Genomic DNA, 225125 nt, shown 5'->3' on the forward strand with positions numbered 1-225125 from the left:
AATACAGTAGTATAACAAAACATTTTTTAAAAACACATTCACGGCTATATCGCTATATGTGCCAGAGGAAGACACATAGTTGGGAAAAAAATTAAAAAATAGCCTGTTTTGCCACTAATATAATGTTGTCCGAGCTACGAAAAAGGTCTCCCATACTTAAACTAGCCTAGGGCCCACTAAGTCAAAATCCAGCCCTGTATACAAAAATCTCTTTTTAATAACATTACAAAGTTTGATTAAGAAGAAGCACAGCAAAGCAATTTTAATTGAGAAAAAAAACTTTCAGTTAAAAAAAAGAACAAAAAAACCTTTTTATTAGACCTAGACCCATTGACAATATTTAGGATATTTATGTAAAAGCAGAGCGAAGAAAGAGGAGATTCAAGTAAAAAGTTAGGGGCCCTGAAGAAAGTTGCATAGGGGCCCATAAATCATATCGACGGCCCTGAATTTAGATATTGATATACCTTGTTCAGTGAGGAATTAAGATAGAGATCCATATAGTACAAACTTCTTCAAATTCATTTATTTTCAAAGGAGGATTGAGGCATGTCAGGTGAAAATGTCAGCTAGAAACAACAAGAATTTACCACGGCCTACAATCCTGGAAAGTAGTTACAAAGTGGAACAACTTTGAAAAATAAATCTAGTTAGTTAGATTTTTGAGCTGTTATAGATTAAAATATTGCATGCTGATTTCAGAACTGTAATTAATTTTCTTCTACCACGCCAGATTTTTTTCCTTATTGGCTGATATAAAACTTTTTAAATTGAAGTGAAGTGATTCTTTCCCAAAATATCATTATTATTATTTGTGGTAAATTTTAATTCACTTTATTGTCACGGTAAAATAAATAAATAAATCAATAAATAAATTTCTTGCAAGGAATGTAACATAACTCCGTGTTCATCAGAAACGCATTTTTCTTACTTTTATAAAAAAGGAAGAATTGTATTCGTGAAAAAATTTTCACTCAAAAATCGACCTTAATTTCCATTTTACTCACCCCCGAATGAATATTGAGTTTTTTTTTTCCGACTCGACCACACGTGGATAAGTGCCTAAGAACGTATAGACACGCGAAATATCCATAATGAGGATTCCCGAGTGAATTACAACGAATTTTCTCGTGACGTCTGTATGTATGTACACTGGTGGACAAAAATAAGATATGGAAGGCCTTTTCCAAAATATCTAGAGAAATACGGGATAAAAATAAATGAAAGTTGGTATGGATATAACTTATAGTATGACAATAATGTGTGCAAAGCAAAATTAAAGTGCCATTCATTGGCAAGAGTTATTGCCAAATGTCCAATGTGGACTGAAATTCATGATGAAAGATAGCAAGGAAAGTGAGGCTTGTATGGTGTGTGGCCGCCTCTAGTATGGTGTGGTCACCTCTGACAGCTAGACAGCATGCACAACGAGTATGTACGCTGTTAATAAGAGAGTTAAGGAGTGCTTGTGGAAGACACTCCCATTCATCCCTCAGAGCAGTTTTTAGCTCCGGAAGGGTTCTGGGTGGGGGTTAGCGTATCGTAATAGACCTCCCAAGAGCATCCTAAGCATGTTCATTAGGGTTAAGGTCAGGAGATTTGGCTGGCCAATCCATTCGATGAATGTCTTTGCATTCCAGATACTCCTCAACCAGGACAACTCTACACTGTAAAAAATCTCGGAAAACTCTCTGAATATACAAAAAAGCTTTCCGTAATACACAGATTCGTACGCCCTCAGCAGTTTTCTGCTCTTATCAAAAACCTTTCGCGTTTAGCAAGAAAGTAAGAGTCGACGCATGCGCAGCTCACACGGCAATTTTATAGTCCAGCACCAAATCCAAACTGAAACTTTCGAAAGCACGCAATGAAAACAAGTGCTGACTCGTATGCGAAGTAACACTCATCAAGGGGCTTAGTAGAAGTTTTGTTCCTCGCATGAATTCACTGAAGATAATTTTAAAGTCTTATATTTTCTTGCTTATGTATCGTCATGAGATTGAATTTGAAGCTATGTCACTTATTTTTAAGTACGAAGTGCAACTTCTCGACGCATGCTCGCGGAAGGAATACACAAACTGAAATTAAAAACCAAATAACTGCCGAGAGGACGCCATGTAAATTCGTTGCGTCGCATAACTTGTGTAAATAATTTACTTTTTTCTTGGATACTTTTCTTCTTTCTACCAAATGGGTAATTTTTGTTGGCAGAATTTTATTCTGTCATAAAAATCACCTTTTTGGTGACCAAAGCCTGCAAAAGACCACCACCGACGAATAGGTAAGTCGCTTTGCAACTCTATAGAGATTTAGTTTATATAAATCTCGTTAAAAAAACTATTTTCCTCAGTATCTCGTTGTGAACTATTGCAATTTGGAAATATTTTACATTACATAGAACACATATTTAAAGTGCAAGTGTGTCTAGTTTTATTCTGTAAAATTTATGAATTGAAGATTATAAAAAACTTTAAATAAGTGTTATTGTGTACTTTGTTTTTATGTGTCAATCTCAGTTAATATTTGGCTGAACATTTATGTATCAAGCATTATGAATTAAATGTTATAATATGCAAATTGTCAGGTTTGATAGTTCGTCTTTAAGGTTGCATGTTTTCATTCTCTTGTAAACAGTGTAGCTAGATTGTATGAAGTAAAAAAAAAACTATCTCTTGTAATTAGGAACATAGTGCTTCAGTATTATCTAAATGACGATATCTCTTTAAATATTTGCATTAGCGAAACGCTTTAAATTAGTTAAATGTGTATTAATTTCTTTAACAAATAGATACATATATGTATTTAAAAGTGTCTTCATTTTTTTCGTTTTACGAGCCTCAATTTTAACAAATGCAAAAAAAAAAAAAAAAAAAAAGACTTAATAAAATAATTTTGTATTTTTACACCATATTAAAGTATTTTACTTACAATTTATATGATACTTTGATTTATAATGTATATGATACTTTGATTTATAATTTATATTATACATGAAATATTATTTATCTCAGCAGAGCTTCATTAGTACGATTTATTTTAGTTGCAATGTACCTGCCCTTAAGGGAAAGAAGCTGCAAATATAACAAATAAGAATTATTTCTCAATAATATATTTTTGTATATATATGAAATACACAAGCAATGAATAGCAATGAGAAAAAGAAAATTAAAAGTAGCAATTATTAGAATAAAGTTGAAAGGTTGAATTCGGAGCTCATCACCCGTGGAAGATTCGATAAATATGGTCAAAAGACCAAAAGATATTAAATTATTTACTAAATAGAGAGTGTTTTAGCTCTAATATATGCATTACATTGGGCCAAACGCACCATATGCTAAACTATATGCAATAAACAAGAGCTTAAACCAAAAATTAAAAGTAGGGGTTTTTTACCTCGGCTAAATTAAGAAACAAGTCCCTATAATTTGTCTTCCTCAGGACAGTACCTACTGCATGCATACTAGTTTAATGTAGGACAGTCAGGATGAATGAGTCAGTGGCAAAAATGGAACAGCTGCATTTACATGCCAAAATAAAAAGTAATATTATTTCATGTCATTGTTTTAAAAGTAATCATACAATGTACATATGGGGAGAAGACGAGGGGCGTTCACCACGCAGACTGTGCCATTGACATTTTCAGGGGGTTGCTTTTTCAAGGGGGGGGGGGGTGCTTCATAGCATTTTATGGGTGCACCATCACTCTTATGATGGGGGGGGGGAGGATTCTCGTATATATTAAATGGAATAATCATGTAATAGAGTTCAATGTTTTAATAAATAAAATATATATTGCATTTTGCGCACACTGTAAAAATAAAATCAGTAACCTATTTTGAATAAGTATTTATATTTGTGATGAGCTGGAAAAGGGCAAGAACAGAAGAATCAACCCGAATGGTTCCAGCAGGGGGACTTGGTGTCATATTTAAATTCATCAATTTCTCTGTTAGTACTTTTCGGTACACTTTGTTCGTCAGAGAAATTGACTCGATCTGAACGAATTCCGGAATGCGAAGGGTAGGTAAGTCCTGTCAAATTTTATCCGAAGATAAAAGCTATCAAGTTTGATACAAGATATGTTTTTAAGTTCTGCATTAAAAATACAATATGTTGATAGTTTTGTCTTGAAAATATTGAGAGAAAAACTGAAGTTTAAGATTGTTTAACAAACAATCCCCACTTTTCAGAAGGTACCCCCCCCCCCTCCAATTCCCCGACGATTTTGTGATTAGGAATGAAACTACTAGATTATTTCATAATTTTTCAAAAATTTATAACTGTGCATATGTTATGCTGTTAACCATGCTATTTGTCATTAGAAATTCAAAAAAAAAAAAAAAATCCACGAATGATTCTAAAATTGCTTGTATTATTGCTCTTAGATATGAAAGAATTGAAACTGATATGGTATGCAATACTATAATAAAGAATTATATTTTAGAAAAAATCACGGAAAAAGGATTCCGAAATTCTTGGAAACGTTTTTGAAAATTGTTTGGAGAATTCCGAAATACTCGGAAACGTTTTCGAAACTTTCATGAACCACAGCTGCACAGAATACTCAGAAACATTTCTGGAAATTACGGAAAGAGGATTCTGAAATACTCAGAAACGTTTCTGAAAATTACAGAAAGAGTATTCCGAAATACTCAGACACGTTTCTGGACATTACAGAAAGAGGATTCCGAAATACTCAGAAACGTTTCTGAAAATTACAGAAAGAGGATTCCGAAATACTCAGACACGTTTCTGGACATTACAGAAAGAGGATTCCGAAATACTCAGAAACGTTTTTGAAACTTTCATGAACCACAGCTGCACGATATACTCAGAAACGTTTCCGGATTTTTTTTACAGGGTATGAGGTCGGCGTTGTCGTCCCCAAAAACGAATTCAGAGTCAACAGGGTGCTTATTCCAAGCTCGAAATTCACCTTGCAAGATTAGTTCTGAACGCCTCACTAGATGGCGCTAAAAATGGCGATGGGAAAAAAGCGGTCTCGAAAGGAAATTCTCGCAAGTAGCAATTCCAATCGCCAAAAGAAGGGGAAAAGTGACTTTTCGGGCGCTTATTTGCGGAGCGAAATCTCGACTGCCCTAAAGTAGGTGAGATTGAGCGATTTTTGTGATACAATTTGGGAGTTTGTCTTTCTGAAAGGTATTGGCTCGAGGAAAACGAATTTGGATGTTGCCAAACTTGGAGATGGTGCAGGGGGGCAGGGGGGGGAATAAAATTGCACCCGGGGGGGGGGGGGCAAGTGGTTTTCCGTTAAATTTTTGTGACACAAAAATGGGAGTTAGTTTTTCTGAAAGGTATTGGCAAGCAGAAAACAAATTACAGTGTTACGAACCTTGAACATAGTGAAGGAGAGGGAGGGGGATTAAAACTGCGCTGGGGGGGGGGGAGCAAATGGTTTTCCGTTAAATTTTTGTGACACAAAAATGGGAGTTAGTTTTTTTGAAAGGTATTGGCAAGCAGAAAACAAATTAGAATGTTACGAGCCTTGAACATAGTGAAGGAGAGGGAGGGGGGTTAAAACTGCGCTGGGGAGCAAGTGGTTTTCTGTTAAATTTTTGTGACACAAAAACGGGAGTTAGTTTTTCTGAAATGTATTGGCAAGCAGAAAACAAATTAGAATGTTAGGAACCTTGAACATAGTGAAGGGGGGGGGGGGGTGAAAAAGTAGTTGTCCGTGGAATTTTTGTGATAAAATTACGGCAGTTGGTTTTTCTGATAGGTATTGGGTATTGGCACGAGGAAAACGAATTAGGATGTGGCCAACCCCAAAAATGGTGCAGGGGCGGGGGGGGGGGGGTATAACTGCAAACATAAAACAGGTATATATGCAAAATTTTTCGCTTTACAACAAGTTTTCAAAGCTTAAAGTGCTTAATTCAACTAATAACAACATTATAATGCACAAACATCCGATTTAAATTGAAGACACGTGTTTCGGAAGACACGTGTTAAGAGCTCCTTTTTCAATGTAAAAAATGTTTATGAATGAAAATGCATTAGGCTAAGGTTGATAACTTCCATTGATTCCAGCAACCAAACACATCATTTAAGAACTAAGGTAAGAGTGGGGGGGGGGGATCGGGGGTACTCCAAATTTTCAAGATATAATGCATTTGAAATAATTAAGGGGCTAGGAATTTCCTACTCCCTCTTATTTTTTTGACCGCTCGACGGCCTGCACAAATGCGTCTAGGGGAAATTTTATGTAAAAAGCGTTTATAAATTTTCTTTTTCTTTTGTACATTATCCCACTTAAAATTTAGTTTTTTCACAAAAGTACTAGTTGTTTCTGAAAGTTGTATGAATTTCAAACTTACACAGAATATACAATCCTTTTTTTTTCTTTTTTTTTTTGCGTTTTAGGGGGGGGGGGTGACATCACAAATTATTGCCCCGGGTGTCACACATGCTGGGTACGCCACTGACGCAGGTATTTTTTTTTTTTTTTTTGTCTTCTTTTGATATAAAATCCTCCTCCCCTTTTTTTTCCTAAATTCTTTATTTATTACCTACTGTCAATATTTAATTTCAATTGAATTCAATTTGTAAGAAAATTTAGTTTTCTTTATTGAAATTTGATATTGATTTACTAATTACAAAACAGTACAAATACTGGTAATTTCTGGGGAATTGTTTCTAAAGTTTGATTTTCCATTTCGCCGACATCAAAATTAGCAATATTATACAAATACTGTATTCGATTATACTGTGAGCATTTGTAAATTGGCTGCTATATAATATGATGCATTTCAAGGAAAAGAGAATGCTTCAAAATGCTCCTTTTTTCTTTTCTTCTTCAATTTAGGATCTTTCCTTTCGGTTGAACTTTAAAGTTCTTTATCAGCTGAAGAGAAATAATGATTGAAAAATTTATTCCTTTTACGAATATTTTTCAATATACATTTACAGAAGCAGAGTATTTATTTATTTTAAACTGCTCTTGTAACCAAGATTACTGTTTTGACTTTTTAATCTTGAAAATAAAGATGGAATTGTGTAATCATAGGTACAAGTTGCTTGTTTTGAAAAAAAAAAAATCTAGGAAAGTACTGTTTTGAGGATATCTTTGGAAAACAATACCTAGAAAAAATGGAATTTGAAAACAGGAATATTGAAGAAGTAATACTTTTTATTTAGTATATGCTTATTAAATTATAATTTTATTAAAGGAGAAGAGAAAAAAAATCTGGAACATGTCTTTGAAACTGAGATTGTTGTTATAATTGCAACTGGGAGCGGGGGGAGGGTTGGTTTTTACATTACTAAACCTAATATGGAAGCTTATATATTCTGTTATGTCTGCTCCCATCCCCAAAAGCTCAATTAGCACAACAATCCTTTTACATTTTGTAGGGGTGCTCCTCCCAACAAATATTCGAAAGACACCCCCCTCCAAAAGCAAGAGCCCTCCAAATAAAAAAATACCCCTCAACCCCCTTTAAAAATTTCAATGGCGCAGTCAGCGCCATGCCCTAACACCCCCCCCTCCCTGCATTTTAGTGTTTTTTTTTATTCAATTTGAATTAGCAGATTTTTTCATCAAGACTTTTGAATGCCTCTAAACCTTTCGCACTCTGCACTTCATTAGACACGGCAACAACATAATATTCAGTCCACGATTACGAACTATTTGTATTTTTTCGTCTGCATTTATGAGGGTTAAGATTTTTTTTTTTTTTTTGTATCCTTATTTTTTTAAAGTTATTATTATTATTATTTCGATTATAGTTTCTTGGGAAAAATATATTTCATATCAGACGTTCTTACTAATATAGATGGTGTTATAGGGTAAATCAACAAAATTTACGGTTAATTTTTATCATATTTATGTATTGGCTGTTTTCACCTCTTCGATTTTTGTTTTAGACACTAATATTGAAATATGCAAAAAAATATGACTTACTTTTTGCCATTCGACTAAGCTTTTTGCACCGGAGCACTCGGCCATTTTTCCTTTGTGTACTATTTTGTAAAATTCTCGGAGAATTAATTTTTAAGAACATCTGGGTTTGCTTCAAGAAAATCTAAAATTATTTCGGTGTGATTCTTCGTAACGTAAAACGTATTCTTTGAAGAGTAGCCATTAGCGTGCCAGTCGTCAAAGTTCGCGCTTTTCCGTACAAGGATTAAACAAAACAAAACTAGCTGCGCTGAAAGGACATTGGTTGGAAGAAGTCACGTGTACCTCCTGGCCGACCAAACTAATCGAAAAAATCGGCGCCTCTTCGAGAGACAGCTGCGAGCTGTTCAGAATTCAACGTTGCGAGACTTTTTCGACAACATTGATCACGTGACGGGAAATCTCGAAGTCGAAACGAGAATAGTTTGGAATGACCACCCAGTACCCTTGAAAAGACGCACATAATGTTGTAGGATCTCCTGTCTGTACCTCTGGGCAATCACGGAAGCAGTGCTAAGCACAGGGAGTTGTGTGCGGGTATCTTGCATGATCCCTGCCCAAACAATCAATCCTCCAACAGCATAATGGTCCCTTTCCATGATGTTACTGGGATGGTATCGGATCCCAGGTTTCCTCCACATGAATATTCGCCGAGAATCAGGTTGTAGACAGAATCTGGACTCATCTGTGAAAAGAACATTAGCCCATTGGAGTTGTGTCCTGTGTTGGTGTTGGTGTTGTCTGCACCATTGTAAACGGCCTCTTTTGTGAGAGGGAGTGTGTAGGATGCAAATGGGGGCTTCCTGGAATACAACCCTCATCGACCCTCCTCGCTACTGTCTTCCTTGAAACTAATGTTCCAGTGGGAACAGAGAGGTCCCTAGACAGTTGTCTCGCTGTAGAAGTCCTTGGTCGCTTGGCAGTAAGTAACAAATACTGGTCTTCATTGGGGGTTGTTGCTTTCAGACAACCTTGTCCTGGTCTTCTGGACACTGTCCCACTGTTTTTTGAACTGACTCCACAAATTCGAAACAACATTTGGAGTTACACCCAATTCCCTAGCAACCTGAGCTTGGGACTGTCCTACCTCAAGTCTGCCCACAATTCTCCACCTCATACCTTCGCCTAAACGATGATATCCACTTATTTCCCCCCAAAATCAACAAAAACTACAAGAATATTCAAGACACACAATACTGTGTTGTAGACTTTAATGAGCTGAGAAGCTTGTTGCAGACTTTTATACCTCCTATTGGCTTAGCAACGCCCACAAGAATACGTTAACTTATATCAGCGACACCAGCATCATAGTGGTATTATATGGCAACCAACTGCTCAGGTTTTATGTGACATTTTCCGAGAAATATGTGAAAATGCCTTCCATCTCTTAATTTTGTCTAACAGTGTGTGTATGTATGTGGGTATGTATGTCGAATAACTCAAGAACGGTAAGTCCTAGAAAGTTGAGATTTGGTACGTAGACTCCTAGTGGAGTCTAGTTGCGCACCTCCTCTTTTGGTTGCATTCGGGTGTTTCTGAAGGGGTCTTTTGCCCCTTTTTGGGGGGGGGGAAATCATTATTAATTTCGATGTACACTCAAGTGGTGTTATAATTTGGCGGACACTTGGCGATATATCGCCAGTCTTTTGGTCGCCATGTTTTGTCATCAACTTGGCGACAAATTTGACGATATTTTTTTCTTTTTTTAAATCTGTTTCAATTTGGCCACTGTTGGTGATATTTAGAGAGTAAACTATTGAATCGCATTGCCAGTAATGGGGAAATGACATTAAATTGGAGTAAAAGGAAGTCATGTGACGCACACATCAGCTCGGTTTTTTTTTTTTTTTGGTGTTCTGTAATGTATGCAATGCATGTAATTAGCTTTCCTAAAAAATTGGTCATTCTGTCTTATAAATTTTTAAACGTCCAACTTTTGTAAAATGCTTGCTTTGGGTCCTATGCAGCTAAAAAAAACTTGATAGGATGGACTAAAACTGAGATCATCTTTGGACCCACGGGCAGAAAGTTAGTCAAGAACAAATCATAGATTTAAATCAGCCAAATCAGTGTTCTCCAGTGCTAAGTGACGTACAGTACCTATTATCATTGATATTAACACAAAGAAAAGGGAGAAGTTTAAGCCGGAACTGATCCATATTTTACATGTTTGATTGTGATGTCGATCTAAGTGATTCCAAAATGAAAGCAAAATATTTACTTATTCCATGAAAATAAAAAACAGAAAAGTCCTAAAATGGCTTTCCATGTTGAATGCAGAGTTCAACACATTCAAATTTAAGCATTTTAAGCACCCCTCTTATGGTTTCGAGCTGCTGAAAGTGTTTACCTATGATACGATAAATTTCTCTTGACAAATTTGTCGCACCAGGACAGTTTACGCTCGATCTGTTCAATCGTTGAAAGTTGCGAGCTTGGACGGGTCTAAACAAGCGTCAATGTTGTGATTCAGTCTTGCGGTGTGATTGATATTAATGACCTTGCACTATGTCGCTCGAAATTGAATTCAACTAGCCACGGAGTAAGAAACAATGTGCGGCCAAAAGATAAAGCGAAGGTACAGCTTGGTTGCGTAGCGTCATCGATCATTCGTAAGGAGGATAAGGTGTAGCCTGCAATTTCATCCCATCCATTACACCTGTAGAAGCAGTAGGTGTGTAAGCGTTTCAATTTAACTCAATTAGGGACTATCCATAAATGAGAAATGTATGTCACACTTTTTCAACAAATTTGACGCAACCCATTTCCTCCCCTTTGTCATAAAGTGTCACACTTCACCTTAGCCCTTCCCCTCCCCTTGTTGTTGTTTTGCATAAGAATGTTGTTAGAATAAGACATGTGATGTCACACTTCGTGTTATCCCCTCTCTCCACCTTGTCACAAACTAATGAAGGAATGAACATTTAGAAGCGAAACTGAGCCAAGAAGAATAGCACGCAACAAAGAACAGATAAGGGACGTAAACAGGAGAGAAACATCAATAAAAAAGAAGGTGTTGCATGACTCTGATGAAGAAACCTTTGAAGATGATACACTGTAAAAAAAAAATCCGGAAACGTTTCTGAGTATATCGTGCAGCTGCGGTTCATGAAATTTTCAAAAACGTTTCTGAGTATTTCGGAATTATCTTTCTATAATGTCCAGAAACGTGTCTGAGTATTTCGGAATCCTCTTTCAATGTTTCTGAGTATTTTGGAATACTCTTTCTGTAATTTTCAGAAACGTTTCTGAGTATTTCGGAATCCTCTTTCCGTAATTTCCAGAAATGTTTCTGAGTATTCTGTGCAGCTGTGGTTCATGAAAGTTTCGAAAACGTTTCCGAGTATTTCAGAACTCTCCAAACAATTTTCAAAAACGTTTCCGAGAATTTCAGAATCCTTTTTCCGTGATTTTTCTAAAATAAAATTCTTTACTATAGTATTGCATACCATATCAGTTTCAGTTCTTTCATATCTAACATCAATGAAACAAGCAATTTTAGAATCATTCGTGGATTTTTTTTTTGAATTTCTAATGACAAATAGCATGGTTAACAGCATAACATATGCACATTTATAATTTTTTGAAAATTGATGAAATAATATAGTAGTTTCATTCCTAATCACAAAATCGTCAGGGGAGGGGGGGGGGGGGGTACTTTCTCAAAAGTGGGATTGTTTGTTAAACAATCTTAAACTTCAGTTTTTCTCTCAATATTTTCAAGACAAAATTATCAACATATTGTATTTTTAATGCAAAACTTAAAAACATATCTTGTATCAAACTTGATAGCTTTTATTTTCGGATAATATTTGACAGAACTTACCTTCCCTTCGCGTCAAGTCTATTTCTCTGAAGAACAAAGTGAACCGAAAAGTGCAACAGAGAAATTGGTGAATTTAAATATGAAACCAAGTCCTCCTGTTGGAACCATTCGGGTTGATTCTTCTGTTCTTGCCCTTTTCCAGTTCATCACAAATATAAATACTTAATCAAAATAGGTTACTGATTTTATTTTTACAATGTGCGCAAAATGCATTATATATTTTATTTATTAAAACATTGAATTCTATTGCATGATTATTCCATTTAATATATACGAGAATCCCCCCTCCCACACCATAAGAATGATGGTGCACCCATAAAATGCTATAAAGCGCCTCCCCCCTTAAAAAAAAAAAGCAACCCCCTGAAAATGTCATTGGCAGTCTGCGTGGTGAACGCCCCTCGTCTTCTCCCCATATGTACTTTGTATATTTATAACATAGTACTTAAAAAATGATCACTTTTAAAACAATGACATGAAATAATATTTCTTTTTATTTCGGCTTGTAAATGCAGCTGTTCCATTTTTGCCACTGACTCATTCCTCCTGACTATCCTATATTAAACTAGTATATCCACGAAGGAAATGTTATTTAGCGAACAACTAATGTCAAGGAATTTTTTATTGTCAACCACATTTAACAAAATGAATAAACACATGAATTAATTGCATAACTATGTAGCTTACTAATAGATAACTGGGCCATTTTCTAATGGTATAAATATTTTTAAATAAATGAATAAATTATAATAAAAAAAGATAAATAATACTGGCACATTTTTTGTGAAGCATATTACAATACTAGAAAACATTTGCATTACCATTTGGCAACATCCAAATTCGCTTTCCCCGAGCCAATACCTTTCAGAAAAACCAACTCCCATAATAGGGAAGTTTTCGATTTTTCAATTTTATTTTTATATGATAGAGTAACATGTATGAACATCATAGGTGAAAAATTTTTTGCGATACGATAAGTAGTTTTTTTTAAATTAATTTTTAAAGTTCAAGCGCCTGTGACGTCAGATGGCATAGGAAGTGACGTTATGCGCCTTCCGGTAGGGCAGAAGCCGAAGGTCACGCATTCGACTTCGAAGACGAAACGTAAAAGGCTATCTCCTCGCATTTAACTCCCGCGTTTCTGGAACATTAAACCTCTCATCCTCTCGGAAATATTCGAATATCCTTATTGATGTTACATGAGGAAGATTATTTAGATTGTGCTTTAACGAATCCGATCTCCATAGTGTGTTCAAAAGGATTATTGAATTTCCAAAAAATACAAATATCAGCGCGCTCAAAATATTCCTAGCGAAAACAAGGGATCTTCGGCGGAAGGCTGCCCGTTCGCGCCCTGTGACGTAGGCTAGTGACGTTTCAGAAGCGCGCACTTTTGCGCGTGGATTTTTAAAAATTCATTAAATATCAACCACGGTGTTTTAAAATTCGGCGATGGTGAATTTTTTAGTTTTGAGGGTCAATTAACAATATCCAATATCCAAAATATGAACATTTAATAGGTTGCAACTTCCCTATTGTATCACAAAAATCGCATAATCTCACCTGCTTTGGGGCAGTCGAGATTTCGCTCGCAAGCAAACGCGCGAAAAGTCGCTTTTTTCCCCTTCTTTTGGAGATTGGAATTGGAACTTGCGAGATTCATTCTGCGAGACTGCGATTTTCCCTAAAACGCCATCTAGTGAGACGATCAGAACTAATCTCGCAAGGTGAATTTCGAGCTTGGAATAAGCACCCAGGTTATCTTTGGAGACGTTGTTTGGAGCGGCAAGAGATCTTCTTCCGAAATTTTTCAAAATTGAAATATTAAAGGCACAATTTCAGACTATTTTTTGCAGTAATCTCGGTGAAAGAATGTTGGTTTGGGGTTCCCTCCCCCAGAAATTTTTCTTTTTGAAATTGACGTCCGAAGTAGATGCGTTTTTTGGACATCAGTTTCCGTTATTACTCCAACCGTACAACTGAAACTTATTTTAAACTTCTTACAGGGGACGAGAGTTAATAGTCTAAGATCCCGCTGTAAAATTTTGCACTCATCGAGTATAAAGTCAAAATCAAATTTTTATGTTACATAATAAAAGGGGCAAGGTGTTCCCGCAAGTATTTTTTATCAAATTAATATTGTTTGACATTTTGGGGTAAAAATGACGCATTTGTTATTAAAATAAACTAGACTCTACTTCAACCTAAAGAACTTGAAAAGTTACGGTTGCCGTTGCGCAACTGACCGCAACCTATTCGCAGCCACATGTAAACGAGTACTATTGGTGCACATTTATGCACTCGTAAAGTATAGTCATCATTTATATATCAAATTAAGGCTAATTTTTTTTCTGAACGTGATAAACTAAGGTTGTCTATGCAAAAATGTCCGCAAGTAGGGATTGCCAGCTGTTAAAGATTGCTTAGCGCTTTATAATATTCGTTCGACTGGAATGGCGATAGCCAGCTCTAAGCATGGCGTATTCAGAGGGGGCAAGATTGGGCAGCTCCCTCCCCCCCCCCCCCAGCTTCAAAAATGAAAAAATATTTAGAATTAAAAAAAAATTATATTGACGGTTGTTTCAATTCCTAAATTTATCATAGAGTTCATATGTAGTAACTTGTTTCTGAGTTTGAAAGTGTGTATACATCTTCTTTGGGAGCTCATTGAAATGGGAAAGTAATCGGTGTTTAGTTGGGTTAATACCGCACTCATTTCAGAATTTTATTGCTTCTAAAATCTTGAAATAAAAAAGGTGAGGGGGGGGGGTAAAACCCAGTCTTCTAACTTCCCAAATAAAGGGACTTTTCAGGTGCCGCTCGAAACTTAAAATTATACCAGTGTGGAAACTCTCAGTGGGCCGAATGGAACTCCAAATTTCCCCGATTGATGATAATTCGCCTAATGGAACTCCAAATTTTGCCGAATGATATTTTTATCATATCGTCATGCAAAACTTTCCGAATGATATTTTTGACCTATCGTCAAACAAAATTTGCCGAATAAAAAATTTTTTGGGAGGTCACTGTGACCTCCCATCATTGCTCCCCTATGGCTGCCCCCCCCCCCTCTTCTTTCATTGTTGAGATGAATACGTCCGTGGTTGTACGAGTTTTTAAAGTCATCGCGCATGCGTCAATTGTTAGTGTTCTCAACCATCGAGACAAACAGTAGTAGAAACAAATTTCAAATGCTCCAAAGAAATAAAATTAATAAATTTTTGTGTGGTTACATTTAAAATCCCATATACATATAACATGTATTTCTCAATAAAAGGTAAAATTAATTTGTATTGTAAAAATATTTAAATAATTTTCTTGTTTTTCGGAAACATTTTCTGTATAATATAACTGTCTTGTGATGAATAATAGGGGTCATATTCTTTCACAAATATTAATCTTTTATTCTAATTTTACAGATGAAAGACATTTAACCTTTTATATTGAGGAATATATGTTATATGTATATGGGATTTCAAATGTAACCAACAAAAATTTATTAATTTTATTTCTTTTGGAGCATTTGAAATTTGTTTCGACTACTGTTTGCACCGTTGGTTGAGAACACTAACAATTGATGCATGCGCGATGACCTTTTAAAACTCGTACAACCAAGGGCGTATCCAGCTCAACCATAAAAGGAGAGGGAGGGGGGCAGCCGTAGGGAAATCCTGATGGGCAAATTCGGCAAATTTTGTTTCACGATATGGCAAAAATATCACCATTCGGAAACTTTTGTTTGACGATGCGATAAAAATGTCGTTCGGCAAAATTTGGAGTTCCATTAGGCAAATTATGATCATTCGGGGAAATTTGGAATTCCATTCGGCCCATTGAGTTTTCACTTTGATAAAATTTGAAGTTCCGGGCGCACCTGAAAAGTCCCATCATTTGGGATGTTAGGAGACTGGTTTTTAGCACCCCCACCCCTCTCACACACTTTTTTTATACCAAGATTTTGGAAGAAATGAAATTCTAAAATGAGTGCGGTATTAACCCAACTAAACATCAATTACTTTCCCTTTTCAATAGGCTCCCAAAGAAGATGTATACACTTTTAAACTCAGGAACAAGTTACTACATCTGAACTCTCTGATAAATTTAGAAATTGATACAACCGTCAATTATTTTTTTAATTCTGAGTATTTTTTATTTTTTAAGTTGGGGGGGGGGGGGGGTGCCCAACCTTGCCCCCATCTGAATACGCCATGCGTAGAGCTGGCTATCGCCATCCCTGTCGAACGAATATTGTAAAGCGCTAAGCAATCTTTAACAGATGGCAACTCCCAATTGCGGCCATTTTTGCATAGACAACCTTAGTTTATCACGTTCAGAGAAAAATTAGCTTTAATTTGATATATAAATGATGACTATACTTTATGAGTGCATAAATGTGCACCAATAGTACCCGTTTACATGTGGCTGCGAATAAGTTGCGGCCAGTTGCGCAACGGCAACCATAACTTTTCAAGCTCTTTAGGTATATTTCTTTGGAATAGAGAATAGTTTATTTTAATAACAAATGCGTCATTTTTACCCCAAAATGTCAAGCAATATTAATTTGATAAAAAATACTTGCGGGCACTTCTTGCTAGGCAACCTAACCAAAACTCATTGCCCCTTGCATAATGTAATATAAAAATTTGATTTTGACTTTATACTTGATGAGTGCAGAATTTTGCAGCCGGATTTCGTACTATAAGGAGAGAAACGTTTTTTGAAGATCCTTCTTTTCAGATTGATTAGGGGGGGAAATGGGCGGGGGGGGGAGGGGCTGTGAAAGAAAGCTAATTTGCTAAGCAATAATCTGCATCTGTAAAAAAAAATAATTTAAAGACATCTTTCTGAAAGAAATGAGATTTTTTCCCCAACATTGCTTGCTCTTCATTTTGTTAAAATAACTTCGCTTTCCCTAGACACGTTCTTTTCTTGAGTGAGGGGTACGAATCCCTCTTACTCAAGAAAAGAATCCCCGGACTCCTTCTGAACATTGCCTGCTGCTCTCTAACGCGGGGGTCCCAAACTTTAACGATTCTCGACACCCTTTGAAGAATTGTAATTTTTTCACTGCATCCTAGTCTAGTTTTATAATTATTGTTACCGTGGACACTTCACGGCACCAAGTTCAGAAAACCCTGATCTAACGTGTTATAATTATTGTTATCAGTGTCATTATTTGTTTATTATTTTATTTTTTATTTATTTATTTTATTATTATTACTTTTTTTTTTTTTTTTTTTGAAGTTTGAAAATTTTTTGTGAGCATAGAAAACTAAAACCAAATAATGACTGCCTTTATTTAAACCTTTTTCCAGATTTTGGAGTGGGTGCTTTGCCCCCCCCTCCCCCCGCCTAGCCATATTTCTGTAGCTAGAGACAGGCATATTAGGGTAAGCACTTTGGAGTGAATTAATTGGCGAATAGAGCTATTTAAATGGCACATTCAAAAGGTTCTTTTCGAAACCATGAAGTTAGATTTTCAGCACATGAAAACTAGTAGTTCATTAGATCAAAAATGATTCAGTGAAACGTATTTATGTGATGAATTTGAGTACACTAAAAGCACTTATTTTCGCGAGGCTTTCATTTTTTGATTTTGCAAAACTCGTCATAATTGCGAAAATTCAAGCCTCCCGAAATGTTTTTAAAGGAATGAAATACTGTTCAGATAAAATTTGAACTTTATTACATATTTCATGAAACTTCTATTTCACGAAAATTTAGGCTCGCAAAAATAAGTGAACTTTGCAGTATTTCATCCTACTGAATATAGTTGATAAATACGGCAATTACATAAAGTTAAAATGGATAGTGTAGTATTTTCACTAAAAATAAGTTAAAGATTTATTTGAATTACTTGGGGGCTCGGCTTGCCGCATGCTAGGATATAAAATATTTCCAAATCTGTAAGCAAGGAAACCACCCCGGCAGGAAATAAAAGTTTTATTGCTCTCATTGTCACCGGCGGAAGACATGGTTAACGCGGAAATTAGTCGCTTTTTGCAAAATTTTCCAGTTTTTCCCTCCCAATTACTCTTATCCTAATTTAAGTAAGATTAAATAAAAGGAATCCCTGAAAATCCCAAACTTTCAAGAATGACGCGTAGTTTTTCAATTTCAGCAAATGTTTGAACTTGAGTTTGAGTATTTATGAAGTATTTAAACAGAAAGTACCTCTTACTTTGTCAATTCATAAATTTAACCGCCGTTTAATATTAAATTTTAACAGAAAATGAAAAATTAAAAACGGCACGTTATTTGTACTGCTGTGAAGAATCTTATACAAAAAAAATCATCTCAAAATATTTAAATGCGAATTAGCAATCGGGAGGAAACTTCCCCGTAGACTTAACATTGACTTGGTAACTTCAGAGGCTCCCTCAGCGGCACCTTATGTGCGTTCAAGTTGTTCATTCACTCCATACAACTTTTCCCCCATCATCTAATAGTAAAAACGTTGAGGTGATTAAGTATGGAGCAAATAAGCTAAAACAATTTTACCTTAAGTATTAATTCAAAATAGTTTTAACTGAAAGGAAACAATTAAGAACAGTTCAACAAGTTCAACGCTTTCGGACAGAAATGTCCACCCGAGAACTCTTACCGAAAAAGTGTTTGTACACTTAGAGATTTTGTAGTGAAACAAAACTAGCGCGAAACTGAACTCGAATATGAAGTCAAATATTTTTTCACATCATTCCAATGCCATTTTGAATAAAACCCAGTAGTTTTTTCAAAGTATCGACTGATTTTCTTTTTGAAATTAGTTTAAAAATGAAGAGACAGAGAAATAACACGCCACAAAAGACATAGTACTCTGAAATATTTTTGAATAAATTGATTATTAAAATTATCATATGTCATTTTTCAAAATTATTTTTGCATTGTGTTGACACTTAAAAGTCATTTGGCTTCAATATTTTGTTTATTTATTTCCTAATACTCTAGTTATTGTTTTGAAATGGTTGGTATTCATAAAAAAACAAACACCATTAGATATTTTGTTTCATCATAGTAGCTGTAAATTGGTTCGAAATATCACTAAATTAGATAATTTATAGCATTCTGTAGTGATGTGCGTGATAAAATACTTAAAAAAAATAGAATCGGATCTAAAACAAGACAAGATGAAAATAAATTCAACATTTTTGGTTTAAATTGTTGTATAATTGTAAATAGAAGAAAAAATGATAAATTTAATCTTAAGAACTTATTTGGACCATTTAATCAGGGTGGTAAGGTGCTCTTGAGTGAGGGTACATACCAACATCAGGACTTGGTTGTGGAATTTATTGATGAAATAATTAATCATAATGTACATCTAAATATTTTAAAAAACAATTTGAAACTACTAGCCCAAAACGTAGCTGTCGGAAACAACTTTATTTGTATGAAGATACCGATAAGAAGCACACGGTTTTCAACGTTTGCTTCTGGTGCGTCAAATCGTGTTTCTAATCTTAAAAAATATATGCTCAATTACCAGATTTAAACTTAATGCAACATATTTAGAAGTATCTGGTGGCTAGATTACGAAAGCTTTAAGACGAAAATAGAGCTAGAAACAGAGAGTCTCGAAGTGTGGCTGAACACTTACTCAGAAATTGCACTAAAACGAGCTGATGTGGGCATCACATGACTTCCTTTTACACCAATTTAATGCTATTTCCCTATTATTGCAATTTTAATGGGATTCTCTCTCTAACTCTTTAAATATCACTAGCAATGGCCACATTGAAAGCAGATTAAAAAAAAAAAAAAAAAAAATCGCCAAATTTTTCGCCAAGTTGGCGACAAAACTTGGCAACCAAAAGACTGGCGATATATCGCCAAGTGACCGCCAAATTATAACACCACTTGAGTTTGCATCGAAATTAACAATGATTTCCCCCCAAAAAGGTGCAAAAGACCCCTTTAGAAACACCCGAATGCAACCAAAATAGGAGGTGCACAACTAGACCCCACTACGAGTCTATGTACCAAATTTCAACTTTCTAGGACATACCATTTTTGAGTTATGCGAGATACATATGCACATACGCACATACGCACATACATACAGACGTCACGAGAAAAGTCGTTGTAATTACCTCGGTGATGGTCAAAATGGATATTTCGCGTGTCTATACATTCTTTGGCACTTTTCCGCATGTGGTCGAATCGAAAAAAAACTCAACATTCATTTGGGGGTGAGCAAAATGGAAATTAAGGGCGATTTTTGAGTGAAAATTTTTTCGCGAATACAATACTTCCTTTTTTGTAAAAGGAAGTAAAAAGGAAGAAAAAGCAGTGAACTCACTTCTCGGACGTTTAAAAGCTGTTGTGGATGATGTGTGAATGATATTCTATTAAATAATAACTTAATGAAAAGTTATATTATTTAGTAATATATAGATTTTTTTTTAAGTGTGCGAAGATTTTTGTGAGATAAAGTTTCTGGTACTTTTTGATTGTTGATTTCTTAAAAATCAAGTTTTATTATGTAATTAAAATTTTTTATGTAGTTAAGTTAAAATTATATCATAAATTTTATTAATTAAATACCTCTTTCGGAAGATTAATTTTAACAAATGGACAGAGACTTATTTCATTCAAAACCGCAAGTGTACGAATAATTTTAGAAGCCACTGTATTTCATTGTTTTCGCAGACAGTTGTAGTATAAAACTTAACAATTTAATTTCAAGAATGGAATTTTCCTTTTTGACGAATTTCGTTTCAATTTTTTTTTATTTTTCAATTCGTAAATTGAATTTAAATTTATTTGGCAAAACTAAATGGTTCAAGGAATATTGACTATTAGAATACTTTTTTGCCGTTTTATACAAATATGCATACGTACAAACTTGCAGTTAGGTCCAAACGCAACTATTTTCTTCCCCCGCTTAACTTTTAGTGTAGCCTTTTTGCTTTCTATTGTTTTTAATTTTTTATCATTTAGTTAAGTGCATGCGAATAAAAGCAATAAATTGTGTAACTTAAACTTTAAATTATCACAAAATCAATATTTTAAACAAATTTTGAGAATTTGATTTTTTTTTTTTTTTTTGTGAAAAGTTTTTTTTTTTTAAATATCTAGTAAGTGCATATAGAAACCTTTACAATTCTAAAAAACTTCATAGTTATTGAGAGCTTTAACATAATACTACAGTAAAACGATGTCGTGCGGTTGCTCTTTTAAAATAAAAATAAAAAAATCCTTGTCAACTGCTGTCATTGATTCATCGAATCAAAAACAATTTTACTGCGTATTATCTTAATTTGCGAAAGAGTATATAACTTCAAAAAAGTTTTGTTTGCCTATTTCTGTCCTGATATTTTTGTAGTTCCAACTACATCGTAAAAAGCTTCAAAATAAAGAAAGTATATCTATTTCTCAAAATGTTCACACGGGAGAAACCCCCGGTCCCTTACAATTAGGATATTCTACACTCCACTTAAAGGAGAGTCCTGGTACACTCTCTTGATACCGTTCCCAACCTTAAAGTCAATCCAAAAAAGAAAACAGGGAAAACACATTTTAACATGATCAAAAAATTGAAGTATTGTTGTATATATCAGAGGAAATAAACATAGAAAAGGGAAATTAAAAAAAATGCCTAGCTTGCATCACCGAGAGAAACGTTGTTCAAACTACAAAAGGGGACCCAATACCTGAAATAGCTTAGGGCCCCGTTAAGTCGAAATCCGGCCCTGCTATTAGAACAAAATACGACTAACAAATGGAACAGTTCAAAGCTTTGAGAAAAAAGTAATATACCACCAAAGTATTTTACTACTCCCTTAGTGAAACCAAGGAGATCAAAACACATCTTTTTGTCTGAAATTGGGGCGGACGTTTTCCAAGCCTATAATCCAATAATGCCCAGGCATAAAGAACAATTTTAACATTTCGCCCGTGATATTTCCGTTGTTTAGGAATACGTTTCGAAGCATTACGAAAATCTGCAAAAATCAGTCAAAAACTTACCTGAGATATCAGGTATTTTTCAGCAGTGTAGGTCAACCGTAGTGGAATCTTAGACTATGGAGAAGAGAAGATGCAGGGAGACAAAACTGAGTTACAGCGCATTGAAAACAGGCTTTCTTTTTTCTTTTCTTTAGAGAAGGTAGATTTGTATTTATTATGGATGAGGGAAGATGATCACATTTCACCTGATTGGGTACTTAATTTTAAAAATGCTCCCTGAAGCAGGAGGCCTGAAAGAACTACTGGTGGAAACAACACCTTAAAAACTTTCGTCTTGATGTAGTAAATATGTTGACTATCTCATTCATCATTCTCTGACTTTGCGTGCATGCAGCGCGTCATACGTCCCTACACAAAACATGGTTTTTTAGGTCCCCTCAACCTGCTCTTACATTTTGTAAAAAAATTTTGTTAGCCCCTGTTTCTTCTTTATGCTGCTTCTCTAGGAACAACGATTTCAAATAGTGATCTATAATTGGGGCAAACCTAACCTGGTAGCAGTGTGAAGACTACCCAGACTCTGATCACAGCATTATAACGCTGCCTAATTAGGTTTGCCCCGATCCGTAGGCTGGCGGCGCTTCTAAAGCTGAATTTTTTGAAATTGGGCTATATTGAATTATTGCTGTTGCAGTGAACTATAAAAAATTTAGAGTATGGCCTCGAAATTCGGGACGTATGTCCCCCTTACACTGTTAAAACTACAGGATGCATTCGGCACCTTTCAGGGGAGAAACGCTTGTTCACCAGCGGCACCCAATACGGAGCCGAAATCGCACCTCTAAATAGGGTGAAAAACAGGCACCTTTTAAAAACTAGACAGCCGGAGTGAAAAAAAGGATCCTTCGGAGAGAGAAATGGCACCCTTACTATAGATCCTCCTCCCCCCTCCCCCGTATTGTGTGCGTTTTTGAATACAGTTGTGTACATTTTTTTTTTTTTAGTTTTGTTTTGATTTATGATATTCTACGTTTTGGACATTTTTCACATTGAACTCGGTATTGGAAATGATTAAAACATGTAATTACAGCATTTGATCATATTTCAGAGTTTTCAACATAGTTAAGAAGTGCTCATAGCGTTAATTCATCTGATCGTGCTCTAACTCAGTGTTTCTCAACCTCTTTTGACCCACGGGCGCGGTAAAAGCAAATGAAAAACTTTGCGGACCGGTGAAATCTTTATCGTTTTCTTAAAGCATCATAAAATAAATAATATGAATAATAACTCTGGGGCCGTTAAAAAACACGTGAAAAAATTCAGGGTTCTCTTTTTTTTTTTTTTTTTTTTACAAAAAGTAATGTTAAAAATAAATAAAACAATAAATATCTACCCCTTCACTTGTATCAAAGATCTGTCACAAATACGTTATAATTTAAAAACGAGTAATTATTTAAAACATGTGAGAAATTATACATTTACTAAAACTTGACGTATTCCGAAAATGAAGCATAGCTGTACTTATTAATTATTTAAATGATGAGCCAAAAATATTCAGGGATATTACAATTATGGAAAAACAAAATCGTTTCATAAACGTTAATAAAGAGTAGCAAAAGAAAATGCACATAAAGTTTTTCAACAGTTAAATAAAAAAGCAAAAGAAAGTTCTAACGCTTTCGAGGACCGCTAACAGGAAATGATTCTAACACTTGAATGAAAAAGCAAAAAAAAGAAAAAAAGAGCTAGACTGAGAGAGTTTTTTTTTTTGCTAGCTTTATGTTATAATCTACGAAGCACAAGAAACATTTTTATTAAGGTTCTTTTGGTGACTAATAAAAGCTGCTTATCGAGTATTCAAGAAAATAATGACAGATATTTTTAGTAGCGTTTTGAATGATGAAAATTTCACGCTAGTAACGGTAAACGAAAACTAGAAGACTAACGGTTACTGAAAAGCAATAAATGCACTTTTAAACACTTAACTATGTTTGAAAGCCCTAAAAACTACAAAGTGATCAAAAGCTGTACTTACTTGTAATTTCGGATAATTAATCCTAGAAAAGTTGGGTTTTAATCCAATAGTGTACTTCATTCAATGTGAAAGACACACAAACGCAATCATCATTTGTCCGCCATATTGAGGTGGTTGAATGTATGTCTAAGGCAAAAAGCGCATGCGCAATGAGTCTTTCTGCGATTGCATGATGTTCTGGCTCCTCTGCTCTATTTTCTAGCCTGTGTTGCACCTTCAGGCACTATGCTTTCACCTTAGAGGGAATATTTTCACTCGTCTGGAACCCCTGGTTTTAACAGTGTAGACTACCTCCTTTCCTCTAACTAAAACTTCGGTTTTTAAATAACATGAGAGAAGTCCTTTATTTGGAATTTTTAATTTTTATTTTAGTGAAATCACTCATCCAGCGTGAAAAAAAAAAAAAAAAACGATCGTTAAATTTTGACCGTGAAAATTAAGGGAGGCAAGGTCCCTTTAGGAAGTAAGGAGGGAGTCCTCTCCCTCCCCCTTTTCAACCTTTTTTTTTTTTTTAATATTTAGCGAAACGATTAGTCAAGATTTTAAGAAAAAATAGTTAAGGAACACTTATTGACACAAGCTAAAACTGAACACTGAAATATGCCTGAGCATATGATTTAAAATTCAATCTAATTATAGGTCAAATATTATTGGGAGAGAGAAATTACAGCCTCCTTGAGGAGCCAAATCGCTCCTTTGGGGGCGATTGCTCCGAGGTTAAGAACCATCGGCAAGAAACAAAAAATTGAAACTGGCACATGCGAAAAACTGATGACATAACTCATAAGCTGGGTTACGAAATTTCGTGAAGATACCACTAATAAATTAGGTTTCTCTTTCAGAGCAATTAATCTTCATGCGAACAACGGAGAGAATTTGTATCACTCTCAAAATGATTTGAAGCATTCATGGTGAGGAAAAAAACGTTAGAGAAAGCTGATTATGTGTCTGAAACATATTTATACGCATTTTTTATTTATTTCTTTCATGCTTGAAAAAAAAAACAAAATCTCTAGAGAAGCCGTGCGTTTTGGAATAACCAAGCTGTAGTACTTTTTGCGCCTCATTTATTTCCGAAATTGAGTAAGCAGGTTGGTTCCGAGTATTTTGATAGTTCATGCAACACAGAAAATGAAAATGATAGAGGGTTGTGTGATTTGCTGAAATATGTATTTCACGTATTTCTGCTTTAGCCCTGGCTAATGGGCGGTAATTTACTGAATATACCTTGCCTCGCGTTCAATCTTCGAGTTGAACCGAACCATTGCTTCGGTCACTCGTCTGGTCTGCTAAATCTATATTAGCTACCAATTTGTTTGACACTCTTGGCTTCCTTAAGAGGTTTTCCATCTCCAGCTCAGTCATTTTCCTATGCCGGGCTGATGAGTGCTAATAAGCACGAAACTGCAGTCCTCGGCTGGAAATGACTGAGCTGGCGGTGTATTTCACGAATGTTTTACTAGTTTTGTTTTTCGCCAGAGTGACGCGAAATGAACTTTCAGTTATACTACTTAAATATAGCGAAAGAAAAATAACAGTTTTTGAATTATCTTCATACAAACAAAACTCAAACCCTAAATGTGTGTGTCCGGGTCCGGGTTGAACTCCGAAACTACCGGACCCGGACCGATTTTGTTGAAATTTTCAGTTTGTATTGGTTAGTGCTGGGAAGATTTATAGAACGTATAAAAAAAAAATAAAGTCGTTGAATAGTTGTATTCATCGAAATGTAATTTTAGGACCCAAAATGGCTCTTTCTTCTGAAAATAATTATCATATCGTTTCTACTTTAGTTTCATTGGAAAAGCCGTAAAAAATCCCCCCCCCCCCTTAAAAGATTTTCCACTTGTGGTACAAAAGTAAGAAGGGCCTAAAATAACAGGAAAAAAATCTAAAAATTTTTAAGCGAGGGAAAATCAATTTCAAATTCAACATTTAAACTAGTCTACGCTAGATATTGATTTTCTTACAGAGTGAGCTTGGCAGAACAAATGTCATGCTGCTGCGATTTTTGTTGAAGTGTAGACAGATAAAATTCTTCAACTGTTTTTAAGCTTCACGCTGTAAAAAAAATATAAATAAATAAATAAAATAAAATAAAAAATAAGAACAGCAACAAATGTGTTAGTTTTCCAATATTAATGGGTGCAACGTTTAACACGAATTCTGAGGTGTGTAGCATCATTGTTTTAAACACTTTAAATTGTTGGAAGAACTTTGCACTATGGTTTCAGTAGAATTCAAAGCGCATGTGTAAAGATCAGAATCGGCACAGAGCAGGTAAACTCTTACTAGCGAAACGATAACCGTCCTTGGTGGCTGAGCGGTAAAAGTTCTTGCTTTGAGAGATTCGCGTTGAGAGTTCCGACACCACTCATGTCATTTCCTATCTTAGTGCAGTAATAATGTCTTATTTGTATATTTAAATAATTAGTTTTCAAAAAGCATGAACTTGATAAATCGTTCAAGAAAGTCATATGAAAGCTTAATTTTTGCTAATGTGTAACCTTTCAAGCAATTTCTCTGTAAGCATACCCTTTTAAAGCATACAGAATATTCTGGTGTATCCTTACGTAGAAATTAGTGAGACCTTACGCCATAGTCACATTACCATGGTGAAGCCTTCCACAAGCGATGGAAGGCTTCACCATGTAATGTGACTATGTAATGTGACCATGTAACCGATATAACCTTACACCAGTTATATCGGTTAAGTGTCCTGAGCCGTGGAGGCAGCTAAGCTGCTACCGGTTTTATGGGGGGAGTTAGGTTACACAAATTGTTTTCACCGTGCACTGTTGATGGGAGACTTAAAAAAATTTCACTTTTGATCATTATTTTCATTTAACGTCTAATAATTTGTTTGTGTAGCATAGAGACGATTACTGAAGATTTTATTTTGAATTTATTATTAACATTTCATTACTGTTGTATTTAATTTAATCGGGATATAAAATTTACTGTTTTAACGTTGTTAAAGAACAGTCTCAACGAGCGATTTTCAAACTGTGTTCCGCAGAACCCCAGGGTTCCATAGAGATCAATAAAGGATTCCGCGAAGCTCTTTTCTTATTTTCCTAAAGTACAAATGTATCCCCTAAAAATTCTGTGAACAGAAGAAAAAACAAAGGGAGAAGAAAAAAGTCAACCAACCATCGTTTAGGTTTAATTTCACTAATCAAGATCAGGGTTTCGATGAAGTAGCCAATGACGAGAAGGAACTAATTTTTTGTCTAAAATCATGCAAGCAATTTTACTAAAATTGGATTAATCAACTGATATAGCAGGACTCTCAAATTTAATTGTCATCGTTAGGTATCAGTACTAAAAGGCATTATTTGAGGATCCTATGTCATGAAGTTATGGAGTATAGGATATCATAAATAATGGGGCTGTACGCACAGTTTATAAAAAGTATTTCTTAAGTTGTTGTAGTTGTAACGAAAGGATTCATACGTAGACACTTTCTCATAAAAAAAAAATAATTTAAAAAAATAGCAAAATCCTCAGCCCTTAGTTTTCAAGACTGCTGTTGATGAGATCTTCAAAATCATTAACTTTTACAAAATCTCTGCCACTAAATGATTATTTATCCGAAATGCTATGCGAGAACATGGAATGTGCACATACCTATCTTCCTTTTTACGTGCAAAAATCAGATGACTGTCTCATGGAAAGATGTTAATCCAAATTTTCGAGTTAACGAAGAGGTGCTTTTTTTTTTCTTTGTGGTAAGTCGAAAAAATTTTGCAAAACAAAAAAGAAAAACCTTTGAAAACACTTAAAAAAGTCACGGTTGAAGGTGCTAAAATATTTATCATATATCTGTACCTCAGAGGCTGACTGATGTAAGCCCAAAAATTGCGATTTTCCGTTTATTAGTGCATCGTATGTAGAAGCCTATTCCGCATCGAGCCATGTAAACGTAATTCGCAAAAAATAAATAAATAAATAAATAAATATAAATAAATAAATAAATAAATAAATAAATAAATAAAAATAAATAAATAAATATAAATAAATAAATAAATAAATAAATATAAATAAATAAATAAATAAATAAATATAAATAAATAAATAAATAAAATAAAAAAACTTTTCAGTTTCTTTTTACCAGGGTTAAAAGTTCCCATCCTTTGCATGCGTTAGAAAAAAGTTTTCCCTCTCTCCTGTAAAATCATGATAATATAACATGCGTCCTTCTTGTTCTGAAGTACAGATATGAGGCAGTTGGAAGCAAAGAGATGTAAGTGACAAAACTAAAAATTTGGAGATAAACTGAACAAATTGTAGGCGAACATCTCCACTGTTATGGGGCAGAAGATAATACTAGTAGCCCCAATAGGTGCTGCTATACAGCTTGATTTCAAAAAAAAAAAAAAGAAATCAATGAAAGCCTACCTAGGATTTGAACTTCAAACATGTTTTACTCGAAAATTTAAAAAGTCCTCTTACATCCCTTTGCTTCTCGCTGTCTTTTAATTTAATCACAATTGTTGTTTCTCACTTTTTTATTTAATCACAATTACTTTTTCTCATAGTTTTTTTTTTTCTCTCTCTTATGAGAACGCCATGATTTTGCCAATAATTCATCAAAATTCATAAGTAAGACATAATTTAAAGAAAAAAAAATCACCGCTTTCGGCGAAAAATAAACAAAAATCTCTGCAAAAACAACCCTGTTGTAAAAATTTCCCCGCCAAGAAAACCTTTAACTCTTCCCCACAAAAAAGAAGGCCTTCATCCTAAACCAAAAAACCCTCAGCCTTAAAAAGTCATGATATCTAGTTTACCCGCCAAGTATCTGCCAAACTATCATCCTCCCTGTTCTCCGCTTTCATCACACCTAATTCCGTTAGAACCTCTTCCCACCTTCTACTCCTCAGAAATATGAATAGATCCTTCAAATTGTTTATCTTGTTTGGCGGGAAGCTTTTCTAATTGAGGTGGTTGTTTGGTCAGTAAAAAGCTTCCCGCCAAACTAGAAAACCAATTTAAAGGATCTATCCATATTTTTGAGGAGTTGAAAGTGGAAGGAGGTTCTAACGGTAGTAGGTGTGATGAAAGAGGAGAACAGGGAGGATGATAGTTTGGCAGATACTTCGCGGGTAAACTAGATATCATGACTTTTTAAGGCTGAGGGTTTTTTGGTTTAGGATGAAGGCTTTCTTTTTTGTGGAGAAGAGTTAAAGGTTTTCTTGGCGGGGAAATTTTTACAACAGGGTTGTTTTTGCTGAGATTATCACATCTTTTTGCATTGATATTATTACTTTGTCTGTACTTTTAGAATTCAGAAGTTCAAGTCATAAATATTCAATTGAAACAACGTAGTTTTGTGTTTTTAAGGAATAATAATGGCAAGCTTAATTTTACGTCGTGTTATTTTCTGACCAGTAAGATTCTATGTTCGTTTGGTGAGAATTGGGCCGTTTAAATTTTATTGCAGTGCTTGTAGCCTCTCTGTTGCAAAGAAAATTGCTTGGATAATAAAATACAATATTTAAATCATATTGTTTTCAAGCGTTTCACAACTTCGCAATAAATTCCATTACAGCTTCTTTATTTGACGGATTATTCAACATTTTCATGAAGTTGATTTTTTAATGTTTTACATATTGGGGGCCATTCATTAATTAAGTAAAGGTCCCGAGGGGGAGGGGGATTGGAAAAATCTCTACATACCCTTACTTGGGGGGGGGGTCAACCATATTCTTACGTAATATTTTCCAAGTCGATATTTTACATTAGAAATCGTGCGATCTAGTGGTTATGCAGGGACCATATTTCATTTGCGTCTGAAAGGTAAAAAACGTATTAAGATAAGCTGATTTTTCTTTGTTTTACAAAGAATGATTAGTGTAAACTATAATAAAAGAATCGCGCTGGCATGTTTTATTCTTAATTAGTATCGCATCATAGACAAAAAATGTCGAAAAAACATTCAGTCCAAATTCCAACGTCTTAGTAAATATTTCTTTACACGAAAAGGTTTAATTTAAAATAGTGAATTTAATAACGATTCCAGTGATGTAAGATTCGTTCTTTTATTATTTTGAAAAATGAAATGGAATCTTGCGTAAGAATGGGGGGGGGGGTTCAAAAATTGACAAAATCATCCTTATGTAATTAATGAATGGCCCCTTGCGGGCTATATTAATCTAGCTTTTCAGTTTTTATTTAATGACATCTTTTCTTAAATCGTGGAAAATTTTACGTTTTATGGGATAATTTTAATTGTTGGGTGATTTACCTTTCTTTTGATGGAACTCTTTGTCTTGTTTAATACCTAGTTTTGTTTAAAAGTTCACTAAAGAGACAAACTAACGTATGTTATGACCAAGCAAAAAAAAAAAAAAAAAAAAACAAGTATTTAAATATTTTAAACTAGTGGTACCCACACGGCTTTGCCCGTAGTTGAAAATTAAAAGGTGATTCAGTTGCCTATATATTTACAAATAATGGATGACGAATTTCTCGCCAATTGGCTATGTTCATTCGCTTCGTACATCTTATGATAATTTTGCTCCGGAAAATGTTCTTAAAATTAAAATAGAAAAAGAATAAAATCGAATTTTTGAAAAATTGCTTCGAGGTGCGCACCCTCATGCTACAAACTAACTTTGTGCCAAATTTCATGAAAATCGGTCGAACGGTCTAGGCGCTATGCACCTTACAGACATCTTACAGAAATCCAGACAGAGAGACTTTCCGCTTTATTACGAGGCATGTTTTTAAAGTAAGTACCGTTTTGATATAAAAAAAGAACGAGTACAGATAGAGCAAAGAAATTTATTGCACAAAAATCTACCATCCTTACGCTATTTTTTGACATTGCTCCCGTGATTTTCCAAGTATTTGTCATAGCGTGGTACAGGTTTTTGTATACCTATTCATAGAAAATTGCCGCCTGTGTAGTCAGCCATGGGATAACATGTTCTCTGAGCTCATTATTGCTGTTGTGCCACAGACCACCTAGGAAAGACTTTAGATGCCGAAACAAATGAAAGATGCTGCGAGCGAGGTGAGGGCAGACCAGAGGATGTTCAAAAACGCCCCAGCCAAAGCCCTGTAAGAGTCCTCATGGCTGACTACACAGGCGGCAATTTTCTATGAATAGGTATACAAAAACCTGTACCACGCTATGACAAATGCTTGGAAAATCACGGGAGCAATGTCAAAAAATAGCGTAAGGATGGTAGATTTTTGTGCAATAAATTTCTTTGCTCTATCTGTACTCGTTCTTTTTTTATAACAAAACGGTACTTACTTTAAAAACATGCCTCGTATTAGTAAAGATTTGAATGTGTCAGAAGATGTATGCAACTGTACTCTACGTCAAATCGCGGATAGCACAAATTTGCCACAGTGACTGCGTATGAGCGTGGATTTAGCTCATTTCAAAAGTCTTGCTTAAATTAATTGCAAAAATTTTGTCTGTTCACAAATTACTGCAAAACACGGATATCCACACACTTATTTCATATATTTCAATTCATAATGTGTTATGTTAGTGAAAAATGCATTGATTTAGAAAATAAGCAAACCAATAAGTAAGTGCTATTTTTCGCTTTCAATTATAAAGTTGGATGTATCATATTCATATGCGTACAGTTACATATAGTTTCGCCGACATTTAAAATTTCTTCCCCCTTAAATATAACAAAACTGAAAAACAGGAAGGAAAGAAAATTCGTATCGGTGAAACTGGGAGGGGGGGGGGACTGTATTCTAATCTCATTCATTAATGTTTCTCTGCTTAAATATAAACAAACAACATAATCTTAAAATAGAAAGCCCAATGAGCAAAGTCTGCGCGCATACGCAGTCGCGATTTAACGTCTAGTTGCAACTGTTGGATCTGTTTTATTAGCCTTGATTGAATTTCATTTCCAAAGACAACTTTTGAATAATTGTTAGATCTTAGATCTGTTCTAGCATTGCAATTGCAGTCAGAGATTAACAAACCCTATAAGCTGAGAGTAAGTACACATGAATTTAGGGGAAATTAGTGATTTTCAAACTTCAATTACTCCGGTCCATGATGTCCCTGGGATTTAAATTTCTGTATATGTCCTCAATGGCCCCCAAGAATATGTATACAAAAAATCATTACCGTAGTCCTCGGGGGGCTGTGATAGAATCCCAGGAAGACACAATTTGGGGGATAAAAACGAGGGGGGGAAGGGGAGGGGGTCAAATGGCACAAAAGGCACATCAGTAGGGCACAAGGAATGTGTGTGCGAAATTTCAGCTTGATTCCTTTTTTCATCTGGGCTGTAGCCCTGTCAAAGAAAGCGAAAACTGTTTTGAACAGCGATTTTATAACTTTAATACCTCCTCCCCCTGATGGTCCAGGGGATTGTATTTTGGTTTACGTCGTCAGGGGCCACTAGAGATTGAGTATACCAAAAATCAACACCGGGGGGGGGGGGTCTTCATCATGGGGCTGAGATCAGGGTCGCGCCAAACCTGATCGGCGCCGTCGTGCGAATGTCTTTTGAGCACCTTTATGCTCTGGCGTTCGAGGAAAATATAGTTACCACCTGGTGGGAGGTTTTGTAGACATATATCAAAACGGAAAAAAATACGTTTGGCCTTTAGTTTATACAAAAAAAAAAAAGTGTAAATATTTAATTTCGAAATATGGTGTATGTTTTTGCTTCATATCCAGGGGCGTAGCTAGACCCGACTTTCGGGGGGGGGGGTTCTTCTTTTACACATATATATATATATATATATATATATATATATATATATATATATATATATATATATATATATATATATACATTTTTTTAGTATTAAAGAAATGAGAGGGAGGTGTATCTTACATACTTTGGAAAGGGGTGACCCTATTCCGATACTTGTGTCAAACAAAACAAAAGCAAGGAATTTTTTATTTTTTTAATGTTGTGGAAAATTGAACTTTTTTTTCTTTTTCCTTTAATTTAAAGTGAAATTTTCTAGCATTCTCTTGTCAAAACCAGTCTTTTCAAATCAAGGGGAAATCAAATATCTGATGAGCGTGTTCCGTTCATTTCAGTGTGACTGCTTAATTTAGAGGCTAACACACATCTACAAAAGCTGGCATCCCTGAAAGCTAATAGATACTTCCATTTCTGCCTGTAAATTGGATGTTTGACTTTCAATCTCATCGGTGGTCAGACTATAAAGACTATTTTTACTAACTTGGTTTGCACTAAAAGTATGAAATAAAATAAAAAAAAGACTTCTTGAATTATAACCCACAAAAAATAAAATTGCTTTTCATATCGTTATATTTTTATGTTGCTTTTTTATGTATTTGCATTTATGCTAAATCTAAAGCAGTTAATAAAATTTGAGTAAAAAAAGTTAGGGAAGAAATATAGGCGGTAGAAAGTTATTCGCTCAAATGCATACCATCTGTTCTCCTCTCAAGTCTTTATTTTTAATTTTATTAGCCGCTTTAGAATTTACATAAATATCTATTTGAGAGTGCAACAGCAGTTTTCGGGTATTATAAACAGAAGTATTTTTTTTCTGCTTTTTAATCCGAACCAAGCTAATAGAAATAATCTAGATTCATCTCGTTTTTAAACATTTTATTCATGTAATGCTATGCAGTTTTTCCTTTGAATTTAAATAAAATTACCTTCAGAAGGGTCCGATGGAACTGATGTTGCTTTGCAGACTGTACTTCGTTTTCTTCAGACGACGTTAACTTTCTCTTTTTAGAGCAATCCTTTTCGTCATTTTAATTTTTTTTTTTTTTTTTTGGTTGAAAAAAGCTTGTTATCGGTCTTGCTCGCTTCATTATGCAACAACTTTCACTTAGAATGTACTATTTTAAACAGACTGTACGTTTCCAAAAGAATATGCAGTAAATACTGGATGAAAAATCAATGTAATTGCATCGGATACTCTGTTTAACAAAGGTCGTTTTGACTATGACCTATGACACACACGAGATCAGACCAACAAAAACCTCTATCGTCTCGAATTCCGGTTATGCTATCATTTTCGGATTCAAAGCCCAATGATCTTTAAAGCAGCAAACAAAAACATTTTCTTCAACTCAGAAACAGAGGAATTGTCTTCAAGAGCTGAGGAGGCAGTGGAAAAAAGGGAGAAATGCGTTCCACGAATAGGCTTTCCAGGAAGATTAACCAAAGGACAGTCGTTTCGCGCACTTTCTTGGAAGAAGAGTAAAGGGGTGAAATTCACAGGTTTGAAATGTTAAGATGAACATTTCAATTTCATGTTTAAAGATCATTCAAGTTAAAAACCATTTCGCTCTGTTATCCGGATTAGTACTGTTCTTTGGTAGCTCTCTTTCTTAAAATTGTGATTCCTTAGAAAACCGAAATGATAGAAGTGAAAAGAAAGTATCAGTTTTTTTCAAGTGATGAAAAAAGGAAAATTGTAGAATACTGACCAAGTTAGATTTGCTGCAATTGCTAACCTCAAGAGCATAAATAATGAATCCAAAAAAAAAAAAAATCAGCGACCAAAAAGCAATAAAAGACTTCTTCTTGAAAAAGATATGCTTAAAGTTTCTTATACTGTCAAAATGATTCCTTAAACTCTCATTAAAGCACTAAATAATGTAATAATAGAATAAATACCTATCAAAACTAATAAATAGGAATTTTAATCAAGAGCCCACGTTGTCTTTAGTATCGATTTCAAATTTTCACCATCATATTTCAAATTTCTATAAAAAGTCTCTTAAAGCCCCCGTATTTCAAAACGTCTTTATCTCGATTTTTTTCTTTAATGTGAAATTCGAAATATACAGATTCGACTGTATGCAATATTCCCACTGCGCGGCTCATAAAATTAAACATATTTAACAATTTGCAGAATCAATGACAAACAAAGGCTGCATAGACGTGGATTTAACAAATCAATCTCATTTCTAAAGCGAAGTGTCAACTTTCACTCAATTATAAAAAAATTGTCGCAGCAGAGGAAGGCGACTTTATGCTTGAGGGTCACACATGGAGCAGATTTTCAATGGCATTGAGGGGGGGGGGGAGCGAAATGAATTTTTGACCCTTGTTACTCAGGAAAAAGTCGTTTTGATTTTTTTTTCTTTTTCTTCTTTTTTTCTTTCTCTTCCCTCTTTTTCTCTCTTTTTTTTTTGAGACTAACGTTTCGGTGGGGGTTTTGTCCCCAAAACCCCCCTTAGCTACGCCCCTGTTCATACCTCGAAATTATCTTGAGTTCAGCAGCTCCTCTGATATATGCTAATGCGTTTTGAAAGAAGAAAATATATTAATATCTAAGTTAAAGCCACTTTGAATATCCATCTAATCTCTAATCTCTTTTAATAAGAGGAGTCCGGGGGGGGGGGGAATTTTTAAATATGTAGTTTGAAAAACGCAATTTTAGACGGTCTTTGGTGGTGTAATGGGGGAAAAGGGTACAAGGCGACCTGTGGAAATTTATAGAAGTTATAGCCTTAAAACATGATTGTATATTTCATATCTATAGACGTTAAAATAAGGAATGGAACTCTGAGATTCTACCCGATCGTTTTTTTTTCCTTTGAAAAATAGATAGAAATCAATTCCTCTTTTCTCTCCACCAATTTTTCGAAATTGAACAAAAACGCAATTAAAGACACTTTGAAGATTTTTACAGGAAGGAAATTCTGGAGCCCTCCCCCCCCCTCTGAAATTTTTTCCAAAATTAAAGTCCTAAAAACCAAAGCAGTATTCTATGATATTAGGAGTGGTTCAGAGGCTAACTTAGGTTTTTCAAAAGACCTATGAAAAATGTAAGTTTTGATGATATTTAAGGAAGGAGGTTCGGAGGCCTTTGCGCGAATAATTTCTGAAAATGAAGTCTTAAAAGCGTGATTGTAAGACCATATTTGGTGACATTAGGGCCGGCATTCTATCGAAATTGAAGCTCTAAAAACGCAATTTCAGTGATTTTCAAGCGAGTTTCAAGCGATGTTATTTCGGATTCGAGAGCTTTCTCGAAATTTTGTGAAATTGAAGATATGGAAACGAAATTTGATATGTTCCGTAATGCTTTTAGCGGAGTGGGGGGGGGAGCTATTCGGCAGAGTAGGATTTTGAAAACTTTCTTATTTTCAGACGAACTAAAAAAAAGAAAAGAAATAGGACGGAGGGAGAGCAGCGAACCAATTTGTGAATAGTAAAGTTTTAACCCAACATCATCATTCTTTCCTTAAAATCACTTTGTTGGACGCGTCCCCCCCCCTCTTCAGAAGTAAATATTTTTGAAATACATTCAACTAAGCATTCTGGAGGGGAGGGGCACGGGTTGGTGCAACCAAAGGGGTGTCCTCTGGACCCCACCCCCCTCTGGTTGCGCCACGAAACAGGAGGTGACTGATTATATTTCTGAATTAAAGGATAATATTGCAGAAGATATTCTGCTTTAAAATCTGAAACTGAAATTAGTCGTTAAAACGAAAACTTCCAACTTACGAAATCGTTAAAAAGGCATTAAATTTAATGTCTAAAACAAACACATTGTCCAAAGCTCTTTCTTAAATTTAATACACAAATAGTTGAAGAAAAAGGGGATGGAGGAATTGAGTAATTATGGTCAAATCGTTACAGGGTAGCGACAGGAACTGTGAAAAAAAATTCCCTGACTTTTCCCTGATTTCCCTGATTATGTTCACCTAATTTCCCTGATTTACGTTACTAATGATAATGGTTTTCTTTCTTTGCTCTACTTGAAATCCATTGTATGTTTGTATAAAATGCAGTATTTTAAACGTTTTAAGTTGTGTAACTAAAGATATATTTTAAAAAGATGCTACTTTTTTAATAAAATGGTTAAAAAAAACATATCAAGTCAATTTTTTGGGGAGAAAAAAACCTACAAAACAGTATATTAAATTTTTCTACAATGGAAATATTATAGAAATTTTTTTTAAAAAATACTTTGCTTCCAGAAATCACGTAGCATAAGAATTTTAAGAAACTATTAAAATCTCTTAAAAACATATGTGTATTTATATTACTAAAAAGTAATTGAAATTATTTTGAACTAAGTTCTCAAACAGTATAATAATTGTTGCAAGAATAACAAGTAATAGTGAAAGAATAGAAGTACTGTAGTTATTCTTACATAAATAATTGACATATTTATGCAAAACAGATGAAACCATTTGACATCCATTCATAGGGAGCTTTTCTCTAATCAAAAACATAGGTTTTAATGAATGAATACAGCATTTTAACAATAAAAAAATAAATATATTTACTTAAGTACACAAGTTAACTCTATTTCAAATGATTTCAGTATGTAACGAAAAAAAAATCTTAGATTGCTTTTGTAACAAAAAACTTTAAACTGCAAGAAGAAAAAAAAAGCAATTAGTTAATTTCAAAATATATAAAAGAAGTATACAACTTGGTTATAAAATTAAAGAATCACTTAAGTCTGAAGAAAAGAAACCTTTATAATCTGCGGTGACAACAAATAGTATAACGGCAAGTTTTTTTTATCGAAAGTTCAATTTTAGCAATTTAATTAAAAACGCGAAGAAGTAATAACTTTTAAGCTTTTATAGTATTAATTCAAAAACCGAAGATTTCTTCTTGAAATCGTGATTGCAATACGCTAATTACTTCGAGACAATGAAATAAAGGCAAAGGAGCTAAGGCATTAATGAAGGCTTCCTCTTTGCCTGTATGGTTGTTTATTTTACATAGCATTGAAAGCGTAAAAGGAAATTTCAAGCTAGGTAAAATAAACAACCTAAAAGACACTGAAGCAATCTTAGGAAGTTCATCCTGTTGTTAATAAGTAAGATTCAATACTTTGACGTAGAGGAAAAAAGATGCACCAATATACGGCAGTGTATAATCGCACCTCATTAATTTTACTTTCTTTTTGAACAGATAATTGGCGGAAAATGCGTAGGGAATTAGAGTACTTAATTTTGTAAAGCAAAATAAGAAAAAAATTTTTCTTCATAAAATCAATTTTCCCTGATTTTTTGTTATTTTTTCGAAATTCCCTGATATTTCCCTGACTTTTCCCTGATTAATAAAGTTCCCTGACTTTTCCCTGATTTCCCTGATCTGTCGCCACCCTGCGTTACTTTTCGGAATTGAAAGTTAATCTAAATTATTGTCTGCAAAAAATGCATATTACGCACAAATAAATAATATGCTAATGTGCTTATCGTATTTTTTAATGTATGAAAACATGATAGAGTGGAATTACCAAAGACAGTAGTTAAAAATCACAAAAAGACATATTGCACAAATTATATCATATTCACCGCAAGAACAAAAATGAGGAATAGTAAATTTCTTGCGCTGCTTTGTATGCTCAACCTTGGGAAATTATAGACATACCGAAATAACATTCATAGCTCCACATATGAAGAAAAATGCTGATGTATGCATTAATTAGCATCACGTGTTTTCAGTGTAAAAGATTGCGCTTCTGAATAGCATATTCAGACACAGCAAGGCATCCCCCCCCCCTTATAGATAGGCAGCAAGGAGGATTGTTTGTTTAAATGAGCAGTATAATTTCACAGGTACTTTAATAGAAAAATGAAAAGCTCAATTTTATTTGTTTGTTTGGAGATTTTTTTTTCTCTCATTTGGAGCATTGATTCGTAGAGCTCGGCGCCTTTTTGGCTCTGGCGCCGTCGTGCGCCGCACGACCTTGCACATAGGGACGGCGCGGCCCTGGCTGAGATACAGAGGGGTGAAAAACCCCAGAAAACCCCAACTTGTTCTGTCGTGTAAACTGTTCTTGGTCGCTGTTATTTTCTTTCGTCTTTCTTGCCAGCGGATTTGCTTTTGTTGGCTGCTGACGTTTGGTTCTCTTGGTGGCGGGACGCTCCCGCGTCCCGTAAACTCACATTTTGCCGATTTTTTTTCTAAAAAAATCGATTAAGTCTGTTTTTATTAAGCATTGCTTTTATGTATAGCTCTCCACGAGCGATGCCTTATTTATTCAGTTTGTAAGAGTGTCGTGTGAAGAACCCGAAGGTGTACGTCATCGGTTCGATCCCCATGGTCTAGAACATGTCGGCTTTTAATGATATATTTTCCTCCGCAGAATTTTGATCCAAATTTTCACGCATATGTACAATCTAAGCACGTTACAGGATTCTGAACTTCAGTTGTGTTACTTAAAATCATGAAGAAATTTTTTCTTTTAGCACGGTAAATCGCTGTGTCATGAATAATATTTCTTAGGGTTCTTTTTTTTTTTTTGGCCCGCGCGTGTGTGTGTATGGGTGTGGGTGTGGATGCTTCCTTCTACAAAAGAAAGATACCATTTAATTATTTTTTTTTCCATAACCGTTGGCAAAAAAGAAGCAAACTCACGGCTTTTTTTTTTTTTCAAAAAAATACCGTTAAAAAATTGGATTTTTGAATTACCGCTGTCAAGCGCGAATGCTTTACACGGGTAAGCTAGTGAAATATAATTTTGGGAATTTTCAATAGAAGTGAGAATGTTTATAATAAATTGTTTGAAAAAATAGTTTGAAGAAGGAACTTTCAAGAAGGAAAAAAGCCATAAGTGAAGCAATGATAACTAGCTAAGATAGAATTACAAGGGACAAAAAAGATTTATCGCTTTTTCATAGTGATTTACGATTACCATTTATGAGCCGATTGAAAGATTTACTGTAAACGACCTAATTCACAAAACCCGTTCGTAAAAGTTGAATAACTCGCCAAAAAAAAGCGATCAGCAGCCAAAAAGTAGGCCAGATGTATTCAGTAACCACCACGAGCTCTCCTGAGTTGGAAACGTGCATGAGAGGGTCGTCCGTTAGGTCGTCTTCTGTCAAGATTTTGGGGTACTTCAGAAGAGAACTGACACATGATCTTGACCGAAAGGATTCAGCGAGGATCATGTTTCGCGGAGTTTTGTTGCTCCTTAGGCGGCACAGTCTTCTGGTGAGTGAGTTGTTACTCCTTTTTTTCTTTTCCTGTTTGTTCTTTTTTTTTTTTTCCAAAATTTTCTGTCGCTCTATAAAAAGGCTTTAGTCTAGGCCTAGGCGCAATCAAAACTTTGATAACTTTTGATGCTTTCAATTTAGTGGCTCCCTCGAGAGTAGCATTAGTGGACTCATAAGAAAAGGGTTTTTAAAGTCTGATTCGTAAATCTTATCTATTTTTAATTGAAAAAAAAAGTTTTTATATTTTTAATTTACGCAACATCAAAAGAATTTAATTGACACACATCATCTACTGGCTACCATTTTTTATTGATTTGGGAACATAAAATAGAAGATCTTCAACCGGAGGCCGTCCGCGGGAATCCTTCGGTTCCCTGGAACTTTGACAGAGGCAGAGGGACTCCACACAATTATCATTATTTGCTTAATTTTTTTTTTTCAAGTTTTAGTTCTTGTAAAAAGTCGAATTCTTAAAAGCGATTTGATTGTTAAAAATAAATATAAATACGTAACTATTTCATTTGTTCCTTTTTTTTTCTCTGACGAAATGTATTTTTAAAAATCAGCAAAAGGAATCCATTAGCGTCCTTATCAATCATTATCACAAAATGTTAGTGTTGTGGTAAAATAAAGATCCTAAACTTTATTTATTTATTTAATTATTTTATTTTTTTACTTTTTACGTTTCAGTTTTTTTTTTTTTTCTTCTCTTTGATCAAGAAGTTCCTTCAAGAATCCGGTGAGCTACAAGGGTTCTCCAAATTGTAAAAGATAGATAAATATGAAGTCAAACGTAGTTTAATTTCAGTGAAACAAATCAATTCGCTTCTCAACTTTGAATTCTTATACATAAGATTGTAATACATAAAAGCTGTCACGTATACTCATGTAAACAAATAAAATTCAACTTAGTAAAACGTTTTCAAACAGTTTTAATTTTTCAAACTCATCTATGAGAAATATCGATGATATTTTATAACGCTTTAAATGCTTATTTTTATCAAAATTGAGAAACATTTTAGTTATAAGTCACCCTTTTGAGTGCTTTCGCCATTTTGAAGAAAATTTCGAAAACTATTGCTTGCTTTTCATGCAAGCGTGTAAATAAAAATTAAACCGAATTTAAAAGGAATTATTTTAAAATTTGTGTTGTTAAAACTAACTTTTTGAACATTTTTTTTTATCTATGTAAATGTTGCGGTAGAACTAACCACCGCCATGAGGAAAAAAACAATAAACGACGACATTTTGACAAACTTGATGTTTCTTAAATATATTTCAACGCTAAAGGTGTTTTCTATTTTAAATGTTAAAGATCATTCATATTTGGCTTTTACAGTATAAAAAATTTGTATTTTTAGTCTAGTTATATGTTTTTTCAATGCCACGTGTCATCCTTATCTATTATTTCTGTAGCCTGTTTTTGGTTTCTACGCCAGATTTTCCTCAATTCTTGATCGATTTCTTTGATTTACACTTTATTTTAAAGCTAATGGTGCTGGCTACTGACGAAAAATAGACCCACGGTCTAAAAATTGTTTTTTGAGCCGAAAAACCTGTTTTAAAGAACCAGAATGAGATTTTCTGTTAAACTTATAACTTTAACTTGCACTATGACTGACAGAGCTGAGTAGCTTGATCGGCAGAGCGTTCTCCTCGTAGCCAGGAGAATGCGTGTTCGGGCCCACGTCCGGACAATCTGCATCAAAAAATTAGAGAAATATCGTGCATTACATGAATACTTAATTAAGTGAATAACAAATATGAGGGAATAGAATAAATGAGTAGGAAACACGCTTTGCTGTTATGAAAAATTTGATGTGGTTTTGTGTTAAAGTACTTCTGAATTGTACGTTTTTTTTTTTTTTTTTTTAAAAAGCTTTGGCTCTGGTAAGAAAATTAAAGCATAATGTAAGTAAAAATATAAGTAACAGGTTTAAGATTTCAGACTACAATAGAATTGTTTTTTGTTCAGAAAAAAATAATAAATCGTATATTGAAATATATATTCTTCTAATAAGTTTTTGACTCTTTGTACAAATAAAAAAATTACTACCACAATTTGATGGGTAAAATACCTATTTTTTCTTTTGCAAAAAAAATAGCTTATCACATTTTTACTACATTCGAAAAGCTACTCTTAAAAAAGAGAATAGTTCAATTTATTTTGTATTTTAATCGCGCTGTTAAATGATGAACACGTGCTGCCATCTAAGTAATAACGGTTCAAGCAGCCTGCGGTAACAAATTGTAAAAATTTTCAAAAATAAAAACATTTCTCTTCAATATCTTACCTTATATATTATTCCTCTCTCATTTTAAAATTTATCAGGCTGGCTAACGACAAAAAAATAGACCTACGGTCGAAAAATCAAGTTTTCGAAAACGCCCCTTGCTGTTTCAAAACCTTGATGCAGCCTGCAGTTCTTATGCATTTTTTTTAAAGCAAAGTTCTAATGCAGTTTTCCAATTTTTTACGTCGCTTTGGGCAAAAAAAAAAAAAAAAAAAGCCTGTGTGTGTGTGTGTGTGTGTGCTTATATTTTAATAAAGCTCAAAAGCACTGGACTTAGTTGTTCGGTTAAATTGATAAGTTTTTTTTCGGTAGAGCGTTCGGCTATAAACTATCTGAACTTCGGGCAAGCTTGGGCTGTCCGACATAATATCAAATTTATATTAGTATTACGCATTACATGTACTCATAACATGCACACGTAATAAAACAAATGCAGTGGGAATGTTACTTGGTGTTTCGATTCCTTTATGCAGGCTACAGTTATCATTCGGATAAGTTGACTGTTAATCGAAGGGTGTTCTTGCTTTTTTTAAGCTTTGACTCCGTCCAGACCACTAAACATAATGTAAGCATAAAAAAGTATTAAATTTACCTCAAGGGAATCCTTTTTGTGCAGAAAAACATTTTCCTTGTACGCTGAAATGTAGATTTTTCTAATAGCAGTGTTCGACCTTTTATACAAATGAAAAAAATTCTACGCCAAATTAAAACTCCGAGTTTCACCCAAAAAATATATTTTGTCTACGTTCGAAAAATTACACTTAAAAAACGGACTCAGTTCAACTGGTTTTGGTTTTGAATTTTAAGTGTTCGATTAAAAGAGAAACATGTGCGTACATTTAAGCAGTAACGGTTAAATCAACCTTTTATGTGAAATAGTTCAATATTCAAAGATAAAAACACTTATTTTCGATCTAATTTATTGCTTCTCCAGAATGTTTATTTCTATCGTTACGTGAGATATTCGTCATTCTTTAATCAAATTCCATGCTTTGCGAATAATTTTAAATCGTATCATGCTGGTTAATGACAAAATATTGAAGCATGATCTTATTATTATTATTATTATTATTTTTTTTTTGGCAAAAAGCTTTTTTGCTGTTTCTTACTACGCATTCCTTCAGTAAATAGCTTTCGAAAAGGAAGGCGCAATTGCTAGGTTTGTTGGGGTGTCGGGCTGTTAATCAGAATGGCGCCAATTCGAATCCGTGCCAATAAATATCTCTTTAATGTTTTTTTTTTTCCTGTCAGATGCTCACATGGGCAGGGCAGGACTGTATTTGCCACATTTCTGTTTTTTCACATGCACAATTATTGCTTTTTCACGAGTCATTACTCAGCCACTTTTGATGATATTTATGTTTGCATTGAAAATATGTACGACCAAAAGGTGAGCGATGATCAAATTATTACAACGTTTTATTTAACAAGGTTTCATTACTGATGTCTTTAAATAACATGCCTTCTCTTCTGCGCTTACTTTTTTTCAGTTCTTCATAATGTTCTTTCTTTGAAATTTTTAAAGATCGAAATGCCTTATGAAACGATTCGAAGCTCAGTGCGGAGTTCCGCACGGGTCGACTAGTTCATATTATTTGCATTTTACTGTACTTGTGCCACAATCTTTTAGCATCTGGTTTCAGTTAAAGATATTTCTTGTTATTTCTTCAGTAGCGTGCAGTAAAAGCATATTCATCAAAAATGCAGAGTTATTTTTTGTATAAATCAGATTTTCTAATTGCATGTCACGAAATGCATAAAAATAAGATACAGCTTACTAATCTGCGGACATTGTTCCAAATTATCTGTCGACTGTCGACTTAAAAAATGAAAACATTCCAAACTATGCTAGTGAACTATACGCCATGCTCCGAAAAGTACGGCATATTAGACTTCGCGCCTCGACTGCTTAAAAAATCGCTTGAAATTATTTGAGTCGTGGATTTTCTGGTATCAACCAATCTCGTTTAAATGTCAGATTATTTTCATCAATATAGAAGTAGGAACAAGATGTTTCAACACTTCGTGTTGGGAAACCCTTAACGTCCTTCATGTAAAAAAATGACTTTAAAAGAAAAATCAGATTTTTATTTTTTATGATTTAAATCCGAATTTTTTTTTTTTTTTTTGATCATACCGAACGTTACGTTGTCAGAAATTTTAGTTGCTAACTAGTTTACGTTAAAAAAAAAAAAAAAAAACTAAACTTGATATTGATACTTTAAAAAATAAATAAACAAACTGAGTAATGTTATTCAAGATAAGAGTCGAAAAGCGGAATGTAAAAACTAATATTGAAAGTAGATTTTTTTTTCTGAATAAAATCAAATTTTCTAGGGAAAGAAAGCAAATTGAATCAAGTTTTGAAAAAAAAAAACAAAAAACATTTAACTACTCTTTTTATATTGAGTTGGTATCTTGAAATCAGAGTTTTGCCCCTTTTTATTCACCCACTTTCCTGTAAAATTATAAATGTATTCACAATTTATTTGTTATACATTTCGCAATTTGCTTAAAATACTCCGCCAGCTCAGTTATCCCATCCGAGGACTGCAGTTTCGTGCTTTTTAGCACTCATCAACCCGGAATAGGAATCACATGAGCTGGAGGCGAAAAATCTCTTAAGGGAGCCAAGAGAGCCAAACAAACTGGTAGCTAATGCGGAATTAGCAAACTTGTTGGCTGAGCTTTAACTGAGCTGGCGGTGTATTTTAAGTATTTCTGCCTTAGCCCTGGCTTTAGAGCGGTAACTTACTTCAAAATTTCACAATTTGCTTTGAATACTTTTTCGTTCGATAGGTATTTTTTTAAACATATTTTGCTTTATGTGTATCTATATATGTGTGCGTGTGGTTTCGTGCGTTTTTTTTTTCTTTCAAAAAAAAAAAAAAAAAACAATTGTTGAAGCAATTTTTTTTTCTTCCATTTAACACAAATATACAATTATGCATTCTATAATGGCAACAAGGCTCATTTGCCAATACTTTTCTTGATACTCAAGCTTTTAGCTTAGTGCACTAAGATTGCATGATTATTTTCATCATAAAATAAAAGCCACTTTAGTTTTAAAAAAAAGTGGTGACTATCTTAAGCAGTGTGTATAGGCGATTGGCTAAAACCAAATAATAATAATAATAATAATAATTTTCTCTTAGCGTAAAGAGAGAAACTTGAAACAGATAAGAATGATCAATCGAGGATAAATGCTAGGGACTAAATTAAGCTGTTCTTACTAAGAAAAAGGCCGAACTAGTTAAATTTAGAATTTTAAAGAGAAATTAAAGGATTCAATTTAAAAAAAAATATTTAAATAGGGTTGGTTGGGGGAAGTGGGTCACTAGGGTAAGTGGGTCACCCCCCTAAAACTGAAATATGGATCAAGTTTTGAAGCTTCTTTGAACTGATCATGTTAAATTTCATCACAGTGATTGATTTTGCACATATTTGGGATTCGTGGAATTTTTATTCGTGAAATTCGTGGCACTTAGTTTTAAAAAAATCTGAAAAAAAAATGTTTTGCGAGTTCAAGCAACATTTTTCGAAAAAGTGTTTCCATGTTAGTTATTATTATAGTTATTATTTTAGTTAGTTATTATTTTAGAAAATAACAATGATCTTTTGTTTATTAATAATGTCTAAGATAAAATAAGACAATAAGTTTAAATTTTTTTGTTTCAAAACGAACTATTCTTAAAAGGTGTCCCACTTTCCCCTACCAACCCTACAACTTTTTAATCAGTTAATTTAAATCATGATTTAAACTAGATTTAAACCAATTGCTTTAAATCAATGCACCCTGGTATCATATATTTGAATATTCAACTTCATTTAAAAAGTTAAATAAGGGTTATAAAGATTACTAAAAATCAAACAAGTAAAGACCAATCATTGTGAGCTATCGTGATTGTTTACAGAAAGATATGGAAAAAAATCTCATTCTTTTTAACACTTTTATGATTGAATTGGTAATAAGAAAAAACCACGAACTTGTGCGAAAATGCTCGACTTTTATACCCATTTATTCGAGCTCAAATCTGTTATTATAAAAGAAAAGGTTAACTTTTTAATGCGTTCTACTGACCTTTAATGAAATAAAAAGTGTCAGAACAAATGAAGAAGTGATTTATTTCCGATGTGGACAAGGCCGTATCCAGAATTTTTTTTCGGGAGTGGCCCGGATTAGCACATTGCCCTAACACACACACACACACATATAGTATATATAGACACAACAAACGCATCAAAATGTTAACATAGAAGACTTTTACATTAGTTACATTCTTTTGCAAATCAAGATCAAATAAAATAAAAATTGCTTGCTCGACAAATCATGGAACTTAATGGACAGAGAGGAAAAATGAGAGAGGATAAAAGAGAAGCACCCAGTCATCTGCTCACATCGGCTTTTAGTGAAGTTTGGTTTTGATCACTAACCCTACTCCCATTTTTTTTTCATTAAATGCCATACAGTATGAAAATTGTACAAAATAGTTTAAAAGAAATGGTGTAGACATTCAGAAAATAAGAACGGAAGAGTAATATTCTGGTCATTTGGACAATTCATACTTTATTTTCTTGATAAGATACAAAATTGAAGAACTTTTCAAGGAATTTCAAAAACTTAAATAATTTTCAAAGACTCTCGAACAGTTGAAATTATTTGAAGCTCTTTATTTACACTTTTCAGAAGTTGATTGCACAGTCTTACAAAATGATTATAACTTTGTAAGACACACCCGTTTTAAGTTAAAAATAAATGCAAGGAAATATTTCTCGAAACAAACTTTTTTTTTCAATCACAAGTAGTGCAGAAAATGAAAGAGAGTAGAGTAAGTGTTTTTTTTTTTCCCTCATACTAAAGGTATTAACAGTATGCAGTAGAAGTAAGAGAAAAAACAAGCAATAACAAAAGAACTTCCACGATACTGAATTCGGCATTAAATAAATGCAAGACAAGAAACATATCAGTCACAAAAATGATCTTGAAAATTATGCTACCAAAACGCGAGAATCGTGATTTTTGCATTTTTTACTCAGGATGTATCAAGGAGTTGAATTTGGCACATCTTGGTAACAAGATACTCGCCTAATCGGAAACTAGGGGCCCAGCCTTTGAGGAGTCCTCGGCTCGAAATCAGTACAGTGTAAGTTTTATAAGAGTTTTAGGGGGAGGAGGGCAGGGTCGTGCACAGAGGGGAGAAGTGACACCTGTTGGCCCAGGCCCGAGCTTAAATGGGGCCTAATATTTTTAAACCTAGGGTTGAAAATATGGGTAAACAATATGGAGGGGGCCCAAAAGAAGCATTTGTGACAGCCCCAAAATTTCTGTGCAAGCCCCTGGAGGAGGAAGTGCACAGAAGTCAGTTTGGTAGACTTGAAAAGTCTACCGAACTGGCAAAGGGCCTGCTTTAACCCTGGACTTCCCTGAACTGAATTGGGAAAGACAGCAGGAAGTATTAATTAAAGGTCTAAATTTCAAGTGTGCCTTGCAGTAGAACTAGAAATACTTTTTCTGCATTTCTGCAAAATATTATAAATTTTGAATAGTAGCAAAATTAAGAATAAATAAAAACTTTGTTATTTTCCTTTTCTGACATTAGGAATTTAAAGAAAAAAAAAACCTTCTGTTTTACGGTACAAAACATTTCGGGTTTCGGGGGGGGGGGCCGTCAGGCCCCCCCCCCTCTGGATACGGCCCTGGATGTGGATTCCTATTCAGAGGTTAGCTGCAACGCTATTTCACTTGCCTTAAGCTTCCCTATGAATTATTAGCACTGCTTCAAATACGCACTTGATACAGTTGAACTCACTTATAACGAATGCAAAGGGACCGCGATATTAGCTCTTTTTGACTGCGTGCTAGTAAAAAGCAAGTTCGTGAAAAAATAAAAAATCACATATTCGTTTTTTTTTTTTTTTTTTTTTTGTGAAATAGTTAGTTAATTTTCTTTGGAATATCTTGTTTGAAGTTTTTCTGGTTTCAAAAGCCATCGAGTATGTTGAACTTATTTCAGTTTCAAATTCATCACATTTGTCGTTATGAATTTATGATAATAACTGTAGCTCAAATTCAAGCAAATGGCATTGTGCAAATTGCTTGAACTTGAGCTGCAATTTAAAAATTATACATTGTCAACAAATATAGTAAGTGCTCCAGTAGTCGGCCATTTAAGAGCTCGTTTGCTGATTTTTGTTAACCTACAAATTTCAGCAAGCAATACAACAACAACAAAAGTGTAAAACTTTAGTTTGTACCTTTCTGATAGTGATTCACTAATTTGTTTCAGAAATTAAGACCTTTTTGTTTTAAAAACCAAGCTATTACTTCCTTTTACAAAAAAGGAAGTATTGTATTCTCGGAAAATTTTTTACCCAAAAATCGGCCGTAATTTCCATTTTGCTCACAACCAAATCAATGTTGAGTTTTTTTTCAACCCGATCACATGTGCATATGTGCCTAGGAATATACATACACCCGAAATATCCATTTTGACGATCCCCGAGTTAATTACAACGAATTTTCTCGTGACGTCTGTATGTACGTGTGCGTATGTGTGTATATATGTCGCATAACTCAAGAACGGAATGTCCTAGAAAGTTGAAATTTCGTACATAGACTCCTAGTGGGGTCTAGCTGTGCACCTTTCTTTTTGGTTGCATTCGGATGACCCAAAGGGGGTCTTTTGCCCCTTTTTGGGAGGAAATCATTGTTAATTTCGATGTAAACTCAAGTGGTGTTATAATTTGGTGGACACTTGGCGATATATCGCCAGTCTTTTGGTCGCCAAGTTTTGTCGCCAGCTTGGCGACAAATTTGGCGATTTTTTTAAATTTTTTATTCATATATATATATTTTAATCTGGTTTAGTTTGGCCACTGTTGGTGATATTTAGAGAGTAAACTATTGAATCATATTAAAACTGCAAATAATGAGAAAATGACATTAAATTGGAGTAAAAGGAAGTCATGTGATGCACACATCAGCTCGTTTTTAATACGAAAAAATGCTCCAGTTCTCGGCCACTGAAACCCAGTGCTCGGCCATGTACGACCCAGTAGTCTGCTGTTTCATTTTCATTAGTCTTATGAGGTATAGATAAGTGAATAAACTTTAACTAAATTTACAGCATAGCATTATACATGCAAAATGAAATTTTCCAGTTAATACGAAGTAGTTCTGCCACCCTGATGTCTTCGTAATGTTTATCTTTAGATAGAGCTCTCAACTTTTGATAATCCAGAATCGTCAGCATTTTGCAGCCGTGGGGGGGGGGGCAAGGCCGCTACCGCAGATTTAAACACAGTGATGAATTGTCAACAGTATAAAGAACAAAAACAATGATGCTTAACAAATTTCAAATATGATACAGAAAATATTAATAAGGAATAAAAAATTTTATACAGAATATTTTAAGATGATAAAATATTGATTTTAAAATGGGGGAAGTGGCATTACGTTTTATGCGCAGAGACAGTCAGCACACGTGTAGAAGTTTGATTGTCTGAACTTACCGGTTTAGTTTTCATGCAGTTTTTTTTTACGTTCTTGGGATATAAATTTTAAAAAAAAAACCCCAGAAAATCGTACTTTTTGGACCCGCTTTCGTAGCGTCGTAGTTTAAAGCTGTAATTCGTAGAAACTAAGATTTTTTCGTAGCAGTTAGCAGCTCTGTCTTTAGATTGTCTTTCAAACTGCTACCAGCTTTGATATGCATCACATTCAATACATTTTCAACATTATCTTCCACATCATTTGTTAACTTATTGAAAATGTTATTTTCTGCGCAAATAGAAATGTAAAAAAAAAGAAAAAACCCGGATTAAACCGATTTCTTTTTGGGGAGAAGGGGAATTTTCAACTCTTCTAAACCATGGGAATTGGAAATTCCGCGCCCTTCACCGTAAAAAAACTTTTTAATTTACGTACTATATAAGATACTAGGAGTGACGAAATAAACGAAATTTAGCTGAAATGTGCAAAAAATGTACCGACAATGGATGTAAAAAACAGGGAAAGGTTTGCAATAAACAGTTTTTTACGATGTGAATAACCAAAGAATACAGAAAAGGGAAAACTATTTTACTGTTAACATAAAGGCTAAATGAAAGAGTTGATAGAATTCATGAACGAAAATTGTGCTGGCCGTTAACTGGTCCACGTTCAGTAGAACGAAACTTCAACATACGAAACATGAAATTAAAATTAGTGTCGAAAATAGTTTCACCTCAAAACAATGCAAGAAAATATCCGTTTAAAAAGAGTTGAAAAAAATCTCCATTCTTTTCAATCCCCCCCCCTCCCCCATCAAACACAAAATTTTCTATAAAAACTAAGTTAATGTGTTTTAAACTAACTGGAGTAATATGAATTCTGTACGCGAATTGAAATTGAGGTACCATGGTGCCATGAAGCTATCCTTATAGCTTTCAACAAGAACCTTGTGAATTAGTTTTTGTTACTTGATTAGTAAACAAAAAACAAACTTGAAAATAATGCGAAATGGAACTTTCAGCAACATAAAATTTGAAGTAAATTCCGTACAAATTTAGACTCTCTAGTGAAGAAAATTCAAGAAATTAAATATTTGGTTAGAATCAGTAATAAGAAGCGCTACCAATATTTGAAACAATTAGCCTAAATAGAACACAGGGTTTTTGGACATTTGGTGAAGCAAAAAATTTAGCATAATAGCAATAGAACACTCACTGAAATAACTTGAACTACTGTAACTATTGAAGCAATACATCTTAGCTCCTTGTAATTGAAAGATTAATTAATTTTCAAAAAAGTTTCATTAGAAGTCAAATTACTCGTAAGACAATTTGATAAGGAAGACGATTACATAACCATTTGATAGTAACAAGTTGAGTGTTAGAACTTACATTTCTTAACTCAATGACTGAGCGTACTTAAAAAACCTTTTTTGGGGAACTTTGAATTAAAATCACCACTAGAAGCAATAAAATATTGAAATGACTCTTTTTGTCAAAGAAATTTAAGGCCCTAAATTAAAAAAAAAAAACAGGTTTCAACTTTTTTTTTTGGATGTTTGGGTTTGGCTCTTTTTTGGCCTAATTTTACTGTATTATATGCATTTACGCCAAATTTTTTAGAAAAATATGTAAAGTTTAATGTACTTACTAAAATGATTGTTTAAAAAAAAATAGCAATAATTTTATCATGGAAATACTCCAATTTTTGTTTTACATGATTGCGTGAAAATTTCTAATAAATTATTTTTCATATATTTTAAAAATAAAATGAAAAAATAGTCAATCAACTTACCTTTCATAATATAAATATTTTGATTTCACTCTAAATTCTTTATAGCAAGAGGAAGAATACCCGATTATGTCGTCATTCCAATTTTCCGGTAGCACGACATTTCAATATTTGTGATTATGATGCTTTCGAGCTGATAGAAAATTTCGACAAGAAAGCAAAATATCTTGAGAAAATTTCTTGATTTCTTTGCGTTTCTCTCGAAAGCGAGGGTTGTCGCACAATATATTGCATGAAAAACACTCCATTATTTTGTAGCAATTCACAAAATAATTGAAATTATTTCGATTCCGAGTCACAACTGACTACAACTGTATTTATGTCGAGGACTGCATACTAAGTGCCTTGCCTCCATTATTTTTTATACCGATAGATGGCAGCACTATCACCGGACGAAATTATTTCAGAGCGATAAACACGTGGTCAACATAAAATAACTTAGCACGGTTATGGTCGGCTCCAACGTGAAGTACCTAATACACAGTAAACAATTATGTGCGCATGCGTACTAATATAAATGAACTCCAATAGCAAAATGTAGTGAATTAATCTATTTTCAGTTGTATGAATTTCAAATTACATTGTAGGATCGGCAAAACGTACCACGCAATTTGTTGGACAATGTGGGTGTTAAATCATATAAATATTTGCTAACTGATGAAATAAAATTCAGCTGGTTAGTAATTATATTTCATGGCTTCGTTAATGATACATGTTAGAAAGGGGGAACCTCGTTGATAAAATCTTGACTTTTGTAGGACAAATATTTTTTCGGCTAATATCAATAATTATTTTGAGAATTAAAAAAACCCAGTTAGTAATATTTTTTTTTATTATCATCAAATCAACATATTATATACCTGCTCCCCCTCTTAGTTACCACAATCGAGCATTTTTGCAAAGGAAACTGTTGGGCGTCTCATTCACTGTTAAAACTACAGGATGCATTCGGCACCTTTCAGGGGAGAAACGCTTGTTCACCAGCGGCACCCAATACGGAGCCGAAATCGCACCTCTAAATAGGGTGAAAAACAGGCACCTTTTAAAAACTAGACAGCCGGAGTGAAAAAAAGGATCCTTCGGAGAGAGAAATGGCACCCTTACTATAGATCCTCCTCCCCCCTCCCCCGTATTGTGTGCGTTTTTGAATACAGTTGTGTACATTTTTTTTTTTTTTTAGTTTTGTTTTGATTTATGATATTCTACGTTTTGGACATTTTTCACATTGAACTCGGTATTGGAAATGATTAAAACATGTAATTACAGCATTTGATCATATTTCAGAGTTTTCAACATAGTTAAGAAGTGCTTATAGCGTTAATTCATCTGATCGTGCTCTAACTCAGTGTTTCTCAACCTCTTTTGACCCACGGGCGCGGTAAAAGCAAATGAAAAACTTTGCGGACCGGTGAAATCTTTATCGTTTTCTTAAAGCATCATAAAATAAATAATATGAATAATAACTCTGGGGCCGTTAAAAAACACGTAAAAAAATTCAGGGTTCTCTTTTTTTTTTTTTTTTTTTTTTACAAAAAGTAATGTTAAAAATTAATAAAACAATAAATATCTACCCCTTCACTTGTATCAAAGATCTGTCACAAATACGTTATAATTTAAAAACGAGTAATTATTTAAAACATGTGAGAAATTATACATTTACTAAAACTTGACGTATTCCGAAAATGAAGCATAGCTGTACTTATTAATTATTTAAATGATGAGCCAAAAATATTCAGGGATATTACAATTATGGAAAAACAAAATCGTTTCATAAACGTTAATAAAGAGTAGCAAAAGAAAATGCACATAAAGTTTTTCAACAGTTAAATAAAAAACCAAAAGAAAGTTCTAACGCTTTCGAGGACCGCTAACAGGAAATGATTCTAACACTTGAATGAAAAAGCAAAAAAAAGAAAAAAAGAGCTAGACTGAGAGAGTTTTTTTTTTTTTTTTGCTAGCTTTATGTTATAATCTACGAAGCACATGAAACATTTTTATTAAGGTTCTTTTGGTGACTAATAAAAGCTGCTTATCGAGTATTCAAGAAAATAATGACAGATATTTTTAGTAGCGTTTTGAATGATGAAAATTTCACGCTAGTAACGGTAAACGAGAACTAGAAGACTAACGGTTACTGAAAAGCAATAAATGCACTTTTAAACACTTAACTATGTTTGAAAGCCCTAAAAACTACAAAGTGATCAAAAGCTGTACTTACTTGTAATTTCGGATAATTAATCCTAGAAAAGTTGGGTTTTAATCCAATAGTGTACTTCATTCAATGTGAAAGACACACAAACGCAATCATCATTTGTCCGCCATATTGAGGTGGTTGAATGTATGTCTAAGGCAAAAAGCGCATGCGCAATGAGTCTTTCTGCGATTGCATGATGTTCTGGCTCCTCTGCTCTATTTTCAAGCCTGTGTTGCACCTTCAGGCACTATGCTTTCACCTTAGAGGGAATACTTTCACTCGTCTGGAACCCCTGGTTTTAACAGTGTTCAAACGAAACTACTCACGAAGATTCAACTTGATAGTAATTACTTTTATATTTGGGATTTGTACTACAACTTTGGAGTGTCGGACAAGAAAAGCATACCACGCAATTTGTAAGACAATGTGGGGCTTAAATTATATAAATATTATCTGACCAAAAAAAAAAAAAAAAACTCAGCTGGTTAGTAATTATATTTCATGTCTTCGTAAATAGTACATGTTGCAATAGTGGGATATCTTTGATCAAATCGTGCATTTTGTAGGACAATTTTTTTTCGGCTAATTTAGATAAGTATTATGAGAATTATGAAAAAAAAAATAGTTAGTTATAAATATTTGATAACCGCCAAATGAACAAACTATGTTCTTATTACCCCTGTTAGCTACCACTTACAAAATTTTTGTACTGGCTAATGTTGGGCGTCTCGACAAAATGAAGCTACAAACGGAAATGTTAGCTTGTTAGTAATGAATAACGAAAAAGGGTAAGGGATCCCGGTCTAACACGCGGATAAGTGCCTAAGAACGTATAAACACCAGAAATATCCATTTTGACATTCCCCGAGTTAATTACAACGACTTTTCTCGTGACGTCAGTATGTACGTATGTATGTATGTGCGGATGTGCGGATATGCGTATGTGCGTATGTATGTCGCATAACTCAAGAACGGTATGCCCTAGAAAGTTGAAATTTGATACGTAGACTCCTAGTGGGATCTAGTTGTGCACCTCCCCTTTTGGTTGCATTCAGGTGTTTCTGAAAGGGTCTTTTGCCCCTTTTTGGGGGGAAATCATTGTTAATTTCGATGTATACTCAAGTGGTGTTATAATTTGGTGGACACTTGGCGATATATCGCCAGTCTTTTGGTCACCAAGTTTTGTCGCCAACTTGGCGACAAATTTGGCGACTTTTTTTAAAATCTGGTTTTGATTTTTCCATTGGTGGTAGAGAGTAAACTATTGAATCACATGAAAATTTCCAATAATGGGAAAATGACATTAAAATTTGAGTAAAAGGAAGTCATGTGATGCACACATCAGCTCGTTCTTATTGAGGTTATGATTACAAGTTGGCTAAACAGTTGTTTTTAGTGTCTGCAAACTTGCACATGTAAGTTCACGAAAACATCTGATATCATCAAGGTAAAGATAGTTTTATGTTTGCATTCTATTTCTTAATAGCAGTGTTTTAAGTTAAATAACAGTGTTTTAAGCAGGGTTGGCAAGGTTTTGGACGCTACGATAAAAACCACGGTAAATACCATGGCTTTTACCGTATCCAAAAGTGTCCAAAACTACATTTTTAGAGAAACTATTTTGTGGGAAAATATAAAAAACAGAACAAAGAGCGCCAAAATTATATTTTATATTGAATATTCATTCAATGGTGAACATTCAATCACAAACATATATGTAACTTATTTACACCTGAATCTAGTTACATAAAAGTTAAATTCGTCATTAAACATTTCAATTTGTACTCATGAGTATTTTTTCTTCATAACAGTACCACATTTTTCGACATTTATGCAGGGTGCAAGTGATTCAAAATATAGTGCAATAAATAAATTAAATGCAATAAATGACAATTTTTTGAACTTACAGAATGTATTAAAAATATATATTAAAAAAGAAATTGCACAAGTTTAAAAGTATAAGTGCATATATTTAATCATCAATTGTTCTTTAATCTATGATTTAATTTCGCTTTAATCATGTAAAACTTATATATGCAAAAACCATTTAAAACATTAAGCTTTTCCTTTTAGCACCTGAATATTACACATTTAGTAACATTTCTTTGAGTTATAAATGGAACTGAAATTAGTTGTCTTTGAATTTCCTTTCGTAACTCTGTCGACTGTTACATAAGAAAGTTTTTATGTTATAGAGTTATTGGCAATTTTTTTAAGTAAAATGTTTTTAAATAAACATTTTAGGGAAAAATATTATTAATTATCATTAATTAAACTTATTAATATTTATATTTATGCATCACGAATATTGCAGTGAATACGAATAGATTAGGTTACACCCCTTTAGCTTCAGTATACTTTTGGACAGTTTAAGACACTTTCGGACACTTTTAGACAGTTTTGGACGGTAAGAACCACCTGTCATGTCCTAAACCAGTTTCGGACAGTCCGAAATCCAACCCTGGTTTTTTGGTTTATAGCTATATAATTAACACATTAACTAATTTAAGTTAGTAAAAGTGCACTGGTTGCATTAAAATGGGACTACTCGAACCCAGGGTTAAAGCAACTAAGGACCACATTTCATCACTAAATTATGAAAGTAAGGTTTGTAATGTTTTAAAATAAAGAGGTTAGTTACTATTTATACCCGTTTACTTGCAGATCTGGTGATAAAAAGGGTCCGAAAGTAAAAGAGAACCCATTGAAGTAGGAAATACAGTAGAAGACCGTTATAACGCACACTTTGGGACCAGAGCTTTTGCGTTATATAGATCATTTCACAAATTGTAAAACTAATATTCAGAATATATGTATATTTGCATTTCAGAAGAAGTTTTAACTGCAGTTAGTTACTATTTATACCCGTTTATTTGTAGATCTGGGGATAAAAAGGGTCCGAAAGTAAAAGAGAACCCCTTCAAGTAGGAAATAATGCGGATTATTAAGAGGAAAAATTACAATTGTGTCCAGATTCAACTGATTCCGGAGAAATGTCTTAGAGAGTTGCATCAGCCCATTTAGACTTAAGTATATCAACTCTAAAACGGAAATTAAAAAATCTTTCACTAAATAAGCATGGGCATCCGATCCTGTAGTATTGAGCAGGTATTAAATGATATCAGAGAAAATAAATCCACCCAAGCCATTAAATTGATGAGTTTTCATTCTTTCTAATGTTTAAATAATGAGCATTTCAACTGGTTTTAGCTGTAGTTGGATGATATTTCTATTTGAGAAATTATGTTTGCCTTAAAATGTGTTTTTATGTAAACGTTGGTTTTATATTAATTTATACAAATAAATTGCATTCTATATAAATAGTTTGCTTACTAGAATGTATGTTTTGAGTTTTCTTTCAAAATCATTGGTTTTTCTTGATACCACCAGCTGTTTCACAGCTTTTTCTAATGGATTTGCCGAGTTGGACCAAGTAGCCCCAGAGCGAGGCTACTTGAACCCAACTTTTAAAAATAGAAAAAAAATATATATATAAAGAGTTGAAACTGTTGGTTAAAAGAGGCTTAAAGTGGTAGCCGAACGTCTGAAAAGTGGTAAAAACTAGTTTATCAGTGCACATTATGGGTTTAATAAACAAATTAGTATAAAACTTGCCAAAAATTTGAAATTTTGGGTCCAAGTAGCCCCCGTTTACGGTAGTTAACGCTTAGTACAGAAATGAACGCTTAAAATGAAGAATTGGTGAAATGTTTTTTATTGATTTAATTGAGGACATTTTAGTCTTGGCTTTAAATAGGATTTGAACTCTTGCCTGGATTTTATATAATTGATTTTCACAATCAACATTGCTTTAATATTTTCGATTTACAACTGCGCTTTTTTCGCTTGTTCACAAATCATTTGTGAGCAAAAATACCCTTTCTACGGGTGCATAGGGCTATAAAAATATTTTAAGACCTCACAGCTGTGCCCAACGACTTTGAATTTTGGGTAGAAGGATTTACAGAAAACGGAATATTTCAACGTGTGTGGTGACAAGTTGACAGGATACTTGAAAACGGGATTATTCCGTTCAAACAAAGACGTATGGTGACCTTACTTATCACTATCACTAACTGTCGATTGACCTCAGAATGTTAAAAGAATTTATCCTAGGAAGGAAGAGTTGAGTTAGAAGTTCAAAATAAATTTTATGAATCTCAGAAACATTGCTCTCTTTAAGTTGGCTTTGCTCAAAAAAGCGAGTTATGCTCCCATAAATTCAACATTGTGCCAGTCAAATATTTCCAAATTCCTTGCTAAATCCGGGCTTTCGTTAAACCAGGACTCTTTATAAGTGATTTCGACTATGATACAGTGATTTTAGGCATATTTTATTCTCAGATAATTTTGTGAGCATTTTCAAATTTAAAAGTGGGAGAGAAAAAGCTGAGAAGGCGTCTTTTTCTCCGATGATTTTACATCCCACAGCCTACACTTCTTTAGAAATTGAGAAAGGTGTTCCTTGAAACCCCGAAACACGTATCTGTAATTAGTTGCTAATTTATGCCTTATCTGTTGACGCAGTGATGTTCCCATCGATTTTTCTGAGGGTATACTCTCAGTAATTCATTACGCACAATATGTGTATGCAATCGTAAGCCATTGTTTTATTAAGTGTTAAGAAATATAAAGAAATAACGTTACTTGCCGGAAAATGTGGTTAACATGAATATATTATTTTTGCTATTGGAAAATTTAAAAATGCGATGATAGAATCTGAATTATAAATGAAAATTTTTGAAGCTTGAGGGTACACGCTATATGTCTACAAAATATTTGAGAGTATATGGCGTATATGGAGTATTGTCCGTTTTTCACGAGAAGGCACTTCGCCCCGCCTTCTCAAACGCAGAGTTCCATTTTATGCAGGGGTGATCGGTAAACAATCCACGCTCTTTTAAATGAGACAACCAGGCAACCTTAACTGTGCATTTTTATGTGCAAAAAAACTTAGCATCCATTACATCACTTGCTTCTCTTGTCTGTTGTCAATTCAGTTATTCTTACATTTTAAAAACTGCTGCTTTCACAGCAAAATGCTATGATCCGAATATACCTTCTGCCCAAAACAGCGAAATAGAAACTTCGGACGACACGTGACGAAGGAGGAGTCAAGTGCCTTCTCATGGAAAACGGGCAATACTTATATCCTGTGGGAACATCCTTGCTGTTGAGCAATCATGATCGCTTATTGATTTCATTTGACAAGAAGTTGATTGTCCTTTGATTGATTTTATTTTTCTCTGCTTATAATGTAAACTCCTCTGAAGCATGGATCTCTACGACTCTGTTCTGCAAAATTTCCGGAAATTTTGAAGTGGTGGAAAAAACCCGGTTTTTTTCGGGAAAAATTGAAAAAACGGAAGAATTGTTTTTTTTTTTTTTTTTAAATAAAAATAGGGTTTCTTATTAGCTGTGTGTTTCTTGGAACATATAAAGAGTTAAGCAAAAAAAATGTTTTTTAACTAAGAGCTTTCTTAGTCAATCACCACAAATAAGTCAAGTCGTCGTTCAACCAATAATATTGGGTAAGGTGTGTCTAATTATAACAATGATATTTTTAGAAATTGCCTTGAAACTTGAAATAATAATTGTAATTTTTGACTGCCAAACATGAATAATATTGTTTGAAAGAAAAATAAGTATGATTTCTCTTCTTTACAATGTAAATTTACTGTCTAAAAGTGAAAGCTATTGAATTTTGATTTTTTTCCAATCCTGTCTAAGTCCAAAGCAAAACTAAAATGGTTTTTCTTTTTCTTTCCAACAGAAACCCCAAACCAAAACTGCGTAATGATTTCTAAAGGTGAACCAAAACTTAAACTGGAGATTAGGTTTATTCATACGGTCGTTCTAAGCACAGAAGTAAAAGTAGTCCTATACCTGCACTTTTGAACAAAACTGAGTTATTATAACCAAATTTTTATCTACTTCGTATTTTATAGAATAAATACAATGTTTTATGGTCATTTGATCAGGAACTTTTTTTTTTTTTAATATGGAAAAAAATGACATCTGAATCAAATGTGTGGAAGAGTCAAACTTTAAAACACAATATCTCAGCTTGAGCTGAACTTCGGATTCCACTTTTGTGCTTAGCATGGCAGTATGCCATGATAAGATAGTCTATAAATTAACTACTTAAGCTGTCAATCAAGTATGAACTACTCATTCATGTCCAAATATTTCTAAGTTATCAAATTGAAATAGTTTTTTTATACTTAAAACATGTTTTTTCAGTATAATATATTATATAGGTCATTTAAGAAAGTGCAATGAAGTTTTCACACTTTTTATTTATGTTTTAGTGCGTAAATTAACTATCGAAATTGCTCAATTTCAAAGACCTGTATCTTTTTTACAAACCAAATACACAAAACAATATATATAAAATGTATAGTACTTGAATGAAATATTCAATTGACCAAGAAATTTCATTTTTAATTGCATCCCCTTTTGGTTTACAGGGGTCTAAAAATGTCATTTTTCTCAATTTTCTGATCTTTGAGGGGTTGTAATTTGTAAAGGGTAAACAAACACACAATTACAGCTATATTTTCTCATTAGTATGACTCCAGTGATTAGTTTTTGCCATATTTCATTTTGTGTTTTCGTCCCCTAAGCGAGTTATGACCCTTTGAAATGAGAAAAAAATTTACATTTGACCTTGAACTTTAACCTGTTGCCATTATTTTAATTATTAAGTTACACCCACGTAACTCAGCATGTGAGACTATCATCTTATGCACTTTAACATCAAAGCGTAAAATTAACTGCCATAAATGTAATTCAAATAGATTTTGGCCAAAATGAAAAGGTCTAAATGTCCCATATTTGACTGCAAAAATCACTTTTGATGACCCCTAAAAAATCAAGGGTTAAGGTTAGAGAAAAAATAAAAGTGATTTTAAACATCATTCATATGCATCGTTTTGGGATATGAGTTTCAAAAAAATTAAAAATGGTCGAGCGCACTCATCCGTTGAATCTGTATGGAATTACCCTTCATTTTACTCAGTGTCTTATTTATTTTTGCTTCTCACTTTATAAGAAAATAATTTACGAGAAATATCCTAGTTTATGTATTGTTTTACGTTTCTTTAAAAATAGTTTTAAGCAAAAGACCTGCTATTTTAAAGTTGTTCAACTAAGTAGAACGACAGTTTGTTTGCTTGTTGCGCCTCGGCAAACAGTATTTGATGTGGTATGCCGCTTCAAGTGGATTTGGAAATGATAGTCGACGCTCGGAAAGTGCACAAAAACAGTGAACATTTCAGTTAATCGGCAGGACATCCAAAAGTGAGGTCAATGAAATCCTTGGATTTCTACAAAAGAAGTCGTTCGTAAGATGGGAATAAGTGCGACTAAGGCCAAAAACAGCTCAAGCAGAAGTTTTACGAGTTCCAAAATTTCAGGCATTCCTATTACTCCAAAGATGCCAGAAACGTTTGAGACGGGCCGCAAGTCCACGCTGGAAGAGATACCTTTCACTGGTTTACCGTTCAACCAGCTCATAACCCACCAGAACAATATAATATCCCACCAAAAACATTCTGTAAAAAACTAGCCAAGTTTCGATGGAGCTGCTTGTTTATCTCTAAAAAGTAATGAAGTCTAGACAAAGTCATGACAAGTCGAAGGTTCCTTACTGCGATTTCTTTATTGTTATAGTTAATGTTGTGTGACTTGGCCGTTAAGCATTCTTTATACGTTAGTGGGTACAAGTCAATTTTGTTTACACGTTTTCCAAGTGGCAATTTTCCATTGTCTACGGGTAGCGGTTCTGGCGACAGATTGGTGCAATCGTGTCATGGAGCACCTGGTTTTGTACCCTTGTGTACCCTTTAACGGCCAAGTCACACAACATTAACTATAACAATAAAGAAATCGCAGTAAGGAACCTTCGACTTGTCATGACTTTGTCTAGATTTCATTACTTTTTAGAGATAAACAAGCAGCTCCATCGAGACTTGGATAGTTTTTTACAGAATGTTTTTGGTGGGATTTCACTTCTTTTTGTAGAAACATTTAATTTGTGTAATATTCGAGTAGACTAAAGTTAGGCTAAATTAAATTAGAAGATGTGTCCCACTACGCTGGACTTTTGCAATGACAGTCGATTTTTTTATGTACCAATAGTAGAAGGGGGCATTACCATATCTCTAATACAACTGAGGGTTCTTCATTAGATACTTCAGACTTTCGATTTTTAACATCAAATGAAGCGGCACACCAAGTTGAATATTTTTTGTAAAGGCGGTATGTCGATCTCTAATAGTTTGGTCGGGCTCTTGTGTTTTCTAATCAGGGTCACTCCAGATCTTTGATTACACTAGTTTTTATAGTTTTCCCTTTATGTGGCCATTAAACCCTAACTCTGTACTAAATTTCACCTCTCTGAGTTTATGGGAAGTACTAGTTCTATTTTGATGATCATGAGTGAGTGAGTGTCATAAATGCGAAACTTTGCTTTCGCTTAACTTCGGAACTTAATGACCTACAGACTTGAAATTTCGGATTTTAAGTATGTGATTATAGCTTACTGGACGACGAAAATTTCTGCGTTCTGGTCTCATCAGAAGGTTCTCAAATAGGGGCCTGAAAATGCGGCGAAATGGTTCCAGTAAAGAATGGTACGGCAGTGTTTGCTTCGCGCTCGACTTGGCGGGGGCACTGCCGTGCTCCCAGATTTGGTCTGTAGACACTCCAAGCACCTTAGAAAATGTTAAACATAGCCGAAATCAGAAGTCAGGTTTTGTGTGTGATGGAATCAGCACAAGCGACTTTAGAAGCTGCTGTACTCCTCTGAACCTAAGAGCACTTCAGCACAATTTTCAACAGCGGACATTTCAATTTAACTTCACACCAGTTCATACGGGCAAAAAGACAAGAGTGGTGCAAGGCACATTGTTTTTGATATATCATCTTTAGAGTGGATGCTCTACTCGCTAGACCTCAATACCATTTATTAAACTGTATGACCTATTTTAGAGTCAAAAGTCTACCCTAAACTAAAAATTAGTTTGAACTCTCTAAACCAATTGCTTTTATAGGGAATAGGATTGATTAAATGAATTGCGGTCCTTATGAAAATTTCAATAAGCAGTTGCACCTCTGTATTACTTCAAAGGGCGGCTAGTTTGAAACCAATTAATTTATTGATTGCTAAAGGTCTCCTCATGTTATTATTTTTTGTATTTTGTTAATTTATTTATTTTTAATAAAGTTACATTGGAAATTGCTTGCCAGGGTTTTTTTCCCGCATCCTGTACATTTGATTCACACAGTCAGCAGAAACATAGTTTGTTTTATGAAGAACTAGTTTATTACCCGGCGTTGCCCGGGTGCTTCTCAATGCAACATATCATTTAGATAATTAAATGGATGAATTATATCTAAATGAGAGTAAAAAACTGCATTCACACCACTCTAGGCTCAAATTTTCAAAAGACTGTAAATAGCACAGAAAGTTGAGCATTTGCAGGAAAAATAGCATCAAGTAAAAACGAAAAAGCATGAGACATGTTATCGGGGTTCTGTCAACGATATTCTTTTGTTCTTCAGGGTCCACTGGCACGTTGTCTGCGGTTGAATCATACGGGCGGTACATCCAATGTCTTAATGCAGAGACAAAGGATTGTCTTGCATATCTTGTGGGACAACCTTTTGCGTGGTGCTTCGAATACGAAAACCGTTGTGCTGCCTTTGACGGTTTTGTATACCTCAAGACATTAAAGCATGCTATAGTACTCTTCACATACATTTTATTCTGGGCAAAAAAATCATGGGGTGTTTTCGTAGAAAGAGTTGTGAATAAATTCAATTGCTTTTATCAGTTACAAATATATGCAAAATATGCCACCGTTACAATATTTTCAGATATGAAAATCATCCTCAATGGCCCAAAAGCTAAACAGATAGTCCACTGTTCAGAAAATAAGGAATTCGGTAACTATTAATAGCCGTTAACATTTCGTTTTACGGATAATTGGCGGTGTTTTTACTTTCAAGGTTTCACGTGTTAGGTAGACTCATTTTATAATTTTTTGTAAGTTTTCAGGAATGTAAGCACATTCAGTAGAAAACGTTCACTTAGTACAAATAACTTCACAAAGTGTGTCTGTTTGCCCTTTCCGTGGCGATTTAGTAGCATGCCGTGGAGTAATATTAGATAAGTGTAAATTGCATAAAAAGACGTACGTCAACTACATTTTATTTCCTTTATTTATGTCTAATTTCTATTTTCGTACGTAAAAATGACAGTTAGATATTAATATTGGTGTCTTGCAACGATTCAAAATTTGTCTAGATTAAAATTTTATTTCAAATTTTTAAAACCTCACACTTGCCATAAATGTTGTACATGATAACTCAAACTGATGCAGGTAGTAAGAGCACTTATTTAAGTTTGCTGCTCTGAAGTACTCCATTGAGAATATCGAAATTTTAATTTGCAGAGACACAGTCATCATTAGGGGTAGGAATGGTTCCACTGAATAATAGTTGCCATAGAAACAGACACAGTTATTATTTTAAGATACATAAAGCATTAAAAATGGAGTACGTGGACGCGAACTTATGGAACGTACTATATATAACCCGTCAATTGAACTGCCTTATAGAAAAAGAAATAGGCGTGCACATTTGGTCACTATCCGCGTCGTTTTTTTTTTTTTTTTTTTGATTATTTGCAGGCCAAGAAATTAAAAGAAAGAAAAAAAAAAACGTCTTGTTTCTACTTACAACTGTATAATAGACAATTCTTTTGTTTATGTTTTACAAAAGCTTGTTGCACATTCTGTTCCCCATATCCGCAGCTTCAAAACGAAGAAAATGTATTTCCACGTTTAGAAACGTAATCCAAGAACTAAAAAGTTAAATTATTTAAAATTTTCTAATTCTTAAATTTAACTCAAATCTTGCTCCTAAATACAATTTTTAGTCCCCCTTCCAGCAGCAAAATCAAATACATTTTTGAATGAACCCAACCTTAAGCATGCAACATAAAATTATTTATATGGGAAATAGGTAAATTTCACATGCATTTAAAGTACTTAATCGCCTGCCCTTCTGACCTATTGATCGTGATACAGAACTTAAGTCTCACTGGAGATTTTAATTTCTTGAAGTTTAAAGAATGATGTATTGCGATTAGCGGATATACGTGAGATACAAATTGTTTCACCTTATCCCTCCACTGTGAACAGAGTTGCTTCGGATAACACTGATAAGTATCCATTTTTATCTTACAGCATATTTTCAATGACGGTTGAATTACTTAGTGGTAGTTACAAACAGTAATATTTTTCGATTGTTTACAATAAAAGTTATCAAACTGGGAGTCTTGTAACTGGAAATGGAGCTTCGCTCAACTATTTCACGATGAAGACTAAAACGAAAAAACTTTATAATGTAGCGTAATATTTCAGCATACCCATTTCAGTAGCAATCTCTTCGTGTCAAAAGTTGCCTCATGCCTTCTAACTGGTTTAAAATTATTGCTAGTCAGCGATGATGCTCCGTCAGGTGTACTATTGCTTCGAGCGTTAAAGTAATATAAAATTTTAAACGATTAAGAAATTTGTTCACGTAAAAAATGGAGACATTTTATGCATTTTAAAAGTTTAACTGTAAATTAATATTTCTTTACATTTTTCAAACTTTAAACTTTTACCCTTCTAAAACTATGAACTCCGCCGTATTAAATTTTTGTGTGGTTTCGAGTCTAAAGGTGCACAGCCTTTTACTCTACCATACATTAGCAATCCTAGTATGATAGTTTATGTACATGTAATGAACCCCATGAATATCCCCCTCCCTCTTGAAAGATAAATTCAATCTACGCTACTATGCACAAAAATGATTATTTTGCAATTCATTAGCCATATTAGTATTTTTACCCCTGGTCTCTGATAACCTGGAGCGATTTCTGTGAAACATAGGTGAACTGAATTAGGTAAATCATGGAATAGTATAAATAGCATATACATATTGATTTGTTTAAGGATAATACAATACTAAATTATATTTCCGATGCAATGATGTCGTTTTAATATAAATTTAGTATTCTAATTGTAAAACTCTTGAAGACTGTACTTCGATAATACCTATCTCATTTTGGTATTTTCTGTGCTGTTCATGTATAGAAAATACGGATCAAAATTTCGTTTACAGTTACGGTATTATTACTTGAAAACTTATTAGCGAAATTCGCAAGCAAATTGAAGAAGAACCACCGAGGCTGATTTTAATGCATCATTGTGTCTTTGCAGGGTGCAATTTAAGAACTACTGAAAGACAGCATTTCTTTTTCGTTCGGCTTTCTTGCCAAACATGCTATACGTTTGTCGCTAAGTGACATTAACAGCCATCGTTTAGGATACGTTTTGTGTTGATTGCATTTAAAATAGCTCCTGGTGGTTATATGTTGATAACCGTTTTCATTTGCTTTGAACCAAGGTTCACAAATTTAACGATTAAAGTCAATCTTTGAAGAAACTTCATCTAGGGCAGTTTTTTTACGGGCTTTTCGTTTAGACTAAATTCATAACTATACAAAAATTAGTTCGTGCAGAAAAGAGCAATTTTATGACTCAAAATATGAAATTAGACCTCTTGGGTGTTTTTAAAATTCCAAAAACCCGCCTATATGAATTCCTGAGCAACAATTTACCTTTGTGCCAAATTTGGAAGAAATCCGACAAAAACTGGATTTGTATAAGGAACATACACACATACCCACAAACATACATCCATTTTTACTTTCTTCTATATCTAATATATAGAAGAAAGTATTGTATTCGTGCAAATTTTCGAATTTCGAATTTTGACGGATTCGAACGTTTTGAGGTGTGTTGAGTCCATTTCGACTATTTTTGGAAAATGTCTGTCTGTCTGTGTGTGTGTGTGTGTCACGTCTGTGTGTGACCAGTTTTTTGTGGCCGCTCTACAGCAAAAACTACCGCATGAAATCGAACGAAATTTGCTACACATATGTGCCGCTATGTGAACTTGTGCCCATTGGTTTTTGGCGCGAATTCCTCCAAGGGGGGTGGAGCAATGGGACGTTTTTTGAGTTACGAGTGCTTGCTATTCCTCAGGAAGTAACTGGCGGAATTAAACAAAATTTGGTCCATATGTTGCCATTAACAGGAACAGGTGCTGATTCAATTTTGGTGTCAATAACTCAAACGGAGGTTGAGCTATAGAACGTTTTTTTATCGTCAATTGTGACTGCTGTATCTCAAGAAATAATGAACGGAATGAAAGAAAAATTTATCGGCAAGTAGCCCTTAGTGGGTATAAGAGCTGATTTTATTTTGGTGTCAACAGCTAAAAAGGGGGAAGCGCAATAACCCGTTCTTTTTTTCCATTGTGAGTGCCCTATCTCAAAAAGTAATGCTACGTTCTGGTTGAAATTTGGAATATATGTGAATCCATATGTAAACAGGCTTTGGTTCAATTTTGACGCCAATCGCTCCAAGAGGTGTTGATTTTTTTTTTTTTTTGCGAATAAAAATAGCTTTATTAATGCAACAATAAGAAAGATAAATCGTAATAGATTGTCGTCTGCGTATTTCTCGTGATTTTAATTGTATGGAAATGATCGGAAATATTTTCTCAATGATTTAAAAATTTTAACTGTTGCCATCTTATGTTTGTTAACAAGTGAAATATTTGTAATTAATTCAAGCAAGGCTTTTAAAATAACTTTCAATTTTCGCTCTTTGCTTTGCTTTTGCAATAATTCAGACATTGGGATGGTCGTCAAGTTTTTGCATATGTAATTTTTTTTTTTTTTTTTTGGAATATTGCTTCCTCATCAAGCATGGGGAGGGATCAGATAAAAAAAGAAAAATATAGAAGAAAGTTTCGTGATGGCCACAACATACGAGTTATATATATAGATGAAAATAAATTCTTCACTTAGGATATTGGTTTATTTTTATTTATTTATTTATTTTATTTTATTTTATTTATTTATTTTTTTTGCAAAAAGAATTAAATGTTTTTTGATCTATGTGCAAATTATATTATCATACAACAACTTGCATTATCAAAGTTAAACAGTATTTCAACATACAAGGAGGGGATGGGAGAGGAAATTGCATCGGAATTGAGAGTATGAGAAAGTTCCAATCTTTTTTGCTGAAAATTTCAATTAAAACTTCCTGAAAAGTTGAAAAATTCATTTTTTAAATTTTTCCGTAGGGAAATAAACCCCTTCGGAAAAAAAAGTTTTTTTTTTTTTTTCGTTTTTTTCGGAAATTTTTATTTTTTTTCCCCCGACTGTTTTTATCTCCATTTATACCCTACCTTCTCGACTTTACACAATCCTTTTTGCGCCAAGGCAGTATCCAGCACATAGCATCCAACATCCAGCCCCTGACATTCATTTGAATTTTGACGTCTTGAATTCAAATTATGTTTTTCACAATCACGAATTACGATAGAACCCTACTCGTTGGGTTTCTTGTTTCTACTTTTTTGCAATAATAATTGTGAAACCCAACGAGTAGGGTTTTATCATAATTCGTGATTGTAAAAAACATAATTTGAATTCAAGATTTCAAAATTCAAACTTTTTTTTCCTCTTTTTTGTTTACTACTGTTATTTTGTTGCATAAAGTTATCAATTCATTTTGTAAATCAGGAACAGGGGAGCCCCGAACTTGAAATTTGTGGGAGGTCGGAAATTCTTTATTTACTGAATGGATCTCCAAATTTTGGCAAACTTTGATATTTCTGCCGAATCATCAGAGAAAATTTGCCGAATAAGGACATTTTTTTGGAAGGTCACATTGACCTCCCACCGGGGCACCCCTGATCATCAAGTATTTTAAAAAGGTGCATATCATACGTTTTCCCAGAAGCATTTACTTTTGTAAAATCTAATGCATCGGTCATTTTTCTACAGAAATATCGCTGTCAATAATAAGTCAACATGCGAACTACTGATTCATTTTTTTCGCTTCCTTGCGAAGTTTATCATTAATCACCCCTCTGGTTTCAGTACACAGTTATCAGTTATCTTAGTAAGATCATGTACCAAAACACACGTATTTTTATCCGCCAGCAGCTCCAGGAGGTCAAAAATAAACTTCGACTGGATAGAGACATTTCGTCTATCAGTCCCACGCTTTACAACATCGTCCCACTCAGTTCCGGAGTCATTCATGAATACTGCTCAGAAAAAAAAAAAGCTTGGGCAGGGATTGCCGATGAATGATGAAATACGTAGACGAATCTCTTGCAGTTATTTTATTTACAGGTCATGGATTTTCTGCGGTCTTCTGCTGGTTCTGAAACAGTCATGGTATTGATATCTAAATTTAATGAGCGGGAAAAGGTTGCTAGCATTTCGTTCAGCCCTTCTTTATATCATATAAAATTATAAAAGAGGGTACGTAAAAAATTAAAACCATGTTCAGCGAGCCTTGAAACATAATTTCTTAAACATTTTATGTGCTATGTATGATAAGAATTCTTGAATATCCTTACGCGATACTGCTTTTAAAAAAAATCCGCAAGGAATTTTTATAGTTATAGGTGAGATATTTTCTAGGAGTTTATTGCTCAGATATTTTTTACGTATCAAGATCATGCTACAGTTGATAGTATTAATTATTTAGTGCTAGTAGCGCAGCCCGGCGTTGCATAGGCTATCTCGAATGTTGTATCATATCTTGGCGTAAGTCCCATGAAGCATGTGGTGGTATGACTTCTTGAATAACCTTACGCGAAACTGCTTTTTAAAAAAATTCATTCTTCCTAAACAAAAATTTAAAAAATAAAAATTCACATTAGAAAAAAACTAGTCTAAAAAAGTGCCTATTTAAATTTAGATGCCAGTCCCTAAAAATTACCATTGTATTGAGGGCAACAGTACCCTAAATTTTGATTAAAATAAGGACACGTCCCAAAAATTGCTCATTAGAATAAGGTCAACATTTCGCAAAAGCAAACACAGTTCCTAAAATATCCATTAGAATAAAGGCAGCAGTTCCAGAACGAGGTCAATAGCACCTTAAAAATGCGGAAGAAAAAAAGACAACAGTTAAAATAACGAAAACAGTTGGTAAAAATCCCCATATCAGAAAAAAGAAAAGTTTTAAGTGACGTTACAAGTCCCCTTTACAATATGGTCAATATTCACTAAAAATCTTCTTTGCAATGTGGTCTACAATCTCTAAAAATAAAAGTAAAATACAACCTTTATCAATCATTTTATGAGAAATAAATATAAAGGCACTAAAATAAATAAATAAAAACATAAAGAAAAGAAAAGGGGAGACATAAAACGGAGTTTTGATGCACACAAAAAGCAAACCATAATATTTGTTACCAGCGAGGGAGGAGGGGCCGAGGGGGGGGGGGGACTTTTCCCCACTGATTTAATATTCATGATTTCATATCGTTATGCTTTTTATTCCTTGTCTATTCAATCTTCAATTTAATCGCTAAAATTAATTTAATTGCTGAAAAATTGCTATTGTCGTTTTTAATCAATATCTCAGTTAATGAGATCTACACAGAGATTTTTTTCTTTTTAAGGCGGAATGATTTCCCGGAATTTTCAGGTTTCAGCAAAGATAACCTTTAAAAATATTATTAATCACCATACATCATCATGATATGCAAAAATAATATTATATCACGTTATATTATTTTCATTATTGCTTTTTTTTTCATATTTAGTTTTTTGGCGAGCCAGGTTATGTAGTCAAATTATTAGTCAAAATGTTTTTTTTTTTTTAAATTTTGCTGTAAAAAGTTAGTTTGCTATAAAAATTGATATACTAATCATCTCTTTCAGATTATTTGGCTCATGGTCATCACTTATGTGTTCTCATCATCCTACGTAAGGCACCTTACAGACCCCAAATATTTTTACCTAAGAGAAATGTTGGGCGTAAGTAAAATAACGTTCTTATGAAGGGGAATGTGAATCAAAATAATTAAGATAACTAACATTTTTCAAAATGAACAAATCCGAAGTTTGTTTCTAAAATTACAACCACATAAAGTCATTTATTATAATATAAGCCATGCATTTCATAGTAAAACTCAGTGGTTGGAAAAACTACATTTTTTTCGTGGCGAACTACAACTACAACTACTTTATTACAAATGTAGTTAACTACAACTACAACTACTTTTTTTTAAATGTAGCAACTACAAACTACTTTCATAAAGTAGTCGCTACTTCGCTACTTTTTAAAAAATAAATAAATGAAAAGCATTGGATTTAAAATGTAAAAGATTTCAACCTTTAAATTTTTAATTCTTTCCTGACAGTGAATTTTTAATTCAAGAAGTACAACTCGGCTACTTGAAAATGTAAATAGATGCAGGTGTAATTTGATTTAAATTTTACATAGGCATACATATACATAAAATTGATTTAGGAGAAGAAAAACATATTTTAAACAAAAGAGAAAAATTTTAATTTCCATTATAGGAGTTGATTTTAGGAGCTAAGTAATTGATTTTTAGCTTCAAGTTATGTGTCTGGACATGGACACCATCTAATTTCTTACGCTACTGATGAAATGAATAAAAAAAATATTCAGTTTTACCGAATAACTTCAAAAACGTACAATACTTAATAATTGACTTTTGTTATGTTAACATGTCAAAACTCAATCAGTAAAAAAGAAAAAAAAATAAGAAATATTAAAAATATCCTAAACGGTCCTAGCATTAAAAATCAAATATTAATAAATATCCGAAATATGAAACAGAACTAAGAATGTTTACTTTACTTCTATGTGTAATTTTAAACTGCAGTGGATTCGCACAGCAATGCAATTCGAAAAACGCGAAACGGCTATATAGCGAGTTCTTCTCGAAGAACGAATTTTGGAGCTAGCGCGAATTCCTCACCCGCAATACGAAAATTTTCGGAACTAAATCGATGGGCTTAAGTATTGCCTTTTATATTGGGTAATTAAATTCTTTTGTGCCGTGATTGGACTTTTTCTTTAGCATCACTGAAAGCAGAAAGAAGTTCTTACACCGCTTTGAAAAAATCGCTAAAAATCGCTTTCTTGACATACAAATCACCACTCCGTATATTTTTCATTCTAAATATGGCGTTGATTAAACATAATTTCACACAAGTGGGTCGTTTAGCTAAAGTTTGAAAATGAAAGGAAAAATAGAAAGTTTCTGACAACTAAAGAAATTTAAAGATTTTTAAAATGCTTGAACAACTAAAAATGCGTCGAATATAATTACTGCATCTATTGTACAGTACCATTGTTGTGCTTGTGCTGCATTTTATTATTGTTATGTACTATACGTACCGTACTGTTTAATTTTACGCCATTCTTTCCCATTGATTATGTGCATCCAAACAATACTTTTATTCAATAACACAACTTTTTCACCTATGCGAGGAACGCATCCCTCGCGTAAGTTGATATTTTACTGTATATGCTGATGACATTGATACCGAAAACTTTTTGCTGGACGTGTAAAGTTTGCATGAAACGGAAAAATTTCCGTTATCATAAATTTCTATAACACTGTAATATTTATTGTTAACTGGTCAGGGCCTAAAACATTTTAAAATGCTCATCCACGGGACATTTTCTGCTGCCCGAAAGCACAAACGCTGCACTAAATTGGCAATTATAGCTTATTCTTTTCTTTCTATGCATGCTCTATTCGAGGCGAATATTGGGGAAATTTGAACATCTCGCCAAACAAATTAATAGCATCAAACAAAGAACGTACGGTACCATATGTCAGAGGTTCAGGGTCTATTTTGTTCACCTCGGGAAAAACCGCCGGAAAAAACTTGAAAAAAAAAAAATACCGTCCCGGACAAAATGTATTTTGTTCATTTCGTCCATTTTGTCCACTTCATGGGTAAACTGAAAGTTTTGAGTTAAAAAATTGAAGTTCGAAAATAATAAATAATTATATAGCTTTTTCCTATTTAAGTAATATTTTAATACAAAAATAGCATACATAAATATGTATATAAACAATCGATAGAAAGATATTTTAAAGTGAAAATAAAAAACGTAAGACCAGTTGAAGTTTATGTAAATATGTTAAGAAATCAAATGAGTGTTAAAATAAATTATAATGCATAAATTTTAAGATGTTTATCTGTGATATAGGGGTTTATTACCCATAATAAGTGCACTTATAAAATCAAAAAGTAGAAATAAAAAGTTTTTAAAGGTTGGAGTTCCAAAACATTAAAAATTATATTTCAAAAAAAGAAAAGAAAACCTACTTGATATTAATAAAAGAAATGTTGGCATGAAGTGAAATCTGTCCTTGCAATACAAATACACATGTGATGATCAGCAACAGGCTCTGACTAGGCTGTTCCCTAGTCAATTTATTAGCCCCAATGAAGATTTTTGGCCCTTTCAAAGCTATCTACCATCTTGCCTATTATTACCTCTTCTGGTACACTGTTCTAAGTACCCATAACCCTACTAAAGTAGTAATTTTTCTTAATTTGTATGACATTAACATATTCATAAAATATGCTGAGTACATAAATATTTTACTATGGGGCGACATCAATAAAAACTTGAAAAAAAAAACAGTTATAAAATATTTTTAATTTGTAAATCTTTGTTTTGTATGTATATCTCCAAGCATTTCATTTGACTTTCTCATTGAGTTTATTTTCTACTATTGTATATATACTCGTCTAATCACGCCCAATAGCTTATTAACATTGTTAAATTTTATTACATTTAAGTAAATTATGATCTAAAACTAGCTGCACCGATGTGTGATTAATTTTTTTTTAGATTTATGAAATTCAAAAGCTAATGATTCTATTTTAATTAAATGATTAATTCATAATAGAAAATGTATTAGAATAATTTTTTTTGCTAATACTACACTAAAACAATAAATTTATGTATGCATAATCAGTTTATTTTTCATTTCGTCCATTTTGTCCATTTCGTCCAGTTTTTTCCTTTTGTTCAGTTTCTTCCGGCGTCTCAGACAACAACAAAATAGCAACCCAACTTTTTTTACAAAAAAGTGGACAAAATAGCAACCCTGCTGAGGTCAGCTCGTATTTTTCTAAGTCTTACGCGTATTTGATTGGTGTAACTTTTACTCGTTTAAGACTTCCACCTGTCAGATTCGTTTGAAACCTCGTTTTTTTTTTTTTTTTTTTTTTTTTTTTTTTTTTTTTTTTTTTTTTTTTTTTTTTTGAAACTTTATTTAAAAGTAGTTTTTCGAAATCGCTACAAACTACTTTTTTTTGTATCGAACTACTCGCTACTCTACTTTTTTTCAAAATTAGTGCGCTACGCTACAAACTACTAAAAAATGTAGCTACTACAATAGCGTCGCTACTTGTTGCGCGCTACTTCCAACCACTGATAAAACTTATACTGAAATAATATTATTTTTATTTATTTTAGCCGACGTTTGTCAAAGTGATAGATACGCTTTATTTACGAGGATTGAATGTAGCCAGTGATTTTTTTTTTTTTAACTCTGACATAACACTGCGCGGCAAAAAAAAAGAAAAAACTTCAAAATACTTCTGACAAAATTCTTGCAAATTCTTCTGTAAATTGACCCCCAAAATCCAAATATGACCAGCGTCCCCCCTACCTCCCACTTTTTCGTAAATGCCCCCCCCCCCTTTTTTTTTCAGTTATAGCAGTTTCATAGCCATTTTTTATTTAGAGGAGAAGGGAGCTTTTTATTAACGATCAACATTTCTCTGAGCTGCTAGAGAGGAGCTAAGTTCAGAAGCATGAACATTTAGAGCAAATCATGAGACTCATGGGGGTTTCCCCTCTAAATTATTTTTTAAATCATCAAAACTAATCTATTTTTCTAGGGGTTTGTTACACATTTTTTCGGCATAAAATGAAAATACAGGACTCACTCCTATGAGCCCCATGTTCGAAAAAAAAATTTGCGTTGTAAAAAAATAAAACTCTTGGAAGCATCGCATTTTGCATAGTCAGAGTCGTATCGCAGACCTGCAGAAAGAAACTTCCCGTATTATTTAGCTTATATTCACAAATATAATTAATACTAAAATGAACTTAATTATGCTTATAATATAACATTAAGGAATATAGGAATATTTATATTTCTGGGGATGTACAGTTGTACAGCCCCCATTATTTTTCACAAAATCAAAAAGTAATGAGCAATGGAGCTGGTGCATTCCCATATATATATATATATATATATATATATATATATATATATATATATATATATATATATATATATATATATATATATATATATATATAATACTATTTTATAAGCATCCTAAGTTCATTTTTATTCATAAAAATACATATCTGGGAATGTAAGTTGAATAATACGGGACGGTTCTTTACTGAAGATCTGCGACGCGACTTTTATGCAAAATGCCATGCTTCCAATACTTCAAAAAAAAAAAAAAAATGCAACGTGAATTTTTTTTCAGACATGGAGTTTATAGGAGTAAGTCCTATACTCTGGTTAGATGCCAAAAAATATTTGAAAAAATTCAAAGGAACCCATGAGTCTCCCAACTCGCTCTAAATGCTTTTGAACTATGCTCCTCCCTAGCCAATCGGAGTATTAATATACGGCTCCCTTTCCCTCCAAATAAAAATAATGGCTATAAAACTGTCGAAAACTTAATAAAACTTGGGAGCGTCATTTCCAAAAAGACGTGATAGGGGCAAACGGGGGGGGGGTGGATTCAGGTGTTCATTTTACATAAGAATCAGCAAGAATTATGCTAGAAGCATCTTGAAGGGGGGGGGGGGTTGCCGCGCTGTGTAATTTGAATGTTTTTAAACTTAAAATATTGTTTCGATATTTATTTTAAATTACTTTATTTATCAAATTAATATTAATGGAAAAGATAACTGTCTCAACTGTCTATTGTGATTCAAGTCGCAATTGAATTATGTACAAAATGGTGTTGTTCTTTTGTACATTTTTAAAATTCAGTAAATTTTCCAGTTTTTGCCGCTTTTTACCAGGTGTTTTCAAGTTTTTGCCGTTGTTCTGTCAAAAATACCATTTTTCCGGCCTAAGGACAAACCTTATCTTTTCATAAAATGAATGAGTAAATAAAGAAATGAGAGAATGAATGAATAAATAAAATGAAACAAAAAGCAAATAAATTAATAAATAAATACTTTAATATATTAAAAGAAATGAATGAAGGAATGAGTTAGTGAATAAATGAACACATGAGTGAATTTGTTAATTAATTAATGCGAATTAATTAATTTGTAAGTGATTTAAAAAATGAATTAATAAGTAAACGAAATGAACTATTTCCCTTTCCTCCATTCCGTTTGCTCCACACTGAACCACGGCATTGAAACTACGAAAGGATCATTTATGTAACTTCAGGTGTGAAGAACTTATAAAAACATTTCAAATCATGAGATACAAAATAATTTAGTCATATTGTGTTAAATAGTTCATTTATTGAGGAAGGCTATAGGCTATTTTTTTTTAAATCAGACTGACCGAAATATTTGTAATTGCAAATTAAATGTTTAATTAATTGTTTAGCTCTATGATGGAAGGGTAAGTTACTCATCGATCATCATTATGTTGGAGGGGTTAACTCATCGAGAAGGCGCTGGACGACAGTGTCGATAGCTGCGAGGAACCATGTCACGCGGCTCAGACGCGTGGTCATCAATGCTGTTGTGGTCAGCAAACTGATTTTTGAATGCGGTTTTTTTTTTTTTTTTTTTGATATTTAGGTACATAACTTGATATTGTAGGATTTTTCTACTGGGTTTTGTTTTCCTTATTTCTTTAGCGTTTGTTTTTGTTCTAATAGTTGAGGATAGTTACTTATCTTAGTAAAAAATTTGATTTGTCGTATTATTCAATTGTGATTGTTCATTTTACGTTTTTATTATAGTATTGTTTATTCGACGAAACATTTTAAATTTCAGAAAAAAAACTGCCTCACTCGCTAAAGGTCAGGGTTACGGTACCGTGGTTGGATGGCGCGTTAAGCGATGAACTATACAGTTGAAGGATTATTTTGAGTTTTAACACTTTTGTTAATCTTTTTGTGTCTTTTGGCGAATAGCTTTAAATTCCAAAGAGACTTTAATAAGTTGTTTGAAAAAGTGTCTACACATTTTAGTTGAAGAAAAATGATCTTTCACATCAGAAGGGGGAGGGTGGCGCGTGGATATTTTATGTTCAGCAGACTTTCCTTTAAATTCTTAGCATGGGCATCGCCGTATGGACACTGCTATCAACTATTTAAATTACTTATTTCATTTCCAAAACTTGTTTCTTTCATATGAAGTAAAAAAGTTCTAAATTGATTGTATTTGTGCTTATATTATTATACCTGCAAATTTTAATAGTAGCTGTCAAAAAAAAAAAGAAAACAAAGGAAAAAAAAAGCCATATTGACTAGTTTTCACTTATTTCTATTGTTTGCAGATAAGCCTTTTACTTTCACGAGCATCAGCATCTGTGATAAATATAAGTTGTTTCATGGTTATCATTCCTGTGTGTCGTAGCTTCATAACTTATATACGAGTTTTTGGCTCAAAGGTAAGGTATTTTCACACAATATCCATCGATTCATAATACACAAGTGAGCATGTTTAGTGCAAATTATATTTAAAAAAAAAAGTCATGTACAGTGGCGTAGCGAAAGAGGGAGATGAGGGTTATAACATCATCCAGGAAAAAAATGAAATTGATAGCAGTTCAGCATCAATCAAACACTCTCTTCTCAAAAAAGTGCAACATGCATACTTGCCTACCTCTCTTCCTAACTGAACCTGTTTGTCTAACTATATATATATATATATATATATATATATTAGGACTGGGCGATATCAAAATTTTAATACCGCGATATATCGCTCTCCAAATATCGATATTTTCGATATATCGATATATTCTTGGGGGGTAGGGGTGCAAAGGATCGAAAAACAACAACAAAATTATTTTTCCAAACATAATATTGTTTCTCTAATTCAAAACTTTCCTGGAGGGGGGGGGGGGAGAGGAAGGCGTGCTCAATGGTATAGCTCAATGCATGACAAAAATGCTTCGCAACGAAAAAGTTTTAAATATTCAATTCAATATTTTTTTTAATCTTTCAATTTGAGCGGTCTCAATAATTTGAATGTACTTGGTAATATCATGTATCTTATGGTAATACTCAATTCCAGCTTCGTTAATGCGTACAACTTTCACAAACAACACTATGTCTGCGCATTAATGTTAATGCGTACAACTTTCACAAAAAACACTATGCCCGCGCATTAACAGTAATGTCTGGCGAGAAGTTCAAATCAGGGTTGTGTGTGTGCCTGCGATAACGCTTTAAAATTGGATTACAGTGTTATGATCGGAATAAAAAATGTTCCCTCTTATTATGATAATATCAAAGATAAAGCTACTACCCAAGCAGCACAAAGGAGTTCAAAGTTCGTTCTATAGCACGTTCAGAGCACACCAACCGACACGTTCAAATTACGTTCTCCCAGAACGGTCTAAAAAGCGTCTATGTGTCTCGTCGATCGATGTCGTATAGCACGTCGAAATCTGGTGTTGTACCACTGCTTTTGCACCAATTTTGAACCTGGAATATTACGTTATATTAAAGTGGTAGGATGACGTTTCATTTTGGTGTTAACAATACTGAATATTCTGCTTTCACAGGTAAAAAAATTCGAAAAATATGATGGGTGTACCCCATAAGGGCGTTTTCCACTTACAAATTCAGTTTTCGTCAGATCTCTGCTGAATTTCGTACTGAAATCTTTTGATGATCGAAAATTCCTCATAGAAAGACCCCTCCCCCCCCTCAAAGAACACCACAATGAGGATTTTTCTTTACAAAAAAATCCAGTTTTCGTCGGATGTTTGACAAATGTGGCACACTCAATTTTGTCAAGTCATTTGATGATCAAGAAGTCTCATAGGGGAGTGTTCGCCCCATTTTTATGGAGTGCAGATGGCCACATACAGGACTTTTCCTTTTACAAATCGAGTTTACCAAATCTGACTCGTAGATACTTTGATGCTCAAGAACTTCCTTGGGGTTGACAATGGGAAACAATATATAGAGGATTTTTCCTTGTACACATTCAGTTTACGTCGGATCTTTGCCAAATTTGGCTCATAGGTCTTTTGATGCTCAATAATTCACATAGAGGGTTTTTCCTTCTCACAAAAATCTAGTTTACACTGGACCTTTGACAGATTTTGCACATAGATTTCTTTGATGCTGAAAAATCCACATAGGGGAGTTTTCGTCTCCCTATGAAGGTGGAAATTCCCCCAAAGAAGATTTGCCTTTATGCAAAATTCAGTTTATATTGGATCGTTTAAGAGGTCCTTTGATGTTCAGGAATTCACATAGGGGAATTTTCTTCCCACCCTGAGGGAGGAAAAACCCCATAGAGCGTTTTCCTTTTTACAAATCGAGTTTATGATATTTGCAAAATTTGGCACATAGTTCCTTTGATGCACAAAAATTTACAAAGGGGGAGGGGGAGTTTGGCCTCCCGTCATAAAGGGGTTTTCCTCGGACAATTCTAGTTTACGACAGATCTTTTCCGAATTTAGTACAGAAGTGTTCTGATGTTCGAAAACTCAAGTAGAGGAGTTTTTGCCCCTCTAGTGAAATGCAAAAATATCTTATACAAAAATCCAGGGAAAAAAAGCTTAGCCATATTTGGAAAATATAAATTAACGTTTTGCAAAATTTAGCATATTGAGAGGGGTCAAGGTTCTTTGACTCCTCCCTTAAATACTACCTTGAATTACAATGCTCAGATTTTGTGCACTTTTTCCTAAACGTAGTTTTTTTTAACCTTTTGTTTACAATATCTGTTAAACGTGTACAGTTTTTGTAAATTAGGGTTTTATATTTTCTGTTCTGCAAACTTAGAATTATGAACCGTGTTGATACCTCCATTGGTTAATTTTTAATTGTTGGATTAAGATGCTTTTTTAACCAACACGCATTCACTTTTCAGGCCCCACGAGAGGCCATATTAGCCTTGTCAAAAATTAGGGGCGCGGTCCTTAGAAGGGCCCCGCTCTTGATAACTTTTTAGGGAGATGAGATTTGGAGACCAATCTGACAATGGATCCACCTTGACCTTCAGCGACCCTGTAGTGAATTTTCCCTTGTATTATAATTAAAAATAAATTAACTGATTGAAGAATGCAGTTAATTTCTTGAAATTTCAAGCCCTCATCCATCAAACAGAACTATAAAAAGTTATGTATTTTTGAGTCAGTATTTCAATTTCTCCGTAATTATGTCCCGTATTTCTGTTTCAACCGATATATCGGACGGATAGAAATCTAAATATCGTTACCGTGGTAATAGTTATATATCGATATATGACGATATATCGGTATATCGCCCAGCCCTAATATATACATATATACAGTGGCTCCCAAAAGTCTTCGTACACCTACGACTTTCAACGAAATAGGCCCCAATCCATTGGTTAGAATTAATATTTCGGAATAGGTATTTAATTATAAAATCTATGATCAGTTTTTAACAAAACTACATGAAAAGTTTTCAAAAAATATTAAAACTTAATTTTTTAAAAATCAAAAACCAAAAAGTGCCGGAAATTTTATCTCACAAAAGTCTTCGTACACTTTATAAAATGTCTATATATTATTGAATAATCTAAGTTTTGATTAAGTTATTAATTAGTAGAATATCATACAGTATTCATAACACCTTTTTAACGTCTGGGAATAGATTTCATTCTTTTTCTTTCTTTTTTTTGCGTAATTTCTGAGTAAGTGTTCAACCACACTTCGAGTCTCACTGTTTCTAGCTCTATTTTCGTCTTAAAGCCCTATTTTCGTAATCTAGCCTCCAGATATCTCTAAATACGTTACATTAAGTTAAACTCTGGAGATTGAGGGAGTATTTTCTAAACTTAAGGACAATTTTCGAGGCACTAGACGCAAACGTTGAAAACCGGGTGCTTCTTATCGTTATCTTGATAAAAAACAAAGTTGTTTCCAATAACCAAATTTTTGGCTAAGAGTTCAAAATTGGTTTTTAAAATATTTAAAGGAACAGCATGATTCATTATTTCATCAAAAAATTACAAACTACCAAGTCCTGATGCTGATATGCACCCTCACGCTAGAACACCTCCACCGTCCTGATAAACTGATCCAAATAAGTTCTTAAGATTAAGTTCCTAATTTTTTCTTCTACTTACAGTTATACAACAGTTTAACCAAAAATGTTACATTAATGTTTATTTGTAAGTAAGACATGATTCTAAAACGATTTTAGGTTATTTATCATTGATTTTGCGACGAAAAGCGTAAGCTTTCTGTTTTACGCACGACCAAAAAATTTCTCCGGGAAGAGGTCCCATTTATTCCAGCTAATCAGAGAACTTGGCGAACAATTTTAGGTGAAAATTAAATGTAAAATGTTTCATTTAACTCTGCAGAAACTTTATAACACTCAAATGTGTATTTTTCATAATTTTTTTAACTTTAAATCTCCGATCACGTTTTGTCAACTTTGCCGGTTGACCTTTTCTTACCTTGTTTTCGGTCCGATTCCTTTCTTTAAAGCATTTTATCGAGCACTTTACTATACAAACAAATAAATTAACTAATTTAGAGACATTTCAAACTAATTTTCCACTGCTGTGGGAAAAAATTCAAATTTTGAATGGTGTTTGCTGTTTTTTACGAATACCAGCCTTTTTACAGTAATAAGCATAATATGAAGGAATAAATAAACAAAAATTAAAGCCAAATGACTTATAAGGGTCAACACAATGCAAAAATATTAATAAAACGAAATATGATAATTTTAATCATGAATTTATTCGGAAATATTTGAGTGTACGATGACTTTTGTGGCGTGTTATTTCTCTGTCTCTTCGTTTTCTGGCCTATTTCGAAAAAAAGATCCGTCAATATTTTGAAAAAACCAATGGGTAGTATTTAGAATGACATAGGAATGATGTGAAAAAATATTGGACTCCATATTCGAATTCAGTTTCGAGTTATTTTGGTTTTACTAAAAAATTTCAAAGTGTACGAACACTTTTGGGAGCCACTGTACATATATTTGTATATATCTACCCGTTTATCCATCTACCTATCTATCTACACAGGGGTGCCCCCAAAGGCAAGGGCGCCCCCCTCAATATTGCGAGCCCCCCCCCCCCCCCCACAAAGCAAGAGCCTCTCCTCCAAATGAGAAAAATACTCCACGAAACAACACCCATCCTAAAAAATTCAATGGCGCAGTCTGCGCCATGAGTTGGGGTATTTACTTACAGGAAATACTTATCTAGAAAACGTCATGACAAGTCTAAGGTTCCTTACTGCGATTTCTTTATTATTATAGTTAATGTTGTGTGACTTGGCCGTTAGACATTCTTTATAACTTAGTGGGTACAGGTCAATTTTGTTTACACGTTTTCCAAGTGGCAATTTTCCATCGTCAATGGGTAGTGGTTCTGGCGAAAGATTGGTGCAATGGTGTCATGGAGCACCTGGTTTTGTACCCTTGTGTACCCTTTAACGGCCAAGTCACACAACATTAACTATAATAATAAAGAAATCGCAGTAAGGAACCTTAGACTTGTCATGACTTTGTCTAGATTTCACTACTTTTTAGAGATAAACAAGCAGCTCCATCGAGACTTGGCTAGTTTTTTACAGAATGTTTTTGGTGGGATTTCACTTCTTTTTGTAGAAACATTTAATTTGTGTAATGTTCGAGTAGACTAAAGTTAGGCTAGATTAAGTTAGAAGATGGTGTCCCACTACGCTGGACTTTTGCAATGACAGTCGATTATTTTATGTACCAATAGTAGAAGGGGCATTACCATATCTCTAATACACCTGAGGGTTCTTCATTAGATACTTCAGCTTTCGATTTTTGACATCAAATGAAGCGGCCAGCCAAGTTGAATATTTTTTGTAAAGGTTGTATGTCGATCTCTAATAGTTTGGTTGGGCTCTTGTGTTTTCTAATCAGGGTCACTCCAGATCTTCAATTAACCTAGTTTTTATAGTTTTCCCTTTATGTGGCTATCAAACCCTAACTCTCTACCAAATTTCACCTCTCTGAGTTTATGGGAAGTACTAGTTCTATTTTGATGATCATGAGTGAGTGAGTGAGTGTCATAAATGCGAAACTTTGCTTTCGCTTAACTTCGGAACTAAATGACCTACAGACTTGAAATTTCGGATTTTAAGTATGTGATTATAGCTTACTGGATGACGAAAATTTCTGCGTTCTAGTCTCATCAGAAGGTTCTCAAATAGGGGCCTGAAAATGCGGCGAAATGGTTCCAGTAAAGGATGGTACGGCAGTGTTTGCTTCGCGCTCGACATGGCGGGGGCACTGCCGTGCCCCCAAATCACAAAAAACTGCACTTGCCGTATTGTTTACTCACATATGTCTTATATTTTAGATTTCGGCCAAATGTGTATTGAACTGGATTGATGCCAGTAAAAAATTCCATATCATCTGTGCCTTTACCATCCTCTTCGCAGGCTGTAAGTTATGCAATTTTTAACTCTTCAAATAAATATTTCATTAAATTCTCCGATTGCAAATTTAATATAATGGAAGTATTGTAACCAGGGCTGTGGAGTCGGATTTGAAGTCGAATAGTCGGAGCCGGACTGATTTAAGGATATAGGAGTTGGAGTCGTTTGAAAACATGCCGAATCCGACTCTGATTTTTTTTTTCTTTAATTTTCAGTGACTCTTCTTGCATTTAAAAAAAAATGACTACCAATTAATTTGATTACATGTATAAAAGCCTACTAATAAGAAAATAACTCAATGTGACAACCAGCTGGCTTGAATGTTTATCGAACTTTCTGTAACAGCTACCTACGCCGTCGACTAGTTTGCTTATTTTCTAACTTTATTTAACTGATATCAACTGTCAGCAAACAGTTTTGTTGCCTAACATTTTCTAATCACTTTCAAATAAAAATAATAATATATTTTTCACTTCAATCTCAGTTATAAAATAGTAAAAGGAACGTACGTATCGCTTGAGCAAGTCGGGAAACTTCCGAGGGTACTTGGTGAATTCAAATAAGTGTTGGCACGAAAGCACGAATCCAAAAAATGCAATAAAATATAAATGCTTTTTTTAAATCTAAAGACTTTATCTAAGAAATCTTGGTTAGCACTGAAAAATACAAAATAAAATTAGTACATGATTTATTTGTTACAACACTCAATAATTGTAGTTAATCCTAAAATCCTCATATCAAGGTTAACTCTGAAATAGCCAATAAATTAAAATTAAAATTTGAGCCAAGAAATCTAGGCATAGTAAACGCTATTCGTACAAAGCGGAATACCGCTGCATTTTGTGTAAAATTTATTCCAGACGTACATGTACCCGATCTCTCTCCGCAATATAGTGCAATATTTTTGTTGAAATTTTTAAGATGAAATTTGAGATTTATTATTGGAGAAATTTTTTAGAATATAAAGTATTTCAATTTTAATAAACTCTGAAACTAATTTGAGGTGTCACAGACCAGATGGGTGTCCCCCGGGAGGGGGGACCGCCCCCTCTCAAGAAAAGTTTTTTGACTTAGCAAAAAAGTTCTTTTTTTCTCTCAAAACTCTTTTTCTCACTCTTCTCTATGCTTTCAAAAATTGAAAGCACAGGATTTGATCAACATCTATTTGTTAAAAAGTAAAGGGGAGCAAATTAATGCTTTTCAATTTTTTTAAAAATGGGATTTTTAAGCACTCTCACTTTAGAAATCGCAACTATTGGATAATTTGATTTTCAAATTGAATTTCTAACGTTGTATGCATCTTAGGTTTACAATAAAATATAACGCGAAAATGTCATAAAAAGGAATTAATATTTCTATCTGTGCGGGGGTTTTCCCCCTTCCCATGTGAGAGACATGATTTGGAAAAAAAATAAATAAATAAATAAAAAATAAAATATATAAATAAAAAACCGGAGTCGGAGTCGGACGTTTCAAAATCCTGGAGTCAGAGTCGACCATTTTTCTTTCGACTCTGCAGCCCCGATTGTAACGTGCTTCTTTTAATCGGACCGGTAACTCTTAATTGTGACTTTGTGACTACTAGAATTACCATAAAATCGCATTCACTTTCTTATACAAAACAGAAATTCCCTTTAACCAGCATGATTATACTTCTTGAAAGTATCTGCTTTATCGTGTTTTTTTTTTTTTTTTCTCTCTCTCTTCTGTTTTAAAATGTTTTTCTTACATTTCAAATGTATGAAAAATGTTCTTCATTTTATATTTCTTCTAAGGGCTTTATCTTTTATGTATCAAGATCATTAGTGTATTAAAAGTTAAAGGAATATAATTTTGGTTAAGCATAAGATGAGATTAGATTTGGCAATTTAAACTTACAAGGAGACGGCACGACCGTGGGGTCGAAGATTTGCGTCATTTTTTTTTTTTTTTTTTTTTTTTTTGTGGTGAAAGAGGACCCCCAGTATCTTAAGTGGTTAAAGTAATACGACGCAATACTCATAAAATTATGAGAAAAATCAATTTCAAGTCGCCATGGAGTCTCCTAGGAGCCATATGAGTTTAAAATGTCAGTGTCTTGACGAGCCGCCGCTAGTCTAGTTGGTTGAGGCGCGATGTTGTGCTCGAGAGTAAGCACGATCGAATCCCACTTTGGACCTTTTTCTTTCCTCTTATTATTATTTATTTATTTATTTATTTATTTTTTGCTATCACAACAATTAGTGGTAACGCTTTTCGCCCCTATATTACTTTCTGAAATTTATTTTTGCCAAAGATCGCAAACTTTTTCATTCACTGAAAAACATTCCTGCTCGTTATTCTGTAAGGTTTTTGCCTGGTAATGGTTTTTGACCTGTGGTCCCTTTACGGTTATAAGGGACACTGCTCATAGGACATTCGGATCTTTTTTTTTTGTTATCACAGCAATTATTGAAATATAGTTTCTCTTCCCTTCATAATTTTTAAGAATTTATTTACTTCATTTTTTAAAATTATTTTCTTTTTCTTCCAACAAAACAATTTAAAACAATTCATATGTTTCATTCTAAAGTATCTGAGGAGGAACATTGAGTTTTTAATGAGAACAACCAAGTCTATAAGGAAAAATTCAATTTTTTTTAATGATTATGTACAAAAACCGCAGTGGTAGTTATCATAGAAACAAACAAATCAATAATTTTTGCGACACCTTGCGCAACAAATGAAAGCGTATTTTTTACAATTGCAGGGAATTTGCAATATATCAGTAGAAAAACATACCTCATTAACATTCATGAAAATATTTCGTATAGTGGATAATTTAGACGCAAACCAGGTGTATTGAATCATGTCTTGGAATATTGGTTACGATAATTGATGGTGAATAACTGAATGAATTTTTATACTTCCCGGGAATTAACTTCTCTATTTTGCTCTAACAACTCGCTGCAGTTTTGCAAGCGCTTTATGAAATTTTTGACCCGTCGGTAGAAGTAAACATCACAAGGTTGCACCAAGGGAGTGCATTGTACACGGATTCTTTGGGAATTTTCTCTCCTATTCCAGAAGAGCGAGCAACTTCTTCAGCCAACATTTTTAATTTTGATTGTACGATAACTTTGCGTTTGATGAAATTGACACGTAGGTTCACGTTCACCCCGAAATAGAAAAATTAACTGCAGTGCAATTCTCACAGGGTCGCGCAGTCTTATACGCAGATGTCCATTACAATCGTAAGGGAACCTCAGGTCATAAACCTTTACTAGGCAAAACAAACCTTACAGAATAACAAGCAATAATGTTTTTCAGTGAATGAATTTGCGATCTTTGTCAAAAATTAATTTTAGAAAGTAATTTTGGGGTGAAAAGCGTTACCACTAATTGTTGTAATAGCCAAAAAATAAAGAAAAAGGTCCATAGTGGGATTCGATCGTGCTATCTTCGGAGCACAATATCGGGCCTTAACCAACTAGGCTAGCGGCGGCTCGTCAAGACATTGACATTTTAAATTCATAAGGCGCATAGGAGTCTCCATGGCAACTTTAAATTGATTTTTCTCATAATTTTCTGAATATTGCGTCTTGTTACTTTAACCACGTAAGGTACTAGGGGTCCTCTCTCTCCACAAAAAAAAAAAAATTGACGCAAATCTTTGACTCCACGGTCGTGCCGTTTCCTTGTTAGTAGCATACTAAGTGATTAATTAATGAGTAACTAAATTCTTAGGGGTGTACATTTATTTATTTATTTATTTATTTCAATTACAAGAATCTTTATTCTCTCTAGAGATCTAGTCCATAGCCAGCAGTTTAGGAGGCAGCTTATTATAATTTCTCAAAAAACTAAAAAAATGTGAATAAAAAGGGGAAAATTGGACAATTTTTTTTTTTTTTTTGAAATATTGCTAGCTTGTAGTAATGGAAAATTTTGAGCGGATTACAACTGTTTGAAACGTTTTGTATTTTTTATCCCATCACAACTTTCCCATTCCACAAACAATAGCCAATTATAATTGTCGATTATACACGATTCTGAATTGCGACATGATTTTATGTTTTCAAAAACGCGATTTGATAAGCAGATGTTTAATTCAATAATATTATTGATAGCCAAAGAAGGCTAAGCCATCAGACATATAATTTCGTGATATTGTATAGTCTGGCTCTGAAAAATTATCTTTCGATGTATTTAAACTTAAACGATTCCATTTGTTAAGCCCGTTTGCGTAGCAAAAAGCAATTATTGGCCTTGCTCTAATCTAAGAATTTCTCTTCTTTTAACCCAAACATAAAAGAGCTATCACAAAATCAAGCAACTTTTTACCAGGGCCAAGGCTTAACTACATCACTTACTTTCTTTGTGTTTACTAGTTTTTTGCAACACAATGAGAATTTTATCATAGGAAAAGAAAGGTGCTTTTACTGTGTCATGTTATGACCATAACTTTAAAAGTGCTATAAATATTTTAGTAAAGATTTTACAATTGTTATGTGAGCACCGGAGTTAGAATGAAGTCTTTTACTGTAATACAACGAAATGGTTTTCAGTTCTTACTTATGAAACACACACTATATTTTACCATCATTATAATATCGTTCTGGGTGCACTTTTCTAACATATCGTCTGCACCCATGCTAAACAAACGAATGTGAAAAGTTGCACTTTTAAGGAGAGCCAAAAATCTGAATATAATTTTTTTTTTCATCTTACGCGTTTAGTTATTTTCAATGGTTAAACTTGTATAGATAAGTTTAAGAATTAAAAAATAAGATCGTTTGTAGTATTTATAACTAGTAGCTCTTTTTTAGTATGACGGCAAACATCGAACTTGAAAAACACGATTTTTTACGTTCGTTTTAGCATGGTGTCAATGATATGAATTACGAGAAAACTGAATTCTTATCTGAAATAAAGCCAAAACGTATTGAATTGCAAAAGTCAAGCAAGAAAAAAAATAATAAGAACAAAAAGAAACGGTGCGCACAATCACACATATACCCTCACACATTTATAAATAATGCTACTATGTATGTATATCCAACATACACTCCTGTTTGTGAAAATTGCAGCACCATGAAGGAAGCATCATAGTTGAATGAAATTTAATACACAGTTGAGTGGTAATGGTGCAAATAAATGATTACATTTTCAAACCAAACAAACAATAAAAAGAGATAGAAATTAGTATTTTGTGTGGTCACCACGCGGCGCAATAATAGCTGCTACACGACTCGGCATGGAGTGAAACAAAGTTTGAATATCTGAATGCGGAAGAGCATTCCATATTGTTTGTATGCGCAACCAAAGTTCGCCTGTCGAAGCAACAGTACGAGGCTCACGAGCGAGACGCTGCCCAACGAAATCCCACAAATGTTCAATCGGTGACATATCCGGGGAATATGCAGGCCAAGGCATGCTGCAGCTGCTGCGAATCAAGGTAGAATTTGACAGTCTTGGCGACATGTGGACGTGCATTATCCTGCTGGAATACAGTGCCTGGCAATCCTTGCAGGAAAGGAATAGCTTGGGGCTGTAAAACTTCGTTTATGTATCGGGTACTGTTCAAATTGCCTACAATTTGTAGCAATTGTGATCGTCCATGATATGCTATGGCACCCAGGGCCGCGCCGTCCCTATGTGCAAGGTCGTGTGGAGCACGACGGCGCCAGAGTCAAAAAGGCGCCAAGCTCTACCAATCAAAAATGCTCCAAATGGGGGAAAATCTCCAACCCCCCCCCCCCAAAAAAAAATAAAATTGAACTTTTCATTATATCTATAAAAGTACCTGGTGAAATTACACTGCTCATGAAAACAAATAATCCTCCTTGCTGCCTATCTATAAGGGAAAAAATGCCTTGTGTCTGAATATGCTATTGAAAAGTGCAATCTTTTACACTGAAAACACACGATGCTAATTGATGCATATATTAGCATTTTTCTTCATATGTGGAAACGTGAATGTCATTTCGGTATTTCTATAATTTCACAAGGTTGAGCATTCGATGCAGCGCAAGAAATTTGCTATTCCCCATTTTGGCACTTACGGTGAATATGCTTCATATTTCGTATATCTTTTTGTGATTTTTAACTACTGTTCATGCGAATTCCACTGCATCATGTAATCACACATTAAAAAATACGGTAAGCTCATTTGCATATTATATACTAGTGTGTAATATACTTATATTGTAGACAATAATTTAGATTAACTTTTTAGTTCCGAAAAGTAACAACTTAACCATAATTACTCAATTTCTCCACCCCCTTTTTTTTCAACTATTTTTGTATTAAATTAAAGACAAAGCTTTGGGCAATGTGTTTGTTTTAGATATTAATGTCAATGCCTTTTTAACAATTTCGTAAGTTAGAAGTATTCGTTTTAACTGCAAGTTTCAGTTTCAGATTTTAAGGCAGAATATTCTCTGCAATGTTATCCTTTAATTTAGAAATATAATCACAGGGATGAAAATCTTCCGCGGATCCGCGATTTTCCGCTTTTTGTATTTTTTTCATTTCCCTCCGCCGAGCATTTTCAAGTGATCGATCGCGATTGCGTTCTTCCCGTCAGGAGGATTTTTGCTGACTCGCGTGTTCTTTCTAAGGTAGAAAGAAGAAAGGAACTTCGTTTCGTGACGTAGAAAGCGCCAGCCTTTATGCATTTCGAAATCCAGTTGCATCCGCTTCCATAACACTCGCTCATTTTTATTTTCAACCCTTCTTGTATGTATTTTATTTTTTACTGAAGACTTGTACGCTCATTGTTTTGCCACGCCCATTTCACATTCACTTTCTAGCGATCGCGCAAATCCCCCTTAAACTCCCTTCTGCCCCGACCTTCCCATCAGGATTCTTGCTGAGGCACATGTTCTTTCTTGAGTAGAAAGAAGTACTTTTTGCTGTTGGTGAAAGGAGTGAAGGGGGAAATGATGGAGAGTGGCGGTGTTGGGTGCAATTGTTAGATGTAGCTTTTGAAATCCGATTGCATCCACTTCTGTAACACTCCCTCATTTGTATCTGCTATGCCATTCTACTGCTTAGACATTAATACCTTTTTGTAGACTATTATTTTCAACCCTTCCTATACTTTATTTATTTATTTATTTATTTTATGAAGGACTGCCATGCGCATTCAAAAATGTTTATCCTATTCCATCCGAGTTAATTTAAGCCAAAATCATTCTTCTAATCTAGTTTTAATGCTTATCAGGCTTACCAAAGATGTAGCTCTTGAAGACCTTAATAAATTCAAATTTATTTTAATTATACTGTGCTTTTTTATTATGACAGACATGTAAATATAGGAAGTTAAAGATGCTTATGTTCTCAAATCATGACATAGTGTTTCAAACTTTTTTATCAATTTAAAAATAATAATTTTATTCTAGTGCCTAAAATGACCATCAAAGCTAAAAAAGTTTTAGATTGGGTTTAGTTTTTTAATGACTTTTATAGAATATACCCAGCTGCTCCACAAAATTTCAAAATGCTCCTCAAATTGGTTCTCCAAGGTTAGCCAAACTGATAATGTCATTTTGTAATTATGGTGTCCAGTGATTCAGCTTGTATTAAGTGTTTATTTATATGGACGTTTTATAGCATTAGATGTCACATTTTAAAGTTTTAATTTCACCTGATTTGTGGGCTATGGCAAATTGAAAGTGGTAAATGGAATTGATATATCTGTTAAAATCTTAAATAAATGCAAGCTTACTCTATTTATTCATTTGTTAGCATTTTTACTAGTACAAAAAAAAAAAAAAAAAAAAAAAATTTATCTATTAATATTTAAAAGACAGTTCGGTATCAATATAATTTCGCATAATGTAAAAAATATGCACATATTCAAATTTTAAGTTTCGCAATTTTTCCTCTTTTTTGACTTCGGGCTGTTTTCATCCCTGTAATCAGTACCCTCCTGTTCCGTGGCACAACCAGAGGGGGCAGGGGTTCAGAGGACACCCCTTTGGTTGCACCGCCGTGCCCCCTCCCCTCCAGAATGCTTAGTTGAATGTTTTTCAAAAGTATTTGCTACTGAAGGGGGAAAAAACGAGTCTAACAAAGTGGTTTTTATAAGGAAAAAATAATGATGTTGGGGTAAAACTTTAATTTCTACTAATTGGTCAGCTACTCCCCCTCCATCCTATTTCTTTTCTTTTTTTTAGTTCGCCTGAAAATAAGAAAATTTTCAAAATGCTACTCCGCCGAATTTCTCCCCCCCCCCCCTACGCCAAAAGCGTTACGGAGCATCTCAAATTTTGTTTTCAAATCTTCAATTTCGCAAAATTTCGCGAAAGCTTCCAAATACGAAGCAACATCGATTGAAACTTTTTAGAAAATCACTTAAAATACGTTTTTAGAGCTTCAGTTTCGAAAGATTGCCGGTTCCAATGTTACCAAATATGGTCTTACAATAACAAAAATTCGGGCAATGGCCTTTCGAACCTCCTTCCTTAAATATTATCAAAAATTAGGTTTTTCAAACATGATTTCTGAAAAATTTAAGTTAGAATAGCCTCTGAACCATTTCTCCTAATATCATAGAAAGCTACTTAGGTTTTTAGGACTTCAATTTTGAAAAAAACTTTAAGGGGGAGCTCCAGAATTCCCTTCTTGTGAAAATCTTCAAAGTTGTCTACAATTGCGTTTGTGGAAGTTCAATTTCGAAAAGTTGGAGGGGAGAAAAGGGGAATTGATTTCTATCTATTAAAAAAAAAACGATGAGGTAGAATCCCTGAGTTTCATTCCTTATTCTAACATCAATAAATAAAACCTTTTCAATCACATTTTAAAGCTTCAACTCCTATAAATTTCCGCAGAGCGCCTTGTACCTTTTCTCCCCATAACACCAACACAGACCGTCTAAAATTGCGTTTTTCAAACTACAAATTTCAAAAATTTTCCGGGGAGAACCCTCGGACCTCTTTTATAAAAAGAATTTTTTTTTTTTCAATTTGTGCCCCCTTAAACTATTTTCTAGTTGCGCCACTGCTCATGTTGTCATGTTTTGACAAGTATTAAAGTTTTATTAATTATTCATCAGTTAGAGATCAAATGGATATTCAAAGTGGCTTCAACAGAAGTATTAAAATATTTTCGTCTTCCCAAACGCATTATTAGCATATCAGAGGAGCTACTGAACTCAGAATAATTTCGAGATATAAAGTAAAAACGTACACCATATTGCGAAATTAAATATTCATCCAATATTTTTTGCATAAATTAAATGCCAAACGTATTTTTTCCATTTTATATTTGTCTACAAAACCACCCTCCAGGTGTTAACTATATTTTCCTCGAACGTCAGAGCACAAAGGCGCTCAAAAGACATTTGCACGACGGCGCCGATCAGGCTTGGCGCGGCCCTGGTGGCACCCCAGACCATAACTCCGGGTGTTCGTCCACTGTGGAGTTCGATAATGCACTCCGGAGTGTGCCGTTCACCGGCATAGCGCCTGACACGAATTCGGCCATCATGGTGCCACAAATTGAAGCGGGATTCGTCAGAAAAGACGATCTGCTGCTAATCAGCACGTCAGCTCCTATGCACATTGGCCCATTGTAGCCGCAGGCGGCGATGGTTTTGCTTGAGAGGAATTCTGTATAAAGGAATCCTTGCGCGCAGCCCACGCTGCAGCAGACGTCTCCGAATTGATGAAGCACACAATGAAACACCTACAGCTGTTGACCACTGTGCTGCCAATTGTCTAGAAGAAGCTGGGCGGTTCGTCAGCGCCATACGCACCAGGTGTCTGTCATCGTGAGCTGACGTCACATTTCGGGGTCCACTCCCGGATTTCCGAACTGTCGAACCCTGGTCTGTCCACTGCTTCCAAACACGCATGATTGTGCTGCTTTTCCACTGCCCACGAGTGGCTACTGCACGATAAGATAATCCAGCTTCACGAAGGCCGACGATTCTGCCCCGTTCAAACTACAAAATTTGCTCAAATTTCGCTTTCTTTCGTCGAAGAGGCATAGTAAAGATTCAGTTAACGTTTACTCTAGCATATAACCACCGATAATCATACACGCCTCACTACAGCCGTCTATTTATATTCGGTTCGATCCGCCGTTCAGAGAGCGCTGCTCAGCATATGCATGCGCTACCAGTCTGCAATTCTAATCATTTGCATATCATGCCCTACTTTACATTTCCTGCAATTTTCAGCTCACTCGCGTAAGTCCTTCATGGTGTTGGAATTTTCACTAACAGGAGTGTACTTGCAGTCTATGTAGGGTGTTTTGTGCAACAATTAAAAAGTCTTTACTGTGAAATTTCTCTTACATAATTATGAAAATCGAAGAATACACGTCGTGGTTGCTGAAGAAGCTGGAAGCTATTTTAAAATTGTCATGGAATTCGTTAACTTAACTCAAATCAAAGAGGAAGTTTTATTGACTGGGCAACATACTGGTTTTTGAGGAGTATCAGTATTTGCGAGGCCCATAAATTTTTGCTCACATTTGTGTTATTTATATTTTGAATTTTTTTGTAACACACAACAGCGTTTTCTTAAATTGTTTTCAAAGCTACAAATAGCAGTTGGAAACTTGATTTTTTGTTTCCCATGACTAACCCCTTCCCCGTTATAGTCTGGCTCTGATAAGTTGGACTCCGATTGGTAGATTCTGAAAAGGTTTCATTTGAAAAAATAGCGAAGATGCGTTGCCGATAACGATCGTTGGCGTTGTGTCAATCCAAGAATTTCTTCTTTTTCAACCTAAACAAAAATGAGCTCGACCAACATTTTACCATCAGAGCCTGACTATAAGAATCTGTGTATTGGTATTTAAGTTCAGGCAAAAACCATTAGTCTTAATATGTAGAGAGTTATGTCATTAGATCAAACAGAATAATACTGTATATTGCACTTATGGAGTAAAAGAAGTCCTCACGTTTAACAAATTCATGTTCATTAAAATTTCAATGTTTATAATTGTATTTTCGGTACATCATAATTGCCTTAATGCAAAGACTTTTCTATGATAATCATTTTGAGACGTTATTTTGTAAAATCGGGGATGCTATCCTTTTATGTTGCAGATTTTCATACCATTGCTCATGTTGTTAATGCATTCAACTTTTCAAGTCATTATAACAAAAATTTCAGAGATATTAATGCTGCCAACTTTCAAGGAGAGGTAATATCTACTTCTTGTTTTTGTGTTTCCATAAATGTTTTGTGTAAATGTTCTTTACAACATTATGCCAGGTTTACAGAAATGTATAATTTTGATGAATTCCTTTTCTTCAGCTAATGCGTAGGAAAGACTGAGGATAGTTGAACCCTTTTCTTATTAGAGCTTATAACTTGTATTTGATTTACACACACACACAATGGAACTAAACAATTTCATGTTACATGTTTAGAATAGTCTTTACCCCTTCAAAATGTTCTGCCTTTTCTAAAAAAAATATGGATTGGAATAAAATATTTTAAAGAAAAACCAAAAGTTGGAAGTCGGAGTCATAAAAAAGGATCAGTTTTCCTTTCTACAAGGAGACTTGATCCTGGGAGGAAAAGTGTCCTTACAGGTGTTTTAAATACGGATCAAACATTTATTATTGTGGCATGGTTTTTATTTACACATAAAAAAACATTGTACAGCCCAAAGAAAAAAGTATTCCACTATGAATCGAGAAAATAAAAATCAGCTTTGGTTAAATACTTAACCAATTCACCATAAACATATTTTTTCAATTATTCAGTCATTTTTTCTGAGGCATATTAAAATACCAAACAGTACAAACGACTACATGGTATATTTTCTAAGAAGGCGTAGCTATAAATATAATACGCTAATCGTCAATTCATATATAAAATAAATTTTAAAAATTAAATTCAATTTGAAAAATGAATTCAGTCAGATCAAATGACTAGTATAACGGTTCCAGAATTCTTTGTTATGTACGGTCTCTATTTTATTTCATGTTATATTATGTTCATTTAAAATGTTATTGTTAACACATACTGATCTGCATTTTGTAGGATCCCTTGAACCTAATAACTGGATCAGGTCAGTAATAGTAATCATCTTTTTATGAGTAATATATTTTCAATGAATCTTGCTATTGTCACGCAATGTAAAATGTTACACCTAATGATTTACTTTTACAGTTCCTGGAATTACTGGAATATTAATGGTTATAATTCTTTTTATCTTAACTGCAGCAGCTGTTAGACCTATGAGGTATTATTTATTATTTTTTTAACTTGGTAAACATAACTGAAACTTTAATATTTTTAGACAACAAATATTTTGGTATGTCTACCTTGCATTGTAAGATATATATATCTACTATAATATTAAAATCTGTTCGCGTCCGTCTGTCTGTCTGTCTGTCTGTCTCTCTGAAGATCTATCTTCTCTAGAACCACTGCGAATCGGGAGTCAAACGAGGTAACGATCAATTAGAAATTTTCCAAAGAAAACAATAGGACCAATCTCGTAATTGTGCGACTTTAATTAGCAGAGATATTAATTAAAACGTTAATTAACATAACGTTATTCAGGAATTTTTATTTCCTTCCTGTTGCCATTTTGCATATGCGCGAGCAAGTAAAATTCTAATAATTGTTTTAAAAAAGATTTTTTGGCTGCTGTCCAAATCTTAAAACAACGTTTCCATCTAGAATTTCATTTTAAATTAGTTTAAAATTGGTTGCCCTATTCGGACATAGCCTTTATTTTATCGTCTGTCCTTTTTTTGTTTTTTACATTCAACGTTCTTAACTCTTTTCAGCATATGAAAGTTGTTTCTTTAGCTATGTTTATTGATTGTAGTATAAGTTTATTATTCACCGACCTCATATTTTGGTACATTTAGGATGTGCGACTAATTATGTTTATTTTGTTGGATTTTTTCCTGTCACATGGGTGAGTTTTAGAATTGTAATAACTCTCTTTTTCCTTCCTGTTTCTATTTTTGAAATACAGTTTGTATCGTTACAAGAACATTTTAAAGTAAGATTGTTTGAATTTCTTTAAGTGAAAGAAAGTTGAACAAAAATATTGTTTTTAAGGATTTTAACTAAAGCTTAATTCGAATCTGATGACTTGGTATTAAATTAATGCTAATTGGTATTTATTAAGTTTTGGTGCTTTAGTTTCACGTAAGCAACCAAAAAGTATGTGTCATTTTATGTAAAAAGCTGATCGTAATTGTACATACAAATATTTCAGATACAGTCTATCAGATTTAATTCAGTTTAAAGTGAGCACAGATTATAATTCATAATGCATGTATATTTATCTTTTGTGCTAATTGAAAATACGCATAACTTGCATTATTGATAACTATGATTAACTTTAAAGAGATTTTTTCCAAAAATATGCTCTACTGGTGTTTTGCAAACCTTGCATTACGCGTATTTATTTACTCCTTAGCGCTTTAGAAACTGATGTCAGAGTAATGCAAAAACAGCAATTAGACATGTCTTTCGTTTTTTACGTAGCCCGTGCAACGCCGGGCACGCAGCTAGTATATATATGAAGGGTGTTCCAAAATTATAACGCAAGATTTGAATTTGCCGCCATTTTTGCAATAAATTGTGGGCAATCTTGAAAAAAGAACAATTTGGCAGCTGAGGGTCTAGGGTTATTACAAATGGAGCGTTTTCGATTCTATAATGCGTTTTCATTATCGAACAATTATTTGAAAAATAATGAAAGTTTGGGCGGGTCAAGCAGTTTACTGTTATTGGCGCTCGATATCGCAATTAGGTAATGCGCGGGTGGTTGTGGGATTGCTGACATAGACGTTTGAATTCAAATAACCCCATAGGGAGAAAGTCTAATGATGTAAAATCACACGATCTAGGGTACAATTCATATCACCGAAACGAGAGAGTACACGAAGAGGAAATTCCTTATGCAGTGATTGAATTGTTTCGCTGTCTGTATAATAGCATAACACTCCATTTTTACTAACCCTAAACTCCCAGCTGTTTAAACACAAGCAAACACAATTTCAAATGTTAAACAAATTATAAATAATTAATGATGATAAAAAGGAAAATTGCAAACAGCTATTAAGTAGGAAAAGATAAAGTATGAATCCAGAGCTCATCAGCCGTGGAGGATTCATTAATTATGGTCAAAAGACCAAAATTTTAACTATGAACTAAAAGAGAATGTTTAAGCTCCAGTACATGCAATATAGAGTAACACTGGGCAAAAGCACCACTTACTAAACTAAAAACAATAAACTAGAGCTCAAACCTAAAACTAAAAGCAGGGGGTTTCGCCTCGACTAATTTTTTGAGGTTTTGAAAGAAATTGATTCATTTCATTTCCTAATCAAGAGAGACCAACTTTTACTTCCCCGTGAACAATATAATTTTCCCATAGGTAACGTTGTACGTTTAACCTTCAGTTTTGATCATGTTGATGGCATACGAAATTTTCATTGTTAATCGCAATTACTTATATGGAAATGTGCAAGGACCATGGGTATTTCGAGAAATATTCCTGACTGACATGCTGCTGGTCCAGTAAGAATAATGCGGTAAATCATATTAGTCCATATTGATTTACTTGGGGTCCAGTTCCATTGCATACATAAGAAAAATTAAAGTGTCACAACAAAATTATTGAAAAGCCGCCTTTAATTTTAATACAATGAATACGGGCATGTTCTTAAGATACGGAGATCGTACAGAGTTCTTAAAAGGAGACGACTTTAAACAGGCTTAAAGTATATCTGCACGCGTTTATCAAGGGAACCGCAGGAATAGTTTGTTAAGAGTCACCGGCAAGTAAGAAGATGACACCTCTCAATGTTGTCTTAGTCTTTTAGTTCTTTTAGAATCCATGTCTTCTTTTGAAGACGCTTTCCAAATGGCCTATTTTTTGCTTATGAAACGCACGGAGTCTTTCTGAAGGGCATTCAAAGGCATTCAAAGTAGTTTAAATCTGGAATGGTTAGTTTTTCGACCACTAAGTAAAATTGCTGCAATTAAGTTTAAAAAAAAAATACACACTTATCCTCAGTCTGCCTGTTCATTTTGGTTTCATTTATTAAACTTTTTTCAGTTCCACCGGGTATGACATTTAACATTAATTTGCGTTCTGGTATCATATAAAGGCGAGTCGCTGTTCGTTTACTAATTTGTTTGCGTGATTGGAAACGTACTCATTCAGTAGGTTGCAATCATGTATCAATCTTGTCCGGGACATATAAACATACAAAACCGCTCTCTCTTTATAATATTAGTATAAATGTCACTGCAAGTTTGTGCCTTTCATACAAAGAGAAAATTATTTTAATAGGTGCAGTGGTTCCGGAGATTACCAGGAACATATAAACATACAAAATAAAAACTCTATCTTGAAGATATTAGTATAGATAATAAACCTCAAAGGGTAGCCCGAAATGCATGCAAAATTACAAATATTAGAAACACGGATTAATATTGTCTATCTGCACTACTTGAATCCAAAAACTAATTTGCTCGAAGCGAATCCCAGTTATTATTCTTTTTAATAAATTTTAATGCATGAACATTCTGCGGCTCTAAAGGGCTCACAATGTCCAAGGCTAATAGGATGATAATTATATATCCTTTACTCTGCAGCCTTAAATGCATGTAAAGTTTTGGCTGTTCTTATGCCGCCAACGTGATTTTCTTTTCACTTGCTTCTATTCTTCAGCATTCAGTTCAAAAGAAACTTCAACTATTTTGTCATTGTAAGAACAGGACAACCTGTGCTTGTGTTTATGTATATAAGAATAGATCAGTGCGAAATATAACCTGGTAAAGACAAACTATTGGTTTAAAAATATAGTATAAGTACATGTATGCATAATTTATAGTCTATGTCATTCAGTAAGAATGCACCTTTCATAAAGTGAAAGAATTTTTCAAATAGCTGCAATGGTTCCAGAGATTACCTCGAACATGTAAACATACAAAAATCCAGTCCCTCTCTTAATAATAGTACAGATAAAACAGTACGAAACAAAAAACTGGTAGCGAAGACAAACTATTGGTTTAAAAATATAGTATGCATACAAAATGCATAAATTATAGCCTATGTCCCTCAGTAAGAATGCACCTTTTATAAAGTGAAAGAAGTTTTCAAATATTAGAAGTGGTTCCGGAATTTACCTCGAACATATAAACATACAAAAATCCGTTCTCTCTTTTTATAATATTAGTATAGATTTATAGCTTGTGTCACTCTGCAAGAAAGTGCCTTTCATACAATAAATGAATTTTTTGAAAAAGTGCAGTGGTTCCAGCGATTACAGGGAACGAATAAACATACAAAGTAAACTCTCTCTGTTTATAATATTAATATATCTAAAAATCCTCAAAGGATAGCCCGAAATGCATGCAAAAGTAGAACTTTTAGAAGCACAGATTAATATCGGCTAGCTGCCCTAACTGAATTCAAAAGCTAATTTGCTCGAAGCGAATCCCAGTTACATTTCATTTAAATAAATTTTGGTGCATAAACACTCTGCGACTCTAAATTGTTTCCAATGTCCACGACGAATGGAATGCCATATACCTTATCCTCTGCAACCTCATACTTCATACATGTTAAAGTTTGACTATTCTTATGCTGACGGCGTAAACTTTTTGTTCTTTGAGTGAATATTCATCCCTCAGCGTTCAAATCAAAGATAACCTTCAACTATTTTGCGAGTGCAAAGACCGGACAATCGGTGCTAGTGCTTACGTTTATAAGAATAAAACGGTACGAAACATAAACTGGTGGCGTATACAAACAATTGGTATAAAAAATTAGTATAAATACATATATGCATAATTTATAGCCTATGTCACTCAGTAACAATACACCTTTCATATACTGAAAGATTTTTTGAAATAGCTGAACTGGTTTTAGAGATTACCTCGGAACATATAAACACACAAAAATCCGCTCTCTCTTTATTATATATATATATTTCAAATTACCAAGTAATTTTAAAGTTACATTTTGTTTTCATGAACAATGCCAACAGCAATCGAATCAGAACGCAGAAGACTAAAACACGAAATATTACCATTGTGATAATTGATGCTATTTACTGTCATAACGTTTTTCACATAAATTGAATTTATTAACATTTCCTGAAATGTATTCCCGTAAAAATTATGAAAATTCGAGTATTTAATGCTCCTAAATTATATCAAACATTTTTTTAAAATTTTTAATTTTACTGATTCATTCTTTATAAATATCACTATTTTCCGGAGATAAGTTTACGTTTTACGAAATGTTGTACTTTGTGTGTTTATTTTTAATACCTGTCAAGTATGTATCACTGAAGAATTCGGCAATTTTAATGAATCCGTACGTATACTACCAAGCAATGTGATAGTTTAACTAATGTTTGTGTAATAATATACACTGGTGTGCAAAAATTAAGGACGAAGTCGAAAAATTAGCATATCAGCTGAACGAAGAGGCAGAGCGGACAGAAAGACCAATCAGGAGATTAAGTAAGGCGATGTACGGTAGCACATGCGCACATATGCAGGCAGACGTAATGGGGGAGTGTCTGAGTAGTATAAAGCATGTTGTCGGTGTAAGATCAGTATTTCTGGCAAAGAGATTGCACGCCGTATAGCAGTTAAAATCACACCGAGTTGCTGCCTCAGCGAGAAATGGCGAATAATCAATCTGTTAGACGACATCTGGATGCTTTTACCCGAGGTCGAATCATTGGGGAGTTGGAGGAAGGCCGCAGTGTGACAAGTGTGGCTGCAAAGTTCGGAATTGCTCACAGCATCGTTTCACGACTTTGGAGACAATTTCAAACTACAGGAACAGCTATCCGGGGGTTCAGTAGTGGTCGTCTACGAGGAACCACACCCGCAGATGACAGGTATATTGTCTTACGGGTCAGAAGAAACAGGCGGCAGACAGTGCGAGAAATCGCTAGACACAAGACACAGGCGACTGGACGACCGACATCGCGTTTTACCGTGGCCAGAAGACTGCAAGGTGGTGGTCTCTTTGCACGACGCCCTATACAGTGTGTACCTCTAACGCCTGCCCATCAGAGAAGGCGTTCTCTGTGGTGCCGGGAACACCGGTATTGGAGAGACAATGAATGGGGACGAGTACCCTTTACAGATGAGAGCAGATTCAGTCTGAGTAGCGATTCTCAGCGCATACTCATCTGGAAAGAGCGGGGAAACCGCAATCATCCCTCGAACATAATTAATTGAAAAGGACAGGTATGGAAGTCGCGGTGTTCTCGTTTGGGGAGGCATCATGCTTGGTAGTCGTACAGACCTTCACATCTTCAACGCAGGTTCAGTCAACGGACCCGTTATTGTAACGAGATTCTTCTTCCATATGTGCGTCTTTTTAGAGGCGCTATGGGTCCGCACTTCCTTTTCATGGACGACAATGCACCATGTCATCGCACCGTAGCTGCCGAACAGCTCTTAGAGATTGAGGATATTGAACGTATGGATTGGCCGGCACGATCTCTGGATCTCAATTCCATCGAGCATGGATGGGATTTTCTAGGCAGACGCTTGGCAGCTCGTACCTTACCACCAGTAACGATTCGGGAGCTTCGATTGGCGCTGCAAGACGAATGGGCAGCAATGCCTCAACAACTCATTGACACCCTCATTCTCAGCATGGGCAGACGCTGTGAACCCTGCCCAGCAGTCGGGGGAGATCATATCCCCTACTAAAGACCGGATGTTTCTTGCTGGACACCCATCACAGGGATGTTTCGGCCTTCAGTCGCATTGCGCTCCATTCTACTTCTTCAATAAAGCTTCTTTTTATCCCTCTGATTTCTCTTTTAGTAAGTGTTGCTTACATTACACATGTCCTTACGTATTGGGGATCTTACGATATTAAATGAGTTGATTTGGAAAGCTTTTGTACAAAGTTATATTGAAAAAACCGTCTCGTCCTTAATTTTTGCACAGCAGTGTAGTTTTAATATTCATTTATTTTCCTTTAACACTTGTGCGTTTTTTAGATACTTTTTATAACGTCGGATTATTTGTTCTTCTAGGAACATCAGTTATGATTTATTTTTGATCACCCACCATCTCTTTATCATTTTCCTCATCCTATTGTTGATTCATCCTATGAGGTACGCAAGAACATGTTTGACTCAGTGCATGAGCTAATTCAAAACTTTATTGCAATTTTTTTGTTCATTACAATTTTAATTGATTTATGCCTTTCCTTTATTTATTTCATTTATATGTCACTTCCTTAACACATCTTAATTAAGCTCTTAATTTTTCCAGTATATCTTATGACAGTTATTTAAGCAAGAGTGAATGAATTTCTGTTTTAGTGGAATCCTAAAAGAACAAGTAAATGTAAATACCCACATTCCAGGCTGCAAAATGAATAAGTCGAGCAGAGAAAACCAAAGATTTTTATCAGTTGATACAACGTGCACCGAAATGCCGGTCTTTGTTTCTTATAATTCATGGGTATGTCCTTATTTTGTTTCGAGTATTCTATTGAAATTTAAATAACTTTGTCCGATCATTTTTAAATTTCATTAAATTATTTATTATTTCTGTCGTAAATAACTATGTTAAATATCAATTTGATTAAAACAATGTTTCATTAATAATTGTAATAAAATGATAAGTTATGTTTTTTTTCTATTTATATTATACTAGCAGTACCCGTAGGGCGATGCCCGCACTAAGAAGTTAAAGGAAGTCCGTTGAACAAAAAAAAAAACACTCCCCCCGCCCACCTTCTGATGTTAAATGATCATTTTTCTTCAACTACAATGCGTACACACCTTTTCAAATTACCTATTAAAGTCTCTCTGAAATTTAAAACTATTCGCCAAAACACATAAAAAGATTAACAGTAGCTTTAAAACTCAAAATAATCCTTCAATTACATAGTTCATCGCTTAACGCGCAGAGCAACCACAACCCTGCCTTTTAGCGAGTGAAGCGGTTTTTCCCCCTGCAATTTAAAGTGTTTCGCCAAATAAACAACTCTATAATAAAAACGTTATAGTGAACAAACACAGTTGAATAATACGACAAATCAAATTTTTCCTTAGATAAGTAACTATCTTCAATTATAAGAACAAAAACAAACGTTGAAGAAAACAAAATCCCTAATAGAAATTTCCTACAAAAACAAATTATACCTGAACATTGAAAAAAAAAAACCGCATTCAAAAATCTGTTCGCTGATCACAACAGCGTAACATAGGCATGGTTCCTCGCAGCTTTCGACACTGTCGGCCAGCGCCCTCTTGAAGAGTTAACTTACCCCACTATCTATTAGGGATTCATAGAACTAAACTTAAGCAACCATCTATTAGGAATTCATAGAACTAAACGATTAATTTTACATTTAATTTGCAGTAACAAATATTTCGGTCAATCTGGTTTAAAGCAGTAGCCTATAGCCTTCCTTAATAAATGGACTATTCAACACAAAAAGAATTTTTCAATTCGTACCAGTAGTTCCCGAGATTAGCGCGTTCAAACAGACAAACTCTTCAGCTTTATAATATTAGTATCGAAATGAATTTTCCCGTTTTCATAACATTTTTTATTGCTGCTGCATTTCTATTGATCATAGCGTAATGTTATATAGCCTATAGCTATCCTCAATGAATGGACTAATCAACACAAAAATATTTTTTAATTCGAACCTTCAGTTGGGCCGTGGTAGCCCGATCGGTAGAGTGTCGGATTCGGGGCCGGAGGGTCCTGAGTTCGAACCTCGATGGTCGAAGATCCACCGTCGTCATTAAAGGGGACTGGGCGACGTTAAATATGCTCGTGTTCTCAATGTCCTCCAAGTGAAACGATACCTCTGGGGGTGCTAGCACCAGGTAGCTATTAGCTCCTGGACTAGTTCTAAATTCTCATTAACTGTTCGATCCGGTGATGGTGCTGCCATCTATCGGTATATAAAATAATGGAGGCAAGGCACTTAGTATGCAGTCCTCGACATAAATACAGTTGTAGTCAGTTGTGACTCGGAATAGGAATAGGAACCTTCAGTTCCTGATATGAGCGCGTTCAAACCAACTGTTCAGCTTTTTTAACTAAATAATTAATAAGAAAAATAAGACAATGTTAGGTCATATATTTTTTTCATTTTACAAGTCATTTAGCATGTTCTCTAAAAAGTACCCTCGAGATTTGCCTCGTAGCTGAATAGAACCTACTCTCATTGCATCACGAAGCCCGTGCTTTCAGGTCGAGCCAACGTGGCTACGCGTGTTTTGCGTTCCAGGTATTTTATATTAATATACGTTTTCCCGTTTTCATAATATTTTTTATTGCTGCTCTACTCCTATTAGTCATAGCGTGAAGTTATATAGTAGGGTGGAACGAAAAAAAACAAAGTCTTTATTTTCGAATCGTAATAGTGCGGAAAAGTTGCGATTGGTGAAAACTTACAAAACAAAACAAAAATTTTAAAAATCGGATAATATCTTCCGATCCCGCAACGAGCCTAAATATTTGAAAAAATGGAAAATTTCGTATTTTCTTATTGATTTTTCAAAAATTTTGTTTTAATGTTTCTTTTTAAGGCTCTAAGACGGAAAAGTTATGATTGGTAAAGCCTTCAGAAATAAAATAAAAAAAATTGAAATCGAATAATATCTTCTGATCAAAGCAAGCCTAACAAATCGAAAAAGTTGAGAATTTCAGGTTTTTTCCGAATTTTTAACATTTTTGGTTCAATGTACTTTTTCAGGCTACAGAACGGAGAAGTTACGTTTAATGAAGACTTCAAAACAAAAAAAAATATCTTTTTGAAATAAAACAATATCTTTCGATCGCGCAACGAACCTACATGTTTGAAAAAATGTAAACTTTAAGCCCTTTTTCAGCTTTTTTTTTATTTTAGTTTAACGATCCTCATAAGTTCGGTATGAAATACTAATAGACGAACATTTGTTTATAAAACAAATGTGATATTTTAGTATTAGCCTGCCTGTGAAATTGTCCACATGGCCCTTTAATCCCGCGAGACTTATATTTGTTTATGCCGCTCAGTACAGTGTATGCATCTAATACGCCCCATTAGCGCCTCACGATCTTGAATTTATGAGCTTTTTAGTTGGCTTATGTCTATAGGTATCTTACTTAAATGAATAACTCAGTCGTGCTGGCATCAGTATTTCTCAATGTTTCTAATGTGCGTGTGAAGTCGATTTGCTCTGCTAAACGTGTTTCAAACATGAATCCATCTTTGCAGAAAAGAATTACGAGAAAGTCCTTTGAGTGCCCTATATTTGACCACCCGAGAGATTTGCCAACAAATAAGCTCCCTACTTATGAAAATGTACTTCAAAGTTGCTTTCAAGAGAGATTTGAGTTAGCTAGAAAAGTCAATAACACGAAAGTGAGTTTTTCCATTGTTAAGGACATAGTGGCGCAAAAAGTTAAATGTATCTTTGATAAGGCCTCGATTCCTACAGTTTCTCTGAAAAGAATTGCTCAGCTCAGTTATATCTTCTACAAAAAATATCTCAGTTTCATGAGATCTTACAACCGAGACAAGGATAAACCAAAGTTTAAAGAAAGGATTGATAAATTTAAAAGTGAAGCAAGGAAACTCTTTGACGTCTCTGCGTGTAAGTGCGTAATGAATGTTGTTTGCACTTGTAAAAAGACCCCAGACATTTGTGAATGTCCAATTTACATGAAATGTTCGTGTGAAAAATCTAAAAAGATACTGATCTCTGAACAAAGATTTCTCTATCTTCAGAGGAAACATGGCATAGGAAAAATTGGAACTTTGGACCAAAAGGAAACAAAAAGGTTGAAAAAAAAATTTCAAAGAAAAGCCTATGCCTTAAAACGAAAAGTTACTGAGTGCCTTTCAGTCATGAAAGATGAATTTGATCTTTCAAATGAAGAACAACCAAGTTGTTCAGTCAAGAGAGAACCTGATAATGATTACAAGTCAACCGACCCAGAAAAGAAAACCCGGTGGCAGATGAGGATTAAGCTGAAAACTACGGCACTAAGTAGCGATCGTTACGGCGTATCTGATCGTGCAACTGCTGCCATAGTATCCAGTGTGCTCCAAGACGTTGGCTTAGTGACTGAAACAGATACTTCTAAAGTTGTTGATAGACAAAAAATTAGGAGAGAAAAGAGCCAAAATAGAAAAGGTCTGCAAAGTGGCATTAAACAAGACTCCATTCGGGGTATTTATTTTGACGGAAGAAAAGATGATACTTTATATATAGATAAGATTGAATCAAAGCAATTTCGGCGAACAGTGAAAGAAGAGCATTATACTATTATCAAAGAACCTGTTTCCGTTTATATTGGCCACGTGTCTCCAAACTCTGGATCAGCCAAAGACATAGTGAATAGCATTGTTTCATATCTAAATGAACAAAGAATTTCACTTTATGATTTAGCCATCGTAGGTTGCGATGGTACTAAAATCAATACTGGGTGGAAAAGTGGCGCGATTCGTCAATTTGAAATTTATATTGGACGACCATTGCAATGGGCTATTTATTTATTACATTTCATTGAGTTGCCTTTTCGCCATCTTTTTCGGTATTTGGATGGTGGAACAACTGGCCCAAATTCGTTTTCTGGACCAATAGGAGAACAACTCAGAGGTTGCGAAAAACTGCCAGTAATAGATTTTCAAGCAATTGACAGTACAATTCCAGATGTAAACAGAAAGTGCTTGAGCAAGGATCAAAGATATCTTTTAGATATATCTCAGGCAATAAGGGGTGGCAATTGCCCAAATGATTTGTCAAATCGTGACCCTGGCCCACTCTCACATTCCAGATGGCTCACTTGTGCAAATAGAGTCCTTAGACTGTACGTAAGTGTATCGATCCTATCAGGTGACTTAAAAGACATAGTGACTTTTTTGAGATGTTACATGCCGGTCTGGTTTGAAATAAAGAACCGCAAAAATTTCACAGACGGTGCCATTCATGTTTACAGAACAATTCAAACCTGTCGATACTTACCTGACAATCTAAAACAAGTTGTTTACCCTGTCATTGAAAGAAACTCTTTCTTTGCGCATCCCGAAAACTTATTAATGGCAATAATCTTTGATGAAAAGAGGCACATAAGAGAACTAGCGTTTAAAAACGTCTTAAAAGCCAGGAAGTCTGTTTCTAAAGGCAAAAGCATTATGAACTTTGTCATTCCATCGCTAAATTTCGAAGCAGAAGATTACACAGAGATTATTAATTGGAACACGACAAAGTTATCTTCTCCACCTTTTCTTCGAAAAGTTCCTAACAAAGACATTGAAAATCTTATTACAACAGGCACTATACCCGACTGGGATATAAAACTATTCCCCTGTCATACGCAAGCTGTCGAAAGGTGTGTGAAGCTAGTGACGGAGGCTTCACTCAAAGTGTGTGGATTTAAATCAAGAGATGGCTACATAAGAGCAACATTGAAATCTAGGTCAATTATGCCCGAATTTTCCAAAAAATCTGATTATAAATTAGCTTTAACAAGTAACACTTAAAACAATAAGACTTGTATACTGGATTGTAATTTTGGTAAATATTTTATAACTTTTTATTATTTGAAAATGTTTCATTGTTGTAAAGAATGGTAGTTTTGCATGTTTAGAAGATACCTTAAAAGTCAAGATTTAAATTAATGTTTATGTGTAATATAGTGTTTTTTAAAAGGCTTTTCCCTGTAACACCGGAACAAAAAAACAAGAAGAACAATTTAATTTTTAATCACTATAAGAAAAGATGAAATTCTCCTTTTTTTTTTTTACTTTTCATGCTTGTTCCTGGATCAGAAGGTATTATTTGATTTCAATATGTTTTTTTAAATTTCTGAAGGCTTCAGCAATCGTAACTTTTCCCTCTTAGAGTATTAAAAAGAAACGTTGGAGCAAAGTTTTTAATAAATCGCTAAAAACACACGAAATTTTCCATTTTTTCAAATTTTAGGCTCGTTGCGGGATCGGATGATATTATCCGATTTTTAAAATTTTTGTTTTGTTTTGTAATTCTTCATCAATCGCAACTTTTCTGCACAATTACAATTCGAAAAAAAAAAAAAACTTTGTTTTTTTCGTTCCACCCTATTATATAGCCTATAACCCTCCTCAATAAATGGACTGTTCAATACTAAAACGAGTTTTTCAATTCGAACCAGTAGTTCCTGAGATTACTGCGTTCAAACAAACTCTACTGCTTTATATTATTAGTATAGATGTGATTGAAAGTCGTGTGAAGCTGAGTTAAAAGTTATATTCATTACAAATGTGATGGGCTGGAATTAAATGTTTTTTATACTTTAATTGTGAGTCTTAACAGTCAGTTATAAAGCATAAAAATGCAGAGCAAAATAAAAACACAATATTTTTAGGTATAGTGCTTGTCAAACCAGGCAGGGGGCTACCTTCATAGTCTTCATTTCATCACCATCATTTTTTAATTTACAAATGTTAAAATTCTGAAAAAAAGTTAGGCCACTCTGGTTTATTCTCAAAAAAAAGTTTGTTCCGAGATACAGCCCGCCAAAGATGGCAACCTGGGCGCTATTTCTCACGTGAAATTTTTGAATTTTTTTTTCAAATTGCATTTATTTATCATCGATGCATGATAATTTGTTGCGATTTTTTTTATTTCAAAGATAATCATTTTTTTTTCTTTAAGACGATATGCATAACTTGGAAATATGTGTTTGATTTTTCTCTCTACAACGTTTTGAAAAAGATGTTTTTAAGTATAATTTTGATTTATTATTTTTTTTCTTTTTTTTAAATATACCAATTTTAAAATTTTGGATTTTTTTTCCTGCTGATTAGTACTATCGAGTACTACATTCTCTGAAAAGAGGAACTTCTACTTTTGAGTTTAACTGGTTTTAGAGGCATTTAAAAAGAGTTTTTCAGGAACTCTATATGTAAAGGTGGACTTGAAAATTCAGAATTTTATTCAGCAGCAAATGGGCAGAAAACTTATAATTTTGTTATATAGCCACATTTTCATTTTTAGTCGCCACCTTGTCTGTGATTTTCTTTTTGTGAAAACAAGAAGACACTAAGCTAAACGAACCTTTTGAAATTACGCTGAAACGAAAGGTTGCATGCAGAGAAAGGTTTCGGCCGGCAAATCGGCTAAACGCTGCGTCTTCGTTTTCATTTAAAAAAAAAAAAACTTGATGAAGCGGCAATTAAAAATAAAAATGGAGCTATATCACTAAATTAAAAGTGTCTGTTGGCCACTTGCTACTAAATAAAATTTTGAAGTTTCAAAAGTCTACCTTTATATACACAGTTCCTGAAAAATCCTCATTTTTTCGAATGCGTCTAAAACCTGTTAAAACCAAAAGTGAAAGCTCTCTTTTCAGAGAATGCGCATGGCAAGTGCTCAATCACATAGATCAACCGAAAATTTTGAAATTCGCGTTTTTGAAAAAAAAAATCGAAAATATGTTTAAAAGTATTATTTCCAAAAAGCTGTAGCAAGAAAAATGAGCCACATATTTCCAAATGGTTAGTATCGACTTTAAGAGAAAATTAGTTTCTTTAAAATTAAAACGAGCTGATGTGTGCATCACATGACTTCCTTTTACGCCAATTAATGATAATAGCGCCTCGGAGTAAGCAAGGAAACACTAAATATTTTCACCCCTAGTTTCTTGCGAACAGAAGCAAAAAAAAAAGTTTTACAGATTTATTTCCCAATTATTGGCAATTTTAATGTGATTCAGTGGTTAACTCTTTAAATCACCAACATTGGCGAATGAAAACCAGATTCAAAAATCAAGAAAAAAAATTGCCAATTTTTTCGCCAAGTTGGAGACAAAATTTGGCGGTCAAAAGCTTGGCGATATATCGCCAAGTATTTGACAAATTATAACATCCCTTGTGTTAGCATTGAAATTAACAATAATTTCCTCCCAAAAAAGTGTAAAAGACCCCCTTAGGAATATCCGAATGCAACCCAAAGGGAAAGTGCACAACTAGATCCCACTAGAACTTTACGTACCAAATTTCAACTTTCTAGGATATACGGTTTTTAAATTATGCGAGATACACATACGTACATACACATATACGCACATACATACGTACATACGGACGTCACGAGAAAACTCGTTGTAATTAACTCGGGGATCGTCAAAATGGGTATTTCGGGTGTCTGTACCGTTCTATGCATATATCCACGTGAGGTCGGGTCGAAAAAAAAAAAACTTAACATCCATTCGAGGGTGAGCAAAATGGAAATTAAGGCCGATTTTTGAGTGAAAATTTTTTCGTGAATACAATACTTTCTTTTTTTTTTTTTTTTTTTGTAAAAGGAAGTAAAAAAACTCAACAAAATATCGTGCACCGTTCCGGAGATAAAGCAGTTTGAAAATTTGGTCAAAAATCACAAGCGAGAAACGGCGCCCTGGTTGCTTTCTTCGGCGGGCGGCATCTCGAGCCAGGAACTTTGTTGGGGAATGTAAAAATCTTGCCTGTAACCTACTTTTTTCTGTACTTTAACATATTCAAAAACTTTTGAGACTATGGCGGTAAGATTATTCTTTTCTAGCCTGGATTGATATGGACTAAGCCTTTAGCTTTTTGGAAGGGAAAGAGGGGAAAATAAATGAAACTGGCGATGCTCATAAGATCACAAGCTGCCACTTTAGTATTTATGGCCCAAACTAGAATATTGTTGTAATCACGAAACTTAATTCTAAATCTTTCGTATTTATGCTCTAAACCTTCTAACTATCGAAGGGTGCCACAACCCTCTGAGCAAGTACTTTTTGAGTTTTAACTAGTCAGGATTAACGAGGAGATATTCCGATTTTGCCTGCTTCCTTTCAGCGAGTGGCGACAAAAATCAATCAGCATTTTCTCCTATCATGGTTTATCTACATATAATAGTGTGAAAATATAGTTTCTATTCTATTAATGAGCCTGATCGTCATCGAAAAGATCTTCACCGACAAGCAAAGATGAACATAAAATAACATTTCCTAAACATGCTCATACCGTGTTCACCGCCTCTTTTGAATACATATTCTAATCAATTTAAAAATGACAGCAAAATAATAGTTTTGTATGAAGAAATGACTGACTGTTATGTTAAAAATTGCAGATATGGCTGTGGATTATGAGCAGTCTCTTTGTTTACACAATTGATGTGACTTACCGTTTCATAAGAAGAAATGAACATGCCAATTTACTGAGCTTTCATTTATATAAATGTGATGTAATTTCTCTGAAGTTTTTAAAACCTGATTTCAGAGCAAATCCTGGTCAGGTAAGTAGCACCATTTCTTGTAATTATTATTATTAGTGCATTTTAATTTTTTTATTCATTTATTTCGTTGGAGTGGTTTCGATATTATACCTTCTTTCACTAATCGCTACTAATGATACTTTTTCAAAGACTACTTTCGTAAATTATTATTTGTTTTTGATAATCACATCATATGCCTAAATAATGATTAATTTAGATAAATTTTTACATGGTTTTACATGCAAAGTTAAGTGTTGCCTTTATTGTTCGCCATTGTGTTAATACGAGTTTGAAATTCATCGAGAAGAACGAACAACGTTTTCTATTGTAAATTAGTTTGATATACATAAGCAAATTTATTTTATATGCGTGAACACGCTTTTCTGGATTCACACTTCAGTTAGTGTTGATTTAAAATGCAATTGCTTTTACATTTATTGAAGTGCAATGAATATGTTAGTTTTATAATGACTCAGTTTTAATAATGAATCTTTAACAAATTTCACCATTCTGCATGCTGTGAAGTTACCAACTCAAACATTTTTTTCAAATATGTGTAAATGTATTCAAATTTATTGTTTTAAAGCTTTCTGTACATTCTACAGTATGTGTTTTTACAATGCCCCCGTATATCTACGTTTGAGTGGCATCCTTTTAGCATATCGCAGGTAAGTTTCTATTTATGCTAGTTTTTCTTCACATAAATGGATTAAAGCAAAATATGCTCTTGTGTTTTAATCAACAGGATTTTTTTAAAGCAATCATCTATTTTTGAAATTATTTTAATATAGTTTAGGAAATATATAACCTTATTTCTGAACAGAGGCGTAACTTGGCCACGTGAAGTTGGGGGGGGGGGGATGAGCAAACCTTCTTTTTCAAGGGAAATTTATTTGATTCATATTTTGCCATTCAACTAAAATAATGAAAACATTTAGTTATTTAGTTTTTCAAAAAGAAAAAATGAATAAATTTAAGAAATCTTAATAACTTTTAAAGCACTGTATGTTATTCAGTTGAAACCGCCGAGCTAACGAGAGTAATGTGCACATACATCCGGAGAAGTTTCAAAGCAAAATAAAACTTCTCTCCCAAAAAATATGCTGACCCTCTTTTGTTGTGTTTATAGTTTACATGATCAATCTCGCCAAACAGTAGTGCTTACGTTTTGAAATCTTAAAGTACAGATTTCTTTTTCTAAGTTACGTTGGTTTTAATTCGCGAATAATTCTATGGACTATAGAAAGCTCAAGAAATTCTAAGTGCTTTTGGAAATTATTTTTCTTTCTTCCGAAGTTGTTTTCCAGGATCCCAGGAATGAAGAATCTGTACAGTGTACACACCCTGTTAACAGTGACCTATGCCCTGAACCAAAGTGATATTCTATTTCAGTGACGCAACCAGAAAAAAGTTTTTAGGAGGGAAGGGCACATTTAGAAAGAAAAGAAAAATTTAGATCTGATAGAAAAGGGGGTTCCGGGGGCTCTCTCCCGGAAAATTTTTGAAACTTGTAGCTTAAAAAACGCAATTTTAGCCTTTCTTCGTTGATGTTAGGAAAACAAAAGGTACAGGGGTCTCAGCGGAATTTCTAGAAATTTAACCTTTAAAAACATGATTATAGGCCATATTTATCGGCGTTAGGGAAACGTATGGAGCTCAAGGGCTGTCCCCGATCAATTTTTTTTTTAATAGGTCGAATTCAATTCCTCCTCCCCCTGCTTTCGACATTGAAGTTTCAAAAACGCAATTTTAGACAATCATTGAACATTTTAAGGGAAGGAGGTTCTGAAGCTCTTCCCTGGTAAAGTTTTCAAAATTATGGTGCTAAAAACTAAAGCAATGTTTTATATTCAAGGGCTATTCCACTTAAAAATACTTTAAGTGTAGTTTAAAAAACCTAATTGTTTATAATGTTGGAGGAAGGCGGTGTAGGGATCCTTACCCGAATATTTTCTGAACATCAAGTCTTAAAAACGCGGTTGTAAGGCCATATTTTGTAGTTTTAGGGCCAGTAATTTTTCGAAATTAGAGCTCCAAAAACGCAATTTTAAGCCATTTTCGATGTTGTTCGGTAATTGGGGTATTTCCTCTGAACAATTCGCGGAATTGAAGATCTGAAAATGAAACTTAAGATGCTCCGTAATGCTTCCGGTGTGTGAGGGGGAAGGAGGGGGGCTTCGGAGGAGTAGTATTTTGAATACTTTCTTATTTTCATTCGAACTAGAAAGAAAGGGAACAAAAAGGACGGGGGGGGGGGTGATCAGCTGATCAGTAAGCTGTTACTTTTGAACATTTTTAATTCAAAGATTTATTTTTAAAAGAAATTAAGATTTTCCCCTAACATTACTATTAATTTCTAAAAATCACTTTGTTTTCCAAAGACGTGTTCTTTTCTTCTCATCAATAATAAAGGTTTTGAAAAACATTCAACTAGCATTCTGGGGGAGACTGCGGGCCCCTTTTTTGGTTGCGCCACTGTTCTATTTTGACGAGTCTATTACATGGTTGGTTGTTCATTCATGTCAGCGCCAGTTAAAGGATTAAATTAAGTTTCGCATTAAGAAAAACTCTTTCTCGAAAACTCTCATTTTTTTTGGGGCATGTAATCCTCATTTACTACCTAAATTTAGTAAAGTAGGATTACATGCCACTATGTATTGTGGGAGAGGGAGGGGAGTTCATAATGACTTTGGGATCAAGTACACGGGCCTCTTCTTCTTCTGGGCTTCAGATTGCGCTGCTGTGAAGTTTAAAATCAGATAAACTATAGATTGAAGTTACTAATAGGTGGTTGAAGACAAGGATACAACATTCGCATATAATGCATAACACTTGCATGGTAATATGCGAATTACATTTTATTATCATTTGAAAATAAGGTACAGATCATTTGACTAACAGCTTAAAAAAAAAAATATTTTGCTTAAAAACTAGGGGGTAAAATATTAACTCTGCCCATGGCTCAAAAAAAGTAGGGGGGCACGTGCCCTATGTTCCGCCCCCCCCCCCTCCCCAGGGACATTAAGTTCTTCATTAGTTCCCCCTAGGGGAACTAATTCAGACATGACTTCATGTTTTTTCCAACATTAATTAAATAATTTTGTATATATTTTGCAACGCATAACATTTGCAGAAGCAACGTGAGGAAATACCGGTTATAAAATTTCTGTAACAACATAATTAAAGTGACCAACTCAAAAACCGTTTATAACGGATGGAGGACATATGAATACGATTATCTCATAAGCAGATACAAGAAAAGCTCTCCACCTATATTGCTTTATGCTCTCTTATGATTTTACCAATCTCTCATTTGATACTTCACTAAAACATAGCAATGTTCATAGATCCTGTTTTCTCTTGTAGGACACTGTTATCATGGTTCCTTTGAGTTATTTGAAACGACTCAATCGGAATTTAACCCTTAAATGCATAATTTAAAAAAAAAAAAAACACTTTAAAAGAGATTCTTTGGCTTTAAATTTCCGTTCAAATCATGAGAAAAAAAACTTTGAAAAATCATAGTTTCATTTAGTAATGGTTTACGATTAAACAACCACTTTTTAACATCGGGCTTTAACTGAAAAACAACGAATAATTTACCATCAAATATCCCAAAACATTGATGTAAATTGTAAAAATGCCTTACTATTTAAGTAGTTGGAAAGTTTAATTGTCATAGAATTCAAAGTAGCCGGCATTTTCAAGGACCACTAACCTATAAAAAAAAAAGAAAAAAAGTCCAACATTTGAGAGTACCTTAAAAATAAATATATTTTTGTTTTCCATCAGATCGGCGCATTTACAAGTTTGAAATCGATGTAGTAGCATCTTCAATGAGTAGTTTTTTTTTTTTTTTTTTTTTGCTTATTGACAACTACAGATTTTCAATTTGTTCTCATAGTATTTAAAAAAACTGAATTGGGTATGCTACCAAATGGCAACACGATGTGATCAAGGAGAAAACATGTAAATTCGCTTTCTGTATGAAAAATTGTTTGAAAAATCCTACTTTTACTTTTCATTTCGTACTTTCATAAATAAGTTGTTTTCTTTCAATGCTGAACACAGTGCAAAAATCAGGAATTTAGTCTTAAAAATAATGCTTTTTCATGGAAGGATCATGGATTGAGCGAGTTTCGAAATAAAACGGATTTTTAGCTGCGGTTTTCGACCTGACTGAGAAGTATTCATTCCAAATCGCTTTGTAGCATGATAGTATCAACCAAGAAGTGTCAAACTGGAAAAAAATACCTTTGAAAAAATAATGGATTGATGGTTTTGTACTAAGCACTTCTTTTTCATCAGAGTCTTTAATCAGCAAACTAGATGTTCAAGGGGACATCTTCTTTTACTGAGTATTATCATGTTGTTCATTGTCAATTTTTGTCTTTTTTACTGTCTTTATTGACAAGAATAGATCAATTTGTGAAAATATGTGTAGCTTCCACAGAATTCCAATCTTCTTTTGCTTATCTACAATGCTAATAGTGTATTTTATATAGTGCCCGTCCTCTACTGATCCCACATTTACTGTACATTTGCGAACTACAGGTGACTGGACAGGTAAGTGAAGCTTGTATTTACTTTTGCAAACAGTTGATGAGCATAGCAGGGAGTAATATTTATTCTTCTAATTTTTTTAGAATGTTTGAAGGAATACTTGATAGAAGACAATGAGGAAATGTTGATAAGTACTGATGCACATGAAATAAGAATGAGCTACTTGCCATCAGAACAGCCAAGTGGAAAGTAAATGACTATTTTACTTAAAAAATTACCTTCCTGCGATGTATGTACTGTTTCTGATTGTTTATTGATAGAATCAATCAATATCAGTGTATCGTTTTCTGATTTCTTTCATGATGAAATCCTTAAAATATATTGTAAACCTAATATTATTTTCATGGAGAGATTTTAACATCATAGGAGGATCCAGCTTCTGGTTCATTTCCGGGGGAGAGGGAATCGAATCAGACGGGGACATTTTGGAAAGGAAAGTGGGTTACTGAGTCATTTTTGAGCACAAGGGGATTTGGGGTGAACTTTTCGTAATATAAGTTCAAAAGCGTCGCCAGGGTCCTAAGGTCACCAAAGAGAGCTTAAAAATGCAGTTTTAAGACTTCAATTTCGAAAGTTTTCATGGAAGAACGCCCCCCCCCCCTCCCCCGAATACACCTCCTTCTTCCTCTAAATTCTAATATGACCTAAATGCGTGTTATTAAGGTTTCAGTGAATTTTTTCTAGGCAGATCCCTCCCCCCCCCCTCCTTATGCTTACAGAAAAGTTGGCGCAAAAGTTTGCTTTTAATTCTTCAGATGCAGAAAAAAATGACTTCAGAAAAAGTCTAAAATTTAGTTTTTAGTACGTCATCAACTCAACGCTAAATTTACAAAATATCGCTTAAATTTACGTTTTTAAGACACCAATTTCTAATTTTTATTTGAAGGGAGGGGAGGGGGGAATCTCTCTTATCTTTATATTACAAAATGACGCCCAAACATTTCTTTGAGACTTCAGCTTCAAGGAATTTTCTGGCGAGAGCCCAATGAATTCCTCTCTGTTCCTCAAACATTGACAAAACTATACTAAAACTACGTTTTTAAAACTATATCTTCAAAACGGTTACGCGAGAGACCCCCTCCCCCCTTTCCAGAATTCCCTGCGCTTTAAGTCACCTAAAGATAATCAAAAATAAAGTTTTCTGCTTCCAAAAGATCCCCCCCCCCCCCCACTTTTAAGCCCTAGTCTCCGCCACTTCACATCTGGATCCGCTCCTGTTCAACACATGAATCAATTTTCTATGTTAAAGATTATTCGCAAAATGTTCTCTTTGTTCTGTCTTTATTATCTGTAACTCTTAACGCAAGGTAATGCGGCAAACCCAAAAAAATGTATGTCAAAGGATTTTTGAATTTTTATCATTTTAGCAAACCTAAATTAAATAATTAAACTTTTTTTTCTTTTTAAAGGTTTTTGCTCAAATTGAACGCATATTAAACACTAAAAATTTATTCTTCATTTAAAAAACTTCATGGCATTGTAAAGAGAAGTTTTGTGTTTGTATTGCTAAGTTTCGTTATTTACTTCTTATAAACAAGCTTTCCTCCTAAATTTAGTAATACAGTGTGAAATATCGTCACTTAGCTGAAAAAATTAATTTAACAAACATTCCCTGATAAGTTAAAACAGCATTAATGTGTTCAAACAAGTTAATGGCTTTATATATGTGTGAGTTTGAACCGATATTTCTCTTGTGAGTATAAAATGATCTGCAAGGTTTGTTTAATCTACAAATACTCATACTAATACCAATAAAGAATATTGAAATTCCATATATAGAGTGAGGAACCTTTGTTATTATAATATATCTCATTGTACAAGGCATTCTTCATAAAAGGTTAAATTTGAAAAAGGAGTTCTGATGCATGATGAACATTGCATTATTTATGCATCAGTAATGCAACTGATATTTAACCGCTCGCGAGCACACACACAGGAAAAACGCATATTTTAATGGGGTTGTTTCCTTCAGTCAAAAGTAGGGGAGATTGGGGATACTTGACCCCTGGGGATAGATGATCCCATAGCCAAACATATACCAAAATCATTAAATAGAGATTTGAAACCTGAGAATTATGTTAAAGTTATACTTGTACACAAAATCTGACAACACTTTTTTTTTCAGCCATTTTGTTTTAGCTCAAGAAATGATTGTCTGAATGTGTCAAGGGAAACTTTTTTTTTAGAAAAGCATTCTGAAGTTTACATTATCCAATGTATACAACTTAAAAAAAATACTGAAGTGTAATGTTAAAGTACAGACAATCTTTTATAATTGAGACATATTTCAGTAAATTGCCACTGATTGTTAATAATATAGAAGTATGTTTGTAAAAATCGCATATTAGGGATACTTGATCCCTTCGTTTAGAGTGATACATGATCCCAGGGATAAAGTATCCATAGGGCAATATAAATACAATAAAAACAATTCAACTGTTGTTTACTTAGTTGACATTAACTTTAAGCATTCAAAACCATATTAATATAGCAAAATTTATTATAGTATGAGTGATAGAATTATGTAATCACTGCAGTAAATATGCTAAACAATAAAAATATCAGTTCACACTTGTAACCCACATAACACCTCAAACATCTGAACATAAACTAACTCTACTGATGAGTTATGTTTTGATCAGCCAAATGAGTTTGAACAAGTTGAAATAGATGTCAAAACTTTGTTAGAATGGGGAAAAAATGATTTTGCTATCGTTAGATTTACATAATACGAGCTGATGTGTGCTTCACATGACTTTCTTTTACTCCAATTTAATGTCATTTTCCCATTATTGGTAATTTTAATGTGATTCAATAGTTTACTTTCTAAATATCACCAACAGTGGCCAAATTGAAACCCGACTTAAAAAAAGAAAAATCGCCAAATTTGTCGCCAAGTTGGCGACAAAGCTTTGCAACCAAAAGTCTGGCGATATATCGCCAAGTGTCCGCCAAATTGTAACACCACTTGAGTTTACATCGAAATTGACAATGATTCCCCCCCCCCAAAAAAAGGGACAAAAGACCCCCTTAAAAACACCCGAATGCAACCAAAAGGGAAGGTGCACATCTAGACCCCACTAGGAGTCTACGTACCAAATTTCAACTTTCTAGGACATACTGTTCTTGCGTTATGCGACATACATACTCACATACATACGTACATACAGACGTCACGAGAAAATTCGTTGTAACTAACTCTGGAATCGTTAAAATGGATATTTCGCGTGTCTGTACGTTCTTAGGCACTTATCCACGTGTGGTCGAATCGAAAAAAAACCTCAACATTCATTCGGGGCTGAGCAAAATGGAAATTAAGGTCGATTTTTGAGTGAAATTTTTTTGCGAATACAATACTTCCTCTTTTGTAAAAGGAAGTAAAAAGTTAGTTGCCCATTATGTAGACCCATTAGCGGATAGAATGCTAAGTTGGATTTCTAAAGTTTGAAATAAGTTTTCTAAAGTGAAAATGTAACATGATTAATAAAACTATTTTTCGAAAAATTGACAAAAGTTTAGTAAATGAGAATGAATGTCCTATTCCTATTCCTATTCAAAGTCACAACTGACTACAACTGTATTTATGTCGAGGACTGCATACTAAGTGCCTTGCCTCCATTATTTTATATACCGATAGATGGCAGCACCATCACCGGATCGAACAGTTAATGAGAATTTAGAACTAGTCCAGGAGCTAATAGCTACCTGGTGCTAGCACCCCCAGAGGTATCGTTTCACTTGGAGGATATTGAGACCACGAGCATATTTAACGTCGCCCAGTCTAGAGAGAATGAATGTGTTAAGCGTCACACATCCAGATGGGTTGAGCTGAACTTTAAGAACTACAACAAACGAATTGTTCGCATTTGACTTTTCAGGTTTTGAAAATATATGCTAGGCTTTCTATTCTTTTCTATAAGTATATTGATACTTACATTTTTCATCCATCTTTTTTAAAATTAATTCAATTGATAAAACTCTTAATTTTACTATTGAAAGACAAGAAGCAAATAAGTTGATTTTTGTGCTTGTAGTCCTTTTTCGTTTTACTTCCTTTTACAAAAAGGGAAGTATTGTATTCGCAAAAAAATTTTCACTCAAAAATTGACCTTAATTTCCATTTTACTCACCCCCGAATGAATATTGAGTTTTTTTTTCGACTTGACCACACGTGGATAAGTGCCTAAGAATTTATAGACACGCGTAATATCCATAATGACCGATTCTCTAGTTAATTACAACGAATTTTCTCGTGACGTCTGTATGTATGTATGAGCGTATGTGCGGATGTATGTCACATAACTCAAGAACGGTAAGTCCTAGAAACTTGAAATTTGGTACGTAGACTCCTAGTGGGGTCTAGTTGTGCACCTCTCCTTTTGGTTGCATTCGGGTGTTTCTAAAGGGGATTTTTGGCCCTTTTGGGGGGGGGGAATCATTGTTAATTTCCATGTAAACTCAAATGGTGTTATAATTTGGCGGACACTTCGCGATATATCGCCAGTATTTTGATCGCCAAGTTTTGTCACCAATTTGGCGACAAACTTGGCGGATTTTTTTTTTTTTTAGTAACTATTGTTTGACCATCAATTACATGGAAAGGCTAATATCCGGTTTATGGGCGGAAATGGACGTACCTATTAGTTTATAGGGGTGTTAGTTGGTTTGTTACAGACGTGCATTTTTTCCTTTCTATTATTTAGCCTTAGTTTTGTAAAAATGAAAATTTGCTCTCAGCAACATTTTTTTTTAATCTAAAGTATATTCGATCTATATTCTCACGGCAAAAATTAATTGATTTATTTATTCACAACAAAGTTTTGAGCTCACAATTTTGCTTTTACGTTCCTGAACGAAATGAAAATATTTTCTTTTCTTTTTGTTGTTTCCATGGTAACTATTTTTGTTTTCCCTTACTTTATTTTAGAAAATGCAATAAATGAATATAAGGCACTAGTGATATCATAAAACGCGTGCATTAAAATCCCATCGATATTTTCCCTTCTCCCCTGCTAGATTCATTCAGATGGAATGGTCTTTACTTGGCAGATTGCCAAATTACATACAATCCGCTGTCAAACAGTAATCTTGAATTTTTCGTTTATTGTGTTGTTAAAGAAACATGTATGTGATAAACAAAAGTGTGTTATAATTTGGCGGACACTTGGCGATATATAGCCAGTTTTTTGGTCACCAAGTTTTGTCGCCATCTTGGCGACAAATTTGGCGTTTTTTTTTTTTTTTTTGAGCAATCACGATTGCTTATTGCTTTTATTTGACTGTTTTTGACGTTCCTATCATTTTTCTCACCGCCACCCTCCGCAGCATCACCGTCGACAGGGTGCTCACGATGCTGCACCTCTAGCGAAAACCGTCTCCAGGTTGTGTCAATATCCTACACTTACACGCATACATACACACATCTACATACATATACATATATACATCTACACAAACATACATACACCTACACACACATACATACACCTACACATATACACAAACACATACACACACAAACACACACACTCATGCCTGCACACAGACACAAACACACACACACACATACACACAACTACCCACACACTCATGCCTGCACACAGACACAAACACACATGCCTACACACACACATACCCCCACACACAAACACACACGCTTACATATACACACACACTCGTGATTGCGAAAAACATAATTTGAATTCAAGATGACAAAATTCAAATTAATTTTTAATTTTTTTTTTTTTTTAAATCTGATTTCGATTTGACCAGTGTTGGTGATATTTAGAGAGTAAACTATTGAATCACATTAAAATTGCTAGTAATGGGGAAATGACATTAAATTGGAGTAAAAGGAAGTCATGTGATGCACACATCAGCTCGTTTACTTCCTTTTACAAAAAAAGGAAGTATTGTATTCGCAAAACAATTTTTAAGCAAAAATCGATCTTAATTTCCATTTTACTCACCCCCGAATGAACATTGAGCTTTTTTTTTTTTTTTCGACTCGCCCACACGTGGATAAGTGCATAAGAACAAATAGACACGCGAAATATCCATTTTGACGATTCCCGAGTTAATTACAACGAGTTTTCTCGTGACGTCTGTATGTGTGTATGTATGTCGCATAACTCAAGAACGGAATGTCCAAGAAAATTGAAATTTGGTACTTAAACTCCTAGTGGGGTCTAGTTGTGCACCTCCCGTTTTGGTTGCATTCGGATGCTCCAAAGGCCCCTTTTTGGGGGGAAATCATTGTTAACTTCGATGTAAACTCAAGTGGTGTTATAATTTGGCGGACACTTGGCGATATATCGCCAGTCTTTTGGTCACCAACTTGGCGACAAATTTGGCGATTTTTTTATTTTTTTTAAAATCTGATTTCCATTTGGCCACTGTTGGTGATATTTAGAGTATAAACTATTGAATCACATTAAAATTGACAGTAATGGGGAAATGACATTAAATTGGAGTAAAAGGAAGTCATGTGATGCACAAATCAGCTCGTTTATTTGTTGTAATTTGCAATTCAATAAGCTACTTTAAAAAAATTGTTAGTTTTATTTATGAAATATGTTGTTCACAACTGTATTAGAGAATAAGTTACTGATCAAAAGCATCATAAATTCATTTAAGTTGTGTACATTTTTTTTTTTACAAATGTCCTAGTGGAATTTAAAACAATGTTATTTTATGTTCACATTATTATAATCTAAAAAAAGAACTAGTGTCATTTTTTAGAAACATTATATAGAAAACTAAAATCCATAAATAAAGCTGATCTAACGAAAAGTTTATGTATTTTCTCAGTTGGAGCAAGTATCTCCCATGAAGGGATCATGCATCCCTTGATGTGGGGATGCATGATCCCTTTATGAAGTTAATGAAAAAAATTATTTTGCCAAAACTATCTATTTAATTTCAACTAAAAAATTACTGTCGGATGTAGGAAAAAATTATCTTTCTTCACATACTTTTTTTTTTTTTTAAACTAATAATTTGCAGCCAAGAAAAAAAATTGAAAACTAAAGTGGGGATCAAGTATCCCCAGTCCCCTCTACTACTTTTAGTCACTTAAATTGATTGAATAAGGGAAAAAAAAACATGGAGCCAGAAAAAACTTTTATTTTCCCAGCAGTTATTATTTATCTATTTTTTTAAATGTCCAATTTTGGAAATAAGGCGTGGTCTGTATGACGTCACAAGTGATGCACTTTGGAGCGCTACTCCATTGGTGTTTTCACTTTGCTGTCAACCGCGTTGCCAGGATATGATAATTTGCTCTGTGCGCTAACGGGATCAATTAATGGCATTTCATCACTTGTGATGTCATGTGCAAAGCGTGAAAAATGAATTTCAATCTGCTCAACGATTAAAATAATTGTTAAAAAATATTACACTTTGTCAAATTATTTAAAAAATTGTTCATTCCTATTTTTTTAAGGTTGCTCTTTCAGAAAAAGAACTTTAAAATTTTTAGAAACAACCCAATTGTTTGGAATTTTGACACGAGATGAATGACATCTGCTTTAGGCTTAGAATTGCTTATCTTTTTTAATGGAAATTTATTAAATTAACTTCAAGGGACTCCAATTTTTTTTCGTTATAAAGGGAATTTCGTTGTAATTGAAATTAAGCAATGTAATGGAAATTAAATTCGGACTAAACATTTATTTCGTTGAAACGCATGTTTCCCTGTATTGGTATTCGCTGTTACGGTATTTCATTGCAAATGTTTTTCCTTTTCAGAATTCTTGTAGATGGACCTTACAGCAGCTGTTTTGAAAACGTGTTTCAACATTCTGTTAGTATTTGTATTGCAGGAGGCATAGGGTTAACCCCCTTTGCGTCAGTGTTAAGCTATTTAAGGTATGTAAAACCATAAATATAATGGTAAGTTGTATTAATATTTGTAATACGCAATACTGGTAAGAATCTCGATTTTTAAGGAATGTGCAGTGCTTCATTAAATGTCAGAAAAGTTGTGAATTTTTTGCGCTGATGAAAAACGGATGTAGCTGCTCCAACTGCCGGTTATATAAGGTGGCCCCATTATAATCTTAGTTTTACACTTAAGAAAAAATTCTGCAAAATCATTATGACTTTTTCTTCCTCTACTAATCTTGAAAATGATTGACAGATTACTTCAGAAATTCTCATTTTGTTAAATTTTCATCAGTGTTATGAATGTTGAAGACTATTTGAACCAAAAATAGGCCGTAGGTATTGCGCTTGGAAATTCATCAAAGCTCCCAATAACGTAAGGGGTTGTCCGCAAATGAGTCACGCTCAGGCCCGGACTGGCTCCTTCTGGGGCGGTCGGTTAGGTACTGGAAAGGGGCCCCCTGGTATGAGGGTTCCAGGGGCCCTCCCCGCGAAAATGTGAAAAAGTTATTGTTTCAAAAATTGCTTTTCCTTTTTGGGCATGTTAAAAAATTAAAACAAAAGTTAAATTCATGTATAAAAAACATGTGTTTGAAGTTTTACTTGACTTTACCTTTAGTAGAACGAAATTTCATACCATTTTTACAAAATCTATTAAAGGTGCGTTATTTTATTTATTATTATTTCTGAATTGTACGTTTTTTTATTTATTTATTCTTATTTTTTTATTATTATTATTATTATTATTTTTGGTTATTTACCTTGTAAGGGGAGAGGGTGTGGAGAAGGATTGTGATGCAGGGCAAAGGTTGGAAAGGTTTTTCCCGCCACCGGTATTTACCGTCCTGGGAAATACTACGTTTTTCCCACAGGAGAAAAACTGATTATTAAAAATATAAATTCAGAACAATCTTTTAAAATATTAGAATTCAGTTCTAAGTAAATAATAGCTTGAAAAACAATACACAAATTACAAATCATAATCGTGTTTATATTCTTCGTCTTCTACTTCCACATTGGATCTTAGCATCATATAACAAAACACTAATTAAGAGACTTTTTGCAAATTTTATTTAAATTTAACACAAATTACTTGTTGCTTCTCTTGATGACCCTGGTATTTTAAAGTTTAAAAATTTTAGTTTATTGTGATCAAAAATATTTATTTAGGAAATTAATTATTGATAAAAGAAATTGTGAGCAAATTTTATGTTATTATGCAATAATAGGGAAGTTTTCAATTTTTCAATTTTATTTTTATATGATAGAGTAACATGTATGAACATCATAGGTGAAAAAATTTTTGCGGTACGATAAGTAGTTTTTTTTAAATTAATTTTTTAAGTTCAAGCGCTTGTGACGTCAAATGGCATAGGAAGTGACATCATGCACTCTTTCGATAGGGGAGAAGCCGAAGATCACGCATTCGACTTCGAAGACGAAACGTAAAAGGCTTATCTCCTCGCATTTAACTCCTCGCGTTTCTGGAACAATAAACTTCGCATATTCTCTGAAATATTCGAATATCATCATTGATGTTACATGAGGAAGATTATTTAGATTGTACTTAAACGAATCCGGTATCCATTGTGTGTTCAAAAGGATTATTGAATTTCTAAAAAATAAAAATATCAGCACGCTCAAAATTTCCCTAGCGAAAACAAGGGATCTTCGGCGGAAGGCTGCCCATTCGCGCCCTGTGACGTAGGCTCGTGACGTTTCAGAAAAGCGCACTTTTGCGCGTGGATTTTTAAAAATTCATTAAAAATCACGGTGTTTTGAAATTCGGCGATGGTGAATTTTTTAGTTTTGAGGGTCAATTCCAATAGCTAAAATATGAACATTTAAAGGTTGCAACTTCCCTATTCTTCTTTATTTATATTCCTTTCTTACACAATAATTAAAAACCCAAGGGGAATTCGTAATAACTATTCATTTCTAACCTTCATTCTACACATCAGATTCAGATAGTCAAAATATTTCTTACATATTGTTATTTAGAAGTTTTTTCCGGTATTTACCACTTTTGAAAAGCGATAGCTTTGTGCAAGGTAAATTAGATAAAAATAGAACAACGTTTAAAAGCACAAAAAGGATAAAAAGTTTTTAAAAACGCAGACATGTTTCGGAGGCAATAGGAAGCCTCCGTGTATTCACGCCTCCGTGAAACATGTTTTTTTTTTTTTTTTTTTGAGCAATCACGATTGCTTATTGTTCTCACTTGACTGTCCTTGACGTTACGGTTCCTTTTTCAGCTTGGACCAGGGCTGCAGCACCACCGGCTGGTCCTGAGCACTGTCCACCGGAATCCACTTTTGCTGGGCGGTGGCGTCCATGTCTTACACACGCATGCTCATACCCACTCGCCTACGCGCGCTCGCCTTTACACACATACACACGCCTACGTGCACACACGTAAGCCTACACACACACGCACACAACTATATACACGTAAGCACCCAGGAGGAGGGACATGCTTGGGCGGGGAGCCATTTCTAGAAACAATAACTGTAACCAGTAGACTCTTGTCGCAACTCGTGATTGCGAAAAACATAATTTGAATTCAAAGTTTCGGAATTCAAATTAGAGTTAATTTTTTTTTTTTTTTTTTAACTTTTTATCCTTTTTAAACGTTATTCTATTTTTATCTAATTTACCACTTTTCCCGGTATTTCTTCCCAGTATTTCCCAGCGGGATGAAAAAAAAAACAAGTTTTGGACGGGAAAAAGGCAACCCTGTGTAGAGCTTCCTCTTTCGGTGGATTAGGGTAGACCGGGGCACGTTTACAAAACGAACTTTTTTCAAAACAAATTATAACTGGAGGGCCAATAGTCATAACAGATTGATGCCGCTCCCTAGCAAATATCCTCACAAGGTTTTGAGCATCGGGCGAGCGTCCGTCTAGCATGCAGAAAGAATTATCGGTTTTCTACCAAGTCAGGTAAATTTTGAGTTGAACGTTTTGAAGCTTATTATTGTGAATAAATAATACTTAGTTAAGAAAGAACAAATATATAAAAAATAGCACAATTTTATCCTTTTTTGAGAATTGTATATGTATGAACTGAAATTTTATTAACTTTTTTTGCACGATAAAAATAAATCCAAGCTTGGCGACAGGGCAAATTTACGCGTTGACGTCTGAGCACCTTTACGCATATTCTTATACTGTGGCTTACTTCTAAACGTGCCCTGACGCTTTTTTCGCTCCAAACTGTCTCAAAACTTTTTAGCATCATCAGGCTATTTAGTTTTGAAAATCACTATTTTATTTTTTAATTGAGTTACAAATTCGTATCTTATAGCTTACAATCATGTAGTGCTGTCTTCATGCCTGCTCAGTTTTTACTTTATACTCTATTCAGTCTGTAATAAATTTGCTTTATTTTAACTATGGTAACACATTATGTTCAAAACACTCTAACCGAACCACGTTAAGTGTCAATATAAATATACGTAAACGTGCCCCGTGTCCGGGATAAGTTTAAGCAACCGACTTGGACTTAAAAATGATTTTTTTAACGGCGGTTAAAAACAAAATGAGGAACAATTGAATATACTTATCTTGACTCCATTAAATGTTTCATAAAACCGCAATGCCTGCAATTTCCTACATTAAAACATAGAATGTAGAAAATTCATTGAAAAAATTCCGCGTAAAAGGGCTTCGGTCGACCGTATAGAATATCCCCAATTTTAGGAGGTACGGGAGGTTTTCCCCCGGGGAAATTTTTGAAAATCAGATATAAAATTCTGAATTTTTAGGCCTAATGGGGGGGGGGAGCTTAGTCTCTAAGAGAGAGCCCTTTATCCTCTCCGTGGGTGAGCCACTGTTGGATGGGGCTGAGATTTTTTTATCACACGCTATTTTAAGTAAAAGCAATGCCTTACTAGCAGAAAATTATCATACCTTTTCTGCTTCATCTTGTCACTATTTTGCCCCAATGTATCCATCTTTTAATTTCCATAATAAAAATTAAAGTTGGCTCGTACGCAAGTGAAATACAGACCTTCAACTATCTTACTATAATACAGATTGCAGAAGTAAAAACCACACGTGGAATAGTTTTATGGTCAATATCCTGTGATTAAGACCCTATCCGAAAGATTTCCATGTGCATTCAAATTTCCCATTTATTTACTGGTTCAAAAGCAAAAGGAGATGGGGCACTAAAGCAATCTACATGAATCCATTGAGTCTTGAACAAGTCATGAAGTTTTTATTTACTCCTATTTTTATTACACCTGCATTTCTCTTTTGTTCGAGTTTTTTTCACACGGCCATCATCCGTACCCAAGTTTTACAGTTCTTGTCTTATCTCATCTTATTGATTCTACAAGAACGTGCAGAAACGTGGAGAAACGCACTTTTAGCGGCCTGGATCACAAAGGCTTACTCCGAGAGGGCTCCTAATTTACTCCTGTCACCGGAGTAACTTAGCCATGCGTGGAACCCAATTGACAAAGACAGACCTCTTGTGTAATATCACCGACACCCCCGGAGGCGTCGGTAGTACCAGGGCTGTGGAGTCGGAGTCGGAGTCGAAGAGTCAGAGTCGGACTGATTTTGGGGTAATGGAGTCGGAGTCGTTACAAAACATACCGACTCCGACTCCGGGCTTCTTTTTTCCTTTCCTTTTCACTGCATTTTTCTCCTTGCATTTTTTAAAAACTGACTACCAATTGGTTCGATTACATGTATAAAAAGATACTAATGAGAAAATAACTGCCATTAAGGCAATCAGCTAGCTTGAATGCTTACCGAACTTTCTGTAGCCGTCCCCTAGTTTGCTAGCTATTTAACTTAACTAATAACAACTGTCAGCAAACGGTTTTGTTGCCTAACATTTTCAAGTAATCACTTTCAAGTAAAAATAGAAATATAGTGTTTTGTTCGATCTCAGTTATAAAATAGTAAAAGAAACGTAACAAATTAGTAAGTCGAGGCCCGTAGCTAAGGTTGAAACGTTTAAGGGTGATCGGCAAATTCAAAGAAGTTCTGGCGAGAAAGCACGAATCCAAAAGATTCGATGAAAGAATCTAATGTTTTTTTCTTTATTAAGACTATTTCTATAAGCTTGGTTCTTACTAAAAAGTATGGAACAAAATAAGTGGAATTGATTTCCTGATTACAACACTCAATAATTGCAGTTAATCTCAACATTTTCATATTAAGGTTCATTCTAAAGCGGCCAATAAAATTTAAATTAAAAATTTAGCAAAGAAGAAATATAGGCATAGTAAAAGCTACTCGTACAAATTCGCATACCGTCGCATTTTGTGTAAAATTAGCTCCTGACGTATATGTGCCATATTTCGTTGAAACTTTATTGATGAAATATAATTAAAACTATATTCGCGAAAATTTTCAGAATTAAAGTATTTATATTTTTTATAAACTCTAAAATTAATTTTGGATGTCATCTACCATATGGGTGTCACCCGGGGCAAACCACCCCCTCTCAAGAACTTGGATTTAGAAAAAAAGCTTTTTTTCTCTCACGTTACAGCTTTCAAAAATTGAAAGCCCACAATTTGATCAATATCTATTTGTTAAACATTGAAAGTGGGGGGGAATTACTTTTCAAATTTTTTAAAATGGATTTTTAAGTCATCTCACTTTTTAACTCGTAACTAATGGAAAATTTGATTTTTAAATTGAATTTCTAACGTTGTATGCGTCTTGGGTTTACAATAAAAAACAAAATGCGAAATTTTCATAAAAAGGAATTAATATTTTAATCTCTGTTTAGAGGTTTTCCCCCTTCTCCTGAAGGGAGAGAGGGAGTTGAAAAAATACAATTAAAAAATATAAAAAAATCCGGAGTCGGAGTCGGGCGTTTCAAAATCTCGGAGTCGGGGTCGGCCATTTTCCTTTCCGACTCCGCAGCCCTAGGTAGTACACCTGGAGAAAGAGGGAAGGAAAGAAAAGTTGTTGGTTAAAGTTTTATTCGTTGGAATTTGCAAAATATAACTTTTTTTAACTTCAGGATTGCTCTGGAGATCTGCGTACACGCAGACTCCGCAACGCGAGGAGGGGGGGGGGCACACCACTATGGGGGTCCCACAGCCCGAGAAACCAAAGAATATCTTTAAAAATAAATCGAACACCTAAACACCTCCAGGATTTTATTACTGAATAGGCCAACTAGGTCGTGGCCTAGGACCCACGATATTTAGGGGCCCTCAAATGACTGAAACGACTTTAGTTTGCGACTAAAATTGTTTTAGCCAATGGGCCAATGGAAAAAGGTTGGAAACGCCCCCCCCCCCTCAAAAAAATATTGGCCTACCACCCCTCGATATCTTAATCGGACCCCGAATACCTTTGCTGAAATTTTAAACGTTGAAAATATTTTTTAGGAAATGTTTGAAGAAAAAACGAAACTCAACACATATTAACCCAGGAGCAGCTAAACTGTGCAATTGTGACGTTTAAACACATTTTTAAATAGACAAAAAAAAATATATGTACGTAAATCCTGAAAAATTCACAATGTTTTAAAATCTCTCTTCAGGGGTGGCCACCTAGGGGGGGGGGGGGTACGGTGCAGACTGCGCCATTGAAAGTTTTAAGCGGGTGTTTTGAGGGGCATTTTTTACTTTTCTGGGGGGGGGGGGTCTTCGTGATATTTAGGGAGGTGCGCCTTCGCTCTTAGGGGAGTTGGGCACCAATGAATCTCTTTATGATAGTCTCATCAGTTCTAAAAGGGTGAAAATAAAAATTTAACTTGATCAAAGGATTGATGTTAATGTTTTGTATATCAACTTATATAAAAGGCACACAAACCTCTAAACATCCAAGTTAATAGAGGAATAAAATGAAATTCAAAAACGGATTCAAAGCATTCAAAAATTAACCGAAAATGCCGTGAAAACTGGTCGAAGTATTCTCACAAAAAAAAAAAAAAATGTTTTGACCAGTTCAGGTAAACAAAATTTCTGTGAATTTCGGTTCATCACAGAACAGAACCTTAAATAGCATCAACATCAACATAAATGAAATAAAATAAATTAATGAGACAAAAACGAATTCAAAGAAAATTTCAAGCAGAGAACAGAAAATAAAATATTTGAAAGAAAACCCTCAAATCGAAAAAACATGCCTCAAACTTATAAGAAATACAGAACGAAAGCTAAATCATTTACCAAATCAATATGAATTCCATACAATGTGAATATTTTTTTCAGAACCAAGATTTACAGAGAACAGTTATTATTAGAATACTGTTAAGTCCTGAGAAACTCTTGTTTACTTGCTTATATAACTTAAAAATAAAATGGGCATTCAAAAAATTAGGATTTAAAGTCCCACATAACCACAAAAAACCTTAAAATAATAATAAACTTGTAAAAATATTTAAACAAATGAATTCAAAATTTAGATAGAAATATTGAAGCATACAAAAACAAACAACCACTCGTTAAATTTTTTTTGAGCGGGGGGGGGGGGGCAATTCAATTTAGTGGGTGGTTAGGGGCCCTGATGATTTTTTGCAGGGAGGCCGAACATTTCTGTTGGGGCCCGTAGGCGATTCCTAAGTTGCTTATTTGGTAATCCGGCCCTGTTTACGGGACAAATTCAGAGAAGTTAAAACCCTAGGGGGTCCTAACCAAAAGTTAATGTTTGCCCCGGGGCCCTACCTGGCTTTAATTAGGCCCAGTGTGCTATTTGTATAAAACTAGAAAGAGTGATCAAAAGCATCCCGGACAGGGCCTGATTAAGATAACGGAAGGTTCTAAGCAAAGATTTTTTGGAGCCACTATGCAGTCAAATCTTACTTTTAGTCATTAGCTAAAACAACTTTAGCCATTGGGGGCCCCCTAAAAAGCAAGGACCCTAGATCACAGTCTAGCTGGTCTATTCAGTTATCAGGCCCTGATCCTGGCAAAACGTATAAGGAAACAGATTAAAATAGTTATAAGGAAATCAAAGAATTGTAAAATCATTTTTTGCTAAAAATTTTTTTTCGCTTCATTTGGGGGCCCTTCCTAGCTTGGGGGCCCTCGGCGATCGCCGACTAGCCGACCTGGCCAGTCCGGGCCTGGTCACGCTTTGAGGGGGGGGGGGTTCGTGAAATTGTGGCAGTTAATAAAAAGTGTAAGAGAGGAGGCAATAAGAAGTGTGACAAAACACATCTTTTAATAACCATATGCTCATAGAAAATGCGTGACATGTGACAAGAAGAGGGGGGATAAGGTGGAATGTGCCACTTTGTAAAAAAGGGGAAGGAGGGGTCAAATTTGTTGAAAACAAATGCGACATCATTTACGTAATCCCCTGGTGTTTTCCAGAATTTCGTTGTTATCTCTATTCAATAACACTTTTTCAAACTTTTTTTTTTTTTCATTGTTTTTAATATTTCGTAGTAATTTATGTATTTAAATAGGCGCTATGTCTTACCACGCAGCTATTTTGATAATCTGTGTTATTTAGAGTTAAGCTGTTTTCAAAATAATCATAACTTTCTCGCTTCCTTTACTTTTTTTCGACAAATCATAGTGGATAGGTTACCGGACTCGGAATCGGAGGGTCCCGGGCCTGTCAAATACCCACCGAAAACGTTCGGAGTACGTGCTCGTTAAATCTCGAGATTCGAAAGTCTTGTGGTGGCCGGTCTAGTGTCTATTTATATACACATTATTGCTTCTATGGACACATGGCTGCTCCCCTCATTTCTTCCTGAGGCACCCAGTTCGGAAATCCCTGATCTAACGTATTACAATTATTGTATCACTATCATTATTTATTTATTTTATTTATTTATTTTTGTAGCTAAAAGTTTGGAAATTATTCGTGAGCTAGCTAAAACCAAATAACTACCTCTTTATTTTTTCCCCAAATTTTGGAGCGGGCCCGGGCTTTCTCAGCTCCTCCCTTATATCCGCCCTTGAGTCTCAACTATAGCCGGCTTCTTCTCTTCATTTTAAAATAAATGCCAGTTCGTGTATTTTTTTATTTGAATGAATTTTAGTGGAGCAACTATGAAACAAAACGTCATTTTACCTTAAAAATACTCTGTTTTAGTTGATTAACATACATTGATTCATATATATTTATTTATTTTTATTGCTTTCAGGATAGACATGGAGAATTTAACCAAAATAAAAAGGATTCATCTGCTGTGGATTGGGAGAGAAATAGAAATTTTCTATTGTTTTGCAGAACTTCTGACGGAAATGTTTGAAACTGTAAGTTTTTATTTACGAGAATATCTGCATCACATATTTTTCTTTCTTGAATGTACACTCCTGTTTGTGAAAATTGCAACACAATGAAGGAAGCATCATAGTTGAATCAGGGCCGTATCCAGAGGGGGGGGGCCTGAGGGGCCCGCCCCCCCCCCCGAAACCCGAAATGTTTTGTACCGTAAAACAGAAGGTTTTTTTTTAATTCCTAATGTCAGAAAAGGAGAATAACAAAGTTTTTTTATTCTTAATTTTGCTACTATTCAAGATTTATAATATTTTGAAGAAATACAGAAAAAGCAATTCTATTTCTCATTAGCCGAAAGGCACACTTGAAATTTAGACCTTTAATTAGGACTTCCTGCTCTCTTTCCCAATTCAATTCAGGGCAGTCCAGGGTCAAGGCAGGCCCTTTGTCAGTTTTGGTAAAGTCTGGTTCTGCAGACTTTTCAAGTCTGCCGAACTGACTTCTGTGCACTTCCTCCTCCAGGGGCGTGCACAGAAATTTTGGGGCTGTTACAAATACCTTTTTTGGGCGCCCTCTATATTGGTTACCTATATTTTGAACCCTAGGTTTAAAGATACAGTGAAACCTGTGTAAGTTGACCACTTGCGGTGCAGTAATTTGGTGGTCAACTTAGACAGGTGGTCAACTTATAAAGGGGGTAATGATTTTTTTTTTTTTTTTTTGGAATTCTTGCACCATGACACCTTTTGTAATTCTTCCAGTTGACACCTACTCTTTCTGTTTAACTCACTTTCATTGTTTAGCATTACTTTGAAACAATATTTTAAGATGTTATTCAAATATTTTTAGAGATTATTTTCCCAGAATGACGTATAATGTGTCGTGCAAATTTAAAATTTCAGTAAATTGATCAAAAAAAGCCTTATTGTTTATGAAAAGTCACTCATTTTATATTAATAGTTCCTGAAAATTTATAGCTAATCAAAAATTACAAATTTTTCGCTTAACAACAGAAGAAAAACAAGTTTGGAGAATAAAAGGGTTCTTAGTAGTTTTCCCATGTGGTTAAACTCAAAAGGAGGTTTAGTTATGCTGCTGTTTCATTTAGTTGGTAAAATGCTGGTCTGGCATCAGAAATATTCTTGGAAAGCTTAAAATAATAATAATAATAATAATAAAAATAATTTGCTAAATAAAATTTTAAAAAATAAACCAAGTGGTCAACTTACAAAGGGTTTTTTACAATACTCCAATCCAAACTTGGTATTCATTAGTGGTCAAGATAGACAGGTGGTCAAGATAGAGAGGTGGTCAAGTTACAGAGGTTTTCCTTCATTATATAAGGTAGGACTAATTCCGTTCCTGACAAAAGCGGTCAACATAGACAGGTGGTCAACTTACAAAGGTGGTCAACTTTACAGGTTTTACTGTATTGGGCCCCATTTAAGCTCGGGCCCGGACTAACAGGTGTCCCTTCTCCCCTCTGTACACGACCCTGCCCTCCTCCCCCTAAAACTCTTATGAAACTTACACTGTACTGATTTCGAGCCGGGGACTCCCCAAAGGCTGGGCCCCTAGATTCCAATTAGGCGAGTATATTGTAACCAAGATGTGACAAATTCAGCTCCTTGATACATCCTGCGTAAAAAAATGCAAAAATCACGATTCTCGCGTTTTTGTAGCATAATTTTCAAGATCATTTTTGTGACTGATATGTTTCATGTCTTGCATTTATTCAATGCCGAATTCAGTATCATGGAAGTTCTTTTGTTATTGCTTGTTTTTTTTTTTTTTTTAATTTTTTTTCTTACTTCTACGGCATACTGTTAATACCTTAAGTATGAGAAAAAAAATAACACTTACTCTACTCTTTTTCATTTTCTGCACTTCTTGTGATTGAAAAAAAAGATGTTTGTTTCGAGAAATATTTCGTTGCATTTATTAACTTAAAACGGGTGTGTCTTACAAAGTTATAAGAGCTTCAAATAATTTCAACTGTTCGAGAGTCTGAAAATTATTTAAGTTTTTGAAATTCCTTGAAAAGTTCTTCAATTTTGTATCTCATCAAGAAAATAAAGTATGAATTGTCCAAATGACCAGAATATTACCCTTCCGTTCTTATTTTCTGCATGTCTACACTATTTCTTTTAAACTATTTTGTACAATTTTCATACTGTAGGGCAGTTAATGAAAAAAAGTGGGGGTAGGGGGAGTGATCAAAAACAAACTTCACTAAAAGTCGATATGAGCAGATGACGTGGTGCTTCTCTTTTCTCCTCTCTCGTTTTTCCTCTCTGTCCATTAATTTCCATGATTTGTCGAGCAAGCAATTTTTATTTTGTTTGATCTTGATTGGAAAAAGAATGTATAACTTTTAAAAAACTTTGTTTGCCTATTTTTTTTTCATATTTTCGTTGCTTCAATTACCTAATATAAGGCCTCAAAATACAGATTTTTTTTTTTTTCAAAAATTTCTACATCCGACTTAAAGGGACACCCTCGTGTTATCCTTACCACTACAAGGTGAATAAGAAAAATAATAAGAAATTAAAATAAAATAACAACAGTCCAAACAGTGGAATCGTTAAAAATCAAGACAAAAAGTCTTCTATGTTAACATTTTTATTCGTTTGGTGTGTCTATATATATACTATATGGGGTGTGTGTTGGGCAATGTGCTAATCCGGGCCCCTCCCGAAAAAAAATTCTGGATACGGCCTTGAGTTGAATGAAATTTAACACACAGTTGAGTGGTAATGGTACAAATAAATGATTACATTTTCAAACCAAACAAACAATAAAAAGAGATAGAAACTAGTATTTTGTGTGGCCACCACACGCCGCAATAAGAGCTGCTACATGACTCGGCATGGAGTGAAACAAAGTTTGAATATCTGCCTGCGGAAGGGCATTCCATATTGTTTGTATGCGCAACCAAAGTTCGTCTGTCGTAGCAACAGGACGAGGATCACGAGTGAGAAGCTGCTCAACGAAATCCCACACATATTCAATCGGTGACATATCCGGGGAATTTGCAGGCCAAGGAAGAAGCTGTAACTGCTGCGAATCAAGGTAGGATTTGACAGTCCTGGTGACATGTGGACGGGCATTATTCTGCTGGAATACAGCCCCTGACAATCCTTGCAGGAAAGGAGTAGCTTGGGGCTGTAAAACTTCGTTTATGTATCGGGTACTGTTCAAATTGCCCACAATTCGTAGCAATAGGGAAGTTTTCCATTTTTTAATTTTATTTTTATATGATAGAGTAACATGTATGAACATCATAGGTGAAAAAAATTTTGCGATACGATAAGTAGTTTTTTTTTAAATTAATTTTTAAACTTCAAGCGCTTGTGACGTCAAATGGCACAGGAAGTGACGCCATGCGCTCTTCCGCCGAGGGAGAAGCCGAAGGACGTGCAGTTGTCTTCGAAGACAAAACGTAAGGCTTACCTCCTCGCATTTAACTCCTCGCGTTTCTGGAACATTAAACCTCTCATCCTCTCGGAAATATTCGAACAACATCATTGATGGGGCCGTGGTAGCCCGATCGGTAGAGTGTCGGATTCGGGGCCGGAGGGCCCTGGTTCGAACCTCGATGGTCGAAGACCCACCGTCGTCATTAAAGGGGACTGGGCGACGTTAAATATGCTCGTGGTCTCAATGTCCTCAAAGTGAAACGATACCTCTGGGGGTGCTAGCACCAGGTAGCTATTAGCTCTTGGACTAGTTCTAAATTCTCATTAACTGTTCGATCCGGTGATGGTGCTGCCATCTATCGGTATATAAAAATAATGGAGGCAAGGCACTTAGTATGCAGTCCTCGACATAAATACAGTTGAAGTCAGTTGTGACTCTTGAATAGAATAGAATAGAATAGAACATCATTGATGTTACTTGAGGAAGATTATTAAATTGTGCTTTAACGAATTCGGCCTCCATAGTGTGTTCAAAAGGATTATTGAATTTCTAAAAAATAAAAATATCAGCGCGCTCAAAATGTTCGTAGCGAAAACAAGGGATCTTCGGCGGAAGGCTGCCCATTAGTGCCCTGTAACGTAAGCTCGTGACGTTTCAGAAGAGCGCACTTTTGAGCGTGAATTTTTAAAAACTCATTAAAAATCAATCATGGTATTTTAAAATTCGGCGATGGTGAATTTTTTAGTTATGAGGGTCAATTAACAATATCCAATAGTCAAAATATGAACATTTAATAGGTTGCAACTTCCCTATTGTGATCGTCCATGATATGTTATGGCACCCCAGACCATAACTCCGGGTGTTCGTCCACTGTGGCGTTCGACAATGCACTCCGGAATGTGCCGTTCACCGGCATAGCGTCTGACACGAATTCGGCCATCATGGTGCCACATAATTGAAGTGGGATTCGTCAGAAAAGACCACCTCTGCCAATCAGCACGCCAGCTCGGATGCACATTGGCCCATTGTAGCCGCAGGCTGTGATGGTTTTGCGTGAGAGGAATCCTGTATAAAAGAATCTCATCAAAAACAACCCTGTTGTAAAAATTTCCCCGCCAAGAAAACCTTTAACTTTTTCGCACAAAAAAGAAAACCTGCATCCTAAACCCAAAAACCCTCAGCCATAAAAAGTTATGATATCTAGTTTGCCCGCCAAGTATCTGGCAAACAATCATCCTCTCTCTTCTCCTTGTTCATCACAGCTACTTCCATTAGAACCTCCTCCCACCTTCAACTCCTCAGAAATATGGATAGATATTTTAAATTGTTTATCTTGTATGGCGGGAAGCTTTTTGCTCACCAAGCAACCACTTCACTTTGAAAAGCTTCCCGTGATAGAATCCCGGGAAGACACAATTTGGGTGGTAAAAACGAGGGGGGAAGGGGAGGGGGTCAAATGGCACAAAAGGCACATCAGTAGGGCACAAGGAATGTGTGTGCGAAATTTCAGCTTGATTCCTTTTTTCATCTGGGCTGTAGCCCTGTCAAAGAAAGCGAAAACTTTTTTGAACAGCGATTTTATAACTTTAATACCTCCTCCCCCTGATGGTCCAGGGGATTGTATTTTGGTTTACGGCGTCAGGGGCTACTAGAGATTGAGTGTACCAAAAATTAACTCCGGGGGTCTTCATCGGGCTGAGATACAGAGGAGTGAAAAACCCCCCAAAAAAAACCAACTTGTTCTGTCGTGTAATCTTGTTCTTGGTCGCTTTTATTTTCTTTCGTCTTTGGCGGTGGATTTGCTTCTGTTGGCTGCTGACGTTTGGTTTCCTTGGCGGGGCGGGACACCCCCGCGTCCCGTGATCCTTGTGCGTAGCCCACGCTGCAGCAGACATCTCCGAATTGATGAAGCACACAATGAAACACCTGTAGCTGTTGACCACTCTGATACCAATTGTCTGGAAGAAGCTGTGCGGTTTATCAGCGCCATACGCACCACGACGAAGGGCGATGATTCTGCCCCGTTCAAACTCCGAAATTTTCTCAAATTTCTCTTTCTTTCGTCGAAGAGGCATAGTCAAGATTCCGTTAACGTTTACTCTAGCATATAACCACCGATACACACCTCGCTACAACTGTCTATTTATATTCGGTTCTATCCGCCGTTCAGAGGACGCTGCTCAGCATACACATGCGCTACCGGTCTGCAATTCTAATCATTTGCATATCATGCTCTGCTTTACATTTCCTGCAATTTTCAGCTCTCTCGCGTAAGTCCTTCGTGGTGTTGCAATTTTCACAAACGGGAGTATAATTTGGCTCATGTGATTAAGTCATTAAATTGCAGCAAATTTACAGGAGGACAGAAACTAACAGTGTGTTCAAGTTATTAAATAAAAATGCTAAAAAAAAGCAATCCTTCCACGGCGTTGCTAATGCCAAAAAATTAAAAGACAACATACGGCAACCTTCTAGCAGAATTTTAAATCAATTGTCTGTTCCATACGAATCAGTTGATTCGCCTATATACGCACAAAACATTTTACAACCATTGTGTTGATGCAGAGGATAAAAATTTAGAAGTTTTCGCTCAGCTGCTGCAGAGGAAATCAGTCTTAAATTATGCTATTTGCAAAAAAAAAAAAAAAAAAAAAATGCGCATTTACTTTAATAAAATACCCTCAAACCGCTCGTGTAATTTATTTAAACTGTGCGTTTTCTGTATTAAAAGTTACCACTGGAAATTACTTCATCATTGTTTCGACTGCATATTTGAATACAGCCCTAGACGCACGCAGGTGTGCCCCCTCCCAAGTTCAATGGCGCAAATGCCCCCCCCCCCCATTTTCTCAACCCTCTTACTCTTTTTTTTTAGCTTTCTTTTTTATTTGATTTATTTTTTAAAAATTTTTTTATCAATTTATTATTTTTTTTATTTATTTTTAAATTTATATATTATTTTTTTAATTATTATTATTATTTTGTTAGAAAGTTCTGTACTTCACCAATAACATACGCACACACACACACAGTAACTAATAAATAAATTCAATAAAATGTGAACAAAATAAAATAAAGTAAATAATTCGAATTAAAAATAAATCAATAAATGAACTTAAATAAATAAATTTAAAAATATTTAAAATCCGGCCCCCCAAATTTTGATGGCGCAACTTGCGCCATAATCCCCCCTCCCCCTGTGGGCACCCTTGAACGCACGCGCGCTTTATTAAACATTTAAAATGGGAGATCATTTTGCCTATTTTCCAGCTGCATACTTGAATAAATCCCGAAATACGCATGCTTTTTTAATTTTTTTATTCTTTATTTATTTTAATTAATTTATATTTATTTGGAAGTACGCAAGAACATATGTTTTATTTATTTAATTGGAGCTTTTATAAAATGAAATTATTTTACGTATGGCTCACCTGTATACTTTGAGAAAATCAAGGGGAACCAGACGTTTAACAACCTATTATGGATTAGTTTATGAAACTTTATAAATTAGCAGTAATCGAAATAGGCACAATGGCTAAACGTAATCAAACATAACAAAGTAATACCAAATATTTAATCTGATGGACGTACATCAAAGAGTAGCATACTTGGATAGTTCCAGAAAAATGCGCGCCTTATTTGTACGTAGAATTTAAAGCACTCAAAAATGCTCGTTTTATTTACTTAACTAAATTTGTTCAAAAGATATTATAAATGTTTCAATCAGGGCTTAATTTGCATGAGAACTCACGAAAGCTTAGCTCCCTCATTACTTTTAAATGTTTGGTAGATTTTAACATATTAGATAAAAATAGGTGTGAAAATCAATTCGCAAGACCACAGTGCTCCTGCACTTATTTTGTTAGAAATTAAGCCTTTTAAAACATGAGATACTCTGACAAAGAAAGTGATGAATTCAAACTGATCTTTGTTCCACAAAAATCAAATCAACAAACTCCTTATATGAAGAAACAATTGTGAAAAAAAATCGCTAACGCACACATAAGTTCGGTGACAAATGGTTTCTACTTTGATTTAGTTGTTACAGAGAAGACGAGTTTCTTGTGATATGATAGCTGAACCTTGCTAATTAAGAGCCAGTTTTTACAAGAGTCAGGCAGGTCAGGTACATGCTATTTTTGATTTCGCTAAAAATTTTACAGTGGATTCTTCGAATGATTTTATAAGATACATATTTTTTCTTTTCTTTCAAAATATTTTTTTGAGACCCTCAAAAATTCCGAAAGTTGGTCCCGACTTAGGGTTTTTCTCAAATCGACATTTTTAATATTCAATTATCTCTATGCATTGAGCATCAGAAAAAGTAATCTTTGTGATTACAACATGATATTTAGTGCCTCAAATGAAATGTATCGTGAATTTTATGGCTGACCTCCAGTGGACCCTGGCAGGGGTGGCTAAACTGTGCCGAAGAAAGTGAAAATGGGACATGTTTGAGACCTCCTGGTTCCATGTACTGAGGCTCCACCTTGGTTTTTGTACGTAATTTGTGTAATCCACTATAATATTAAAATCTGTTCGCGTCCGTCTGTCTGTCTGTCTGAAGATCGATCTTCTCGAGAACCGCTGCGAATCGAGAGTCAAACGAGATACCGATCAATTCGAAATTTTCCAAAGAAAACAATAGGACCAATCTCGTAATTGTGTGACTTTAATTAGCGGAGATATTAAATAAAACGTTAATTAACATAACGTTATTCAGGAATTTTTATTTCTTTCCTGTTGCCATTTTGCATATGGGTGAGCAAGTAAAATTCTAATAATTGTTTTAAGAGATTTTTTTGGTTGCCTTCCAAATCTTAAAACAACGTTTCCATCTAGAATTTTATTTTGAATTAGTTTAAAATTGGTTGTTCTATTCGGATAGCCTTTATTTTATCGTCTGTCTTTTTTTTTTTTTTTACATTCAACGTTCTTAACTCTTTTTAGCATATGAAAGTTGTTTCTTTAGCTTTGTTTATTGATTGTAGTGTAAGTTTATCATTCACCGGCCTCCTATTTTGGTACATTTAGGATGTGCGACTAATTATGTTTATTTTGTTGGACTTTTTCCCGTCACATGGGTGAGTTTTCGAATTGTAATAACTCTCTTTTTCCTTCCTGTTTCTATTTTTGAGATACAGTTTGTATCGTTAAAAGAACACGTTAAATTAAGATTGTTTGAATTTCTTTAAGTGAAACAGAGTTGAACAAAAAAGATTGTTTTTAAGGATTTTAACAGAAGCTAATTTGGAATCTGATGACTTGGTATTAAATTAATGCTTATTGGTATTTATTTAGTCTTGGTGCTTTAGTTTCACGTAATCAACCAAAAAGTGTGTGTCATTTTATGTAAAAAGCTGATTGTAATTGTACATAAATATTTCAGATATAGTCTATCAGATGTAATTCATTTTAACGTCAGCAAAGATTATAGTTGATAATGCATGTATTTTGATCTTTTGTGCTAATTGAAAATACTCATAACTTGTATCATTGATAACTATGATTAACGTTAAAGAGATTTTTGCCAAAAATATGCTCTACTGGTGTTTTGCAAACCTTGCATTACGCGTATTTATTTACTAATTAGAGCTTTAGAAACTGATGTCAGAGTAATAGTAAACATCATTTGGACATCTCTTTCATTTTATAAGTAGCCCGTGCAACTCCGGGCACGCAACTAGTAATATATATAAATTATTCAATACCCTCATTAGTTGCATGGCTCACCCTCTGCGCTGCCAAAAAATGGCGGTTTTTGCATCGAAAAATGCTAAAAAGTGCAGTTTTCATTAGCCTTTATCTCAGTTCACTGAGGGTCAGTGTAGAACTGGATACCTGCATTTCAAATTAGAGTGTGTGTATTTTGACAAACAAGTAACAGAACTATGGGCAATGGTTCTGAAGGCTCATAAAATGCACTTCAAGATGACGAAATTGCATACGAGGTAACGACGCATCCAGTTAGTTGTACTCAAGCTATATTCTTTGCCTTGCATTTGTTTTATTGTCCCACTAGTCAGTTAGGCAACCATACCCTTGTTTTATAATGTCATAATATTGCTTTTATCATAAGTAATGAAATGTGACTTAGTAATTGTTTGCTATCATGGTAGTTTAGTGCAGAGAAAATAATTTTTGTCTCAATAATGTACAGCCTAAACGAATGACGACGAACTATAATGTACATTACAAACGAAAAAAAGCTTTCTTAATTAAAATATTTAAAAATATACCTAACATATCTTCAAAAAAGTGTTACAAATAACTTACGTTTTTACCGCAATAACAACCTTTTTTTTTCACTTTGCTTCCAGTTGTAATATTATAAAGTATGCGAGTAAGCATAATTAGTCTACTTGCAAGTCTATAACTCTTTTATGATAAGTTTTTGATCATACTAGTTTTCTAAATAGCATCTGGAAGTCGGGGGGGGGGGGGAGGGAGTTTAAACCTGTATTTGTTGATTGAACTGAAAACTGAACAGTTCATTTTGCTGTTTTGAAATACGTATTTTGTTCTTGAAAAAAAATTGCCCATAGTTCTTTCACTTGTTTGTGAAAATATACATACTCTAGTTTGAAATGCAGGTATTCAGTTCTACACTGAGCCTCAGTGCACTGAGATAAAGGCTTGTGAAAACTGCACTTTTTGGCATTTTTCGATGGAAAAACCGCCCATTTTCGGCAGCGCAGAGGGTGAGCTAAGCAACTAATGGGGGTATTGATTAATTCATATATATCATTACTCAAATTAAGTACAAAACCCATGGTGGAGCCTCAGTGCATGGAACCAGGAGGCCTCAAACATGACACATTTTCACTTTCTGCGGCCCAGTTTAGCCCCCCCCCCCCCTGCCAGGGTCCACTGAAGGTTAGTCACAAAATTTACAATATGTTTCAATTTAGGTACTAAATGTCATATTGTCAACACAAGAATTTTTTTGGTGGATGCTCAATACACAGAAATAATCGAATTTTAAAAAACTCTGATTTGGAAAAACCTCTACGTTGGGCTCCACTTTACGAATTTTTACAGGTCCCCAAAAAGCATTTTTGAAGGAAAAGAAAAAATACGTGTCCTCTAAAATCTTTAAAAGAATCCACCATAAAAATTTGAGCAAAATCAAAAATAGTGTATATCCGAACACCCCAATTCTGCCCGGTTCTAATAAAACTGGCTCTTAAAAATTCGAAAACTAAAGAGCTATATTATGTTCGTGGCAGTAAATTTATTTTCTATTATTCAAAAACATACAAAAAAAAATTATTCTGCGTATTAACTTGTGTTATCGACAGGATCTTTCATATAGTAGAGACAGAAACGTAAAGATCGAAAAAATCTTACCTGTAGTTCTATGCAACTGAAGTGGAAACTTTTAACTGAAACTTATAAATCACATAAAATGGTTTCATACCTCACAATCCTTTGACGCATAATAAAAGTTTTGACGAGAAATCACCATTCTGGAAGTCTGAGCTACCGACATGATATAAAAACTTAGGACAAGCATAAATAACTTTTTTTTATCGACATAATTTCATTTTATCTATAACACAAGAGTCAATCCTCATAGATGAACAAAAAACATATGAATTATTGATTTCCTTTGGTATTTATTTCTGCTGCAATTTTTTATAATGCAAGGGATTTTTTTCTTTCTCTTTTGAAGACCGCAATTCGAACGTAGGACACGTTGCAAATCTACCTTTGAAGCAATAAAAAGAGTTCCTGTGTCATAGATTGAAGTAAAACGAAATTTACTGCACGAAAAGGAAAATTTGTTTCTAATTGGAAGTGTTTGGGAAATTTTTTAGGGACTTAAATTAACACTTTTCTTGATATTCATCCAAACCTAAGGGCATAAAATAAAATATATAACAGAACTTATTAAAACACGTAATTTAATTTCTTCATAATGTGTTGAGAAAGATGTCAAATACAGAATCCCAGACCCCTCGTATTTCAATTCTATATTGGTTCATGGTAAAAGACAGACCACCTGATGTAAACAAAGAAATGCGCCATTTGGCGACGCCAGTCACGTGTATAGCTTAGATAAGAGCAAATTGGTGCACGCAGACGGTGAATGCAAATGCTATTGGTTTACTTTTTCTTATACTTGAAAAATTCCTCAAAAGGGGCCATTGGGACGAACTTTCTGGCATCCAGATTGTTTACTTCTGGTTTATCTTTTCCGTGAACGCGGTAAAGATTACTTTTCGGGTTGACAGTTCCTAGCAATCAAAGGGATACGCGTTAAAATGTCTACATTAGTTTAAACTAATGACTAAACTTTGTTCCTGTTTAATTTTAATCAGTTTTACTGAAAGTTTTAATAGTATTTTTAATTTTTATAGGTCTGGCAACTAAATCAACCTGATAAATTTGAATTCCTGTTATACGTAACGAAGATAGAAATATGTGATACTGTATTAGTAAGTGATTCTTTTATGCAGTTATGTTTTCTCTATCTTTTTTCAGTTGAGCTTGAAAAGGCTGAGGAGGAACCATTTGATAAAACTTTATGCATTTTATGCAGGGGAATGTGGGGCAAAGTGAAATAGTTAAGATAACTTACGTTTTCAAAATGAAAAAATTTAAAATTGCTTTGAAATTTGCCGTATGCAAAGAAAGAACAATGTAGTTCATAATAAAGCTTGCATTGAAACATTATTTTTCATTTTTGGCTGTAAATTTATACCTTCAAAATAAAGAGGAAATTTTTCAATTTTTTAGAGCGGGGGGGGGGGGGGGGGCACAGTGAAATATTAATATTTTTCTAATGAAATATTTTCAATTTGATTAAAAAACATTTGTCATCAAATGAATGAATAAATAAATGGATCACCAACGAATATATAAACAAATCAAGATATTAAAAAAGTGAATGAGTAAAAAAATATTTAATGAATGAGGAAATAAGTGAATGAATGAATAAGCAAGTTTAATTCAAGAAAGAACGCAAATGAATTAATAAATGAATACTTAAATGACTTAATGAATGAATGCTTAAAATAAACTTAATGAATGAATGAATAAATAAATAGTCAAAGAGTGAACTATTTCACTTTGCTTTGAATGCATTAACTTTGAAAGATTGTATTAAACATTTAAAATCAAAACATACCCAATCATAACAAATAAGTACTGCCCTGGACATCAGTAGTATTAAAGTATTCATTACAAGAACTTAATCATTTTACAATAGCAAAAATTATTTTTGAAAAATCACAAAACATTACAGTTGAACCGATGACTACAAAAACCAGTCATCTCCTGAGTTTCAACAAAGGTCGGATTCATCGATTCAATTTATGCATCTAATTTTGAAACTGACTTGGATTATTTCATACCTTGAACTTAAGAGCTATTTATTTTTGAATCTATTCAACTAGATGCTTCAGACCATAGTTAAAATATTTTTAGGTGAAATATGTTACCACTTCCCTATTCCCCGCTATTTCACTTTTTACCCCACATGCCCCTATTGATTTATTTAATCATTCATAAATTAAATTATCGATAAATCGAGTGCAATAAATACTTCAACAAAATACTCTGTCTTTCTATGAAAAGAAATTTGCGAATATTCTGTAAAAGGGAAACTAATAATCACTTTATTTCATGAATCTTTAGCCGAAATTTGTTTCTTAAAAATGTTATCTAAGTTTAAGGGAGTTTGTTTTTCATTTAAAAAAATCTTTGGAAATAAATGTAGTTTTCATTTTTTTCTATGCTAATCGAAGGGTTCTGGTTTCGGAATGCCACCAAGTACCCATCGAATACATGCGGAATACGTGCTCGATATATCTGTGGGTCCGAAATCCCACAGATATATCGAGTACACAGCCACAGATATCCCTGTAGTAGGTCGCTAGCAGTTAGCGTTGGTACGGAGTTGCTAGATACTTACCGCCTCCCCTCCAGAACTATGCATGGTTAAATTAACGTAAGCTCAATCGTAAAATCTAAATCAGCGCCGAAAATTAAGATGCTAAACTTAAAAGTACAAATGCATGCTACCTGCGGATTATGTCCCAGAAAATACGACACAAATCTTCATTCTCAGAAATTTTAAGATATTTCTTTTCTTTGAAAATTTTTGGTTTTTTCCACACCTCTAAGCAGGGGTGCCCATCCCCCCCAAGCTCAATGGCGCAAATTCCCCCCCCCAAAAAATTTTCTCGCTTTCGAATTGGGTTAAACATAACAGTTTTTAGAGTGTTTAATTTCCAGTCAAATTCACGGGGGGGGGGGGGGGCGCTAACAAATACCATTTGAACTGAAATGTTGTTGGATTGTTGACCCGCCTTGCCTTCCCTAATTTTGAAACGTGGACCTTAAGTAAACAAATTTTGGGTACCCATGAATTTTGCTACATCTTTTTTGTTTTTTTTTTTTCAAACGTATGAATGATTACAGGGACGACTTTCTGGCTTTGGATGGAGTCATTACTAGATGTATACAACATGAACCGTGAAACGGAAATTTATTGTCAATTAAATAGGGGGTCCAGGGAGTTTCTCCCCCAGAAAAGTTTTGAAATTGTAATTTTAAAACCAGTTTTATACGATCTCTGGTGATGTTACGAAAATAAAAGGTTAGGTGGCCCCTTCACGGTAATTTTTCAATATTGAAACTTTAAAAGCGCAATTATAAATAGTCTACCGTTGTGTTAAGGAGGGCTTTCCTTTGTTTTCAAAATTGTAGTTCTAAAAACACAGTTTTAGACTATCTGTGGTAATGTTACGGAAAGAAGAGATCTTAGGGCTCGCCCCTGGAAATTTTTCAAAATTAAAGTCTTGAAAACGCTATATATGGTTGGGAGGCAAGCAGTTTTCTGAAATTGAAGTTCTAAAATCGCAATTGTAGTCACCTTTGTGACGTTAAGAAAAAGAGTTTTCAAATGCTCTCCCGGAATTTTCTCGATATTGAAGCCCTAAAAACCAAATTTAGGACGACTTTTTAATAATGTTGACGAGAGTGGGGAGGAGGGAGAGGGTCGTTCCACTTAAATTTCCGAACTTGTAGCTTTAGAAACATTTTTGATATTTCTTGATAATGTTAGTGGAAGGTGAATTTCGGTGCCATTCCCCCGGTAATTTTTTGAAATTGATACTCCAAAAACGCAATTCTAGGCTTGTCCTTGATCGTGTTAAGGAAAGAGGGGGGAATCAGGGGCTCTCTCCTATAAATTTTTCAAAATTGCATGACGAGAAACGCAGTTTTAGATGACTCTTGATAATAAAGAGGATGTCATTCTGGCGTTCAAATCTTCTGATCCAACTTTGAAATGGACACCAACTCCATGTCGTTCTGTGATGCTCCTTTCATTGAAAAAGAGACACGGTCATTAAATTTTGGAAAGGAGCACCAGGGCTGTCGCTATTTCAAAAGAACTGGGGGGGGGTACGCTTTTTGCGGCCCCTTAATTTTTTCAAACGCATGTTCGAATGTGCAGAGAGAGAAGATTTGGCTTCTGGTTTAGCAGGGATAGTCATATTACTAGACCTTAGTACTAGTAATATAAATAATCGTTAGGATAATATTCAATCAGAATTAGGGGGTGTCGGAGGGCTACCTTCTTGCATTATTTTGCAATTTGAAGACATAAAAACGCAGTTTCAAACTACATTTTAAGTTTGGGAGGAAGGGGAGAAGAGTTCCAGAGGATAGCATCTCCCGCGCGATAATTTTTCCAAATTTAAGTTCCCAACACAATCGTACGTTATATTTAATTACTAGTGGTACCCGCACGGCTTTGCCCGTAGTTGAAAATTAAAAGGTCATTCGGTTCGCCTGTATAGTTACAAATAATGGATGACGAATTTCTCGCCAATTGGCTATGTTCATTCGCTCTGCCATTCCACGTCATGCTAATTTCGTAATTTACTCGTCCATCTTATAATAGTTTTGCTCCAGAAAATGTTCTTAAAAGTGAAATAGAAAAATAACAAAATCGAATTTTCGAAAAATCGCGCTTCGAGGTGCACACCCCCATGCTACAAACTAACTTTGTGCCAAATTTCATGAAAATCGGCTGAACAGTCTAGGCGCCATGCGCGTCACAGACATCCTACAGACATCCAGACAGAGAGACTTGGAGCTTTATTATTAGTAAAGATGTTCAGAAGAGGGGTCCAGGGGCTCTCACTCGGGAATTTTCAAGACTGTTATTTGAAAAACAGTTTTAGACGATCTATGATGATGTTAAGAGAGTTAGAGACTCGAGGTCATCATTCTATAATTTTTCAAAATGCAAACTTGAAGCACGCATTCCCAATTGTGAATTATTTCTGATTGTGATACATAAAGGGGGGTCCGGGGGCTCTCCCCCGAGAAAAATTTGAAAATTATAGATCAAAAAATGCAGTTTAATACAATCTATGGTGATATTAAAAGGATGAGAGATGCGCCCTCCCCCGTCGAAATTTTTTGAAATTTTGAAGTCGTAAAAACGCGATTGTAGACTTTTTTGTTAAAATTTAGTGCACCGCCAGTTTCTTGAAATCAAAGCTCCGGAAACGTAATTTAAGCCAACCTTCAATGAAAGGGGGAGGGAGTTTTGAAGGGGCTCGCGAACAGAAATGTTTCGTAATTGATGCACTAAAAGCGAGATTTAAGACATTTTTCGATGATGTTGGCGAGAAAGAGAGAGAGAGACGCATTCTCTCGAAAAAAATTTCGATCCGTAGAAACCGCAGTTTTAGATTTTTGTTAACGTTAATGGGTGGAGAGATTCGGAGTCCTCCCCTGGAAAATTTTCAAAATTGAAATTCAATTAAAGTAATCGTAGACGATTTATTGATACTGTTAGAGGGGTAAAAGGTTTTGGAGATCTCTCCCCAGATAATTTTTCTAAATTGAAGCCTTAACAATGATATTTTTGAGGATCTCCGGTAATATTTGGAGGACGACAGTTTCGGAACAACTCAGGGAGTTTTTTTTTAAATTAAAGTCCAAAAGACGAAATTTATTCGACCTTGAATGAGGATGAATGATTAATTGAGAGGGCATTTCTCGGAGGTTAGGTTGGGAGCACTCTCATGGTTTTTCGAAATTGCACTCCTAAATACTCAGGTGTAAGCCAGCTTTAATGGCGTTAGGCTAAAGAATGGGGTTTGAGAACAATTTTTCCGGGATTTTTTTAAAATCTAAATTTTAAAAGCTCACTTCCAGGCCAGCTTTGGGGACGTAAAAAGAAGGGTTTGGAGTTCCCTACTCTTCCTTTCAGTTTGGCTACGTCCCTCCTATCTTCATTGTCAATTTTAATTACTGATAAACATATTGTGGTAATATTTTCTTCCAATTTTCCTTTGCCAAACACGATTATTTACTTGGATTTTCCATAATAAAACTTTCAATCCCCCCCCCCCAATATTTTTTGTTTTCTTGCAATACAAGCGTTTGCGGCCTTGGAAAAAGGACTTTTAACACTTTGAACGGATGTGGTAATTTTCTGCGATACTTTAGGTCTCTATTCCACTTGATTTTATTTTAAATATGCCACCTGCATCTCTTGATTAAGCTGTGATTTAATTACGATTTTTACATTCAAAAATTTAGAACTTTTGGTGTGAGTATTCATTACAATACATTGAATCTCTCTTTGCATTTAACTGTTTTATTATTTTTTTTCCTCTCTATTTCGCATTTATTTCGGCGACCCAAACATTTTTCTCCACTTAGCAATGATTTTCAGTACAATATTTTTCATCAAAAAAAAAAAAAAACATATAGGAATGTTTCGGCGAACCCTATCCTATGGGCTGTTCTAATGAAGCTGTCCTATTTATTTATGTTTTCTTTTTCTTTTTTTTTAACTGAAGAACCATAAAGCATAATTTTGTATAACCAGGGCCGTCGAGAGACAAGGCGTGCACCATGTTAGTTTTGTCGCCTTTCCTCCCTCCCATTATGCTAATTTTACTCTGTGCACAATACTTTAATTTGAGCCGAGCCCATAGTTTCCGACTAGGCAGACATACCCACTTTGCGGCCTAGTGAAGAGTGTACTGTACTGAATACTTTATTTTATTTTTGGTTCATAAAAATGTTTGAAGCGTACATTTCCGCGGCTCTTAATAAAAGAGAATCATGGATGTTCCCAAATTGTATTTTAAGATTACATTTTCCATTCAAATTTTACAGAAAAAATAATTTTTGTTACTATTATTTAATTGTTCATTTATAATTACCATTTTAATTTTTTAAAACAGCAAGGAGTTTCCCTTTCTCTTCTTTCGTTATCATCGCTAAAATGAAATTGGCGGCCCCACTTCTGAAAAACTGGGGGGTGTAGCACCCCCCCCCCTTCCCGTCTTGGCGACGGCCCTGAAGAGAACGTGAAAAAAGTATTATTAATGTATCTATTTCTTGTTCAGTAAGTTTAAATATTTTTTCTTTCCAAAATTCAAGAATTTCATGTTCTAAAGAAAAAAATGTTCTGGAAAAAAAAAATCCCCCCCAAAAATTTTGATGGCGCAACTTGCGCCATAATCCCCCCTTGTGGGCACCCCTGCCTCTAAGAACTAGTCTGCAGACTCTCTAAAGAATCGACGCCGTACGTTACGCTGATTCTGCTACGGGGGGCTAAATGACTAGGTGCAAACACATGAAATATCGGTTGTAGGAGGTACTTGGACCGGGCTCTGATGTACTTCGAAGTTTTTTTTCTTTCAAACTTTGAATTTATTATTTATGTATTCCAGTTTTAAAGACAAATATAAATTTCAGAACACCTTATGAAAGAAATATCATAGGCTTTCTATTTTTAAAGTATAATCAAGCCTGTAAAAATCTACATGAGATGAGCTTAGTTCTCGAAGTTTGTAGCATAACTAGAACACAGTAATATTTGTTTTTAAAGCTGTTTTTAAGAGTCATTTTTCTTTTAAAGCTGGACAAAGTGAATGGGGGCCTGATAGTTGACATTTTCAATTTTCCTGAAACTTTCAGGATATTTTACTAGTATTGTGATAAGAAAAAGTGAAGCTTCTTTCCTCTCTAATTTGACTTGTTGGCTCTCGAGTTTAGGTCAAAATTTAGGGACGTGAGAAAAAAGAGCTAAATATATGATTGCTTTGCTTCAAAAGCAATGAGTGAACCGAGCCTATTCTTCTAAATAAGGATACTAATTGATATTAGGTACATTCTAGTATAAATATTTCGGTGATTCACTTCATGGCTTTGAGGGCAAAGGTCAATTGAAAATACAATTTTTTAAACTTTTTTTGCCTTGTTTGGACCCGGATGTTTGCTAAAGTCGTGAGTAACCCTCGGAAATAAGTATATGATTAACTACTCACCACAGTATAGTACTAAGAAAAATATAAAATAGCTTTCGTTTCTCTTGGCTTTAGTAGTTAAACGGTCTCAAAATCGATGATTTTTTTTAAATGGCCAAGTTTAGAGGTCGATAACTTTGATCGCGACGGGTCAACAACTTTGGGACACAGTTGTAGTTACAGTCTAAGTGGTGTAGTTTAAGGTCCGGGTTAGAAACCCATGGCAACTAATCAACTTTTTTAATTACTCAGTATCAAAGTTGATAATTTGAAACAACAACAATCAAAGTTTTAGGTCAATTACTCTATAACGCGTGAGTCAATAACTTTGAGCAAGAGCTGTAATTATGCTCTACCTGGTGTAGTTTTAGACTCATGTCAGAAAACCATGAGATCTAATCATCTTACTTAATTAAACGGTCTCAAAAATGATGATTTCAGTATAAAAGAGCGTTTTTTCACGAGTTTATATGCGTGCTACTCAAAATCTTATGAGCTCAAACTCGCATAAATTCTAGAACGAATCAACAGCCAAATGTACTTCAAGCTCCCAAAATTTCATGCTTCCAGTGTAATAAAATTTTATGTAACCTTGACCACAACATGGCAATCCGAACCCAAACAAGGCAAAAAAGTTTAAAAAATTGCATTTTCAAATGACCTTTGCCCTCAAAGTCACCAAAATATTTATACCAGAATGTACCTAGTATCAAGTAGTATCCTTATTTAAAACAATTGACTTGGTTCCGTCACTGCTTTTGAAGCAAAGCAATCATATATTTAACTCTTTTTTTTCTCATGATCTTAAACTTTGACCACAACTCAAGGACAAACAAATCAGTTTAAAAAAAAAAAAAACACTTTTTCTTATCATAGTACCACTAACACACCCTGAAATTTTTACGAAAAATCAAGACATCAACTATCAAAAGTGTCCAACTTAGGAATAATGACTCTTAAATTCTAAATGAAGGCTCACCTAGATATATTTACCTGCTTGAATTACAGTTTTTCAGATAAGTAATTCGATTTAGTAATTTTTCCCCAAAGAAAATAATCATTTTGCCGTCAAAAATATACTATCAGTTGAATTGAAATGCATATGCTTTCCTTTCAAAATCAGTCTAAGAGCCCGAAACAAATTTATTTGGGTGTTTATGTAGGGAGATCGGGGCTAGTTGGCACAGTTTTCACTTTTTGATGTTTCTATTTTTTATGTAGGATTTACGGTAAAAGTGATTTATGCCTCTGACAGGGTAACATCATGGCTACAAAAAAAACATTGGGACCATCGTCTAAAATTCACTGGGAAACTCGTGAAAAATATTTTCCGAAGACGCCTCAACAGTGCCAACTAACCCCTGAGTCGGGGTTAGTTAGCATAGGTAATGGGGTAATTTGGCATATAATGTAAGGCAAGCGTTTCTAGGTGTGAGTGTGACACCTGCCGCACTATTCTATATCCTCCAATGCCATCTGGTACCTCTTGAGAAGCATTTATATTTTCTTTTGCAATCCTGCAATACCGTGCGAGACGTCTAACAGAGATCTTGAGTTCATCAGCTACGTCTCTCAAACTTCTTTTTTCAATTATGTGTGCCTCAACAGCTCTCTTTCTATATATCATCTGCTGTCACTGTAGCCCTCTCAGTTTTCCGTTAATAAGTCCTCGAATATCTGAAAGAAAATATTTACATTATCAAACATAGGTAAGGCAGAAAAGTGAGCTTACAGTAATCGTTCGTTAGGTAACTGTTTGACTAGGTAACCGTTTTCGCGAAATTAAGCTAAAATTTGTATAGCACTTAAATGATACCCTTTTTTAAAACACTAAGTTTGGCAAATCTACATAAAAGTACCTTTAATTGGACACATCAAGCGTTAATATCCATCGAGCCATTATTGATTCATAACTGTGAAAAAGGAAACACCTTCTGTAATTATAAACAGATAAAAAAAATAATAATTTATTATTGGGAAGTACCCTATGCTTAACTAAATTATGTCGGTATGAATGATGGCACACCTTAGCTTATCCGTTGTTGCGGTGTTAGTTGGCATACCCAGTCAGCTTATGTCTACTAGCATCCTAGTACGTATGCCAACTAACCCCAACACGGCAAGTAAAATAAACATGGCGACTGAAACAAATGTTCATCAACTACAGCAGAAATAGACTTATAACCTCTTAGTTAAACCTCCAAAGATACTAAAAACTTGTTAATGTTACCTCTGTGTGAATACGCTATTATACAAAACGACAAATACTGAAAAATAAAAATTTTACTTACTGATACGAAAATCACGTTTTCAATCCTTCCACTCAAAGCAATGGCTGGATCCATCTGGCGTTCTCATGCAAGATAGACGTATTAATGATGATCATGTGACAGGTTCAGTGGTGCTCTCAATCAACCGTGGAGTTTTTTAAAATCACAATGCCAACTAACCCATTATGCCAACTAACCCCGGTCTCCCCTACTGAAACTGCTATGGCAAATGGTTGACCTTGACCATAGAGACGATATAGTAGTTCAGTGTTGAATCGCAACATTCTGGGAGGGACGAAGGAAAATATAATCTCATCAAAAACAACCCTGTTGTAAAAATTTCCCCGCCAAGAAAACCTTTAACATTTCCCCACAAAAAAGAAAACCTGCATCCTAAACCCAAAAACCCTCAGCCATAAAAAGTTATGATGTCTAGTTAGCCCTACACCTTCAACTCCTCAGAAATATGGATAGATCTTTTAAATTGTTTATCTTGTTTGGCGGGAAGCTTTTCAAAGTGAAGTGGTTGCTTGGTGAGCAAAAAGCTTCCCGCCAAACAAGATAAACAAGGTGGGAGGAGGTTCTAATGGAAGTAGCTGTGATGAAAAAGAAGAGGGAGGATGATAGTTTGGCAGATACTTGGCGGGTAAACTAGATATCATAACTTTTTATGGCTGATGTTTTTTGGGTTTAGGATGCAGGTTTTCTTTTTTGTGCAGAAAAGTTAAAGGTTTTCTTGGCGGGGAAATTTTTACAACAGGGTTGTTTTTGATGAGATATCACATCTTTTTGCATTGATATTATTACTTTGTCTGTATTTTTAGAACTGAGAACTTCAAATCGGAAAATTTTCAATTGAAACAACGCTGTTTTGTGTTTTTAAGGAACAATAATGGCTAGCCTAAATTTACGTCAAGTTATTTTCTGACTATTAAGATTCTATGTTCATTTTGCGAGAATTGGGAAGTTTAAATTTTATTGCAATCCTTGTATCCTCTCTGTTGCAAAGAAAACTTCTTGATAATAAAATACTATATTTTAAATTATATTGTTTTCGAGTATTTTACAACTTCGAAATAAATTCTATTACAGTTTCTTTATTTGACAGATTATTCAACATTTTCATGAAGGTTTCTTTAAATGTTTTACAGCTTGAGGGCTATTTTAATCTAGCTTTTCACTTTTTGTTTAATTACATTTTTTCTTAAATCGTGGATTATTTTACGTTTTATGGGATAATTTTAATTGTTTGGTGATTTTTCTTTTTCTTGATAGAAGTCTTTGTCTTGTTTAATACCTAGTTTTGTTTAGAAGTTCATTAAAAAAACGAAATAACGCATGTTATCACCAAGCAAAAAAAAAAAAGCTAAGCCTTTAAATATTTAAAATTTGAATGTGTCAGAAGATCTATACAACTTTACTCGATGTCAAATCGCGGATATCCCAAATTTGCCATAGCGAATGCGCATGTTGCACGCGGACTAAGCTCATTAAAAGTCTTGCTTAAATTAATTGCAAAAATTTTCAGCTGACAAATTACTGCAAAACACGGATATCCACACACGTATTTCATATATTTTCAATTTATTATGTGTTGTTTGTGAAAAATCCATTAATTTAGAAACTAAGCAAACCAATAAAAAAGTGCTATTTTTCGCTTTCAATTAAAAAGTTATATGTGCCGTATTCATATGCGTACAGTTTCATACAATTTGTCACGTAAAATATTGTAATGGTTTAACCCCAGTTTCGCGCCGACCTTTAAAATTTCTTCCCTCCATAAATATATCAAAACTGAAAAACAGGGGGAAGGAAATTTCGTATCGGCGAAATTGGGGTTGGGGGGAGACTGTATTATAATCTTATTCTTTAATGTTTCTTTGCTTAAATAACAACAAACTACATAGAAACTGAAAACAGAAAGCCGAATGAGCTAATTCTGCGCGCATGCGCAGTCGCTGTGGCAAATTTGTGATATCCGCGATTTAACGTCTAGTTGCAACTGTTGGATATGTTTTAGTCTTGATTGAATTTCATTTCCTAAGACAACTTTGGAATAACTGTTAGATCTGTTCTAACCTTGCAATTGCAGTCCGAGATAAACAAACCCTATGCGCTGAGTGTAAGTACATAAGAATTTAGGGAAAATTAGTGATTTTCAAACTTCAATTACTCCGGCCCATGATGTCCCTGGGGGTTGAATTTTCGTATATGTACTCAATGGCCCCCCAAGAATATGTATACAAAAAATCATTACCGTACCCTTCGGGGGGCTGTGATAGAATCCCGGGAAGGTACAATTTGGGGGTAAAAACGAGGAGGAAGGGGAGAGGGGTCAAATGGCACAAAAGGCACATCAGTAGGGCACAAGGAATGTGTGAGCAAAATTTCAGCTTGATTCCTTTTTTCATCTGGGCTGTAGCCTTGTCAAAGAAAGCGAAAACGTTTTTGAACAGCGATTTTATAACTTTAATACCTCCTCCCCCTGATGGTCCAGGGGATTGTATTTTGGTTTACGGCGTCAGGATCCACTAGCGATTGAGTGTACCAAAAATCAACTCCGGGGGTCTTCATGGGGCTGAGATACAGAGGGGTGAAAAACCCAAAAAAAAAACAACTTGTTCTGTCGTGTAATCTTGTTCTTCCTATTCCTATTCAGAGTCACAACTGACTACAACTGTATTTATGTCGAGGACTGCATACTAAGTGCCTTGCCTCCATTATTTTATATACCGATAAATGGCAGCACCATCACCGGATCGAACAGTTAATGAGAATTTAGAACTAGTCCAGGAGCTAATAGCTACCTGGTGCTAGCACCCCCAGAGGTATCGTTTGACTTGGAGGACATTGAGACCACGAGCATATTTAAAGTCACCCAGTTCCCTTTAATGACGACGGTGGGTCTTCGACCATCGAGGTTCGAACTCAGGACCCTCCGGCCCCGAATCCGACACTCTACCGATTGGGCTACCATGGCCCAATCTTGTTTTTGGTCGCTTTTATTTTCTTTCGTCTTTGGCGGTGGATTTGCTTCTGTTGGCTGCTGACGTTTGGTTTCCTTGGCGGGGCGTGATAAGATGGAGAGGAGATGATTAAAGTCTTTCTATTCTCCTTGGTTGGAATTTCATGAATTATCAAAAAAAAAGGTAAAGTATATCTACTAATGCACAAAAAATGAAATACTTTCACTTAAAATGATTTCTTTTTTAGAATACTTTACAAGAATCGTTTCCTGTGTTAAAACCAAGAATACAGCTTGGCAGACCAAAATGGCATCATCTTTTTGAACAATGGTCAAGCATATACAAAAAGTATGATTGCTTTAAATTTTAGTATTTCGGTAATGAAGAAAGGATTCTGAACGGAAACTGCAAATGGGATTATTCTTCGTGTTTACTTAGTACTTGGTTTTTACACAAATTTTAACTTTTTAATTGTCAAAAAGCAGCGAATACAACACTCTTTCAACATACACATCGTTTCCTAATCAGCCTGACTGCTTATTACTAGAAACAAAAGATGATCCCTCCCCCGCCCGAAAAAAAAACACGCAACGCATCAATATTAAAGTAACTTAGTACGTATACTTGTAGATATAAGAAAAATATGAGGTTTATATCAATAAAGGGATTCTTTATTATGTCAATGCTAATCGCAAAAAAATATATATTTATTCGTGCAGAAGTTAAACAGCTTCACATACAATGAGGACTGCGTACAAAGCACCTTGCCTCCAGACACTCGCGGGAAAGTTTCCCCCAAGGCACCCGCGGGAATCGAACTTACGACCTCCGACTAAGAAAACGAAACTTCTAACAGATTCGCAAACTGCAAGCGATGTGAGGTTGATTTAACATTTATATGTACACTCAGCTACACATTATATTATTTTTTTAAAAAGTGAAGGGAAAGATAAAGAAGGATTTTATAAATTAAACGATTAAAAATATATCTAAAGCAAAATATCGAAAAATATAGAGTTTTAGTTCGTGCTAAAAATGAAAAAGTTATTAAAAAAAACTCTGTTTTTAGCCATCGTTTTAAAAATTCATTAAAAGTATACACTTAGGAGATAAAAGTCATGGGAATACCTCCTGATGTCGTGTTAAACTTCCTTTTGCTTGACGAAGTGCAACAACTCGACGTGGTATAACCTGAACAAGTCACTGGAAGTCCGCTACAAATGTATTGAGCCATGCTACCGCTAGACGTCCAGAATTGTGAGTGTAACGGGTGCAGAATTTTATTCACGAACTGACTTCTGCATTATGGCTATAATACAGATTTTTTTTAATTTAGTCCAATTGATAATAATAATAATAATAACGAAGAAGTTTGAACTGTCTTCGGCAATGTAAGGGTAAGGAAGGCTCTTCCCGGAAAAAAATCTTAAACTGATGTCTTAAAGACTCAAATTAAAGCCATCTTTAGAAAACTTACAGCAATGGGGTTCCCTCCCAGAAATTTTGCAACGTTTAAAACATTTTTTGAACGTCCTTTAAAACGTTATTTCACAAAGAGGAACGATGAGGTTCAAAAGTTCTCCCAGTTTTTTTTACTGATGAAATCCTAATAACTCTATCTTGAATTTCCTTTGGGAACTTCACAAAAAGTTCTCCGATTTTTTTTTTTTTTTTTTTTGTAAATTGGAGTCTTAAAACGCAGTTTTATTCCATCGAGGGAGGTTCTCTTCCTGAATTTTCCCCTCAAACTGTAGTCTCTATAGCGCAAATTTAGGTTATCTTTTAATTTTAAAGGAGTGAGTGCGCTCGGGGATTTCCTCCCGGAAAAATGTCAAAATTGAAGTTTTAAAACTGAAATTTTAAACAGTATTTAATGACGTTGATGTTCGGATAACCTCACCCAGAATATTTCGAAATTGAAATCTTAACGTTGAGGCAATCTTTGATGATAAAAAAAGTGCGAGGGCAGTCACCCCCCCCCCCCTCCTTGCCCGCCTCGATTTGCCGCCACTGTAACATTCTAATCAAGTAAATCATACTCGTTTGTAGTAGAAAAGATACTTTTATTCATCATTCTAGGTGTTGAAGATATTACAGCTCTGATCTAGGTATTACATATTTTCATGGATGGTGATTAATTCTAAAAGTCCCTGTGATCTCCGTGTCTCCCGATTTTGTTCCTCAGTTTCTTACTTCGGTCGCTAGGGGGAATTATGGTTGAGTTTAACTGCTGATTGGTTCCTAGCTCAATAAGTGCTATCTGTACTCCCATTCCCGGGGATAATTTTATGAATTTTCAAGTGTTCTCAAACAGTAACCAGATGTCTTCTTGAACCTTCAAGTTCGACAGTAGTATACCACTTCAAAATTATTAAAAACCTTGAAAAAGGGCATCGCCCGGAAAAGTTAGGGCAAAGCTATGTAAACTTAAATTCTACAATTTTAAAAATGTCCTTTCATATATATATACACTGGTATGCAAAAATTAAGGACGAGACGGTTTTTTCAATATAACTTTGTACAAAAGCTTTCCAAATCAACACATTTAATATCGTAAGATCCCCAATACGTAAGGACATGTGTAATGTAAGCAACACTTACTAAAAGAGAAATCAGAGGGATAAAAAGAAGCTTTATTGAAGAAGTAGAATGGAGCGCAATGCGACTGAAGGCCGAAACATCCCTGTGATGGGTGTCCAGCAAGAAACATCCGGTCTTTAGTAGGGGATATGATCTCCCCCGACTGCTGGGCAGGTTTCACAGCGTCTGCCCATGCTGAGAATGAGGGTGTCAATGAGTTGTTGAGGCATTGCTGCCCATTCGTCTTGCAGCGCCAATCGAAGCTCCCGAATCGTTACTGGTGGTAAGGTACGAGCTGCCAAGCGTCTGCCTAGAAAATCCCATCCATGCTCGATGGAATTGAGATCCAGAGATCGTGCCGGCCAATCCATACGTTCAATATCCTCAATCTCTAAGAGCTGTTCGGCAGCTACGGTGCGATGACATGGTGCATTGTCGTCCATGAAAAGGAAGTGCGGACCCATAGCGCCTCTAAAAAGACGCACATATGGAAGAAGAATCTCGTTACAATAACGGGTCCCGTTGACTGAACCTGGGTCGAAGATGTGAAGGTTTGTACGACTACCAAGCATGATGCCTCCCCAAACGAGAACACCGCGACCTCCATACCTGTCCCTTTAAATGATGTTCGAGGGATGATTGCGGCTTCCCCGCTCTCTCCAGATGAGTATGCGATGAGAATCGCTACTCAGACTGAATCTGCTCTCATCTGTAAAGAGTACTCGTCCCCATTCATTGTCTCTCCAATTCCGGTGTTCCCGGCACCACACAGAACGCCTTCTCCGATGGGCAGGCGTTAGAGGTACACACCGTATAGGGCGTCGTGCAAACAGACCACCACCGTGCAGTCTTCTGGCCACGGTAAAAAGCGATATCGGTCGTCCAGTCGCCTGTGTCGTGTGTCTAGCGATTTGTCCCACTGTCTGCCGCCTGTTTCTTCTGGCCTGTAAGACAATATACCGGTCATCTGCGGGTGTGGTTCCTCGTGGACGACCACTACTGAACCCCAGGATAGCTGTTCCTGTAATTTGAAGTTGTCTCCAAAGTCGTGAAACGATGCTGTGAGCACACAATTCCGAACTCTGCAGTCACACTTGTCACACTGCGGCCTTCCTCCAACTTCCCAATGATTCGACCTCGGGTAAAAGCATCCAGATGTCGTCTAACAGATTGGTTATTCGCCATTTCTCGCTGAGGCAGCAACTCGGTGTGATTTTAACTGCTATACGGCGTGCAATCTCTTTGCCAGAAATACTGATCTTACACCGACAACATTCTTTATACTACTCAGACACTCCCCCATTACGTCTGTCTGCATATCTGCGCATGTGCTACCGTACATCACCTTACTTAATCTCCTGATTGGTCTTTCTGTCCGCTCTGCCTCTTCGTTCAGCTGATATGCTAATTTTCCGACTTCGTCCTTAATTTTTGCACACCAGTGTATATAAATATAGATATCATTAATTTTGAAACAATAAGAAAAAACAATTTTTCTTTCTTTTTAGGTCTAACATAGGAATATTCTGTTGCGGCTCGAAAGTCTTAACGGATGAAATAAAAACACTCAGTCATTGTTACAACAGTCGTGGATGCCGTTTTTCTTATTATCATGAGGAGTTTTCTTAATTTGTCATCATTATTTTAATGTTTTTTTATTTGTATTAATTTTTCTTGTTTCCTTGAAAAAATGATGTATGAAGCATATATTGTACAGTTACATAGTTCATATGTTGTGATATTTTTTACACGATACATTTTAAATCCTCGGATATGTGACGTCAGTTGCGGCTCATGTATATGCACTAGAGCACGTGAATCCTCGAGGAAAACGAGGAAATATTTTTTTTATAAATTGAAATAAAATATGATGAAATACACTTTCAGATAGATTTTTTTCCTAACACTAAGAAAATTGTTTTCTCATTTTTTTATTTTTTTTTTAAAGACGAAAGTGCTTAGCTAAAGTAATGTTGGTTATTAAAAGCGCTTTATATTTCCTCGATCGCACGAGCGAGCTCAAAGCACTAATACATACTACTTATGATTTCAAAAAGGTTACGAGAAACACAAGGGAAAAAGCATGGTTATATCATTTCAAAGCTGCCACAATCTAGCAAATTTAAAATTAGTATACTTTATTCCTAAAATTCGTACCATTCATTGAAAATTAGTGTAATGTCTCGGAGAGAATTAAATTGTACTCAAACACTTATTTTAGTTATTAGCCGCGTTGGTGTACACCTCCGTTCGCCTTAGGGGAAGATTGCTATCGATACGCCACTTTATCGAAACGCTCCTTAACACCACTAAATTTAGCGAAAAACCTCTTTGTTCATATTAGTGTAAATATTATTTTTCTACTATGCATATCTTATGAAAGTAAACAGAGGAAAAATAAAAATAAGTGTCATGAGCTCAATAACAGAAACTGGTCGCCTCCATAAGCTCGGAAAGTCTTGAGTATGTTTCGAAAATATAAAATCCTGATTAGAAACCAACACCGACCTCAGAAAATGTACTGAAACATATTAATGTCAGCTTCGCATTTTAAATGCTATTTTAAAATCAGGAGTTTTTGTTTACTCCTTTGTAATCGTAAACTAATATGAGAATCTATGAAACAACTCTGAGCTGTGTTTATTAAGGACGTTTTATGATGAAACAAGAATCACTAATATCACAACTATTATTTTCAGAAGTGGCCCAGCAAAATTCAAATTTCGCTGGGGAGTTTATTTTCCTCCTCCGTGCCATGCCACAGACACGGAAAGCTTGTACATTATATCCAGCTGCATTGCAAATTCTACCGTTAGCTGTTAAATCAGATTTTACTGGACTGAAACAAAACCGTGAAGATAATCCTGTTTAATAACAGAAAATTACTCAAAGCAACATGTACTTTCTCTTGTTTTGGCAATATTTCGAACTCTTTCTCTCTCTCAAAAGAAAAAGAATAAGAGCAACAGAAACTGGAATTTTTAACAAGTTTTTCAAAAAAATTTTAGGCCCCCTTGAAAATTCTTGAGTTAAAATTTTTACATAGCTCTGCCATCTCAAGGCTCGAGAAGGCAGAGCTATGTAGGAGAAGATTTTAATCTTCTCAAGCCTTTTCGGTAATCTTGACCTGATGCTGTTAAGTTTGTATTGTCTTTGGTGAATTGCCTTTTTAGTTCATACTAAGAATGCAGAACAAAATTTCCGTACACGCCTCTGGATGTACCTAATCAATAGTCTAATGCGTGTCTGAATTGTATTATATACAAAATGTTTTCAAAAATCCATCCAATTATCCAGATTTGCCATTTTTTACCTGTTTTTTTTTTAGCAATCACGATCGCTTATTGTTCTCATTTGACTGTTTTAAATTCCTATCATTTTATTTTCCCACCAGCACCCTCTGCAGCACCACCGTCGCGTCGACCGGCCTCACGATGCTGCTCCTCTTGCGAGAACCGTCTCCGGGTGGTGTCCATATCCTACACACACACGCCTACGCACACATACACACACTCATGCCTGCGCACAGACACAAACACACTCCTACACACATACACACACTCATGCCTGAACACAGACACAAACGCATATGCCTACATGCACACACGAACGCCTACACACACAGCACTGCATACACAACATGCACACACATGCATACATACACACACACCAACCCACACACATGCGCCTACACAAACACACACGCGCATTCATACACACACACGCTCGTGATTGCGAAAAACATAATTTGAATTCAAGATGCCAAAAATTCAAATTAATATTTTTTTTTCCTTTTCTTTTTTTGCATTGCACTGTAAAGTTGTACAAGTTGGCACAGCTATGTAAACACTTCGATGGCATTATTTCTTTCTGCTCCTCACTGAGGAAGGGAGACTAAATTGCTCTCTGCTAAATTTTGTCTCTCACTTTATACATAATAAATAAATTCAGTTCATACCGAGGTCTTCCAACTGGGTTCCACTGAACTTAAGATTCCTTGGAGCTTTGACTGGGGTCCCGTAAGTGATCACTCTTTACACGAATGAAAGCGCCAAAAATTTAATAAATTCTTTCATCAAAGATGAAATCCTAAACAGCGGTTTACTTGTAAAATGAAATTTATAAAAATATTTTATGTATTTAAGAATAAAATTAACTAAAGCTATTTCAAATGTAAAAATACTCTGTAATAAATTTAAAAAAACAATCATAAAGGTCATTTCTTACTTTTTAAGAGGTTTATTCAAGAAAACGGTGAACTCGAAGGGTTCCCGAAACTGTAAAAGTTTAAATACACCTGAGTTCATATATCAAGCGTCTTTGGAGGTATATATTGCCTCCTTTTTACTGTTTTAAATTACATGAATGAGAGTCGATGAAGGACTATTTTTAAGAAGCACTTTGAGAAAAGCACTAAGCACTCTAACCGCACTCTCAATAGTCAAAAACAACAAATGCAAGGGCGCCCATATGCAAAATTGCAAGGGGGAGGGGCTCAGATATTTTCCCCATGGGTTAGGAGGGTATTTTCTCCGTGGAAACCGATTTCAGTACAGATTAGAGTCATTAAAATATTTCATTTTTAATAACTTATTCATTAATGGCTAGAGAATAGATGTTTTTACATTTTTGCAAAGAAAAAAGTACCAAAAGGAAGAAAGTTCTAATTTCAAAGGGGGGGGGGCTCGAGCCCCCCCCCCTTGCCCCCTTCATGGGCACCCTTGAACAAATGACTTACTCATAGGGCCGGCTCTTGCAGTTTTGCCGCCTAGGACAAAAACGCGAGATGCCGCCTCCCCCCAAAAAAGTCCTATGTTTTGTCCTAACAGGTATCATTCTGCTATTTAACCAAACTAATAATATTCCGTGAGAACCAAAAGGACATTGGAAGTGCACTGCATTTCTTGTAACAAAAATGGTAGCCGAGCGATACTAATTGAAGACTCTCTCACTCTCTCTCTCTTTATCTTCATTTTAACTATATTTATCTCTCACAAGAAATTTTTAGAATAACTACACTCCTGTTTGTGAAAATTGCAACACCATGAAGGAAGCATCATAGTTGAATGAAATTTAATACACAGTTGAGTGGTAATGGTACAAATAAATGATTACATTTTCAAACCAAACAAACAATAAAAAGAGATAGAAATTAGCATTTGTGTGGCCACCACGCGCCGCAATAAGAGCTGATACACGATTCGGCATGGAGTGAAACAAAGTCTGAATATCTGCCTACGGAAGAGTATTTCATATTGTTTGTATGCGCAACCAAAGTTCGTCTGTCGAAGAAACAGGACGAGGACCACGAGCGAGACGCCGCTCAACGAAATCCCACACATGTTCAATCGGTGATATATCCGGGGAATATGCAGTCAAAGGAAGAAGCTGTACTTGCTGCGAATCAAGGTAGGATTTGACAGTCCTGGCGACATGTGGACGAGCATTATCCTGCTGGAATACAGCCCCTGGCAATACTTGCAGGAAAGGAATAGCTTGGGGTTGTAAAACTTCGTTTATGTATCGGGTACTGTTCAAATTTCCCACAATTCGTAACAATTGTGAACGTCCATGATATGTTATGGTACCCCAGACCATAACTCCGGGTGTTCGTCCAATGTGGCGTTCGATAATGCACTCCGGAATGTGCCGTTCACCGGCATCGTGCCTGACACGAATTCGGCCATCATGGTGCCACAAATTGAAGCGGGATTCATCAGAAAAGACGACCTCTGCCAATCAGCACGCCAGGTCCTAAGCACATTGGTCCATTGTAGCCGCAGGCGGCGATGGGTTTGCGTGAGAGGAATCCTGTATAAAGGAATCCTTGCGCGCAGCCCACGCTGCAGCAGACGTCTCCGAATTGATGAAGCACACAATGAAACACCTACAGCTGTTGACCACTGTGCTGCCAATTGTCTAGAGGAAGCTTTGCGGGTCGTCAGCGCCATACGCACCAGGTGTCTGTCATCACGAGCTGACGTCACATTTCGGGGTCCGCTCCCGGATTTCCGAGCTGTCCGACCCTCGTCCGTCCACTGCTTCCAAACACGAATGATTGTGCTGCTTTTACGCTGCACACGAGCGGCTACTGCACTATAAGACAATCCAACTTTACGAAGGCCGACGATTCTGCCTCGTTCAAACTCCGAAATTTGCTCAATTTTCGCTTTCTTTCGTCGAAGAGGCATCGTAAAGATTCAGTTAACGTTTACTCTAGCATATAACCACCGATAATCATACACGCCTCGCTACAGTCGTCTATTTATATTCGGTTCGATCCGCCATTCATAGGGCGCTGCTCAGCATACGCATGCGCTACCGGTCTGCAATTCTAACCATTTGCATATCATGCCCTACTTTACATTTCCTGCAATTTCCAGCTCATTCGCGTAAGTCCTTCGTGGTGTTGCAATTTTCACAAACAGGAGTGTATTTAGAAAAAAAAGAATTCAGTTAAACAGTATTTGCATTCGGTGTACACTTAAATGACAACTTAATGAGTGATTAATTGCTTGTGCTGTACAGAACTTGAAAAGTCAGATCGCTGTGTAACTATTTCCCTCCCTCCTGCTGATTTGTAATAAACGTTTATCCTTTCTTATCAGGTCTATAAAAATTCAGTCTGGAGGAAAAGAAAGCGGATTCTGAAGAGGAGTAGGCTGAAAACAGTAAATTAATAATAAGCATTATTTATAATTATAATAATTATTATAATATTAGTAATTAATATAATCATTATATATAATAATTATATTAATTATTAAATTAAAGCAATGCTTATGTACGTAACAAACGTATTAATAACTTCAAAATCTTCAAATGCTTTAAAAAATCTTCTATTTAAATTTGATTTAAAAAAAAACTTCCACTAACAAATTTAACTTGATCATAATTCCTTGATTTTATTGAATAAATTATTGAATTCAAACAATTTGTTAATACCTTAGAAGGACAAGACCTGCTGCAGACACACCAAACTCGTTATATAGATCAAATTCAACTTTAAAAAAATAATAATAAATATATAAAAAGCAACAACTAAAAACTGAATCTTATGTCTCAGTAATTCAATACAGATGTTAAGGACATGTTAGAGGGCCATTCCACGGAGAAATGGACTGTTTGTCTAGCACATGACAGCTCATATATATTTTACGAAAAATAATAACTAAAAGGGTGATGAACACAATTGTGTTGAAATTGTTGTCAAAAAATTTTGTTCATTACCTTTCAAGTTTAATACTTTTTAACAAAATATGTACTTCATCTGTCACATAAGGTATAAAATGACCGCGTTTTCGTGGAGTTGAGTCAAATCGCGTGAAAATTAAAAGGCAGAATGAAAAAAAAAATAATAAAATGGGAGGGGTGCTTATAAGGGTAGACGGATGTGTAGTAAAGTCGAAAAAGTCGATTATGTTATTTCGGGAACGTGTTACTTCTCAAAAGTTGCAGTTTTGTATTCTCAATTGGGGAAAAAATTCAAAAATATTCTAAGGTGATATCTTCCGTTCGCGCATGAGGCTGAAAGTTTGAAAAAATATGTTGAAAATTGATATTTTCAGAAAATAATAAAAATAGTTTTACTCAATTTTTTTCAAAACACAAGTCATAAATTGTCAGTATATAGCAGCGTAGTTTGAACATAAAATATATGTTATAGCTTTTACGTAAGATATTTAGTTCGCACATGCGCTTTAAATTGGGCTTCAAATTTCAAGAGATTTTAGTTCAATTTAAGGCGCATGCGCAAACGAAAGATCTTATGTAAAGCTATAAAATATTTTTTTAGGTTCAAACTACGCTATATATTGACAATTTATGACTGTTGCCTTACAAAAACATAAAAAAACTAATTTTATTAATTTTTGAAAAATTCAATTTTTGGCATATTTTTTCAAACTTTCTGCTTTATGCGCGAACTGAAGATGTCAACTTAGATTTTTTTTTTTTTTTAATTTTCCCCTGATTGAGGATACCAAACTACAACTTTTGAGACGTAATGCAATTCCGAAATAAAAAAAAAAAATTTCGAACCACCCTAATATGTAGTGGCTTTCTCGAAAAAATGGATGATTAGAAAAATAGCTTTCAATTTCTTTTTAGCAAGGTTTGCTTGAAAATCGCATTTTACATCGATTGACTGTTCCTGAACATGATCAGGAAGTGTAAAACAAAGCCGATTTTAAAAGTATCGCTTGTGAACTTAAAACTACCAGTTCTGTATATTAACATCTGGAAACTAGTGGATAATTTCATTTGTTAATGCTGCCAAATGCCCTGATAGAAGTTCCCACAATTAATCTATGGCCAATGAGAGATTTTTCGTATACTCAAGCAGGAAGATCATTCAGTCTTGAATGTAATGAAAGTTTGGCTTTGAACTTTGAAAACATACAAAAAGAGGGATAACCTCAAAAATATTTACATGTCATGCTAAAACTTGGAAAATTATAATTATTTTTACTTTTTTATTTTATTGTTTTTATACAGAGCAGAGCAAGGGCGGATCCAGAAACTTTTCTAGGGGGAGGGGCGATAGATTTTTATTATTTACCCCTTACTAGTTAGCGTCTTATCCTGATTTGCTCGTGCATACACAAGCATTACACACACACACACACACACACACACACACACACACACACACACACACACATATATATATATATATATATATATATATATATATATATATATATATATATATATATATATATATATATATATTGTTACAAATTCTGTAAATAGTAATTATTGTAGTAACGTAACCTGTAAATAGTTTCCCGTAATGAATATACAACCCCTATACATTCGGCTAAAGTATACGATCCCCCTATTTCTTTTTTTTTTTTTTTTTCATTGATAAAATTTGATAACGGTTTACTATTTTCCAGAAGCGTTTGGAATCTTGTGGAATACTTGAGAGATTTCTTTCGATGTTTATAAAAGCGTCCCGCGTGATAAAAAGTTAGTTTCGATTGAGAATTTGTGCTGAGAGTGTATTAGCTTTGTTTATTGCGAGGCGTTTCGCTGTGTTGTTTTTCGTATTTGGAAGTAAATACGTGTGTAACCGTTGAGTTTACGGTTTGTGTGATATTTGCTTAATTGCTGATGATTAATTTAGCAGTTGTTGACGATCTTCCCTGCACATAGTGTAAATAAATTTCCTGTATTCTTAATCAAGAACTGTGTCGTCCTTTCAAGAAAGTTGGAAGTCTCACCGGATCCGTTACAATTTGGCGCCCAACGTGGGGCTACTGTAGGACTTTCTTGGAGTAAGCGTGACTTTGGACATTTTTTTTCATAAAAACTTTTTAAATTTGGACTTTATTTTTATGGTGCTTACTCGCGCAATGGATGAACAATTAAAACAACTTCTTGACGCAATCACCTCTGTGAAGAGTGATATGGCGGTTAATCAAGAACAATTGAAAAATGATATGGCGGCTAATCAAGACCAATTAAAAAGTGATTTGACTGCAAGTTTTACTGCAAATCAAGAACAATTAAAAAATGACATTGCGGCTAATCAAGAACAATTGAAAAATGAATCTGCGGCTAATCAAGAACAATTGAAAAATGAATTAGCGACTAACCAAGAACTGTTAAATAGTGATTTAACTGCTAAAATTACTACAAGTCAAGATGAAATGAAAAGTGACCTAACGTCGATGAAAACCATGATGGAGAATCAACTACCCGCCATGGGAGATAAAGTCGATCCTCTGGAAGAAAAATTTGATACTGTGGAAGAGCGCATCGCCAATGTGGAAAATAAGTTGGAAGAAGAAGACAAGAAATTGACTTCATTTAAGGAAGAAATAATTAAGGACGTGGAAAGGAGATTGGCGACCGCGGAAAGCAGCTCTGTACAGATTGGCGCTCCCACATCGGTTGCTCCGCAAGGTCCATTAAACTTGCCACATTTGATGGGAAAACTTCGTGGCGGGTTTACAAAACTCAATTCATGATAGTGGAGGAAGCGAACGGATGGGACTCTGCTACCAAGGCCTGTCATCTTGCAGCATCCCTGAGAGGTGACGCAGCGGACGTTCTCCAGACCCTTCCGGGCAGCCAGCGCCTGGATTTCGCCGTCCTCACATCTGCGTTGGAGCTTCGCTTCGGTGAGAAGTGCCAGAAAGATTTCAGCCGACTCCAGTTGAAGTCCCGTTTCCAGAAAACCGGGGAAACCCTGCAAGAACTAGCGGCGGACGTCGAGAGACTGTCTCATCTTGCTTTTTGCGACTGTCCTGCGGATGTTCGAGACAACCTGGCACTTAACTACTACATCGACGGGGTTCGAGATCCGGAAATCCAGAAAGCTCTACGGATGGCGGATGTCAAAGACCTGAATTCTGCTGTTGTGTATGCGATGAAGTTGGAGGCCGCCCAGCAAGCAACCCGCAAGGATCGCCATTCAATCCGCGGCGTGAAAACTGATGAGCTAGATCCGGTTTCGTCACGTTTTGCTGAACTTGAAAAACAAATAAAAGAAATTGCAGGAACCCTCAAAAGGATTTAGGCTCCCAAGCACCAAAATCGACAACCACTTAAGTGCTGGAAATGTGGCGGCGAGGGTCACTTACGAAGAAACTGCGAAGCTCGCCAAGAAACCAGAGGGAAGAGCGCCTCTCCCTCTCAGGTCCAGGAAAACTAAGCCATGGCAATCTCGCGGGGCGGAGGTCGCCAAATTGGAATGAGCCCCATCTTAAAGTTTTCCAGATTTCATCGACGAGTGGCGGCAGTAACGGACTGTTTGTTTACGCATATGTAAACGGGTTTCCCTGCGAACTGATTATTGACACTGGAGCCAATGTTACAATCATTAGAACAGATGTGGCTCGTCAATTTGGACTCAACATTCTGTGGACGCCGCCCTGCGTTACCCTCCAAACTGTGACAGGTGACAAGATCGAGATTGAAGGTAAAGTGAACTTAGAAATTGTGTTTGGAAATGCCATTTACCATCATACCGCATTCGTTGCTGCTATCACAGACCCCTTCATTCTCGGATTGGACTTTTTAAAGAAGTATGACTTCAAACTCGACTTCAAGACTAATGAGCTGCACTCGACGAGAAAAGACATAGCCGTCTTTCCCGTTCGCCAAGAAGGAAGAAGGTGAGACCCTCCTGAAAGAGATGAAGAAGAATGATGTAATCGAACCTTCATCCAGTCCTTGGGCCTCTCCCATCGTCTTAGTCCGAAAGAAAGATGGCTCCATCAGATTTTGTGTCGATTACCGACGGCTGAATGAAATCACCAAGAAAGACAGTTACCCTCTTCCACGGATAGACGACACCTTGGACACTCTTTCCGGACACAAGTGGTTTTCGACCCTGGACTTGAAGAGCGGCTACTGGCAGGTTGAGATACACCCTGATGACCGAGAGAAGACAGCGTTTACAACTGGACAAGGCTTATGGCAGTTTAAAGTGATGCCCTTCGGCCTCTGCAATGCACCAGCTACGTTCGAGCGTCTTATGGAGACAGTGTTAAGAGGACTTTCCTACGAATCCTGTCTGGTCTACTTAGACGATATCATCATCGTGGGACGCAGTTTCAAAGAACATCTGGCAAATCTTAGAAAAGTGCTGCAAAAGCTTAAGGAAGCCAATCTGAAGTTAAGCCCGTCCAAATGTAATTTGTTCCGCCGGGAAGTGAACTACCTTGGTCACATCATCTCTTCTGAGGGTGTACAAACCGATCCAGAAAAGGTATCTGCGGTTAAGAGTTGGAGTCGTCCCGAAAACATCCATCAGCTGCGAAGTTTCCTGGGGCTCTGCACGTACTACAGGAAGTTTGTAAAGGGTTTTTCCAACATTGCACGACCTTTGCATAAGCAACAGTTTGAATGGTCCAAAGAATGCGAAGATGCATTTCTACGACTGAAGGAGGCTTTAACATCAACGCCTATTCTCTAATATCCTCAGCCTGGAAAATCCTTCATCCTAGACACTGATAGTTAGATAAAAATTAGTTTCGATTGCGAATTTGTGCTGAGAGTGTATTAGCTCTGTTTATTGCGAGGCGTTTCGCTGTGTTGTTTTTCGTATTTGAAAGTAAATACGTGTGTAACCGTTGAGTTTACGGTTTGTGTGATTTTTGCTTAATTGCTGATGATTAATTTAGCAGTTGTTGACGATCTTCCCTATACATAGTGTAAATAAATTTCCTGTATTCTTAATCAAGAACTGTGTCGTCCTTTCAAGAAAGTTGGAAGTCTCACCGGATCCGTTACAATATATATATATATATATATATATATATATATATATATATATATATATATATATATATATATACAAATGTGATAAAAATTGATTGAGTTGTTTTAATTCAATGATAATATTGGAACAAGCTGTATCTGATTCAGAAAAAATGTCTTTCGAACGACATCGAATGCTAGGGGGTATGGGAAATCTTTCATCCCGGTAATAGGCAATTAATGTGAAATTTCTGCCTTAAAAATTAATTACAAAAAATCTAATTTGAAGTTTAAAACATAAAACCCCAGGTGCAAACCCTGGGAGGAGGGGACTCGTAGTAATTTTGTACAAAATTTCAAGGCTGTAGGTGCTATGGGGTCTCCTGGACGCAAGCCTGCCACAGACTTCCTTTCATTATTTCTTTGACCTTACTTTTTTTAATACATAGAAAAAATATAAAACTGACCCCAGCTAGAGTGGCCCTAGTCAATTTATTCAATTTTGTTTTTTCTAATTTAATAAATTTTTGACAAATATTATCATCCCGGAACTTAGGTTCTGTGTTTTCAAAGGCTACAACAAGGTTTTCAAAGGCTTAAAACACAAACCGTCAATTACAGTTCACAATATCTTTGAGCCGTCTTTACGATTTTAATGCATGTGTTTATGAGGCGTTAAAAATATCTATGCACGCACACTCACATACAGACCAAAACTTGTTGAATCAGAAAAAGAAAAAAAGAAAAGAAAATACAAAATACATAAACGTACCTTATCTAACAACATCTGGTAGCTCACTAGTTTCATGGGTTTTTTCTTCGTCTTCTTTCTTCTTGAAAAATCTTAATAAATTGATTTGTTTTCTTTTGGACATAGTCAACTTTTGGAAGTTTGATGTAACCAGTATTCAAGAGGGACAATGACTGATCATTTCCCCCTGTTTCCTAGAGTGACGCTCTAGAGATTGACTGGCGTCATTAAAAAACCTGCGGCAATGAATGTCTGATTGCGAAGGTTATGCTTCCCCCTTTCCCCTTTATGATTTGCATTTTAGCCCGTTAGACTTTTTCTTTCTCGTAGAAGATCTTGAGGTTTCTGTTTCATCATATTTTCAGCCAAACTTCAATCCCAACAAAGAAGAAAAAAATGTTATAAATTCTTATTCCTATAAAGGCAAGAAAGAATGTTCTTCTGACTCTGAAGAATATTTTGTTTTGCGAATATTCTTTAGTTTTTTTTTTTGGTTAATTTCGGTAGGTGCCCGGTTATTCATATCGCTCCCCCCCCCCCCCGCCTTGTATCCGCCCTTGGAGCAGAGCTATGAAGACGGAGAGAAAACGATTCCTACTCTGAACTCTTTAGACCCTTGACTCTGACTCCTCCTACAACCCAAATTCAAAATAATAGAATATTTTTGACTTTTAGGGGAAAAGTTGAATCTAATAAAATATAAGAGCAAAGTAGGTATTCAAATAAATGTGCCGACTTTCTTGCACTTTATAGTGTACATAACATTTGATACACATTTAATTAAAAATAATCTCAAACAGAATGATTCAAAAGTTTATGGTGATGAGTGATGACTGTTTGCATTGCGTCCAATAATTAGAATAATAAAATTTAAAAGGAAAGAAAAATTTTCAAAGCGAACAAAATCGATACTTAGTCGCGTCAGTTTTTGGTAGAATCACAACTCTAATCCCTGGTGAATTCTAGCGGTAACGGAAGGACGGTTTTTACAAAAAAATCGACAGATTTCTGTCTGTGATCATATCAAAATGCATATTTTTTCAAAAACTGATGCCTAGACTTTTATACACATCATAGTAAGTTGCTAAAAAAGCCAAAGCCAAGAATTTTTCGTTAGTAACTTTTTTTAAAAATCAAATTTAAAAAACGGTAACGGAAGGACATTTTTGCGACATGATTTTCACGCTATCATATTCTTCCCAAAAGTTCAGTTAAACTAGAAAAGGGAAAATTGTATAAAAATTAGAGCACATACAGGAGTATTCAGTCATTACAATTCCACCACTAGTTTAAAAAAATAACTATTTTAAGCATATAAATTATGTACTTGTTAAGGGTAACGGAAGGACAGTAATTTAAGGACAAGAAGCCCAAAGCAAATAAACTTTGTAAACTTCAACTGAAAAACATTTATTCAGCTGATACAGCAGTCTCAAACAATGATAGCTATTACCTGAGCCATCTCTTACAATTCTGAATCCCTTAAATACTCAATAATTTTATCAGATTCCATAGGACATTTGCCTTCTTTCTCAGGAAATACAAAGATCATTACCACATTATTTTGCATTCTCCAACAAGCTATTTCTATTCCTTTATCTTCTATATGAAGAACCTGTACACTATTGCTCTTTGTTAATTTATTTCCCTTCCATCCAACTAACAAAGCTTGTACAAACGTTAATGAATCATTTGGCATGTTCGTTATGATTTGGTGTTTTTGATTCAGTTGTATCTTCATTTTTAACATTATTTATAACTGTCCTCAGTCTGCTGACTTCTAAGTGAAATCTCCTTCGGTTTGTTGAAGAAGATTTGTTGAAGTACTTACTACATTCAATAACATTCAATTTTGTGTGATTAATAATCACACAAAAAATTCAATTTTGTGTGTCAGGATGAGAATAGATATCACTCCATCGTCCATCTTTCTGGAAGTTGATCTTTAAATTTACTAATCTCTTCGTAGTAGGTTTAACAGTTAAACCAGTACTCTCAACATTTCTTACCTGTGACTTGTGACAACAAATCTGCAAGCAGTTTCAAAATATTATGTTGTTCCAATATAAATTTCAAGTTTGTAAGCAAATGTTTCTGCGTGAATTGCCTTGTCATATCACAAAGATGTCATATCAAAATGATTTTCACATGCTTAGGAATTTTTAAGTGTAGTTTTCATGATTTTCATCACATACAATGAAAGAAAAAAAAATCACAAAAAAGTTTTGTAAAAATTTATATAAAAGTTTATTTTTTAAATAAAAGCACTTATGATTTTTGTTCAAATATTACTTATATATGTTTTAAATGTGACTACTAACTTTAAACAATAGTTTGTTTTCTACTAGCATTCTTAAATATTACCCTGTATCCCTATATTACCTTGTATCCCAGCTTATAGATAAATGTCCTTCCGTTACCGTATTTTTTTCTCCTTCAGTCACCATTAAAAACCATATAAATTAAATATGTATTAAAATTTTAACTATGCCCCCTTGACAAGGGACAAAATTCTGCTTTGCATAAAAAAACATTAGTTTCTATACCCCATAAATTCTTGGTGAACTAATTGAGATGTAGTATTTCAGTAACGGAAGAACATCAAATTGTCACCTCAGTAATGGACCTATTTCATGGTTGAAATAAAAGAAATTTGAAAATACTTAGCAGAAACTTTAACTAGACATTTAAAAGATAAAAGTTAACCTAAATATTATTTGCTCATAATAAATTCATTCAAATTACAGTATGCAACAAAACAGATAATTTTTGCTCTGTAAAAACATAAAGAGAAAACTTGATTTTTCCCTTGATTTTCTGGAAGTCGTCAAACTATTTGGGAAAAACAGGTTAAGATTCAAGAAATTCATTTATTTTTGAAGAGAATGGTACATGACAAGTTGCAGAATATTAATTTTTAAAATTCAAGTGTTAGTCTCCTTTTTCCTGGAATTCTTCCCCTACAGACATGGATTCCACCAGCTTTTTAATACTATTAAATTTCTGGGTCAATGTAGCAGTGAGTCTAGTTTTATTGGTAGAAACTTCGTATTGAACATTTTTCTTCAGATTTGACTATGCCACAAACTCCTCGAAAACGGAAAAAACGGGTTTGTCTTACAGAAAATGGGGTAGATTTTTTTTTTCTTTTAATTTGTAAAAACTAGTGCCAATATGAAAAATCAAGTTATCCAACACGAAAGACCTCGAGAGAAGTTTTTTTTTGGGGGGGGGGGGCGAAAACCTTAAAAATGTATGACTTCTTGCGTTTTTTTTTTTTTTTTTTTTTTTTGAAATATCTCAGAAATGGTTAAATTAGCAAAAAATGTCTGATGCAAATGTTGAAGAGTATTAAATTTACTACAAATTTTATAATTATAACATTTTTGAAGCACGTGCGTTACAACTTCTTGAAAGTCGACATTTTTTCTGAACCCAACAGCAAAGTGCGCATCGAAAAATTGAGAAAAAGAAGGTCAAAAAGCAAGAGCTGTGTGACCTTGGAAATGATTTGTATTTCGCAGCTGAGGGAAAGATGCCACCTTTCCCTTTAACATAAACAAAACACCCCCGTTCGATCTCTTTTTACTTATCTCCAAATCCGTTAGTTGTTACCCATATTACTCACTTCAGTTCGAGCGAGCATATGTTATATGAATCGGTGTTTTCTGTATTACGATTTTGCTTTTTAAGATGACTGTTCCTGACCAAGTTGTTTGTTTTATTTGTAAAATCAGTTTGAATAAAGGCAAAATAAAGATTGTGATGGAAAAGAGGAAAGTATTTTTATTCACATATTAATTTATGCAACACATAGAATTTTATTTAATTTGATAACATTACGCAAATATATTTCTTATTACTTCAGTTTCTCATTTTAAGTCACACAAGGCATTACTAGACTATGTATAACTGTAGTAAAAAATTAAAAAATATATAAAAATTAGATGGTCATTTTGTGTTGCAAGCATAGAATGCAATCGTTCGTTCATAAAATATTTAAAGTATTTTTTTTTTTTAGAAATTATGAATATTTTGAATTACAGTTGAAGGCTTGGTTTTAATTCTTAAAACCTAGACTTAGTTGAATTAGTTAGGTGTCAGATAGTATAATTATTAAACTGTAGTAGTGAAGCTTACTTGATTGCTCTAAAAATATAATAAAATAATAAATTATAACTGTGGTGCAAAATTAATCAATAATCTTACTAAAAAAGAGAAAGTTGGTCTTATAACCAAGTTGCTGGGAAAGGAATTTCTTAACTTATGGCGGTTCCTAAAATTTCACTTAAGTAACAGAAAAAGGTCAAGCTGCAACAAATAAAGACTATAGCAATGAGGATATGGCAGTGTTTGTGCAATGTGCTTTGATGACACTAGTTCAAACACTGGTTCCAATAAGATAAATAAATTTCTACCATGTGCTAGCATACTTCTAATCATGAAGTATGTAATTAGTTTAGTCTTTGAAGCATGCATTGGAGTTACATCCTCTCCTGAAGATGGCGATGTTTAAACATTTTCAAGAATATTGGGATAGTAAAGTGTGAAATAGGAACTTCAATGATGGTTATTGCAAAGCTAGTGGAAGGTATAAGGATAAAGACGATCGACTATGCAAACAAATACCTAGAACGAAATAAACCAAGTATAAGAGGAGATGTAGTAAATTTGTATGTCACTGGAGTAGTCCGCCACGTCTGTTGGATGTCTTAAGTCGTATATTTTCTCAAGATCTGGAAATCCAAGGCTTAATTTAAATTGATTTCAGAAAGAGATGGACTATGTCATGTCAAATGCACATTTTCATAGTTTTACAGATGTGAAAGCTTAGGTGTCTGCACTACAAGCTTCCAGAATTTCTTATACTCACCTGTTTCTGAAATTACTACTTTAACAGTCATCAATAATTTGGCATTTCAGAATCAAATTCAAGTAAATTTTCTAATCACTTGCTATGTTGAATTTCCCTTTTAGTTTCGTTTGGCGATTAAATATCTCGCCAGTTTTACAGCAAACCTAAGTTTAAATTGAAAGAATCTCAGTTCAGATTCAGATTGCTTTAGGATTTTAGATTGATTGATGTGGATTTACGAAGGGAGCCGCTGGCCCTTTAAATACCAGCATGAACCATTCCTATGGTTATAATTCTATTTGTTTTATGTTAATAAATGTTAGTTTTGTTTAATTGATGGTTGTAATGTTTTTACTATTCTATTCTATTCTATTCAAGAGTCACAACTGACTACAACTGTATTTATGTCGAGGACTGCATACTAAGTGCCTTGCCTCCATTATTTTATATACCGATAGATGGCAGCACCATCACCGGATCGAACAGTTAATGAGAATTTAGAACTAGTCCAAGAGCTAATAGCTACCTGGTACTAGCACCCCCAGAGGTATCGTTTCACTTGGAGGACATTGAGACCACGAGCATATTTAACGTCGCCCAGTCCCCTTTAATGACGACGGTGGGTCTTCGACCAGCGGGGATCGAACCCGAGGCCAATGTTTTTACTTGTCTAACACTTTGACCAAATGAGCAGATTTAGGATTGCCGAGTTCTTTTATGGCGTCTGTGACAGGATTTGATATTGTGATAAACTGAATCTGAAAAGTCTTGAAATTTACACAGGTAAGCTCAATTTATTATTATACCTGTTGTAAATATTGCATTGAATGAAAATGACAACTACATTAGAAATCCTAAAGAAGAAACGCGGAGGTTTAAGAACACAGACTTCAAAACTGTGTAACAAAATAGATACAGCCAGAGGCGTAGCTAGACCCGACTTTCGGGGGGGGGGGGGGTTACTTCTTTTATTTTATATATATATATATATATATATATATATATATATATATATATATATATGTGTGTGTGTGTGTGTGTGAACTTTTACATACTTTGGAATGGGGTACCCCAAGTTCGATACTTGTGTCAAACAAAACAAAATCAAAGAATTTTTTTTATTTATTTATTTTTTGTATTGTTTTGGAAAATTTAACTTTTCTTTCCTTTTTCTCCATTTAATTTAAAGTGAAACTTTCTAGCAACAGGTCTAGTCAAAACCAGTCTATCCAAATCAGGGGGAAAATCAAATATCTGATGAGCGTGTTCCGTTCATTTCAGTGTGACTGCTTAATTTAGAGGCTAACACACATCTACAAAAGCTGGCATCCCTGAAAGCTAATAGATGGATCCATTTCCGCCTGTGAACTGGATGCTTGACTTTCAATCTCATCGGTGGTCAGACTATTTTTATTAACTTGGTTCACACTAAAAGCATGAAATAAAATTAAAAAAACTACTTGATTATAACCTGCAAAAAATGAATTGACTTTTCATATCGTTATATTTATATGTTGCTTTTTATATGTATTTACATTTATGCTAGTTCTAAAGCAGTTAATATAATTTGAATTAAAAAAGAGGGAAGAAATATAAGCGGTAGAAAGTTATTTGCACAAAGCTGCATACCATCTGTTCTCCTTTTAAATTTTTATTTTTAATTTTATTACCTGCTTTAGAATTTATTTAAATGTCTATTTGAGAGAGCAACAGCAATTTTCGAGTGTTATAAACAGAAGTCTTGTTTATTTTCTACTTTTTAATACGAATCAATCTAACAGAAATAGTACAGAACAGTCTAGATTCAATTCGTTTTTAAACATTTTATTCCTGTAATGCTATGCAGTTTTTCTTTCAAATTAAAATAAAATTTCCTTCAGAAGGGTTCGATGGAATTAATGCTGCTTCAGCAGACTGTACTTTGTTTTCTTCAGAGGACGTTAACTTTCTCTTTTTAGAGCAACCATTTTCGTCATTTACATTTTTTTTTGGGGGGGGGGGGTTAAAAAGCTTGTTATCGGTTTTGCTCGCTTCATTATACAACAACGTTCACTTAGAATATACTATTCTAAATAGTTCAGACTGCACGTTTTTAAAAGAATACGCAGTAAATACTGGCTGACATTTTCGACAAATCGATGTGATTGCGGTGGATTTTCTGGTTAGCAAAGGCCGTTTTGACTATGACAGCACAACGCCAACAAAAACCTTATGTCTCGAATTCCGGCTATGCTATCATTTTCGGATTCGAAGCCCAATGATCTTCAAAGCAGCAAGCAAAAGCATTTTCTTCAACTCGAAACAGGAAGGGCTGAGGGGGCAAAAAAAGGAGAAATGCGTTCCACGAATAGGTTTTCTAGGAAGATTAACGAAAGGACAGTCGTTTCGAGCACTTTCTTGGAAGAAGACTAAAGGGGTGACATTCACAGGTTGAGTATTAGTTGCATTATGGATGAGTATTTTAAGTTCATGGTTAAAGGTCATTCAAGTTAAAAGTCATTTTGCTCTGTTATCTGGTTTAGTACTGTTCTGTGATCGCTCTCTTTCTTAAAATTATGATTCCTTAAAGAAAACCAAGATGATAGGAGGGAAAAGAAAGTTTAAGATTTTTTCAAGTAAAGAAAAAAGGAAAATCCTAGAATATTGGCCAGGTTAGATTTTCAGCAATTGCTAACCTCAAGAGGATAAATAATTAATCAAAAAGCAAGAAAAAGAAAAAATCAGGCACCAAAATGCAATAAAAGACGTTTTCTTCAAAAAGATATGCTCAAAGTTTCTTTTACTGCCAAAATGTTTCCTTAAACTGGCAATAAAGCACTTAATAATGTAATAATAGAATAAAGACCTATCAAAACTAATACAGAGGAATTTTGATCAAGAGCCCATGTTGTCTATAGTATCGATTTCAAATTTTCACCTTCATATTCCAAATTTCTACAAAGTTTCTTAAAGCCCCCGTATCTTAAAGCCTCTTTATCTCGATTTTTTTCCTTCCGGTGAAATTCGAAACATACAGATTCAACTGTATGTAATATTCTCACTGCGCCGCTCATAAAATTAAACATACTTAACAATTTTCAGAATCTATGACAAAAAAAGGCTACATATACGTAGATTTAGCAAATCAATCTCATTTCTAAAGCGAAGTGAAATTTCACTCAATTATCAAAAAAATGTTGCAGCACAGTGAGGAGTGAGGCGTCTTTACGCTTGAGGGTCACTCATTGAGCTGATTTTCAATGGCACTGGTGGGGGGGGGGGGGGAGCGAAATGAATTTTTGACCACTGTTATTCAGAAAAAATTGATTTTTTTTTCTTTTCTTTTTCTTTTCTTTTCTCTTCTCTTTTCTTTCTCTTCTCTTTTCTTTCTTTCTCTCCCTCTCCTTTTTTTTGGGACAAACATTTCGGGGGGGGGGTTGTCCCCAAACCCCCCCCTTAGCTACGCTCCTGGATACAGCACTAGAAAGTGAGGAAATCGCAGCAGAGCAGAAAATTGATCTTTTAAGTATTTATAAAGACCAGTTAAATGAAAAGTACGACTGCTTGAAAAAATTAAATTCGGATATCCAAGATCTGACTGCCGAGTCAGAATTTGAAAATGAAGTAGAAACTTCTGAACATTATAGCGAAAGAATAATAGAATTTCGGTACAAGATTACTAAGTTTTTAAATGAACGTGCTGCTGAAAGTCAAAAGGAATTGTTTGAGTCATCAATCTCGAAAGCTGAAAGTAATTCTCAATCCTTCAAAATTGAGCGTTGTATGAAACTTCCTAAACTTACCATACATAAGTTTTATGGGGACAGCAGTTGCTGGTTGGAATTTTGGGGAAAATTTTGTATTGCCATTGATAAAAACAAAAGTTTATCTCCTATCGACAAATTTTCATATTTGAAGTCTCTACTTGGTGGCAGCGCTTATAATGCTGTTGCTGGATTTTCACTTACGGCAGAAAATTACAAATCAGCTATAGATTTGTTGAAAAACAGATATGGTAGAAATGATTTAGTCATTAATGCGCATATGGAGTAAGCTGTTAAATTTAAAACCAGTGAAAAATTCCTATCACATAAGGGACTTAAGGGAATTTTATGATAACCTTGAAGTTCAAATTCAAAATTTAAACTCCCTCGGTGTTACATCCGGTAGTTACGGACACTTGCTTGCACCTATTTTATTGAAGTTAATTCCAACTGAAATGGCCCTGGATTTCAATCGTAAACGGTCAAGTATGACAGATATGGACATTGATGAACTTCTAACATTTATAAAAAATGAAGTTCAATCTCGTGAAGCAACATTTCATCTGCAGAATTCTAAAAAATATTCTTCAAGTAGTAAAAAAGAAAAAAATAAACAGCAGACTAGTAATTACAAATGGGATATTTCTACGACTTCTACATTAACTACAAATTCCAAAAGTGTTTGTCTATTTTGCGATTCAACAGAACATGATTCGAAATCATGCAAGTCGAAGCCTATTTCTGACAAACGTGAAAAATTGCGGAAGACTGGGCGATGTTATGTTTGTTTTCGTAAATATCACCTATCCTCATATTGCAACTTTAAAACTGAGAGCTGCAAAATATGCAATGGTAACTTTCATCACACATCAATTTGTACCAATAAAACTTTCAAACCCGCAAATGTAAACAGAGATACTGAGGGAGAATCAATTATTACTTCAATTTCTCATTGTCGGAAAAATATTCCTAATGTAAATACTAAAGAGGTAATTTTGCAAACTTCATGCGTTAAGGTGGAATCTAATTCGAATTCTAAATTGTCTTTAATTCTTTATGACACGGGAAGTCAAAAAACTTATGTCACAGAAAATTTAATTTCAGAATTAAATCCTCCAGTTTTAAGGCAAGAAAGACTTCAGATATTTTCATTTGGAACTTTTAAACCACAAATTAAAAATTTTGATGTTGTTGAGTTCTTAAGTTATCTCATGTAGATGACAAATCGCGTTGTATTCATAACGAAGCGTTAGTAACAGATGTGATTTCGAGTGTTAGTATTCACTCCCCACCACTTAGCAAAGAAGTTATGACTAAACTAGTGTCATACAAGTTTTCGAGTTGTGATAACGTAGGTGGTTCTCAAATCGAGTTATTAATTGGTGCGGATTATTTTTACCAAATCTGTTATGGACCGGTTGAAAAGTTAACAAAATCACTCTTTCTGTGTGACAGTTTGTCGCTTTGCGGTTTTGTAGAGGATGGGTCAATGAAAGGGGAAAGAAAATCTGTTTGTAGTTTCTCAGTCGTAAGTAGCAAGCTAAGCCCTGATAATGAGTTCGAAAGCTTAAGATTTTTGTGGGAATTGGAATCACTCGGGATTATGCAATCTAGGGAAAATGTTTCAGAAGTAGAAAAGGAAATAATTGATAAATTTGAATCTAACTTAAAGTTTGTAAATAACAGATACGAAACTTCCTTATTATGGAAGGAAGATAAGTCTAAGGTTGCGAATAATTTCAGAATTGCAAGAAATCGCTTTGACGATTTAAGTAGAAAACTTGAAAAGGACATTAATTTATTTGATAGTTATAAAGCTATTGTTTCGGAACAGGAACGTAATGGGGTTATAGAACCATGTTCTGATTCAAAAATCGAAAATAGTTATTTTATGCCTCATAGACCAGTACTAAGAGAGGATAAGGTAACCTCTAAAGTTAGAATGGTGTTTGATGCTTCTTCAAAGGAGAAACAATTAAATTCTTTGAATGATTGTTTATTCCCCGGTCCTAATCTTAATCCAAACGTTCTTGACATAATACTTAGTTTTAGGAAACATAATGTTGCATTTTGCGCCGATTTAGAAAAAGCTTTTTTGCAAATTGGAATTGCGGAAGAGGACAGGAATTACCTGAAATTTATATGGTTTAGTAACGAAAGGGGTGAATTAAAATTTATGAGATTTTCGAGGGCGGCTTTTGGGGTAAGCTGTTCCCCCTTTATTTTGGCTTCTACGATCAAGCATCATATTAAAAAATATGAAAATCATCCCCAAGTAGTTAATATTTTGAATTCATCCACTTATGTAGATGATTTGATATCTGGTGCGAAATATGATGAAGAGGTATATTACATATCATCGACAGCTTCAGATATTTTTAAAGAAGCTGGAATGAATTTGCGGAAATTTAATACTAATTCCGTAAAACTTCGAAAAATGTAAGAAGAAAAGGGAATGTGTGAAACAGCTGAACTTCGTAATGATACCTTAAAGATCTTGGGTTTACTATGGAATACCAATTCTGATAAATTGCATTTTGACGTTCCAGACTTTCGTGAAGATTGTAAAATCAATCCTTCAAAACGCGTTGTTTTGAAAACTGTTCTAAAGATATTTGATCCTCTTGGAATTCTTTTACCATTTACTGTTAGGATGAAAAGTTTGTTGCAAGAAACTTGGCAGCGAGGTATAGGATGGGACGAAAACTTACCAAATGATCTAAAATATGAGTGGGAAAGTTGGTGTTCAGAAATTGATCATTTACCCAAGTTTGAGATACCTCGTAAATATTTTCCGGGGGGTTTAGAAAATTTTGATACCATAGAGCTACACATTTTTTCTGATGCAAGTCCTAAAGCTTATGGTGCTGTTGCATATTTTCGATGTGCCAAAAATGATAATGAAATTCGGACCAGTCTTGTTTGGGCAAAATGTAGGGTTTTCCCTATAAAACGTTTGACAATCCCTCGCCTCGAACTTATGGGTGCGATAATAGCTGCTAGGATGTGCAAATATTTAAAAACTGTTTTTAGTTCTCATGTTTTAGATGTCCATATTTGGTCAGATTCCATTGTCGCGCTACATTGGATAAAGGGTTCACCGATAAATTGGAAGCCTTTTGTGGCAAATAGGGTAGAAGAAATACAGTCTTTGACTAACCCCAGAATTTGGAATTTTACTCCAGGGAAAGCCAATCCTGGAGATTTGTTGACCAGAGGGGAAGGTTTAACTAGTCTTGTAGAAAATAGATTATGGTTTGAAGGTCCAGATTGGTTATCAATGCCTAAGGAAAGGTGGCCGAAGCATGACATTCTTCCCAGTGATAATGATTATTTGACTGAAAAGAGGTCCAAATTAAATTCTATTCAGCTTTCCTGCAATGTTAAATTACTTACAGAACCATTGCTGGATTTAGGAAAATTTAGTAAACTCAATCGTGTATACAACATCACCGCTTGGATTTTCAGATTCCTTAATAACATTGATAAGAAAAAGACTAAGCTGTCAGGTGAGCTTACTACTGCAGAAACTACGAAATCGGAAAAATATTGGTTAAAGTTAATTCAACAAACTGTGTTCACTCTTGAGATTGAAGAACTGAAACGGGAAGAACCTATCAATAAAAATTCTCCTTTATACAATTTAAACCCTAAATTGGATGAAGATGGTTTATTATATTTATCGGGAAGACTTCGCTTATCTGATCTGCCTCTAAGGGAAAAAAATCCTTGGATACTCCCGGGCGGGGACCAATTCACCAAACTGCTAATTCTTCAGGCCCATGAAAAAGTTTATCATTATGGAGTAGCCACAACCTGTGCGCATCTTCGAGAAACATATTACATCCTCAAAGGAAGGAAATATGTTAAATCTATGCTGAAATCTTGCATTATTTGCAAAAGATTTAAAGTTAGACCTGGCAAAGAAGAAATTGCTCCTTTACCGAAGGATAGGATAATTGAATCACCCCGTTTGAGACGGCTACATCCAAATTCTTCCCCGTGCTGATAAGGATGACAGGTGACCTGTCAGAGTAACTATTGTCTGGAACTTCCTTTGTGCAAGGAAAGAAACTTAAAAAGCAAGTTCAATACAAATCCGTATGTCCGCCATTACTGGTCACGAAAACAATTGTAAATCCCCGCGGAAAGCATTCGCCAAGGGAATGATAACACGCCAAATTGTTGCACTCCTTTCGAAAGAGCGTCCGGTTCTCCGGAAAATTCTTGGAAGGTGCCTTCTAAGTGTGCAGCTAGCCGTAAATAATAGGGTGCTTTCATGTGATCGTTTTTCCCAAATTTCAAGTCTTTCTCGCTAAAATTATTTTCCGATACAGAACTTTAAGACGGTTTCTTAGTGTACTTTCTACGTCATAATGCTCGCATACTAATTCCGGTTGGCAAAAACAATTAAAAAATAATTATTACTATAAATAGACATGGTACGAAGTTTCGGCTATTTCACCACAGCATCGTCCTGGCCGAATCATGAGAAGTGATTCTGCCGCTTCAGCAGATATTTTATGTTGAAATAAATAAAGATTTATGTTGTGAGTTTCATTTTACAATTGTAATTATATAAAATAGTGTCCTTTTAGTTTACGTAATTATGCCATACAATGAAATAAAGTAGATAAGTACATTTAGTTAAATTGATTGTAAGTATTGAACACTTGGAACCAGAAATTGTCCAGAAATTAATTGCATATTCTTTTAACTTGAACGTTTTTGGAGAAAAATAAGTTTAACCTCTATATTCGAAGTAAATAAGTACGTAGCATTTGCTTATTTTAAAATAGATTATTTGGCTGTAAGGATAAGGGGAGGTAAGGATAAACTTTTAAAACATTTTTAAAAAGAGTCTCAAGAGAACTTTTTTCTTTTAAGTAAAAAAATGGGGGGGGGGACTTTTTTCGGCTTCTTCCATAAAATATTTTCCCGTAGAGATTGTTCAAGATTATTAAAAATAGTCCTGGATTATAAAACATCCTACGAATTAAGCAAAAAAATAGTTAATTGAAAATGAATTTTATTATTTATATTTTATAAAGCAAAATATGAAGAAATAGACTATTCTTTGCACATCCACGTTTTATCACTTTAAAGAAAATAGTTTTTTTTTTTTTTTTTTTAATTTCGAAATAAATACGTCAGCTCCGCTTAATCGGGTAACGGATATGCAAATACCCCGCGTTTACGAACAAATCTCCTGGAACTGAATATTTCCACGTAGACGCAATGTTAAATATCCTCGCTTAATGCAACAATTTACCCGGACAATCGAATAATATTAATCAGCTTTAGCAAATAATTTTGTTGGGAAAAATTTTGAATAAATTAGAAAGAAATTAAGCAAGAACATTGATTGTCGTTGAAGGCGTGAAAAACAACATCCATAGTCCATGAAAACGTTTTCAATGTTTTTAAAAGAACAGTGAAAGAAATTTAAAAATTTATTTTGTCTTTGTCATTACAAAAAAAAAAAGCAGTCGATAATGAAATTAAATAACGCAAATGAATATACGCACTTTAGGCGATGATGAGGAATTAATAAATATTAAATGTAAGATACGGTAGACGAGAAGGGAAAAAAGGAAGTCAGAAAAGTGTTCCCAAAAAGATCTTGAGTACAAGCAATTTATGGAATTTTTCAAAAAATAACGTACTGAAAAAAGGTGCCAAAACAAAGATTTCATAACTCAAGCTGTAGGTTACTTTTTATAATTTCTATGCGTACTTGTAATGTATTGTACTAATTGTTGAACTATTTTGCTGTTAAATTTAGCTTATTTCAAAAACATTTTAGCAATAACATTTCTTTATGCAGCGATCTATTTATTATTAGTATAATGTTTTAAGACAAATGTTGTCAAATTAGAAAGCTAAATAAAATTTTCCCGCATATTAAAATAACCCGCTTTATCGAATAATATTTCTTGGAACCGTCGATATTCAATTAAACGGGGCTAGATCCAAAATAAATGCGTTAACTCTCTTACTTAAAGAATTTTTTCTGAAAGATAAGTAAAGTAAGAAAAAATACATGTACATAACTAGAACAATTTTAATTTGACTTCAAAAATTTCAAATTAAGTATAATGTTAAGATTTAGTGAAATTAGTTTAAAAATAAGACAGTAAGCAGGAAATGTTTTGTGACACTATACATATTAAAATATCTGTAGTACAGTATCATATTGCATGCATTTATTATGAATTCAAGTATTCATGGCTAAAAATTCAAGAAAAGAAGCAGCCGAAGCTTCGGTCACCATTTGGCCGACGCTTCGATGTTTGGCGCTTCGGTTAAACTGCACTTCCGCTTTTTAATTATTAGCAGTAACAATAAAATAAAACAGTAATTAAGGCCCCGAAAAGTAAAAAGTGCCCCTTTCATAAGAACTTTTTTTATTAAAAAAAGTTCTAGACCGGGATACCTCGCCCTTTTTCGTTATTCATTACTAACAAGCTAATTTTCCGTTAGTAGCTTCATTTTGTCGTGACGCCCAACATTAGCCAGTACAAAAATTTTGTAAGTGGTAGCTAACAGGGGTATTAAGGATAAAGTTTGTTCATTTGGCGGTTATCAAATATTTATAACTAACTGTGTGTTTTTTTATAATTATCATATTAATTATCTAAATTAGCCGAAAAAAAATTGTCCTACAAAATGCACGATTTGATCAAAGATGTCCCACTTTTGCAACATGTACTATTTACGAAGACATGAAATATAATTACTAACCAGCTGAATTTTTTTTTTTTTTTTGGTCAGTTAGTTAATGTTTATATAATTTAAAACACACATTGTCCTACAAATTGCGTGGTATGTTTTTCTGGTCCGACACTCCAAAGTTGTCAATACTACAGGACCATTTTTTTTTATTAACCGTAGGACACAAATATCACGTGATAGACTAATGTGTTTCGTGCCCAAATAAAACAATGTCCTACGAGAAAACAGGTATATATCCCTAGTCCTACAATAATTGTTATTTCCGTTTTCCTATGTGAATCCATCCAAAATAAAAGCCCTCAATAAAGAAAGAAATACCCCTTGAAAAAACTGCCTTAAAATTTCCAATGACGCAATTTGCGCCATGGAACCCCCCCCCCCCCCCCCCCTCTGTCTGTGCACTCCAGTTAATAAGAATGTTTTTCTGTGAGAGTTTATTATTTTACTATTATAGAGTGTGGTTTCTGCGAGTTTTAAGTTTTTTTTTTAAGTAATAGAAATTATTTTTATTTAAAAAGAGGATTTTCGCCCCCCTCTTTCCCCCAAAACCAGACGCGCTAAGTGCTGAGACTTTTTACCCCCTTTTTGCTGGAAGGGTAAGAAGTAATTTGCAACAGGTTTCAACCTTTTTTTTTTTTTTTTTTTGGATGTTTGGGTTTGGCCATTTTTTAGCCTAATTTTACTGTACTATATGCATTACACTCCAAATTTTTTAGAAAAATATGTAAAGCATAATGTACTTACTAAAATGATTGTTTAAAAAAAATAGCAATAATTTTATCATGAAAATACTCCAGTTTTTTTTTTTTTTTTTTTTTTTACATAATTGCGTGAAAATTTCTACTTAATAAATTATTTTTCATATATTTTAAAAATAAAATAAAAAAAATAGTCAATCGATTTATCTTTTATAATATAAATATTTTGATTTCACTCGAAATTCTTTATAGCAAGAAAAATGATACCCGATTATGCCGTCATTCCAATTTTCCGGTAGTACGACATTACAATATTTGTGATTATAATTCTCGAGCTGATGGAAAATTTCGACAAGAAAGCAAAATATCTTGAGAAAATTTCTTGATTTCTTCGCGTTTCTCTCAAAAGCGAGGGTTGTCGCAAAATATATTGCATAAAAAAACACTCCATTATTTTGTAGCAATTCACAAAGTAATTGAAATTATTTCAGAGCGATAAACACGTGGTCAACATAAAATAACTTAGCACGGTTATGGTCGGCTCCAACGTGAAATACCTAATACACAGTAAACAATTATGTGCGCATGCGTACTAATATAACTGAACTCCAATAGCAAAATGTAGTGAATGAATCTATTTTCAGTTGTATGAATTTCAAATTACATTGGAGGATCGGCAAAACGTACCACGCAATTTGTAGGACAATGTGGGTGTTAAATCACATAAATATTAACTAACTGATCAAATAAAATTTAGCTGGTTAGTAATTATATTTCATGACCTCGTTAGTGATACATGTTAGAAAGGGGGGGACCTCAGAGATAAAATCTTGAATTTTGTAGGACAAATATTTTTTTGGCTAATATGAATAATTATTTTGAGAATTTAAAAAATAAAACCCAGTTAGTAATAAATTTTTTATTATCATCAAATCAACATATTATATACCTGCCACAATCGAGCATTTTTGCAAAGGAAACTGTTGGGCGTCTCATTGAAACGAAACTACTCACGAAGATTCAACTTGATAGTAATTATTTTTATATTTGGGATTTGTACTACAACTTTGGAGTGTCGGACCAGGAAAGCATACCACGCAATTTGTAGGACAATGTGTGTTTTAAATTATATAAATATTAACTAACTGACCAAAAAAAAATTCAGCTGGTTAGTAATTATATTTCATGTTTTCGTAAATAGTACATGTTGCAAAAGTGGGACATCTTTGATCAAATCGTGCATTTTGTAGGACAATTTTTTTTCGGCTAATTTAGATAATTAATATGAGAATTATAAAAAATAACACAGTTAGTTATAAATATTTGATAACCGCCAAATGAACAAACTATGTCCTTAATACCCCTGTTAGCTACCACTTACAAAATTTTTGTACTGGCTAATGTTGGGCGTCTCGACAAAATGAAGCTACAAGCGGAAAATTAGCTTGTTAGTAACGAATAACGAAAAAGGGCGCGGGATCCCGGTCTATTCCCGCGAGGTCCGTTTAAAATGTTTTTTAAAGATCTCTTAGAGGCAATTAAACTATTTTTATGTACATAAAATTACGTACTAACTCATTTCGGATGTAGTGATAAAATATTTTTAAAAACAATTTAAGCTGATTAACTATTAATTGACATAAAATGCTCAGTAATACATAGAATCATTGTCATAATAATTAAAAAAGAGGTTATATATATAAAAAAGAATTATCTTTTTTTTTAATTTAAGAATTAATGAAGAATTAATAAACAAATCGTGAAATTATCTATCCTTGACTTCGAAATTCGTAAGTCTTGTGTATTCTTTTAGATTCACTGCCGACTGCAATATTACTCTCATAGCAAACCAACGTAATTTTATTGAAATTTGTTTCTTGCGTAGGTGTAGGTGCGTGTATTTTAAAAGAAATAATTTAAAATTGTGAGTAATGTTATGAAGAAATCTTTTTATATTAAAAAAAAAAGTAAGGTCAAAGAAAATTTTGAAAGGAAGTCTGTGGCGGGACAGCGTCGAGATCCTATAGCACCTACACACCTACAGCCTTGAAATTTTGTACGAAATTACTTTTAGTCCCGCTCCGGTGGTTTGCTCCTACGGTTTTGTTTTTTAAAATTCTAATTAGTTTTTCCGTAATTAAATTTTTTAGCTCAAATTTTGCGTAAATCGCCTATTATTGCCTATTAAAAGGGTGAAAAAATTACTTGTATATGTAAATATTATATATCGTTGGAAAGGATAGAATTTTTCGCGTGCTACGCAATTTGTTTCAATGCTCTAACGTAATTACGGCGCTAGTTATTCGGAACTCCAGCGCTCGAATACGCTACCTTGCGGTGATTTACAAAACTGCAAATGAAACTAAAACATTGCCACGTTGCGTTCCACGAGTGTCTGTTGACGTAAACACAGGCAGTTTGTTCTGAGTATTTATTAACGCAATCGATGTGTCTTAGTTTGCTTTCAGCTACAGAAATTAATTCGTCCCTTAGTAGTATTCTCGAGCTTCTCAAAATAATGTTAGTTTTCATTATTTCCTTAATAATTGGTGAAAGCGAAAATTCTGGATTAACAAACTTGGATAACGTTATACAAGGTAAAAAATTTTATTGTTTTGTATGAATTTGTAAGAATATGGGGGTTTTTTTAATCTTAAATTAATTAAACTTACCATATTTTACAGCAGCATTTAGTTGGAATGGACAGTATGCAAAATATTTTCTTGAATATATTATCGTAGAAGAAAATGAATAACCGAGAAAGAATTTACTTTATTCCTTTTATTCTCAGCTGAAAGGTTTCGCCAAATTTCTTTAGGGTTATAGTTTTAGTATAGTGCGAGCAAAGTATCCTTGGCGAGATTTCGCGTTTTTAGTTAAACCATTTTTAATTTTTATCATGAGTGGAATAAAATGGTAGTAAGATTACAGAATTCGATAAGTGAAAAGAAATAATGGTCAATCAACTGAAAAGAAAACTACCACCATATATCCGTGAGAATTTTGTTGATGATTTGCATAACATGACACAATTAAATCGTAACTCAGAAATTAGAAAAATCGAAACAGAAAATTTTTAAATTAACCGATTCGGGAATTCGAGAGAAATAACTCAGCTACAAATGGAAAACAATAAGCGCTAGCCAAGCAAGGCAAAAAAGTATCATCTTCTTTCGATAACAATTTGTAATGTCATATTGAATTTTCTAGCATTAATTGTTATTCTTGTCAGGCCACAATTATTATTTAGTTTTATCAAGAATTGATAAATATCGAATTCAACATCGTGGAAATAGCAGCTTAGAACTACGAACTACGTAGTTTGCATTAATCTTTGACGTTTAGTAATGCTTCTTGAATTCTCATTTCTTTCTACGTGGGCCAGAATATCCACAAGACTTTGAAAATTAATTTAAAAAGAATAAAGCGAAAAAATCATACGTACGAACAAAAATCACAACACTTTTAGCATTTTCTTCGTTACCATGTGCGTTTGTTTTAGTTTTTAAGTCCGCCATTAGACAGTGACTTCAGTGCCCCCTATAGTTCGTTGGAGTTGCGAATTGTTTTTAGCTCGAATTTGTTTAGGCTAAGCTAAAATTTAGGCACTACTTTCTTCATTAAATTTATCAGTAAAAAGTAAAGGAATTGTCGCACAGTTTTTTTTTTTTTTTTGGACACCATTGGAATTAGTGGCTTTTTTTACTCCAGATGTAACTCGACCTATGGTCGAAAAACTTAGCTTCTAGCTCCAAAGAAGAAAATGTTACAAGCAGTTTTTATCAAGTTCGAAAAATCTCATTTCCATTAAAATTATCGATGCTTTATTTGGCGTTGCCATAGTTGCGTCTTTTCGATTCGTTTGTTTCTTCTTTCTTAATCCCAAATTTTAAGGTTGTGATTTTAACGGAAAATCTTAGGCTCAACTCAATTCAAGCCCCAAGCTAAGGAGCAAAATATATTACTAGAGATCATGATTATGAACGCGATTTTTCAAACGTATACAACTGCAATTTTGCAATGCGCAGGAGCCTCGTAACTAGTGAAGTGCCGGATCGTCAAAAAAGTAGATCCACGGATCCGGATCATTAGTGTCAAGATCCACGGATACGGATCTCAATTTGTTTTACCCAATTAAACTATCCAAGTGTTTAATTTGTTACGGAAGGTATTCCCGTCAGAATAATAACACTGCTTCTTCAAAAAATGTCATCTACGGCGAAAATATAATCAAGACTATGATTTACTCTTTAAAGAAATCTCCGTTAAAAGTGAGGGAGAGTTGGAAGGAACGGGTCAACGCTGCATTAATGCCTAAATAGAATGTGAAGAATTATTTCTAGCTTCCTTGGTAAATGTAGGATACAGGAGCAAGAGTGTAAAGCTGCTACTGGGCAGGCTAGAAATAATTTTTCGCATTTTATTTCAGCATAAATGCAGCACTGACCTATTCCACCCAACTTACTCCGACCGACAGAATAACAGAGCCGAGAAAACCTTTACAAACAGTTAATAGAGAATTTAGTTTCACTTTTTTTTGAAGAATGCTGAGAAAAACCAGAATGAAGAACAACAGAGACCCCAAATCAATAACAGAAACTAATGTTAAACTAAAAATTAAAAAAAAAAAAAAAAAAAAAAACATGTCCTAGAGGGTCGACCCGATATTGAGATGGATTTTGCGGGTTAAAACACACATTGTTAACAAATATGAACTGACAGCGGATAGAAATTTTAAATCATTGAACTTTTTCTCCTTACCGACTATGAAATAGCTAACTATCACGCGTATAAAGGCTTTGAATTGCATTTAAAATTTCCTTGACAAGATTATAGCTTTTACTGCATATAACTTGGAAGTTCCAAACAAATATCAAATGAAGAAAAACTTAGTTCTTTCAATTTGAGGCCAATATTTTTAACGTACGGGTAAGTTTTTACTAATATAATTCTGAAAAACGTGAAGTCGGTTTTTATTAATATCTCCGGTTTTGTAACGGGTGGTACAAATTTGCTTCTGAAATGATACCTTATAATTTAAAAAGGGAATAAAACCTAATTTAAACGGAGAGTTTTTTATTCAAATATTTAGGAATTTTTAGAATAGAAAAGTTCCGTTTAAGATCCGTCAAAAAGTAGCGGATACGGATCTTTACTTTCCCTTGGATATCCGCGGATACGGATATCCGGAACATCACTACTCCTAATCTTTATCGCTCTGCAAATTAGTACAAATTATTTTGAAACCCGGGGAAGGGATGCTTTTTGTTCCAAAGAGAGCTCATAATGCATTTTTAACATGTTTCTTTATAATTGACGTTTTAAATCGTTGAGAATCAAATAAGATTGCTAAGCAACTTTCGGGGCTTGGTCAGCGTTAGCGAGCGGGGGGGGGGGGGCAGAGCTCCCTAGTATATTGAAAAATAGTTAATGGTATTGTTAAATTATTCCCGGGAGGGGGAGGTTCGGAACCCTGTGCCCCACCCTAAAGCTCCTAAATGTTATAAAGTTAAAGTTTTGTCAAAAACATTTCATGACTAATAGGCCATTTTAAAATTTTTAAATAATGCAGGTTTTCGAGCATTCTGTGATTTAGTTTATAAGCACTTTTGCAAGCTTTTTTCTTTTTCACTATTATTTGAAATTCGAACACAAAAACTTTTAGAGCAGATAATGGTACACAATCCTCTCTTTAAGCGAAAATTTTTTATTCAAACAAAAATAGGTTAGGTAGCAAGTAAATATGTTTTAAATTTCAAACAGTTTCGTCTTAAATAGGTTAGACTGAATGAATGATACGTCCGTCATTTTGAAATCGTAGAAACTGGACACACGTGCTTTTTTTTTTTTTTTTTTTTTCTCTTTTCTTTTCACACACCCCTGCTTAAGAGTGGGCAACTCTTTAAGACGCCCCTCAAACTCAACAGGAGGTATGACTGGAGCTCTTCGGCTGCGATAAGCGCTATGTTTGCTCCCCCTAGTCCCTCGGGTCTACCGGAAGTGTGGAAGAAATTGGAGTACACCGTTCGGGCTCTGTGCTGTTGATCTCGCCGGCCCTATTTTTATCAAAACTAAATCGGGCCCGGAAAAAGCTTACATTGTGCTTTTCGCCTGTGGAGTTACCAGAGCTGTTCATCTGGAAGTAGCATCTGACCTCAGCACTGAAACCTTCATCTTAGCTTTCAAAAGATTTGTTTCACGGAGAGGACTGTGTAAAATTGTATACAGTGACAATGCCAACACCTTTATCAAAACTGATAGTTTACTGAAGGAGATTTGGAGTAAGATTTCCAAAGCTGAGGTTCAACAGTATTTTACTAAAAACCGAATTGTGTGGAAATTTATTGTACCTAGAGCCAGCTGGTGGGGTGGGTTTTCGGAGCGCATCTCCCGCATAAAATTGTCTTTTCTGTTTACTTTGAAATTGAACTTTCTGTTATTTCATGTCTAATTCAGACTGTTATATATTTTTAGTTAGCTGTTATCATTTGAAATTTATACAAAGTTTGTAAGTATGTTAATTTGTTTGATTGTTATTATGTTTAAAAAAAAAAGGTTAAATATTTGAATTTTGCTGAACATTTCAATTGTTCATCCTGGGGGAGCGTGTTGAATTTCCCTTTTAGTTTCGTTTGGCGATTAAATATCTCGCCAGTTTTACAGCAAACCTAAGTTTAAATTGAAAGAATCTCAGTTCAGATTCAGATTGCTTTAGGATTTTAGATTGATTGATGTGGATTTACGAAGGGAGCCGCTGGCCCTTTAAATACCAGCATGAACCATTCCTATGGTTATAATTCTATTTGTTTTATGTTAATAAATGTTAGTTTCGTTTAATTGATGGTTGTAATGTTGTTACTTGTCTAACACTTTGACCAAATGAACAGATTTACGAACAATTTTAAACCTGCAAAAATTGGAACTGCTGAGTTTCTTTTATGTTATCTATATTTATTAGGGGCTGTTTGTTTAGCTTCATTTGATAGCTGTCATCATACAAACCAAAAGACTGATGGTGCTGTTAAACGAAGTTTCTGCTAAAGTAAAAAATAACTCTAAGAAAATATGATGAGTTGAATTAAATCAAAAATAAAATCTTAGAAGATTTCATTATAAGTAAGTCAACAGGTATTTCAATTGTTAGAATTTCCAGTTAGATATCTTGAATGTAGTTTCGACTTAATGGAGTAAGGAGAATAATTTTATACAAATAAAGGATATAATTAAAACATTTTTTTAAAAGAAGTAAATGGGTCTGTCCACGGTGACTGACGTTACAATTTGACTCTATTTTTAACTTATAAATTAAGAACTGTCTTGAAATAAAATTTTGTTTCTTCTCAAACTGATATAAAATATTATGATATGGTACATCAGTGCCCCCCCCCCCCCACACTTGATTTCAGATTTGAGGAAGGTTTTTTTGTATGAAATTAAGGGGAATAAAAAAAAATATGACTGATGTTACGCATAAGAGACATTGAGAAAAGTGACTTATATATAATTTGAAATTATCTTCAAACTAATAATGTAAAATCTAAACAGATTTCTTCCTCTTGAAATGGAGATTTTAGACTTGATGAAAACACTTTGTTTCATTGAAAAAAACTTGAAAACTGAAAGTATAAAAATTATTTAATACCCGTGACTGACGACACAAAGATTTTGTGACTGATGTTACATTTACAATAAATTGCTGCATCTATAAATTATTTCTCCTTAAAAATAAATTTAGCTTATGTTTTTCTTTAATTGTAAAATTGTATTTAAATTACGAGAAAAGTACCTTTCTAAAGTTTTAAAAGTTATATTTTTAATGTATTTCAAAAAATAAAATGTCTGCGCTAAATATTTTATTATTTTCTCATGTGAATAATAAATTTCATCCACATTGACAGGCCAATGTTTTTCTTCTTGAATCTTGACAATTACTGAATACTCCAAGTTTTCAATTTCAATGCCTCTCTTACTTCTCGCAATACAATGTTTTGTCATATTCAACAACAACAACCCGTTCTCCAGTTGCAGCTAACAATTTTGGAACATGTTCTGCTGGAAGTGATTCCCTCCTTTAATGTAAAAAAAGTGTTGTTGCTAAATACCTGCTGCAACTTCTGAATAAAAAAAAAAAGTATTACTCAAGTATAACTCTTTATAACATCACTGTGCAAGTCGAATGATGATAGCTCTGAAATTTGCATGAAGCTGTGACATTTAGAAATATTTCTGTATCGATTATGTAGAACTTTTATTCAAATGTAATACATGGAGAACTAGGAGTATCTGTTTGTCAAATTTCATATAGGAAATTTTTTTTACAGTTGCAGTTTTCTTTTGTAAAGATATGACAAAGAGCGCTTTCAATGGCTAACAGATTTTACCAAGGTTTCATTTTTTTAAGAGAGGTAATGCAGCTGCTACTTTAAACCTGGGACTTCAATACTTGAAATTTGTTCTACTCTTATTCTACTTCTTCACTTAATTTCTCTTTTCAGTTTTATTCGAACTAACTTTGGTATTTATGCTAGGTTTTTTAAAATTATTTTATTTATTTTTTATCATCCACTCTTTTTAGCTTCTACTTTGTTTTACTTTTTGTAATTTTCATATTTTCCTTTATTTATTAATTAAACTCGCCTCTTTTTTTGCCTTTTTGCAGCAGTCTATGCCATTTGTGCAATTTGTTTGAGGTTTATTAACGAAAAGAGAAATGTGACTGATGTTACACATTTTAAATAATTTTTAAATATTTAAATTCAACGATTTCTAAATATTTAAGGGATTGATACTAAAGATATCATCATAAATTAAGAGAATATTACTTTATATAAACTTGGGTTTGTTTTTGTTTAAGCAATGCAAACTTTTATACAAATTTCTGACTGATGTTACATTAGCATGAGGCTTAGTTTTTAAAAAATGTTACAAGACAATTATAACAGTTTAAAGTTTCTTTGTTGTTCTACTATCTTCCTATGTAAACTAAATTTCAATAAAAAATAAGATTGTAGCCATAACAATTAATTTCCTAAGTGGAAAAAAAAAGATGAACTATTAGAACCGCTAATACATACACATGGGCACTGAGTAGTGTTGTAAAAATTTGTCTATAAAACTTCCAAAAAATGTGTTTACACTTTTTGTCGCATAGTTTATAAAAAAAAGTCTTTTTTACTTTATATGAAAGTAAAAAATTACTGATACAATGAAGTTTTTTTTTTTTTTTTTTTACTGTAATGTCTGTAGTTCTATGGAATCGCCCAAATGGTTATACCAAAAGAGAAATTGCTCTTACGGAAGACAGTGGGTTAATCCGTGGTGAAAAACAACAGGAATTGCTATTTTAAGCTATTGAGAGTCAAAGTATCCTGTTAGCAGAGATAAAGTCTTAATTTTTTGCTCAGAGATAAAGTCTTAATTTTTTGCTATGACATTTTTAATTTTTAAAAAAGAAGTCAGTCAATGTGTCCAAAAATGTTTTTAAAAAACTTTGAAATCAATGTGTTAATTTTAAACGTATGTGTGAAATTTCAAGAAATCGTAAGTTTTGCTATACAGTCGACTCCCGCTACAACGCGATTCGACTTACGCGAAATGGCTACAACGCGAATTTTTCCCGAGCAACGAATTTTAGAGCTAACGCGAATTTTTCGTCCACAACTCGAATTTTTTTGGAAGGAAGTATCGGCTTCGTTATTGGCTACAAAATATTGATTTCGTAAATGTTATTACAGCCCTTTTAAGCATCACTGACAGCAAATTTTCTCACACCAAACTAATCCACGCATCGCGTTGTTAGTGCATCAAAAAATCACTCAGCATCTTTCATTTATTCATTTTTTTCAGTTTAAATATTAAAGTTGATGAAATTTCTGGCACCTCAGTGGCACCTTTATCATCTAACTTTTGTTAAGATGGGAAGAAAAAGAAAGTTTCTGATTTAAAAAAAAAACGATCTGATCATGGAGCATAAAATTATTATCTTCATTTTTAACTCATACTGTATCTACTGTTCAGTATAGTGCAGCATTTTAATATTAGTACATACTTTGCGTACATGTTGTTTTATTTTATGTCTATCCCTCCCATTGATCACTCATTTTGAGCTTCTTAAATATTTCATGTTGAATAAAAGTTTTTTTATTTTTTAAGTACAGTAAAAGTTTAGTTCTTTATTTAAGAAACTGTAGTGTATAGTTAAGGAATGTTTAAAGCAGTTTGAAGGGTGTTTATAAGTGTCTAAAAGAATTTGGTATGCTTTTAAAAAATTGGTACACATATATTTTTTCACAACGCGAAATTTCGACTTACGCGAGGAGTCTTGGAACCTCGCGTAAGTCGGGACTCGACTATATTCGCTAAATTTTGAGGCCGCTGAGCAACCTCTAAATAATTTAGTACATTGTTCAAGATTTTCATGTATCATTTTTATGGAACCGAATAAAAGGGTGAGACATGAAAAATCAGGAGAAATTTCTTTCACAGCTCTTAAGCTCCGTCCTGATGTGTATATTATGTTGTTGTTCTTTTCAGTTACAAACTGCAATACACCATCTGTTTCGGAGTCTAGTGAATACCTCCTCTGCCAGACCAGAAATGTTAGCTCGTGAGTGGAGGGGGGGGGGGGGGTGGCAGGTATTATTTTTGTGTCGTCGTTATGCATGAATGTGTTGATTGTTTGCTTTTTAGCGCCCTCATATTTAGTCATTCACATTTATATTAAAATATCGTATTTTTGTTTGAAATAATCAAGAATGTATTAATTATGTACCCCAGTTTCACAATACTATACATACATCGTCTGTTTCGGAGTAAGATGAGTTAGACTACTTTTGTCTGACTGGAATTGCTAGTCTATGACCAGCGGGAGGGGGGATGCCGGATCTACGATTTTTCCTAACCGGGACAATTTTTGAAACTGCCACCCCCACCTATCTTCCTTCAAGTTTCATGTTAGGTTTCAACAAAAAAATAAAGAAAGAAAGAAAGAAAAAACGGAAATTGAGTGAATTTGCTACGCCCCAAAAGCTGTCGCCTCAGGCAAGGGCCCCTGCTTGCTCCCCCCCCCCCCCCTTAGATCTGGCACTGGGGGATGGAAAGCAAAAAGGTAAAAAAGTGGATAAAATTCCTCAAGCTAAAGGTGTTCTAGTCAAATTTTAATAACTAGTGTATAATAAGTAGTTATTTAAGGAATAAATGCTTTTTTTCTTCGGAGTAGAGGAAAACTGTCAACTTTCAAAGAACTGCAGCAAGCTTACTATTTGTGCTACAAAAAAGTTGTAATTATAAAAATTGTAGGAAGTTTAATGCTCTTTAAACTTAACACTAGAGATGTTTCCTAAGTTTTATCATATCGGAGATATTTTGAAAAAAAAAAAAAAAAGCTATAAATTTTCGTGGTTTTTGGGCCCTCAAAATTTCTCCCGGGATCTTTGGTGTTGGATAACTTGGTTTTTCGATGTTGGCATCAATATGTACAAATTAAAAAAAAAAAAAAAAAAATCCTCGACCCCATTTTTACAAGGTGCAATGTATTTATTGACTGGACTATGTCGTTGCTGTGACTCAGAAACTAGTAGCATGCAGTATTCCAGTATATTTTGATAAACTGAATTGACAGAGTGTCTTACACAAGATTTTTCAAACGCTCCACTTCTGAAAAGGCAAACCGGATCACCTCTTTTATCAACAAATATTTAAAATATAAATTCATCACTGAACAAACTACTTTCCCAATTTTCTTGCTCCCAGATAAGCTTCTCTTTGCTCCAGGAGAGTTGTGCCTGTTTCACAACATCTTTAGTTTTACTTTGAGGATCCGCAGTTGAAACTGCAATTTAAGCAATCGTCTAAATATGGTTGACTTGGATACGACAATTACCGATTCCTTCCAACATTTATTGATGTCAGAAGTATTTTTAAAACGAGTATTTTGATCGATTCACTTGAATTTTCATTCATGTCTGGCAGTTGTTACCAGGGTTGCCAGAATTAAGAATACTAAATACGGGACAGGCGTCTAGGAGTAAAAAAAAGAGGGGGGGGAGGGATATTTTTGAGACATCTATTCATGATAAATCTGAAAAGGCATCCGGGCCCCCTCCGGCCCTTCCCACGAGCCGCCACTGCGTTAAAGCAATTTAATTTGCTCAATTTCTTGGAAGTGTAATGTCGTTATCACTTCCCTTCGCATTTACTAGAAAGTGTAAAATGCAAGGTTTGCAATTTCATTTTTTCGAAATTTTCAAGGTTTTCAAGCATTTGGAAATGAATTTATTTTTTTCAAGTACTTTTAATTCTTAAGGAACGAATTACGCATTTTTTACGGGATTTGGGCCCCCAACAAAGCGGGGGCCTAAGATGTAGCTTATTTAGCATATAGAAAAATCCAGCTCTGCCTGCATTTTATAAAAAAGTTTTTACAATATCGCAATTTTTCCTCCAGAATTGTCGAACTGTCTGACTATATTTGCCGAAAAAGAAAGCTTTTTAGAAGGTCGCCGTGACCTCCAATCCGGGTGCCCTTGAACATATAATCAAGAGTAAAATATTGGTTACTTATGAACGATATTAAAATTTTTAAAAAATGACAGTTCCCAAGAAAAAAAAGGAGAAAAGGAGAAGAATATGGTGTCTGTTCTTTCGTTGGATTGTCCTTGAATATAAAACCAAAAGTAATTTATTGGTTATTTATGAATGATATAGAAATACAAAATGACAGTTATCAGAGAAATTAGATAAGGAACAGAATGTGGTGTTTCTTCTTTCTCTGTATGCTAATATTGCTAACATTGGGTTATGTATATAAAGAAAAAACGTAATTGTTGTATGGTTTTAAAAAATGTAATTGTTGTATGGTTTTAAAAAATCTATGTCCATTTTAAACAAAATTGAACGAAGAAAGAAATTTTTAGGAGGTTACAGGAACCTTCCATGGGGCGCCCTTGATTTTAAAATTAAGAATAATTTTTTGATTACTGATAAACGATATTAAAATTTAAAAAAAAATGCAAATCCCAGAAAAACAGATAAGTCGCAAAGAATAGATAAGTATAGTATTCCCTTCTTTCTCCCAGCTCTGATACCGGGTTATGCATCTCAAAAATTTTTTGTAATTATTTTGGGTTTGTTGGTGTAAGTGGGACCCCTTTTGAGAACAGTTCGTTTTTGAAGCCTAATACAAAAGTTTTGAAACAAAAAATTTAAAACTACTAACTTGTTTGATCTTGGACATTATTAATAGACAAAAATTCATCACTATTTTCCAAAATATTGCTTTTAATATTCTTAACGATTATAATTTTTAAAAAGTCAGATGATTGTCCCCTTACCCCATAGTAAGGGGTAAGTGGGTCACCCCCTTTTATTTTGATTCAAATCAAGCATATCTGAGAGGGGTAAGGGGGTCTTACTTGATAAAGTATGTAAATATTTAGAATGAAATATATATTATTTACTGCATCCATTTATGAGATATTTACTGTCTTTTAAATCTGTATACGGAAAATTTTAAAACAAAAAGCAAAACAATTACATCTGTGAAATCTATTGAAAGCCTATAGGTACATATTTTACTTTTACATGTAACGGTGTGTTATATAAATAATACAGTTGATAAAGATCAAATTTCGGTTAATTAGCCAAAACTATAAGTTGAAAAAAAAATTGGAAGCACTAAATGGCTGAGTCTAATTAAAGTTGGCTAAGTAAGAACTATTATCATTTCATCTACAGTGATAACTACAAAATCATCCGCAACAGTCCAATGTAAAAGTCACTATTTCTATTCGTTCCTACAAATTCGGCAGTATTTTTTTTAATATATATATATTAGGGTGGTCCTTATTTATATGGGGAAAAAAAATTTCGGAATTCAACAAGTGACGCCCCCTAGTTTTGTGACACTATAATAAAAAGTAACGTGTGCAAAATTTGAACTCGATCGGTCAATAATAACACGTGCCCCTAGGCCATTGAACTTAAACACTTTTGATAATTTTCTCACAAATCTTCCGAGTTTTTACTTCAGACATCGTTTCTCATAGGTTTACAAAATATTTTTACAGTGAGGTAGCATTAAAATTAACCTTTTTAATTACTTTACATCATCTAAAGATTTTACTTTGAATAAGAATGAAATAATGCTTTAGAAACTTTCCTTAATCGTACGCTTTTCTCAATGTATCTCGATAGTGTATTTTTTTCCGATAGTCTTAGGCTGTCTGTAAAATAAATGGCTTTGTGACTCATATTTGGTAAATTAGTTGCGAAATTCTTCGATTAACACATTGGGCTCCTCTTTCAGTTGTATCAGTCACAATTTTCAGTGTATTTTAACAATTTCTCTTCCCTTTAAATAGCTTTAAAATTTTGCCGTGAATCAGGATCCAATAGGAAAAAATCTTTTAGTATTTGCAACTTATCAAACAATTTTATTGACTCGTAATTGATTCTATAAAGAGGAAGATCTTTACAAAGAAAGTAGTCTAAATCATCTACTGTTATTTGAAATTTGTTAAACAGTCATCAAACACGTCTTCCTTATCACAAGCATTTTTTGGACTAGTCTTTTCCTATCTTCAAAGTTAATTCCTTCATCCAATACGGACAAAGCTACTAATTTATCCCCTAAATACCATAAATGATTTATGAATTTTCCAATCACTGCTTCTGCTGCATGTTTGTCGTCATTTTGTATGCTGCTAATTTTTCAGACATACTTATATGTATTATTCAAAGGAGCCTCGATTGGGTTGCTGCGAAAAACCATATATTCATACAGCATTTAATTGTAAAACAGCTTTGTAAAACAGCATTGAAGGGCTTTCTTTTCATGTAAGGTCAATTTAAATTGTTTCCTAAAAAAATTTTCAAACAAAAATTACTTTTGCCACCCATGTGGCTCAGGGATAAGCTCCAGGTTGCCGAAAACATATCCCTGTAGGAGGAAATTCACCAGAAAATATTATTACTAGTTATGAGAATTCTCTGTAATCTTTCTCAATTCCGCTTTTTACGAACAATAATATGTCATCCACTTCGTCTTTTAGAATTTAAGTGGTATGCGTACTTGATTGAAATGTTATAAGTGCTGAATGATGGAGATCTTTCCACAAAATTTTGAAGCGCTTAAATAATTGAATATCTGATCTAGAACTAAGAAAGGCAAGAACTTCTTTAAGGACACACTCTGCAGTACGATTTCAAGTGCATAATGATGGCAATTCAAATGTAATATATCACCGTTCAGTTTTGCTCTAAAAAATTGCATGCACAATTTATACGGTTGGTATTGCAAGTCGTTGTATCAAACACTACAGCTAGAACAGTTAGCAATAAAGAGCTATCATCTAAGATATCATATACAACTGAAGAAATATCTAAGGAATTCCGAGTAGCCGTTCAATATTAGGACCTGAATCTGTCACGGTAATCCTGTCGGCGTTCGTTTTCCAGTTACATCTGGATGTAACTTTGTATTCCAGTGAATAACTACAAAATCTAAATTTAAATTCATGAAATTTAATTTTACCTCTCGAAGATTTTCTTTTGCTCTCTTAAGGAATGTGCGATTGATCACTAGGTCGTTTGGATTTAAATTTACTGCATCTACATAGGCTGTAAATAAATGAACAACATCTTTATCTCTTATATGGCATTTGGCTAACAGTGATGAAAGGCGAGCAGATGTCAATAGTTGTCATGCTTTTTTGCATTGTGAGAGACCAGCTGTAGAAAACAAAAGTTCAACAGGTTAGAATAGATACCCATTTTGGTTTCTAAATCTTGTGAATCACAAGAATTTGATGATAATAAAAGACTATGTACTGAAATAGAAGAAAATTAATTTAAAGTATAGATTTCTACATTGTTCCGATCAGGATTTTTTTTGTTTTAATTTATATTTTAGCTATGGAAAATACAGTGTATTTTTATGTTAGCAGTAAACAAGGATTTTTCGAAATTCATATTTTAAAAATTAAAAATTGCATAAGCATTTAGGTATGTTTATAACAAAGAACAGCGAATTAAAATATAATTTTAATTACTTATATTATTGAAACCTTGCGACTCTATTTGACACACCTATTACATACACAGGGAATTTTGTAAATCAACACCTCCAAAGCCTGGAGGAGCCAATTTGTTGTTAACAAAGATCGTTCATTAATGGTCTAGGCCATTCATTAATGGACTAGGGTCTGGTGGGGTAAAGTGGTCATAAAATCGTAGGTTTTCAACTTAGGTGGATAATAAATACAATAAATTCTTTAAATACTTCAACTTTTTTTGTTATTACTTTACATTGCATTATTAAAGAACACGTACATTGAATTTCAGGAAAAAAAAATATTGATTTAAGTAGTTTTATAACATTTTCATTTCCCTTTGTATTTATGACCACTTTACCCCATGGGGTGGGGGAAAGTGGTCATAGCATGGGGTAAAGTGGTCATAGTTAAAAACAGCTACAAAACTGTTACAAATAACCCTATTATTTGTATATTTTGGTTATTTTTATAGTTACAAGTACATGTACGAGTATATGCGGGTATGCACGAGTATAAACGTGTCGTTTAAACAAGAGTAAACATGTTCATATATGAATAAATACATGTATACATCAGATACATGCATGCATGTGCCTACTCAAGGGTCATTCCATAGAAATGTCAACCTCAACCTCAGAAATTTTTTTACCACAAAGCCTTAATTGTGACCTATCATTTCATTCAGCATACTTTCTAGTACATAAATGCAGTAACAGTTTGCAAAAAATTCATTCGGTGTTTTTCTTCTGGCTCTAAACGTGCGAGGTTGTAGGAAAGGCTTAGCATGTGCAAAAAACATGCGTCTACGTTTTCTTGTACAATGTAAAAAGTTTTGCAAATTTTTAAAATAACTATCTTTATTCTAAATGATTAGATGTTGGCCCAATAAAATTGATTGTTCTTTTTGCATACATTATAAGATAAGTATTTTAATTAGTTTGGTTATTTCACTGAAAATATTTACGTTACGTTAGTCACGAAAATGTACAATTTTCTGCTTAAAAACTAAACCAGATGATTGAACCAAACAGCACTTTTTATTTTCTTACATCTGTGTCATATCTACTTAAAAAGTGCAAAATATTTATTTTAGTATCAGTAGATATAAAATAATTAGTGTGACTAACGTAACATTTGAGCTGTGACTAACGTAACAGTTTGCATGTGACTAACGAAACATTTTAAAAATGACTGCTAATATTTAAAACTTATTTAATTTAATGTACATTTTCATAAACAATTTTGAATATGTAGGCATTCTATATTGATTAAAAATATAAAAGGTGAAAAATACCAGTAATATTACATTTTAGACCTTCTGTTTACTTAGAAAAATACTTTTTTAAAGGTCTTTATAAAGATACTTCCAAATTTAAAGAATTATTAAAAAAGAAAAAAGGTGAGTAAAGCAAAATGAGTACTCTACTGAATGTGCATTCAACGCAAGAATCCAAGCTTAAGAATTAAGATAATAGAAATCAAGTCTTAACAAAGAAGAACGTCTCTATTTTTTCGAAAATATATCTCCACCTATTATTAAAATGACGTTACGGCTGCTCGTTGGAAAACATTTGAAGATGTTACATGATACAGTGACAATAAGCGCTGCCGCCATATATTTCAGAAAATGCAAAAATGATCATTTAGAAATTCAAACATTTGCGGTGATATCTGGAATTAAAATGCATTCTGCAAAAACGTTCGAACATTTTTTTCCAATATTACATTTTAATTCAAAAGGATGCACAACACTATTTGTTCGAGGAATCAGTATAAAAAATAATATGCCACTGAATAGTATTACGGAGTTTCTTTTGACGATAACTAGTATATCAGCAGAATACTAGAATTCAGTGAAACTACCAACTTGCAAAAAGTTAATTTTTTAAAAGAGAGATATTTAGGATTTAATTAGCCCAAGAATGATGTTATTCAGTTTGTAAAAGCAGTTTTTTTATTTGTTTATTTTTTTTTTTTTTTTTTGCACATTCAAATTTGGTTAAATGAACTGAATCCTTCCATTCAATTTCTTACACAAATATAGAAAAAAAAGTAAAGAAAGAACCATAATCTGACACAAAGAAGGTTCCTAAAAAGTGTAAAAGTAATATAAGAGCAAGAAATTAATTATAAAAAGTTTTTTATATGCATTCATTGCTTGTTATTCGATGGTTTCGTTAGTCACGTTACGTACGTGCTAGTACTAGCAACAAAAATATGCTAGTTTTTGCTATGTCTGCTAGATTTTACTACTATGATATGCTTTTTTATGCTAGCAAGCATCACAAGCTAGAGAGCTAACTAACACATAATAGCTTGGCAAGCTATATACAAGCATCTTATGCTTATTAGCAGTTCCAGCTTGTTCGAAAGCATGTAGTGGTAGGTACCATCATAAGCTATTTTATGCTTTTTTATGCTAGTTAGCATGATTTGCTATGCAGCTAGCTTTCATAGAAATAGCATGGCAAGCTATGTACAAGCATCATATGCTAATTTGCTGGACAAGCTTGTACGAGAGCATATAGTGGTAGGTACCTTGATAAGCTATTTTATGCTTTTTTATGCTAGCTAGCATGACTTGCTATGCAGCTAGCTTTCATAGTAATAGCATGTCAAGCTATGTACGAGCATCATATGCTAATTAGCTGGGCAAGCTTGTACGAGAGCATGTACTGCTAGGTACCTTGATAAGCTATTTTATGCTTTTTTATGCTAGCTAGCATGATTTGCTATGCAGCTAGCTTTCATAGTAATAGCATGGCAAGCTATGTACAAGCATCATATGCTAATTAGCTGGGCAAGCTTGTACGACAGCATGTACTGGTAGTTACCTTGATAAGCTATTTTATGCTTTTTTATGCTAGCTAGCATGATTTGCTATGCAGCTAGCTTTCATAGTAATAGCATGGCAAGCTATGTACAAGCGTCATATGCTAATTTGCTGGGCAAGCTTGAACGAGAGCATGTAGTGGTAGGTACCTTGATAAGCTATTTTATACCTTTTTATGCTAGCTAGCATGAGTTGCTATGCAGCTAGCTTACATAGTAATAGCATGGCAAGCTATGTACAAGCATCATATGCTAGTTAGCGGTGCAAGCTTGTTCGAAAGCATGTATAGGTAGCAACCTTAATAAGCTATTTTATGCCTTTTTATGCTAGCTAGCATGATTTGCTTTGCAGCTAGATTACATATTAATAGCATGGCAAGCTATGTACAAGCATTATATGCTAATTAGCGGTGCAAGCTTGTTCGAAAGCATGTAAAAGTAGCAACCTTAATAAGCTCTTTTAAGCTTTATTATGGCTAGCTAGCATTAGTTGCTATGCAGCTAGTTTACATAGTAATGGCATGGTGAGCTTTGCACAAGCATCATATGCTAACTTGCTGTGCAACCTTGTTCGAAAGCATGTAGGGTAGGTACCTTAATACCGTATTACCTGGCATGATCTGTTATGCCGCAAAATTCGGGGGTCACCAGATTTTCAGTAACACTTGCCTAGTCCTTTGCGGCATGCCGGAAAAATCGAGGTTAGGAAAAAAAAATACTATATAAAAGATATATGTCCAGATTAAAAATAAATATAAGTTCTATACATAACTTATTAGTATTAATAAACATTTTAATTTTGCGAAAATATTTACTAACACCGTCATTTGTTATTTTAACAAGAAAAATATTATTTAATAACGAATAAGTTTTTAAAAATTAAATTAAAACTAAGTAAGCAAGCATCTAAGCAGGAATTTACCTCCCGCTAAAGAATTTACCATGGCTATTCAATAACTAAAAAATAAACTTACCTCTCTAAAAGGAACCTAAAATAATTTATTTGAAAAAATATATAAACAAATCGCAGTGACGATTATTGCTTCTGAATTTGATTACTTTATTGGCATATCATTAATCAGTTCATAATGATCTACCATAAATAAGCAGCACATATTATAGGCATATATATATATATATATATATATATATATATATATATATATATATATATATATATATATATATATATATATATATATTGAAAGAAGGTTACTTTCGGGATTTATTTATTTTTTTCCTTAAAGTGGTTTGCTTTCTGGTTGGAACTGAATAGGGAAATTTACTTTTGTTTTGTTGCAAAATAAACCTCGAATCATACGGCATGCCGGAAAATTCGAATTTCCCGTTATGCTGGTGAATCTTGCCTTTTTTCGGCACGCCGGATAATGCGGGGTAATACGGTAAGCTATTTTATGCTTTTTTATGCTAACTGGCATTATTTGCTATGCAGCTAGCTTACATAGAAATAGCATGCCAATCTATGAATATGCTAACTTACTATGCAAGCTTGTTAGAGAGCATGTAGTGGTAGGTACCTTAATAAGCTGTTTTATGCTTTTTCATGCTAGCTAGCATGATTTGCTACGCAGCTAGTTTATGTAGTAATAGCATCGCAACCTATGTACAAGCATCACATGCTATCTTGCTGTTCAAGGTTGCTGGAGAGCATGTAGTGGTAGGTACCTTAATAGGCTATTTCATGCTTTTTTATGCAAGCAAGCATGAGTTGCTACGCAGTTAGCGTACGTAGTAACAGCGTGGGAAGCTATTTACAAGCATCATATGCTAACTTGCTGTGCAAGCTTATTCGAGAGCATGTAATGGTAGGTACTTTAATATGCTATTTTATGCATTTTTACGCTAGCTAGCATGATTTGCTATGCAGCTAGTTTACATAGAAATAGCATGGCAATCTATGTCGTAGCATCATATGCTAACTTGCTGTGCAAGCTTATTCGAGAGCATGTAGTGGTAGGTACCTTAATAAGCTTTTTAAAGCTAGCTACTATGAGTTGCTATGCAGCTAGCTTAACAAGTAATAGCATGGCAAGCTATGTACAAGTATCATATGCTAATTTGCTGTACAAGCTTGTTCGAGAGCAAGTAGTGTTAGGTACCTTAATAAACTATTTTATGCTTTTTTTATGCCAGCTAGCATGAGTTTATATGCTGCTAGCTTACATAATAATAGCATGGCAAGCTATGTACAAGCATCATATGCTAACTAGTTGTGCAAGCTTTTCCGAAAGCATGTAGAGGTTGCAACCTTAATAAGCTACTAATGCTTTTTTATGCTGGCAAACATGAATTGCTATGGAGCTAGCTTGTGCGGTAATAGCATGGCAAGCTAGATTCAAGCATCTCTGTGATTATTAGCTGTTCGATCTGATTCGAAAGCATGTAAAGGTAGAAACAAGCTATTATATGTTTTTTTTATATTTGCCAACTTAACAGGCTTAGTTGGCCAAAGTTTCTGTAAGCTTTGGGGGGAAAAACAGCATGACATGCTATTGTATCACTAAAAAATGCTCATTTACATCACAATCTTCTGTAGATCAAGGATAACCACAGAATCAGACCCGGATCTTCATGACCACAGGCCCTGTAATGCGGGGCCCTACACCCTAAAGGGAGCACAAAAGCAGGCCCGTTATTTAGGGGGTCAGGAGGGGCAATTGAGCCTCCTCCACCCCCCCCCCCCCCGACTTTGTGAAATCAATTTATATTTCCAAAATCTGCACATGGTTTGTTGTTTCTCGCTATAATTTGCTGAGTATACCCTCCCCACCCCCTAGCAAAAATTTGAAATGACCCAGAAAGCAAGAAAGCGTGAAAGAAGGGCATATCTGACTTTTGGGCAGTCAAGAGACAGGTATCAATTGCCCCCCCCCCCCTCTACGCTGATTTTGGAAACCACCTAATTTGTATGTGTGTGTGTATTTTCCTGTTTTGCCCTATAAAAAGCATTGAGTATATACCCCCACCCCCCTCCCATTTGTAAAACTTTCAAATGACGGACCCAAAGCGGATCTCTTTTTATAATTTAAATTCTTTTACAATTTAAAGGGGGGGGGGGCATAATCGCGTGAAGGAACACACTGTTGCGCGGAAAGAACACTTTTAATTGGAGAGTTCGCAGAAAGTACTTTAGGTGCAATAGTATTAACCTTGCGTTACCTTCATGATGGTATTAACCCAAATAAACAGAAAGAAGTTTCCTTCTTTCTTCTTAAAATCAGCCACGAAGTTACTGCAACCGAATTCATGGATAGGTGTAGAAATTTATAGAAACCACATATTTATCTTTATTCTTCTTTTTTAAATTTCCCTCTTTTTGATTTTATATTAATTATTTTCTATTTGGAAGGGAGGGGCAGCAGCCACCCTATACCCTCTCTGGATACGCCCATGCCGAGTGATATTCAAAATGTATATAGAGTTTACTTAAAATATAAATAGTTCAATTCGGAAATTTCCTCCAGTATATTTAATTTATTAAACGTTATTATTATTATTATTATTATTATTATTATTATTATTATTTTTTTTTTTTCAATAACACGTTCATCACACAATGCGTTCGTAGTTAAAACTTGCCTTTTAATGTTCATTAACTAATTAAAGTTTCGCTATGCCACATAAATAAATATGAACTCTGTTTCTGAAAATCGTATGAACTTTGTAATAAAAAAGTTAGAAGATGACCACAAAATCTTCGAATTTTAGCGTCGGTTACCAAATTCAAATTTTTTTGACGCTGTGTCCCAAATTTTTGTATTAGTACGGAGGGAGTTGGAAATTGGCTCGTACAAGAAGCAGGGGAGGACCGCCCCGCCGGCCGATACGCCCTCCCGCCAATGCGCCTTTTTTGCCCTCACGTCTAAACACTTAAAAAAAATATATTCAAATTTATTTTCTTTTTTGGAGCAACTTCCTTATTATTATTATTATTATTATTATTATTTGAGCAAACAAACCGGTTTCGACTTCACTTCATTTTTTTTTCTTTAACCCCCTAATCCTGTGTACTAGCTTCTCCCCCCCCCCCCTTTTTTTTTCCTTTTCTTTACACTTTTTTTTTTTTCGCTTTTTTTTTTTTTTTTTTTTGTGTCCTTTGGAGGCGCAGGTTGGCGCCCTCTTGTGGTTCTCAGTCCGCTCCTGACAAGAAAATCTTATTGGTGTTATAAGATAACTCAAATTTTTGGTTAATGTCCAAAAATAGTCCATAAGTAATCATTGCTTGCATCATAATAAATTATAATGAACTGCTTGACTTATTTTAGTATTGTTATAAAATATTGTCCTTTGTCATTTAAGATTTTTTTTAAAAACCAATAAAAAAATTGCAACTCGATGCAGTGCAAAGAACTGCTAAGGTAGCAGAAATGATCGCCCTATTTTTATACGAAAATGCTTAAGAAAAAATTATGAATAGTCAGTTGTGGCCAACCCCTTAAGGGCAAGACGCACCCCCCCCCAGAAATATCACGAAGACCCCCCAAAGCAAAAGCCCCCCCCCCCTCATAAAACTTTCAATGGCGCAGTCTGCGGTTGAGTCCCTATTTTAAAACATGATGGGACTCAATCGTTTAAGAACGCTTGCTGTGACACCGGTGCCTGTTTTTTTAACTACGCAAAAATTACAAGGAATTGTCCCAATTGCCTTAACAAAAAACGAAGTTGAATACACACGCAATTATATTGAAGAAAATACACAATATGTCCCCAAAACTATTTAGAAGTATCCCCAAATCGTTCCTGAATTCTGGGACATGTCCCCAAACTGAGGTTCAAAAATACGCTCACCTTGACTAAAAAGGAAAAAGTAAATTAAATTTGACACATATTTGAAAAATGAGACACTTAAATGAATCCAGAAAAGAAAGTTTAGGTTTGCACGTGGATGTTGAAAAAAAAAAAAAAAAACTTGAGACTTTTCCGTTTTCCCGTCTCACTGATTAACTGTAACTTTCTTCTTTCACTGGCGCCACCAGCGCGCGGAGTAAGAGCGAGCACGTGGTCTCTCCTCTCGTAGAGACTCTCTACGCTTTACCTGTGGAATTACGTTATTTAGGAGGTAAGTTTTATAATTTATTTTACTTACAATTATTGCAATCTCTATCATAATTCTAACAAAAATCTCTTCATTACGTTAGTTAGTTTACTAATGTGTGTGTGTTTTTTCCCACGGCCAATTAACATGATGGGGGAATATTCCATAAATGTGCGATGTGTTATATTTTTTTAATTTAGTCTTATATCGTGCGCTATTTAATTTAATTTTTCTGTGCGTACTGCAACGATATGTTCTAATTTTTATTCCTCATTCCAAGTATTTCTTTTTACGAAAGTAACTTTTCGATATAAACATGTAGGAAATAGAAAGTTTAACTTTATCTGCTTGTGTCATTTATTATTACCCTAGATTACGATCCATAATTCGTAACCATTTATTCATAGCATGAGAAAGATCGAATGATACCATCTAAAAAACCCTTAAAACCAGCCAGTCGTGTAGTTCCTCAAAATGTAGTTTTGGATACATACAAGGGTTTTGAATAGGACAATAAAAACCTTGCCAACCCTGCTTTCATTTGCACACATGCATAAGCAAAATCGAAATTTGGTTACTATTATCAAAAAAAAAAAAAAAATTAAAATAAACTCATGCATACAAATTGAGATTTTAGTCAAGAATTCTACTTCTGTGTATTTAAGTAGATTAAAATCAACTGCATAAATAAGTTGAATGTTCACATTATGAAATATAGTTTTAGACACTTTCGGACACTAGGGTTTTGGACAGGACGGTAAAACCAGGGTTTTTACCATAGGGCAGTGGTTGCGGCACCGACCGCCGGAAATGCAATGAAGTACCGACCTCCTTCTGCGCATGTGCAGAGTAGAAATTACTGCCTTGGGGTCGGGATTGTTTTATGAACCAGACCAAGGGAGGGCGTTACGATGGGCGGGATCTAATTTCAACAGCCGACCAATGATATTCTATGCGGTCGGACGAATTATGTATTGCCGACCACACAAATTAAGATTCTTTCCCAATGAGTCTAAGCGGTCGGACGAATTATGTATGGCCGACCACACAAATTAAGATTCTTTCCCAATGAGTCTAAGCGGTCGGACGAATTATGTATGGCAGACCACACAAATTAAGATACTTTCCCAATGACCATGCTGAGCGGTCGGACGAAATATGTATGGCCGACCACACAAATTAAGATTCTTTCCCAATGAGTCTAAGCGGTCGGAAGAATTATGTATGGCAGACCACCACAAATTAAGATACTTTCCCAATGACCATGCTGAGCGGTCGGACGAAATATGTATGGCCGACCACACAAATTAAGATTCTTTCCCAATGAGTCTAAGCGGTCGGACGAATTATGTATGGCAGACCACACAAATTAAGATATTTTCCCAATGACCATGCTGAGCGGTCGGACGAAATATGTATGGCCGACCACACAAATTAAGATTCTTTCCCAATGACATTCTAAGTGGTCGGACGAGTAATATATAGCTGACTACGCAAATTAAGATATATACGCCGAGCGAAATGATAGTTCTGGAATTAATATAGATATTAAAACGGCATACACGATCTGTAATTATGCTTTAATCATAATTCAATTATTCGATGCGATACATCGACCATCTCCGACCCATGCCCTCGAGTGCCGCTGCTTTGGGTCGGATATGATTCAAATAGACCTTATGAAATTCTATGGAGGTCGGATGTATAATATGAGATTTAATATGAATTTCCAGTGAAATACTATATTTAGCGATAATTTAATAAGAATTAAGGTAGATTTACGGCATGTGTGTCACCGCCGGTCGTATAATACGGCAGGAATTCTTTTCCGAACTCTGACTCATGCCCTCGAGCGCGAAATTCTAGGGAGGAAATCCGTAGAGCTATTCATTTTGAACTCTTTTAAACAGTTTTCGAATATTCAATGTACGATTTGAAACTCGCACCGCGTTCCATGATGCTAGCCATTTTTACACGAACCAAGCACGCACGCACATGGTCGGAAGTAGCTGGAACCGCCACGCGAAGCGAAGGAGGCGTGTCAATCCGTTGAAAGTGTCAGATTTGCGCATGCGCAAGTTTCTAAGTCGGATGCCGAATCCAGCTCCGACGGTCGGTGCCGCAACCACTGCGTTACCACAGTGTCCAAAACCTTGCCAACCCTGATTACAAGTGTTTATCTACTAGTTTATTTCTGTTTATTATGATCTATAGTCTATCCTCTGAAAAACAAAAAAAAAATTAAAATTGTTTTTTGTTTTAGTTTATTTTATGTTTTAATTTATAAGAATGTCAAAATAATAGGGAAGTTGCAACCTATTAAATGTTCATATTTTGGCTATTGCATATTGTTAATTGACCCTCAAAACTAAAAAATTCACCATCGCCGAATTTTAAAACACCGTGGTTGATTTTTAATGAATTTTTAAAAATCCACGCGCAAAAGTGCGCTCTTCTGAAACGTCACGAGCCTACGTCACAGGGCGCGAATGGGCAGCCTTCCGCCGAAGATCCCTTGTTTTCGCTAGGGACATTTTGAGCGCGCTGATATTTTTATTTTTTAGAAATTCAATAATCCTTTTGAACACACTATGGAGGCCGGATTCGTTAAAGCACAATCTAATTAATCTTTCTCAAATAATATCAATGGTGATATTCGAATATTTCCGAGAGGATGAGAGGTTTAATGTTCCAGAAACGCGAGGAGATAAGCCTTTTACGTTTCATCTTCGAAGTCGAATGCACGTTCTTCGATTTCTCCCATGACATGGGAACCGGTTCGCTAGCGTTTCTCTCCTATCGGACGTCACTTCCTATGCCATCTGACGTCACAGGCGCTTGAACTTTAAAAATTAATTTAAAAAAAACTACTTATCGTATCGCAAAAATTTTTTCACCTATGATGTTCATACATGGTACTCTATCATATAAAAATAAAATTGAAAAATCGAAAACTTCCCTATTCTACTTCCTTAAAATTATCTCTTGTTACAATCATTTTTATTCAATAAATTATGAATATATATATAATAACCAGAGTTATAACAAACACTCATAGTAGATAGTCAGTTCTTGGGGGGGGGGGGGGGGGGGGGGGGGACTGTTATTTTAAACATTTTTGACTCGATTTTTAATAATTTTATAACAAATTTTAGTCTTGGTATCCATGTCATAATTACCTATTTTGCCTTGTGAAATATCAGAATAACATTTATTATCAATTAATTTATTTCAATTTCCTTGTTTTATGTGAATGGCTCGAGTGACCACAGATGCTGCACAGCACGAGATAAGACAAGTCAACAAACTTCTCTCCGGTCAGTTTAAAATTCTGTATGTAAACTTTAATTCAAGAAAGAATTGTTCAGTTGAAGGGGGAGAAGATATTTAAAAAGAAAAACAAATTATTTTGAATTAAATTTGCCTTTTTTGAGTTGGACATTATACTTGACTGTTCTGAATTCTATTTCACAAAATATACTTTATCAATAGATTATTTTTTAGTGAGAGGTAACACTTTAAATTGAAGTAGATAAATTCAAGCCGCCTGTTGTCTACTTAAACTTCTATCTCCAGGTCCTGATTTTTTAGAAATTTTTATTACTGTGTCATAATATCTTTAGTTGGGCATTTTTGTTGCTGATTCAACTTACAGCGAAGGAAAAAAAAAGAAATATTAAAAAATAGAAAAAAAAATCAATTCGAATTTTGACATAAATTCAAATTATGTTTTTCGCAATCACGAGTGTGTATGTAGACGTGTGTTTGTGTGTAGGCATGTGGTGTAGGGGGTATGTGTGTTTGTGTCTGTGTGCTGATATAAGTGTGTATGTGTGCGTGTGTGTAGTTGTGTATGTATGCGCGTGTGTGCAGGACATGGATGCAACCTGGAGATGGCTTTCCCTATAGGAGCAGCATCGTGAGGAGCCGGTCGACGGTGATGGTGCGGGGGGGGGGGGGGGGGGTAAAATGATAGGAATTCACAACAGTCAAGTGAGAACAATAAGTAATCGTGATTGCTCAAAAAAATTTCTATTTTTAATCTCATCTTTTGAAAATGGGTATATGGTTAGGCTTATCATTCCAGCAAATTGTTTTAAAAGATTCAGTATTGTAACGGATTCGGTGCGACTTCCACTTTCTTGAAATGAAGACACAGTTCTTGATAAAAACACAGGAGATTTATTTACACTATATACAGGAAAGAGCGTCAACAACTGCTAAATTATTCATCAGCAATTAAGCAATTATCACACAACACCGTAAACTCAACGTTTACACACGCATTTACTTCCAAATACGAAAAGAACACAGCGAAATGCCTCGCTATAAACAGAGCAAATACACACTCTCAGTTCGAAATCCTCAATCGAAACTAACTGTTTATCCATCGCTAACGGCTTATATACACCGAAAAGAATTTTCCACAACATTCTTACCTCTTCGCGAAATGCGTAAACCGTTATCAAATTTTATCAATGAACAAAAAGTAAATAGGGGTCGTATACTTTAGCCATATGAAAAAGGGGTTGTATATTCATTACGGGAAACTATTTACAGGTTACGTTCCTACAATAATTACTATTTACAGAATTTGTAACATTGCCCCCTTCCTAAGGACTGCACGTCCCGGGCAGTACAATCCCCAGAAAGGGTGCCAAACTTTTATCACAAGTTTACAAATATACACATTAATTAATAACTAACAGATACAGAAAACACAATAATAACAAGAAATATTACTAAACATTAAAAACAAAAATTATCTACAACTTTTATGTTATCAACCATGGTTGTTTACGTAATACTCATGAACTATGGCCATAGTATGGGGCTAACCGATCATAATGTACAACCCTAGGTTTTGCATTAGGTGATTTTTGGATCCTCACTACGACGTCATTTAGTCGGTTAAGGACTTTGTAGGGTCCATCCCAATGCGACTGCAATTTGGGTGACAGACCTTTCCGTCGGATGGGATTCCATAACCAAACCTTGTCGCCTTCGTTGAATTCATGTCCAGTAGACCTTGTGTCGTATCGGGTCTTCATCTTCTCCGCCGCGATGTTGATTCGCTCTCGTGCGAAGTTATGAACGTCTTCCAACCGGGCCTGGAGATCCTGGATGTACTCCTCAGGCGATGCAGGCGCATCCGGAGGACGACCGAAGACGAGATCACAAGGTAGCCGAAGCTCACGTCCGAAGAGCATCTGAGATGGGGCATATCCGGTAGTCTCGTGGACAGCACTGCGGTAGGCCAGCAGGAACAAAGGTAGCTTCTTGTCCCAATCCTGTTGATTTCTGGATACCATAAGCGAGAGATTATTTAGGATTGTGCGGTTAAATCTCTCCACCATGCCGTCCGATTGTGGGTGTAGTGGTGTTGTCCTAGTTTTCTCAATTCCGAAAATTTGACATAGGCCCTTAAACACAGCAGAGATGAAATTCCTCCCTTGATCGGAATGAATCTGCAAAGGTGTTCCATATCTCGAGATCCAATGTTGGACTAGAGTCTCTGCTACGGTGGTAGCTTCTTGATCTGGAATGGGATACGCTTCGGGCCATTTGGTGAAATAGTCGATGGAAACAAGAATGTATTTGTTCCCATCAGCAGTTCTTGGTAGAGGACCCAGGATGTCGATCCCAATTCGTTCGAAAGGAGCTCCAACGTTGTACAGATGTAGCTTCCCTCTGCTTCTTTTCTTCGGTCCTTTACGAGCAGCACAGGCGTCACAAGAATGGCACCACTTCTCCACGTCATCCTTCGCCTTGCTCCAGAAGAAGCGCTCCCGAACTTTATTGAGGGTTTTCAACACACCAAAATGTCCTCCAGTCGCACTACTATGTATTTCTTTCAGAACATCTGAAATCCTTGATCGGGGAAGTAGTAACTGCCACCTAGACGTTTTGCCGTCATCAGATTCCCATTTTCGGTGTAGCACGCCGTTCCGTAAATGGAGCGAGTTCCATAAAGCCCAGTATCTTTTTGTTGCAGGACTAAAGATGGAAACGTCCTGCCAGCTAGGTCGCCGACTGTCACTTTCCATGAACTCCAAAATTGGTTTTATGTCGGGGTCTTCAAGTTGATCTTTTCGAACTTGGTCGTCACTCCATGGATCAGGTTCTGATGATGTTGGAGTCACTGTCACCTGATAGGCGGTAGGGCTAGTCGCTCCATACTGTTTCTCGATTCGAGAACAATAGTGGCAGTTCTCAGGACAGGGTCTCCTTGATAAAGCGTCAGCATTACCGTGAGATAACCCTTTTCGATGCTTGATCTCCATGTCATATTCCTGGAGCCGCTGTATCCACCTGGCTATCTGACCTTCCGGATTTTTGAAGTTCAAAAGCCAAGTTAACGAGGCATGATCTGTCCGAAGCAGAAATTTTCGGCCGTAGAGGTAATGATGGAAGTGTTCTACAGCTTTCACTATGGCCAGTAACTCCTTTCTGGTGACGCAGTAATTTCGCTCCGACTTTGATAAGCATTTGCTCCAGTAAGCGATGACATGTTCATTTCCGTCAATTTCTTGGGATAAAACAGCTCCGATGCCCTCGTTGCTCGCATCAGTGTCCAGGATGAAGGATTTTTCAGGCTGAGGATAGGCGAGGATAGGCGTTGATGTTAAAGCCTCCTTCAGTCGTAGAAATGCATCTTCGCATTCTTTGGACCATTCAAACTTTTGCTTGCTCTCCGTCAGCTTATGCAAAGGTCGTGCAATGTTGGAAAAACCCTTCACAAACTTCCTGTAGTACGTGCAGAGCCCCAGGAAACTTCGCAGCTGATGGATGTTTTCGGGACGACTCCAACTCTTGACCGCAGCTACCTTTTCTGGATCGGTTTGTACACCTTCAGAAGAGATGATGTGACCAAGGTAGTTCACTTCCCGGCGGAACAAATTACATTTGGACGGGCTTAACTTCAGATAGGCTTCCTTAAGCTTTTGCAGCACCTTCCTAAGATTTGCCAGATGTTCTTCGAAACTGCGTCCCACGATGATGATATCGTCTAAGTAGACCAGACAGGATTCGTAGGAAAGTCCTCTTAACACTGTCTCCATAAGACGCTCGAAAGTAGCTGGTGCATTGCAGAGGCCGAAGGGCATCACTTTAAACTGCCATAAGCCTTGTCCAGTTGTAAACGCTGTCTTTTCTCGGTCATCAGGGTGTATCTCAACCTGCCAGTAGCCGCTCTTCAAGTCCAGGGTCGAAAACCACTTGTGTCCGGAAAGAGTGTCCAAGGTGTCGTCTATCCGTGGAAGAGGGTAACTGTCTTTCTTGGTGATTTCATTCAGCCGCCGGTAATCGACACAAAATCTGGTGGAGCCATCTTTCTTTCGGACCAAGACGATGGGAGAGGCCCAAGGACTGGATGAGGGTTCGATTACATCATTCTCCTTCATCTCTTTCAGGAGGGTCTCAACCTCTTCCTTCTTGGCGAACGGTAGTCGTCTTGGATGCTGTTTAATAGGGGGGTGTTCTCCAGTGTAAATCCTATGCTGCGTTAAATTCGTACGGCCAACATCCTCCGATGTAGATGAAAACAAATGCTTGAAGTCATCCACCAATTGTTCCGCAGCAGTTCTTTGATCTTTCGATAACGGCGCACTCCCAATTAACTTCGATGTCAAGGACTCGGAAGACACAGTCTCGGGGGGATTGATTCTTCTAATGATGCAGTTTACTGGAGTACAAGTTGCCAACACTTCACCTTTTCGGATATTCCTTGGCCTTTCATTCACGTTGGCGACTCTTACAGGAATTACATCCTTAGAAAGGTCCACAAGCGTAGATGCTACCAGCACTCCTTTTAGGTTATTGCTTAGGTTAGGGTATTCAATGATTCCAAATCGAAAACTATTGCTTTCTTCAAGGGAGCCAGGTATTAATGATTCTGACCTTGAGGGAATCGATATATCTGTTTGGGCTATTATTTGATGAGCGGATCTTACATCACTTTCTGCAGGGAAAACGGCTATGTCTTCTCTCATCGAGTGCAGCTCATTAGTCTTGAAGTCGAGAGTGAAGTCATATTTCTTCAAAAAGTCCAATCCGAGAATGAAGGGGTCCGTGATGTTAGCGACGAATGCCGTATGATGGTAGGTGGCATTCCCAAACACTATTTCCAAGTCCACTTTACCGTCAATCTCGATCTTGTCACCTGTCACAGTCTGGAGACTTACGCGTGGCGATGTCCACAGCAGTTTCAATCCAAATTCACGAGCCACATCTGTCCTAATGATTGTCACATTGGCTCCAGTGTCAACAATCAGTCTGCAGGGGTTCCCATTTACACTACTAGAAGAGGAAATCTGCAGAGCTCTAGTGGTGGTGATTTCCTTCCCTCGCGTAGCTTGGCGAGCCGGACAACTCCTTCGCAGGTGTCCTTCACTACCGCATTTCCAGCACTTCTGCTCTTGTTTCTTTTGGGCTGTTATGCTGCTCAGATGTCTTGTCAAGTCACCGAGTTGTCTCTCAAGTTCAGCGAGATGGGACGACCTGGAATCAGACTCATCAGCTTCCTGAGTCCGGATTAGATGGCGATCCACACGGGTTGCTTCTTGGGCGGCCTCGTATCTCATCGCATACACAACAGCAGAATTCAGGTCTTTGACATCCGCCATCCGTAGAGCTTTCTGGATTTCCGGATCTCGAACCCCGTCGATGTAGTAGTTGAGTGCCAGGTTGTCTCGAACATCCGCAGGACAGTCGCAAAAAGCAAGATGAGACAGTCTCTCGACGTCCGCCGCTAGCTCTTGCAGGGTTTCCCCGGTTTTCTGGAAACGGGACTTCAACTGGAGTCGGCTGAAATCTTTCTGGCACTTCTCACCGAAGCGAAGCTCCAACGCAGATGTGAGGGCGGCGAAATCCAGGCGCTGGCTGTCCGGAAGGGTCTGAAGAATGTCCGCTGCGTCACCTCTCAGGGATGCTGCAAGATGGCAGGCCTTGGTAGCAGAGTCCCATCCGTTCGCTTCCGCCACTATCATGAATTGGGTCTTGTATACCTGCCACGAACTTTTCCCATCAAATGTGGCCAGTTTAATGGACGGTCGAGCAACAGATGTGGGAGCGCCAAACTGTACAGAACTGCTTTCCGCGGTCGCCAATCTCCGTTCCATGTCTTTAATTATTTCTTCCTTAAATGAAGTAAATTTCTTGTCTTCTTCTTCCAACTTATTTTCCACGTTGGCGATACGCTCTTCCACAGTATCAAATTTTTCTTCCAGAGCATCAACTTTATCTCCCATGGCGGTTAGTTGATTCTCCATCATGGTTTTCATCGACGTTAGGTCACTTTTTATTTCATCTTGACTTGTAGTAATTTTAGCAGTTAAATCACTATTTAACTGTTCTTGGTTAGTCGCCAATTCATTTTTCAATTGTTCTTGATTAGCCGCCAGTTCATTTTTCAATTGTACTTGATTTGCAGTCAATTCATTTTTTAATTGGTCCTGATTAGCCGCCATATCATTTTTTAATTGTTCTTGATTAGCCGCCATATCATTTTTTAATTGTTCTTGATTAGCCGCCAAACTTTCGGTCAAGTCACTTTTCACAGCATTAATTGCTGCCAGAAGTTGTTTTAATTGGTCATCCATTGCGCGAGTGATCACCATAAAAATAAAGTCCAAATTTAAAAAGTCTTTATGAAAAAATGTCCAAAGTCACACTTACTGCAAGAAAGTCCTGAAGTAGCCCCACGTTGGGCGCCAAATTGTAACGGATTCGGTGCGACTTCCACTTTCTTGAAATGAAGACACAGTTCTTGATAAAAACACAGGAGATTTATTTACACTATATACAGGAAAGAGCGTCAACAACTGCTAAATTATTCATCAGCAATTAAGCAATTATCACACAACACCGTAAACTCAACGTTTACACACGCATTTACTTCCAAATACGAAAAGAACACAGCGAAATGCCTCGCTATAAACAGAGCAAATACACACTCTCAGTTCGAAATCCTCAATCGAAACTAACTGTTTATCCATCGCTAACGGCTTATATACACCGAAAAGAATTTTCCACAACATTCTTACCTCTTCGCGAAATGCGTAAACCGTTATCAAATTTTATCAATGAACAAAAAGTAAATAGGGGTCGTATACTTTAGCCATATGAAAAAGGGGTTGTATATTCATTACGGGAAACTATTTACAGGTTACGTTCCTACAATAATTACTATTTACAGAATTTGTAACAGTATATTTTCCTTGAAATGAATATTAATTCATTTGTGGTTAATTTAAAATGATTTAAACAGAAAAGTATGCAATGTCATGACTTTATGAAATAAACTTCGCTCCATCATAACAAGTAATAAGAACCCAGCGGTATACTTATTCTAGAGCTTGTGTGCACCTGCGCACAAAATAACAATTTCTTCAGAATATGCTGGGCCCAGCCTGTTGCTGGTCTTCACATTTGTATTTGATTGCAATCAGATGCTACCAATTTCTCTAATGTACCTTTAAATTCTCAGAACTCATCCTCGTTTCAATCCAAAAAATATACGTCACAAAGCACCATTTTGTCACCTTATAAAGATTTGAAAAGTGCAATATTGTCTGTAATTTCAACAAGAGCTTCAGATTTGACAACTACCTGCAGGAGTTATTTAAAACAACTTAAATGTATGCTAGCAAATACAGGAAATATTGACAAAGATGTTTTAGAAAGGCTAAGAGTTGAAATTGAAAAAAATAATGAATTAAAAAACAAGAAAATAAAAATAGTGGGAAAAGAAAGATTCCATTCAGAGGAAGTATCTGAAATAGAAACTGCTAAAAATATGCTTATGAAGCAAAGTTTAACCACAGGTGCCTGGGTATAAATATTACGCCTAGAGGAAACAAGCAAGAAAGAATTTATCGGCAAATATATGGCTGTTGAGGGCAGGGCCAGATTTGGAAGTGTGGGGAAAACGAAGCAGTGGAAGCCCCTAATCAGTGTTCGAAAAGATCATCATAGTTTCGGAAATATCTGATACTTTGATATATATCCTTATATTTTTATATGTATATATATATATCTGATATTTTTGGCCCTTGAAAGTTAGGATGTTTTGTAAAACCTTTATTGCGGGGTCCCCGGGGCGGTAGCCCTGCCTGCCCTCCCCTAGTTGAGGGAAATATTATCAGATGAAATATTTTTTAGAAATCCGAGATGGGAGTTTTTTTTTTGTTTTTTTTCCTGATGTAGACAACATGGGTTTCATTGAAAAACATCATAATAAAAAAAAATTAATGGGCCAGAATAAAACTATAGAGGCCATTACTTTTTTTTTTAAGAATGACAAGTATGGATATCATGCATTGAAAGAAACCTTATTAATATTTTGTCAAATTTACTGTTAGCACTATTTTTTTTTTAAATTAAATAGTTAAATTTTGTTAACTGACTCTTAAGTTTATATTATCACACTGCAATGAACAAATAGTATGCGTTTTTATCGCTTCTTAGACTTTATAATACCCATTTTACCCCCACAGGCTACCCATTTTCACCTGCATGGGGTAAAATGGGTATAGAAAACGACACTCCTCTCAAAAAATAAATTTTATCAAATTATGTATGAAAATCATTTAATTCTACTCATAACATATGTAATGTATACATAACACAAAAAAAAAAAAAAAAAAAAAAAAAAAAAAAAAAAACAGAAACAAAATATTTTGACAAAAAAATTTGAGTCAAAATCCAAAAGTAGGCCATGGGTTTACCCATTTTACCCCACCTGACCCTACTAACCGAATATTCGGTTCCAACACAATTCAATATTTTGCAACCAAACAACAAACATTTAAATATTCGACAATTCGTAAACGAACATGTTTTTTTATACATGAAAGTTACTATCGAAAAAATCACAATACAACATTTTTACTTATTGATTTTATCTAAAGTAAATTTAATGTAAAAAGAAAACGTATATATGTTAAATTTTAAAATCTTATGACACATTGCATTAGCCGTACTAACTACTTTAAAAATTATTGCACACTAGCCAGAAAAAAAAATCATAATGTTAAGTTGTAGTTATAAATATGCAAAATCAATTTATTGCTGAACTTTTTATATAAAATACACAGCTAAGAAAAAGAAAGGAGAACACTTGGTTGTCAGTTATAGACTAAAAACCACCTGTCTGTCCAAAACCCAACCCTGAATAACACTTTATCAGTTACCAAAAAGATTGACAGATCAGAAAATTACTTGAAAGAAATGTAATTTATTGATATTTTAAGCAACTTGGATTTGTATTTGTAAGGAAACAGCATGACATAACATATTATCGTGATTAACAGTTACCAAATTGTATATCAGGAAAGAAAGTAATTATCCATTTATGCGGATGCAAATAAACATAAACCAAATTAGCCATTTACAGTATTAATTTATTTTTTCTTTTGAAATGATTAGTAATAATTATATTTATTGTAGATTAATTTACATTACCCAAAATGGATTAATATTTTCAATTTTGAATTGCTGTAAAATGTAAGCAAAAAAAATTTCAACAAGTATTTGGTATTTATTCTGCAGAATATGGTATTCAATGCAATTATATTTTTTGTGATACAATATTTCGTGTTGAGGTTTTACAATCTGATTTGCTCGATTTCTCTCGATATTATAACAATCTATTAAATTTTATCCGCTATACAAATTAGAGTGGAATTTTGTATTTCAGTAGATTTTATCTTAATTATAGTTGTGTAGATTGTAAAAATTGAATACATCTTTTTTATTTTTTAATTCTTTATTTCCTTGTGTTTTTGAGTTTGTTACCTTTGAATCGTATTCCCAGTCATTTGATTATTATTTTCTTATTCATATTAGTGTCCTGCACATGTCAGTGAAGTGCTGTTATCTTTTTTTTCTTTAGCAATATTTGAATTTGATGCTATTTGTCTTAATCAGTGTATTTTAATCTAAAACAATGTGTCTCTCAAGAGTCAGCATGTC

General features: G+C 34.7%; 1 protein-coding gene across 3 annotated transcripts; it reads left to right on the forward strand.

Moving 5' to 3' along the window:
- The first annotated feature begins 39466 nt into the window (after positions 1-39466).
- LOC129218597 (NADPH oxidase 4-like) lies at positions 39467-161026 on the forward strand. 3 transcript variants are annotated; one of them, XM_054852915.1, is made up of 18 exons: positions 39479-39596; positions 70189-70284; positions 76812-76925; positions 82823-82907; positions 93925-94022; positions 94871-94898; positions 95000-95072; positions 101881-101961; positions 102172-102313; positions 110941-111105; positions 111690-111752; positions 115590-115650; positions 115731-115836; positions 123397-123516; positions 132613-132724; positions 144473-144550; positions 156886-156986; positions 160727-161026. In XM_054852915.1, the coding sequence occupies exons 1-18, from the start codon at positions 39552-39554 to the stop codon at positions 160845-160847; spliced, it is 1689 nt and encodes a 562-aa protein (XP_054708890.1). In that variant the 5' UTR covers positions 39479-39551; the 3' UTR covers positions 160848-161026. The 3 variants fall into 3 exon arrangements, with proteins under 3 accessions (XP_054708892.1, XP_054708890.1, XP_054708891.1); XM_054852916.1 differs by lacking the exon at positions 70189-70284 and having other exon boundaries at positions 39480-39596; XM_054852917.1 differs by lacking the exons at positions 70189-70284; positions 76812-76925 and having other exon boundaries at positions 39467-39596.
- The last annotated feature ends 64099 nt before the right edge of the window (positions 161027-225125 follow it).

The sequence above is a fragment of the Uloborus diversus genome, chromosome 3, assembly GCF_026930045.1.
Source record: "Uloborus diversus isolate 005 chromosome 3, Udiv.v.3.1, whole genome shotgun sequence".
NCBI lineage: Eukaryota > Metazoa > Arthropoda > Arachnida > Araneae > Uloboridae > Uloborus > Uloborus diversus.

Coding starts and splice junctions, on each gene's coding strand:
- LOC129218597 (XM_054852915.1), top strand. CDS start 39,552: ATGTTTCGCGGAGTTTTGTTGCTCCTTAGGCGGCACAGTCTTCTG. Junction 94,899..94,999: donor GAACCTAATAACTGGATCAG/GTCAGTAATAGT, acceptor TTACTTTTACAG/TTCCTGGAATTACTGGAATA. Junction 102,314..110,940: donor TTGTTTCTTATAATTCATGG/GTATGTCCTTAT, acceptor TAAAAATTGCAG/ATATGGCTGTGGATTATGAG.